At 46.4% G+C, this 288,358-nt stretch overlaps 3 protein-coding genes across 3 annotated transcripts; 2 read left to right on the forward strand and 1 right to left on the reverse strand.

Moving 5' to 3' along the window:
- The first annotated feature begins 26,535 nt into the window (after positions 1-26,535).
- On the forward strand, positions 26,536-27,135 carry LOC142765958 (uncharacterized). Its single transcript, XM_075867764.1, has 2 exons — positions 26,536-26,741; positions 26,841-27,135. Exons 1-2 carry the CDS (start codon positions 26,536-26,538, stop codon positions 27,133-27,135), a joined length of 501 nt encoding a protein of 166 aa, XP_075723879.1.
- Positions 27,136-85,961: 58,826 nt separating this feature from the next.
- LOC142764839 (uncharacterized) lies at positions 85,962-226,451 on the forward strand. Its single transcript, XM_075865373.1, has 6 exons — positions 85,962-86,118; positions 146,589-146,719; positions 146,779-146,876; positions 166,991-167,107; positions 177,574-177,606; positions 226,208-226,451. Exons 1-6 carry the CDS (start codon positions 85,966-85,968, stop codon positions 226,423-226,425), a joined length of 750 nt encoding a protein of 249 aa, XP_075721488.1. The 5' UTR covers positions 85,962-85,965; the 3' UTR covers positions 226,426-226,451.
- On the reverse strand, positions 87,852-99,375 carry LOC142764838 (uncharacterized). Its single transcript, XM_075865372.1, has 4 exons — positions 99,082-99,375; positions 94,039-94,101; positions 91,796-91,884; positions 87,852-88,359 (listed from the first exon to the last, which is right to left on the reverse strand). Exons 2-4 carry the CDS (start codon positions 94,040-94,042, stop codon positions 88,081-88,083), a joined length of 372 nt encoding a protein of 123 aa, XP_075721487.1. The 5' UTR covers positions 94,043-94,101; positions 99,082-99,375; the 3' UTR covers positions 87,852-88,080.
- Positions 226,452-288,358: the final 61,907 nt, after the last annotated feature.

A 288,358-nucleotide genomic window follows, 5' to 3' on the forward strand; every position in this document is an offset into this window, starting at 1 on the left:
TCTAAACTACAGGCTTAGCGCCGGTTTTTCAATTCAGCCGGCCGCGTCCCTTTGTATTTTAGGTATTTTATACAACCACTACGGCATTTGCGAATCCATTTGGTTAAACGCACTCGAAGAAGTAAGACTGAACATTCAGGATGCACGGGATTTTGGCTTCCCGCTTCTTGAGCGGAGGTACCTTGCGCAGACTGTATTTTGCGGTCGTATTTGGAACCTTTCGCACGTCATGCAGCCATCTTTACGTATTGTACGATCACTGCTGTCTGCTTTGTGTTCCTTTTTTTTTGGTCAACCAGCACTGAGTTGGTCTTTTGTGCGGCACTGGGACAGCAGCGTTCTCAGGAAGGCTTTGCTTTCCCTTCAGTGTCCATACGCTGTTGGCTGCTGGCACTGCGCTTCCTTTTGTGCGTAGTGCAGGGGGAGGAATCTCCCGCACGAACGCTTGCATATTACTTTCTGGGTACTCACCTTCGGCACTTGATGCCTAATGTGCAACTTAACAGGGGGCCCTAGTCAATAACACTTCCTGCGTTTTATGCAACTGTTGCATTTTTTTCGCCATGTCAAGTCGAGCTGTCCTGGCATAGATATTTTGAACAACCACATAGTTGAGGCAACTGCTGCTTTGTTGCTTCCGTTGGTCCCGCCAGCCCGCCGTGCTCGCTCTAGACGGGTGTCTTGGAGTACGTTAACGGCTTATTTTCTGCCTCGACACCTCCGGGACTTCATGTGGCGCCTAGGATGGGGTGTGCTTCGTACTCTCGACCGCCTCGAAAGGTGGAAAATGGTCCAGTCAGCAACATGTACGAACTGCTTCCTTCGGCATGCAAATCAGAATTTTCTGAGGCATTGTGTCATTGCTCGCGTTTTCTGGAGAGCAGTACATGCTGGATTTTGCTGCCTGAGAGTAAATCGCTTCGTTTCTTTTGGGCGTTGTTCACGAGGGCGCCTCGCTTGTCTTCTCATTGTTGCAGGCTCTTTCTGCTTCAGGCGCAACCGCTGCGAGGTGGTTGCAGCGGGCTGCCGCCGCACGCTCTACCTAATTTTAGAGCGATTGTACTCGAAGCTGCTGTCTGTTTTGTCGAAGGAGCTCTTCTTCCTCAGTGAAGAGGAATTTCTTCGGCACTGGTCTTGCCCTTTCGTGTTGGTCTGTGATGGACGAGTGAAACTTGTCTTTCGGCCAGCGTGGTATTGGTAGGCTGATGTGTCACTACGCTGGCAGAAATGGCATGCCAACTTGTAAATATGCAAAATGTACATATTCATGTTTTATTTGTATCTCTGGTCTACCTTGAAGTATTTTTGTGGTTCTGATATTATGAACGGTCGAATGTACATGTTCTTTCAACGTCATATCATAACCATGTTCATGTGTATAACGTTTCTTTGTCATCATCGTTAGAGTATGTCTAACAAGGGAATGTTCTGTTGAGTGTTAATCACGTTTGTGGCGATAACGTTTTTCTAAACAAAAGCTTAATCGAAAAAACAAACAAACAAAATACCCTGCTAGGTTACCTGCCCAGGCTCAGGGCAGCTAGACGCTTTGTGCGGTGAGGCGTAGCCTTTCCGCCGTTGTCCGGGCCCGCTAGATTGCCCAGAGTTGGTCGCACAGATCGTAGCTATATTCACCGCACGTAGCCGACGCTCCTGAAGAAGGTCCAGTCCTATATTGGGCTCTCGGTATATTACCGTTACATGTGTGCAGTGCCATGGAATAACCGCCAAACCTGCATGTTCATGCTTACAGTTGGCACAGATTGCTTGTGGGTATTGTCTTGATGTCACTTTTTTAAGGCGTACTGGGTTTGGAAAAGTTCGGGTTCACAATCTTTTTCTATTCGTTTTTTGAGATCTGTGTAGCTGTTTGTGTGGTGGGAGATACTCTTCTAGTTGTTTCGTATTGTGTGCCAATATGTCATAGTACGCGACCAGTGTGTCTCTGTCGTCTTTTATTCTATATTCTTCATTGTCATCGCATCACCTCCATAGTCCCTATCACATCCAGTGGAGTCGTCCCCCCTTCCGTGGCGAGTGTGGGGTGCCGAGCCGTCGCTGTTTGAGCTGTGGTGGGTTAGTTCTCTCAAGGTTCGGTGGGCGTTCTCGTTGAGGTTCAGAGGGATGGGCGTGAGTGAGTGAGCAAACGTTATTTAACCAGCAGATTTAGGCGTGGGCCTAAGCCGTGCCAGGGGCGGTGGAGAGACCGTGTCTCTCAGCCTCTACCGTGCTCGCTGGATGGCCCATATTTGATCTGTCTGATCTGAGCTGGTCCGCGCGGCTCCCCGCCGCGCCCCAAGCTGTCCTGGGGATACTGCATTGGCGTCCTGTATCTGTGTGCATTACCATAACATATTCTCTAGGGTGGCACGTCTCATGCTACATAGCTTACACGAGTCATCTGGGTATAGTTCGGGGTAGATGCGATTTAGGTGCTTTGGGTCAAGAAATATTCTAGTTTGAAGTCGCCTCCAATCAACCTCCTGAGATCCGTCTAATGTGGAGCTAGGTGGCGGAAATCAGCGCCTCGACTTTTGGTAGAATTGGATAATGTCGCAAAACCTAAACATTCTCTCACTCTCCCACCACTCCTCTTGTCCCAGTGCCTCATGTGAAGCTCCATCGCGAGTGCAGCAAGTGAGACCTCGCGTTACGCGGTGAGCCTCCTCGTTGAGGTTGGGAATGAGGGACACACACGAGGTGTGGGCTGGGAACCATATAAGATACCTTTCTTTGAATTGCTCGGATGATATGAGATTTGCCTTGCGGAAGAGTATGTTGGCTGCCTCGGGAGATATTCTTCTTCGTGCATAGTTACGGATTGCCGACTGCGAGTCGCTGATGACATACCAACACTTTGCGGAAATTATAGCCTGTGCAGTAGCCACCCCTTCCGCGATTTCTGAATTATCTGAGTGTATGGAGCACGCGTTTACGCATTTCTGGTCGGTTCTCATTACTGCCGCAACGTAGGAATTGCGGCTAGGGTAATCCTCTGCATGTATGAACAACGTCTCCTTGTCTCTGCCGTAGGCCTTAAGTAGAGTTCTAGCTCGGCTTTCTCTTCTGCCCGCAATAAATTCGGGGTGCATCTTTTTGGGCAGATTGGGGACCTGGATATTTTCCCTGATTATCTTTAGTACCGACACTTTACTTCCTTGTTGCCTATGGTAATTTATCCCCAACTTCTCTAGGATACACCGTCCTGTGTGCGTGCTGGCTAGTCTCTCCAACTGGGCAATCTGTTGCGCTTCTATCAGCTCCTTAAAGTGTTATGTAAGCCCAGTTGAAACAGTTTTTTGTTGCTGGTGCTATCTGGAAGGCCTAAAGCTTGTTTGTACGCCTTTCGTATGAGTGCGTTGATTTTGAGTTTTTTGGCTGTATACCAGTTTAGATATGCCGCTACGTATATAAACTTATGTGGAATGAATAAATAAGCCTGATGACGCTAGCCTCTTTCATGCCCTGGTGTTTGTTTGTGACTCTCTTGATTAGCCGTATTGCGTTGGTGACTTTGATTACTAACTTCTTGATGGTTTCACCGTTTGTATCCTTAGGCTCGATGATCAGTCCAAGGACTCTGATTTCTTGCACTATAGCAATAGTCCTGACGTTTTTGGTGTGAATTTGGATCTCTTCGTAAGCACGGTCCCCGTTGTATCCATTGGGTGGTCTGCCTTTGAGCGTAGAGCGACAGAGGAGTAGTTCGAATTTATCTGACGAGCACTCTAGGCCAGTACCTTCAAGATACTCCTCAGTAGGGGTGACGGCCTTCTGTGGTCTCTGCTCTATCACTCCGTCACTACCTTCACACGCCCAGATGGTGATATCATGTGCATATATAGAATGATGTATTCCGTATATTGAGTTCAGCCGCGCCGGGAGTCCTATCATTGTGAGATTAAACAGCACAGGCGATATGACCAAACCCTGTGGGGTACCAGCAGTGCCTATAAGCCGTTCCTCAGATCTGAGTTCTCTCATTACGATGGATGCCGTTCTGTTCGTTAGGAAGTCCTTGACATATTTATACGCTGTCGATCCTAAGCTTAATTGGTAGATCTGATGTAATATTGTAGTATGCGATGCTTTGTCAAAGGCTCTTTTAAAATCTAATCCTAAGATCGCCCGAGTAGCTCTTGTTTTGTTGTCTAGAATCTGCTGCTTAAGTTGCAGCTTGGCGTCTTGCGTGTAGAGCCGTGTGCAGAACCCCAACATGGAATCTGGGTAGATTTTGTTCTCCTCAAGATAAGTGTTGATTCTCTCTAGAAAAGCGTGTTCTATCAGCTTCCCAGCAGAAGACGTTAGTGATATGGGGCGTAAATTCGATAGATCGGGGGGTTTCCCAGGCTTGGGGATGAGGAATACTTTAGCTTTTTTTCACTGTTTTGGTATAGTGCCCTCGGTCTAGAACTCGTTAATATATTGCGTGATGTCCTCTATGGCTTGGTCGTCAAGGTTCCGTAGTGTTCTGTTCGTGATCCCGTCTGCTCCCTGTGCAGATTTGGTGTTGACTTCTGTAGCGCAGCCCTGATTTCAGCCACAGTAAACACCTCATCTAAGAGCTCGTTCGGGCCTCTGAAATATGGTCCGTGCTCTATGACAGACATGGCGGAAATGTACACGTTGCTAGCCTCAGCGATAAAGTCCTCATCACTGCCGTTATACCGGTGCACCAGTTTACGCAAGGTTTGCTTGTGTGCTTATTTGGTGTTATCTGGGTCTAGCAGGTGTTTGAGCATCCGCCATGTCTGACCAGCATTCATTTATCCATCGAGACTATTACAAGCTTGGTCCCATTGCTGTTTGCTTAGCTGCTCACAATGATCTTCGATCTGTTTGTTCAGCTTGGCTATGCACTTGCGCAAGGGCCTGTTGTGCCTTTGTCCCCGCCATTCATTCTGCGGTGATTGCTTGGCCTCCCACATGTGTGTGAGACGGCTAATAATCTGCTCTAGGGGTGGACTTGAAGTGATACTTCGCGTTGCCTCGCAGACGTGGTGATTGACATCTTTGATCCAATCTTCAATATTGCTGATAGGGTCTTGTTTTTTTCGCGTTTCTGACTTTGCGAAGCTTATCCCAGTCAGTCCATCTAATCTGTCTCTGAATTTCTGTGGCAGCCATGGTTTCTATCCTGATTTCTAGTATTCGATGATCACTCCCCAGATCATCGAATGTTTTTTTTTTCCATTTAGCGGTCCCCGCGTTATGAACTAACGTTAAGTCTGGAGTGGTGTCTCTTGCAAGCCCAGCTCCCATACGCGTAGGAGAGTCGGGGTCAGTGATAAGAGTTAAGCCTGTTTCTTGAATATCCTGCCATAGCGTTTTTCCTTTGGCTCTTGTGTATCCGTGTTTCCAAGCACTGTGTGGAGCGTTAAAGTCTCCACCTATGACGAGTGGATTGGGTCCCGCTATATCCACGGCCTTCTTAAAGAGGAGAAAGAAGCGTTGTCGTATGCGTGTGGGATTGCTGTAGAAACTCAGAATAAATATGCTCGGAGATTTTTTTCTTGTAAAGGCAAGTTTTACGAGTACATGCTCAATCTCTGTGATGCGAAATCGTGGCAGATTGCTACGAGTCCCTTCCTTACTAGAGTGGTTAGTCTTCTAATATCCCCTGTTGAAGGGCCAATCGCCTGATATCCCGGTAGCTTAGCTAAACCTTGGGTTTTCTGCAAAATTAGAACATCCGGTTTGGTACTGTCTCTAAGGTGTGGCAGGACTGCTTTCTTCTATTCATAGCTCCTGCGATTCCACTGCCAAATAATTAAGTCCCCTTTTCTGGGCTTCCCTATTTTGAGTTGGCTATCGAAGAGGGAGGAGGGTGAAATAAGGCAGACCTCACGAGATTAGTTGATATAGCCGCGGATGTGGTGCCCTGAGATAAGTGTGCATTGCCTTCAGTGCTCATTGGAAGGTTGGTAGCTGGAAGTACCAGAGGTGTCCTAGGGCTGAGATTGGCTACGTTAGCTTCGAGTTTATCCAGTCTATTCATGATCATGGATATTGCAAGCGAGAGGTTGTTGGTTGCCTCTGCCTGTTCCCTAACTGCTCTCTGTATTTCAGACGATGTTTGACTGATGTTCAAAATTTGCGCCGTAGTTTTGTCATTATACACTTGAGCTTTTCTTTTAAGAGGTGGCGGGGTACTCTCTTTGTCCAGTAGGTTATATGGCATTTTTTCGAGGCGCTCTTAGGCCGCTGAACGCATTTGACTATAAGTTCTATTTGTGCAGTTTTTAAGACTTTGAACTTACCGAGTAAGCTGTGATATCAATTCTCTAAGCTCAGCGTTTTCTTTTTTCAGCTCCGCTATATTACTGACAATATGCGCAGTCTCCCCCGAAGGCCCAGGGCGCGTCTCTTTAACCACGTCTGACCAGCTCACCGTGAATGCCGGGTTCCCTTGGTGGCCATTGCCTCCTTTTGGCTTAGATTGGGATCTGGAACGGGATGCAGTGTGTTTTCTCGGTCTCGGAGACTGGGAGGTCTGGCCGCGGGGCGTTGTGCAGGACCAGGACCAGGACCTTAATCTTGACCCAGGCATTGCCCTCGTCCGGAATTTGAATCTCCCGCGTTTGGTTGGCTTGGTGGAAGGGGGGTAGTTCTTCTCGAGCGTCTTTTGAAGTTGTCGGAACCACTAGCTTTGTTTTACGATGTAGGGTGTCTTGAAATTGGCCTTGCAGAGTTTGTCAGCCGTGGGATGATCTTTGCCGCGCAGCTGACATCCTGGCTGACAGTGGTAGTCTTCGCTCGGATCAGGCGTTCCACAATCCGCACATAGCTTGTCGCTTGGTCTCCAAAACACGTCACTCCAGTGCCCAAGTCCGTTGCATTGTTCGCAAAAGTCAATTTGTTTCCTGTAGAGTGAACAGCGTGTGAGCACTCCTCTGTACATGACGTGGGTCAGGACTCTGCTGCTGTCAAAAAGGACTATCACTGTCGTGGTGTTCCCAAGACGTTTCGCTGCGATCGCCGTAAGATTTCGGGCTGTAATAATAGCTGCGGTGATGTCCCGTGGGGTTTCGTTCGAAGGAGAGAGAGAGAGAGAGAGAAAACTTCATTTGCGCATAACGCGGAGCATTCCAAATGGTCGGGCCCCTATTCCAGGGCTCCGCTGGCCCTAGCCATCATCTCTACCCGTTGGACCAGCCAGCGCAGATCAACAATGGCCGAGCTGGACAGCAGCGCCTCCCATTGTTCCTCTGTGTTGTTCATGTTGTGGTGTTCTTCATTGTGATGCGTACACTCCCACGTGATGTGAAACAGAGTTGGTGTGGCCCACACCACGGACATATATCTTTGTATGCTGTGGGGTAGAATACATGCAGCCTGTGTAAGTTCGTGTATGTGTTTGTTTGGATTCTGCGTAATGCCACCGATTCCATTGCTGTGAGTTTCTTATGCGGTGCTGGATACACTTTTATATTGTCCCTGTAATACTGAAGAATTGCACCAAAGTTAGGGTCTAGGGGCGTTGGATCCTCTATTGCAGTGTGCAAGGAAGCTCGGTAATCTGTGAAGCCTCGAGCCGCCTCATCCGCAAACTGGTTTCCGGTGACGCCCTCGTGCCCTGGCGCCCAGATAATGGTTTGGGTGTATTCAATGGGGAAGTGCTTGGGAGATTTGGTTAGAATTCGGAAGGCCTTCATACATATTCTACTTTTTTGTAATTTCTACATGCAGCGTTCGAGTCTGTGATTATTGTCATTGGGGCTTTTCGCTTCCTGGCCCCGCCGCGGTGGTCTAGTGGCTAAGGTACTCGGCTGCTGACCTGCAGGGCGCGGGTTCGAATCCCGGCTGCGGCTGCTGCATTTCCGATGGAGGCGGAAATGTTGTAGGCCCGTGTGCTCAGATTTGGGTGCACGTTAAAGAACCCCAGGTGGTCGAAATTTCCGGAGCCCTCCACTACGGCGTCTCTCATAATCATATAGTGGTTTTGGGACGTTAAACCCCACATATCAATCAATCATTTTCGCTTCCTGCCCTCTTTGATTGCCAGTGCGATCGCTATCTCCTCCGCTTCTGTGATAGATGCTTGGGCTATGGAAGCACAACTTGTGACGTTTCCTTTTCGGTCTGTGACCACGGCCACCATGTTCTCTGCATTTGCCTGATATGGTGCAGCGTCAGTAAATTTCGCCGTATTCAGATATTTTGTCTGTTTATCTATGTAAATGGCTCTCGCTTTACGTCTTCCAGCATGTAAAACTGGGTCCATGTTCTTCGGTAGGGGGCATATTTTGTACCTGGCTCTGACTGAGCACGACTATTCCTTAGCTCCTCCATGTGCCTGTACTTGTTCGCCGAGGCCGATCCTCTGAAGAATTTTTCTGCCGGTTGTCGTCTGTAGCAGGCGGTTAATCTGGGTGGTTACTTGTGCCTCAGCCAACTCATCAAATGTATTGTGAAGTCCGAGCGCTAATAGCTTCGCAGTTGAAGCGCTCTGTGGTAGTCGCTGAGCCACTTTACACGCCATCCTTATTATTTTGTCTGCTTTTTCTTTCTCCTCTCTATTCATGTTGTGGTAGGGTAGCGAGTATGTTCGTCTGCTGCGGACTAAGCTCTTTACCAAACGAAGCACGTCTTGTTCTTTCAGTCCAGCACGATTGTTCGTTATTCGAACTATCATACGAACAATTTGTTGAGCTGTTCGTTTAAGCATATTCAGTGTGTGGAGACATCGCTGATTGGACTGTAACCACATCCCTAAGATCCGAACAGTTGTTTTCTCTGGTATAATATTGCCATCTAGCTTGACCTCAAGGTGGAGGCTCGTGTCTGTCCTTTGTTTTTTTACTCTTGGAGAACCGAATGAGTTCTGATTTGTCAGCTGAGCACTGAAGCCCCCTTTCTTTAGTGTAATCTTCGATGGTTTTAGCTGCCATTTGAAGCCGCTCTTCTTTTTCCGCCAAGCTACCCTTGGTTGTCCATACAGTGATGTCATCCGCATAGAAGGAGTGTCGGATGTCGGGAATACCTTCCAGTTTTTTGGCTAGACCAATCATGGCTATGTTGAAAAGCGTAGGCGAGATCACAGCGCCTTGTGGTGTGCCTTTGCTCGGTGGGTGGAAGACATTCAATTCGTCTTCTCCTAATCTGATAGCAGCGGTTCTTTTAGTAAGGAAGTTCTGTACATATTTCTACGTCCTTTGACCGCAGTTTGTCGCTGCTAGCCCATCTAATATGGCCATGTGGCTTACGTTGTCAAAAGCGCCTTTTATGTCGATGGCCATGACAATGTTTTCTCCTGCTTTTAGAACATTTGTTAGTACTTCCTCCTTTAAAAGCAGAAGAATGTCCTGTGTCGAAAGGTTCGAGCGGAAACCAAACATCGTGTTTGGCAACAAGTTATTTTGTTCAAGGTGCCGTTGAAGTCTGGCATTTATTAATCTCTCAAACACTTTGCCTAAGTACAAGGTAAGAAAGATTGGCCTGAGGTTTTCTATTGCCAATTTCTTTCCTGGTTTGGGTATCATAATTATTACAGCAAGCTTCCATTTCCGAGGTATAGTGGCATTCATCCAGTGTTTGTTAATGAAGTTTAGAAGCGCTGTTATGGCTTCGTCATTCATGTTGCGAATCATGGCATTGGTGATTTGATCCGCCTCAGGCGCTGTGTTGTGTTTCATGCTGACGATTGCCGCTCTGACCTCGGCATGCGTGAAAGGTGCATCCAGTTCCGAGTTTGGGAGCCCAGTGTATTTAGCCTGGTAAGGGGCTGTGATGGCTCGGGCGCCGAAACACTTAATATAGATGTCTTGAAGCAGGTCATCTCTTGTGCCTGGATATGTGTGCAATAATCTTTCTAGAGATTTTTGTCCTTCGCGTTTAGTTTTCAGAGGGTCAATCATGGCTCTTAGGATATTCCATGTCATTGCTGTTCCTAGGGTTCCATTTAGTTAATCGCAAAATTGTTCCCAGTTGGCTGTCGCGAGTTGATTAGCGTACTGTTCGGCTTGCAACGTCATTTCTTCAATTTTCACTTTGAGTTTCTTATTTAGCTTTTGCCTTTTCCATCTTTTAGTGAGGTTTCTTCTTGCTTCCCACAGGTGAAGAAGGTGAGCGTCTACTTCAGGGGTATCATCTGTTCTGGCGACAGTTTTGGTGTACATTTGCTTTTCATTTCGAATTACTTCACACCACTCGTCCAAGTCGTCTATAGCGGTCACGTGCGCTTTTAGCGCTTTTCTATATGCGTGCCAGTCTGTAATTTTGGCTGTGCCGATGTGTTTTCGGATTCAGCCGGTGCGGATTATGGTGCTTAGTATGTAATGATCACTGCCCAGGTTTTCAAGGGTGTTGTACCAGTCCACGCTGTGGCAGTTTTGTACTATCGTCAAGTCTGGACTTGTGTCCATGGATACGCTGTTGCCTATCCTCGTTGGTATTGCAGGGTCAGTTAACAGAGTCATTTCCAGTTTGTCTATTTGTCTTGCGATATTCTTGCCTTTGGTGTCTTGCATCTTATATCCCCAGCTTGCATGCCTGGCATTAAAGTCCCCAACTATGATTAATGGATTCCATTTCGCCAGTTTTGCTCTCTCTTGAAAGAGCTTGTCGAACGTTGCTCTCTTTTGTCTTGGGGGGCTATAGATATTAAGTATGAAGGCGCTCTTTCCATGGCTCCCTTTGTAGGTTATTTCTGTTATTATATGCCGGATATCCACCTCTTCAATGGGCTGATGACATATTGCTGTATTTGAGTTATGGACTAATGTAGCAACTATCCATTCTGCGTCCCCGGTACTATAAGTTTCGTAGCCCCGTTTTTTGGTTGTGTTCCAGCTTCCTGGACTGCTATGACAGCAGGTGGCTTTTGTTGCGACGCCACCAGCTGCAACAGTTGCCCTCTTTTCCGCCGGAAACCACGGCAGTTCCACTGCCATATTTCACACATTTCTGACCGCTGCGTTTGATGATTAGCCATTATGCGTCTCCTGGTTCATGGCCGACAATCCGGGCCTGTTGTAAATTTTCTCAGCTTTTTCTCCGATGTTTATGCTTGTGGCATGCTTTCTCAAGGCTTTCGTGAATTTGTCGTGTTGTGCCTGGATTTTCTTGTCCAGAATCTCGAGCTTTCTATCTACATTTATCATTACTTGCTCTATAACTGTCGATATAACTTCCTTTAATGTTTCTTTCAGCATCAACGACGTAATCATTGAGTCACCTCCTGCATTCGGTTGCGTTTGCGATTTCTGGCCACTCTGGGTGGGTATAGAGTTTTGTTGCGGGTGCTGCGTTTGTTGCTTTTTTAGTTCCCTATTTTCGCGTTCTAGGTCACCTATTCTCACCCGCATTATCTCTAACTCACGTTCTAAGCGCGTGAGTTGTGGTGTTTGGTGTGAGTGTAGGGATGATTTTGCTGCCCAGCTCACCTGCTTCTTCGCTTCCTTTTTCTGCGCCTTCTTGCCCTTGTGCTGTTGTTGCTTTACTTGGGCCTGCTTGTGGCCACCATTCCTGGAGTTAGAGCAGTCTCGAGAGCCGGACCTGGATCGGGATGTAGATCGAGATTTGGATCGGGAACTGGAACGGGCCCTGCCTGGCGGTGCAGAGTCCTCGCGGTCCGTGCTGAACTAGCGTCTCTTGAGTATGCCAGTGGTTTTTGGTGTGCTGTGTTGGTGCGACAGCAGCAACCGGCCCTTTTGAGGGACGCGTTTGAGTTTCTTGGTGCACTCCGATGCCGCCGTGGGATGGCATCCGCCGCACAGGGCACATTCTGGATCGCACGTGTGGTCCTCAGGTGGGTCTCTTAGGCGACATTTACTGCACGTCTTTGTCATTGGTGTGGGACAAACATCCGTCCTATGTCTCTGCTCTTGCAGAGTTTACAGCACTGCCGTGTGGGTTGATAAGGCACGCACGGCATTTCGCCACCGTAATAATACACGAAGCGTGGCAGTATTGGTCCATCGAACGTGATCACTGCAGTTTGTGACTGTCCGAGCATGCGGGCTTGAACAATTGTCACTCCTTGAGTGCGCACTCGGAGATGGCTCAGGAGTTCAGCTTCGGGCGTTTCGCGTTCTAATCCGTGTACCACTCCTTTCAGGTATTCAGCAGGAGTGGATATGTAGGTGTTCACGGGATAGTTGGTGCCATTAAGTTCCAGTGCCTTTATCTTCAAGATCGTTTCTGCTACATCTTCAAACGGAGTGCTTGCAATAATTATGTTTGATCTGTTGCGAAGGCGAAGCAGAAATTTGTGGCTGTTACAGGCCTCCGGGTCACCGCTCGCAGGTTCTATCGCTCGCGCAACCTGGTATGCTTTCAGTTTCTTCACAACTAACCCTGGTCTCGGCCGCATGATACTCTTCATATCGTTTTGGGCAGCGGCGTCGCGCGCGTTCGTCGTCGGCCCCTATCAGATGCTCTCCCGCGTTGCTCTTCTGCAAGCGTTCTAGCACCGGAGCTGTTGCTCTCAGTTTCGCCTCGAGCAACGCTGTCATCACTCGCTGCGCGTTCTTGTTTCCTGATGCGTTTTCGCTGTCGCAATAACATAGCTACCTGCCACTGACCATTCTTGGCTTCGTCGTCGCGTTCCTCCGCAGGGTATTTTTTCTTGTCCTCGGCGTCGCTAGTAGATTCCACTTGTAGCACCTCGTCAGGTGAAAGGAAACCTTCGTTGGCGTCCACCTCAGAGCTCACTTGGGTTTCGATGTCTTGGTCATCCATGTCCATAAGTGCCTGGGCTAGTTCGGGGTCGTTGTCCGTTGAGGTTCGGGCAGGTGAAGCGTGACGCGTCGGCCGAGAGCTGGCTGCCAGGACTCCGCGTTCCGCTTCGCCACGAGGCTTAGCGTTGCGGGTTATTATTATTATTCAGGTTACCCCTAAAGGCCCTCTAGAAGAGGGTATTACATAGGGGGGGGGGGCAGTACAACATGGTTTACAGCAAGATACAGTGTAACCTGACAACCGCAATAAAGCGCAAACCATGAATACGGGCAGCAATTGCATGGCGTTATACAATAGTTAAAAAACGAAAGAAAACAAAACAACAAAAGCAAAAAAATATTTAGTTAGTCACCGTAGTGCGCATGAGCTCTGAAAACTTTACCGAGTCTTTCTCGGTGGCAATATGTACAGACAAACTGTTCCACTCAATAATAGTGCGCGGGATGAATGACTGAGCGAAACGAAGTGTGCGAGATAGCGGGTGTTTGACTTTGTTAGGATGATCACGGCGGGGAAAGATGGAACAGGCGGGTTCAAAGAAACTGTCATGTAATGATGGGTGATTGTAAAGTTTGTGGAAAAGTGATAGGCGTGCATATTTCTGACGAATGGCCAAATCCTCTAGCTCAGCACGGTTTTTTAAGTTAGTTACGCTGGAATAGGTAGAATAATCTGAGTAAATGAAACGAGCAGCTCGGTATTGCAAAGATTCAATATTTGATACGATGTAGGCTTGATGAGGATCCCAAATGGCACTGGCATATTCTATTTTAGGGCGAATTAGACTGGTAAAATCAAGTTTTTTTAACTGCGATGGAGCCTGTTAAAGATTTCGTTTCAGTAACCCGAGAGACCAGTTAGCAGCTGCAAGAGTGACTTCTATATGATGGTGCCAAGATAGATTGGATTGAAAGTGGAGACCGAGGTACTTGTAGGTAGATGTTAACTCAAGTGTCATTTTATTCAACAAGTATTGACTAGGAAAACGTGTAGCAGCGTTAGTAAAGGACATGCACTTTGTTTTAGAAACATTTAACGACATACGCATGCTCTGCCGAAGGTCTTCACTTCCCAGAGGATACCGGGATCGCTTGTCCAAAAAGGTGGTGTCAGCGTGTACCTGACGTCTTCCTGCACAATTCCTGTAGTTTCACTGGTAGTCACATGATTTTAACCGCTGCTAGGTACGATGATTGACGGAGCCGATGTGAACGCGTTTGCACTCCTCGGCGCCACCTGGCGGTCTCCTCGTTCGAAGGAACTGCTTTGATTACACCTTTGGCAGTGAGTTTCGAGGCCGTCTCGTATACTCCCATCTCATACAACTTGTCGTTTGCTTTGATGTGCTTGATGCCTTGGTACATGTCCGCATGGTCTTGGTTTGGAGTGTTAACGACCAAGATGTTCTGAAAATTATTCGGACAAATCGTGTCCGTCTCTCTTTTTTCATAAGGGATCTCGGCTGCTTCATACACAGCTTTGTCAAGCTTCGTTGAGCTGAGCTTGGATATCTGCTGTCCTCCTCTTGGCCTTATAACTACCTTGTAGTCACCTGTCGGCAGTCTTGGCATTTTGCTGGCTCTGGTAATCTGGGATATCAAATTTGCACCATGCGTTCTAGGCGTTCGGGTAGGGCTAGGGCTACCACGGCGTTCCTGACTACCTTTCTTTGCATTTTTTCTGTTTCAAACTTCTGTCCAACCGTTGCTTGTGTCATCTTACCGTTGGGTGACGTCTTCGTCTTCCCGTTAGGTGGCGTCTTCATTCTGCTGCGATACTTCCATTGTTGATGATTACGGCCTGTATGGCGCGAACGCCGAGGCCTGGCTATCGTGAGGCCGCCCCAGTCGACGCGGAGCGCAGGTTGTAGGAATAGTAGATGCTGCTTGGTGGGGGCTGGTTTCAGTCGTAAAATCTCGAAAAATGATCACCCACCTTAGAATATGGTCTCTTCGGATTCTCTGTGACGAGAAGAATCAGATGGTACATAAATCCGAGTGGTGCCTGGCTGTATTCGCTCGAAATCATTCTATGAGAATGGAGCCGACGTGAAGAGCGTCCATTCACTTCGGTGACCGCAGCGCCTCCAGGGATGGTCGTGACTTCAATATGTTTTTAATTCCCCCGTGTGTGCCGGGATCCACTCGAGGTACTCGGGTACAATTTTGCCATTCTCCAAGTGTTCTACTCTGTGGTTCAGGATTTTGGCTGCTTTGGTAGATACCCATTTCTTTGTAAAATTTCTAATGGCCATCTTGGAGTCACTCAAAATAATATGTCGTGTTTTCTTTCAATGATTACGGCAAGTGCAATGGCCATTTCATCTGTTGCCTCCGACGATTTGATCCTTAAAGAGCCCGACGTCACGGTCTTTCCTTTTGTGTCAATGACCGCCATTGCGAAGAGGTAGCCACGCACAACCCTATTACTGATGTCATTATTTCGGGAATACCAGGCGGCGTCTGCAAAAAGCATACCATCGCGCGCAACGTGCTTTTAAGCATTATTTCCGTGCGGCATTTTTGTCTCTAAACGTTGTGTGCACATGTACTAAACTCGGTATTACGTGACGCGAAATGACGACATATGTATATGACACATACAAACGTGATAATCACGACATGCGTGTCATGTAACAACATGACTACATTCCACACTCATGATGCGCTTGCGGCCGATTCGCTAGCTTCACACACGCAAATTTTTTATTACGTGACGTCAGTTGATGAAGAAGGCATGCGACTGGTGCAGACACAATAGTCATGAGATGTTTGTCATGTGAGAACATGACTACATGCCACAGTTATATGGTGAATCAATTTCGACGTGGCGGGATGCGCGTATTCACCGGCCTTCATTTCGACGCGTCACGCCAGGCGCCGGTCCTGCCATATACTCGCAGGCACGCGCCGCGCTGCGTTGTTTTGACGCATGCGCGTTTCAGCGCGTCCGGCGTCCCTTCGTCACAAAAAGAGGGAGACGCAGTGTTGTCTAGGTAACGCACCGGCGCGAAATACAACATGTCGCAATTTGCGCCGGTTGCCATCGGACTACGCCGACGGACGCTGGTCGCGCCTGGCGTCATACTATTAGAATGCTCGCCTTTTGCTAATGTAGCTTCGGTGTACTCAGCGTGCGCGTGCGTCAACGCTACATTGGAGTATACTGGGCCATTCATGATGCTGTCGCTGCCGTTTTGCGAGCTCCACATATACCAACGTTGGTGTTACGTTACATCAATGGATGTCGAAAGTATATGTCTGGTGCAAACATGATAATCCTGACACATGTGTCATGTAAGAGCATGATAACATACCACGCTCATTGCGTGCTCACGGTGGTTTCGCTAGCTCCACATATACTAATTTTTGTATCCCGTGACTTGAATAGATGATGAAAGTAAATGCTAAATATAATTATAATAATCAAAACACAAAAATTATGTACAACATGATTTACCTCCACCTCGTAACGTCGTGCTGATTTTAAAACCTTCCTCATTCGTGTTTCGCATATCATCGATTCCCACTGTACGTGGGATCTGCCATTTTTTTATGTGCTCATCCCGCATTACGAGACGTCAGCTTGCCAGTAAGGTAAGCACTACGGCTTCTTCATGCTCAGTCGTCCAACAGAGAAAGAGAGTGAGCAAGATGGAATGAAAAAAGGCAGGAGGGTAATAACACACACACACACACACACACACACACACACACACACACACACGCACGCACACACAGACACGCACACACACGCACACACGCGCACACACACGCACGCGCGCGCACACACACACACGCACACACACACACACACACACACACGCACACACACACACCACACACACGCACAAACTAGAATGTCACAAGCGTTCGACGAGGCGGGCCGATCGCCGAAATTTCAGGAGTGCCTTCATCGCTTTTCAGCATGAAGCTCCATTTTTCCGGCATCCCAAATTCATTTTTTCGGAAAGCGGCCGGACGTCGAGATACGTACTGACAAGGACGGTCTCAGACAGTTGTTTTAGGGACACTGACACAAATTATGGTCGATGGTTGTGTCAGAGCCGCAGTGGTCACACGCAGCACAGTCTGCCCATACGATGCGGCAAGGAAAGGCGTTCGTAAAAAGACATCCCAAGCCCCATGCGATACAAAACGGTTGTCTCAGATCTGAATAAATGCGATGGAATGGTAAGTCATTGGTTTGAGTCGACGCGGCAAAGACGGTTGTGGAGAAACTCGGGCTTGTTCCACAGAGACCTGGCGACATTGTGAGTGAGCGTGTTAATCCTTGCGGCTGCATCGTTTCTTGACAGTGTAATGGGATCTATGAAGCTATTTTTGTTAGCATTCTTCGCTGCATCGTAGGCATGCGTGTTATCAATGGTTCTGCAGAGGCCTGGTAATTATTGAAATTTACATCATGTCTTTTTTGTGATACTTGTTGACACAGTTGTCTTGTTTCCCGCAAACGTAGGTCATGAAACCCATGACATAGTGCAGTTCAAACGCAATACACCGCTGGCTTTGAAACGGTGAAAATTCACCATTTTAGAGGTGCTTCTTGATCAATCCTGCGGAGCGCGCAGCAGAGGGTGGCGAGCTCTGCAGTTATTGCTGTTTTCACGTGAGACATTTGAAATCGGGTGGTTTTGGCTTTCGCTGGGAAGATCATGGGTCCTCAAACATTTATCGAACCATTCCTATAATTTTTAACGTGATGTTTGTTTTCTTCGTGCAGCGTAAGTAGACTCAGCTGCTTCAAAGCTGTGTCGAGACAGCCGCCTTTTTGCGAATTCCTGACACGGCCTAGTGTTCGTTCGTATGGTCCAAACACCAAGGGGGTCTCAGGATAAGTTGCGGAACTGTGTGGGCTGCTGGAAGGCGCTACCGATAGCTGAATATTCTCTCACAGAAAGGCAAATTTGGTCAGTCATCGGCAGGCAAAGCAATGTGGTGGGCAGGGATGCGAGCAAGAAGCCTAATATGCACTCGAAGTACCCCTAGAGAAATGTGCGTTGTGGCCGGATGATCTTTGGCGATGGTAAGGACATCTGCTGTAGATGTGCACAGTGGAAGTCCAAGACAAATTTTGAGTGCCTGGCCTGGGCGTTTTTGATTGTGCCGATACTACTTTTGCAGGCGTTCGTCGAAACTGGCAAGCTGTACTGCAGGTACTCCCGCAACAACGTCCTGTATAGCGGCAACATTGCGCGTACTGATGTGCCCCACTTATTAGGGGCGAAGCTCCTTATAGTGGCACCCATTCGTCCCCTGTAGTATGTAACAAGTATAACATTTTGACCTCCAAAGTGGTGCCGGTGCGAGACTTCTGTGCGTTGTTGAACAATAAAAAATAGTGCTCAATGTACATGTCAATAGCTGCTAATGGGGACTGAGAGACAGGAACATCCGGCTTTTAGCTAACGCGCAGGCTGCGATCACCATTAGCAGCCATTGGCATGTACATTGAGACTATCTGACAAGAAAGGGTTGCTACGTTATACTCGCTGGGTGTATCCTACTTCACTTTAGAAAGGTTTAGCGTGCGTTGAGCCGCAGTGCCATGAAATGAACTTGTATATACCATGAATGAACTTGAGGTGGTTAAAAATTAGAAGTAGATGCGAAGCGTAAGTCATAAGAAAGTAAAAGCCGAATTCTCCGCTTCTCATTTCCCATTAGCAGCCATCGGCATGTACATTGAGCACTATCTGACTGAAAAATTTGCTACTTCATACTCACTGGGCGTAGCCTCCTTGGTTTTCGAAAGGTTTAGCGAGCGTTCGGCCGCAGTGCCATGAATACAGTGAACTAGTATATACCATGAACTCGAGGCGGTTAAAGGTGGGAAGCGGACCCGAAGCGCAAGCCGTAAGAAAGTGTGCGTGTGCCACCTCTCGTTTAGTCCTTGGAATGTCCGCTGGATGGCGGTGCTTCTATATCGGAAATATATGATGAAAAGATGCGAGATGGTGGTACTTGGAGTGTTGAATAGATGAACGAACGGACACATAGACAGATGCATTGATGGACGCAGGGGCGGCTGCATGGAAGAACGGAGGGGCGGACGCACGAACAGACGCACGCACGGACGGGCTGATGGACGCATTGACGGTGACACTGACGGACGCATGGATGGACGGAAGCAAGAACGAATTGACAAACGAATTCTTCGCCCCACTCTCCACCATTCAGTTCATGGATATGCTGCCATTTTTTTTCTCCGAGGAATCAAAAAAGTTGGGAGATGGCTGTTTGCCGCTTCTTTAACGTGGCCACATGGGTGCTACAGCAGAGACTGATTAATAGTGACCCCCAAGAACCTGTGTGCGGGTATAGCAGAGAATTTTTCTATAGATGGTGAAAAGATATGGCGTCATTGCCTTCCGCGTGCACGCAACCAACGCTGATTTGTCTGAACAGATCTAGAGGCTTATTTTCAAAGGTACGCCGATATTGAATTTGCTGCATTATGAAGTCTCGCACGACCCGGCGGACGTGTTACACCAGATGTCAAAACAGCGATATCGTCTTCATAGATAGATATATGCACATGCTCTGGCATAGTTCCCACGAGGCCAATCATAACTAGACTGGTTAGTGTGGAGCTGAATACACTACCTTGGGGTACACTACGGTGTATGTAACGCTCAGCGGTCAGCCCATCATCAGTTTCCATAAACAATGAATGATCTCATATGAAGGTAGCAACAAATGCAGCGGTACACTCGCTCAACCAAGCCAACTGACTCAAGGGCGTCAAGTATGGCCTCATGATAGATATTATCATAGGTTACTTTGACATGCAAAAACAATGCTACAGATAGCCGTCGGCTCATTTTCTGGTGTTGTGCGTCAGTCGTCAGGTCAATGACGTTGTCAATGGAGCTACGAAGATGCCGAAAGCCGGTCATGGCATCTGGATATAATCTGTAGCGCTCTAAGAACCGCTCGAGTCTGATAAGTATCATTCGCTCTATCAGCTTGCCCACTGAACTGGCCAGTGCAGTCGGTCCGTACAAAAACAGGTCTAGAGGCGATTTTCCAGGTTTGAAAAATGGAAGCAAACGGCTTGTTTTCCATTTTCTCGGAAGAGCTCCAGCTCTCCAAGACTCATTGAACTAGCCCAGTAAAGCACTAGGTGCATGATTAGTTAGCTTGCATATCAGGAGGTGTAATATACCATCTTGCCCAGGTGACGACGATCGATTACAAGAAGTGAGGAACAATGAGAACGACGAGAACACACATGAACGACGGGGAACGACGGAAACACCCATGCGCAATTTGAACGCGCGAGTGTCAAGAAATACCCGACATCGATTGCGTGGACCCAACGAAGGTATAGAATAAATCTGTTTTAAGAAAAACCTCACATAGGCAACGTTGGCTCTCCCGACGAATGCAGATAATCAATTTCAGGGTCCCAGCAGGAATCTAACCCAAGCATTCTGGGTGCGAGCGAAGCCTTTTGCCACAGAGATACGCCAGGTCTCGGAACTACTTTGCAAATAGACGCTAATTGTCGTAAAACATCAATAGTGGTTGCAGTGCTGCCTACCCAAATTTATAAACAATACTTATGTGCTGTTTTGATACAGCCGTCACGTTGAGTTAACGTCAGATGTGGTTACTTGCCATAAGCTGCAGTTGATTTATTTCGCAGTGTCGAGGGCCAGCATCTTCGCGAGCATCAGCGCTTCATATCAGCTTCTGGTATTGCTAATACGCATGTTTCAGTGGGCATCGTTGCGCAAGTGCAAACAACTGGTTTTATAAACATCTGCAACTCTTCAACCTATGTCTCTGTGTGTGACATTTGTGCATTGTTTGATCGTCATTGCTTGACGTGTCACTCAATGAAACAATCGCAACACGGTCAACTTTCATCCCGATGCTTCGCATAACGTCGATTTCCAGGTACGTGGGATCTGTAGAATTCTTTTGTTGTCTACTGCCTGTTTGTGCGAGAGGGTGTGCAAATGTATTGTAATAGAACTTGTTGGGCTTGTTGGTACATTTATAAAAGGTAATTCGAGGCATCGGGTGCGTTTCTTTCATGACTTGCTCCACGTGGTTCACTACCGTCTTATTGCGCAATGGTTGGCTGCTCAAAATATTCAATTGCTGAAGCAGCAACAGGGTGTACTCACAGAAATGAGGCGGAAGCAGGTCCTGAACCCACTGCTCCAGGTGTTTCATAAGCAGAAAAGGGAAGAACGGAGGCGCATTGTGATGCTACAGGACGCATACATTCCGGCAGAGATCAAAAGATGGCTTCGGAAGGGACCAAATTTTGCCGTTGCACCTCGCATTTCTGTCCATGAACTTGTCGTACTAAACAGGGAATATTCTGCGAAGGCCAATCAAGACCGGGACAGATGCCTACAAGATGGTATGAACTGTTTATCTAAATGTGCACCGCCGGATCAAGATAGACCTAAAATTAAAGACATAAATAACATCGTGTTGTTTTTTAGAGACCACAGATTAACGTTAATGCTAGCCGACAAAGAACGTTGCTTTGTGGTCATGTCTGAGGGAGCATACAAAGAAAAGGCTTTAGCGGCTATCAAGAAGAACTTTCGTCTGTTAAGTTGAGAGCGACTCGCGTTAAGTCTAAGTTCGCTGATTTTTGCAAGAATGCGGGGCTTACAATGTTAGCTAAGGATATAAAGAACAGCAAAGGAAGTAAAGTCAACGTTCTTTGCTCGGCCAAGACACACAAACCAGATCTACCTTTTCACACTATTGTTAGTGAAGGAGGGAAATAAACGTTAGCATATTCCTTCAGAGCAAGCTGAAGAATCTCGTGGTGAATGACCTTTTCCATACAAAGGGCTCAAGTGATGTGTGCGACTTTTCGTGGTCTCGTGATACTACAGGCAACGCCTTTTCAGTGGATGTTGTAGATCTGTATTATTCCGTGCCACATGGCAAGCTTCTAGCCTCTGTAAAATCCTGCATTGAAGAGAATGGCGTTGATTTTATCAATGATGGAGGCGCTAGTGTAAACAATTCCTCATGGCTCTTAGAAATTTATTTCAAGCCCCGCCGTGGTGGTCTAGTGGCTAAGGTACTCGGCTGCTGACCCGAAGGTCACGGGTTCGATTCCCGGCTGCGGCGGCTGCATTTCCGATGGAGGCGGAAATGTTGTAGGCCCATGTACTCAGTTTGGGTGCACGTTAAAGAACCCCAGGTGGTCAAAATTTCCGGAGTCCTCCACTACGGCGTCTCTCATATCAAATGGTGGTTTTGGGACGTTAAACCCCACAAATCAATCAATCAGAAATTTATTTCAATTTAACTTTTATAATGTTTGACGAAAAGCCTTTTTTTCAGCAGTAGAGAATCTGTATTGGTACCTGTATTGCGCTGGTACTTTGCGATATTTTCTTTACGGATGTAGATAGGGACTCGGAAAATGCTTTTGAAGGGGGGGGGGGAGGGGGCTTACAGGTTTTTAAGTACGTTGACAGTTTTTTAAGTTCCTTTAGATTAGCATTGTGATACATCCCCTGATTTTAATTTAAACATTATTATAAACATAGGACGTGGGCTTCTGTTTACTGTTAAGTTGCCACAAGAAGCTTGTCTTCAAGTTTTAGACTTAAGCATCACGTGGATCGATGACCATTTTTGCTGGTCTTATCAACCTCGTGCATGTTGAGAAGGAGTTTTTCCGTACGGTTCTACCCACTCAAATATTGTGAAGAGGAACGTTGCGTCTTTTTGCTTGCAATCAGCGCTAAAGAGGTCGTGCCAACACAGTATGAAACTTAGTTTCCTCAATCAGGTGAGCCGATAAGAGGCTGCTGGTTTCCCTCGATCGGTTAATACGGCCATTGCTGAATCACTTCTGCAGAAGTTTAAACGTGGAACACGGGAAGCGATGACTGCTACCCAGCCCTTTAGGATTAGGCCACAAGTTGTGCCATATATCTATAAGTTCTCGCACAACCTTGGGAAGGCGCTACGGTCGCCAATGGGAGCAAACGCATGTCACATCGGCTTCGTCGAATTGTGAATCTTTCCGGAGGTTTTTCGAACTCTACCCTTAAAAGTGGCACACCATCGAAGAGATCCAGTCATCGCGAACCCATGGATACCAGCTTTTTGGGTGAGCGTGAGCTTTACGAGCTTTAAGGCTTGTAAACTTCAATAACTATATTAGGAAGCATCTAGGCCTAACGGTGGTAGGCATGGCGCATACCTTGTCTAACTCGAAGATCGAAAGAACAGCCCAGATGGACGTAGACGTGGCAGTGACAGGGGAAGCCACATGCCACAACTCTGAACAAACAAAAAGCGTTTTCATGAGTGAAGACGAAGACGCTGACAGCGTTGCAGATGACTGGTTTGAAGTTACACGAAAAAAAGAGGACGTGCGCGCCAAAACAACGTGTTGAGACAAGAAGACGCCCGTTCACCAAGCCCGATGCGCCAAGGCCGCCGAAGCATTGTCAGCAAGGTTCTACGAGCAAGCAAGATGCCCAGACTGCCCAGGGACGATATCAAGGTAGTTGTTTAACCGAGGGATGGGCTTAATATAAGGAGCACGTGTGGTGCGAGTCTTGATGAGGCGATACGCAACGGAACAGGAAAGGATGACGACGAGATGATCACAATCTGCCCCGACCCCACGCAAATCATTTTGGTGATAAGCACATTGGAGGAAAGCACAGCGACGAAAATCGCCAAGATGAAAGTTTTGTCTATCAACGGAAAAAGGTACGAAACAAACGCATATGTTTGAGTGCCTGAAAATATGACAAAAGGAATCATACGAAATGTCCCTCTTAGATAAAATCAAGATCAGCTCGTAGAAGCACTGGTGAATACAAGAAACCCCTCTCTAAAGTATGAGAAGTGGCTCGGTAGTACGACAAACGTGATACTGCTCTATGAAGGAAACCGAGTTCCTTCGTGGGTTTACTTCAACAGCGTTATGGTAAGAGTATCTCTGTACCGAAAACAGATAGACTTCTGCAAGGAATGTGGCAGGCTCGGCCACAGATCTGACGTGTGCCCAAGACCAGATATCAAACTCTGCCCTATTTGTGAATTAAGAAACCCAATCAATGGACACGAGTGTACGCCCAATGCCGAATATGTGGTGAGGCGCACCCCACGGCTGACCGGATGTGCAAGGCTAAATACAAGGTGCCGCACATAGTGAAGCAGAGAAGGTGGAAGGCCAGGTTCAGAGATTTCCAAGAGCGAACCCCGTCACCATTGGATAGCAATGCTGGTGCGGTAGAAGGAGGCCGCCCTAGTCGCTCGAGATGCAGAACCCGCTCCCAAAAGGTCATGGGTCGTTCAAACAGATCCGGATTCCCCACGCCGGTAAAAAGACGGAGCAAAAGTCGTAGTACGAGCAGATGTCGGAGTCAGAGCAGAAGCCGTAGCGAGAACCGACACCACCCCCAAGAAGACATAGGAGGGGCCACACCTGGCAGGAAACCGAAAGAGCCGCGCGAAATCACCTGGCGTGACATAGTCACGGAAACAAAGGCGGACTCCGCATATGAGCACCCTCTCTCCGGCCGCCCGCGGGCAGCCGCCGACCCCGGCTTGGCAGCGAGGATGGAGAACGTGGCGAAAGAGAATAGGGAGCTTAGACATGAATTGGCCAAGGCCAGAAAACAGAATGAAAAATCAACGCGGAAAATTGAGGAACTACAAGAGACACTGAACAAAATCCTCAAGTGAATGGGAGGACACCCCGCAGAAACCCCATTTTCTGGCGCCTCCTCGTCTCATGGAGCTGCCCATGAACGCGACACAACTTCTGCAGTAGGAGGCGGAGACACGAACATGGGCTGTGGACGTGAATATGAAGCACCAGTGGCGGTGGGCTTTAAGCGTAAGAGCCCAAGCGATTCTCAACTATTTGAAGACGCTGAAAATCACTCACAAGAAACGAAGCGGGCACGACCGGCAGGCCAAAAGATAGGCGCGATCGAAGAAATGGTAGACAAACTAACCAGCAAGACAGAGCGACTGTTTGAGACGCTCCTCATTCGGCTGAACGAGTCTGACGCCGAAAGGAAAGCACAGTATGCCGCGGTCAATAACCAACTTGCGGCCGTGAATAAGCGCATCGAATATTTGGAACGCGGGACGGCGCAGTTACAGCAACAGGGACAAGGCCAGGGGACGCATCCACCATTCTCAAGAGAACCAGCAATGTCAACACCACCCACACTGAAAAAGGAGAGACGCACGGACAGTCGCGTTCTCCCAACGCCTTTGAATAGCAACCATGGCTGCATCCCGCAAGTTTGTCGGCAGGCGCATCGTATGGCAATGGAACTGTAGGGGCTTCAAAAACAAAAAAGCTACAATGGTGCAATATATAAAAACTCTCTCGAAAAGCAAACTTCCCGACTTCATTGCTTTGCAAGACCCTTTCGACCGGGCTCAGCTACTAGGCTATGTGGCATGTGGCTCTCCATGTAAATGCACGCGGAAGGAGATAAAGGTGTGTACCCCAGTTTAGAGAGGAACGGCCTTTATCTACCATTCACTTGATATCAGCGAGGAGTTGGACATAGACCACAACCTGATTGAGGTCGTGCCCTGCATTTGAAACCAGAAGACCGGCCTATTCGTGCTTAACGTGTACAGCCCCCCTTCTAAAAGAGGCCTCACGCACAACTTTGGCACCCTTTTTCGCGAAGTGATGGCGAAGGCCGCCTCCAGTCCCCTCTTAATCTGCGGAGACTTCAATGCACTGCACACGCAATGGGAATATAGAGCTGACTCGCCCAAAGGGAAGAGGCTAGCCGAACTGATAGACGAGCTTGGCTTGGTTTTACTCAATGAACTGGCATCGCACACCCGAATTGGATAGGGCGCGTGCCGCGACACGTCCCCTGATCTCTCCCTTTGGTCAGACGCGGGCGCGATCACCTGGTCAAACACCTTTGAGGATCTGGGGAGCAACCACAGAGTCCTGTTCATGACAATGGGAGAGGATAGAGGCGAAATGGACGGCTGCCAAAAAGCCAGAGTCGTGCACTGGGACAAGTTTCGAGAGCAAAGAGAACGAGAGAAGCAGGTAGGGCCAATTGAGGATATCGGGGAATGGTGCAGGGAACTACTCGCGGACGTAGAAAAAACTACAAAAGAAATAGAATGGCCAGACAGGCGAAAAGAGCCTGAAGGTGGCGGCAGGCCCTGCGGAAGCGTCGATGACAGCGTTCCCAAGCCATCCAGGGTGGACCGCCGGCTTGCACATCTTGTAGAGGCCGAGAAATCTATGCAGCGAACAGCGAGTCAGCAAAAACTGAACAGGAAGATACGCAAAAAGATTGCCGAGATCAACCGACAGATTGAGGCCCACTGCGTTCGACTGTGCGAACAGGAATGGCAGGAGCTGTGCGATACGATGGACGGAAACATGAGTGCAGGGCGCACATGGAAGATTCTCAGGCACCTGCTGGATCCAACCAGCACGAGAACGGCGACTCATGTCCAGATGGCCAAGCTGCGACACAAGTACAAAGACGAACCGCAGGCCTTCGTGGAGGAAATCTTCCAGACGCACCTCACTCGCCCGGCAGGCGAGAGTCACATGGAATACTGTGGGGCTCCCAACGAGGAACTAGACGCGGAATTTTTCATGCAGGAAATTAGAGCAGTCCTCTAGCTACTGAAGACTAAATCGGCACCTGGTCCTGACAAGATCACCAACCCAATTCTGAGGAACCTGAATGATGATGCCATCGAGAAGCTACGTCAGTATATCAACGCATGCTGGAAGGAAGGCCGTATTCCACAAGTATGGAAGACAGCGAATGTCATACTAAAACCCAAGCCAGTTAAACCACTTGAGGTTCAAAATATGAGGCCGATATCTCCGACGTCCTGCGTCGGGAATGTCATGGAGCACGCCTGCCTCAACAGGGTGATGACGATTCTCGAAAAGCGGGATGCCTTCGGCACTCACATCATCGGTTTCCGCAAAGAACTTTCGACACAGGATGCTATGCTGCGAATTAAGGAACAGGTCATTAACGCACCAAGCACGCACGTGCGCGCCCTGCTCGGGTAAGACCTCAAAAGCGCCTTGGATACAGTAAAACATGCTGCCATTTCGGACAAGATCAGCCAACTAGGTCTTGGTTCAAGGTTTCACCGGTACGTCAGCAGCTTCCTGACCGGACCCAAAGCGACGGTGAAGGTCGACGGCGCCCCACAACGAAAAGTGGACATGGGGGGTGCGGGTACGCCACAGGGCTTGGTGGTATCTCCCATGCTTTTCAACCTCATCATGATCTTACTACCAGACCGTCTCGACGCAATAGAGGGCATCAATCACACGATTGACGCGGACGACGTGACCGTGTGGATCGCAGCGATTACGAGCGTTGGTGAAACGCGAAAGAGAATGCAGCAGGCCGTCCGTGCCGTGGGGCGGCACCTCGAAGGCACGGGACTCTGATCTCCCGATAAATCGGAAATACTCCTGCATAGACCACGGAAGAAAGGACCTCACCCACAGGCTGTGCTGGACGACCGTCGCTTGGGCATCCGCGTCATGACGAAGGAGGGGACCCAAATACCAACGGTGTCCAAAATGCGATTGCTCGGCCTGTGACTGGAAGAGAACGGTGCGAACCACGAGCTGGTAGCACGACTGCCAAAGTGGCCGCCGCAACGCACCTTGTGCGTCGGGTAGCGAAAAAAAGAAAAGGGCTAAAGGAACACAACGTGACAGAAGTTAATACATACGTATGCGCTGAGCCACATAGCGTATGTCGCCGCGTATGCCGACTGGAACAGAAGCGAAACCGAGAAGCTGAACGCGGCGATTCGTCGAGCGTTCAAGGTAGCCCTTGGTGTGCCCCAGTACATGAAAACTCGTCGGCTTCTGGAGCTGGGTGTGCACAACACCCTCGATGAGATAGCAGAAGCGCAGAGGATCGCGCAGCACGAGAGGTTGTCTAGCACAAGAACGGGAAGACGCATTCTCGATCTGCTTGGGATTTGATATCACGAGGCGGGTGGACTGAACGAAGCATTGCTACCGGAAGTCAGGGACGCCATACTGACAGAAAACATCCCCAGGAACATGCACCCCGTTCACAACTTGCAACGACGCAAATTCAGAGCTGCAGCAATCCTGAAGGCACATGGAAGCCAAGAGGGTGTCCTCTTCGTCGATGCGGCCAGCTATCCACTGTCAGCCGGCGGGGGCACTGGGGGACGCTCGGAGCCCCCGCCGCTACCCGTGAACGAGCGAGGCGAAGTCGAGGCGCTAACACTATCACTGCTGCTACTGCTCTGTTAACAACGACTGCAGCGACAGCGGCGGAGGGACCTGCTTTCTCTATGGCGGTTTTGGATACAACAGGAAAGGTTCGGGTCACGGCATCAGCACGGCTGCCATCATCCGAAGCCGTAGAAGAAATGGCCATAGCTTTAGCGGTACTCCACAGCTGTGCAGACGACAGCCTAATTATTAGCGATTCTAAATCAGCGATTCGGAGCTATAGTAAAGGCTGCATGTCCGAGGAGGTGGCACGCATGCTTAACGCCCGAGCTGGGGACTTCACGTCAGGCAAGATTACTGACAAGGCCCTCAAGTGGTTTCCCGCTCACATGAGGAACAGTGGAACTATCAACAACAACAGCCGTAAAACTAGCAGCAACAGCGCCAACAACCAAAGACTAACCGGCATCCCACCCAACCATAACGAGCCCGCCCACCTCGTCGCGAGGCAACTTACCCGCCGCGACGGAGCCACCCAGGTAGTAGACGCCACCGTGGTTCGAAGGAGCACCAGCCGAGGCACGGTGGTGGCCACAGGCACTACCCATGCCGAAATTACCACCCCCACCACGTCCGTTGCTGCAGCAACTGAAGTTGGTGCAGAAGAGGCGAGACAACAGAAGTGCGCCGACTGCTATGGAGAAGATTTTCCTGCCACGTAGCACGACGTGCTTTGGCACTATATAAAATGCCGGAAGAAATTTCCACAACCCCACGTTAGCCTGAACTGGTCGCAGGTGGTGCACCTGAGAAGGCTGCAGATGGGCACGTTCACCAACCCCTACCATCTGCACCGCTTATGGCCCGCGCTGCACCCGTCGCCTGGCTGCCCGTGGTGCGCGCACGAACGGGCTGATATCGCACATACACTTTGGCAATGCGAAAGAGATGAAGATAGGCCACGAGAAAGGATGACGTCAACTGAAGGACCCGCCGAGATGGGGCACATTGCTGAGCGAAGGCAAGCCACCCTTCTCAGCGAGGCTCTCGAAGACCAGGTGTCCGCCGTCCAGCGGGCCAGGGCCATCGCCCAGGACATCAAAAGGTGTTCCTCGAACGATGTGTTCCTGGCAGCCTATAGCCCGGACACAGCAACAACCGTTGGGCAAATAAAATTTATTCAACTCAACTCAACTCGCACAACCTCAAACAAGTCACGGCCAGGCACGGCGTTCTGATGGTGTTTTCCGCACCCTAAAAAGTCGGAAGTCTGTACCAACGTGTGTGCGAGAGGAAGAAGTGTGGCTGCGAGAAGAAGCATGAGAGGGCCTTTGTTAAGTGTTCCACGGGGGTAGTGTACTCCATGCCCTTATGCTGCGGAAAAGTGAACATTGGCCCAACCGAACGGTGTATTATAGACGGATTAGGAGAACACGCCGAAAAAATAACAAAACGAGATGACAAGCATGCGCAACTGGTTGCGCATGCCATCTCGTGTGTCTGTGACGCACAATTTTCTAAGACGAAGATTCTAGGCTGAAGCGCAAGTAAAACTGCACGTGAAGTGTTAGAGGCCTTTTTTAATTAAAAAAACAAAGATCACTGATAAGCGCCCCTTTGCTATTGTTGTTACCAAGCGAATTCAAGTTTCTCGCTCTGAGGCAATGACATTGATTAACTGTACGTAATGATAATGTATGCTGTTGGTTTTCTATATGGCATTATTGCGTACATGTGATCTGTATGTTCAAGACTGTGAGCTATGAATAAATCCGTTGGAATCCGTTGCGTGCGTATGGGAGTGATCGTGTCGTGTGTTCGTGCTCGACTAAACTTTTAAAAAGAATGTGGAAACACTGGATTAGACGCGGTAGAACAGAAGAGGTTAAGGAGTATGCGAACGCATAGGGGTGTTACTTTCCCTTTCATGGCTGTTGTCTGCTTAATGCGCTGACAGCAGGGACCTGAAAGGATGCGAAACGCCGGAATATTAGCCCCACATCCCTTTGCAATTGACGAAAAAACAATGAAAAATAAGAACACTCACATTCCCTTATGGCGTCTTCTTACTTATCTAGAGGTTTATAATTACTATCAAGCTACAAATACACAAACTACGCAGGTCGTGTTAAATAACTTTCGCCATGTCATATGCCACTGTTAGTAACGTCAGAGCACAGTTGTCTACGTACAGGACCAACGTCACTGCATTGCCGTGTACGTAGGACCATTTACACGCGCACGTCATGCCCTCATTCTCTGGACGAGTGCCCGCAAAAAGAAGGGTTGCAGCGTTCATCTTGAAATTTGACCCGTTTCCGCCACGCGTAGTGTTGCAAATTTTGGCAGACGTGATCTTGAACGCCCCATGTGCACATTGAGCTTGTCAGCTCAATATTGTCAAACCTGGCAAGTGGCCTTATAAGGAGAGGTTGTAGCGGCTTCTCCATTCGTACTGGTACTTCCACCCAAAAACAGCAAGAATCCTATGAATACTTTGAATATTGAGCCTGGAACACGACAGTACTTTCAACAAGTAAACCAGCCGCGATACAAAGACGACGTTGCATATAGTCGCGCGAGCAAACCCGGACATGTCACGGCGTTCCCGTCTGAGTCAGAACAGATAACTCTTGGTTTTTTTGACCCACAGATTATCGTTGTTCTGTTATTTGTATATCAGCACACCGAAGGATGTGTAAGGCCTGCTTGACCAATAATTATTTCGCACAGCACGGGTAACGCATCCCGATTTCCATGCCACAGCCCAGCACACTTGACCATTTTCCAGGGCTATAGTAGCATCGGAAAACCTTCGTATAGTGTTCATTGAGGTGTGTACGCTCTCCTGATTGGTACAAAATATTGCAACATTATCAGAACATGCCAGTAACTTCACCTCACGTGCGCTGAATGGAAAATCTTGTACACTTTATTTTTAGTAATGGTCACAAACAGAGGTTCTAGGTACAAAGCAAATATTGTAAGCGAAAGTGGGCAACCTTGCCTTACAGATGAACGTACATCAATTCTTCACGCTAAATTGCGGTTCACAATCAACTTGGTTGAACAATTGTCGCGAGCCATCTCAACACTCCGCAGTATCACAATGCCAACACCTACACGTTCTTACAATTTAAACAAAACGCTATGGCAAAAGCATTTGCTCGATAAATTTGCAACATCGTAACCCTTCAGAAGTGAGCATCACAGCCGCCCTAATATGCTTCGTGCTACATGTATGTTCTTCATAATTGATCTAGGTATTACTTCACAGGTTTGGTGTGGGTCAACCACTGCACTTGTGAGTGTCTGAAACCGCATCGCGAGAACGTTTCTTAGTATTTTGTAGTTCACATTCGCCGATGTTATCGGTATATAGCCAGATATATATTTTTTAGACGGTCTTTACTTTTCAAGATCAGAACAGTGTGTGCTTTCTTGAATAAAGGTAGTAGGCTACCCTTGGTAAATATTTCAGCGAATACAATTTTTGAGAACAGCGGCTAACTCTGCTTTGAAATTCTTGTAAATTACTGCTGTTATCCCATGTGCGCCTGGAGATATCCCGTTATGCGGTTTGTCTATAACTACTTCTATCTCTCCCACAGTTTTATCATCTGACAAACTTTCTGTATCTTGGGGATAGAAAGTTAGCAAAAGGCTTAGAGAGTGTTTTTCAAAAGTTGCCTCTTTGGGTATGCGATTGAAATTTACTTCGTGATAATATTCTTTAAATGTATTCTTTATATCTGTTCTGATTTAGGGGTTAATTGGCCATTATTTTTAAATCATGTGACGTCATTAGCCCACGCACACTTTATTTAGTAGTAAGAAATCGCTGATTAAGCATGTCGTCAGCAAGTAACCTGACTGCTCGCGCCCCTAGAACCACCCCTTAGAATGTAGGAACATCGATGACCTCGAGTTTGTTTTTAGTTTCTCAAATAACTTTCCACAAAATCCGGCGTTTTCTGTGTCTTCCTTGCTGTATCCCACAAGCAACTTCTTTAAACTGTTACCTTCAACACTTACCGTATTTCAGCATGCAATTCCATGGCTAACATTTTCACAGTAGATTTGATGTATTATCAATTTTACAATCTGTTTCTAAATGCGAGGGTGCCTCATTCGTGTAATTATTCTTTGATGCAACTGAAAAATTTAGCGACTCTAAGTAGCTTGGCATATAACCTCCAGAGGTGCCATATGAATGCACGTTTAGGATCTTCTTTTTGGCCTAATGAGAACATGACAGGTGAATGATCGCTGAATGATACTTATTCAACAGCACACCATCACAAACATTCGCCAGCTCAAATACCACGTAAGCTCTGTGTAACCTTGCGTGGCTAGATCCTTCATTGTGGGTATATTAACGGTGCAATCAACCTTTAGCTAAGAAAGCAACATCCTGAAGGGAATACTAGTTAATAATCTGTTTTGGTAATCAGCGCAATCATATTTACTATCTAAGCAGCTAGATAGATCATTTGCACTGAACACACAGTTAAAATCTACAAGAACAACCAGGAGCCTATTAGTGTCAAACGATGGAGACTTTCTTGGACAAAGAATAAGTGATCACGAGGGTCTCTTGTTGCGTACACGTAGATTGTTTTGATCTTTGCCTTCTGATAGATAAAATCACACAAAACAAACCTTCCATACAAAGAGCGAAGCACTGTTAACGTCAAAGCGTTAAACAGCTTGTTTCGCAGAAATTAAAGTGTCGGCGTTGGTGTCGGCGTGGAGGTCGCTGGCTGTGAGCGAAAAATCATCAAGGTATACCTGACCGAGAAATCTAGAATGATGCAAATAAAATAAGTAAATGATAAAAAACGCTGGAATAGAGTGGGTACCAAACCAGGGTTGTTGGGGTCCGAGCGGGGACCGAAATCGGGTCCTTTGCGTGGCAAGTGGATGTTTGACCATACGATCATGCCTCTGCTTGCGAAAAAAGTGAAAAGAACTTCCTCTGCATGGGAATGCAGTGAAGGTAGTTTTCATGGTTCACAAACGCACGTATCTTGAATATATTCTTCACAATAAAACATGAAGTATTGCAGTAATATTGCGTGGTCAAGCGTTCATTGCAGACGGGAGTAAGAATATGGGATTATTATAAAGGCTCCATGGCTTAAAGCTGGTACTCCACTACAAGAAATAGACATGTTGCTGCGCCTCTTGCCTTAAGGCCACGTAGTGGATGCATAGCCAATCCGAAAAAGGTTTCTTGCACTAATTGTTTGAAGTACGCTCTACAAACACGATGCCGCTATTGCGTTCAACTCCTAAACACGAAGCTTTACTGTACCATACTGTTTGCTCAACACTTCCCAATTATTTCTCAGTAATTATTGCACACACCGCGGAAGTACCTTCTGCAAGGCTAACACACACAATATATCAGGTGCTGAAAGAAGCGAAATTATGTTGGGTTGCACTCTGACTTTGAACATTGTCTCTTGGCCAAGAAGCATGTCCAAGTCTTTTTCTTCAATGAGACGCCTGACCTGACACTGTTAACGCCCTATAGGAAATCCACGCACGTCAAGCGTGCCTACGAGAATCGGTGCAGTTCGACGCGCGATTTTCATGAAGAGTGAACAGACTTACGCGATTAGCTCAACATCACCAGAGAGCACCTAAGTAAGGGCCAAAATGCTCACTTTCTGTGCCGTTTGCTGCGAGCAGGTGACGAGAACACCGATCGAGACATGGCAGACAGACGGGCGAAAAAAAATTGGCATCATATCCACGGAGGAAATGATGGAGAGTGGGGCGAAGCATTCGTCTGTCCATTCGTTCTTGCTTCCCCCCATTCATGCGTGCGTCTGTTCATGCGTCCGTCCCAGCGTTCGACCATGCATCCGCGCCTGCGTCCATTCATGCGTTTATCCATGCATCTGTCTGTGTGTCCGTTTGCCTATCTATTCAACACTCCAAGTACCACTATCTTGCATCTTTTCGTCATATATTCCCCATATAAGAGCACTGCCACCCAGCGGACATTCCAAGGTCTAAACAAGAGGTGGCACAAGCACACTTTCTTATGACTTGCGCTTCGAGTCTATTGCCCACCTTTTAACCACCTCGAGTTCATTGTATATACTAGTTCCCTGTATTTATGGCATTGCGGCCCAAGGCTCGCTAAAGCTTTCTAAACTAAGGAGGTTACACCCAGCGAGTATAACGTAGCAACCCTTTCTTGTCAGATAGTACTCAATGTAGTTGCCAATGGCTGCTAATGGGGATCGCAGCATGCGCGATAACTAAAACCCAAATGCTCCTGTCTCTCATTCCATTTTAGCAGACATTGCAATGTACATTGAGCACTATTTTTATTGTTTAACAACGCACAGAAGAAATCTCTCACCAGCACCACCTTGGAGGTCAAAATGTTATACTTGTTACACACTACAACGGCTCTGAGGGACGAACGGGTGCCGCTATAAGGAGCTTCGTCCTTAAAATAAAAGACTTCGGTTTGCAAATGCTAAGGACGTCCCTGATCGTTCTACGTCAGGGGCGTCCGTCAGTAGGAGTTATGGTGCCCGTCGCGTCTTGGACGTCTTCAAAGCGCTTGTCTTCGACGTTGTTGTCCCTACGGGGACTAGAGCCGAGACCGTCGTTTATGCGATGGCCTCAATAGTCGGCCTCTCAGAGGTATACTGCGTGCATAATCAGGGAGCTCGAAATTTCCAAGTCACCGTGAAGAGCATGACCTCCATGTCTCTAATCGTTAATGCTGGCTGCCTGGTGATTGGCGGCGATCGTGTTCAAGTCGTTCCCATTGGACCACAAGTGACCAACGTCGCCTGCCTGTTCCTGCCATCGTTCGTCTCAAACGAAGCTCTCGTCGAAGCATTATCCCCACATGGCAAGGTGCTCACTGTCACCAGTGGTTTGATGAGCGGGCGACGCGGCATACTCACTGGAACGTGGTATGTTCGAATGGAGATGAACGCCGCTAATCCTTTGCCGAACTACCTGCGCATCTCCGGTCACCATGCTACGTTCGACTACCCTGGTCTCCAGCGTGTGTATCGAAGATGTGGCTCCGGGGACCATCCACGAGCCAACTGCACCACACCGTATTGTGGTCGCTGTGGTGTGCACGGTCACGTTAGTGAAGGATGTGACCGCCCATGTCGACGCTGCGGGGACGGCCACCCAACTGTGGTTTGGCCTTTCCGCCGCTCTTACTCCGACGCTGCCGCTGGTGCTTTTTCACCACTGACATCGGCAACGAAACCAACTACCAACTCGGGGGATGCAGAGGAGGTCACCGAAGCTGTGCTCGCCTCACCCCTACAAGTTCCTTCAAACAAAGCACACAACAAAAGCGCGATTGTCGATGCGACGCTTGGTGCGTCGGCCTCCCCACTGGTGCAGAAACCGTGCGCTTCAAAAGACGCAACGCACTGCCCTGCAAACGGCGCCGGTGTCTCTTCTCTGACGGCAATTGATGTTCAGTGCGCAAATGATCCCAGTTTTCAGGCTGCTGCTGTTGGAGTTGACCCTACGACCCCTGCTATTTCGGAAAACAGTGGCGAAAATACCACAGCCACTTCTGTTGCGGCCACTCCGACCGTTTCGACATCGTGTCGTACACGTAAAAAGTCTACCACATAAAGGGTGCCTACACTGGCCTGCCGAGACGTGGACAGTGCTGCCAGCATCAAGGATGTGAATCCAAGCTTGCTGGCGGCTCAGTCCCTCCCTCAACGGGACATGTCTTCGGCAGACGGCTTCAGCCTGGGACTGCATAGTAGCATCGGACTGTCTAGCCTTGCCGATTTTGACGTTGACATGGGAGCTCCACGTGAAACAAAGGAGGGGACACTTCCAGCTCTTGCTCCGATAAACGCAGTGATAGCCGTGGTAAATTCCAACGGTCCAAAAACCTTGACCCTCTTCTGTAGGGTCAAACACTGCGTCGTAATTTCGTTGAGGAAGTGTCTCCTGGACACTTTCCGCGACACCGTCTAGAACTATGCGTCCAGGTTAGTTTTTACTTTTTATTATGGCTACTACACTGCATATTATTTCATTGAACATTCAGGGTTTTCGCAGTTCGGCAAAGCAGGCTGAAGATATTAGTGTCGCCCGCGCTGCAAATTGTGATGTTTTGTGCCTCCAGGAAACAAATTTCTTCTCGCTATCCGACGTGCTTCCTTTTAAACGAAAGTTCAATCTAGATTGTTATTTCTCTTGCGCTAGGTCTCGTTTTACTAGAGTAGGTATTATTATTTTAAATCGAGCTCTATTACGGGATCATCATGCTTTATACGATGGCGTGGGCAGGGTTTTGGCTTTAGACTGTAGCTACTTTTCTTTCGGATCAAGGATATTTCGTGTGTATGGGCCAGCACAAGCTGGACAGTCTGATGACTTTTTCAGAGATCTGGATGTGTTTTTTCTTTACGGTCGTGATGTCATTCTGATTGGCGACTTCAACTGCGTTCTAGATACGTGAACCGATGTACAAGATCCTGGCTGGGGCCGGTCTGCTTGGAATTCACGCGAGCTGCGACGCCTTATCTACCACTTTTCATTACTGGACGCGCACAATGTAGTGCACGGAAATACCTTTGTTTGGACATGGCGACGTGAACGATCCTCCAGCAGGCTCGACCAGGCTTATATTACACGCGCGTTAGAGGCATTTTTCTCCGATTTATGCGTTCCGTCCTTCCCACTTTCTCCTGTGTACGTATCTGATCATCGGCCTGTTGTCTTGAAGCTCGAAGTTCCATTTTCTTTTTCGGAAAAGCCATGGCGTCTTGATGTTCGTGTCCTGCAGGACGTTCGCTCAAGATCACGACGGATGGATAGATGGATTGAAACAACTTTATTTATACGTCCTCTACAGGGTGTAGCCACCTGCCAGGCTAATACCACGTTGGGACTGGGAGGTCAAGCCTCCTAGCCCTGTCACGGGCCTACCGGACAGGCAGGACTTGAGGGATATGGTCGTGAGACTATATCATTCCTGTAAACCGCTCCCGGGACATGCCACGGCCAAGCGAACCACATTCCCAGAGCATATGATCAAGCGTGCATACTTCTTTCTTACATGCATTGGAAACAACATCCATATCTTTTATATCGTACCATTCTTTTACCTGTGCCGGTGAGTAATAAGGCTGTGTCTGTAATTGTCTAAGTGTGACCGCTTGTGCTCTGTTTAGTCTACTTAGAGGGGGTGCAAACTCTCTTCTCCCCACGTAGGAATGTTTAATAATTTCATTATATGTCATGGGCGTATCCCGTTGTAGATTTTCCAATCCAGCAGAATCAGAGCCACGTGTAAAAGCGTCCCGGTCCGTAATTTCGCGGGCAACGCTGTTGGCCGGTTCATTTGTATTCATGGGAATGTCATCGAGTGATCCAAGGTGCGCTGGGAACCAATATATGTAATGTGTATCAATGGCCTGTTTACTATTAATAATTCGAACTGCTTGTGGTGTGATCCTACCTCTGCTGAAGGCTCTGATGGCTGGTTTTCAGTCACTGTATATCTCGGTGTATCGATCATCCGTCAGGGCCAACGCGATAGCAACCTGTTCAGCGACTTCCAGTTTGGAAGTGTTAACTGTGGCGCAGTTGGTACACCTGCCCTGGTGGTCAACTGCTAACGCTGCGAACATATTTTGGTTTTTATATGAGGTAGATTTGACAAAGCAAGCCCCACTGCCTCCTTTATCCAACTTCTTTAATAAAGCCTTAGTCCGGGCTACCCTTCTAGCGACGTTGAAGGTTGGGTGCATATTTCTTGGCAATGGGGCAACCATGATGCTCTCAGCAAAGTCCTGTGGTATTTTGGTGCATGTCTCCTGGCCGATGACAGGGTTGATCATGATTCTATTGAGGATCGATCTCACCGTGCGAGTGGTAGAGAAATTTGCTAATTGTGACCTTTCTTGTGCCTCCGCAATTTCTCTAGTCATGTTGTATACCCCTAACTTGAGCAATTTTTGAGTGCTGGTGCGAAGCGGGAGACCCAGTGCACTCTTGATGACTCTCCTGATCACCGCGTCGAGCTTCTTTAATTGGGTTTGTGTCCAGTTATACATAAAAGCTGCATATGAAGTATGACATAGCAAGAAAGAGTTGATCAACCTGATAATATTGTCCTCTTTCATGCCTTTTTGTCTCCCTGCAAGTCGTCTGATCATCTGGTATGCACTCTCTGTCTTGAAGATAATTTTTTTGAGCACCTTGTGATTCGTGCCATTTGCATCTATAAAAAATCCCAGTACCCTCATCCTGTCGGCTCTTGGTATATTTACCCCGTTTTCGGTCAATGTATGTATGTCCCTTTCGGGTAGTGGCTTCCAGCCCTTAGGTCTCCCCTCTTTCTCTTTTCTGTAAAGTAATAACTTCGATTTCTGTGGGGAGCACCTGAGACCAGTGGGCCTCAAGTATTCCTCCATTGTCTGCACCGCTTCTGTGAGTGCATCTTGTACCTGTACTTCACTGCTACCAGCACACCACATAGTTAGGTCATCTCAAGATCAAATTTGTCACGCGCAATGCGTGTGTCGCTCACGGCGTCTGGCCCTGAAGATTGGGATGCGCTTAAAACACAGTGGCGCCTGCGCTTTGCAGTAGAGGGGCGTTCGCTTCGTCGACGCGTTTCTGAAGAGCTTGCTGATACTGCGATGAAGTTACGCATTGCTTTGCGCGCCGAGACATTTTCTCCTCTGATGCGAGCGTGGCAGCGTGAACGCTTTCAGCACTTGACTGCTGCTTCGTCCCTGGCGACAGCAGCATGGCGCTGTAGCCACAATCTATGTGCACATCCGGAGGGGCTGCGCTAGCGAGACATTCTTTTTTTGGGAAATCACATCCATCTGTCTCTATGAGAGCAAAAATACCACCTGTGCAGCGGCTTCCTACGCGTGATCGATCTGTTTTTTTGTCAAGTTCGGCCATGCGGACTAACTGTGATGAAACACCGCAAATGCTTAGGTGTAGCAGATTGCCTGCACATCCCTCGGTCAGCTAAAAAGGTAAAAGCGGCACTGAAATCTATGAAACGTGGAACGGCCCCTGGGCCAGACGGTTTTCCTGCCGAGTTTTACATGACATTTTGGGATGAGATTGGTGCTACCTCTACCGTGGTTATCCGGCGATGCTACAAGGACGGTATCTTTCCAACAAGTTTTCGAGATAGACACATTGTGCTTATTCTAAGTGGTGATGCTTTTTCTGGTAATCCTAAAGATGGGAGACCTATCACGCTCCTCAACGTTGACTATAAGATATTCGCGGGGGTAGCCGTTCAACATTTGAGGGGTCTGTTGAACACTCTGGTAGTCATCACCAGACTTCATCAGTGCTTGGACAAGAAATACACAGCTTCTCATTTACCACACGGGATATCATAGCCTATACTCTGTCGCGATCTGCGCGTGGTATCCTTGTGTCTTTGAACTAGGAAAAAGCGTTTGACCGACTAGAGCACGCGTATATCCCTAATGTGCTCACAGCCTTCAGCTTTTGTAATTTGTTTGTGGAAATGATTAAAAATACATACGCTGGTCTGAAAAGCACACTAGTTCTGGATGGCTGGAAAAGTGCTGCCTTTTCCATAACACATGGGGTTCGTCAGAGATGTTCATTGTCTCCTGTGCTATTTGTCCTCAGCCTTGAGCCATACTTGCGTGCTCTTGAGGCGGATTCACGTGTCCGGGGTCTTGCGCTTCCTAGTAGGGGTGTCGTGAAAGTCACAGCTTTCGCTGATGATATAACCTTGTACCTTTCAGATGAAGATAGCCTTTCACTCAGCCTGCGTGTATTTTCCCTGTATGGCGACATTTCAGGTGCAGCGTTGAACATCTCAGAATCCCGGTATTTCTTTATTGGCTCTCCAAACTCCAGGCTAAGCGCCGGTTTTCCCATTCAGCCGGTGGCGTCACTTTGTATTTTAGGTATTTTAGGTATTTTATACAATCACCACGGCATTTGCGAATCCATTTGGTTAAACGCTCTCGAAGAAGTAAGACTGAAAATTCAGGATGCCCTGGATTTTGACTTCCCGCTTCTTGAGCGGAGGTACCTTGCACAGACTGTATATTGCGGTCAGATTTCGTACCTTTCTCACGTCATGCAACCACCTTTACGTATCGTACGATCACCGCAGTCCGCTTTGTGTTCCTTTTTTTGGTCAGGCGGCACTGAGCTGGTCTCTCGTGCGGCACGGGGAAGCTGCGTTCTCATGGAGTCTTTGCTTTCTCTTCAGTGTCCATACGCTGTCGGCTGCTGGCACTGCGCTTCCTTTTGCGCGTAGTGCAAGAAGAGGAATCTCCCGAACGAACGCTTGCATATTACTTTCTGGGTACTCACCTTCGGCATTTGATACCTAATGTGCAACTTAAAAGGGGGCCGCAGTCAATACCACTTCCTGCGTTTCATGGAACAACTGTCGCATTTTTTCGCCACGTCAATTTAAGCTGTCCTGGCATAAGTTTTTTGAACAACCACATAGTTGAGACAACTGCTGCTTTGTTGCTTCAGTTGGTCCCGCCAGCTTGCCATGCTCGCTCTAGACGGGTGTCTTGGAGCACGTTAACGGCTTCTTTTCTGCCGGGACACCTCCGGGACTTCATGAGGCGCCTGGGATGGGGTGTGCTTCCTACTCTCGACCGCCTCAAAAGACGGAGAATGGTCCAGTCAGCAACAGGTCCGAACTGCTCCCTTCAGGAAACAAATCGGCATTTTATGAGGCATTGTGTCATTGCTCGCGTATTTTGGAGAGCCGTACATGCAGAATTTGGCTGCCTGAGAGTAAATCGCACGTTTCTTCTGGGCGTTGTTCGTGAGGCCGCCTCGCTTGCCTTTTCATTGTTGCCGGCTTTTTCTGCCTCTGGCGCAAACGCTGCGAGGCGGTTGCAGCAGGCCGCCGCAGCCGCGCGCTCTACCCAATCCTAGAGCGATTGTACTCGGAGCTGCTGTCTATTTTGTCGAAGGAGCTCTTCTTCCTCGGCGAAGAGGAATTTCTTCGGCACTGGTTTTGGCCTTTTGTGTCGGTCTGTGACGGACGAGTCAAACTTGTCTTACGGCCAGCGTGGTATTGGTAGGCTGATGTGTCGATGCGCTGGCAGAAGTAGCATGCCAACATGTAAATATGCAAAATGTGCATATTCATCTTTTAGTTGTATCTCTTGTCTACCTTGAAGTATTTTTTGTGGTTTTGTTTGTGTGAACCATGGAATGTACATGTTCTTTCAACGTGATATCATATCCTTGTTCAAGTAAATAACGTCTGTTTTGTCATCATCGTTAGAGTATGTCTAACAAGGGAATGTTCTGTTGAGTGTTATTGACCTTTGTGGCAATAACTTTTTTCTAAACAAAAGGTTAATACAATAAACAAACAAAATACTTTGCTAGGTTACTTGCCCGGGCTCAGGGCGTCTAGACGCTTTGTGCGGTGAGGCGTAGCCTTTCCGCCCCTGTCCGGGCCCACTAAATTGCCCAGAGTTGGTCGCGCAGATCTTAGCTATATTCAGCGCACGTAGCCGACGCTCCTCGGCAAGGTCCAGTTCTATATTGGGCTCTTGGTATACTACCACTACCCGTGTGCAGTGCTATAGAATAACTGCCAAACCAGCGTGTTCATGCTTATAGTGGGCACAGATTGCTTGTGGGTATTGTCTGGAATTCACTTTGTTAAGGTGTACTGGATTAGGAAAAGTTCTGGTTTGCAATCTTTTACAATTTGTTTTTTGAGATCTGTGTAGCTGTTTGTGTGGTGGGAGATACTCTTCTCGTTGTTGCGTATTGTGTGCCAATATGTCATAGTACACGACCAGTCTGTCTCTGTCGTTTTTTATTCCGTGTTCTTCATTGTCATCGCATCACCTCCATAGTCTTCATCACATCCAGCGGAGTCGTGCCCCCTTCCGTGGTGGGTGCGGGGTGCCGGGCTATCGCTGTTTGAGCTGTGGTGGGTTAGTTCCCTCAAGGTTTGGTGGGCGTTCTCGTTGAGGTTCGGAGGGGTGGTCGTGTCTTCCATAATTTTTTGATTCCCCCGTGTGCGCCGGGATCCACTTGAGGTATTTGGGTACGATTTCGCCAATCCGCAAGTGTTCTACTCTGCGGTTCAGGATTTTCGCTGCTTTGGTAGACACCCATTTCCTTGTAAAAGTGCTGATGGCCATCTTGGAGTCACTCATAATTAATCTGTCGTGTTTGCAATAAATGATTACGGCAACTGCAATGGCCATTTTATCCGCTGCCTCCGACGATCTGATCCATAAAGAGCTCGCGGTCTCGGTCTTCCCTTTTGTGTTAATGACCGCAATTGCGAAAAGGTAGCCACGTATAACCCTATTACTGATGTCATTATTTTTAAAATACCAGGCGCGTCTGCCAAAAGCACACCCTCACGCGCGACGTGGTTCTAATCATTATTTTCGTGCGGCATTTCTGTCTCTCAACGTTGTGTGATCATGCACCAAACTCGGTATTACGCTACGCGAAAGGACGACATAGGTAAATGACACATACATGCATAATAAGCACGACATGTGTGTCATGTAACAACATGACCACATGCCACACTCATGATGCGCTTGCGGCCGTTTCACTAGCTTCACACATGCCAAATTTGGTATTACGTGACATCCGTGGTTGACTAAGGCATGCGACTGCTGCAAACACAATAGCCATGGGATGTTTGTCATGTCAGAACGTGACTACATCTCACAGTTAAAGCGAGAATACATTTCGACGTGGCGGGGTGCGCGTGTTCGCCGACCTTCATCTCGACGCGTCACGCCAGGCTCCGGTCCTGCCATATACTCCCGTGCGCCACGCTGCGTTTCTTCGACGCATGCGCATTTAAGCGCGTCTGGCTTCCATCGTCACAAAAAGAGGGAGACGCAGTGTTGTCTGGGTAACGCACCAGCGTCCATCGAACCAGCGTCCGTCGGACCACACCGACGGACGCTGGTCGCGCCTGGCGTCAGACTAGTATAGTGCTCGCCTTTTGCTAACGTAGCTTAGCTGTGCCCAGCGTGCGCGTGCATCAATGCTACGTTGGAGTATATTGGGTCGTTCATGATGCTGTCGCTGCCGTTTTGCTGGCTCCACATATACCAAATTAAGTTTTAAGTGGCATCAATAGATGACAAAAGTATATATCAATGCAAACATGATAAACCTGACACGCAAGTCATGTAAGAACATGACAATATACCACGCTTATAGCGTGCTTGTGGTCATTTCGCTACATCCACATCTACTTAATTTCGTATCACGTGACTTGAAAAGATGACGAAGGTGAACGCCACATCTAAACATGATAATCAAGACACTAAAGTTATGTACGGCAACATTTACCCCCACCTCGTAACATTGTGCTGATTTTAAAATTACATATCAACCTTTCTCTTTCGTGTTTTGCACATCATCGATTCCCACTGTACGTGGGATTTGCAACTTTTTTATGTGCTCTTCATGCATTACGAGACGTCAGCTTGCCAGCAAAGTAAGCGCTACTGCTTCTTCATGCTCAGTCGTCCGAGAGAGAAAGAGAGAGAGAAAGAAAGATGGTATGAAGAAAGGCAGGAGCGTATTCACACACACCACGCACACACACAAACACACACAAACACACACACAAACACACACACACACACACATGCGCACACACACACACACACACACACACACACACACACACACACACACACACACACACACACTAGAATGTCACAGGCGTTCGAAGAGGCGGGCCGATCGCTGAAACTTCAGGAGTGCCTTCGTCGCTTTTCGGCGTGGAGCTCCATCTTTCCGGCATCCCAAAAATTTTATTCGGAAACTGGCTGGTCGTTGACAGCACTGCAATGGTCACACGCAGCACAGTCTGCCCACGCGATGCGGCAAGCAAAGGTGTTCGTAAAAGACATGCCAAGCCACATGCGACACAGAACAGTTGTCTGAGATCTGAATAAACCAGATGGAATGGTAAGTCATTGGTTTGAGTCGACGCGGTAAAGACGGGTGTGGAGAAACCCGGGTTTGTTCCACAGAGACCTGGCGACGTTGTGAGTGAGCGTGCTAATCCTTACGGCTGCGTCGTTTCTTGACAGTGTAATGGGACCTATCATGCTAGTTTTGTTAGCGTTCTTCGCTGCATCGTCGGCATGCTTGTCATGGATAATTCTGTAGTGGCCTGGTAATCATATAAAAGTTACATCATGTCCTTACTGCAGTTTTTGTTGACACAGCTGTCTTGTTTCCAGCACAAGTTGGTCATGAGGTCCACAACGTAGTGCAGTTCGAATGCAATACACCGCTGGCTTCGAATCGGCGAAAATTCACCATTTTAGAGGTGCTTCTTGATCAATCTTGCGGATTGAACAGTGGAGTCCGGTGAGCTCTGCGGTTGTCGCTGTTGTCATGTGAGCCATTTGAAATCGTATGGTTTCGGCTTTTGCTGGGAAGATCAAGGGTCATCTAACATTTATCGAACCATCCATAAAGAATGTAACTTGGTGTTTGCTTTCTTCGCGCAGCCTAAAAAGAGTCAGCTGCTTCAAAGCTGGTATCGAAAGATCCGCCTTCTTGCGAATTCCTGGCTTGGCACGGCCGAGCGTAAGTTCGAGTGGTTGAAACACCAAGGGGGTGTCAGGATACGTTGCCGAGCTGTGTGGGCTGCTGTAAGGCACTAACGATAGCTAAATTTTCTCTTACAGAAAGAGGTAAATTTGGTCAGTCTTCTTCAAGCAAAGCAATGTGGTGGGCCGGGGTGTGAGCAAGGAGCCTAATATGCACTCGAAGCACGTCTAGAGAACTGTGCGTTTTGGCCGGATGATCTTTGGCGATGGCGATGGCCACCGCTGTGGATGGAGGCGGAAATGTTGTAGGTCCGTCTGCTCAGATTTGGGTGCACGTTAAAGAACCCCAGGTGGTCGAAATTTCCGGAGCCCCCCACTACGGCGTCTCTCATAATCATATGGTGGTTTTGGGTAGTTAAACCCCACATATCAATCAATCATCAATCAACCGCTGTGGATGTGCAGCGTGGTAGTCCAAGACAAACTCTGAGTGCCTGGCCTGGGCGTTTACGATTGTGCGTATACTACTTTTGCAGACATTCGTCAAAACTGGCAGGCTGTACCGCAGGCACTCCCGGAACAACGTCCTGTATTGCTGCAACGTTGTGTGCACTGATGTGCCCCACTTTTTCCTTCGCGGAATTCGAAAAGTTGGGAGATGACTGTTAGGCGTTTCTTTAAAATGGCCACATGGGAGCTTTAGCAGAGATTTTGATCAATGGTGACCCCCAAGAACCTGTGTGTGGGTGTAGTAGAGAATTTGTCAATTGATGGTGATAGGATATGGTGTCATTGCCTTCCGCATGAACGCAACCAACACCGATTTGTCTGGACACATTTCGAGGCTTTTTTTCTAAGGTACGCCGAAGTAGAATTTGTTGCTTTACGAAGTCTCGTACGCATCTGCGGACGTGCTTCACCAGATGTCCAAACACCGATATCGTCTGCATAGGTAGATATATGCATAGGCTCTGGTATAGTTCCCACGAGGCTGATCATAACTAGATAGATTAGTATGGAGCTTTGCACACCACCTTGGGGAACACCATGGTGTATGTAATGCTCAGCTGCCACCAGTTTTCATAAAAAATTATCTCATATGAAGGTAGAAGCAGATCCAGTGGTACACTCGCTCATCTAAGCCAACTGACTCGAGGGCGTCATGTATGACCTCATGAGAGACATTATAATAAGTTCCTTTGACATCCAAAAGAATGCTATAGATAACCGTCGGCTCAGTTTCTAGTGCTTTACGTAAGTCACCAGGTCAACGATGTTGTCACTGGAGCTACGAAGATGACAAAAGCCGGTCATGGCATATGAATATACTCTTCAGTGTTCTAAGTACCGCTCGAGCCTGGCAAGAATCATTCGCTATATCAGCTTGCCCACCCAACTGGCCAGCTCTATCAATCGGTATGACGTCAGCTGTAGAGGTGATTTTCCAGGTTGGATGATTGGAAGGAAACTGCTTGTTTTCTATTCTCTAGGAAAAGCTCCAGCTCGACAAGACTCATTGAACTCACACAGTAAAGCACTACGTGCACGATCATCGAGGTTGCATAATAGGCGGTATGATATACCATCTGGTCCAGGCGACGACAATCGATTGCAAAAAATGAGAGCCGCGTCGAGGTCTTCTATTGGAAAAGGCAAGTCCATGCACGAATCAAGGAAATGTGGTGCGTTAGCAGCAGTAAACACTTCTGTGCGATTTAATGGGCTGCAATCTTCCTACAAAAATCTTCCGCTACCTCGATGTTCTTTCTACAGTGAAAAATTGCCAAGGCTTTGAACAGAAAACGTTGTTCGGGTAATGTGCGTAGGCCACGCACGGTTCGCCAGATTTGAGAAATTGGTTTTTTAAGGGTCTAGAAGATAGCTATACGTCACCCACCGTTGGAACTCAAGTTTGTCCATACGACGCTGGATCTTTTTTTTTGCAGGCACCTTGCTATGCGTAGATCTTCAATGGACTTTGTGCACCGAAATCTGTGCTCTGCACGCCGACAAATCGTGCGAAGTCGCTCTAACTCCACGTCCGTGTCCGAGGGCTTTGAAGAGCACGTCAGCATGTGCATCGCGCTCTGTGCTGCTGCTTTGATCGCTTGCTCAAAGCCAGAGGATAAGCCTTTTGCACATGCATCTTCTTTGTTGATTGTGAATGCAGACAGATCGATCCTCCGGATGGTTTTCAGTGGTTTACTACTGGCAAAGCTTTCAGTGTTGAGATATTTGGGGATGTGGTCACTACCATGCATCTCGATGTCTAAAAACTACTTGATGCTTGTGACGAAGCGACTGGACACAAATGCCAAGTTCAAGCAGCTGGTGTACATGGATACTCGTAGAAATGTAGGGCTCTAGTCATTAAGTATAGAAAGTTCATAAGCCGACACAAATAAAGCCAGTTTCCTGGCCGTGGCATTGACTTTTCAGCTTCCCCAGATAAGGTGGTGGGCGTCGAGGTCCTCTGCATTATCCACTCTCGCAACCATACCATCCAGTCTATTTCAATGAAAACGAGCTGAAAGGAATAGGTAAACACACACTAATAGGAAGACTAGAGTTTTTTGCTTCACAATTAGGCAAACATACTGGTTTTCATCATGCGGTGGCACAGGATAACTAATGTAGGTAAGCTACTGACGAATATACACAAGACCCATGCTGCTTTCGTTGCCGGCTTGGGACGGGATTGATACGCATCCTGATAGTCTGACCGTGCTTCCTAAGCTGGGTTCACAAATCACGATTATTGGGAAATGGTTCAACAACACGTACTGATGAAAACCAGAAATTTGAGATCTAATTCTATTTGCGTTCCAATGGATAACTCATGATTCTCTGATCTCTTTGCAGAATGATTCTTGATATCCCACCATGGCTCTACGTGAGGGAGGCGAGGACTGTGCTCAACGCGTTCAGCACCTGTAGCCCACTTTGAGCAGTTAGAGTTCCTAGGCTTCTTAGTAGGCCTACCATGACAGCGACCAGATATCGTAGCATCGGGATGATTTGTCACTCTACCCTTGACGCATCCTCAACTGAAGTAGGCTCGAAGGAAGCTGTAGGGTGAGGAGGCTTGAGAGGGGGCTTCTTCGCAGGCTCCATATGGGGAAGTCATCAGAATAGTTGTTTAAAGCAGTGAAAGTCCGTGAAAAAGCAAGGTCGAAGCCTATATGACCGCATTTAGGCACCATACAATAATCATAAGGGGTGGTGTTGCTTGCGCCACCACCTCATCCAGAGTGGGCGTAGAAACCGACGCACGCACTTGTCTCCTGTGTAACCCGGCCACTTATGCTGGAAGGAAGGGAGGGAGGAAAGAAGAGAGAAAGAGATTGAAAAGAAAGCGTTCTTTTCTGACCGACCCCGTCTCGGTGCTTGTTTTTAGGGGCGGAGGTTTTCGCCCCGTGGGTCGTACGTCCCATGTTTGCAGTAGTAGCCACCTTTCGTTTAGTCTTTAGAATGTCCGCAAGATGGCAGTACTTGTGTATGATGAATATATGACTAAAAGGTGTGAGACGGCGGTACTTGCAGTTTTCACTGGATGAACAGACGGACGCACGGATGCTTCGCCCCACTCATCTTCATTCACTCCGTGGATAAGCTGTGATTTTTTTAATCCGCTAGGCTTTACGTTGTGGCACTGGAATTGCATAGGGAAACTCGGCTGCCATAGAGTTTCTTAAAAGTAACAAGAGGGAACTCTGGCGCTGTAATCATTCAGCGATCATGGGAAGTATGGCTAATGCACGGATTTGCCTAGTCTTCGTTCTTCTTCGCTTCCACTATACATAAACCAATAAAAGAACAGAAAAACAGTTTCAATCAAATCTTTCGACTAACGCTTCCAAGTCACATTAGATTGGCACTGCGAAATAAATTTAGCACTGAAAAAAATAAAAACGTCACAACAACTTCTCAAAAAAAACTACTGATAACATAACGGAGTTCATCATTTGACGTAAAAATCAAGTTTGGCAATGCAGATGCCAGCCTAATTTGAAGAAATTTCCGCAAAAATGGATCTTGTTCACACCGTGGAAACAAACCTTGATACAACCGGCCTAAAAAAATGTGGCAAGGCCAAACTACCTCTATTGACTTTTAAGAGGACGTTGTAGGGGCTTGCCTGTTCGTACTGGGACTGCCACACAAAAAGAACAAGATGCCTATGAATCCTTTGAATATTGATCCTGAAACTCAACAGTGCTTGCAACAAGTAAACCAGCCACGATATCAAGATGACGTTGCGTATTGTCGCGCGAGCAAGGACGGACATATCATGGCCTCCCCATTTGTGTGTCAGAACTGGTAGCTCTTTTATTTTTTCGGCCCACGTTATCATCGTTGTTCTGATATTTGTCTAGCGGCACACCGAGGTATGTATTAGGCGTGCTTGACCATTAATTCTTTCATACACCCTTGGTGTATCCGATTGATTGCATTCGTGCGTCAGCGTCTCGGCAACCAGGGACGTTTATTATCAGTGGCATGCTTTTATACAGTCGTGGCATGTACAATGTTGTGCGCTTGCTTTGATACATAGGTACCATGCTCTCCTTTTACGAACATAATCATTGTCATATACAGTTAAACGAAACATAAGCTTTAACAGGTTAATTGGTTTGTCGAAATTCTTCATCGTAGTTCAGACGGCAAGGCTGTCGTTTCTCCTTTGTTGACGTGCGGACCATGGGGCTTGAAGGGCCACAGACAGCCTGCTCATCCGGAGACTGAGGCTGTGCCGAAAGCGTTGCTGGAGTCGTTTCCTCCCTTCTGCACGATGAGCCGTTGCGTTCAAAGGGCGGACCTCCACTAGTATCTTATCCTTCTCTTGTCACGCGCAAAGATGTCTCGCTGTTTTCCACCGGCACGAGCAGAGGTGTTTCGCTGCTTGCCAATGGCGCCCTTGACAAGGTGGCACTGCTTTCTGGTGAGCACTCAGTTGTCGCACTGATTTCAGATAAAAACTCACCAGGTACGTCTTCTGCTCGTTCAAAGGTTCAGCTGTTCGCTTGTGGTCTAGGCGGTTTTTTCACAGCAGTCTTCCCTCTTCTGTGCGAACCAAGTATGAACGTGGGCACACCACCTTAAGCACCTTCGCTTTCAAGCGCCAAGAGCTACGGTCCATAACTCTGACAGTGTCTCCTTCTTGAAGTAGTGGTGGCCGCGTGCCTTTTTTCATGTTTTGTCTATGCTTCACGGGATGCGATTCTGTAAAATGTTGAAGTTTGGGGAGTGCTGTACGAGGGTTTCGGTGCAATAACAGCTCTGCTGGTGACCTGCTGTCTTCGAGTGGTCATGTTCTGTAATTTAATAGCCCCAGCTAGAAGTTCCTTGCTGCACCTGCTTTTTCAACAACCCTTTGATGACCTGGACTCCTTTCTCTGCGAGGCCATTTTATCTAGGAAAATAGGGACTGAAAATAACAAGTTCAAAGTCAAATATCTCAGAAAAATCTTTGAACTCCTTCTCGGCGAACTGCGGCTGTTTGTCCATGCAAGGTTGTTTGTTTATGCTGTGCCGAGCAAAGATACACGATAACTTTTTAATTACTGCTCTTGCAGTATTTTCTTGGAGCTCCTCAAAGTACAGAAAATTTCAGTAGGAGTCATACACAACGATGTAATGTCGTCCAGCATATTCGAACAAGTATTCTCCCACTCAGTCCCATGAATGATCAGGTGTATCCCGCAAAAGCAAAGGTTCATCCACATGTCTGTACGCATGCAACTGACAGGAAGGGCACCGCTCTATCATATCAGTTATGTCATCGTTTATTCTAGGCGAGCACATGAGCTGCCGTGCTTCGGCTTTCGACTTGTCAATGCCAAGGTGACCGTGGTGGAGGCACTCTGGCATTTGTTTGCGCAAGGAAGAGGGAATCGGAACTTTTTTTTCCCTTAAGCAATACGCCTTTGACAACTTATATGTCATTTGCGCACCTTTTGAGTTCACCTTCGAAGGGCTGCGAAGCTTCCAGTTTTTTATCACGATCTGCAGTTCAGAGTCTGCTGCGATAGCCTCAGCTAGTTCTGCTATTGTTTTGGGGTTGACTCGATCAGGCAAGATGCTTATAGCATGAACTTCAATGTCCTCAGGAAAATGACCCGGCCATTCTTGCCCCTGAATGCGCGAAAACGTGTCTGCTATTATCATCTTTTTGCCGGGAACGTGCTGCAACTGATAGTCGTACTTTAACATGCGCATTAAAAGTCTTTATTTATTTATTTATTTTATTGATACTGTAAGCCTTAACAGGCTCATACAGGAGTGGGAAGAAACTATACAGATTGTCATCTTCACATTAGACCACAGAACAAAAAATAGTAAAAAAATGAACACGGGAAAAAATAAAAATGAACAGTACAGACTACTCTAAACAATTACAAGTTACAACTGTACATCTAGTCGAAGAACCAAGAAATAAAACAGTCTTTGCAGTCTTGGTGGTATATCACCGAACCCTTTTTAGAAATGGCTAGCAAAGGGCTGTGATTAGTTTCCATGACTATTTGCTTGCCCACGACAAATTCGCTGAACTTTTCACACCCAAAGACGATGCTCAGGGCGTCTTTTTATATCTGTGCGTACCCGCGCTCCATGTCTGTTAACATTTTGGAAGCATAGCCAATCGGACACGATTCTTCTCCGTGCCTTTGAAACAATGCAGCTCCTACAGCAAAAACTGGTGCGTCGGCAGATAGCTTTGTGGACAGTGAAGCATCACAAATTGCAAAAGGGGCTTCTGTAAGCATGTTGCGTATGACATTTCATTTTCTGTCATGCTCATCTGTCCATTCAAAAATGACGTCATCTCGCAGCAAGGAACGCAGCGCTTTGTTGCGATTGGCCAAGTTCGGCAGGTACTTAAAAAAGTAGTTCACAGCGCCTAGAAATCTTTGCAGATCTCTTTTCGTTCGCGGCGCAGGGAACGTCTCGATGCATTTCACTAGGCTGTCGTTTGATTCGATTTCAACAGAGCTGATTTTATCACCCATGAAGTATATTTGTGGCGTCAATAGCTTGCACTTATCCCAGTAAAGAGTTAAGCCTGCGGCTCGTGCAGCGTTCAAAGTGCTATACAGCCTCTCGGTATGCTCTTCTAGCGTGGCTCCCCAAATGATATCATCCACGTACACTCGCACACCAGGCAGAGTGTCAAATATTTCTGTCATTGTCCTCTGAAAAACTTCCGGTGCCGAAACTATCCCAAATGGCAGAGTAGAAAGCGGTAACACCCAAAGGGCTGCTGAAAGGGCAAGTTTGGGAAGTTTTTCTTCAAGTGGGATTTGATCAAACCCGATATTTACAGTCAGTTTGCTAAAATATTTCGCACCTGCAAGCTCACTCTAAATCTCTTCTCTTCGTGGCACTTGGAAGTGCTACCTCTTTATCGCCCGATACAAGTTGTGGAGGTCCATGCAAATACGCAATTTTCCATTATTTTTACGGACAACTACCAATAGACTCACCCAGTCGGATGGTTTTCTAGCTTTCGTGATGATACCAACTGCTTTCAGGCGGTCCAGCTCTTCTTTTAGTTGGGGCAGTAGTGAGAGGGGCACCTTCCTCGCGGACTCTGCCACTGCCAGGGCGTCGTCCTTATAGGTCACTGTATTCCCGCTGCAGCTTGCCGCTACATGTGAACAAATCATAAACCAGGTTTGTATGCGTTTAGACAGGTTTCTCTCACTTTTGACGTCAAGAACGTGGTCAACATTCTCCAAACCGAACTGCTCACTGGCTTCAAGCCCCAGTATAGCCTGCCTACCTTCTTTATGACAAGGAGCTCAAACATGTGACTCTGGGATCCTAGTGGAACAACCAGCCGAACTTTCCCCAAAGGGTTTAATTTCGCTCCCTTCGTAGCTGGGTAGAATGGCTTTTGTTGGTAGTAGAGGCTGTTCAGAATGCAATGTCTTGAACATACCAAAGGGAATTAGGTTGACTTGCGCACCCGTGTCAATTTTCAGCTTTACATCACTGCTCACCCCCGTATTCACAAATGCTCCTCGACTCGGCTTTCACCCTTCACCTGACAGAGTTGCGCACTGCGCCACTTCTCGGCTCAAAATAACGCTGCGCTACTCAACAGTAGCAGCAAAATATGACTGATATGCAGTGACTTTGCGTGCCTAGAGATGGTGCTCCCATCGGCTTTCTTAAGTCATGGTGAAGCGTTAAGTGAAGGGGCGTTCTAGAATATGGGGGTGAGTATGCGAGTGGCAACCAGCCAGTCCCACTTTGAATTCTTCTTTCTGCTGCTGCCAGCCGCAAAAATTTCGAGCACGTCAATATCGCTCTCAATGACCCACTTTTCATCACTTCGCTGGTCCACATAATTCTACCTTTCGCAGTTTCCCTCTACAGAACACAGCGAACTGGTTTGGTTTGTTGCAGTTCATGCAGATTTTATCATAAGCAGGACATTGCCTAGCCTTGTGCACTCTGTCACAAAAGCCGCATCTGCTTTCACGTTGAGACGTATACTGAGATTTGTCCTTGTGTTTTACGGCTGCAGCACTTCTTTCCTCGTCCCACATTTTGCTGCGTGCAAGTGCAACTTCTTGTCCTCCCTCTACGGCCATATCGAGGGTCAAGTCTTTCTTGGCTAACAGCTTTTTCTGCAGACAATTGCTTGTAGTACCAAAAACTATCTGGTCTCGTAGCATGGACGCACGCAGTATTCCAAAATTACAGCTCCTAACTTACAACAGCAAGTCTCTGTAGAATTGCTCAAGTGGCTCGCCATCCGCTTGCCCCCTGCTGCGAAACACGTACCTCTCATATGTCTCGTTGGTTTGGGGTAGACAGTAGGCTTCGAAGGCTTCCACCAGTTTGTCGTAGTCGCCTTTGTCTTCTTCAATGATGCTCAAGGTGTTGAACACATCGATGGCCTCTTGTCTGGTAAGATGAAGGATGATAGCCGCATTCTGTGCCTTGGTGCGTGGTTTCCATTGCTCGGTTGTGGCAAAGTAAAGCTGTATACGCTGCTTGTACTTCAACTAGTTGTCCGGAACGTTCTCACCGAGTCGCAGTGGTTCCGGGGCAGAAGCTCAGCCATTGCTTTTGAAAAGGGCGTCGACGTGGCCGGCCCACCTCTGCCACCATCTATCCGATTGATTGCACACGTGCGTCGGCGTCTCTGCGACCAAAGGCGTATATTATCAGCGGCATGATTTCATACAGTCGTGGCATGTACAATGTTGCCCGCCTGCTTTGATACATATGTTACCCCTGGGAACGCTTTCCGATATGTATGCCACTGCTTAGAACACTTATCTATATTTACAATGCTAGTAGCTGCATCACAAAACCTTCGCACGATCTTCATGGAGGGGGTCATGCTCTCCTGATTCGAACAAAATATTGCAACACCACCGGAATATGCCAATAGCTTCACGTCGCACGTGCCTAAATGAAAACCTTGTCTACTTGAATGATTAATAATAGCTACATAAAAAGGCTCTAGGTACAAATCAAATAATAAATACGAAAGTGGGCATACTTGCCTCACAGATGAACGTACTATGATTCTTCCAATTAACCCATGGTTCACAATCAACTTGGTTGAAGAATTGTCGCTAGCCACCTGGACACCCTGCAGTATCACGGAGCCAGCGTCAACATATTCTAGCAATTTAAACAAAATGATATGACAAACTAGATCAAAAGCTTTCGCCAGATCAATTTCCAACATCGCAACTCTTTTGAAGTCAGCGTCACAGCCCTCCAATATTTTTGTGTTACATGTATGTTTGTAAAAAAATGCATCTTAACCTTATTACAAAGGTTTGGTGTGGGCCAGCCAGCGTACTTATGACTGTTTGCAACCACATCGCCAGAACTTTCATCAGTATTCTGTAGTGCACATCGAGTTGTCCGCCGGCGTGCCGAAATACGATACAGACGCACAAAATCTATAGATGACCTGAGAGAATCCAGACGCATTCATAACAGAATGCAGCGTCAAATGCATAAGCTCCCGGAAAAACGATTGAAGAGTTTTTATGACTCGCTAGACCCTCGAACGCCTTTGTCTCCCATATGGAGGACTCTTCGAGGCATTCACTCGCATCCACAACAGCGTTATCCCTTCTCTGCTCTGGCACTACATCAACGTCGCTCACAGCTGGATGTTTCTGGTGAATTTTGTGCAAGGATCACCGGCATCATCTCTATACGGATCACCCTATTGCGACATGAGGTTCCAGTCGCACGATAAAGACGTGCAGGCGCTCATTGTCCCCAAGTGCGGATGGAGTGACCTATGTTCCCCTACGTCACCTACGCCCGAAAGCACAACGCTATGTTCTGGACATTTTCAACAAGTCTTGACAAGATAGTATAGTGCCTGATGAGTAGAAGTGAAATCGGCTGGTGCATTTGTTGAAGCCTAAAAATTATTCATTGGATTTTGCATCATATCGGCCTAATGCGTTAGGAAGCTGCGTCGGCAAGGTCATGGAGATGATGCTGCTGACACGCACGAAATGGTACCTGGAACATTAAAACATCTGTCCCGATGCTATGGCTGGCTTTCGACGAGGTCGCTCTTCAATAAATAGCGTGATTGACTTAGTGACCTCTGTTAAGCAACAGAAAGCTCAGAAGCAGCTGACGGTAGCTCTGTTCTTAGACACGTGACCCATGAAGCTGTTTTCATTGCTCTCGAAGCAGCTGAATTTGGAGGTAGTGTTGTTCGATGGGTAAAAAAGTAACTCACAAAGAGATCCATGCTTGTTCTAACTGAAGAGGGGCCTACGAATTAGTATTTCGCAAGTCGTGGAGTGCCACAAGATGGCGTTTTCAGTCCGACTCTTTTCAACCTGGTTCTGGTGGCGCTTACTAAAATGCTGCTATGAACGTCCTATATATCTCTCTATACAGATGATATCCGCATCTGGGCGTTCAGTGTGACACTGCCTCAAGTGCGCGTAAGGATACAGAAAGCGGCAACAATGACATCGGCATGCCTTCACCAGCAAGGCTTGACTTTCGCCATAAAAATGCGCAGTGGTGGCGTTTACACATAAACCGATGTTTTTCTACTCATTGTGCATTGATGACGAATCAATTGCATATAAGAACAGTCATAGATTCTTAAGTGTCAACGCAGATCATGACCTAATTTTGAGTTCACGTGTCACGTACCTGAAGAAAAAGCTCATTGGCATCGAGAATGTATTCAAGTTCATCGCCGAAAAATCATGGGGCCCCTCCAATCACTCCATGCTGCAGCTTTATACAGCCCTCTTTCTCGGAATTCTCCGGTAGTGCCTTCCAGCCCTGTACAACACGCACAAGACTAACATCCGTGCATGACTGAACGTACAAGACCAAGCACTTCGGACATGTCTTGGCCTTCCAGGATGATCATCAACAGTGGCAACTATTGTTATCGCCCCAGAACAGCTGGTCACAACGTATATCAATGTAGAGACGCTGAGAACGCCTATTCGGCATTTATCATGGCTTCCATCGCATAGTTTAGCTTGTTTGACAGCGCAGAGGCACCATAATTTGTTCTGCGGTATTGTGATGAAACACCAGGAAATATCACCGCTTTGTTTCAAACTTGCGATGCGTCCAGCATCTGCGTTGTGGAGTCTTCTTCAACCGGATGTCCCCTCATAGGTTCCTGGAATGATTAAAAATGCACGCATGTCACCGCTAGCCCTGAAGCGTCTGTTGAACGAAGCGTAATTTAACCGCATACATATCTACACCGATGGCTCCACTAATTTCAACTGCTCCACAGGAGCAGTGGTTGTTCCATCTGGTGATGTGTTGCTTCAATGCAAGTTCTCTCACAACACAAGGGTGACAGCAGCAGAACTCGCAGCACTTCAATGTGCAATCAAGTACAATATTTGGCAGCAACCTAATCAATGGGCTCGACTCGAGGTCAGCCTTACAGACACTACGGTTTGTTATACAGCACGGGTTACAGGAACATTCAGTACATCAGATAAAGAATGACTACAACGAATTGCTCGAGGCAGGTAATGCTGTAAGGTGACTACAATCACTTGCTCGCCGCAAAACTATCCTACAATAGAATACGCCGGGTTTCTCTAACGCGCGCTTGTATTCTGTCAGCCCAATCTTGAAACTTCGTTTGCCATCCGGGCTCCCACTACGCGATAAAACTTTGCTGTGGCGCATGAGTTTGGGCGTGGCATTTACGATTGCGTGTTTTTGTCTCCTTGGAATAGGGAGCAGTTCAGCATGCAACATTTACGCCTGTGAAAAGACGCTTGAGCACATTCTATGCCACTGTCCAGCATACCAGTCTGAACGAAGTATTATAGAAGTCAAGCTTTAACAGCTGGATTCACGACCGCTTACTTTCTGTAAGCGGTCCGAGCAACTTGGCCGGCGGTTTCGCATCCGTACAAAGCCACGATAGCCCTCTTGCGCTTTGTAAGAATCTATGGACTTCACGAGCGTTTGTGAAAAAACAGCGTAAGACCGTGCTGTATAGTCTTGAGCTGACTATTCATCCATCTCTTTTTTACTCCTCTTCTTTTCTATCTCTTTCCTTTCTATTATTCCCCCTTTACCCTACCCCAAGTGGATGGTAGCCAGCCGAGCCAAGCTTGGTTAAGCTCCCTGCTTTTCATCTCTATTTCTCTCTCTCTCTCTTTTTTACAAGGTATCTACTTTTTAGAATCAGAACAGTGTGTGCTTTTTTGAATGAAACTGGTAGGCTACCACTGTTAAAAGATTAAGCGGATACCGTTTTTCAGAAGAGCGGCAAACTCTGCCTTGAAAGATTTAAAAATGGATTCGTTAACGCATCTGAGCCAGGACACTTCCCGTTATGAAATTAGTAGATATATAATTCTATCTATTTATGTCGTCATAATAACAACCAATTAACGTTCTGTATCTTGGTGATCTAGCAAGGGCAAAAGGCTTAGAAAGTTCTTTTTAAAAGTTGCTTCTTTGGGTGTATAATTGGAAAATAATTCGCGATAATGTTCTGTAAATGCATTCTTTATGTATTCTGGCTTAGTGGTCAACTCGGCATTATATTTAAATTCTGTGATGTCTTTAGCACGCGCATATTTTTGCAGCATTTAGAAATCGCTGATTGGGCAGTTTATCATCAAGTAACCGTGTCGGCTTGAGCCCTTACAACCGCACCTTGGAAGGTAGTGACATCAATTGCCTCAAGTTTGTTTTTATTATCTCTAATAACTTTGCCATAAAATCGGGGGCTGCCTTTTTCTTCCTTGCTGTATACCACAAGCAACTTCTTTAAAATGCTATTTTCCACTCGTTTCTGGTACCGTATTTCCGCAGACGTTTGCATGGCACGTATTTTTGCAGTAGATGTAACGGACTACTAATTTTACGACCGGCTTCTCAATGCTAGGGTAATAAGTTTGTGTGAATATTTTTTATGCAACTGAAAAACTTACCATCGCTGAGTAGCTTGGCATTAAACTTCCAGAGGTCCCATATAAATGCAAGTTTAGGCTCTTCTTTTTGGCCTAATGACAACATGAAAGTGGAGTGATCCCTGAACAAGGCTTATGCAACACCATAACCACCACAAACATTTGCCAGCTCTAATACCACGTAAGCTCTGTCCAATCTTGCGTAGCAAGAGCTGTTGAAGTGGGTATAAAGACAGTGCAATCAGCCTTTAGCAAAGAAAGCAAACTCCTGAAGAGAATACTGGTTAATACTCTATATGGGTAATTAGCGCTGTCACATTTTCTGTCTAAGCAGCTAAATCGATCATCTGCACTGAAAAATCAGCTAAAATTTCCAAGAAAGACCAGTAGCCTATTAGTGCCAAAATAAGAACACAGTTTCAGGAAAAGGGATAAGCTATCATGACCGTTTATTGGTGCGTACACACAGATTATTGTGATCTTTGCCTCTTCATACGTAAAAACGCTCAAAACAAACCTTCCATACAAAACGCTAACCACTGTTAACGCAATAGCGTTAAACAGCTCTTTTCGCTGAAATTCCGCTGTCGGCGTTGGCGTTGGTGTCGGCGTCGGGATCGTTGGTTGTCAGCGAAAAATCATCTTATACGTGACCACAAGGTCAAGAACAATGAAAATAATACAAATAAGTGATAAAAACCCTGGAGCAGAGTGAGGACCGAAGCAGGGTTGTTGAGGTTCGAGTGGGGACCGAAATCGGCTCGTTTGCGTGGCAAGCGATGTTTTAATTTAGCACACGGCCACGCCTCTGCTTGCGAAAACAGTGAAAAGAAGTTCCTCTTTTTGAAAACGCAGTGGAAGTACCTTTCATACTTCATGAATACACACGTCCTGTATATATACTTCACATTGAAACACGAAATATTAGAGTAATAATGCGTCGTCAAGCGTTCATTGCCATTGGGCGTCAGAATATGTGATTATCATAATGGCTCCGTGGTTTAAAGGGGGTACTCCACTACAGAAAGTACACGCGCTGCTGCGCCTATTGTGTTAACGCCACGTAGTGCGTGCATAGTCAATTAAAAAAGGTTTCATGCACTAAGTACTTAAAGTACGCTCTATAAACAGGATGTCACTATCGCGTTCAACTCCTAAAGACGAGCCCCGCCTTGGAGGTCTAGTGGCTAAGGTACTCAACTGTTGACCCGCAGGTCACGGGATTGAATCCCAGCTGCGGTGGCTCGGAGGCCAATCATGTTCTTAGTGTAGACGTTGTTGTCTTTCAGATATCGACCAAATTGGTGGAGGAAGGCGTTCTCCACCGCTTTTCTTACACAGGACGTAAGAGATGGGTCCGAGGTTATCAATATTCAGTCTTGCCTGGTTTGACGATCAGGATGGTCGTGGCAGTCTTCTATTTTTCTGGGACACTGCTCTTTCTCCACGTCTTGTCGATCTTCTCTGTAAGGTATTCGATTGAAACATCATCAAGATTCCGCAGCGTCTTATTGGTGGTGCCGTCGGAACCTGGCGCAGACTTGCCAATGAGATCAAAAATGGCTTGCCTGACTTCCGCTGCGGTGAAGTCTTCGTCCAACTTCGGCCAGGCCGAGGTACTCGGGAAACCGGACCTCCTCGGCTCTGTGCTTCAGAGGCAGGTACTTTTTCATGAGCTTAGCACCCAGCTCATCTCCGGTATACAACCTTGTTGCTTCAAGGTTGGCTCTGGCGAGAGTGTGTCTCTGATTGAACCGTGTGTTGCCCTCGTTAAGTAAACGTTTGAGCTAGCCCCAGTACTTGCCATTGTGCACCTGGTGATTGATCGAGTCACAGACCTCGTCTTATTGCTGCTTGCAGGGGGTTCGACAGTGATCTTCGATAGTGTTGTCGCGCTCCGAGATTTTTCTCAACCATCGGTTGAACCTTTCTGCCTTGCATCAGAGTAGCAGTGCCTACTTGGCTTCAATTATACGAGCTAGCCTGCTATCAAATATGTGTTTAACTCCAGGTTGGTGGCAATTTTCTTTGTGAATTACTCAGCTCCCTCTTGATTCGTTCGCACCAGGCGGTCAAGTATCGGGGGGTGGGTCTAAATACAACAGAGCTCACGAAAACTATCCCAATCTGTAACGATGAACTCTCTAAATTTACTTAGGTTGATGTCGAAGCGGGTCTTGAGTACATAATGGTCGCTTCTAAACGCCATTGTGGTGTTATTAGACTCTACTACCCCAACGTTTACAAACGCCAGAACGGGGGTGGTGTGTGTGTGTTGTTAGTCGTTTTTTTCAGGTAGAACTAAGCTTGCCTTGATGCGCCCAGTCGACCAAGCAACAGCTCGAGGGAATCATGTCCCCTTCCATGCCGGCTTCTTGCTTAGAATGGTGGTATTTCTTAAGGAGCCTGCTTGGAGAGCTTTTTGAAGACTATTGTAATAAATTCGAAGCATTTCTTAGCAAACTTCTACAACTTTCAGGGTATCTATCTATCTATCTATCTATCAATCTATCTATCTATGTATCTGTCTATCTATCTATCTATCTATCTATCTATCTATCTATCTATCTATCTATCTATCTATCTATATATCTATCTATCTACCTATCTGTCTGTCTGTCTGTCTGTCTGTGTGTCTCTCTATCTATCTATCTATCTATCTATCCATCTATCTATGTATCTATCTATCTATCTATCTATCTATCTATCTAATGTTACGAAGCACTGTCGAAGATGGAGAGGAAGACCACCAAAAAGAAGACAATGCTCTCTGACATCCACGTGGACTAGGCACTGCTTTGGATGTCTGGCGTTAGGTGTTCAGATACACCTTGTAATTATACTCGACGAAGGTTTTTCTCTCCATAACGTTTTGATGGAGAGTGCGGGTCCTCTCTTTCACAACCACGACGATTCTCGGTAGCGAACGCTTCTTGGCTGCCTCTGCTATGTCCGCTCAATACGAGGATGCATGGGAGACGTCTAGGACCGTGCCTCAGCCAGCCGGGCCTGCCACGCCGCAAACAGCTATCGCTAACCACACCGTCATCCTCATCCAACCACGCGGCCCGCGCACCTTTTTCGGCGCTAACAACAAGGATGTCGAGGACTGGCTTCAGCTTCACGAACGGTTGAGCATGCTGTACATCTAGGGCCCGACGCTCATGTTGGCCAATGTTATACTTTCACCCAGGAGGCATAGCCAAAGTTTGGTTTTCCAGTCACGAGGAAGATCTCACCAGTTGGAACTTATGAAAACGCAAACTTATCGAGTTCTTCGGCAAGACCACTGTGCGTCGTCATTCGGCACAGAAAGAACTCGCGTGCCGACTGCTGTTCTGCACCGACTTGTACGTGACTTACATTCAGGATGTGCTCTCCCTTTGCAACACGGCTGACACAAGCATGCCAGAATCCAAAAAGGTCACGCGCATTCCTAACTTAATTGCGGATGATGCCTTCACTCTTACCGTTTTTCGCGACTCGACGACAGTCAACGAAGTTATTAGCGAATGTCGGCGCTATGAAAAAGCGAAAAGTCGTCACATTGCTCCTAATTTTTCACGCCTCCCCAACACAGCGGTGACGTCTGCTCTCGAAGATATCCATCCGCCACCTGCTTCTGCTGCTGGCGAAAATATTGTACACCTCGTCCACCGCAAAATCGAAGCTGCAGCTCCAGTTTTCACGCAAATTCGTGGCCATGACGATTCCCACCCGATTTCTTCATTACAGACCGTCGTACGACAGGTCTTCAGACACTCTGCGCCATGAATAGGCCAGACTACCATGCACCATGTAGCTATGGTATGCCCCGAAACTCAAACGCCCGTTTTCGGTACTGGAACCCGGCGGAATGGTGAACTCCTGACAATAGGCCCATTTGCTTCTGTTGTGGGCGCATCGGCCACATTTCCCACCACTGCTTTAGTCTCTTGCATTCGCAACCCTGGTACAACTATTCCAACAATCGGCGTTCTCCTGTTAGTTCACAACTGCCCACTCACAAAGACGATGCTGCTACACCATCGACACCTCCCCGACTACACCGCTCTCCTTCGCCGTCAAGTCACCTGTCTTGCTCTCAGCGTCTTCATTCTCCTTTCCCCTCCTCGTCCCGTCGCTCCTCGGAAAACTAACGGGCGCAGCTCCTAGAGGTGAGGCTGCCGTGACGACCCGAACCGAAATTCTTCTGCTTACACTACCTGGACACGACAACCTAATCGAAGTAGATTTCGACAGCGCACCTGCCACAGCACTCGTCGACACCGGTGCTCACGTGCCAGTTATGAACTCGAACATCTGCGCAAGAGTACGGAAGGTTCTCACTCCAGCTCCGATCACTGTACTCCGCGCAGCCGATGGTGCGACTCCAGTTGTCAATGGGATACGAACTGCTCAGGTCACTGTTGCCGGACGCCATAACTCTCTTTTGTTTTATGTATTGGAGCAATGCCCGCATGAACTGATGTTAGGACTTGATTTTCAATCCTCTCGTTCAGCTTTCATTGTCTGTGCTGCGGGTGTCGTCCAACTTGCCCTACCATATACTGTTGAGCCTAGTGATACTTAACCGAGCACGCTGCGTTCCGCCGACTACGTTCGCGTCCTGTCTCTATCCGTTATGTACATTACAGTATCTTCTGATCCACCCATGCCTGATGGTGATTACGTCATGTCGCCCAACCATGCCATCCTCTGCTCACGAAACGTCATGTTCCCGTATACGATCATCTGTAAAAAAGACAATGCCGCATGTCTCTCTCTTGTCAATTTTGGACTATGCTCACAAGTTCTGCCCCAGGGTATCGCCCTTGTGTCCCTTGCCCCGGCCTGCGACTACCTCATTTCTGCCTCAGCAGTGGATAACCCACCACCCACCAGTCCTGATTTTGTTCAAACTGCTTTCCAAAGCATTACAAAAAGATCACATCAGACCTTTCGGCTGAACATGTGCACGCTCTTCGTGTCCTTCTCGCTTCATACCAAGACGTATTCAACGATTGTGAATAATCGGATCGTTGTGACCATTGTGACCATTGTGAATCATCGATGATTCACAACCATTGTAAATCATCGGATCAACACCGGCGACCCTATCGTGTTTCTTCGACTGAGCGTAAATCATACAAAAAGAAGACGACGAAATGCTTGCCCGGGACATCATAGGACCTTCCTCAAGCCCTTGGGCTCCCCCTGTCGTGCTCGTCAGAAAAAAGGACAATAGCTGGCACTTTTGTGTCGATTATCGTAACCTCAACAAGGTAACAAAAAAGACGTGTACCCCCTACCACGCATAAATGGCGCCTCGACTGTCTCAGTAGTGCGAAATATTTCTCTTCAATAGACCTTCATTCGGGGTACTGGCATATTGCATTTTATGACATCGACCGTGAAAAGACCGCATTTATTACACCTGACGGCCTTTATCACTTCAAGGTGATTTTATTCGGGTTATGCAACGCCCCAGATACGTTCGAACGAATGATGGACGCTCTACCACACGGTTTCAAGTGGTAATTAGGCTTATGCTACCTTGATGACAACAATGTATTTTCGCTGATATTTGGGACACATCTCGAGCACCTCTCGACAATTCTTTCCGTTTTACGAAAGGCAGGCCTTCAGCTCAACTCGTCGAGTGTCACTTCGGCCATCGGCAGCTCAGTGTCCTCGTACATCTTGTCGATTTTTCAGGTGTTCGTCCCCATACCGACAAAGTGCGAGCAGTCACGGATTTTTCTCTGCCGACCTGTGCGAATGACGTTCGAAGCTTTGTAGGCCTCTGCTCCTACTTTCGATGATTTGTGCGCAACTTCACCGAACTTTCGAGCCTTTAACAGACCTACTGAAGAAGGATGTATTTTTTGCTTGGGGTTCTGAACAAGCCACCGCACTTGCTGAACTAACCATGTGGCTCACGTCGCCACCGATTCTAGGTCATTTCGATATATCGGCTCCAACAGAAGTGCGAACCGAGGCCAGTGGCCATGGCATTGACGCTGTTTTGCACAGCAACAGCATGTTAGTGACCGCGTCATTGCACACGTTAGCCGTCTTTTATTAACAGTGGAGCGCAACTATTCCATCACCGAACGCGAATGGCTTGAGCTCGTTTGGGCTGTAGGCAAACTTTGCCTATATTTGCATAAATGGCCATTCACCTTGGTCATGGACCACCATGGCTTACGCTAGCTGTCACCGTTAAAACACCCTACGAGACGGCTGGGACGGTAGGCGTTGTGGCAACAAGAGTACTCATTTACCACCGTCTATAAAACGGGCCGTTCCGACAGCACAAGGACGCTAATTTTTCGTCTCGTCACCTAGTAGATCCACCAGATCTTCCTGAGAGTGGCGAGTTTACGTGTTTTCTGGTGCTTTCCGCATTGGCAAACATCGGAGTGTAGCAGTGACGTGATGCTCACTTAAGAGAGATCATCAACCGATAGAGAGACCCCACTACGCCTCAATCGTTTAGTATGTTTGTGGTTCATGAAGGTGTTCTATACCGTTACAACACGCACCCTGATGGTCCCGACTTGCTGGTGCCCATACCTACTTGTATGCGTCAGACTGTTCTCGCGCAGTTGCATGACATTCCTACTGCTGGTCACCTGGGTGTCTCAAGGACTTACGACCATGTTCGACGCCGCTTCTTTTGGCCCTGTATTTACTGCTCTGTTCGTCGTTACGTAGCTTCGTGCAAATTCTGGCAGCAACGCAAAACACCGGCCACCCTTCCAGCAGGACGCCTTAAGTTCATAGAAATACCATCTGAACCATTTTACAGAGTTGGTCTTGACCTCCTCGGTCCTTTTTTCTATTCATCAGAGGAAACAAGTGGATAGCTGTTGCCCCACACTACATGACTCGGTGTGCGTTCACACGCGCTATCCTTATCAGTTGTGCAAGCGACGTCGCCGACTTTCTACTCGAAGACGTCATACTTCGCCATGGCGCTCCTCGATAGCTCATTACTGACCGGGGTCAATACTTTCTATCAAAGGTAGTCCAAGACATTATGCACGCTTGCACTACAAAACACAAGTTCACCAGTGCGTATCACCCGCAGACCAACGACCTAACGGGGCGGTTCAATGGAATGCTTACGGACATGCTCGCCTTGTATGTTTCGCCGGATCATCGTGACTGGGACGAAGCTTTGGCGTTCATAACATTTGCATATAATACGCCTCGGCATTACTCTACAGGTTTCTCGCATATTTTCTCTTTTACGAATGAGAAACCACGCTGCCTTTCGACACGTTCCTACCGCCCGTTCTTGATATGACCTGAGGAGGCATGCGAAGTAGCCCTATTTCGGCTTAACACTTCAAGAAAGGCAACGAGTCACCTACGACGTTCGTCACTGAGACATCCTCTTCAATCCTGGTGACACGCTCCTTCTTCGGATACCGTCAAGGCAAGTTGGTCTTTGCGAGAAGTTGACTTCTCCACACTCTGTTCCATACCTAGTCAAGCACCCAGTCACCGACGTCACGTACGAAATCAAACCCCTGGAGACCACAACAGCGCGCTCATCTGACATCGTTTTAGTCACGCGACTGAAGCCGTTCCACTCCCACTAGTCGAGCACCAAGTCTTTGCCATCGCCACCAGGGGTGATGCTACGAAGCGCTGTCGAAGAGGAAGAAGAAGACCACAAAGAGGAAGACAACGCTCGCTGATATCCGTGGGGATTAGACACTGCCTTGTATGACTAGCGTTACGTGTTAAGACACACCTTGTAAATATACTCGACGACGTCGTATCTCTTCGTAACAATATCTATCTATCTATCTATCTATCTATCTATCTATCTATCTATCTATCTATTTATCTATCTATCTATCTTTCTATCTATCTATCTATCTGTCTATCTATCTACCTATCTATCTATCTATCTATCTATCTATCTATCTATCTATCTATATATCTATCTATCTCTCTATCTGCCTGTCAGTCTGTCTGCCTGTCTGTCTGTCTGTCTGTCCGTCCGTCCGTCCGTCTATCTATCTATCTATCTATCTATCTATCTATCTATCTATCTATCTATCTATCTATCTATCTATCTATCTATTTATCTATCTATCTATCTATCTATCTATCTATCTATCTATCTATCTATCTATCTAGCTGCCTAAGACTTTCAGCTCTCCTGGCCATTTGGATTACGGGATCTATACCAAATTTGGTATGGCATAACATGACTGCATTGCGAACATAACTAACTAGTCATCACATGAAAATTCATGTATGAGTTCATGTATGAATTCATAGCATGGATAGTCATAACATCTATGTCATGAATATCATGATCTACATGTCATGGTCTTGCTGCTCCTGTAGTGGTTTCGTTCACATGACATATCGCGAAATTCGTGTGGTATGACATGACTGGCGAACTTATTGATCAGCCCTTACGTGAAAATCATGACATGCATGTTATGTAAGAACATGGCTATATGCTGCACTCATGATGTGCTTTTTGGTCGTTTTGCTGGCTTCACATAAACAAAATGTTGTATTACATGACGTGAATTCATGATGAAGGTATATGAGTAGTGCGAACATGATTATCATGACATGTCTACATGTAAGAACATGACAACATACTAGGCTCATAGCAACCACGGGGCTATTTCGCTAGCTCCACGTATACCAACTTTGGCATTACGTGACGTGAATAGACAGCGAAGGTAAATAACACCTCTAAACATAATAATTATGACATGCGTGTCACTTGAAACATAACTACATGCTAAGCTAATAGCGCGCTCATGGCCATATTGCTAGCTTTACATATGCAGAATCTGGTGTTACTTCAGGTGAATGGACGATGAACAAAAATACCATGCACAAACATTATAATCATGACAAGGAAATTATGTAAGGCATAATTTACGTCCACCTCTTAACGTTGTGCTGATGGTAAAGTGAGAAATAAATTTTCCTCATTCGGGCTTCTCATATCATTGATTCCCACTGTAAGTGGAGTCTGCCAAATTTTTACGCCTTGAAATGATCTCCTCTCTCTCATGCTGTGATATTTCAGACACATGCGCCCCGCCGTGGTGGTTGAGCACCTTAGCCACTAGCTAAGGTACTCGGCTGCTGACCCGAAGGTTGCAGGATTCAATCTTCAAGGCCACTGCATTTTCATGGAGGTGAAAATCCTGTAGGCCCATGTGCTGAGGTTTGTGTGTATGTTAAAAAAACTCCAGGCGGTCAAGATTTTCGGAGCCTTCCACTACTGCGTCTCTTATGAACATATGGTAGTTTCGGGACGTTAAACCACACATATCAATGAACATATCCAATCAGTCACATGCGTGAGATGAAGAAAGAGAATGACCGACTACCGACATACGAGAAGTATACTCTCAGACACAATCATGAACACGTCATTCCTAAAGGGAAGCTGAAGAGATTTTAGAATTAGTCAACCTACGTGTTTATGAAGGACCTAAATTATTGTGGATGATGTCATAATTGTTTTTGCGATAGTAGCAGCAGGAGCTTTAGAACAGGCGAAATAAAAGCTTGTCTTGCCCCACCGCCGTTGCTCGCTGAAAGTGTTGGCGTGGAAACATACGTCAGTTTCGTTTCCTCTAGCCCGGAGCAAGTGTTAGTTTTTTATCTTCAACCATGGCCTACGTGACTAACCCATGCCGTGCTGTTGAAGGAACTAATCGAAGAGGTCACACTTCAGCAGCGCTGCTGTTGCAGACGACGTGGTATGCCAATAATGGCGTCACAGTGTATTCTCGGTGTCTCAAGAAGAATGGCGGCCACAGCCACTGTTTTTCAGCAAAAAGTACTATAGGCATTCACTTTTGAGAACTCTCACATCGCTTTTCTGATTCAGCAGGGATAAAACAGTTTGCACACGCTCCCAAGTCCTTTTATTAAAAAGTGTTTTAAGCATCTTAGTATCATCATATGACCACAGCCGCATGTGTGCTTGGGCAAAAAACTCACCCATGGTAGCTAGCCTATGGTAGCATGGTGTCTCAAGGTCATCTGCTCGGAATGGGCCTCACATGTATCAGGTGCGGGCCACTGATGCTGCCGAACAGGAAGAGGGCAACGTGCCAACGTATTTTTTGCGAAAAAGACGTCGTTTATTTCTATGTCGAGGCGCCAGAGCTCACACTGCCTTCATTAAACTCACTCACGAGCTGAAATACAACTGCGTAAATAAAATGTAATGTTACAATAAAAAGGACAATAAAATATCGGCAGATTCCACGTACAGTGGTAATAGATGACATGCGAAGCAAGAATAAGAAATGTTGATATGTCACTTTAAAATCAGCACAACGTTACGAGGTGGAGGTAAATAATGCCTTCAGTGTCTCGATTAGCATGTTTGGATGTGTCGTTTAGCTTCGTCATCTATTCACGTCACGTGATACCAAATTTAGTATACGAGCAGCTAGTAAAACGGCCACGAGCATGCTATAAGCGTCGTTTGTTGTCATGTTCATACATGGCACGCGAGTCAGGATTGTCATGTTTGCACCAGTCATATATTTCGTCATCTATTGACGTCACCTAACACCAAATTTGGTATATGTGGAGCTAGAAAACAGCCGCGAGCGCATCATGAAGGGCCCAATATACTTCAACGTACTGTTTAAGAGCGCGCACACTGGGCTCAGCGACGCTACGTTAGCAAAATAGGAGCACTCTATAGTCTGACGCCAGGCGCGACCAGCGCCCAACGGCACGACACGGTGGTAACCAGGCCGAAATGCGACATGCTGCATTTCGCACCGATGCGTTACCCAGACAGCACAGCGTCTCCCTCTTTTCGTGACAGAGGGACGCCAGACGCACTGTTATGCGCATGCGTCAAAGCAATGCAGCGTGGCGCGCGCCTACGAGTATAAGGCAGAACCAGCGCCTGGCGTGGCAACGCCGGCAAGCACGCACACCGCGTCACGTCGAAATGTATTGGCGCCTTGACTGCGGTATGTAGTCATGTTCTCGCACGGCACGCATCTCAGGGTTATCGTGTTTGCACCAGTCACATACCCTAATCATCTATTGACGTCACGTAATATCAAATTTGGCATACGTGAAGCTAGCAAAACGGTTGCGAGCGCATCATCAGTGGGGCATGTAGTCATGTTGTTACATGACACGCCGGTCGTGATTATCATGCTTGAATGTGTCATTTACCTGTGTCGTCCGTTCGCGTCATGTAATACCGAGTTTCGCACATGTGAAGAAAGCGAAGCGGCCGTGAGCGCATTATGAGCGTAGCATGTAGTCATGTTACATGACACGCATCTGATCATCATCATTTTTGCACATGTCACATATCTTCGCCATTCATTCGCGTACTGTAATACCAAACTTGGTATATGTGACGCTAGCGAAACAGCCGCGAGCGCATCATGAGCGTGGCATGTAGTCATGTTGTTACATAACACCCATGTCATGAATTTCATGTTAGGGTCTGTTGCTTGTGTTTGCCATGCAATCATGCCATACCATTCCAGTTTTTCAACATCGTTCCTGAATGATACCGCTGAAAAAGCTGCAGGACCACGAAATGTAAATCATGACATTCATGACGTATATGTCACGATTTTCATGTTATGACTAGTCGAATATGTTCTTCATACAGTCATGTTATGCCATACCAAATCTCGATACCATCATCGAAACGACCAGGAGAGCTAAATGTTGTTGGTGGCTTGATAGATAGATAGATAGATAGATAGTTAGATAGATAGATAGATAGATAGATAGATAGATAGATAGATAGATAGATAGATAGATAGATAAATAGATAGATAGATAGATACGCTGAAAGTCACCGACGTTCGCTAAGATATGCTTCGCATTTAAAAAAACGTAGCCAAACCATCACACAAGTACGCAGCGTTGCAGTGCGGTTTCTTGGCCGCCGTAGACAGCTCTTTAAAAGTGGTAGTACACAGCCTTGTTCTCCCAAGGCCCTTTAAGGCAGTATTTGACAGAGGGAGTAAGCAGAAGAAGAAAATGCGCAAGAAAATACTACCTATAACTGTGTACCTACAATCCCCGACATAAAGGTCACAATTACGAGCCACGCAATTAGTGCACTACAGTACACATCTCGAATGATGCAAGCAACTCAAATATCAAAACTTTTGGATGACCTCAACCTTCAAGCAAATTTACTGAAACACACACTTTTTAACAGATAGTGTTGTTGAAGGCAAGGAGTTTCCTAAATATACAATATAGAGAACTCTGGCGCTCGTGTTTATGGGATCTGCAACGCACGGCGCTTCAGCGAGCATGGGATTGATGGTTGGTACACGGATTTGTCTAATCTTCGTATTTTTGGTTCTGTGTGTGTTCGTGTGGCTTGGAGCGGTTTTCTCGCAAAAAAATTCTGCAAACATTCAGCGGTTGCGCTTCACCACCTTATTGCTTTAGACTTACCTTTTCAAATCGGGCCGCAATGTCTAAAATAGTTCTTTTTTTTCTTCAAAATGAAACTGAAACACAGCAATAAACAAAGCCACAAGTACTATTCGCCACCCGCAAGTACAAAGACTAGACAAATTCATGTACTAGTCAATATTCTTATGATCGCTCAATGCTCGCGGCGTCAGAGTCCCCTCTAGTTAATTTTAGGAAACTCTATGGTTGAAGTGTCTCAGAGTTGCCACATGTCACACACAATTACACAAATATCCAACATATTTCTAATCCTACCATATCTGCCACTTACCGCCAACAGTGGTAAGTGGTAGATATGAATAGCTTGCCGTTTGAGTGGTGAAGAAGGTACCCTTCAGTGGCTCAGTATTCTGGTTTCACCCATGGTAGTGAACGGGCGCAAGATGCAGCGCTACTTTGTAGTGGCTACAGCGGCCCCTGAAGGCCGCGGTAACAGGTCAACTGAAGAGTACCAAGTGATTCCGCATCAGTTACCAACAGGAAGCGTTGCCTTATACTGCGTTTTTCCATGAAAACGTTCGAGCGAGTCTCTAGAGTGTTGAATACTTCAGAGACGTATTGGGTGCCACTCGACCGCTATCGGACGTCATTGCACTCGAAGCGTACCAGATTATTCACGTCTGGGCGGTTACACTGAACGATGAAGACATGACGAAAAAACTGCTGTCCTTCAAGGAACTTCAGGTGAAGGAACACTAGTGTCTTAGCGTCGATCCGCAGGATGGGGAGATACAACTACGGCTTCATTGTCTGCTTTACGGAGTCACCGATGAGAATGTGCGTACGGTGCTCGCGAGCTTCGGCAATGCGGTCGAAGGGAATCGAGAACGCTGAAGAGTCGACAGCGTCAGCGACAAAGGGTTGACGACCATGACTGTGCACTAAAGCTTAAGAGTGGAGTTACGTTGGAAGACCTTCCGCGCAAAGTAAGCGTTGCTGGTGAATTTACCTTAGTTGTGGCGCTGGACAGGCCTATGCAATGCTTGTGGTGCAAAGAAACCGGTCATGTACGGCGGGACTGCAGGGTGCCAAGGTGTTCAAGTTGTCGGCGATTTGGGCATCGAGACGGCTAGTCTGTCCGGTCATACGCAGCTGTTACAAGTGCTGCAACGTGTGATGAGATCGGAGAGCAGACCATGGACACCGCTGAGGCAGAAGACGCGACTACGGGGGCAGAAGACGTGGCTAGTTCTCAGGATTAATGCGGGGCGGTTTTGCCTGAAGACTGCGAGACAGCGTCTGAACCCGATGAGCAAGAAATGGCTGCGGTAGACGCCAGCCAAGAAATTTCGCTGAAGACGTACAAAGCCAACTGGTGGACATGTCAACGCAAGATACGGCAAGACGCGACAAGCCAGCTAACCGAATGACCCACGGAATCAACACGAACTCGGCGGTTAGGCGTCCGCTCGAAAAATCTGCGGGCACTGCGTAAAAGAGAAAATTTGAGGAACCACCAGTGAAGGTGACAACGGCGTAGAGCTCGGGCCTCAAAGTGAGGTCAAATCCACCTGTGGGTCACCCAGTTGGCACTCCAAGTAACCTGAAGCAAATGATGCCGGACCACTCGATGATCTCGAAGACGTCTAGCAGTGAGCTAGACGTACACGGTAAGCACCATGCTCCGCGCCTACCCCCTCCTTTTTAGTGTGTAACGCGTGGTACTCACTTGGCACTGAGCTTTGCAACCCTAAATGTCCGAGATTTGGCCTAAAAAAAAGCAGGCTCAAGTGTACCACTTGTTAATTGACCAAAATATCTACGTGCTAGCCGTACTTGAGGCAAAAGTGGAAGGTGAGGCGCAGGCCCAGATCTTGATGCTGCAATTCAAGTCTAAAGATTATTCCGTAGTTAGTCACGCAAATGGAAATTCCGCCGGTTGTGTGCTTTGTGTTAAAACTATTCCAGGATTGATTGTTCAAAGCCAGTTTACTTCCGACTCTGGCAGAATAATGATTCATTGTTTTAGTACGAGCGAAATTGAATACCACGTAATTTTCGTCTATGCGCCGAACGTGGAGCCGAACCTACACGCTTCCTTTTCGTTATTTAAGCAAAATTTTAAGACACCAAAAGAGCTTGTTTTATTGGGAGATTTCAATTGTGTATTGAGCGCAAAGAATAGAAATAATAATCGCCGAGTGCGAAATAGATGTGTTGAAGTGCTCTATAACATGCTGAATGAATCCTACCTGAATGATGTAGCGGAGTGCCTTGAAGCAGGTTGTGAAGCTCGTTTTACGCATTTTCAGGGAACCACTTACGCACGCTTTGATAGGATATACATAGGTGGGGAAGCGATTCCCAGAAGCAATGGTTACACAGCCTTACCTGTTTCTTTCTTTGATTATTGTTTTGTACAATGTAACGTGGGATTCAAAAAAAAAATAAAACAAGTTTAGTTGAGATTTATGGAAGTTCAACGCTAAACTACTTCGGGATGACAATTTTAATAACTTTGTGATACAACGAATTAAGAACATCCGAGTGATCGCCACCTGTAATACTGTCGAGGAATGTGAACTTTTGAAGCAAATCGTTAAAATCAAAGCCATATTGAGATCTAGTGTTTCAATACATGAAGAAAGAATAAAAAAATAAACTCAAAACAACGCTTAAAAAATTTATAGCGCTACAAATTAAGGAGCCCGGTGCATGTAAGGAAGATGTTCGTACGATCAAACGACAAATTGAACAATTTGAGCAGGAGCGCTACAGAGTAGCCCTTCTTTGAGAGAGAGAGCAGAGGCGTTGGCTATGGGGAAGTCTCCTACCAAGTGCGCGCTTGTCATGGAGAAATCATGATCGCGTCGTAATCACATCGACAAAATAGAGTGAAATGACATTCTGCTGAATACTATCGGCACAACCGCAGAAGCTTCCTATCGGTATTTCAAGCGCCTCTTCACAGCCACATTAGTGGACGTTACAATGTTCAAGGACAATTTCTTGTGCTGGATGCTGCAATTATCCCTCGAAACGAAAGAGGCGTTAGCGAGGCCTGCAACCGTTTCTGAATTTGAAAGCTCAATAGATCATCTCGCCGTGGGTAAGTCACCAGGGCCTGCTGGCCTCGGTGCGATGTGTTATAAAGCTTTTAAAACAAAAGTCTCACCAGTGTTAGAAGCCGTCTTTAAGGAAGCCTACAAAATCAAATCATTATTACCTTCATTTGCCGATACGGACACTATTCTAATACCAAAGGAAGATGAACAAGCAACGGTAAAATTAGTTTCGTCTTATAGCCCATTTCGCTAACCAACACTGACTGCAAAATACTCATGATAAGTATTGGCAGGTAGATTGCAGTCCCTAATCACCGAAATAGTTGAGGAGAACCATACGTGTGGTAATAAAGGGCGCTCAATTATGATGAACACACACACAATGCGCTGGGTCCTTGAGAGTTGCGATGCTTTTCATTCTCTTGTTGCGATACTCCAGCTTTGATTTAGAGAAGGCGTTTGACTGCATCCCACATGACATGCTATTCTCTATACCTGAACATGTCAATGTTGCATCGGTAAGTACATGTCAATGTTGCATCGGTGTCAATGTTGCATCGGAAGGCAGAGTTTTGGCGTATAAAAACTTTAAAACGCGACTAATCGTTATTAATATGTCGGGGTCTCCGATTAGGCTGAGATGTTCTGTATTCCAGGGCTGTCCGGCAAGTCAACTCTTGTTTGCATTGTAAAGGAAAAAAATGGCAGCATATCTACGGGGTGAATGATGGAGAGTGAAGCGAAGCATTCGTCCGTCCATTTGTTCTTGCTTCCATCCGTCCATGCGTTCGTTCATGCGTCCATCCATCCGTACAGTCGTCCGTGCGTCCGTCCATGCATCTGTCTGTGTGTCCGTTCGTCTATCTAGTCAACACTCCAAATAGCATCATCTCGCATCTTGTAATCATATATTACGCAGATATTCCGCAAAGACGCTAATGACTACCAGACTGAGTAGTAGTAGTAGTAGAATAAAATTTTATTATGTATATAATCCAGAGAGGCTAGAACTCCAGTGCACCAAGGAATATACAGGGTGAAGAGCGAAGCCTGTCCGGCAGGGTGGTGACCCTATTCTAGAACCCTACTGGCGCGAGCCATCTGGTCAGCTCTGTGGATCAATCGCAGCTGATCCAACAGGGCTGGGCTAGACAGCAGTGCCTCCCATTCCTCGCATGTGCCATTGGAATCGTGTTCTTTGTGGTGCTCTGCACACTCCCTTCACTTCTTTGATGTTTCACAGAAAACTCTGAAAAACAGAGTTCCCCCCACATTCTCTAGGTATCACGTTTTTAAAAGTAGAAAAAGAGGATGAACTGCCTTTTGATCTCATAATGCTGCTTGGCCTCTATTTTCTTTGGCGGGCCAGAATGGCCGGTTTCTACTGTGACCCTGACAGGCGTCCTGTGCGCGTACTTTCCCGCGAAAGCATTGCTAAATACATTGATATGCTCAAACAACAAGACTTTGTTCCGGAATGGCTCTCCTGGGTTGACCCCTGCAAACCTAAATAAATTTTATCACTATAACCACTAATAGTTTCGGGACTGTCTCGTCATCGCTTCTGTTGTGGATATTATTGTTGGTGTTTGTACCACATGCAAAACGGGTAATAAAGAAAGAAAACCCTTCGGTGGCTCAGTGGTTAACGCCTCGAATTCACGACACGGAGGTTTCCCGTTTGATTCCACGCACCGGAGTGTTTTTTTTCCTGAGACTTTTTTTCTTTCTAGCGTTTTTCTTTCTTGCGTATATGTATATATATACGGTGCATGACACTGGCGACGAAATCTAGCCAAGAGTTTTCATACAATTGCTATTGCAATAAAAAACGACGTGAAACCATAGGAAACGACGCGTGCGTTAGCGGTGAAGAAACGATAGAAGTGTTGTTCAGAATCGTTGTAGCTCTGGAGACTTCGTCATTCATAAACTTGTATGTAGCTTGTATTAACGCGGTACATGTGAGAAAAAAACACGGCACAAACGACACACGCTTTAGTGCGCCTACCTTTCTGTTTACGTTTGTTCTGTGCTTCTTTCTTTTATGTATACCACGCTCATACGAGTTTGGTTCAAAAAAATATACTTTATATCACCATACTACTCTATCAGTAATTATATCTTTTTGGGGGCAAAGCTCCCTAAGCCGTGGGTCATGCGTCCGGGATGTATGTATGTAATAGTAGTAGTTGTCATAGTACTCGTCGTAGTAGTAGGTAGCCACCTCCACAGCTGGACTGGAGGAGCAGCGCACACAACATTTCCCATTGAAGAGGAAACCAGCGCACGTTAATCATAAATAAAAAGATAGTCGTTTTTCATAAAATAACTCACGAAGACGAGTATTTGTGACTTATTTTTCAATAGAATTTGCCTTGTATTTTATGCTTATAAAAAAACTACGATCAGAAGGATGCACTTTGAGCACTATCAGAGCAGAAAGGGTTGCCACGTTAAATTTTCTGGGCAAAACCTCCTTGGTTTTATCAAGGTATAGTGAGGGTTTGGGCCGCCGCTGCATGAATGTAGCGAAATAGTATATAGCCATTAACCGGTGAAAGGTGGGAAGTAGACACGAAGCGCAGGCCCTAAGAAAGTGCGCAAGTGCCACCTCTCGTTTAGTCTTTGGAATGTCCGCTGAATGACGCTACTTCTATATGCTGAATATATGATGTAAAGATGTGAGACGGCCGTAGTTGGAGTGTTCACTTCATAGACTGACGGACAGACAGGTGCACGGATGGACGCATGGATGAATGAACGCACGGACGAACGCATAGATGGACGGACGCAGGGATGAACACCCAGTCCGATGGTCGCACAGACAGACGTACGCTTCGCCCCACTCATCATGATGCACTCCGTGGAGATGCTGGGATTTTTTTCTCGATATCACATCGCCTACCTTTGGCGTCAGCTTCCTCTGCATTCACGTCAGCCCTAGCCCCTGTTTTCAAACCCACTTCGCATACTGAACGTTTTAGTTTTTTTAATCATGACTTCTTGACAGCGATTGCCCTGTTGAATTGTCCCACTGGATAATTACAAAACGCCGCATACGAAAAACCCTGCCGTAAGCAAAAAAAATTTCTAAGCTCTACTACAAAAATTAGCGTGTTTGGTGTACGTGCACCCCACCACGAGGTGGCAGGACGAAAAAAACACACAGAAACAAGTAAATACCTGGCGGTTGACCTCCCCAAAAGACGTACAATACAATAAGTGCTTTAAGGGTTTATACTGCTGCCTTAATTATAAAAGCAAGCTGGAAACATACAACAACAGTTCTCTGCGCACTCGATTGGGTGCCCTTGCAAAACACATCCATCTGCCGTGCCAGCCTGCCAGAACCTACATTAAACGCACCCTCTTGCAATAGCCGGGTACGTGAAGCGATACTTGCTGGCTTTGTGGAGAGCGCGGCGATTGGGATGGCCGCAGAGAGACACGCCGTGTGCCCGATATCTTGGATGCGATGTTCCGTATAACTTCTTGAAAGCACAGAATGTTATGCTGCTGAGAGGAAAATGTTCTTTTATTGTTCTGTGCCGATAACAGAGAATGATGACAGAACTTCTGTTGAAGACTGTGGGGGATGACAGGGCGAGTGTCGTGATAGTCAGCAACCTGAGCCATGCCACAACTTTGCTGCAAAAGCTGTCTCATTATGCTTCGTGTACAAAATTGGCAGTTTAGAAGTGCTCGAAGTGTGTGACAATGAAGAGAATTCATAGAAAATCACGGCGATGGTTGTGGCGGTCGAAAATAACTGTCTCGGCGAGGTCGCAGAGCCATCCGAAAACGCTGACGTTTGTCGTGCGCTGTTGGGGTAGGGGGGAATCAAGCTGCAGCATGATATTCTTTTAGACATCTGTGTCAATAAGTGAACCATTTACCGGGATGGTTTGCGAGCTGGTGATTCTCGACAATGTGCCACGTGCACGCGAGGTGTCTCGGAAAGAAGCATTGCCATCAGCAGAAAAGTTGGTCTGCGGCAACAAGTTTTAGATTGTATTAACCTCAGCCTAGTTGAAAATTTGGTATTTTAGGTAGCCATCACAAGGCATTGAGCGTCTGTGCACACGTAGATTGTCAGAGACATCTAGCAAATGGTTCCGTCTCGACAGGGCTCATGTTATCATGACGTAGACGGCACCATTGTAATAGAAGAAATAAAAACGACACCCATTTCTCAGGCGAGCTGTATTAGTTTTAACTCTTTCTTGTTCTTTCCGCAAGCGGCTCCACACCCGAAGCCTAGTGTATACGGTTCTTGGTTATCACCATATATATTCACCTGCAAAGACTGCTAGCTATTCTTGGCTCACAAAACACCACATTGTTTTAGGAGCTTCACGATTCTCTGAGCTTATTTTCTTAAAATTACATACAGGACGCGAGTGTTTAGGTTTATTTGAGAAATAACGCTGGCCCCAGCAATCACAATGAAATGTTGTATGCCTACTGCTGAGAAGGTGGCCAGTTAATGTGAGCCAACTCTCTGTTTGCCACAGTCAGTGTATAGTGTGTATTGCTGTAGGTTTAGTTTTTATTGACCGGGCACTGCTTGGCCCAAGTGAGGAGTTTCCCTTTTAACACCGAATTGATGTCTTTGTGAATATCACGGCCATGTGACACCTGGGTCAAAGTAGCGTCACACCAGCTGGTACCTCAAGGGGCAACTGGTCTCATATACTAGTAGGTGCTACGAGTGCGTACTGTTCTATTCCTATAATGCAAGCAGACCCACACCATCTAATATGCAATTCTCATGGCGGAACGCTGTCGTCCCCTCCTGGCCGCTGGTCTTCGCTACAGCAACAAACAAGTTATTACCGCTGGATACTCGCCGATAAATTGCACACGATACTGCTTAACTTCATAGACAACATTGGCCTTACGGCACATGCTTAATACAAGTATACACACAAAATATCATGCCTCGTGGCCAAGTCAGCGTGGAATTGAAAAATCTCATGTAAATAACTTGATGTTTCACGTGCTGAGTGCTGTAGGGCAAAAACAGCGGAACACCAAGAGCAAGGCTTGTTTTTAATATAAAGATGTAGATGAAGACGGACATCCGATACTTTTGGCTTATTGGCTCGAAATACGAGACGACAATATTTCCCCTCCCAGTAGATGCTCAAGGCGCGTTTTCCCAGAGAGACACGGCACCGATTTCTGTCTGCGGGCTGTCTTTAGGAGTGTCTGTTCTCTTGTCGTCAGCCTATGTACACTGAAAAGACACAAGCAGTCCACCGGTGGTCTCCCGAAGGTCCTTCCCGCGTGTTGTTGGGCTCACAGTCTTCAGTTGTTGAATTCTGCAGCCACTATGGGGGCACACACAGCAACACCGGCTAAACTTGCACCCCTGCACCTCACTTTCAGCCATGCTCCCTGCTCTAAATTGGCCCTTTCTGGCTACTTGGCACAGCCCCCGCCATGATCCATGGTAAAGAAGGACGGAGTTGAAATGCATAATAGGGTAGCGAACAAAAGACTTCTGTTGGGGACTCGAGCTGCCTATTCAGACGCCATCGAAGCCTCGGAGAGGGTATGTTAACTCCCCCAAGATTGCCCGCTTCGTGGTGGTATGAAGCAAATACATGGGGCGAGTTTTCGCTTAGCCACCGATCTCCCGACGACACGCCGATAACAGGTCTGCGAATGCGTTTCGCTGATGTTTTTGGTCTCTCATCATGTTACACTACGATGAAATGCTATCTTTTGAGGCGTCGTCGTCATCGCCCGTCTAGTGTGACTATGGGGTCTGGCGACTTTGTCGGCGGGTGGCTCGTCGGCCGATGGTATGCGTCTGCCTCGTGTTTTCGACGGGCTCATGTTAGTGTTGTGTCGGTCTTGTATAAACACACCTCCACACATCACACAAAACAGTTACATGGACGAGTCCTTAAAGGAAAAAACAAAGAGAAAAAAAGTGCTGACAACACAGAGCGCATATACAAGTGAGCGCAAATGTGTTCTGCGGCCGGCATCTAAGGCAAATAACGCAATTTACAGTCCTTTGAAGAACTAACTGACAAAAGCAAAAAAGTCGCAGCTTTACCACAAAGGTGAAGCAATGAACACGATAGCAACAAATTGGAAGGACACGCGCAGAACGGCAAGCAGATCGGAACGTGCCCCGCATTTCTCACGCACAAATATTGAACGGAACATGCTCACAGACATGAATGAACGCAAATAAGCGTCTCCATTCCTACGTTCTTCGTCTCAAAAGCACTCTCTTTTTGCTCACGGAGAACGCGCAACAATTGCACTGACCTTTGTGCGCTCGGTAACTACAACAAAATCGTTCCGGTGAAAGCCACAGGCCATGCAACACGTACGATCCTCCCCACCACGCCTCTGCGGGCCAAAGTTCGCGTGTGAGATGGGAGTGCGTGCCGCCGTGCGCTAATTGCACAATTTTAGGGAATGCAGAAATGCTGAAAACCTAATAGTCCCTCTTCCCAACATATCCGTCACCGGCGGTAAGTGGTAGAAAAAAAAATATTAGCGAATCCCACGTACAGCGGGAATCGATGCTATGCGAAGCACGAATGAGAGATGTTGATATGTCACTTTAAAATCAGCACAACGTTACAAAGTGGAGGTAAATGAGGCTGTACATGACTTCCGTATCATGATTATCATGTTTTGATGTGTCGTTTACCTTCGTTATCTATTCACGTCACGTGATAGGAAATTTAGTAAATGTGGAGCTAGCGAGACGGCCGCGAGCACGCTATGCGCGTGGTGTGATGTCATGTTCTGACATGACACGCGTGTCAGGATTACCATGTTTGCACCAGTCAAACTGACGCCACGTAACAGCAAATATGGTATATGTGCAGCTAGCAAAACGGCCACGAGTGCACCATGAAGGGCCCAATATACTCCAGTGTAGCAATCTATTATTTGACGCCAGGCGCGACCAGCATCCTCGGCGTGGCCCGACGGCAACCGGCGTGAAATACAACATGCTGCAGTTCGCGCCGATGCGTTACCCAGACAACACTGCGTCTCCCTTTTTTAGTGACAGAAGGACGCCGGACACATTGAAATGTGCATGCGTCAAAGCAACGCAGCGCGGCGTGCGCCTGCGAGTATATGGTAGGACCACTGCCTGGTGTCGCAACGCCGGCGTGACGCGACGAACTGAGCGCCGGCGAGCACGCGCACCGTATGCCGTCGAAATGTGGCGCCTTGACTGTGGCATGTAGTCATGTTTTCACCTGACACCCATCGCATGATTATCATGTTTGCACCAGTCGCATGCCTTCGTCATCCATTGACGTCACGTAATACCGGATTCGGCATATGAAGAGCTAGCGAAACGGCCACGAATGCATCATGAGTGTATCGTGTTGTCATGTTGTTATATGACGCGCATATCGTGATTATCATGTTTGAATGTGTAATTTTTCTATGTCATTCGTTCGTGTCGCGTAATAGCGACTTTCGTACAAGTGAAGCAAGCGAAACGGCCGCGACCGCATCATGAGCATAGCATGTAGTCATGTTACATGACACGCATTTCACGTTTATTATGTTTACACCCTTATCATACCTTTGTCATGCATTGACGTCCCATAAAACCGAATTTGGTATAAGTGGAGCTGGCGAAACGGCTGCCAGCACATCGTGAGCGTGGCATGTAGTCATGTTGTTACATGACACGCATGTCATAATCTTCCTGTTAGTCTGTCGCTTGTGATTCCCATGTAATCATGTCATACCATACTGGTTTTGCAACAAGCCATCCGAATGAAAACTCCGAAAGAGCTGCAGGACCACGAAATGTAAATCATGACATTCATGACATCCATCCCATAATTTTCATGTGATGAGTAGTCCAATATGTTCTTCATACTGTCATGTTATGTCATACCAGGTTTGTATCAATACTATCACCGAAACGACCAGGAAAGCTGAAAGTTGTAGGTGGCTAGATAGATAGATAGATAGATAGATAGATAGATAGATAGATAGATAGATAGATCTATCTATCTAGCTATCTAGCTATCTATCTACCTATCTAGCCGCCTATGACTTTAGCTCTTCTAGCTGTTTCGATAATGGTATCGATACCAAACTTGGTATGGCATAACATGACTGTATGATGAACATATTTGACTAGTCATAGCATAAAAATCATGACATGTATGTCATGAACGTCCCGATTTGCATTTCATGTTCCAGCAGCTCTTGCGGTGGTTTCGTTTACATGGCATATTGCAAAACTGATATGGTATGACAAGATTTCATAGAGAGCGCAAGCGACACACCCCAACATGAAAATAATGACATGCGTGTCATGTAACAACATGACAACGTTTCACGCTCATGATCCACTCACGGCAGTTCCACAGGCGTCACGCATGCCAAATTTAGTGTTACATTACGTGAATGAATCAGGAAGGTATCTGACTGATGCAAACATGATACACATGACATGCGTGTCATGTAATAACATTATACATGCCACGCTCATGATGCGCTGGCGGCAGTGTCGCTAGCTTCACTTATACTAAGTTGGGTATTACGGCGCATGTGTAGATGACGAAGGAACGATACTAATGCAAACATGATAAACATGAGATTCCTTTCATGTAAAACATAATTGCATGCTACGCGCATGATGCGCTCGCGGCCGTTTCGCTAGCTTCACATGTACAAAAATCGGTATTATGCGACGCCAATCGATGACGAATGTATGTGACTGGTGCAAACATGATAATCATGAGATGCGTGTCTTTTGAGAAATTGATCATGCCACAGTCAAGACGCCAATACATTTAGACGTGACGCGTTGCGCGCGCTCTCTGGCGTTCATTTCGTCGCGTCACGGCGGTGCTGCCACGCCAAGTGCTTGTGCTGCTATATACTCGCAGGCGCGCGCCGCGCTGCGTTGCTTTGACGCATGTGCGTTCCAGCACGTTCGGCGCCCCTCGGTCAAGAAAAGAGGGAGACGCAGTGTTGTCTGGGTAACGCATCGGTGCAAAATGCAGCATGTTATATTTCGCGCCGGTTGCCGTCGGGGCGCGCTGAACACGCTGGTCGCGCCTGACGTCAAATATTAGAGTGCTCGCGTTTTGCTAACGTTGCGTCACTGTCCCAGCGTGCGCGCGCGTCAACGCTACACTGGATTATAACATTGGGCGCTCCATGATTGCTCGCGGCTGTTTTGCTTGCTCCGCATATGACGTCAATGGATGACGAAATATATGACTGGTGCAAACATGACACTTTTGACACGCGTGTCATGTAAGAACATGACAACATACCCAGCTAATAGCGTGCTTACAGCCGTTTCGCTTGCTCCACATATACTAAACTTGTTATCACGCAACGGGAATATATGGCGATGGGAAACGATACATCCAAACAAAATAATCATGACACGGAAGTCATGTACGGCATCATTCACCTCCACCTCGTAACGTTGTGCTGATTTTAAAGTGGCATACAACAGTTCTGCGTGCTTCGCATATCATCAATTCCAGTGTATGTGGGATCTGCCAATTTTTCATTTACTGGTGACATCGAATTGAAGACTAGGTCAGGGTACTACTCACAAGTTATGATACTGAACTTGAGAAGGCAAGCAGATGAGTAGGTATAAAAATTAATATGTGTGAAACCAAAGCAACGTGCAACAGTATAGGGAGAGAACAGCGTTTTGCGATAAGTATCGTGACACTGAGAGTTGTAAAGAAATACGTTTCCTTAGAACTGGTAGACAACACTTCACAAGCTGCGTAAGTTTGGACAACAGGTGGTCCGCATGGTCGGCCGAATCTCAAACAAGCGGGGATGCTTGAAAAGCAAGGATGCGCTTAGTCTCACACATGCTTTTGTCACTAGTCACATCTTGTATGCGGCTCCGTACCTGTACTTACGGAAGCACGATGAAGATTCCTTGAAGGTCACCCTTCGCAAAATTGTCAAGAGAGCCCTAGATCTCCCGATCACTACTTCCAATGCAAAACTTCTTGCGTTGAGAGTGGTAAACTCCTATCTGGAGATCCGGGAGGCTCACCTAAGAAATCATTGTACGCGTCTGGCGCAGACACCGTCAGGCAGACGACTCCTAGATCGCCTACACATTCGGCATGAATTTCACACAGAGGAGCAGGTACGAGTGCCCAAACATTGGAAATACGCGATTCATGTTCGACCCTTCCCCACCAATATGTCACGTGAGTAGCACACTGGTCGTCAAGAGTCGCGGGCTCTTGCTCTCGGACACCAATTAGGTTCTAAACAAAGCGTATTTTACACGGACATCGCCAGCACTAATCGCGGAGGTTGGTATATGGCCGCCGTGGTCCACCAAGACAGGCAGGTGGATGGTCTTTCCTTCCACGCAGCCAATGCTACCCATGCTGAAGGGGTGGACATAGCTGTGGCTATGTCACACGACAGTTCTCAAATTATATAACACACTCCAAAGGAGCTTGCGGAAATTTCAACTGGGATGGATCACACCTCTAGATGCGAAATTTCCTTAATCTTCTAGTACCCTCGTGCTCACGCTGCAGCCGTTATCACCATGGATTCTAACCAACTAGCCCAAATAGCCGTTCTTCTCAAATCTTGCTCGCGAATACGTCACCCTTCTCCGCGTTCAATAATCTGGACTCCTGGCCATCAGGGCCTCGCAAGCAATGAGGCGGTGCACGCTGCCGCCCGCGCACTCTTTCCCCAAGCCACTGCCTCTTCCATCTATGACCAGAAGAAAACGCTCCTCTCCTAACTTGTAGAGAGATAATTACCCATTACCGGGATTCCCACCGCCATTTTCCTCCGCCCTGCAAAGGACTTAGGAATGCAAACGAGAGAATTCGTCTCCGCCTATTTACCAATACTTTACTGTGCCCGGCAGCGTTTAGACACTTTGACTTTTCTTTTTCGGCCTCTGCCAGTACCGTGCGGAGGTGGCTGACGCCTACCACATGGTATGGGCATGCCAGCTCAATCCTTCTTTACCCCCAACCCAAATCAAACAAGAGAGGGCTGGGAGGCGGCCCGGCTCGGTTACCAGGACCTTGCGGCCCAGCGAGCCGTAGTCCAGCGTGCCAGGTCAGCGGCCACGACCAATGAGGTCCCTGACCAAGGACTGCACCTAGTAATGCAGGGAGGCTGACCCACTAGAGGCCGGTGTTCGAAGCAACCTCTCTTTTTTTCTAAATAAATGTTTACCACTACTACTACTACTTAGGACAGGTTCTAACAGGGAAGCCGAACCGTGAGATGCGAAATGACTAGATAAATAAGGATGCGGTCGAGCACATCCGGCAGGTATAATCAAATATTGTATGGCAGCTAACCTTTATCCCTCAAGAGAAAGGTATACAACAGCTGCAATTTACCGGTAAACTTATGGAGCAGGAGCCGAGAGGCCTACAAAGAGGGTTGTTCTTAAACTGAACATGACGAAGTGAGCGGTGGAAAGAAAAAAATTAGAAGTGTAACATCAAGCACCGAGAAGTGAGCCGAGTGGTTCAAGGGACAAATGAGGGTTAAGGACATTATAGTTTAAATCAAAAAGCCGAAATGAACATGGGCAGATCACGTAGCGCGTAGGCAGAATAACCACTTGTTTTTGAGGGTAACTAACTGACTGGATTCCAAGAGAAGAAAAATGTGCAAGGCAGACACGAAAAGTTAGACAGACCGACGAAATTAAGTAGCTTGCAGCTATAACGGGGAGTAACAAGCACACGATAGCGTTGACTGGGGGAAAATGAGAGAGATCTTTGCCTGGCAATGGGTGAAGTAATGCTGATGATGATGGTGATGAGCTGATAATTTGCAGCGTGCGGCTCAAATACAAAGTACACTTTGTACCGTGCTCAGTTTGGGCTAGTAACGTTATACCTGTGTGTTCGTTTAGTGCATCCTTCCTTGTGTTTCAGCTGCCCGATGCAAATGTGGACTTGTTATAATTGTTGGTTCGGGTAACCTTTTTCGCGCGTTCTTTTGCTTGAGAAGTTTATTGCAGGTTGAGAGCTGTTTGTCGTTCGCGTGAAACTTAATTTTCACATCATACTGATATCTTTGCCCTTTCAGCGAAAGTGACTTTTTCCCCGAAATACGCTACTTCAGAGTTTGCCACTGCTCAATGTTTTCTTACTGCAGCCTACGTATTGGTTCACGTGTAATACTAGTGAGTGCTATCTCGCCCCGCTCCCCTTAACTGTCTAATAGAGATTAGAGGCAGGCGATTCGGTGGAGGTGAAATTACAAAAGGGCACTGCAGTGTTAACATCATTGCGTTAACAATCTCAGCTCATAGAAAAAAAATGCATTGTGATGAATTCATGCTTAGAACAGAGAAATCATAGGGCACATGTTGGAATTGTGCCAGTAGGCAATACATAAAAAAGAAAACACCACGCATCAGTGTTATTGGCAATCACTTTCATACAAATAATAAAAAGTAATAAACAATCAGAAAATGCTTTTGCTCCTCGCTGACGGATGTCACGTTTTACAGACGTCACGAAACTAGACCCACGTCTTTATAAAGTGGCTAGACTGGTGTACTAAGGCGAACTCATTCGTGTTTGAAGCATGCAAACAGTAGCTATGGGAAGCTTTACTGCTGTAATGGTCGGAATGCTATTAACAGCCATAGTGGCAAAAGCTGAACACGATGAACAGCAAACTGGCGATGGAAGTGGCGAAACGCAAGAAACACAAAACGGGATTGTTGACATTGCAAATGTAAGTCGATTACATTATTGTACCGCCCTTGCGTTTTATCTACCTGATATTTGTCGCACGTGATGGTTGAACAGGCTTATACATGACTGAAGCACACTTCACGAAACGCCTCTCTCGCGTTCGACTTTGTGATTTATAAGTAGCAAATGATAAATGAGCACTTATAACGCTTGTCGAAACATTACCTGACAACGGGCACTAGCTTTTTTTGCCGTTCGACTTAGCCCAATATTTTCTAAACAAAACATTTCGTTCAGTAGAAGAAATTTACTGTGAAAGTTTGGCTAAATTTTGTCACCATTTACTGTAAGCGGCGCCTAATATAGTGTGTCTTTAGAGGATGCAATCCGTTATTACGGTGATAATTGCATATGTGCGCAATGAATACAGCTCAATACATACTGCAAAAACCAGCGCCCCAGCATTATGAATGAATGAATGAAACAACTTTATTAAGAAGACTAGCCCGCTTCGTACTAGTCTCCTAGCCAGAGGCGAGCCGCTCCCACGTTGGGACCGAAAGACAAAGCCTTTCAGTGACTTCAAGGGCCCGTTGGATTGCCCATTATTGTCCTTTTAGTGTAGAATTGCACAAAGCTGTGTCCCATTGTTCTTCGGTGTTTTCCTTGTCGCTGCGTAACGCGGAGCAATGCCAGAACATATGGGAAGTTCTATGGTGTCGTGGCATTTATCGCATGTTTTAGGAACACAGAACTCCGGATTAATGCAGTTAATTACCAGCATGACCACAATACTTTTTTGGGCACTGGTGCGCACTTTAAACGCTGACACACGTTGGCATTTACTGAAACTTCGCTGGGCACCCTGAGAAATGGCTGGGTAACAGTGGTAGGGGCACCGGCTTAACCGCTGTGTTGCTGGTGCACACTAGGAAATGCTTAGATTTTCACTGGAGTGCTCTGGTGCATACTATACCACGCACTCTTCCTACACTCGCCACGTTCACGTTTATGTATTATGTGCTGTGGCAGGTTTCGGTATCGCCGAATATAAAACGCTTGATTCGATGGCAGCCCAGGCAGCACGCCGCCGTTGGACCAATCTTGGACCAACATCGGCTAACATCGGCACCGACGTCGGGCCGACGTCGGAAGTGCAACTTCTTCCAATGTCGGGCCGACGTTCAAGCCAATGATGGGCCGACGTTTTGCCGATGTTTTAGCCAGTATGCAACCAACATTGGGCCGACGAAGGCCCATCGTATTGCCGACAAAGCTGCCAATGTTCGGCCAACATTGGGCCATATTTCAGCCAATCACATGCCATTTTTACGCCGATGTTTGCTGCACGACGAATATTGGCTACGGATGTACGACCGACATTGGACCAATCCAGGGCCCCATTGCAGCCAATCAAATGCCGTTATTACACCGATGTTTCCTGCACGACGAATATTGGCTACTGATTGGCTTGCCATTATGTAACCATTATTAGTAGGGAATTTTTCTTACCGGAAGATTTAAACAATATGCCTCGATGACTCGCTCTTGTAGCTTTGCAGCCCTGTATACTTGGGGCAACAGAAAATTGAATGCTGAGAACTGAAAGCAGTTACTCGATCTATTTCATCTTTTATACCTCATTCCCTTTGCTAACACTATAAGCGTAGTTTATTTTTTTACCAATTTATCTTTTGCAATAGCAGGTGCTTTATTTGGTACTGGTATTTGGTACAGCAGATCGAAAAAAGTCGTTGGGAAGTAAATGTTGAAAGCGTATGTCCCCCACTTGCAATCCCCACATATGTCCCCCACATGGTAATCGAGAATATTCATAGTTTAGAGCATTTTTTCGTAACTAAAACATGGTGATGGTGCTTCCGAATCAGCATAAGCTAGCCGAACAGTGCACCACCGACAGTCTGCAGACTATTTATTCTTTGTTTTTTTTATTTATTTGGTACAGCAAAAAATGTATACATTGAAAAATATATATACACAACTAAAAAAGGCCCGCTCTACTGCAGGTCAGGTTGCGTTGGGGGCACAGTGACAGTCGTGCTGTCAAGGCCCTGGCTGCTGTGGCTGGGCAGGAAGCCAGCTGCCGCGAGCAGCTGATAATCTGCACTCTGAGAGTGGGGATCATCGGGCTGCTCCGCAACAAATGCTTCTCTGAAGCGCCGCTTCCTGCCCCGACAGCGATCACCAGATCCTGGCAGCCACCTCTTAATAAAGTTGAGGGCCTCCGCCTGGTCGCACCCTGCTTTTTGGCAGATGACATCTGCATACAAGAACAGAAATACCATAGTACACATGAAGCACTGCAGTACAGAGAATACACAAGGATACACACACATAAAACGATGAACAAGTCTAACCTGTCACTAATCTACAGAGCCTCAGGTTCACAAAGGCCCTTTTCCCCTTTCTGCCATGAAGGCTGTACAGCACTTGCACGTCATGTGCCAATACAGCCTTCATGGCATTCACACCAATTTCTCGGAGGCCACGTCCCCCAATCTGCAGGAGGTGCTTGCATTGTAAAAAAATGCAAGAAGCATAGATGGTGTGAATGCAACAGCACATCGAAATGTTTTCATGATAAAAATCTGCAAGAAGAGGACACTGAAAATAACAACTTGAATTTTCGGGCACCACAACATTTCATTGTTTTTTTACGCTAACTTCAACTCACTTGACCTAAAATGGTTTCCACATCAGCCCTCTCACACTCAGTGTGAGAACCTTTCAGAGTCCTTCTCTGAATGCAGTTTCGCTGTTATGAAATCAAATACAACACTGTTATAACCCTTAATAAATACTGATTCTAGCTATGAAATAGTATAATTACTTTGTACAGTGCTCAAATTCCCATACACGTTTCTTCGAGGTTACAATGTCTTTGCCTGAATGTTGACCAGGTGTAGCTTCTACAGGTGAAAAACGATAAAATATGTGGAATTCAAAAAGAAGCTTGGACATGTTTCTAATCAATGCATTGTAAGCAGAGCACAACAAGATAAATGAACATGATCAAGGCGTACTAAGAGGCAACCTTAGAGCGACCAAATCTTGGTCATAGATGAAACTGATAGAAAAATAAAGGTCGCACTAGATGGTCGCACCATTTGCTGTTTATATTTTTCTGTGATAGCCAACAAAGAGGCATGTCGCTATAGAAATCTCATCACAATAAACGAAGGTGCATTTTTCTTCACACTGCGAAATTGGGTGCATGTTAGATTTTTAAAAAAGTAAGAAATCGGCTAACACAAGGCAGGGTGAACTGTAGCTCAAAGTAGAGAGAGCCGCAGCCGACACGAAATAGGGTGATAAATGAACAAAATTACTGAATGTCTGTTTTAAGCAGGCTATTGCTAGTCACTGCCCATCAAACACACGATGCCGCCTACATCGTCTGCTAGCTTAGGACAGTTCACTCGGACTTCACAGACTATAGTAAATACAGTCGAATCTCATTAATTCCAACACACTTAATTAGAACTGACGCTGTGGTCCTATCAACGCTATACCGCGCTCCGAAAATGCTCTCAGCACCCCGGCCCCAATCCAGCGGTGGCACTTCAGACACTTCATCGCTGTGCTTGAAGAAGAAAATGAAGAAAAAGAAAGAAAAGACTGCGGTGGAATGTTTGCCAAATGCCAATCTGCGACATTCCTGTGCCCCGCTTCGGCTTTTTCCGTCCCTGCCACGTAGAGACCCTTCTCCTCTTAACACTGCGCATGAAGAGAAAGAGGGAAAAAAAAGCTGTCGCAGAGAGTTGGCTCTCTCATGCCGATCTGCAACGCGCCGGTGTCACGCTTCCCTGTTTTTCGTTCCTGCTATGTAGAGACTCTTCTCCTTTCAACACCGCGCATGAAGAGAGAAAAAAAAAAAAAAGCTGCCGCGGAGTGTTTCTCTCTCGAATGCCGATCTGCTTTTCTCCAGGTGGAGACGCTCCTCCATTCTCATCATGTGCTGGCCACGCTCCGGCTGCAGCGCAGATGGTAACAGTGGAAACACAGTTGTCTTCGAAGAGTGTCAGCACTGGACATTGCCGCGCGCAACTTCTTTTGCCAGGAGAATACTGAAGCCGAAGTACAAATGCTTTGCAAACTGCACGCAAAACTTGTTGACTCGTTGCAAGGCCAACGTGTACAGACATGTATTGACTACTTTAATTAATGACGGATGTCCTGTAATTTGTGAATAAAACTTCTCCATGCCCATGCATCACTGCATGGTGAGCCCTCCGCTCGTTTACCGTATTTACTCTATTCTGCCGCGCGCCCTCGATTGTAACGCGCGCCCGATTTCCGCGACAAAAAAAAAAAAAGGAAAAAACAAGACGTCGGTTGCAACGCGCACCTTTTTTTCTCGTTGGCCCGCTTGATCACACCACTCGCGAAAACGACTCTTTTTGAGAGCGTCTTCCGTTTAAATATGAAGTACGGGGAAGCTTATGCCTATCTGACGTGCAACAGAGCATTGCTGTCACTCTAGTTTTACCGTGGCCCGATGTCAGTACACAAACTTGCTTCGCCCCCTTCTCCTAGACGGTTGTGGTGCCAGGCATGTCGAAGTAAAGAGGCATGTGATCGGCATTCCCGATTTGCCCAAGCAGGTAGCCGTTGTTGTGCCGCAAGTTTAGGAGGAACCTCTGAAGACTCTGAAGCTTTTCTTCGTACTCCTCCGGCAACTTCCGGCATATGCCCGTTCGCCTTCGGAGGGAAAAGCCTTTTCTCTTCATAAAGTTCGTTAGCCAGCACCTGCTCGCTTTAAAATGGCTCTGCATTAGCCCTTTTTCTAAGGCTAACTGCATAGCCTGCACTTTGGAGCAGTTCTGTCGTCACGGGCCACTGTGCCGCTCACTGCTTAATCACATACTCGCCGAGCAGCTCTTCAATTTGTGGAAACCGACCCTGCTGTGGTCCACTGAAGCCTTTGCGTGAATCTTTCCTGTCGACAATATTCTGCTTTTGTTTCCGCCAGTCCCGCACGCACGTTTCGGGAACTCCAAATGACCGCGATGCGGCCAGATTTCTGTCCGTTCCGGCACACGCGACGACTTTTCTTTTAGAAGCAGCATTGTGGTGCACTCGTTGAGTTTTTGGAGTCGGCCCTACCATGCTGTCGATGCTAATGTACTACAAGATGACGAACTCCTCAGCACACGTATGAAGTGCCGCGCATGGGAAACACATAGGCAGAAATGACCGACGCGCCATGTTGACGCACGTAGGGGGCGGCAATTTTGTAAGTGGCGATGGCAATAGAATGACCATATTAATTTTTTTTTTCGTACTCGATTCTAATGCACATGCGATTTATGAACTCTCTTAACCGGAAAAAAGGTCCGTGTTAGATTCAAGTAATTACAATAACTTTCATTATTTTGAACTTCTTTTAATTTGAACAAATTTTCTGGCCTCTTTGAGTACGAATTATTCATATTCGACTGTAGTAGAGTGGCTTATGAGATAACCTGACTAGTTTGTTTCCCGAAACACAGTATCTTAAAGCAGTACTAAATTTCTGCATGTTACATAGGCACATTAAAAATCAAGAAATATACACCAAAGCCGCAGCCACAGCTTTACTCTGCACAGCTGCCTCTGCTGTCTCGCACTTCTCCAATTGTACCAGCAGGCAGCCGGGGAAGGTCAGAGGGGCGCTGTGCTGGTTGGGCGTGCTGAGGCACGGACAAGAGTCGTACCTTGTGCTTCAGCTGTCGCACCTCCTGCAGAACCTGTCTTTGTTGCTGCCGGATGCCAAGTTGGATCCGCAGGATCCGTAGCAATAGAGCTGAAACATACAAGAGTACATACCATATTTACTCGCACAATTTGCATCCTCACATAATTTGCTCACCAGTATAATCAGCCAGCCTGCTTTACTACAAGAAACTTTTTGCTCGCATACTTTGCCCTCCCCAACCAGCCCGAGCCACCTTGCCAGCACACACACAGACACATTTGACTTCATGATGCTCTGGTCAGGCACATCTCTTGTCGAGCAGGCGAGTGCAGTCTTACACAAAATGGACTGAGTGCAAGGTCCCTTCTTCCATGAACTTTCATGCTTTCCCAAGAATATCGAACTTGAAAACTGAAACCTGTTTATGTGTAGTCCGAAATGCCTAAAGGTTTACCTCCTATCTTCCCACCTCTTCCACGGCAAGAATGTATTCCCGAGACACAGCACAGATGTTGAACGCGTGCAAGGACCTGTCACATCAACTAGATGAGGCAGGTTTTCGCACTCATTTTTTTTTTTTTCGGTTTCGCCATCTGGCCATTGCGTTTTTACCGTTCCTTGTGATAGGCTACAATAATTATATACGAGGCAGATTGCTGTTATAAAGCTTACCGAAGAAAACTGAAACCGTGCTACCGCTAAGCACATCAGCGTGGAGTTCTTCGACATGCAATATTCAGTATGGGAGCCAGCAGAAGAGTGCGTTGAATAAGACTTAGCATAGAAGCTTGGGTGTGTTGGTTAGATATCGGAGGGAACACAACGCAATAGAAGACTGGGACAAGGAATGGACACACACACATGAAGGGTGACACACACAGCACTGTGTTGGCATCGCGCTTTCTTGTCTGCATCTTACTTTACGTTGGGTTCCCGACAATTATTGGAGAGTACTTATGTTCTCTGGTATAACCCTGTCGTGGGAACTGGTTTTTGTGAGCACTGTTCGGAAGAACTTCAAGAAAATGGGGGCATTTGAACAGGCTTAGCAAACAAATGACAATCCGCTTTGAGACAGCTGTGACAGCGCCTGCAACATATATTCCCAGTTGAGCTTTTAGGCCAGCGATTCCTACTAGCTTCGCACATGACCGGATTGACAAAAAAAGTACACATAATACGCGAGTATATACCGCATTTGACTCTGTAGCTTTGATGAACCAGGCAGATACACAAATTTATCCAAAACTCCATTGATTCTGTTGCAAAATTATTCAACAAACAAATTGCGATGTTATCCATGTTACTATACGATTGTGGCACTTTACCATTGCAGCTTTCCAGGAGGCACACATAGTGCAGCGTTAGTTCACCACTCGCAGTTAATTGTATGCAGTAGGTCGCTCACAGCAACTGACTGCATGCAATGGTGAACATCTTGCATGCTTGCACCGCTGTTTCAGCATGCTGGCTGCTTCCCATACGGCTATCAATTGATGTTCACAAAATTGGGAAGATGAAGAAAGACTACACAGTGCCCTCTGGCCACCCTATACTACAAACCTCCAGCCAACAAACAAACAAAAGAAACAGAAGTATGCAAATGAATATTATTCCTAATGCAGCTGGAATGGAGTGTAGTTTTCACCAATTCTGTGTGTTAAGTCAATATGGAGTGAGTTAACTCCATAAAGTAGCTTTTCTCATAACAGTGTTCACTCTATTGTAACACAAGGAGTGACTTCATAGCATCTAGAAGGAAAAATAGAATCTTCAGTATTTGATAGAAATGTGAGGCTCTACCTTAAAACAACAATAATCTGGAAAAAGGACTCATTACATTCGAAAAAAAAAAAAGGTAGCACAGTTGATCCCCTTTACAAGAGACACTGATGTAACAGACAAACCGGGATAAGAGGCACCAGTGTGTAGGCTGACATTTGGCCCATCATGCATCAGGCACTCCGTAGATGCGCCTGTGCAGCCGGGAGCCCTGTAGTCAAGCATGCTGAGCAAGACTGTTGACCACTGTACAATGACACATTGCCACAAAATTTCAAAACTTCATTTCACAGACTTCTGCAAAAGCTTCTTACACTCTTGCATAATTTTTGCACAAGCTTCTCTCATTCTTGCGTGATTTTCGTCAGAACATATAAGTGTTGGAAGTTGTATGTCCCCAAAAACTTGCACAATACAAATAGCATACATTAAAGTCTATCACTTAATACGTGCATAGTGTAACAATGAAAGGAAACTCACGCATGGTTTGCTCCGAGCCTTCCCCGTGCGGCGCCTCTTTGAGCCTTGGAGAGCACTGTACAGCTAGAGCAAAGTAGCATCAATCCAGTGTTAATGGCAGGTTAACAAGACAACAAAACTAACCCCCATATTCATAAACGCTCCCCGACTCGACTTTCACCCTTCACTTGACAGAGTTGAGCACTGTGCCGCTGCTCGTTTGAAAGCGACGCTGCGCTACTCGAGAATCACAGCAGATTATTGCTGACATGCAGCAATTTTCTCTGCTTAGAGACGGCGCTCCCATCAGCCATCTCAAGTGAAGGTGAAGCGTTGAGTGGAGGGACGTTCTAGAATACGGGGGTAAGATTGGTTGCAAGAACACTACAATAGACACACTTAATTTTTACACTTCATCTATATTGTACAGCTACACACATTCTGCATCCTTATAATGCAACATATACATACAGGCTTATAAAGTAAACACTGTAGGCTGCTCAAATAACACTTACACAAAAAAATTACCCAAAAGTGGCCATGCGCAAAGCACTTTTATTTGAAACTCACAAAATTTTTGCGGTGATGGAGAATAAATAAGACAGGTTACGCTTGGAGGCACATGAGACCTTCGCAGCTTTCATAAAGTACAAAAAACAATATGGTATGTGTGTGTGTATGTACGCATGAAGCTTCAGCCTTTACATACGGTTTCTTGAAAGAATCGACTATGAATTTTATGGCACCTGTGTCCTTCAGCGCAATTGAAAGCCTGCTGATCAGTGTGTGCAATTGTGGAATAGTTACATGGAAAATGACATGAAACACCTAAAATCAAATTTTTCTAGCTAGGAAATATGCAGCTGTGTATACACACCACATGCTGCAAACAGTGGGAGGTGACCACAAGAGTGATTTGAGTGTAAGCGGCAGTATTCCGCATTCATGCACCCCGCCATTTTCAACTGTTGCCCAAAAGCAGCACCACTTCAGCGTGCTACTTTTTTTTTTTACATCATAAACAGCACGGAATACAGCGAGAATGAAAACAACATACGCAATTAAATTTTGAGCACTATTTATGGTGCGCATGATTGATTGATTGATATGTGGGGTTTAACGTCCCAAAACCACTATATGATTATGATAGACGCCGTAGGGGAGGGCTCCGGAAATTTAGACCACCTGGGGTTCTTTAACGTGCACCTGAATCTGAGCACACGGGCCTACAACATTCCCGCCTCCATCGGAAATGCAGCCGCCGCAGCCGGGATTCGAACTCGCGCCCTGCGGGTCAGCAGCCGAGTACCTCAGACACTAGACCACCGCGGCGAGGATGGTGCGCATGAAAAAAAAAAAAAAAGGCCTTTGTACAACGACGAATTCATAATTTGCCTTCACGGACCTTCTGTTAGGCTGCACCACATACAGATTTTTTGTGGCTTTCAAAAGAGATTTGAAAAAAAAAATAATAACCGTGTTTACTCTCGTCATGAGCGCCCTCACTAAGTCACCCTCATTTCAGTCGCCAAAATTTTGAATTTTTTTTTTCTTCCACATATTAAACACACACCTTACGTTCATCCGCTGAAGTCCCACGCCCCCCCCCCCCCCCCCCCCCTTGCCGCCTTCGCTCGCTGCCACGTGCCATTTTATTTTTGTTTCTATTTGTTCACGGAACGTCCCCTGTCTTTTTTAATTATCTCTTGTAACATATGTGGCATTATCTTGTTCCCGAGGTGCCACAGGTGCTTTGCTATGTAGATGCACCATTAAACTAGTATTTTTGATCAACTGTGCATTTCTGATGTTTACCTTGCAAGTACGTAAAACTGGCATGCTTCTTGATCTACGATACACATGTGGCTTGTCTCACTTTGAAGGAAAAGTTAGCATACAATGGTGTAAATGCTTAGAATTTGAAATATTGAGGCAGCAGCACACCGGAGATGATCATATGGTAAAGAAACAAGTGCTGCCTTATTACTGGCAAGTTGTCACTTATATGTACAAATAAATTTTGCGAGCTAAAAAAAGTACAAAAGCACAGCGAGGCTATGATGTGGTTCAACCTGTGGATTCGCTTCATTTATCACGCCATATGATGAAGCTTCCTTTGGTAAAACTGCTCAGACAAGAAAAAAAGTTTGCTGTCCAATACAGCAACTATACAAAGTGTGCACGTGCATCTCGCAGCGCCTTTTCGTCACTTCCGAAATGCGCCACCAACATGCCTGGGCACCAACCGAATCTATCGCCTACAACTGCCATGTTGTCTCCTCGTGCTTGCACCCGTTTAGTTTTGCCTCACGATGCAAGTTTGAGAAATTATGAGCTGCTAGTGAGGCAAGTTGATTTAGTAGTCCACGCAGAGGGAGCAGAGCTTAGGGTGTTTCTTCGCTGAAAGTTATAACCTGAAATTGAGAACTCACATTCCGATTTTCCTAAAAGTACCAGCGTATTTGGCTGGTGCAGATTAACAAAAGCTACTTGAAGAAACTTTGCAATATTTGCATCTTCAGGTGCAACTTCATTACGGGTAAGTGCCATAGCCAAGTATTTACCTGCAAACAGATATAGCTTACCAAGATACTGTACATACAAACTTGTCCGCAGTTAAAATCATGATGACGAGAAAGGCGGTTAAAATCGTGATGGCGGTCGCGGAGATTTGATATTGCATTGAAACAAACTATAAAGAATGGGAAACAATATTAGTTCACTTTGAAGTATAGCCGATCGGTTCAAGTTGGGCGTCAGGATTTTTTTTAATTAGTCAATTAATTCTATACACGGTCTCTATCATGTTCAGTGACTCCACTGTACATTAGCGTACAACAAAAGCAAAATACAAAGTGAAAAGTGTGTTAAAGCATACGCGAAAAATAAAGTGATGACTGGCATTACCGCGGCACACACCACGCAAAGTCGCTATCTGCCTTGTATAATATTTTCCTCGACTATTTCCACAAATTGCAATCAAAGAGGCTCAAGCTCAACATCAGCACTGTTTAAAACACTTGGGGGGGGGGGGGGGCATTGCTACTTTGGTGGCGTAGGCCGTGACAATATATTCATAATATTATATCTCTTGTAAACTTGCCTAGCTCTGCACGACTAGTTTTCGATGGGAGCAGCTGCGCTTCGCACATCCACTCTTAAAATTGCGGCTCGAGAGATTTTGAGCTTTCACTTGTTTTTGGGCCAGGCAATTTGTAGTGAAAGCAAGATAATAGGCCCTCATAGGTTGTGGCGGGCAGCCGGTGTACGCCGTGGCTGGTATATGTGTCGCACATCTTGATTATCTGGTCTTGTATCGAGTGAACGAGCGAGGCCTTCCTAATCCAATGAGCTCGTTAAAGTAAGACAACAAAAAACCACAATGCTTCCACATCGTTCACAGCAACAGATGACGAGCCCCCAACAAACCGCACTGTAGCACGTGAACTGCCGTAGGTACCCAGGGAGTTTCCCGGGCATGGCGGGAGAGGGCGACAACGGCAGAAGTGACATCACAAGAACACTATGTATAAAGGGGACATTTAAAGACTTTTTTCCCATTTATAAACTTCGTGCACTGTTCTGTCACAATTTATAGCTCAGAATAGTTGTATTTTGAAAAGGGCACTAATTCATAAGCCCAATGTTTCAAGGATGGGTGCATTTAGGGGGCCCATTCTACGTTTTACTTATGCCCTTCAAGAACTTGCTTACAGGGCCAAAGTCCTGTTTCAGGAAGAACACGCTAGTGCGTGGCCAGCAGTCCGTCAAGCATTAGTGCTGGTGAGATTTGGAAATGCAGCGCATGAGCATCCTCATCTGCTACTTCTCTGCTCATGCTCTCGGGGCTTACTTGCGAGGCACGGTCCTTCGCACTTTTCATTTTCACACTGTAAATCAACTGATACCAACTCTGCCTTCCATTATTTAATAAACCAATATTTCATGGTCACGAGGACGAGCTTAAAATGTTTGCTACATCAGACCTGAACAGCATTTTCAGTCATCGAAACTTGCTAGTTGCAGCAAGCATTAAGCGAAAAATATGATGTGCTTTACGGTGACAACTTGCAAAACACTGCAGCAACGATTAAAATCATGCGTTTTTTGTGCTCACAGGAAATCCCTGAAGCAGGAGACACTGGGCTAGATAAATTGCGCAGCTAAAATACGGATGCGCTTTCCAATGCTGTGATGCGTACAGGCGGAGAAATGGCAGACAAAACTGGGCGCACCCCGATTCTATGCGCATGCGTCCCATTCACAAGCCTCGCTGCCAGTTAGCACCACATGGCTCACTGTCCATGAGCTCGCTTGTTTCCTGTAACAGTGGACCGTACGGTACACCTATTTAAAAACGAGGATAGAATGTATATAATGCAGCATCTGATGAAGCCATGGCGATGTGTTGCTGATGAAATCTGGAACTCTAGTTAGTACCCTTATTGTTAACCAGCCGACCGACTAGCAAAAAGATTTGCGACTGAAATGATGGCATCTACACCTGCCCTTAAAGGGACACTGAACAAAGTTTTTGCCGCCGAGATTTTCAGCCAAAGCAAAAGATTGGGCCATGAAATTCATAGACAATAATAATTTCAAGCAGAAACTACGAAAACACACTGAATTTAATGAGCCTTTTACAAAATGCCGCGTCTAGCTCTTAGACACGGCGTTTTCTAAAAGGTCGCGACATTTATTTTTCAAGTTTTTTTTTTTTGTTATTCAAGACAAATCTACGGTGCATTGTTCACAGAAAACAAAATTGCCTCGGTAAGATTTCTTTGCGAGCAGCTTACTAATTTTAAGGCAGGCGCGTTGATTCGTGAACTGAAGGATGCGAGTGATCGATCTTGCCTGCTAGTGGCTAGGCGACAAAGGCTTTACCTCATGTCCTGGTGTAGCTAAGTCACGCAAATGGAGCAGAAAATGTGCATTATCATTTATTTCACCTAAATATCACACGTATGTGACTTATTGCCGGTGACAGGTGATCAGGATGAAGTCGACAAGTTGCAAATCTGAACAAGAATTCACTCGAATGAAAAACCAACCTATACTCACGTGCACGGTGAAGTCGAACACGTCGTCCGTCAATGTTGTCGCTGATGCCCGAAGGAAAGGAGAAGAGGACAAGCGACGGGGTCGTCTCTTCCTATAAAGTCGGCGGAACTGCCAGAACGGCCAACACAAAAGGCATCGGGTTGACATTCCTCCATCTGGGCATCAGTCGCTCCACCCGGGCATGCAGCTGCTACTGGTTCTACTACTATCCTCTTCCCCGTGCCTCTTCCCGACATTGCAGTGTTGCTGCCATACTCGCGAACCTTTTTAAATTAAAGCACGCAATCATGTATAATCGTGCGCCATACTAAACTTAAAAACAGTGCGCCGGTACATGAGATCACGAAGCGCGGTCCACGCCATCACAAGAGCAATTAGAGAAATGAAACAAAGAAAACAAAAATGTATAAAATATTTTGTCTCAATACGATCCGCAATCCAGTTTCCTGCAGCGGCTTTTGGCTCTGTATGAACGGCCAAGCCAGTGCCAAGCCAAGCTTGCGTCCCTGATCAGCTGTTTGTTTCCATCGAGAATTCAACAGTGAACTGGCAATTTGTTCAGATGATATTGCTAAAGGGCTTGAAATTGAATATTTCTCTACGTACTACTGCTGTACTTTTCCTCTCTGTTTCCTGATCACAGTGATGAGATTGAGGAGGTTACAATTTAGAAAACAGCAAGTGCAGCTCAAGCATTGCTAGTATCGCTCTTTCGGTAATAAAATGTTACAAAGATTTTGCCCCGCGACCTGCTTGCCGTGTTCGAGCACCCAGTAGAAATTTACGGTGCCGCGTTTGAAAGAGCTGAATAAAATTGCAATATTACGAAAGAAAGGCTCTGAAGCAACATCGCATTTTATCAGGCCTACACCTCCCACACCTAGACGAGTAAAACTCGTCGATATTATCTTGCAAAGCTGTGTATATTATTTAAAACACATTCTTTAGCCCACGATGAATTGTTTTCTCTTGTGGCTTCTCCATTTAGTACTGTCATGTTAACTTACAAAGGCAACTTTCCATATTTAGTCTCTTTAGATGTTGCAAAAGCTTGACACGTGGTGTGTATGCCATACTGATAATTCTCCTCGTAACCTGGGTCCACCTCTTTAAACAGCTTCGCATTTTATTGTTCGCAATTGTGTTTGTTTTATACTGTAAGCGAGCTGTGTGATTTCATCAATATTCACGAGTGTTCCCTGACTATACAAACACGTGCGTCTTATTTGGTGCGGTGCACGTTTGTATGTAGCAAAAAATGTCACTTCGTCAGCGTGTGTCTGCATACACTTGCATGCCCTGCAGTACGTGTACATAATTAATGCAGTAAGGACTGCAATGGATAGCCTTGCATGGGACATATATTCCATGCACCCTCAGAGAAATGTTGTTTGTTATGAGCCTACTGTTTATCATTACATTTTTTTTCGTTAAAGTTTCATCTCCATATAAAGCAGCTGTATACAGGCACGAGCTTCAGCAGCTTCCTCGTTGTTCCATTTTAAATAAAAACACCAAGCCTACCCGAATCAATGATCTGTTTGCTATCATTACTGTTATGTGTTCTACGATGTACACAAGGACAGTAGTATACAAAAAATAGGGAGGGAATTGAATGCCCTGCCTGCATGGCTGCGCCGTTTCACAAGATCAGGCGCTGCGCTGTGAAGCTTCCTACCGGCCTGCAGAAATTCAAGGGAGCGTACAATAGCGTGGTTCAAGAGGACTTGTGGGGAATGCTAGACACACTGGGTGTAAAAGATGGAGTCACTAATCGTTTAAAGGAAATCTATAAAACTAACAAGATAGTTAAAAAGTGGGATAAACAGGTATCCAAGCCCACAGTGGTGAAACGTAGACTTAGGCAGGCGTGCCCACTGTCACCCTTCTTATTCATGATGTACCTACAAGGATTAGAGGCCAAATTAGAGGCAAGGGGACTTGGCTTTTCAACCTCTCTTTAGTCAAACAAGGAAAACTCATTGATCAGGCACTACCAGCATTAATCTATGCAGATGATATAGTGCTAATGGCCGACAACAAGGAAGATTTGCAGAGGTTGATGGACATCTGCGGTAATGAGGGAGATAGGTTAGATTTTAGATTCAGCTAGGAAAAATCAGTAGTCATGATTTTTAATGATAACAAAGGTAGTGAGCTTAGAATACAGCAAGTCACGCTAGAGATAACAGATAAATACAAATAACTGGGCGTATGGATAAGCAATGGAACCGAGTACCTGAGGGAACACGAAATATGCATGACAACTAAAGATAACAGGAATGCAGCAGTGATGAAAAATAGGGCACTGCGGAATTACAATAGGTATAATGTTGTGAGAGGAATATGGAAAGGGGTCATGGTTCCTGGGCTGACGTTCGGCAACGCGGTCTTGTGCATGAGGTCAGAAGTTCAAGCAAGATTAGAAATTAGGCAACGTGAAATATGTAGGCTTGCTTTAGGAGCTCACGGGAATACATCAAACCAGGGAGTACAAGGTGATATGGGATGGACATCATTTGATGGCAGGGAAGCTAGCAGCAAGATAAAATTTGAGAAGCGATTGACAGAAATGGGGGAGGAGCGTTGGGCTATGAAGGTTTTCAGCTACTTGTACATGAAGAATGTCAATACAAAATGGAGGAAGCGAACCTGGAAATTGACTGGTAAATACTTAGAAAACAGCAGGTGGCCAAACCAGAAAGAACTATCGGTTAAAAAGTAACTGCAGGAAACGGAGACTGACATGTGGAAAATTGGCATGATTAAGAAGTCCGCACTAGAGATCTATCGAACTTTTAAGCAGGAAATTGCCAAAGAAACGATCTATGATAATACTCAGGGTAGTTCTCTACTGTTTGAGGCCAGGACGAGAGTATTGCGAACCAAGACATATCGGGCCAAATATGAAGAGGTAGACACAATATGCAGTGCGTGCGAAGAGAAAGAAAAAACTGCCGAACACTCGACAATGCTCTGTAAAGGGCTTCACCTTATAGTTCAAGATGATGGGGCAGAGTTTTTCAAAGCACTGGTGTTTAGGGACAGGGAGGGCAAAATAGACTTTAAGCGGGTAGACTTAACTAGAAGGAGGTTATCTGATTGGTGGCTAAAGTCAAGGCACGATTGAAAATTAAACCCTTCACTTCAAAGTACCCGTCCACCTTTACTATTTAAAGGGGAAAAAAAAATCTTGTGGTTAGTTCACTAAGCATTACGGCTAGGTGACGTTAGCCGCCGCCCGATCTAAAGGGTACGGCCACATCCATCCATCTATCCGGCCAAGAATATGCTCTCTGGCTTGTTGCTCCAGGCCTAGTCAGGTAGATTTTCTGGCCTCACCGTTGAATTGTTTGCTCAGGTTGTGGCTTGCAAACATTGCGGTTTTGGGCTTCGTATCATCTTGTTCTGTCATCATGTCCTCCAAGTGGAGGACATGTCGCAGTGTGAGGAGGGAGTACGACAAGGCCCTGATAGAATGAGCTATCAGTCTTACCAGGCAGGCCGTTGAGAGCGCACCGAGGCAGCTGACGCACACCAGCACTATCCGCTTCCTGTATAATACAGGCTAGGGAATTATAGAAACACAGAGCAGAAATCAACTCTTGTGCCTCTCTCATGCACTCACAAGGCGGAACCTGCTTCGAACACTGAGGACCGAGCTAAGACACCATGCGTGACGATAAATCATGGTCTCCTATTGCAATATTGATTAAGGCACGCATGCAACTTAAACCATTGTCACGCAAGATGAATTCACAACACCATCGAAGTGAACCCAAGGCACGTGCTGATTATTATGTACGGTACTAGCGCTAAATTCATGCAGATGTTTAGTTGGCACTGCAGTAGGCCTTGTTGAAGGAATGGCCCCAGCTACTGCTGCGATGGAGAACGGGCTCATTAACATCTTCATGTAGATTAAAACGGCTTACCCCGAAATGGCTGGGAGTGTCACGCTATCCCTAGCAGTGGCACATGCAGTTGCATATTTAACGATTACAGAAATGGCGTACCGATTTCCAAAGCACCTATCAATACTTCCGTCAAGGCGTAGCACCAAACACTTTATCGCACATTTCGGGAAACATTCCTTTTTCTCCCAATCTGGTGGCTAGGCATGACTACGCCCAAGAATAAGCATGTTATTATGTATGTCGGAAGTATTTTCATCTGATCCCTGATAAATTATTTCCCTAAACCCATGGAAAAAAAAGAAAATGAAATTCGCACCTGTCATCACATTGCACCCCATCACAGGAATGGGATCAGATTGGCCTGGCGCTCAATACTCCCTTACGCTTAATCAGAGCTCGGTCTGGCACCAGCTCCAGACAAAACCATTTATAATCTCCTGTCTGGCACATCTGTTTTACTCTGCTCTCTCTCAACCAGAGTGCACCATGTACCTGTGGTTCACCCCTGGTGGATCTTTTTCACTGTTTGTGAATTGCACACAAAGCCCTTACTGGTAGATCCTATTCCCAATTCTTCACTATTCTCACGGGAGGCCACTCTTTGGGTAGCTTACATCACGACATGTGCGTGTCATGATGTCAGTGCCGTCTTTTTCAGAGTCGGCGCCATCTTTCTCTTTTGCTCCTTCCCTGTCCTGTGTTTCTGGTGTTGCGCTGCAAACAAGTGAAGATGTTAAAGAACACCAGATGTTCAAAATTTGCTTCTCATTAATATATCGTGGTTTTGGGAATTAAAACCCCATATATATTGAAAGAAGATGCATGAAAAGGGAAGGATGATATTGGAAACTGGCAAAAAAGGGATGACAGACTTCTTAAGCTATGCTGCCATTGAAATTTTCAGCTGTTCACGCAATTCTCACACATGGCTTTGATGCAGCTATGCACATATCACACAAGCATGCTGACTGTACAGTTAGTATAACTGCAACCTTCATGTACCCAGCCTTCATGTACCCTCTATGACATTTCAGAACATCTGAGCCAGTGTTAGCATCAAGTTATGTTCTTCATGCTGGGGAACCAGTGTGATGAGTTACCATTTCTACAGAATGAAGCCCTGTCTACCTGGAACAAGCTGCAAGATATATAACTAAACGGCCCTTTTCAGGGCCAGTCAATCTCTGTCCGGCTTGGATGCACCAACTGATTCCCTTTATCATCAACCCTCAATAAAACTAGCAAATGTTTGTACATGTGCAAGCAGTGTCATTCAATATCTTAGGAAATGCTTGTGAAGCAATTTCAAGGAGAATCGTTTTTCTGATCTCATAGTGAGGCATTAGGAACACCTTAGTCACACCAAATGCCATTATTCAATGAGAGGAACAAGAGAAATATTTCACTGGGAACTATGAAGTAAACAAAAAAATGTTTTCAGATACTGCGAGATCATTTCATAAAAAAGCTCAGAAGTTGCTATGTGTGGCCACATTTAATCTGTGCAAGCATCGTGTGGTTACAAAATTCTGTACCAAACATAGGTTCAGCTTTCTGGAATAGACCGCGCTGCACAAGCTAGCTCAGTGCATGCACTTCTGTACCCTGCCAGAGAATATTTTTACCACCAGTATGTTGTAACGTGAAGTGAAATGGTGATTGCATACTAGGGCGGGTCCTGCAGGACCCCAATAAAGTTGTTTCACTTGATCGGTTGGTGTGCTGCAAGCAGCACATTTCCAAGAAAAATCGTATAGTTTGGAGGAGGACTTAAGCAAGGAAAGGTGTAGATAAAACACTGGATTCACTGGCATTATCCTCACCAAGTATAACATTGTTTTTCTGGTGAAGCTTTGTGTTTGAACAGCGAGCAGGATAAGCTGGTAAAAACATGCAAAATGGGAAGTCTAGCACAGCAATCTGTGCAGTACTGCTCATTTCATGGAGCATTAATTTCACAGGCTTTGCTCATTGTTAGCATTAAGCCTATGTTATGTCCACTGCAGGGTGGAAGCCCAATCCTGTATGAGCCAATTCCCTGTCCCTGTTCCCTGTCCTGTATGAGCCAATTTCATATTATGGCTGATAATTTCTCGATCTCATTGGAACTAATCACCTGCCACCCTCTGCTACATTTCATGTGTCCTAATATAAATTAATTGACATTACTGACCTGTCATCCATCTTTTTTTCTCATTCCCAACTAATGCATTCATTTTTGGTAAACTCTGCTTTCTTCCCATGTCTTAATATTATGCTAGCCTTTTTTCATTTTTCTGAAACATTATCTTTGCTCAGAAGCTAGAAGTTATCAGAAAGAACATAACGACATTCTACCTCATGAGCATATGGCATCATCAATACAAAAATGTAATAAAAGTGAGAAAACATCCTATCTATATAAGAGGCCCTAAAATACTGCAGGAGGCAACAAATAAACTGGTATTTGTATAAAGGCAGTGACAAAAACTTTGACTACTGTCACTTATTCTGATTCTTGGGACATCTTTTTTAGTACATCATAACACATAATTACACATTTACACAATTTACTCAGAGGAATTGCCACCACGTGCATTGAGGCCACCCTTCAGAAGTCATGTGAGCACAAGGATGAGGTAAGCCTTAAAAACCAGATTAAAAGACTAAAGGATGCTGGATATCCCAACAGCACCATCACACCCGTGTGCTAAACCCTCCTGCAGAAAGTCAAGTTAAACAAAACAGGACCAAAATAAAAACAGAATGACCAAAGATCTTTGCATGCTATACCGTACGTACATAAGGTGTTTCACAATATAAAGAAAATAGCGAGCCGATATGATTTTATCTTGTTATTTGCCATCCCTTGAAGTTTTCAAAAGTGTGTGTACTAAAAAGCAACAGGAATAGCCATTGTTTCACCATTCGTCACGAGAATAGGTATACTGAATGCCAATATAATGTTGTGTATGAGATACTATTGACACGTGGAAACGTAAACATAAGACAAACTGGGCAATGCTCCAATGTTTGAGCAAGACAGCATGCTTAAAATGTTAAGAATGGCTATGGTAGTCGCATGGCCATACACTGTAAAGAATGTAAGTGCAGTTCTATGTTTCATAAAACACTGTTTTTGAAAAAAGCAAGAACAAGAAATGAAAGAGAGACTGTGAAAGCATTTTCTTGTCAGGAAGGCCATGGATCAGTGCATCAGTATACCTTCACTCAACCATTCGGAGAGAGAGTATTCTTTTCTCAGTTAAGATTATATTATCATGGTCTCACATGTGTCGTTGTGCATGAGCACTGTTCTTGTACTCTGTAAAAAAGTGGGCGTAGTACCTTCAATAAAATTTAGTTGGCAGTCAGCGCTCTTTCCTGTCCTTTTTGTCTCTTCCTGAACTTCTCTCACTGTTACTAGAACACAACCACGATGAACCAACTTGCCCAGATTAAGCTATTGTTGACGAAAAGTCAGAGCATGAAAATACTTCAGGGGCTCAGAACCTCCTCACTACCCGTCTAGTAACGGCCCTGGTCTATGTGTTCCGAGAGTGAAGCACTAGTGGAGCTATCTAACTACCTAACGGTGAGGAGGGTTTGTGTATACTTGAGCTTGTTTCATGACATGGTGAGAGGTGGCAGGTTGTTGAAATAATATGCTGTGTGGGAGGTCAAGATTTTGATTGAGAACGCTGAGTATGAGCCAGTGACATTAGGCGTTCAAGACTTTTTGAGATATTCACTCTAGCATAGGACCTTGGTTGGGGATTGACGTGTGCATTTGATCACATTGTAGTCTTCCATCATAATTTTTTTGCCACTTGGCGCCGACGCTCTTGAGTTGTACCAAAGTAATTAAGCATCCAGGTACAAGTATCTTCTGTCAGTGTTTCAATGAAGAGCTGAATATGAGTAATAGCTTCCATCGATACTTCTGGCATTGGTGTATGCACATTTCTTTTGAAGTTCTCTTGTAAAAAAGGCATTAAAGGTATGTTTTTGTGACTTTTTAGTGTTGGCCAAAACTGCTGGTGTGTCCGAATGGCTCTTCGATTGGTTGTGGTGTTGTCTTGTTCAGGGCCACAGAGCTTTCAGTCTTTTTTTATATTTGCCTTCACAGGAATGCTCTTTGCATGCTTCTTCAGTACTTTGTATTATTCCTAAAGCATTGACTTCCAGATTTTGATTGTGGTGCTTTAATCTAGTGTTCAACTTCACGCTAGCTTCATTTGCACGCAAAGCAAGAAGTCAGGAGTATGGTAACTTTTGCTATGGGTTTTCCCTTCTTCAGTCTACTGTATTTTTGCCTGTGTTGTCTAAGCGCTGACAGCCTCGTGCGACAGCTTTTTTTTTTTGTGCACTCATTGTGTGCCAATGACTTATTTGCCTCCTCAGCTAAAGACTTTTTGTATTATAAGAGAAAGCTCTGTCTGTATTGCTTTTGTCATTTGCTGATGGTGTATCTTCAGTATCTTTTCTCAGTGTACACTATACTTGAATGGAAGAGCAGCATGACTACCTTCAGCTGTTAGCAGGCTTTTAGCTGCTGTAATACTGATTGATGCTCCTTTCTCGGGCGTTCTATTTTGGATGGTTGGCATGTCATTGCTTCTTTTAAACTTTAAAACTGCAGGTGCACCTTTTTCTGGTTACACCTGGTATATTTTTCCAGTGGTTATACATATATATATATATATATATATATATATATATATATATATATATATATATATATATATATATATATATTGCTAACTTGAGAAACAAGGCCTCTTTACGTTAGGTGCACATCAGGTGGGAAGAGTACTTGCCAAGGTTGTGGCCTCTTATGGTGGGAATCATAATGCACTGTTGATGTGTCAAATTCACATAGCATAATTCCAAGGCACTCGATCAATATCCAAGGAAGAAAATTATGTTCTTTTGCGTGAGTTTCAGCAACTCATAGTAATTTGTATGTAAATGAATACTTCATCATTCTTGGCTGTCATGTTTTATGGAAGCACATATGCTTCGTTAATAACAAAAAAACACGCACGCTCATGCCACTGCAGTGGCGTGAGCGTGCGTGTTTTTTTTTGTTATTAACGATTTGCGCTATGCATTCACGTTTCTTCTTTTTTTGTGTGTGGTACTTCTCGTATCGCGCAGCCTACCGTTTTGGGCACACGTAAAAAAAGTACATAAAAAAGATGCGTTCCACGCCGAAATTCGCGTTCGCAACGAGCTGGGCACCGACAGGGTGCCCTACGACGCCCACACATTCCGCAACACCTTACCAACCGTTCGCAGCGATGTTGTTGGGAATTCGTGTGGTCGTTGCATGAATATAGCGCGTGCGTGCATGCGCACGCGCGTCTGTGTGTTAGATCACGGCAACTGCATATGTTGTATGATTCAGTCACCTTAACGCAACTGACGACCCCCGCTCTTCCCACACGTCAAGCAGCAGCAAGCCGTTAACCGTACTGTGCTGTGAACGCAAAACAGATTTGAATAGGTCGCGTAGATAGCTAGCCCGACACATGATACGATAAGATTTGCGTCAGATATTCGACGTCTACATGCACGCGTAAGACAGCGGTATCCGCAGCAGCTTCGTCATACGTACGGATAGCACCGCATCGGACGCCACGTCTGACAGAGAAACTTGATCGGTAATTTTTTCTCACTTAAAAAGTCTACCTTGCACAACTTCAACCAACGATTATGCATTTCAACGAGCTGTGCATGGTTTAATGATTGATTGATTGATATGTGGGGTTTAACGTCCCAAAAACCACCATATGATTATGAGAGACGCCGTAGTGGAGGGCTCCGGAAATTTCGACCACCTGGGGTTCTTTAACGTGCACTCAAATCTGAGCACACGGGCCTACAACATTTCCGCCTCCATCGGAAATTCAGCCGCCGCAGCCGGGATTCGAACCAGCGACCTGCGGGTCAGCAGCCGAGTACCTTAGCCACTAGACCGCCGCGGCGGGGCATGGTTTAATGACGAAAAGATAGTTCTAATATTGTGCCCGGCACATATATTACTCTCTCTCTAACTTGAAGAATCGGCGCGTGAATTGGGGCCAGAACAGCGCCAAAAAGCAGCACACGCAGAAATTGGCTCATATTCTAATATTATGACATCGTGATGTTGACTTTTCAGCTGACGCCGGCAATAACGTTCAAACAGCGGGCCAATAATGCCGGTCTTATTGGATGGCTCCGCCCATATTGGCTGCTACTTGTACAACCTGGCCCGATGTGTCCGTTCTAATAGGCCGGCACAGCCTATATGGGCGGAAAGTTCTGAAAGCTGGCCCGATATAACCAATCTAATAGACTGGCACAGCCATCATTGGCGGAATGTTGTTAATGCTGGTCCAACATAGCCGTTCTATTCGGCTGGCATAACCAATATTGGGGATACGTTGTCAACGCTGGTCCAACGTCGCCGTTCTATTTGGCTGGCATAGCCAATCTTGGCGGTACGTTGTGAAAACTGGGCCGTTCATGGGCCAGGCAATGCCGATCTATCCCCAATATTGGGCCAACCTTCTGTGCTGCCTGGGCAGGGATAGATGCTACCCCTACAGATCCCGAGCAGGCCTCAGAATTTCGCATTTTACACACCATGATTATGATCTGTGACATCCGAAATCAATGTCATTCTTATTTTTTCGTTTTATTGGAAGAAAAATGTGTGATTACCTTGAAGCCGCCTACGCTCAAGACTGCGGTTATGTAGTAAATAAGTCCGACGCTCAGCTGCGAAAGGAGCGTAAGTTTAGAACGCTCAGTCCTTTTTAGCATGGCTGTCAACTCGTGACCAAGCCACCGCTTATTGCGTGGGTGATACGTGACAAAAGGCACATGTGACGTCAGTGCATAACACTTTTCCTTTCCAAGATTAGTTAACCAAAGAATACGAAGCCACGTTGGGCTATTCATTAATGCCATAACGTGGAATAAGCCGTCGAACGTGCGTTTACATTCGTGGCAGTATCGAATCTTGGTTGGCTTGCTCCGGGCTTTCCTCTGATGTCGCGGCGCTTGTCAGCTGCTGTTGTGAGACTCTTCAGTTTGCCTCTTAGGCAGCTCAGCATGGGCTCACCGCTACAGTTGCTTCTGGGGCCGTCGGCTGTGGTTGCAGTCGTGTTGATATGGGAAAAAATCTCGGAGTGGCAGCCAACCCCGGTACCCTTGTCTGCTTCGCACCTCGTCCAGGCACTTCTTAGTTGGTTCCAATGTCGGTGATGGCGCTCACGGTCATCCAGTTGAACAATGTACGACACCGGTCTTCTGACCGCCACCACTCCGGTAACTTTGGACATGGGACCTGTAGCGAAGATTCTAAAGTAGACAGTGCCCCCAACACAGTACCTCTTTGTCTCTGGAAGGTGAACTTCAGGCGCATGCTGTCGGTCCAGATGAAGGCGATCCAAAGCCATTCTCAGCCTTCGCCCCATCATCATTTCTGTTGAAGATTTCCCTGCGACAGGAAGTGGTGTTGTCTGCTGTTTAAACAGGAACCGCAAACCTGGTACGTAAGGTTCTGCTCAGCGAGAAGTCTCTGTGGGACCACTTCATTCTTGATGCCGCACACGCAATGTTCCCGCCTCATGATGTGCAACGGTAACTGCTTGTCACCGAGCCCGTAGCTTTTGCTTAGCTTCCACAGAGTAGTGATGTAGTCTGCCACCAATTCATCAGAAGCCTGGTTTGCTCTGTAGAACAAAAACCGTTCGTGCGTGCATCTCGGAAGGCCTCGGGTGCAGGTGCTTGCCAACCACCGTCTTAATTTCTTTGTAGCTTGCCGCAGTCGGTCTTAAAGGCTTCACCAGGGTTAGATGAGCCCGTACGCTGCTTCGCCGCAACACTTCAGTATAACTGCTATTTTCTGTTCATTATTGGTTATCGTGTTCGCGATAAAAAACATTTACAACCGTTCGACGTACTAACACCAAATTGCATCCGTGCTAAAATGATGCTTGTCGATCTTGCTAACAGCCATTCTGGCTTCTATCACAATGACCTCGCCAGGCCGGTCTATCTCGTCACCGACGTAATAAATCAGTCAGACGCTCAGCTGAGAAATAAACATAGGTTAATTGACTCTCAGTCCTTTTATAGAATCGCTGTTAACTCGTGCTAAAGCCACCACAGCATGCGTGGATCATAAGCAATAAAGTGTACAAGTGACGTCAGTACATAACAAAGATTGACCGTTATTCCTTTATCGCAAGCTGCTTCTCCACGTGGCTTATCTTGTATGGCCTTTCTAACATCATCCGTAGTTAAATATAGCACTTCCGTACCTTTCTCGTCACTACTTGAGGTTGATTGACTTATTAACAAACTTAAAGCTCACGGGGGAATTCATCCGCCAGCCGAACTAAACGTCATTGAAGTTGTTGGTAGTATTTCCCTGCTTGTCCTTGTGAGTGTGCATATTGTTTCTTCCTATACAGTCTATTTTTCGCGCATTTCACGCTGCTGTCATTTTAACAGCTGTTTCGTCGCTTTAAAGTTGTAGTTTTTTGTGCCACGATATTCCCTTTTGTTATTGAGCATTCCCAGCTCAGCGAACTTCTATGAACGCAAAATTATTTTATGACGGAGTCAACCACGGCTCCTCTCACGTAGTTTTGTTACGGATATCACGTTTTAAACATAAACGAGCACACTGCAAAGAAAAAAAAAACGAGAGGATACAATCAGTCGGGCGGAGTAAAATCAGCAACTTCTCGATTCGCAGCGAGCGAGCTAACCACTGAGCCAGAAAGCGTTCGCAGCCAGAAATACCCATGGCAAGCCATTTATACACATTGTGCACCGTTTGGTGGTCTCAGCTTCAAAATTTCAGCGGGTCTTTGTTATCAGTAGTGAGAAGGCGCGACGGCCTCGCGTTCGACGCGCTGTGCAGGTCGTCAATTCTACAAAGTGTCATCTTAACGAAGTGTGGTCTCTTCTGCGCGCGCACTCATCAGACGCGTAATTCGAAAAAGGACGTAGGTCACTTCACTCACTGCCGCGGCCGCGTTTACGAATTGAGCGCGCTTCTAACAGTCGACGAAGAAAGAGCTGTGACAGTTCGCGCTTGTCATGTGTATATTTGTGCGGTCATTTTGTGCGTCTTTCTTTCTAATCGAACAGCGTGCTTTAAGTGTAGAGGTGACAGTTGTCAGTCCACGCCCGTCCTGTTTATGTGAATTTCGTGCGTCCTTTCTACTTGAGGTGTGTGCTGCAAGTCTCGAGATTCTGGCCGCTTTTAACATGAGCTTGCGATTTTTTACTGTTGTTGAAACGATGCGCAATAGACGCTCAACTACCTCTGTAAAGACACGTTTCACCTTCGTGTTATACCAACTCTTGTATAGGGGGATAAAGCACGTTTTTATATTTGGAAACAGAATTAGTCTTTCTCGTGTGTCGCTGTTTGTTTAGTATTTGGTTAGTGGATTAGGAAGGGTTGCCTAGTTTCGTCTCAGCGCTATACCTTAAACTTCGATAGCTCGTTCGAAGAACAGTCTAGTTACTCTTTGGATCATACCTTCAATGTTAGCATTATCTCGTTCTTTGAAATCTGCGTATTTGTTTTTTATTTTATTCATATCCCTTTGTAATTTAATTCCTGGGTTGTCTTTTTATAAATATTTTTGGTCAAGATCTGAAAATAAGTGATATTTTCGCCTTTACTAATTTATGGTCAGTGTACTTCACCTGGTTTATGACATTGTCATGTGTGAACGAAAAAATTCGGAAGATCCCACTGCTTTGAGAATCGACGTTATGCGAAGAATGCAGAGAGGTCACCATGTTGTAAATTTTTATCGAGGAACGCTTCATAAAATGACGCTAAATATCTGTATAAATGTTGCACGCACAGACATATGTGGAAGAGTAGCAGATATTTATATAACCAGTTATTTGCACTTGTTGAACGATGCCAACAGGAACATACGTATTGAATACAGCACAAGCAATAGGCTAATATGAAGCACAGGTGCTCGCGAGGATGGTAGCTTTGGATACTGCCACATAAACAAACTGCAGCGCATGGTATCGAACTACCGTTCACGTGAACCTGGCGTGATGCCTGTATTATAGCATTACATATTGTGATGACGCGAGATCGATGATTAAACGGAGGATGACTGACAAACAGACCTCATCAGACTCTGCAAAAAGGCAACCATGTCTTCTTTATCTTTGCCGTGACCAAATGTTCTGACGCTGCTTTTTTGTCCTTGCCACTGGCACGTACGCACGTCTATATACCCCTGGTGCTGCAGTGGTCATGGTCGTTGGAAGACGATCTGGAACCTTCCGGTAGGGGACTAAGCTGGGGTACCTGGCCTAGTAGATGTTGACTGAAACGGTGTACCGATGTTTCGACGCGTAGTGACGAATCCAGGCTCGATGGTCACATCCACAAAGGAGTGCCCAGCATGAAGCTTATCCAGCAACTTCACCAGTGTGACGACGGGAAATCGACGATTAAACGGAAGACGACCGACAAAAATACTTTATGAAACTCTGTAAAAAGGCAGCCACGTCATTTTCGTCCTTTTCCTGGCCAAATGTTCTCGCACTGCTTCTTTGTTCTCACCACTGCCACATGCGCGCGTCAATATGGAATGTTCATAAAACAGAATAGCCAGCACTGCAACCACACTTGACGTCGCACGAGCATTAGGGTCTTCTTGAAAAGTAGTTCCGCGACATGGCGGGGCTCTGTGGTAGAATGCTTGGGTTCAATTACTGCTGAAACCCTAACATTTATTCTTTTAATTTGTCGGGTCAATGCTGCCGATGTCAACGTTTTCTTAAGGCTTGTGCGTGAAGGTTGCCTATCAATTGCCATCAGCGACTACTATGTCGCTATCGACATACGACACGGAAACCAGATAACACAACAAGAAAAACGATTTATTGAGCAGCTTGTTTTTGTGCTCAACGCACGTGACGCTGCAGTGATGGCAGTGATAAGATTATATACGTCCGACACTTCACCTTCCCTCTTTAAAAGCCATAACGTGCCGGTGGTTTCCTTCAATTGCCTAGTTGATCTTCAGAAAATTAATATGATGATGATGATATATGTAGGGTGTAACATCCCAATACCACCATATAATTATAAGAGACACCTTAATGGAGGGCCCCGGAAATTTCGACCACCGGGGGTTCTTTAACGTTCACCCAAGTCTTAGCACACGGGCCTACAGCATTTCCGCCTCCAACGACAATGCAGCCGTCACAGCCGGGATTTGATCCCGTGACCTACAAGTCAGCAGCCGGGTACCTTAACCAATTGACCACCACGGTGGGGCATATCTCCGCAAAAGCGGTGAGAGCGCTGATTACGACACTGTTTCTTTCGGCCTGTCTTGCGCCCCTTTCCTGGTATCCTCGACTGGCTCTTGCTTGCTTTTCTGGTCAAGCTTTGTGTCAATTGATTCACCTCGGCTCCTTAGCTGGTCTAGATGCCATCGGTGCCTTCCTTGAGAACAATCTACGGTGAGCATTCCTGACCCTTCTTTGTCTTGGATCACACTGGGAATCCACCTTCGGCTTCTGAAACCACGCATCCACACCAGGTCACCTGCATTAATTTTCTCGTTGCTGCTGCTGGTGCACCATCAGCATGATTTTCTTTGGACTTGAGAGTGTCTATCTTTGTCCTAATCTGGTAACCCAGCAATCGTTCTGCCGGTGACTTGCCATCCACTGGCGGTGTTTGGCGGTACCTGTACAAAAACCGACCCAGCAGTGTTATTAGGTCCCACTCTAGGAAAGGTGACCACAAGCGGTTTCAAGCAAAGCAACTACAGCACAAGGACAAGAAGGTGCAGAACAAAAAAAAAGCAAAGAACCAGGAGAGCTGGGGAGCGAAATTCTCCGTACACTCACACGAAACACCTGAGCTCAAGCGCTTAGAACGCAAATGAGAGATAAAGCGGGTGTAACTAGGGGACCTAGAACGCGAAAACAGGGAATCAAAAAAAGCAACAAGCGCTGCACATGCGACAAAACTCTAAACCAAACCAGAGCGACCAGATATTGCAGACGCAGCTGAATGCAGGAGGTGACTCAATAATTACGTTTTTGATGCTGAAACGAACAGTAAAGGAACTTATAACGACAGTTAAAGAGCAAGTCATGAAAAAGGTAGATAAAAAGCTCGAGATACTGGACAAGAACACTCGGGCACAACACATCAAACTATTAAAAGCTTTGCGAGAGCACGCCACATGCACGAACATTACAGAAAACAATTGGCATATCACATTTACAGTGGGAATCGATAATATTTGAAGCACTAATGATAAATGCTGATACGTCACTTTAAAAACAGCACAACATTACGAGGTGGAGGTAAATGATGCGTACATGACTTCCGTGCCATGATTATCTTGTTTGGATCTGTTGTTACCTTCGCCATCTATTTAGGTCACGTGATACCAAATTTAGTATATGTGGAGCTAGCAAAACAGCCGCGAGCACACTATGAGCGTGGTATCTAGTCATGTTCTTACATGAAGCGTGTCACGATTATCATGTTTGGACAGCCTTAAACTTCGTCATTCATTGACGTCACGTAACAGCAAATTTGGTATATGTGAAGCTAGCAAAACGGCCGGAGCACATCATGAAGGGCCCAATATACTCCAATGCAGCGTTGACGCGCACGCACGCTGGGCACAGCGAGGCTACGTTAGCAAAACGTGAGCACACTATAATCTGATGCCAGGCGCGACCAGAGTTTGTCGACGCGGCACGATGGCAACCGGCGTGAAATGTGACATGCTGCATTTCGCGCCGATGCGTTACCCAGGCAACACTGTGTCTCCCTCTTTTCGTGACTGATGGATGCCAGACGCGCTGAAACGCGCATGCGTCAAAGCAACGGAGCGCGCCGCGCCCCTGCGAGTATAATGCACGACCGGCGCCCGGCATAGCAACGTCTTCGTGACGCGACGAAATCAACGCCGGCGAGCACGCACACCGCGTCACGTCGAAATGTATTGGCGCCTTGACTTTGGCATGTAGCCATGTTCTCACATAACACGAATCTCATGATTATCACGTTTGCACCAGCCGCATACCTTCATCATGCATTGGCGTCACGTAACACCTTATTCAGCATATATGAAGCTAGCGAAACGGCCGCGAGCGCATCATGAGCGTAGCATGTAGTGTTGCTGTTACGTGACAAGCATCTCATGATTATTATGTCTGCACCAGTCACATAACTTCGTAATCTATTCACGTACTGTAATACCAAATTTGGTATATGCGACGCTAGCGAAACGGCCGCGAGTGCATCATGAGTGTGGCATTTGTCCATGTTGTTAAATTACACGCATGTCATGATTTTCATGTTAGGGTCTGTCGCTTGTGCTCACCATGCAATCATGCCACACCATACGAGTTTTCAAACATGCTATGTGAACGAAACATCCGCAAGAGCTGCAGGGTCATGAAATGTAAATCCTGACAATAATGACAGACATGTCATGATTTTCATTTTGCACTAGTCAAATATGTTCTTCATACAGTCATGTTATGCCATACCAAGGTTGGTATTGATACCATTATCGCAACGGCCTGAAGAGCTAAAAGTCGTAGGCGGCTACATAGATGATAGGTAGGTAAATACGCTCAAAGTCGCTGAAGTTCGCTAAGAAATGCTTCGCATTTAAAAGCTGAAAAATATACAATAGGCCTGATTGTCAGCCATGAACCAGGATACGCATTCAGGATAAATATGAAACGCAGCAGTCAAAACAGTGTGAAATGTGGCAGTGGAACTGCCATGGTTTCCGCGGAAAAGGGGCAGCTGTTACAGCTGGTTGCGTCGCAATAAAGGCCATCAGCTGTCATAGCAGTCCAAGAAGCTGAAACACAACCAAAGTTATGGGGTTACGAGACTTTCTGTACCGGGCACACAGAATGGCAAGTTGCAAAACTAGTCAATAACTAAATTACAGCAATACGCCATCAGCCCATAAAAAAGACGGATATCCCGCATCTCATAACAGAGATCACATACAAAGGGAGCCATGGAAAGAGCGCTTTCGTACTTAATATCAATAGCCCCCCACCCCAGAATAAAAGAGAGCAACGTTCGACAAGCTCTTTCAATAGACAGCGAAACTGGCCAAAAAGAATCCGTTAGTCATAGTTGGGGGACTTTAATGCCAGGCATGCAAGCTGGGGATATAAGATCCAAAACAAAAAAGGGGCAAGGATATCGCAAGACAAATAGAGACACCGGGAATGCCACTGTTAACGGACCCTGCCATCTCAACGAGAACAAGCAACAGCATCCCCTTAGACACAAGTCTTGACTTGACGATAGAACAAAACTGCTCCAGCGTGGACTAATAAAACACCCTTCAAAACATGGACAGTGATTATTACACACCAAGCACCACATTCTGCACACGCCGAATCCACAAACACGTCGGCACGCCTAAAGTAACAGACTGACATGAATATAGAAAATCGCTAAAAGGGCACATGACTGTTATTGATGACTTGGACAAGTGCTGCAAAGTAATCCGAAATGAAAAGCAAATGCACACTAAAACTGTCGCTAGAACAGATGACACCCCTGAATCTCACCTCCTCCACCTGTGGGAAGCAAGAAGAAACCTCACTAAACGATGGAGCAGGCAAAAGAGAAATGAGAAACTCAAAACGAAAATAAATAAATAACGCAGCAAGCCAAAGTCTATGCTAACCAACTCGTGACAGCCAACTGGAAAGAACTCTGCGGTTTGCTAAATGGAACCCTAAGAACAGCAAAGACATGGAATATTCTCATAGTTTTAATTGACCCTCTGAAAACTATACGTGAAGTACAAAAATGTTTAGAGAGAATATTGCCCACACATCAGTGCACACAAGACCTTCTTCAGGACACCTATATCAAGTGTTTCGGCGCCCAAGCCATCACAGCCCCTTACCAGGTTAAAAAATTGGCAGATCCCACGTACCGTGAGAATTGATGGTTTGCGAAGAACGAATGAAGAAGGCTCATATGTCACTGTGAAATACGCCCAACGTTATGAGGCAGACGTAAATTATGCCATTCATGACTTTCATGTCATTATTATCAAGTCTGCGCCAGGCATTTTTGTTCGTTATCCATTCGTGTTACGTAATACGAAATTGTGTATGGCTGGAAGCTAGTGAAACAGCCGCGAGCACTTCATGAGTTTAGCTTGTAGCCACATTTTACAATGCACACATGTCATGATTATCATGTTTGGACGTGCCGTGCCGTTTACCTTCGTCGTCTGTTCACGTCACTTAGTACCAAATTTAATACATGTTAAGCTAGTGAAACGGCCACGAGCGCGTTGGAAGCATAGCATGTTTTACATGCCACTCATATTATGATTATCATGTTTGGACATGTGATTTGCCTTCATCGTTGATTAACGTCACGCAATATAAATTTGGTAATTGTGAAGCTAGCGATATCGCCCCGAGCGCATCATGAGCGTGGGATGTAGTTATGTTCTTATATGACACGCGTGTCATGGTTATCATGTTTGCACCAGTATTATACCTTCGACAGTCATTTACTTCCCATAATACCGAATTTGGTGTATGTCAAGCCAGCACAATCATTGATTGATATCTGAGGTTTAACGTTCCAAAACCACCATATCATCATTAGAGACACCGTAGTGGAGGGCTCCGGAAATTTCGGCCTCCTGGGGTTCTTTAACGTGCACCCAAATTTGAGCACACGGGCTTACAGCATTTCCACCTCCATCGAAAATGCATCCGCCGCCGCAGCTGGGATTTGATACCAGGACCTGCGGGTCAGCAGCTGAGTACCTTAGCCACTAGACTGCCGCGGCGGGGTGGTGAAGCCAGCAAACGACCGCAAGCACATTATGAGTGTGGCACGTAGTAATGCTCTTACATGGCATGCTTATCATGGTTATTATGTTTGAATCTGTCATATACCTTCATCATTCATTCACGTCACGTTATATCCGAATTGGTGTATTTGAAGCCAATGAAACGACCGCGAGCGCATCACGAGCATGTGATGTAGTCATGTTCTTACATGACACGTATGTCATACCATAATGATCATGTTTCCACCACTCATTCACCCTCATCATTCATTCGCTTCACGTGATAGTAAATTTGTGTATGTGAAGCTAGCAAAACGACCACGAGTGCATCATGAGCGGGGCATGTAGTCATGTACTTAAATGACATGCATGCCATGATTTCCTCGTGAGGGCTCGCCAGTTATGCTCCCCAAGCAGTCATGTCATACTATACCTGTTTTGCGATATACCATGTAAAAGAAACTACCACAGGGGCAGCAATACATGATATGTAACTCATCACATTCAATAAATGTATGCCATGATTTTCATCTTATGACCAGTCAGTTATGCTCGTAATACAGTCTTGTTATCTCATACGAAATTTGGTATGAATCCCATTTTCTAAGTAGCCAGGAGAGCTAAAAGTCATAAAGAGCTAGATAAATATATACGGCCAAATTCAGCGAAGCTCGCTAAGAAATGCTTCGCGTTTAATCACTGGGCTCCCAAACTCAGAACTGGATGCGCCTTTCTCGCATGCCGAGGTCAGAGCAGCTATCGCCAGCATGAAACACAACACAACACCTGGGGCGCATAAAATTACCAGTGCCATGTTTCGCAACATGAATGATGAAACTATCACGGTGCTTCTAAACTTCAAGAAAAAACACTGGGTAAATGGCACTATACCTCAGCAATGGAAGCATGCTGTTTTAATCATAATACCCAAATCAGGAAAGAAAGGGGCAATAGAAAACATCAGGCCGATCTCTCTTACCTCGTGCTTAGGCAAGGGTATTGGGGAAAATAATAAATACCGGACTTCAGCGGCACCTTGTTCAAAATCGCTTGGTTTCAAACACCATCATTGGTTTCGGCTCAAACCTCTCGACACAGTATACCTTTCTGCTTTTAAAAGAGGAAGTACTAAGAAATCTTGCTACTTGGTGAAGAGTAGGGTAAAGATCGGTTATTTATTTCACCTTTCGGGTGCATGTTGCCGTTTCCTCCATCGCTTGGGCCAACAAAACTTCCTTTCGTCGGCATGGCTCTCTCGTGGCTCTGTATTCGGCATGGCAACCAGCTGAGGGCATCTTCATTCGAATGTTCACTGACTACTATACTGCACTGTGTATTTAAAGTTAACGAGAAACAAGGCCCAACGGTGAATCCATGGGGCTGCCATCGGTACTATCACTTTTTTCGAGTTGAATAAACCAGTGAGATGTTGGTGGTCAGTCACCAGGTTGACCACATTCCCGTACAAGTAGTCCTTGAACCGTGCAACGCCGAACACAAGTGCTAGAGCCTCTTTCTTTTACTGCCAGTAACTACATTCGGCCTTTGTGGGCTTTTTGAAGCGGAAACAATTGAACAATAAACAACATTGCTTCAACGGGGCAATACGGCTACTATACTTACAGTTGACGCGCCACACTCCAGTCTCAACGGCTTGTAAGAGGCAAAATGTTCTTGAAACTTGGAGGCCTTCATTGTCTCCTTAACTTTCCGAAAGCATTCCTTCTGTTCTTGGTTGTACTGCCACTTGGTACATTTGGTGAGAAAGGCGTATAATGGACCTAGCACGGTCACCAGGTTCGGCGAAATTTCCCATGTTATTTCAAAAGACCTATATATGCTTTCAGCTCACTCACCGAAGCGGGCTCCAGCTCTTCGCGGATGGCCTTGGTGTTCTTATCTTTTGACCGCAATCCCTTAGCAGCGATACGATGACCGAGAATGGTGACCTCGCCTTGCCGAAACTTGCACTTTTCTTTCTGCAACTGAAGACCATAGTCCCACCATCTTTCAAGAACTTTTCGCAGCCGTGACATGTCGTTTTGCTTTTCGGCGACGATAACATGATTGAGGTACATTTGTACTCTCAGAACATCGCTCAAGAGCACGTTCCTTCGTCTATGAACTATGGCTGGTGCGGAACTTACGCCTAAAGACAGCCGTTGAAAATAGAAAAGACTCTTTTGAGTGTTCAAAACTGTTATCTTCTGGGCGTCTTCATTCAAGGGGTAGCTTATTGTAGGCCTGATAGAGATCAAATGTCGTGAAAACTTCCCCGCCGTTCAGCTTCGCAAAGATGTCATCCCAACGGGTACTGCTTCGTCACCGTAGCCATGTCATCCGAAAGTCACAGCAGATTCTAAGTGGCCCATCTTTTTTTAGAGCTGGTACGACTGGTGTTGCCCACATGGTGGTTTTCGCTGGCATGAGGACGTCTTGGACTACTAGCTCATCGAGCACTTCCGACATCTTGTCCTTCAAGGCGTCCGGTACAATGCGGGCTTTGAAAAACCGCATAACAACGTTTTCTTCTTGTTAAAAGGTCACTGGTGGTTCCTCGCAAAACCAAGATCTTGAGCTAAGACGTCAGAATAGTTTCATGATGACTCCATTGAACTTCAAACGTTTAACGCTCGCGACAACGTTTGTCAGCATAGAAACTCCGATATCGTTGAAAACCTTTATCGTATCGCGTCCGCATAAAGACAGTCCCGAGCTGTCAACCGCTATGACTAGGCGTTGCATATCCTTCCCATCGAATCTGGCCGTCATGCCTAGTTGTCCAAGCAGGGGAAGTTCACCCAAAAAGCAGGACAGTTTTAGCTGCGCCTGTCGCAGTGGCACTCACTTCATTTCATACTTCCGAAACACACTGCTGGAATGGTGCTTACAGGTGACCAGTGTCCACCAACAATGTTGAAAAAACGTTATCCCTACAGATGGCTTTTTAAATAGGATTAACGTTTAGGATGCTTGCTTCTTGGTGAAGGGCGGCATCTTTGGTGTACAAGGCCTCACTATCATCCGAGGTCATGCGGTCTTCAGCTGTCAATGCGTACGCCCCTCTTCAATGTGCATCCGCATGTGGCTTTTGCTGTCGATGGTACAATGTTGCTAAGGGACACATTCAGCTCAGGTGGCCTCGTTTATCGCTCCTGTGGCACACCGAACGAAAGTGTTTGCATTGATCGCCGTCACATTTTTCGCTGACACACCGTCCACATCAGCAATGCGTGTCTGGCTTTGTCCGAAATCAACCAGTGCGGTTCTGTTGGCGCGCAAAATTTACCACACATTGTTCCATAGACTGCATTATTCGGGGGTTCTCAGTAGCTTCCTTTTCCGAATTGGCAAAACATTCTACCTGTTATTGCGTGAGCTTCCGTTGCGTCCACAAATTTTGCTTAACGTTTTCATCATGCGTGCCACACACGATTCGGTTTCTCAGCATTCGCTCGAACGATTCCCCAAAATCGCACTTCTCACCCAGTTGTCTAATCTCGGCAAGAAAACCCTGAAAACTCTCACTGAATTTTCATGCTCGCATGAAGAATGCATAGCTTGCAGCAATTTTGTTGGATTGAGGTGTGTAATATTCTTTCAAAGCCCGACGACTTCATCGTAGCCGAGCTCATAAACTTTCTTCGGGAGGCAATGCTCCTGCACCACTCCTGATACGATGCGTCGACCACACACGATACGTTGGCCAGGTACCATCTAACCCTCTGAATTCTGGAGGCCTACCAGCACTCATGCTTGCGCGGTTCGCTCGTCGCCACTGTTGGGTCACTATTGAGATACAACACTGAAGCCAGATAACACAAGAAAAACGATTTATTGAGAAGCTTGTTTTGATACTCAACGCACGTGACGTTGCAGTGACGGCAATGATAAAATCGCATACGTCGGATGCTTCAGCTACCACACCAATTTATGGCAGAATGGGTATCTTGAAAGTGTACTTGTATAGTGTGATGGGTGTTCTGCTTGCGCAGAACACGCACCACAGTTACAATGTAATGATGATCAGGATAAGCAAGGTTTGACGTCCCGAAACCACAATATTGCAACGAAAAATATTCAATCAGTTAAAGCCGGTTAAATTAACACTGCACGCAGCACACAGGAATGCAGGGCAACAGGGCAGCTCACACTCAGCCGTCAAACAACATCGACATCTTCATCCATTAAGGGTCATTTCGGCGCCCGTGCTTGAAGTACTTTTCTACACCAGTCACATTACCCCAGACTATAAAGCACCATCGCGGTACGTGCTATGGTCAGAAGGACGTGTCACTGTTATAGGGCTCGAGGCGAGAAAAATGCACAACGTTAGTTTACGATGAAGCGGTCGAGTTTATAGTCGGCAAAATTGCTTAGGTTATAGGTCTCACTTGGCGCCTAACTCAGTAAGGCCAAACGTATCACAATAAAAGTTTCTCGCAGAGACTAATGCGACAGAGTGGGAGCCATAATAGTTCGAGAGAGCCCGGAGGAAAATCGCGGTTCCTATGTCAACTGTCATACAGTGACTTTTGTGCAATCTCGGATAACGCGAGCCGAGTGCGGGCTACTCTGAGTGCGATGAGAGCACGGTAGACGGCATCTTCAGCATACGAAGTGGTGGATGAAGGGCCAATTGGAAACACATTTTCGAAAGGCAGCAAGGTATCAAGAGTAAAGAGAAGGTCAAATGGTGAGTAGCCCACAGTTTGACGATGTGATAAGTTGTAGGCGAAGGTTACAAACAGGAGGGCGATGTGCTAATCGGTGTGGTCATCAGAAACGTACATGGAAAGCATGTACGTCAGTGTGCGGTTGAGGCGTTGAATAAGTTCGTTAGTCAGAGAACGGTAAAAAGTCGTAAAGTTTTGTCGCGTACCACAAGAACCAAGGATGTCGATAGCCACACGAGACAGGCAGCAGCAGCCCTGGTCCTTGTGCGAGTGAGAAGAAGCGTCATCCTGGAAGTCCTAGGGAAAGAAATGTTCTACTTTCGTGGCACCGTTCATCGGTAGCGCACGATTAATTGCATACCCAGTAGCATAATATGTAGCTACTGCACTCCATTTGTTTCCTGTTGCTGAAGTTTGGAAGGGACCTAGCGAGTCCAACCTCACCCGATGAAATGGCTCGGCTGGGAACTCAATAGGTTGAAAAAGGTCGGCCGCGAAAGACATAGGCTTCTTCTGGCACTGGCACAGGTCACACGCTGTAAGGGAGTGGCGAATAGAACGATAAAAGCCTTTCCAGAATACCCGACGCAAAACGCCGTCATTGGTTCTGAAGACACCTAGATTTTCAGAAGTTGGGGCGTTGTGAAGTTCTTGCAAGATGACCTTGCGCAGGTGAAGTTGGACGACGAGCAAAAGTTCCGCGTCATGGGGATGTCAGTTGCGGAGGTACAAAATGTTCTCTTGAAGAGAAAACAGGCTCAGCGAAGAACCTTCATGGTTGGATCGAAGACTGTGAATGATGGAGAATAACTATACATCTCGGCATTGTGCGTCCACCACGTGCAGAATGTCTGTGAGCGATAGTATGTTGGCATCGGCTTTCAACTCTGTAAAATTAGGTAGATCAACAGGGTGTCGAGATAAGCAGTCGGGATCGCTGTGAAGCTTGCCGGACTTGCCCACTACCGAGAACATGTACTTCTGCAATCGCAACGCCCATCGCCCGAGTTTTCTTGTAGAATCCTCAAGTGCTGCCAGTCAACAGGGCGTATGGTGGTTGTTAATGACTGCGAATTGGCGTGGGCATAAGCATGGACAGAATTTCATGATAGCCCAGATGAGAGCGAAGTACACCCGGTCGGTAATGAAATAATTCTTTTCCAACCATGAAAGAAGGCAGCTAGCGTACGCTCGGACATAGTTTGTGCCGTTCTATATTTAAGCGAGTATTTCCCCGACGTCATGGCCATATGCGTTGGTGCCAAGCTTCGTTCGAGCGGCTGGGTCAAAATGAGCGAACAAAGGCGGTGATGTGAGCTCGAAAACCAACAATGCACGGGAATGTACATAGTGCTCATGCCAGGAAAAAATAACGTTATTTCTGATGAGATCCATGTGGGGCCGAGCATTTTTTAGAGATTGATGATAAAAAGGCGCAAATATGAGCAGAGCCCTGAAACGAGGCAAACGACTTGAATGAAACGTGAGACCGGGAGCTTGCGTACAGCGCGAATTTGGGGCGTGTCTGATTGGACACCAGCAGCGTTAACAAGGTGGCCAAGTAGTTTGATCTGACGGCGTCCAAAGTTGCCCTTCGATGCGTCGAATTGGGGCCAGCACTGCGAAAAACGTCGAGAATGGTCCACACACGTGAAAAATGACTTTCAAGGGCTGGCTAGGGACCAATGGCATCGTCTGTATAGCACAGGACTGCCGACAATTTAAAACTACCAACGAGAGAGACCATCAAGCGTTCAAAAGTTGGAGGCGCATAGCGCCATTAAAAAAGTATGACCTTTAATTGATAAAGGCCATCGGGTGGGATGAATGCTGTCTTCTGATGGTTGTAGTCATTGAAAGAAATTGGCCAATATCCAGAGTGGAAGCCCAGTAGGGAGAAAGAGTTGGCACCAAAGGGGCAGTCGAGCGCATCATAAATTCTACATAGAGAAAAGACGTCTTTATTGGTCTTCGATTGATAAGGCGATAATCGACGCAGAACCACGAGCTGTTCTCCTTCTTTTTACCGAGCACAACAGGTGATATGCCCAACGACTTGAGGAAAGCTCTGTAATAGCTTTTCTCGAACGATTTCCGGCCTTTGTATATTATGGTATATTATGGTGCTGGTATATATGTGTTGAGTGAGACACACCATAAGGACGCTTCCGAAGAGAACTGGCGTCACCAGTGCTGATTCGGTAGGCTATGACGCTTGTGCGGCCCAGAAGATGGTCGTCAATATAAAAAAAATGTCGAGGTAGGAAAATTAAACACCATGAAGCGCTACTACGTGAGACGGTGGCGACAGGTCATTTGACATTGTTTTGTTCAAGATTGCTCTATTTTGCACGGCTGCGTCATAACCGGCTCCGGTCTTTGTATCTGGGGGGAATTATGAAATCGTACACTCCTCGAGATTGGAGGCTTCTGCTAGAGCAATATTTTCAAAAGGACCTGGGTCAACGCGGAGAAGTTGAGGATATGGAGAAAGATTTTTTTAGCGGCAATTCTAACTACGGTGTAGTCCCCATTGGAAACAGGCCGGAATGGTGGCGGAAGAAAGTACTTAGCTGCTTGAGGCGGTATTCATAGACAGTCCATGAACCGCAGCCATGTGGGAGGTGCATGAGTGACGTCAGATCACAAAGTTAAGTGCCGGTTGAACAATCCATTAGGGCCGAGTGCATGGTCAGGGAGTCAATGCCAAGAGCCATGTCATATGCGCTAGCGTGTAGAACTGCAAAGAGAACTGATGTGCGATGGCCTACAGTAACAGTGGTGTGGGCAGCGCACATACCAACAACTGATACTCAGCTGCCATCGGCTAGTCGCACTGTTCAAGACATAGTGCGGATGAGAACTGTTTTAGGTTGCATCGATGACGAGAACTCGATGCATGTGGGTGCCAGTCTCTATGAGAGCTGTAACGTTCAGGCCATTGATCGGGTAAGTAAATTTCGCGTGGAGTTTATGGTCGGTAGAGGTTGTAAGAACCACGCGCACCGGCTATCGAGAGATAGCGCCACTTTTTGAGCAGAAGCGGTGCACGTGGCCCATTTGCACCCTTCAAAAAGGCCAGCCTGCGTGCTGCCCGGAGAACAGACGCTTTGGCTGCAACGAAAGACGGAGGTTGTCATCCGTGCTGGCATATTGCTGCTGCCCGAAATCAAGTGAATGCATAGCTATCTCGTTCATGGCCGACCTTGCCGTATACCACGTCAAGTTGAAAAAATGTTCGTTTTTGACCTGAAGCCTCCGCCATTCTTGCTTCCTCTACGGGCGGGATGAAGCAATTCTGAGTCCTACAGTTGGCGCCCTATATGGCTCTTGCTCTCACCCTAGGAGTGCCACGGCAGACGTAAATCCGGTCCTTTTGTTTTGGTTGGTAAGTTCCCGTGCGGCAGGTGTGAGAATTTCTTTTTGCGCGTGTGTTTTTGTGCACTATTTTCGTCCTCCTCGTGGCACAGGCAGACGGGATGCAGCTTCGATTCAGGACGATCATAACCACCGGCGACAAAGAGGACTCAGCTCTCCAGCCAGTGGAACAGCTATTAGCACAACAGCTAGACACATTGCAGCGTGTCGCTGAGTTGTGCAGCAAGGTCATCGACCGCATTAGCAGTCTAGCCGTTGAGTCGCAAAGGGTAAGTGAGTCACAGCTGTGACCGCACGTGGATATACCCAAAGATACGGGATACGACGACCCAAAATCAATAGCTGACTTCCTAGATGAAACAGACAGCTATGCCCGAGCTACTGGCGCCTCGGAAGCGTACGTGATCGCTCAAATCCTGCCATTGGATTCACGGGATGCCGTAGGACGATCATGGAGACTAAAATCACCTTTCGCCACACGAAAAAGTTGGAATGCGCTTCCTAGAGGACTTTTTCCCCCTGGGTACGAGCAGCGAGTCAGCGTGAGCTCCTACTGAGAACCAAACCTCCGGACGAAAGTTTGCTTGAGTACGTCAGTACTGTGCAGGAATTGCTTTGCCGAGCAGCACCGACTGCCTTGAAAAGGGAAAATGTCACTTGGGTCATTCGAGAGAGTCATCCCAGATTCAGGCCATTTCTTTACGGGCGCACATTCGAAACCCTTGAGCACCTCGCACGGGAGGCCCGAGGTGTATTAGACGCCCTGTTAGCTGAGAGAACTAACGTACCACCGCCAACTCCTTTTTCTGCTTTTGAGCCGTCACTGACTTGGCGAATCCCCATTTACAATCTCTCATACGACCTGACGAGCCAAGGCGCAATCACAGCTGTCTCTTCCCGCGCACTGGACCTTTCCCCGTATGAGCAAGGGTGGCGCGGGGCCCCATTCAATACCCTATAGGGGGTCAGCTCTTCTTGGGAGCCTGTGTCCGTGGAGCCGTGCTATAGTGCAGAGCGCTCGCTGCTCACTCTAGCCAAAGAGCACAGTCGGCTGGACGCCCGGTCTTAAAATTTTGGGTTAACAAGTCCTGCGTAAGCCTACACTGACAGGTGCTCCTGTAATAGGTACTCCGGGGGCATATCCGCTGAATAACATGCTTTCAGTGAAAGGCTAACTGACCAACGCAGACATGCGGAAGTCATTTGTTACCAATGCAGTCAAACTGGTCACGTGAGGTAACACTACTTGGTGCGCTGTAGCGCAAATACAGGTCCTTCGGGAAACTGGCATGGCCGGCGACACTAAACACTGGCAGCATGTCACAACCTATGGCCATTAATGCCAGGAGCATAGAACACTGCCCGGTACGTGTAGACAACAAAAGGGTGGAGAGTTAGTCATAATTATTTCTGTTGGTTGCATAGCAAAAGCGCAGCCACCAGATACCACAATCAACGTGAAAGTGCTGAGAATCATCGTACCAGCCCTTCTTGATACTGACTTGGGAATATCTTTATCTGGTAATGCGTTGCTGGAACTGTGCAAAGCTAAAAAGCTGCACCTTCGTAATGCAAATATTTATTTGCGAATGGCATCAAACAACATGTCGAACTTTGAAGCTCATGTTTGCTTGCAGAAAAGCTTTAATGGGAAAACAAAGGGCCAACGATCTTTTTGTTTGCTAGGTCTATTGATTCCAATGCTTCTCGGCCGACATTTTCTTGCAGACAAGGGTTCACGCTCACCTGTCCGGCAAGAGACTACCGCTTTTACGTACAGCCCAATAAATGCCTTTGCGGAAAAAATAGTCTTCTTGCCGATACCAGAAAGCACGGAAGATGTGGGAGCCATGCAAACTACCCTGCCGTTAGCCGTCGTGCAGTCCCTCAGGAAACTGCATGTGCACAGTACACCAGTGGAAGCACTCGGAGGCCGTGCTGACGCCATTCTCGGGAATGTTCACAGAATGTCTCGGGAGAACTCCTTGTGCCTCATATCAACACTGATGACGCCCAGCCTTGGCGTTGTAAGCAGAGGCCAATCTAGGACAAGCGAGCCCTTCTCTATAAAGCACTGAAAGACATGCACGACACAGGAGCAAAGCGACCCTCGGAAAGTCGAGTTGTCAATGCAGCGCCCCCTCCAAGAGCTACATCTGTTGGTTTGCCAAGAGCTGTCTGGAATACGCCGGTTGAGGAGAGCAAAGCTGTTGATAGGAGCATGGCTGGCCACCCTGAGGTGACAGTGAGAGGGTGGGCATGGTTATCTGGGTGGCGAAGTCAGCAAAGGATTGGTTGGAGCGTAGTGTAGGATAGCTACGTAAGAGGTCCTGAAGGTAGTCACGGCAAAACGACGCGACAAATACTTTCCACGATCCCGTCGGTGCTCGTTGAAGAAATGGTACCGGGACGACCATCTGTTTTGGCAGTGGCGGGAATTGGGAATTGGGGCCGACACGAGTGGAAGAGAAGCATATCAGTCGATCATCTTGTGTGCGCCACTCAGATTGATTTCGATAGCATGATGCAAACCGCGGAACCAACGTCGCAGCAGCAACAAGTGGAGTGGTGTGGTAGTCAGCGTAATGGGCGGGAGAACACATGGGCCCGGGATGTGTGGCTGGTGGTTTGGGAAGCGAGGTCGCCCATTATGAGTAACCTTTGTCGCACAACGGCTTCATTAAAGAAAATTGTAGTTAAGTTGTCCAGCACAGGGGGCGGATAAATGAATAGAGCCATAGCTTCCAGCTCCTTGCGAACAAATTTTGTGATGATGGCAGAACTAACAAATGGACGTGGGGCCACAGGATCTTCGCAGGAAGAAGCCACAGCGTTGTTCAGGAGTAGTGTGACACTTTTTTCTTGTTCATCTTTTTGCTTGTTCGAACCGCTGACATTCAGTGATAATTGAATGAACGATAGTACAGTTCATGAAGGTTATAATGTTGAGAGCATTATCATTTACATCTTTAACACACTGCCGAGTTTGTCTACCTCTGTCCTGCCTGTCGATCTTACGGCGCAAGGCGAGCACGACGCTGATGCTGGCAACGTAGGTCTCGGTGGAAGATTGAACTTACGACGCTTGTTCCTGCCTGGCTGCCATTTGTTAAGCAACTGTATGGCCGAAGGAATCGCGAAGCTTCTGCTTGCACACGTCCCAACTCGTGAGGTCTCCTCGTGCGTCTCCTACCAGGTGCGTGTGGCAACGCGTAGGTAAAAATTATGTTGGCCATTAGGAGTGGCTCATCTCACCTGTATTGTTTACTGACGTGTTCGTACACGATGAGCCACTCGTCAACATCAGTTGTGTCGATGCCACAAAATGTACCAGGATCAAGTAGGTGGGAAGGAATCACAAGTGACGGAGTAGGGATGGACTACACGGACAGCACGCTCTCTTTAGGCATCGTGCTGGATGAAGGTGTTGTCCACTAAGGAGATCTAGACTCCCCCAGAGTGTTGAAAGACCCGCAACCTCCTCCGAAATTATTCTTGGAGGTAATTAACGTTGGTCGCTTTAACACTGCACATAGCGCAAAGAAATGCAAGACAACAGGGCAGCTAAGACTCAAGTCAAGTCAAGATCCTTGACGATGTGGCGCACACACATGCTGGGGGATTGTCCGAGAACTGAATAGTTTTCATGAATTACTTCCTTATTAACAGGTTAAGATTATTCTATATACGAGGAAAAAGAAAGATGCAACAGGAAGACTTTAGTATTATAATAGTAAATAGTATGCAGTGCAATGCTACGAAGCTGCGCATTTGATTAATGTGAATTTAAAAAAGTAATAAAATCTACCGAAGAATGACTTCAACACTTAGACATCTTTGAACCTTTAACAAACTCCTTCAATACGTCAACAATCTTCCCGTCGCTGTGGTCAAGAGACAAAGCCCCGAAAGAAAGCACATACTGCGCCTCTAAATCTAGTCTGAGAAAGTGGCAAACGGCACCTAAAGTGTTTTTGCGTAAGACAGAGAATTTATTACAGTAAATGAGGTAATGTTCAGTTGACTCACTTACTTCACAAACAGGGCAATGAGGGGAGGCTGCCAAACCAGCAGCCTTCCGCGTAAACAAAAATTTAGCCGCGGAATTCGACAGCGTAGTCTAGTAATTGCGGCGTCCATTCCTCGCGTTTGACATATTTCACTATTCAAATAGTACCATACGTGCTTGAATTTTGATGTGGCTGTTAGTAGAGGTGCTGAAAATATCTCTAATAACAGTTGTATTTTTATAATAGTGCCTATTAGGCATTTAGATGCCGGCAATACCTTAAAAACAGGTCCATTTAACGATGACGATGCCAGCGCATCTGCCAATTCATTGATATATATGCCCTTATGCATGGAACCCAGACACATTTTATCTGATTGAGATGCGAGGAAACTAATGCTTAGAAAGCACTCTGAGCATGCGAGTTCTCGTCTGCACTAAGGTAGGCACATACTGATAGTGAACCGTTAAAATTACTGCGAAACTTACTGGAGGCATCATTTTACAGAAAGCTAGAATCATCGCAAAAATTCTGCTTCAAAGATGGGCACGAAATCTGGAAGGCGACGCAAAAAGGGCCCCTCTAGGGCAGGAGAAAAAATACCAATTCCACATTTTTCTTCACTTTGTGACCCTCAATTAACTATGACTGCCTGTAATGACGTATGTGCGAGGTAATCTCTTAATAAAGCTTCTAAAAATTGAGTGGCATCAATTTTTCATTTTTTAGGAAAGATATAATCAAACTGCTTTAACAGCATGGTGTGGATGGTACTTATTGAAGGAAAATCACTAATTTGAACGCTTAATTCTTCTAGAAAGCGCTGTGTAACCAGAATTCAGGGTATACAAAATATTGGCTAGTGTTGTTCAAAAAACAAGTCAGGACGGGCAACAAAAACTGTTTCTAAGCACCTTACCGGCGACTCATTCAGCCTGAAAAATGACTGTGTAGCAAGCAATTCAAAACGAGTAGCTAGTGAGAGAAGCGTAGCTTCCAGATAAAAAATCTTGATAGCGACAAACTTAAGGAGACCTAAGCATAGTCTGAAGGCTTGTCTCTATGACTACCAGAGGATGTATCTTGTAAGCCGAAGCCCCTGCACATAACACGCACCTAACCTCGAGCATCCATGACTGTATATAGTTCGGAAAGTTAAGGTTGTGCAGATGGTTGATTTACACTATATGCTCAACGCTGCCGTACACTTTTGCTATATCGATAGTGACGAGCGCCGCATATTTTCCTTCACGCTTAGCTAAGTTTTTCCGACTTTAGAGGTCTATATGAACCTGCCATATGAATCGTCCGGATTCGAAGCCAACTAAGAATGGATTCAAAGTTTCTCTCTCATTGATGAGATTTGTTATTCAAACGTTTAGGAGTCTCTCAATTATTTTACAAAGTTTGCTGTTACCGCAATGGGCCTAATGCTCTCCAAAACGTAACCTTTACACCAAATTTTCACTAAAGGTATTACGTTCGCTAATTTTAACTCCAATGGGAGCCATGCCATTCTTAAAAAATAGTTGATTACATCCAATAGGCACTCTTGCGACTCTTTATACATTATTTTCAACATGACCGACGTAATTGCGTCAAAACCAGGAGCTGCTGATGGCAAGTTAGGTAATTCCTGCGACAATTCATACCTGGAAGCTTGCGTGAAGTTCTTATCCCTTACCACAAGTGAAGGAGGTGGTGATATTTGGCACGAAAAACATGGCTCTTATCCCTTACTGATTAGTTCCAACAAAGTTTTTATTTTTCGGCAGACAAAATAATAGAGTCTGCATTTATTGACTGTGCAATCATTTTATTTTTACATAGGAATTTATATATTGGCTTCTTATTGTTGGATTTAAAAAGATAGTCGAACTTTCTGTCGTAATATTTTTTGACTTGGTAACTGCACGTTTAAGAACCTCTGCAAAAAACTGGTAGTCCTTCGAAATTCGAGGGCACTGATGGTAAAAAAGCTTTTTCTATTCTGTTTTTTTTTGCGTCTTTAGTCTCTTGAGCAATCGTCATTCCACCAAGGAGAGTTCGAGTTATTATTAGCTGACGATACCACGAATTCAGATTTCGCACAGCAATTCTTTAACAAAGAATATAAGCTCCGAGCCTTCGACATCGTGCTTTTATCTCACAGAGAAGTCAGCGAAGAGAGGAAAGAATCCCTAAATTACGATTAATTTATATGCGTACGAGTCAAAGAGATTGACGAAGCTATCTGATTTTTTATTTCAAAAGTTATTGGTAAGTGGTCGCTATTTGTTGCGCAATCAAAAACTGACCAAGACGAAAGATTTAGGTAAGAGTCTATGGTGATGAGGGCTGCAGCGCGAGCCCAAAGGTGCTAGAGAAAACGTGAAATAAAAGGTAAGGCAAGGAAAGGAAATAAGACAACACGAGCGCTGACTATCAACTGAATTTTATTTTTCGCATCACACATGATAATATATACAACAGGCAACCTTTTAACAGCAAACGTGAGCAACGTGACATATTCTGGGGAAGTGTCTGATAAAAAGAAGGTACAATGATAAAATGGCTAACCCTTATCCAAAAGAGTGAACTCTTTGTCATGCAAGGCCACCGAAGGCTGGCTCACGCATCCGTCACCATGTTTTCTAATATAATACGCCTCAGCTATTTCACGGGTTATTTGTCCATATGGCGTACCAGCACACTCACGCCCGGAAATCAAGCCTGGCACCCGCCTAGTACAAAACGAGGTTTGAACTTATTTTTTTGCGTACATCATTCATACGCTCTCCTAACCTTTTATTATTGCTCCGCCCAGTTTGGCCTATATAACAACGACCGCACGTTAAAGAAAGCATGTAGACAACACCAACTGCGCAATCTATAAGTTTATTTATGTGTTTTACGGCACATGTCCAACTTTTTGTGGTGATTCCACTGAGGCGCTCATCCGTCATTCTGTAAATCTGGCCTACTTTGCAAGGGGCTGATAAAACTACATCCACACCATATCTCGAGCCTACCTTTTTCAACCCATGTGATATATTGTGGAAGTATGGAATGACTGCATCTATTTTTTGCTCTTTATTTCCTCCTACCTTTTCTTGTTTTGTTTGATTTTCTGCAACAAAATTTCGCAAACTGAAGAAATTAAAGATTTTGAAAATCCTGCTGACAGAAGTCTGTTAAACTGCATTGTTACACTATCAGTCATCTTGTGTAGGCATGACTTAGATAAGCCAGCACTTACAGCCGACGAAGCAATAGCTCTCTTGACCAGTTTTGTGTGGCAGGAAGCATAGTTTAACAAGGGTTTAACACTTCGCGGTTGGTATTCCCAGCATACGTGATTTGGAAACAATGTAATATTATTATCTAAGAACCTCAATGATCCCTGTCGTGGAACTTCGCAAGTGAAGTCTAGCCCACCTCTATGTATTTTAAAATCACGCAATACAAGTTCAGCCGGGTTTTCTTATTCGTTACGGAACGCAGCAGAAAAATTAAATAGTCATTCTCATATCTGAAGGCGGTTTGTACCAAATCTACGAGTTTTTCATTGAGGATGATGTCAATCTTGCCAAGAAAAATGTCACTCAGAACCGGGGTGACCCTTGACCCAATGCAGACTCCCTTATCTTGTCTATGAAGAGACCCTCTTCATGAAACAAAAGTGGAATTCAAGTAGAAAAGCAAAAGTTTCATGAAAGAATTGACACTGATGCCACTATCAATAATGAACAAATCTTCATGATTATTCTTGGTTATACAATCTCTAGCATAATTTAACAATGTGATCTGAGGAATGGAGTAATACAAATCTACAACATCGATACTTAAAACAGGGCACCCAATTTGATTATGATCCTCGAGGTATATGACAACTTCTTGCAAATTACGGACGTGGTAGGGGTCATCCATGACCAAACTAGATAGATGTTTCTGCAAATACCACATCTACGACACCGATCCGTTGATTTGCAGCCACGAGAGCTATGCCCAAACTTCCAGCAGTTCTGACATTGCAATGGGCGGGACGCTAACTGTACTCTAAATACTAATGGTCACGCTTTATTTTCTGAAGGGCATGACGTACCTGCAAAAGTCGCAATCTCTGACTCTGTGGGACTTTGTTTGTTGTCAACCGGTTGATTACACTGTTAAACTGACAACACACCCGCCACAGAAAGCTTCTCGAGCGTCTCCACAGCACTTAATTGTGCGTCTACCCCACGCCCGATGCCTTTAGTGCATGCGAGATGTTGTCGTATATAAGCACTCACAAGGATCGAAGCAAAGGAAGAACACTGAAGGAGAACTTTTGCACGTTGTTGATCTGGTGTTCGATATACAATGCCACCGCGACCAAACTGCCACGCGTCGGTTATGCTCTGGTAGTTTGAAATCACGGCATGGAGATGTTCTTGTGTTGCATTAGGGTTAATCAGCTTAATGAAGTGTCTACCCAAAGGTATCAGAGTCACGGGAATACTGCTCACGCCACTGCAGAGAAAGACGTCAAGAGGCGAATAATCAGTGCGTAGAGACGCCGTCCACAGGAAACGATTCTGACCCAAAAATTCCGAGACTTTAGTGCAGCCTGAACACTAGATCAAGAAAAGAAAAAATGATCCTGCGTGAAATAATGAAACAAACCAAATACTAGGCAAAAGATAAAAACTTTCCGGTACTTTGCCACTCAACCAGCACCAAGAACAGCCTAACCAGCCACTCGAAAACCAAATGTGAAACCTATTTTGTTCTTCTCTCGAGCAACCATGCTAGGAGAGAAGCCCCAGAACTACAACATCACCGTGTTCATCCATTTGGCTTCATTTCGGCGCCCGTGCCCGAGGAACGTAACTTTGCCCCGCCGCGGTGGTCTAGTGGCTAAGGTACTCGGCTGCTGTCCCGCAGGTCACGGGATGAAATCCCGGCTGTGGCAGCTGCATTTTTGATACAGACGAAAATGCTGTAGGCCCGTGTGCATAGATTTGGGTGCAGAATCCCAGGTGGTGAAAATTTTTGGAGCACTCCATTACGGCATATTCGTATTCATACGCTGCTTTTTGGGACGTTAAGCTCGACATATCATCATGTGGAGCTTAACATGATGATATGTTGGCTTGCCAATCTACGGGATCCATCAGGCCGCCTCGACCGCTAGGGCGAGGCGGCCTGATGGATCCCGTATATTGGCAAGCCAACAGAGCGAATGGTGGTCACTGACCGCTCGAAATGGCCGGCCGTATAGGTAGGGTCGAAACTTGCTAATGGCCCAAACGACTGCTAGGCACTTTTTTTCGGTGGTAGAGGAATCAGCCTCTGCTTTTGTGAGACTGCGGCTCGGGCAAGCGATTACACGCTCTGCGCCGTTCTGCCATTGAACTAGAATAGCTCCGATTCCTACGTTGCTGGCGTCTGTGTGGATCTCGGTGTCGGCAGTGTCGTCGGAATGTGCCAGCACTGGAGCTGTCTGCAGTCGATTGCGTAGCTCTTCGAAGGCTTGTTGTTGTTCTTCCGTCCATACGAAAGACACATCTGGCCGTGTCCGTCTTGTAAGAGGTTCCGCAATTTTTGAAAATTCTTCGACAAAACGGCGGTAGTACGCACAGAGTCCGAGGAATCGCTGAACAGCCTTTTTGTCTCCAGGACGAGGGAAATCGGCAAAGGCAGCCAACTTCTCCGGATCTGGTCGAACACCCCGCGGGCTCACCACGTGGCCGAGAAACTTGAGTTCTTGACAGCCGAAGTACCACTTTTTGGGCTTGATGGTAAGGATTGCTCTCCTTATTGCAGTGAGGACATTTTTTTGCCTTGAAAGATGCTCGTCAAACGTGCTTGAAAACACAACGACATCATCCAAGTATACAAGACACGTCTGCCAATTTAGTCCAGCTAGTACAGTGTCCATCATGCGTTGAAACGTGGCGGGAGCGGAACGGAGACCGAAAGGCAGCACTTTAAATTCATAGAGCCCGTCAGGCGTCACGAACGCGGTTTTCTCACGGTCGCCCTCGTCAACTTCAACTTGCCTGTACCCTGACTTGAGATCTAATGATGTAAAGAACTGGGCGTGGCGTAGACAGTCTAAGGCGTCATCAATCCGTGGCAGGGGGTAAACGTCGCGTTTTGTGACTTTGATAAGCCGTCGCTAGTCGAGGCAGAAATGTAGTGTGCTGTCTTTTTTCTTTACTAAGACAACAGGTGACGCCCACGGACTTGTCGAGACTTGAATGACGTCATCATTAAGCATTTATTGAACTTGACGCTTAATAACCTCTCCTTCCTTCGGGGACACACGGTATGGATGTTGGCGAAAAGGCCGTGCCGACTCCTCGGTAACAATGCGATGTTTTGTAACGGTGGTACGCTGAACTTTCGATGCTGTGGAGAAGCAGTCCGAGAATTCCCTCACAAGGTTTAGCAGCCGTTATTTTCGTGAATCTGGCAAGTCTGGATTAACGTGAATGCGGCTTCCCAGGTCAGCCTAAGCTTTTGCATGCGGTGAAGTCGTATCCAATGTGCTGATATTGGAAAAGTCGGCGATTTCACTGAGGAAAGTGACAGTAATGCCTCTAGGGACGTGTTGGAACTCATTGCTAAAGTTGGTCAGCAGAACTCGAGAGCGTTTATTCTCTAACCGAACAAGGCATCGGGCTATACAGATGTTTCGTTTGAGCAGCAGCGGGATATTTGCCTCTGCAATACCTTCATAGTCGTTGAATTCATCAAAAACGTCGCAGGCTACCAAGGTCAACACGCTACTCTTCGGTGGTAACGTGACGTCATCGTCAACAATTCTCAAAGCATTGACGTAACTGCCATGACGGTTGCGCGCTAAAGCGTGTGCCGTTGAAAACGTTACCTGCGACTCTTGCAAATCAATGACGGCTCCATTATCACGCAAAAAGTCCAGTCCGAGAATTAGGTCCCTCGAGCAACTCGGCAGTATTACAAAATCTCCGAGATACGTAAATCCGTGAATACTGACTCGCGCTGTGCACCGTCCCACCGGAGTGAGAAGATGGCCTCCTGTTGTACGTATCTGTGACCCAGCCTACTGGGTGTAAACCTTCTTCAGCCTGCAGGCAAGACCTATGCTCATAACTGAAGTGTCTGCTGTAGTGTCAATTAGCGCCATTACTTCTTCGTCGTCCACAGTTACCACAATGTTTGATGTCACCACTCTTCGTACCACGTTTGACTGCGTCTGTACATCTTTTTGCTGCCGTCGGTGTCGTCGTAGTGGAGGATCTTCCGTAGAGTCAGCGTCAGCGGCCTCACCTCCGGAGGTCGCTGAACTCAGTTTTCCAAACTTGCAGGACTGGGTGAACGGCGTCTCGGAGCGCCGCGTGAATAGGCTGGGCTCGGTGACCTGTAGCGAGCAGGTGACGACGAGCGAGACTCTTGCGACCGATGTTCCATACTGCGACGAGTCGATATGAAACTCTCTATTTCCAGCGGTCGCTCGCCAGGTCGTGGACGAGGGGCATTAGGCTAAACTCCACGGAGACCCATGCGACGGTATGGACATGTTCGGTAAGCGTGTCCGGCTTCCACACGGTGGAAATAAAGGGGCCTGCGGTCGGGTGTACGCCAGATGTCACTCTTTCTCGGTCTTGCTTCGGCGATCAACGGTGAGCTGCGAGGACGGAAGCCTACCTCTATTTGCTGAGCGTGTCGCTCATTGGGGTAAAATACGCTGGTTGAACTGCACGATGGAGGACGTCGCACTGCTTCCGCGTAGCTCATTTTGACGGAGTGCCTCTGTTGTGGCACCTCGGATGGTCCGGGAGCGTGAAAGGCTTGCCGTAGCTCGGCGCGTACCATCTCCGCAATGGAGAGCTGCTCTACAGGTGAAGCAGTCATCTGCATCTTTTGTAGCTCTTCCTTAATGAGAGCTCTGATAAGCTCTCGCAACGCGCTTATGTCATTGCCGAGAGCGACAGAAGTCACCTCACTTGGGTGTACACCACGGTTATACTGCCTGGCACTTTGTTGAAGGGCCCTATCGATGGCAGTGGATTCCTCATGGAACTCCGCAAGTGTCGCCGGCGGGTTTCGAATCAGGCCGGCAAAAATCTCTTCTTTAACGCCACGCATTAGGTGGCGAACTTTCTTGGATTTGAACATATAGGGCTCCGCACGCCTGAAAAGCCGATCCACGTCCTCTACGTAAGTCGTCGCCCTTTTAATAGGGCCTTGAATCCTTGCCTCTATAGCACGCTCCGCTGTCTCTTTCCTGTCTTCTCGGGCTAATGCCTTGAGGAACTGCCGGCGATACTCATCCCATGACGTAAGCGCTGATTCATGGTTCTCAAACCACGTTTTTGCGGAGTCTTCCAGGAAGCAGTACACATAGCGTAGTTACACTCTGGGGTCCGTTGATTTCGGCGACCCGGTCAAAATGCTCGAGCCAGTCGTCGGCATCTTCAAAAGCAGCTCCGTGAAATGTCTTCGGCGTCTTGGGCTGGTTGATAACCAGGTGCGCTGGTGCTGGCGCGGTGACGTTAGGCGGTGTTTGGTTCATAGTCCTCTGACATTCAGGCAGCAAACCGTGCTGTGGCTCGAGTCCCTGGAGACGACGGCTGGAACGTATGTGCACAGGGGTAAGCTCGGCTGAGCTACTCGATGGACTTGCGTCAGGGGTGCTCTCAGGGGACCATATCATCTACCGTACCCAGCACCTTTACCAGAAAATGTCGCAAAGACACAGGTACGCAGGTACAAAATAGGGCGTTTACTTTCGTAACCCAAAAGCCAGAAACGCGAACACCAGAGCACGCGCACACAGAACTACTTCGTTGTCCTCCTCAGAGGCTGGCTACTATAGTTGCCAGCCTACCTTGTGTCAATATAAGGTACGTATGTTTCTACACCCGTGACAATATGATAATTATTGCAGTTGTTGCCCTTGTTAAATTTGAACGAGCGTTTATTCTCCCTTAAGCTCAAAAAGAAATCTTGGCGGCCGCAGTTAGTGGCGTTAATTAAAAAAACCTTCCAGTGCAAGAGAGGTGCACCACGTGACGTTAACAACGTGCCTTCACCAGACGACACATGATCGTGAGTAATATCGTGCTGATTAGAGTTTCTGTGAAAGTGAGATGCGTGAACAGAGAAAATGTAGTGGCAGAGATGGGTCGCATTGCGAATCAATACAACTTCGTTTACCAACTACTCGCTCACCAACTGCTTTTCACATGACTATTGAATATCGAGCAATGCGATAGTGTTGTTTAGTGTGTGCAAATGTTGAATAATATTTTTTTAAATATTGTAATTGCATGCTTTATTACCGTGTGTCATCACGAAACAAGTATTTAGGCAAATTAGGGGCTGAAAGAGGGGAGGGGCATCAAAGCGCCATTTTCTATAGTAAGAGCTGATATTTAAGGATCTCTGTATATTGTTGTATTTTCGCTTTATAATTTCTTTTTGGCAACAAACGTGTTGTTCGCTGCAGCTAAACTCAAATCCTCCTAAAAGAATTGTTTTTGCTTGTGAAAATACTTTGACATAAAAACTTGGTAATAAATTGATTGTCCACAATTGTTTGGAATATATTTCGAAACTATTGAGGTCCACGCGTGTGACGTTTGATGTCTCATCGCTGACTTGACCTTGAGAGTTGGATTATCCTCCTAGGTGATGCTAAGACTAACCTCCTAGGCTTTGCTAGGAGAAGGGAGCAATGTTCTCCTAGGTGATGCCAAGACTATCTTCCTAGTCTTTTCTAGGAAAAGAGAGCAGGTGTCGTAGGAAGAATTGGTATAGGCTGTTTCAGAACTCGATAGAACACACGAAGAGATCAAAAAACTTTCGAGCCCTCAATGCCTACAGGGATCCCGAGGAGCCATTATAGGGTCCTAGAAGCTGAAGGGACGATATTTGCCACATTACTTGTAATTTTCTACCTCTATTGGGATCTTCCTCCCTTTTTCATAATGCTGAAAGACGAAACGACCGATCATGACGTGTTTTTCTCAATCTGCTTGAAATTTCCCTTTATTGATGTCTGAATAGCAAAGTATATCATATAAAATATGAATAAATAAATAGCATTTTAGCTGAGACTTTCAGTGATATTTTTGTTAAGTACGCTATGCTCTATTCTCTACTTGATACCTTGCGTTAAAACTTCAAAGCTATGAAGCTTCTACAATGCTGAAAACGTTTGTGCTACACAATCTGAACTACGATGTAGTTGCCCCTATGCTTTTCTGTCATTAAGCAGTAAGCGAGCGTGACGATGTTGTGTGCGATAGTCATGGTCAAGCTAGGACAATGTGAATACATCGGGGTAATATAGCAGTGCCACTAGGACGTTTGCGGCTATGATGGGATAGTTATGTCCCACATATGAAGTATTCCAATCATAGTAAAGACGAAGTTTTTCCTGACGAAAAATACCAACGAACCGATGCATTTGTGATATACAGGAGTTTGATTCATTTTGAGCGAAGGGGTAGATATAGCCAAAGTAACAAATTTGAAAATCCAATACATTATCATATCGCGAACTGCAGACGCCCTAGGAGAAAATCTAGACTCGCTGCTCACTGCAGCGTGAAGGTTGTTTGGTCTCGTGTGAAATATGTTAGTAAAGAGGGCCGAAAAAGAAAAAAAAAAGCATCTGCCGCGATCTTTGTTTTATGATAATTTCTATCACTATTGACCAAGGACCTGAATGCCTCTCGTTTATATCGGTGCGCACTGCTTTGGTGTTTTTTTTCAAAACTGCCAAACTATAATGAAATACACGAAGCTGCAAAAGAGTTTTAGTTGTACATGCCGCAACATCCATTACGCGTAATTAAAATCGAGTACTGTGCCGCATTTTCTAATGAATGAGGAAAATTTGAATCATAATATATGTTTTTACATTCTGCTCAGTTTTTGTGACATAGCTTTAGTATTGACTCGTCACACGGCACAAGGGACAGTGCGACAATATTTGACGTAACGGACGTCAATCGTGTGTTCCGGCTAATCACAACTTGCTAGGCAAAAAATTGTGTTGAGTTGCGCAGCTGCATTCATAAAATGATGTCGAATGCCCATCACAAACACATCTTACGTTACAGGTTTGAATGATTGTGTGATTGTGATTGTGACTTCACTCGAATTCTCTTGTTTGTATAAAACAAGTCTTTTTTTCCTGTGGCAAACTTGAATAGTTTTTCGGGAAACGATGACAAAAGAATTTTACACGCGATTCAAAATCTTGGTGCTGCAGAAAATGAAGTTTTAGTCAAAATATGTTAGATAATGTCCATTTAGGTGTATTTGCGGTGTACTAATTTTGAAGTATACCCAAAATTTAAAATAAATTGGCAGATCCCACGTTCAGTGCGAATCCATGATATGTGCAGAACGAATGAGGAAGGTTGATTTGTCACTTTAAAATCAGCACACGTAACGAGGTGGAGGTAAATTATGCCGTACTTGACCTTTATGTCAGGGTTATCATGTTTAAATGCGCCGTTTACCTTCATAATACATTCATGCCACGTGATACCAAGTTTACTATATGTTGAGCTATTTTGTCATTCATTGACGTCAGATAACACCAAATTTGGTATATGTGGAGCCAGCGAAACGGCCGTGAGCGCATGATGAATGACCCAATATACTACAGCGTAACGTTGACACGCGCGCACGCTAGGCGACCGGCGCGACCAGCGTCCGTAGGCGCGGCCTCACTATAGCGTTGCACCACGACAACCGGCGGCAAATGCGACATGCTGAATTTTGTTCCGATGTGTTAATACCCAGAAAACATTGTGTCTGCTTCTTTTAAATGCGGAGCATTTCTTAGCGAACTTCGGCGACTTTGAGCGTATCTATTTATCTAGCCGCCTACGACTTTTAGCTCTCCTTGCCGTTTCAGTTGTGGTATCAATACCAAACTTAGTATCGCATAACATGACTGTATGAAGAACATTTGTGACTAGTCATGACAAGAAAACCACGGCATGTATGTCATTATTGTCATAATTTAAATTTCCTGACCCTGCAGCTCTTGCAGTGGTTTCGTTCACATGGCGTGTTGCAAAATTCGAATGATTTGGCATGACGGCATGGTGAACACAAGCGACAGACCCTAACATTAAAATTCTGACATGCATGTCATGTAACAACATGACTACATGCCACGCTTATGATGTGCTCGTAGCCGTTTCACTAGCGTCACATACACCAAATTTAGTATTATGGTACGTGAACAGATTACAAAGGTATGTGAGTGGTGCAGACATGATAATCATGAGATGCGTGTCATGGAACAACATGAATACATGATGCTTATGATGCGATGGCGTTCGTTTCGCTAGCTTCAATTATACCAAATTTGATATTACGGGACGTGAATGGGTGACGAAGGTATGATAGTGGTGCAAATATGATAAACATGACGTGCGTGTCATGTAACAACGTGACTACATGCTACGCTCATGGTGCCCTCGCGGCCATTTTGCTAGCTTCACATGTACCAAACTCGGTATTAGGTGACACGAACGTAGTACACAGGTAAATGATTGATTGATATGTGGGGTTTAACGTCCCAAAACCACTATATGATTATGAAAGACGCCGTAGTAGAGGGCTCCGGAAATTTAGACCACCTGGGGTTCTTTAACGTGCACCCAAATCTGAGCACACGGGCGTACAACATTTCCGCCTCTATCGGAAATGCAGCCGCCGCAGCCGTGATTTGAACCCGCGACCTGCGGGTCAGCAGCTGAGTGCCTTAGCCACTAGACCACCACGGCGGGGCACTACATAGGTAACTGACACATCCAAACATGATAATCACGATATGCGTGTCATGTAACAACGTCACTACATGTCACGCTCATGATGCGATGGAGGTTGTTTCGCTAGCTCCACTTATACCAAATTTGATATTACGGGACGTGAATGGGTGACGAAGGTATGATAATTGTGCAAACATGATAAACATGACGTGCGTGTCATGTAACATCAAGACTACAAGCTACGCTCATGATGCGCTTGCGGCCGTTTCGCTAGCTTCACATGTATCAAACTCGGTATTAGGTGACACGAACGTACTGCATAGGTAACTGACACATCCAAACTTGATAATCACGATATGCGTGTCATGTAACAACGTGACTACATTAAACACTGATGGTGCCCTTGCGGCCGTTCCGCTAGCTTTACATATACCAAATTTGGTATTAGATGATGCCAATGCATGACAAAGCTACCTGACTGGTGCAAACATGATAATCATGAGATGCGTGTCATGTGAGAACATGACTACATGCTACGCTCATGATGCGCTCGCGGACGTTTGGCCAGTTTCACATGTACCAAACTCGGTACTACGTGGCGCGAACGAACGACATGGGTAAATGACACATCCATACATAATAATCATGAAATGCCGATCATAAATTTGGTATTACGGGACGCCAATGGATAACAGTGGTATGTGACTGGAGCAAAGACGATAATCTAGAGATGCGTCTCACGTGAGAGCATGACTACAGTCACAGTCAAGGCGCCAATACATTTCGACGTCACGCGGTCCGCGTACGCGCCTGCGTTCATTTCGTCGCGTAACGCCGGCGTTGCGATGCCAGGCGCCAGTTTTGCCATATACTCGCAGACATGCACCACGCTGCGTTGCTTTGACGCATGCGCGTTTGAGCGCGTCCGGCATCCCTCCGTCAAGAAAAGAGGGAGATGCAGTGTTGTCTGGGTAAAGCATCGGCGTAAATTTCACGCCGGTTGCCGTCGAGCTGCCATAGAGTACCTTTGTGATAACATAGTATACATATAGTATACTATATTACTCTATCGGGCCGCGCTGACGTACGCTGGTCACGCAGGTCGCGCCTGGCGTTTGACTTTAGAGCTCTCGCACTTCGCCAATGTAGCGCCGCTGTGTCTAGCGTGCACGCGTGTCAACGCTACATAGGTGTATATTGTGCTCTTCATGATGCGTTCGCGGCCGCTTTTCTATTTCCACATATACCACATTTGGTGTTAAGTGACGTCAACGGATGTCGAAATATATGACTGGTGCAAACATGATGATTTGAACACGCGTGTAATGTAAGAACACGGCAACATACCAAGCTAATGGCGTGCTCGCGACCGTTTCGCTAGCTCCACATATACTAAATTTGGTATCACGTGACGTGAATAGATGACGAAGGTTCACGACACATTCAAACGTGATAATCATCACACGGAAGTCATATACGGCATAATTTACCTCCACCTCATAACGTTGAGCTGATTTTAAAGTGACCTATCAAGCTTTCTTCGTGCTTCGCATATCATCGATTATCCCTCTGTATGTGGTATCTGCCAATTGTTTGTGACAGAAGGACGTCGGACGCCCTAAAACTTGCATGCGTCAAAGCAACGCAGAGCGGCGCGCATCTGCGAGTTTATGCCAGGACCAGCGACTGGCGTGGCAACGCTGGTATGACGCGGCGAAACTAACGCCGGCGCGCACGCGCGCCGGGTCTCGTCAAAATGTATTGGTGCCTTGTCTATGGTATGTAGTCTTGCTCCTACATGGCTCACATCTAATGATAATCATGTTTGCACCAGTCACATACCTTCGTCATTCATTGACCTCGCATATACCAAATTTTGCATATGTGAAACTAGTGAAATGGCCAGAGAGTAAAATGAGTGTAGCATGACATAAGACTCATGTCATGATTGTCGTGCCTGGATGTGTCATTTACCTATGTCGTCCGTTAGCGTCACGTAATACCGAATTTGGTACATGTGAAACTTGCAAGACGACAGCGAGTGCATCATGAGCGTAGCATGTAGTCATGTTGTTACATGACACGCATCTCATGATTATAATGTTTACACCAGTCTCATACCTTCGTCATCCATTCACATATCGCAATACTGAATTTGGTATATGTGTAGCGAAACGGCCGCCAGTGCATCGTGAGCGTAGCATGTAGTCATGTTGTTACTTGACATACATCTCATTTTATCATGTTAGCACCATTCGTATACCTTCGTCATCCCTTCATATACTGTAATACCTAATTTGGTATGTGTGACGCTAGCGAAACGGCCGTGAGCGCATCATGAGCTGGGCACGTGGTCATGTTGTTACATGACACGGATATCCCGATTTTCATGTTGGTGTCTGTCGCTTGTATTCGCCATGCAATCATGTCATAGCATACCAGTTTTGAATTATGTCTTGTGAACGAAACCACCACAAGAGCAGCAAGACCATGAAATGTAATTCATGACATTTATGACATACACTTCATGAATTTCATGCTATGACTAGTCAAATGTTTTTGTCATACAGTCGTGTGATGCAATACCAAGTTTGGTATCGATAACATTATCGAAATGGTCAGGACAGCTAAAAGTCGTAGGCGGCAAGATAGATGAATAGATAGATAGATAGATAGATAGATAGATAGATAGATAGATAGATAGATAGATAGATAGATAGATAGATAGATAGATACGCTTAACGTCGCCGAAGTTCGCTAAAAAATGCTTCGCATAAAAAAAAACTTCAAGGGACGGTTTGTTAGTCTCGTCGATTGCGGCAATATGTATGGGGATGTGGTCGGCCTAACTCTCAGAATTGTGCTACCTTGTGCTACGTGGATATGTAAAACCACTTTTTCTTCTATGTTCCAGTTCTATGCGACACGAGCGACTATACTGATACTCGGTGGTATAACATCGCAACACCCGTGTATGGTGGACTTTGTTTTCAATACATCAGCCAATGACACCTATTTTAGTAGATATTACTTGAAAGGCAGAAGGTATGGCGTCGAAGTTTATTAAAGTGTCTCAATTTGGTAATATAGGTTATTTGCCATAGTTTTTCAGAACGAGACCTCAAAGGAGACTTCACCCATATTGTCGAGCAGTCGACCTACGACGCTATGACTGTTACTTCTATAAGAACGGAAACACGCCGTGAGTACCTTTCACGCGGCTCTTTCATTTCCGATTAACAAACAAATGCTCATTGCAACAAATGTCACAGTCGTAATTGGGTGACTGGTATGTAGCAAAGTGAAGTTAACAAAATAACATCACCTAAAGTGTGCCCCTACTACTTGCTGAAGAATTGAAACGTATTTCGCCTAATTCACTAGCGAAAAATTCTGTTAAAACTTGACCGCATTTCAGAACTTGGAGAATAAGCTACTTAAAGGGATTTATCGCGCAGAAGTTGACATGGACGCAATACCACAGAAAGAGACATCGAGAACGTTCGCATTGGGAGAAGTTCGCATTGGGTAGAAAAAAAAAGGCAGCCGTATAAGTTGCCTTGTCATGATTCTTGCTTTCTCAAAAAAAAAAAAAAACGGTAACTTCAAAGGGTCGCTTTCGCCGTTAACGGCGTTAGTGACAGCAGTATCTACAAGTACATTAAGCTGCTGACCTTCGTGTAACATCTACGAGTTTTTTGCCGCCTGTTAAACAATTTCATAGCAGCAGAAAGAAGTAGCTCTTTTGCACCAAGCTTTATAAGATACAACTGTGTATTACGATAACGCAACGAACTAATTATTGTTGAATGAACCGCTGAAATTTGTAGAAGTGGCAGGTTTTGCCTATTTACATAACAATTTATTATATATTCACAAAAAGAAGTGTTGGAGACAAGTGTTTACTCCCTAATAATTTCTTTCCCTGATGAAAATCATCTAATAATGAATCCAAGAAAAATATAGGGGCATTCACTGTACTAGTTTGGTGTATAGTATATAATTTGAAGTGCAAAAAAAGTAACTAATATGATAAAAACTGCTTTTCTTATTTTTTTTTCTCCGTAGTTATGAAAATTGGTCAAGCTTTCCATGGGGTAAAACATACAGAAATAAAGCTTGGGTAACACCGAGCGTTGAGCGCGAAACTGAAACGTGACACATGATACCAAAACACCTAATGACATCTTAACTCTTGTCATCGACATCACATAAAGTACACTAGAAGCGAAATTTGGGCTAGTTCGTGGTACTCACTTGGGTAGTAAAAATAGCGCGAGAATATTGACAATAAGTAAAAAAAAACACGACAGGTCATCTCTTCCCGAGTTCGACAGGTCGACAGGATGACAGCTGTCGTCATTTCCTCAGTCCTTGTCTATATTTTTGGGCTGTTTTTACTACCAAGCGCCTGAAGTGCGCTCCAGCGTAAGCGTAGCTGGAGTCCTAGCTATATTGCGTAGCTTCGGAGGTGGGGTATGGTCATGGTTTGATGCACGTTAAGTTCATTTTTTTTAGTAAGAACTAGAAAAATCCTCCGGTGCTAAAAGCTGCCGTCAGCAGCTTGACAGGGCCGCGAGGCGTTGTACACGACAGCGCAAGAACATAAACATTTTAGTACAAAAGAAATTTGACACTCAGATGCAAGATTAGAGGATGTTGAAAATTCGATGATACGCATGTTTTCATAAACATCAAAGCACTCAGACAAAATATGATTAGTTGATACACATCGTTATAGATGAATATGCCGTCTACATGTTTTTTGGTTAGTGAAATATATCTTCAATGCCTTGCGAGGTAATTCAGTAGCGTGAACATTGATATTTAGAATTTATGTTAACTTGTGTTTGAGGGATAGCAGCTAATATTCAGTGCAAAAATGCAGTACAAATCAGGGTTTAAAATTTTTTAGATGCACAGGTGGTACGTCGTGGCGTTTCAAGGTCGCTAAAGAAATAAAAGAGTTACTGTATTCTTTCTTTGCAAAACAAAATACCGCCAAAACGCGGTATTCATAATAACGATCTTCCTAAATGATTTTGCATTTTTGTCACCATGTTTTTGTTGTGGCCCGGGGTTTGATATTTGCAATGTGCCGGAGAAGTGCCTTTTGTAATGTAATTATTTTATCCATGTTACTTCACGTTGTGGTTGCCCATACTAAACTGCCATAATCAAACTGCGAGGTGAATAATTTGTGATAAATTTGTAATTGCGCTTTTGTCGGCATGAAATCTTTACTGCGAGATAGTACACCAGTTACTGCAGCAAACGCGTTTCGATGGTTAATAAATGGAGCCTCACAACCCAGATAGCACAAAAATATATCTCAGAAGACTTTATGTTCATTAACTGATTCTATATTTTTACCCAGGTAACCCATTGAATGCATCTACTGATAAAGTTTATTTATGGGTTTAAAAAGGATCGCTTTTGTTTTGATGGGATTTGTCTTGATCACATTTGAAAGAGAACAATCTCATAGTTCAATTAGCAATGCGTTAAATCTGACAATCGCCCCGCCACAGTGGTCTAGTGGCTAAGGTACTCGGCTGCTGACCCGGGATTTAAGCCCGCCTGTGGCGGCTGCATTTACGACGGAGGCGGAAATGCTGTAGGCCCGTGTGCACAAATTTAGGTGCACGTTAATGCACCCGACGGGGTCAAAATTTCCGGAGCCCTCTACTCCAGCGTCTCTCCTAATAATATGGGGGCTTTAGGACGTTAAACTCCACATATCAGTCAATTACATCTGATAATCATTTCATTCACATCTTTCCACTGAATAGTGTAGTGCTATCATCCACATATATAAAATAATCAACTGTAGTGTCTACATTTACTAAGTATTTATTATATAAGATTAATAATAGCGGGCCAAAAACACTCCCTTGCGGTACTCCATTAAGAAGGAAGAGAGGAAGTTGTCAATTCATACACGCTGAATTCTTTCGGCAAGATTTGATTTAGTTACCCCCTTGTAGTTGTAGGGGATTTCAACGCCCCACACAGCGTGTGGGGATACATGTATGATACTCCAAAAGGACGCGAGCTATGGCAGACTGCGACAGAAGCCGACTTAACGCTTATAACTGACAAGGATTTCCCCACTAGGAGAGGTAACTCTGTATGTAGGGATACCACCCCGGACCTGACTTTTGTGAAGAATATACATGGGGTCAAATGGGTGACACGGCTCTAGACCTCGGAAGTGACCACTACATCATCGAGGTATCCTTCGCGATTGCCCGCTTTAGGACGAAAAAAATTCAAGGTGGTCGACTGGGACACTTTTCGCGAAGTCAGAGCTGAGAGAGCACCGACGGCTCGGACAGACTTTGAAGGATGGTACAAAGGAATCAGAGATGACGCCACGGCAGCGACCAAGGAGGTCGTCACTGACCTCGATGTTGAAAACATGGACAGTAGGTTGGCACACTTACTAGAAGCCAAGCAAGCCCTACTCACGAGGTGGAAGGGACAGAAGCATAACAGGAGGCTCCGCAAGAAGGTTTCCGAGGTTAACAGGGCGATCGAGGAGCACTGCAAAACCTTGTGTAAACAACAATGGCATGAGCTCTGTGAGAGCATCGAGGGTAAGCTCAGATCTGGGAAGAGCTGGGGTCTTCTCAAACACCTTCTCGATCAGGGCAGCACCAGGTCCAGTCAGAGGCGATCCCTCGCGCGAGCAATCCATCTTGCTACTGACTCTACCCCGGACGAATTGGTTGTCAACAAGCTTATAGACAGGTATCTGCGAGTCGCGGATTGCTCTGCACCCACACAGTTTCGGCACTACGCGGGGTGCGACGTGCCGGAGTTGGACCAGGACTATACTGTGGCTGAGATACGACCGGCTCTCTTTTCCCTAAATGCCAAATCCGCCCCTGGACCTGGTGGCATAACCAATAAGATGCTCAAGAACCTTGATGATCACTCCATCTAATTCCTCACGGAAAAGATTAATGAGGTGTGGCGCAGTGGGGAGGTTCCCGCACAATGGAAGACGGCCTACACAGTTCTAATTCCGAAACCTGGTAAAGCACCAGGAATAGATAATCTAAGACCGATTTCCTTAACTTCCTGCGTCGGTAAGGTCGCAGAGCACGCCATTCTGAACCGACTCAAGGTGCACCTCGAGACCAATGACATGTACACCCACAATATGATTGGTTTCAGAGCTGGTCTCTCGACACAGGATGCCATGAAGCTGATAAAGCATCAGATCATCGACCGGAGCACAGGAGATACCAGAGCCATCCTTGGATTAGACCTGGAGAAGGCTTTCGACAACGTTTCTCACGAATTCATTCTCCAGTCTATTGCCAGCCTAGGGCTAGGGAAGAGGGTCTACGACTTCGTGAGATCCTTTCTTTATCAGAGAACTACCAAGCTCAAGATCGAAGGGTACTTCTCAAGAGAGATCAACCTCGGTTCACGCGGCACGCCTCAGGGCTCAGTTATTTCACCAACACTATTTAACATCGTGATGATCGGGCTCTCCAAGGAACTCGCGAAGATTCAAGGAATATATCACACCATCTACGCAGATGATATAACCATCTGGTGCAGCGGCGGGAGCGACGGTCAAGTTGAGGAAGCCATGCAGCACGCAATCGACGTGACCGAACGTTTCCTCCGTCCCACCGGTCTCAAGTGCTCCCCATCGAAATCTGAACTTCTGCTCTACAAGAAAAGACCCCGAGGTGGCGGCCACCGTGACTGGAAACCTGCGTCTCAAAGTGAAATACGGCTTTTCATTAGTGACGGGTCCCCAGTGCCAAGAGTGGATTCGCTCCGAATATTGGGAATGTTTATCGAGTCCAACGGCGCTAATGGAGCTGCACTGAGACAGATCACTACCAAGACGGAAAGTGCTCTCGGCCTCATTCGGAGGATCACCAACAGACACCGCGGAATCAAGGAAGACAATCTCATCCGCATCATACATGCGTTTGTGCTCTGCCACCTTTCGTACTCGGCGGCCATGTATAATTGGCATGTTGCAGAAAGAAATAAGCTCAATTCCCTCATAAGAAAGGTTTTCAAGCTCGCGCTCGGCTTGCCTATAAGCACTGGCACTGAAAACCTTTTTAAGCTCGGTGTTCACAATACACTCGAAAGATAATGGAGGCGCAAGAGCGCTCACAGCTGCTCAGGCTTTCCGGAACCAAATCGGGCCGCAAGATACTCGATGATTTGGGCCTCAGCTCTATTGACCAGTGCCCCGATTCTATGCAGATTCCCAGAAACATCAGGTCTCAGCTGCGCATCGCACCCATTCCCCGCAATATACACCCTGCGCACAACGTCGGTCGGCGTAGGGCCAGGGGTAGAGCTCTGCTCGAGCACGTCCGTAGCAACCCCACTGATGCAAGCTTTGTGGATGCTGCGCCATATGTCCAACAAGAGGCATTCGCTGTTTCTATCGTCGACTCAAATTCCAGGCTCACTTGCTCCGCCACAGTACGCACATCGAAGCCCGTGATAGCCGAACAGGTTGCAATCGCGCTGGCTATGCTAGATAGTCGCAGAGAGTCAATATACAGCGACTCCAAGGCGGCTATCAAAGCCTACGAAACCGGGATGGTAGCCCCTCAGGCCCTCCGCATTCTCCAAAGTGTCAAGAGTATCACGCACCATTCCCTCACTTGGTTTCCCGCTCACCTGGGGTCGATTGAGGGCCCTACCTCTAACCCGAACGAGGGCGCACATGAGGCCGCGCGAGGACTCACTGACCGCGCTGCCTCCACAGTCCCTCTGCCTTGCTGGGAACCCTTACTTACGTTCAACGAAATAACAAAGCACTTCTATCTGTCAAGAAGGGTATTCCCTCTCCCACACCCGGCCTTGTGCAGGGCGCAGGCAGTCACCCTAAGGCTATTGCAAGCCAGTGCGTATCCTAACCCTGTGGTCCTTCATGCCATCTACCCTGAACGGTATCCAAGTGCGGATTGCCCCGCTTGTGTACTGTTAGCCCCATTCAATCATGTGTTGTGGGAATGTGAAGCCATCGGCCCTGCCCTCAGCGAGGACAGGTGGGCTGCGCTCTTACGCAGCCCCGAACTTAAGGATCAAACCCTGGCTGTCCAGGGTGCCCGTGAACGGGCCGCCAAGCTCGGCTTGACGGTCCCAACGTGGGATTAGCCAGGCGGCGCGGGGTCTCCCCTGCGTCTTCTCAGGACAAAAATAAAGTTTTAATCAATCAATCAAGATTTGATTTCATTAAAATAAGTGGTTGTGCGCGGACTCTATACATTGATAGCCTATGCGTAAGAAAGTCATCGCTGAGGCAATCAAATGCCTTGCTAGAATCAATAAAGAGCCTGAGGGCGAATTCTTCGTTTTCTATGCTTGAAACAATGCTTCCTTTCAAAGGCAAAAGTGCTGCCTCAGTTTATCTGTCTTTCTGAAGTAAAACTGGGAGTTTTTTATCACTTTATGTTTGTCTATAAACTTGGTCGAGCGTACGGCAATAACTTTTTCTGGCGTATTGAAAAAAATTGGCGGAACAGATATTAGTCTGTAATTGGAAACATTATTTATATCGCCTTGTTTCAATAACCCACATACTCTAGCTTGTTTTATGCTATCTGGAAAAGTCTCCCATGCTATTGCTAATATAAATATGTGAACCAAACACTCGAGTAAATGGCACGTGATCTAAAATGCATATTGGCCTAACTTGTAAGTTATATATGTCTATTGCCTTTCTATTATTCAAACTTTTTGTTATTGATAACAGCTTGCGTTCGTCAGTTGGCTCCATAAATATAGTTTCCGAGACACTTTAATCTATTGAATACGTAACTTGGAAGTCACTGGTGTGCGTAACACCTGCATTTACACAATTAGCTTCAAAGTAATCTGCTGCTGCAGTGGTCTAGTGAGCCGCCGTGATAGTTCACTGGATTTCCACTTCCGATTGCGAAAGCGTTCGGACGCATGTATCATGAGCCTCGTAGGAGCAGCATTGGCGGCTCAGCTTAGCCGCGGATCCAGGATTGAAATGCCCCAGGATTATGCTGTTATTTTGCCCCCTCTGCCGAATGGGTACGTGGTTCAGAACACCGTTTTTCTGCATGCGGATGTAAAAGGAAGACCTTATCACGCGGAAGACTTTCGCGAGCCACTTTTTCGACGTGTTCAGCCCACCGAGGTTCTTACGCTCGGCACATATCAAATAAACCACGTGTGGGCGGTGACGTGCAGAAGCACTGACGGTGTAAAGAAACTTTTAACTGATCCGCAACTGGCTGTGAAAGGCCTCAAATAGATGGTAATTGACCCAAGCCACCGCGACGTCCGTCTGAAGCTGCATTGATTGCTCTACCACGTACGAGAAGAGGACGTACGAAATGTACTGACCCCCTCAGGTACGGTGCTCGACATAGGAATGGATAAGTGGCGAATGGACGGCTACACCCAGCAAAATACCATGACGAGAACCGTGACGCTCCGACTAAAGGCTAACGTTACGCTGGACGATATACCTCACAAGTTACGAGTTGGAGGAGAGCTCGCACTTATCGTGGCAACCGGAAAAGCGCCGCGGTGTTTGTGATGCCAGCACATTGGCCACATTAGGAGGGACTGTCGAGTCCCGCGGAGCGACACTTGCGAGCGTTTTGGACACGCCTCTGGAAACTGCACGCAGATGTATGCGGCAGCTACAATGAACACCGGGAGCATGGATAAATGCGAGCTCACTATAGATGAGGCCGAAGCAAAAGAATCGGTTAAATCAAAAACGGCTTGTGAAGGGAAAACACCTAGTGCAGCAGGCATGACGCGATTGCAGAAAAAACCGCTAAGGTCAACTGACAGAGGGGGAGTGCAACCTATCGCGGATGCATCAGCGAAAGGACAGGTGACTTCTGCAGAAAAACATTCAGTACAGGAGGTGTGGTGGATGTGAAACAAACAGAAAAAGTTTGCAACATATCCACGGAGTGAATGATGGAGAGTGGGGCGAAGCATTCGTGCGCCCATGCGTCCGTCTGTGTGACCGTCCATGCGTCTGTTCGTGCGCCCATCCCTGCGTTCGTTCATGCATCCGCCCCTGCGTCCGTTCATGTGTCCATCCATGCATCTGTCTGTGTGTCCGTTCGTCCACCTATTCCACACTCCAAGTCCCACCATCTCGCATCTTTTTATCATATATTCCCCATATAGAAGCACCGCCATTCAGTGGACATTCCAAGGACTAAACGAGAGGTGGCACACGCACACATACTTACGGCTTGCGCTTCGGCTTTACTTCCCACCTTCAACCACCTTGAGTTCATGGTATATACTAGTTCACTGTATTCATGGCACCGCGGCCAAATGCTCGCTAAACTTTTCTAAAACCAAGGAGGTTACGCCCAGCGAGTATAACATAGCATCCTTTTCCTGTCAGATAGTGCTTAACGTACATGCCAGTGGCTGCTAATGTGAAATGAGAGACATGAGGATTCAGCTTTTAATTTCTTACGGCTTGCGCTTCGTATCTGCTTTTCCCCTTCAACCACCTCGAATTCATTCATGGTATATACTAGTTCATTGTATTTATGGCCCTGCGGCTCAACGCTCACTAAACCTTTCTAAAACTAAGGAGGTTACACCCAGCGAGTATAATGTAGCAACCCTTTCTTGTCCGATAGTGCTCAATGTACATGCCAATGGCTGCTAATGGGGATCGCAGCGTGCGCGTTGACTAAAAGCCGAATGCTCTTGTCTCTCATTCTCCAACAGCAGCCATTGGCATGCACATTGAGCATTATTTTTTATTAAAAAAAGCTATTGATGACCTAAGTAGAGACAAGACGTCCGGCCTAGATGGAATCAAGACGGAGTTTTATAAAGTTTATACAGAAGACGTAGCAGTTGCGCTCTACGAAGTTTTCGTAGAAGCATACAAAAAAAAACTGCCACGCTCTTACACGCAGGCATATACTGCCTTGATTCCGAAGACAGATGACAGCAGCAAACTTCAATTTGTAATGTCATATCGACCTATCAGTCTTTTGAACACTGATTATAAAATATTCATGAAGGTTTTAGCCAGGAGAATTAGGAACATCTTTGAAAAGATAGTAGGGACACACCAGACATGCGGCATAAAGGGTCGCAGCATCACAACGAACATACATACAGTAAGAAGTGTACTAGAGATTTGTGGCACATTTGAAGAACGAATATCAATCATGCAGATAGATTTACTGAAAGCTTTTGACCGTGTCTCCCATTAAGTATTGTTCAGTGTGTTGAAACATGTGGAAGTTGGTGGCGTAATTTTTGATGGTTTGAAGATGGCATATTCACAGTGTGTAACGCAGTTAATAGTCAATAAGCAGCTCAGTGAAGAAATCGAAAAACTTCCGCCATATCCACGAAGTGAATGATGATGAGTGGGCGAAGCTCCGGAGGTAAACCTGGTAAACCATGAATCCTCTGTACATTTTGCCCACTCGATTTTATTACATCGCTCCCCCTAGCGTACGTCGCCGCACTAAATCGAACGATTGCCTTCAACCAATGACACGCGCCATATGTGACATCATTCCTATTTTATAAGATCTCGAGTCTTTCATCAACTACAAGTACCGCTTTCTAGTTTATAACATCTTGCATCCTTTCATCATCAGCTACAAGTACCACCATCTAGTAAACACTACAAGAAATAAACGAGAGGTGGCTACATACAGGAGACGGTACCGCCATCTAGTGAACACTGCAAGAAATAAACTAGAGGTGGCTACATACAGGGGACGGTACCGCCATCTAGTGAACACTGCAAGAACTAAAGTAGAGGTGGCTACATACAGGCTACAGGGGACGCACAGCCCACGCCCTAAGGAGCTTCGCCCCTAATAAGTTCTATCAGACAGGGATGCCCGGCCTCAGCATTGTTATTCGCCATCTACCTAGAACCCTTTTGCTTATCAATCATTCAAAAATCAAGTGTGCATGGCTATCGGTTACAGAACACAGAGATAAAAAACTTGCATATACTGAAGATATGGCAGTACTCTGCCAAAAGAGACAGAGTACATGTGAAGTCGTTTACATGGCAAATAAATTTTGTGACATGAAGGGCAGTGTAGTTACCTGGCATAAAACAACCGGCTTTTCGTAGGGTGATCGGGATGTGAGGCACACGGTAAACCTTAACGTAAAATGAGAAAGAAAACAACTGAAGTACCTCGGTGTACCCTCAGACAGCTATCGCGACAACGCGAATAACTGGAAAGGTGAAGCAAAAACTCTCAGCCAAAAACACATGGGGTGGTCAGGATCTGTCTATATTCGCACGTGTGACTGTATGCAACATGTTTTTGATATCCAAAAGCTCGTATGTCATGCAAGTTATTTGTATGTCACACGTCAATGTACAAAAGCTTCACAGGATTTTCGCTGTATTTGTGTGGAAATCCCCGTGGGAACGTACAAGCCGGTCTAATTTATTCTAGTCCGTTAGCAATGGCGGAGTCGCTTTATGTCATTTATTTATTAGACAAGTTGTCTCTTGGTTTATTTTTCTTCACGTTCAAAGAAACAAATTTCTACAAACAATGATAAAAGTAAGGCTGTCATCATGCATCCCAGATTTTGTTGTGTGTGCAAACAGCGATATGTGCCGATATGTGACTGGTTTTTTGAGAGAACTTATACGGTATTTTGAGTTTTTGAAAGTGCGTTTTTCGCTGGAATATCTTGCCACTGTTAAGCGAAAAAATCTGTACAGGGATCTGCATGATGTCTTGTTCCCAACACCTTTGTACAGATCTTCGATGTTCATTGGAGGACCCGGAGAGGACGTTTTGAAAAGGGTCAAAAGGATGAAAGTAAAAGCAGGGGCAAAAACTTTCTTTTTTAAATTGCATTCCGGGACTCTCCCCGTAAAGCAATGAGTAGCGGACAAGGGAATAGATGTACCATGGACAACCAATTGTTTACTTTGTAAAACACCTGAGACAATAGACCATGTGTTTATTCACTGCTGGTACGCTGTCATTCATTGAGACATCCTTCAAAGAACGTTGAAAAACGATCTCCCCATTACAAGCCATGGCATTCGTTTTCTCTGTGTGGATAATGAGGACGGCATACCATACGACGTCGTTATGTTAATAACCCTTCACAACATCTGGCAGACCACAATGGCTTACAGACATCTTGACCAGAACATACGTCCTGTCCGGGAGAACTTCATTGCAGATATGCGGTATATTACTGAGGTGTATAAACAACAAGAAGGACCTCCCAGCTGGCTAACAATGTTAGAGGAATTGTGCAACCTCAAAAAAATTTTGATGTGAGCACTTCGGATCAAATATTGGTCCAAGTGTATTTTATCGTTCATGTTTCTGTGTGAAAACTTGTAAAGAAACACAGGTAATCAAGAAAAAAAAGCTGCGGTGGTCTAGTGGCTAAGGTACTCGGCTGCTGACACGCAGGTCGTGAGATCAAATCCTGGCGGCGGCGGCTGCATTTCTGATGGAGGCGGAAATGTTGTAGGCCCGTGTGCTCAGATTTGGGTGCACGTTAAAGAACCCCAGGTGGTCAAAATTTCCGGAGCCCTCCACTACGGTCTCTCTCATATTCATATGATGGTTTTGGGACGTTAAACCCCACATATCAATTAGAGTGGTCTGCCAGTGCTTTACCGCTGAATTCACAATTTCTATAGGTTATCGTTTTAGGCACGTTATTTTTGTTCGACGGCCTAACTCCCTATTTATTACTTTTCAAACTGCACCCGGCTGCTTCCTGTTAAATCTGAATACACCCAATGAATGTATTCTATTTTCACGTGTCTTGGTACTTTATTCAGTCTATGTTTTTCAGCTTTGAATTCTTTATTTTTAATTTCTGATCTGGAGTGTAGGAACGCAGGATGAAGACGGTTCGCATTTTTCATCATTATAATGCGCTCCCTCATAATCCACGCTTTTTATCTTTTTGTACTTCATGACTTGTTTTAATAGTAATTGCGCATTGTAGATGCGTACAGAAGCTTCTGAAAACTCGTTATATGCTTCATTGACGTTTGTTTTTTCTAGCTTGGGGTAGGGCATGGATGTGCGTTCACGTAAATTTTCCGAGTGTTATCTTTGCCAATCTTCTTGTTAGAAAGACGCCCTTTCTTTGCTTTGTTAAGTACAACATCACGCTTGGTCCGGAACTTGAACTGCACATTGATGTTCAATTTTTCCGAGTTCCGAGTTCCGTGCCAAGCACGGACCAGACAACGGTGACAGGGTGACACGGCTGCACTTGATCGTAGGCTTGATGACGACATAGTCCGAGATTCCGCTACATGATCACTTTTAATCGCTGTTTGATTAACTTCCGAGTCAAACACTTGACCCGTACCGGCCCTGATTACGACGCAGTGCCCGTGACAATCCGAGATACACACAGTGATCAAGTTTGACTACATGCACTAGGTCGAGCCACACGCACTTTTACAGCAACAAGCTGGAGGTGGTAGCTTGTTGCTGTCCCACACGCACGCATGCACGCACGCACACAACGCACATGCACATACAATATGTGTTTGACACAATCCGCGTCGAAACACAGATTCATTGATTGATATGTGGGTTTAATGTCCCAAAACCACCATATGATTATGAGAGACGCCGTAGTGGAGGGCTCCGGAAATTTCGACCACCTGGGGTTGTTTAACGAGCACCCAAATCCGAGCACACGGGTTTACGCTATATATATATTGCAACGAGCAAGGTTGCGTAAAAACACAGGTTATTATTCCAGAAACGTTAGCCGCAACAAGCTGGTACAGGCAGGAACCCGGCAAGCACGAGCCACACACGGACGTCAACGTCTTCTTTCACGCTGGCACAAGCTGGCGCCACTATGCTTCGGTACAATTACTCCCCGCGCAGAAAGGAGCCAACCTGGCGACCTAGGGAAAGGACACGACAAGGGGGTCATAGCACGGTTTGAGGCGTGATACGTGTACTGTTTCACGCCCACGGCAGCGTTGGTCCGAGGGTGGATCAATGGGCTCAACTTCATAGTTGACAGGAGATGTTTGCCGCACCACACGGTAGGGGCCATGGTATTTCGACGAAAGCTTCGGGGAAAGACCGGGAGGGGTAGACGGGACCCAGAGCCAAACCAGCATTCCTGGGTTATAGTGTACAGTAGACGCAGAGGAATCGTGGTCAGTTTTCTGGCGCCATTGGTCTTGTGCGGTAAATGAGCGAGCGAGTTGACGACACTCTTCGGCATAAGCAGCTGCTTCGGAAACAGGCGTCGCTTCGGAAACATCAGGCCTGTAAGGGAGAATGGTGTCCATGGAGCATGATGGCTCACGTCCGTACAGAAGGAAGAAAGGAGAAAAGCCAGTGGTTGTTTGTGGCGCAGAGTTGTACGCGTACGTGACAAAAGGGAGCACTTGGTCCCAATTAGTGTGGTCGTCAGAGGCGTACATGGCAAGCATATCTCCAAGGGTACGGTTAAAGCGTTCTGTGATGCCATTGGTTTGGGGATGGTATGCCGAGGATTTCCTATGGACAGTGCGACATGCCTTGAGTAGCTCGTCGACGGCGTTCGAGAGAAACACGCGTCCACGGTCACTGAGTAATTCACGAGGTGCACCGTGTCGCAAAATGAGATGGTGAAGAAGAAAGGACGCAACGTCTTTCGCAGTGGTAGCAGGCAGCGCAGATGTTTCAGCGTAGCGTGTTAAATGATCCACGGCGACGATAATCCACCGGTTGCCTCGAAGAGAGTTGGGTAGAGGACCATAAATATCAATTCCGACGCGGTCGAATGGTCTCGCTGGGCAGGTTAAGGGTTGCAAAGGGCCAGCAGTGCTGTGAGAAGGCGTCTTGCGTCGTTGACACGTGGTGCATGACCGAACGTACTGGCGAACGTGCCGATACATGCCGCGCTAGTAGTATCTTAGACGAAGGCGAGAGTAAGTCTTAAATACTCCAGCGTGGCCACACTGGGGGTCATCGTGAAAGGCAGCGCAGATGTCCGAACGCAAATGACGAGGGATGACAAGGAGCCACCTACGGCCATCCGTCACGTAATTGCGGCGATACAACAAGCCTTCACGGACAGCAAAGTGTCTTGCTTGACGAGAGAGGGAGCGTGAAGTCGTTTCTGACGAACTGTGAGAGAGGACGCCGAGCAAAGAATTGATCCAGGGATCCTTGCGCTGTTCGGATGGCATGTCAGTGATGCTCAACGATGACGAATCGCAAATGGCAGTTGATAAGCAGGCAAGGTCAGGAGGCAGTGGAGAACGGGATAGTGCATCGGCGTCTGAATCTCTGCGTCCTGAGCGATAAACAACACGGATATCGTATTCCTGAAGGCGTAAAGCCCAACGAGCGAGGCGGCCAGTAGGATCTTTCATGGACGCTAACCAGCATAAGGCATGGTGATCTGTGACAACATCAAACTGGCGTCCGTAAAGGTAGGTGCGAAATTTTCCTATAGCCCAAATGATAGCCAAGCACTCCTTTTCCTTGACGGAATAGTTGGACTCTGCCTTCGTTAGTGTACGGCTGGCATAGGCGACAACGTACTCGTCGCAGCCATCCTTGCGTTGAGCGAGAATGGCACCGAGGCCGACACCGCTTGCATCCGTGTGAATTTCAGTGGGTGCATTGGGATCGAAATGGCGGAGAACTGGCGGAGAGATGAGTAGCCGGCGTAGCGCCGTGAATGCCTCATCGCAGTGGGAATTCCAGCCAGAGAGGTCCGTGCTACGGGAGAGAAGCTGAGTCAGAGGGGCAATTATAGAGGCAAAATTGCGAATGAAACGCCGAAAATAGGAACACAAGCCTATGAAACTACGAAGCTCCTTTAGGGTAGTAGGCTTGGGGTACTCGGCAACGGCACGCAGTTTGGCAGGATCTGGCGATATTCCTTCTTTTGAAACGACGTGGCCGAGAATTGTGAGTTTGCGGGCGCCAAAACGACATTTCTTGAAGTTAAGTTGCAACCCGGCTGCCGTAAGGCACTGGAGAACTTGTTCCAGACGGGAAAGATGAGTTTCGAAATTCGCCGAGAATACAACTATGTCGTCTAAATAGCAAAGACAGATGTGCCATTTAAGTCCCCTGAGGACACTGTCCATCATTCTTTCAAAAGTCGCAGGCGCATTGCAAAGACCGAAGGGCATTACATTAAATTCATATAAGCCGTCAGGGGTCACAAACGCCGTTTTTGGACGGTCTGGTTCAGCCATTGGTACTTGCCAATATCCAGAGCACAGATCCAGTGAAGAGAAAAACTCCGCACCTTGAAGGCAATCCAAGGCGTCATCAATGCGTGGCAGGGGATAAACATCCTTGCGTGTGATGTTGTTTAGTCGACGATAATCCACGCAAAACCTCATGGAGCCATCCTTTTTTCGCACGAGGACCACTGGCAAAGCCCAAGGACTGTGTGAGTGCTGAATAACACCACGTTGCAGCATCTCGTCGACGTGTTGAGTGATGACGTCACGCTCGGCCTGCAAGACGCGGTAGGGGCGCTGACGAAGTGGAGTATGATGACTGGTGTCGATATGGTGAGCGACAACTGACGTGCGTCCCAAGGGAGGTTGTCCGTGGTCGAAGGAGGCGCGGAAACGGTCAAGTAGTTGAATGAGCTGATTGCGCTGGTCTTGCGTAAGGCCGGTGTCTACGCTGCGCAACAGAACGTCTTCGTGAGGTAGTGAGAGCGTGGTGCCAGCTGTGACAGCATCCACGGACATCGGTGTCGTATCAGAACGGGCATCGAAAGGAAAGATGTCATCATAAGTGTCAAGACTCCCAATGCATTCGCCATGCAATAAGGTAGCGGGACAAGGGAACGGATTGCACACGTACACGGCACTGGAGCCATCGGCAAGTGTTATGACGGCAAACGGGACGACAAGGTTCCGGCGACGAGCGCATTCTTGTGACGGCATAAATAGGGCAGTTGAATCGGAAACGGAGTTGCACAAAAGAGATACCGCGGTGACCGAAAAAGCAGAAATGACGACGTCAGCGGCGACGATCACCTTTTTGGGTGAGCGAGGGAGATCTATGAATGTCGTGCTGAATGGAAACAAAACGAGTTGAGCACGAGCGCAGTCGACAACCGCATGATTAGCGGAAAGAAAGTTCCACCCCAGGATGATTTCATGAGACGCATGCGGAAGGACGACAAATTCAACGATGTAAAGCACTCCTTGAATCACAACACGAGCAGTGCATGTGGCAGAAGGTTGGACGTGTTGCGAACTCGCCGTGCGTAAAGAAATTTCAACCAGTGGAGTCGTCACTTTGTTCAGTTTGCGGCATAACACTTCACTGATTATACAAATAGCGGCACCTGTGTCGACAAGAGCAGTTGTGGCGAAACCGTCCACAAACACGGCAATCTCGTTAGGGGGCGATAGATGAGGCCTTGGAAATTTCGTCGGTGGCGCAGCTCTTGCCTCAGGAACTGCGACTGTTAGTTTTCCTCCTGGGCGTGGTTGGAACGGCGAAGCATGGGGGAAGGAGACCGAAGACGGGGTGAAGGAGATCGACGTCGGCTGAAGTCTGGTCGACGTGAGCGGGGGTCATGCGAATCAGGTGTCACATGCGATTCTGATGGCCGAGGTATGTTGCCGGAATGCTGCACATCATTAAAATAGAATCCACGGCGACGACAGTAGCGCGCGACATGTCCTGGAATACCACAGTTGTAGCAGATGGGCCGGTTATCCGGAGTACGCCAAGAGTTGACAGGTGCTCGAGGTGGTGGAATGGGCCGATTTACCGGATAAACTGAAACTGGTGACCTGTAGTAGTTGGTGGCTGGACTGTATGAAGGGAGCGGCGGTTGGGCAGAAGGTCGGCGGACGGCTTCTGCATAAGTCAGCGGTGCAGCCACTGATATTGGGGATGTGGGCGAAGGGAGAGCCTCGGCAACTTGCGTCTGAATAGCACGGCGAAGTGAGTGGTCCAGTGTTGTGGGGGTCTCGTTGATGGTGGCGACAAGAGAGAGCTGTCGAGCAACTTCCTCCCGGATGTACTGTTGAATTTGAGGCATTAACACGCTGTAGTCGGGGCCACTGCTTTTGCACTCCAAGGCCGAAATATCGGCTGTCTGCGTATTAGCGCGACGTGTAGAAACTCGTTGCTTGCGCAGCTCATCGAAACTTTGACATAACTGAATCAAGGCCGTGACGGTCTGTGGGTCTTTGGCCACAAGCATATGAAAAGCGTCGTCATCAATGCCTTTCATTATGTTCTTTATTCTGTCAGCCTCCTTCATCCTGGCATCAACTCGCCTACAGAGGCTGATCACATCCTCAATGTAGCTTGTGAAGCTCTCACCATTTCGCTGAAATCGTCCCCGCAGTCCCAGTTCAGCGCGAAGCTTACGCATGGCTGGACGACCGAAAAACGAGGTGACGACCTCTTTGAAAACCGACCAGGTGGGAATGTCGGCTTGGTGGTTGGTGAACCATAGGTTGGCCAAATCCGTCAAGTAGAAGATGACGTGAATCAGCTTCGCAGGGTCATCCCACTTGTTAATCGCGCTGGCATGCTCGTACTCTGCCAGCCAGTCCTCGACATCTTGATCTTCAGTGCCGTTGTATACTGGTGGGTCACGCAGACGAAGTACACCAGAACACATGACGGGTGGCAGCGTGGAAGAGCCTTGTGGGGGATCGACGCGCTCGGTCATCGTGGACTGAGATGGTAGCTTACGGCTGCGGAGCTCCAGGACGTTACCCAGCACGTTTCCACCAAATGCAACGAGCAAGGTTGCGTAAAAACACAGGTTATTATTCCAGAAACGTTAGCCGCAACAAGCTGGTACAGGCAGGAACCCGGCAAGCACGAGCCACACACGGACGTCAACGTGTTCTTTCACGCTGGCACAAGCTGGCGCCACTATGCTTCGGTACAATATATATATATATATATATAGAAAAGAAGTGTATAGCTAAAGGCTTCGTTTTTCCGTGTTTTGACACAATATCAATGAGATCTAACAGACAATGATGCCAAGGAATGTATAGGGGAAGTTATTAGAACAAATGTAATGTAAATATAAGGAAAAAAAGTGGGTACAAAATAATCTGCCGTGAGCAAGAACTGAACCATTAGAATATATATATATATATATATATATATATATATATATATATATATATATATATATATATATATATATATATATATATATATATATATTGGGGGCCCCCAACACGTGTCTGTTTAATATTTAATGTCACATATATGACAGTGGCACACAAATCAACATGCGAAACAGCACGATGTGATAATGACAGGATTATATCATGAAATGATAATATATGGTGAAGTCTGCGCAGGAAAAAAGAGCGTTTTTCACAATCACGGAAAGGATCAACATGATAACATGGGTGATTATGTACAGCAAATGCATTTAACAACATTGCCTTAAAACAACTCGATGAACTAACAAGAAACATAGGTAAACAACCAGCAACAATGCGCTAAAAGAACTAACAAAAAACAGGTGTAAAGCAACAAGAACAGCAATATAAAGAAAACATAGGTGAATTATGTGGCAATGGTGATTTGAAAAGAAAAAAAAACCTTAGGTAAAAGTGAAATATATGGCATTCATGAGAATGAAATATAACATAATTGTAGGTAACAGGCTGAAAACTGATGAAAGCGGCAGAGATGTGATATGGAAGTTAGCCATGTCCGCGACATAGTGATACCGTTGCTTAACGTGCGCCCAGGAACGTCAACATTTCTGCGCTTTCGTTAATGCCGAATGAAAATGCTTTGAACTTGTAGATGAAAAATGATCTGCGCGCTTCCAGTTCGCGGTGACATTTAAAACCAGATTTTAATATGGTTGCTGTTAGGTCATCGAGTGAATGTTCTGTCGCATTCAGGTGCTTAGATAAGGGCAGGTTAGGAAAAGTTGTGACATGCGCCTTGTGATTATTAAATTATCACAGCCTGAATGGTGTCGCTGTCTGGCCTAGGTACTGAAGCTTACAGACTGAGCACTCAAGTAGGTAGACACAGTTACTTGTATCGCAATCGTATTCACCTTTAATTTTATTTCTGAGATTAGGCACCGATCTTTGGGCTGAAATAGAGGTGATCATATGTACGCGCACCATGCAGCGTGGTGCAGCACAAAGATGGCAACCTGAATAGACAGGTGGAGTTAGTACAGATGATGTCAGCATAGTGTCAAGGTGCTCGGATATATATATATATATATATATATATATATATATATATATATATATATATATATATATATATATATATATATATATATATATATATATATATATATATACGTGAAACATTTGGCGCGATGGTGCATACTCGACGGAAATTTCGGGCGAAAGAACTTGCCGCGTTTTTTTTTTGCGCGCCTAATGTTCGTGTCTATAAGAGAGGGTTTCTTAGGCTTCATGAGCACACTTTACTATTATATACTAATAGAGAAAGTTCAAATGAGATTTGAGAAAGGCTGTGTCAAGTTGATCCACCAAATATACATAAAATAGGCGTACTCCCAAGCTTTTGTAGTATTATCTGTGACGCTATCCAGTGATTCAATCATGTAAACGTGGTGTGCCTACGTATCGTGTAGAGAAGCAGCACGAGTACTTTAAAAGTGGCATAGCGAGATGTTCTTGGGAACACTGTGTCTTGCATATTGATCGAATGCCAAGTGCGGAAGAGTTACTGGATACCGCTTTCTTGGGTAGGGTGCATCCACTGCCGAACAGCTATACTACGTTGTTCCCCATAACGCAAGACCACTGGGAATAAAGCAACTTCTTATGTTAATTGCGCTGCAAGTAATGCAGTCTTTTACATAGAGCATCAATATTGACTATAAAATACAGCGTCGCAGTAATTATGAGGCATGTTTCATCGGTGACCAAACCTCATTATGACCTAGATGAGTGAAGCTGAAATTAAAAGGCGAAGTAAGAAGGTGCTTTTGCTTGCACCATGATGACGTATATGAGATAAAGGTTAGAAATGTTACTAGGAATTTAACCCCTTTTTCATCTCTTAAACGACGGTTGGTGGAATGGGACACGGATTCCTCACCTGTTCTCCCGCCTCACCAGAAGGAACTTTTAATAATATTTATTCATTCTCTAATTCTGAAAAGCAGGAGAGAGCTATCTTTTCTCGTAGAACAATAATTGCTTTAACATTGTATTGGTGAAAAAAAGTTTAAAACAAAGAAGCTGAATTATACAATTTCTAAACGATAAAACAAGGGAAGTAATATTTTTAAGTGCGTTAAGAATGAATAACATTGTTTGCGAATCGCACACAGGTCAAAATATCCATCCACCTTGGAATACTCTAGAGGCAATAGCATATGAGAGCAGTGACGGGAAATGCGCTATATTTAACGTGAAATACCTGGAAAATGGAAGACGTGTTCGAACAGGTAAGTTGTGACTCACACAAATACCTATACCTTCTTATAGGAAAAGTGGAATTTTTTCTACAATTTTAGCTGGTACAGACATTCTTGGACTTGGCTGAGCCATTATACGATGTTTATAGGAAAGAAAGAGTATTATTGCGTATTCCATTACCTTACATAGAATTACCAACACTGCTTGAATATTGGTCTGATATTTAGCACTGTCTTGCTTTTTCTTTCATGTCTGCTAATTGACATTAGTACAGTGTCGAACAAAGAAAAAATACATGGTTTTCTTCATCATAGCAATTGGTCAAACGCCAAACTGATTTGTTTTTCTACAAAAGTAGTTTTATGTTTATTATACAATCATAAAACATAGCTTGTGTAGTGTTTAGCGGTGTTTGACAGCTACACCATAAATGCATCCACGTTGAAGCTTAGTCATACATTTCCGTCCCGACTATAACGTCAATCATCAATAAATAACACACCCTTGTGGTCATAGAAGCTTTTGGTAGGTGTAGTAGTTAACAATGAGAGTGGAACAATAAAAAGCGATGTTACGGCCAGCAGAACGTGAATAAGAGGACGCCGAACTTAGCCTAACGTCGCTTATTTATGACTTGTTGGATGAATTTCTCAGCAGTGCACGGTTGCTACTATTTTTATCACATGACCGTCCCCGACCTTGTCTCAGCCAGTCATCCTAAGCTTCAATTCAGCCAACAGATTGGGCCAGCGAAGCGGCCGTGGTCCTAGCTTAGGTTAGAACGCAACATGACAGCACCCATGCCGACACGACCACCCACTTCGATCCAAATTCACGCTTGCTACTCGCCTACTTTCATCACAGCGTTAAATAAATGGTAAAGTCTGCTGCCACTTCCTTTCATTTCACGCTGGGGACAAACCATCATGCACGTTGTCTTTATAAAGGATATAAGCTGTGTTTGTTTAGACATGCTTCCTAAGCCTAGTCACTGATCATTTGATAATCAATCATGAAAACAATAAAAAGTACCGATGAATGCATTGCTCTCGAAGCTCAGACGTGAATATAAAGAAAATAGAGGCTTGCATTGTGAATTCACAAGCCGCAGAACACACGACGGCGACATGATAAAATCGAGGCGTAAGGAAACTGGAGGCATTAGTGCCGCCATGTTGAGCTTTCCAGTGCGTATGTTTGCTTCGATTTTACTTACTGATCCGTCCGTCTGCTTCTCTCGGCGCACATATAGCGTCTGCGTGCTTATGGGGACACCAAGCAGAAGATGCGACGTGAATGTCGGAGCAGTGCTGCAGAAGGCCACGGCAGAATTACAGCCATGGTAGGAAGATGGCCATGTCACTGTGGCGCCATCCAGTTTTGAATGGACAAACCAGTGGCGCAAAGCATAGTGTTTCCTAAATTATCTAGAAAGAACTCTGACGCTGCGATCGTTCAGCGACCATTGGAATTCTGGGTATGGCATGAATTTGCCTAGTCGTCGTGCTTGGGGGGAGCGAACGCACTTGAGCTTCGTTTATTGCTGCGCTTTGTTTTTCTTTTGAAGGAAAAGACAATCTGTTTAGAACTTCGTGACTCAATTTGAAATAAGCCTAAAAAGTGAAGGTGGCGATGCGTAACTGCCAAAAATTTGCAGATTGTTGTTTCGTGACAAAGCAGCTTCAAGCCGCAAGAAGCCATAATGAACGTAAAGTACGAAGACTAAGTAAATCTATGTGATACCCACCATACAGTTTCCTAAAATTCACTAGAGGTACACTCTACTTGAGGGAACTGTGTCGTTGCGATTGTTCAGCGACCATGGGAATGATGGGTAGTACACGCATCTGCCTAGTCTTCGTACTTGCGGGCGGCAAATCGTACTTGCGGATTTGTTGATTGCTGAGTTTCGCTTGTCTTTTGAAAAAAACATTCAACCCTTTTGAACTTCGTGGCCTGATTTTGAAAGGTAAGTCGAAAAGAATGAGGTGGCAAAGCGCAACCGCTAAACATTTTCTGATTTTGTTTCGTTAGAAAACAGCTTCAAGCCACACGAACACACATGGAGCTTAAAGTAGGCCAGAAGTACGAAGATTAGACAAGTGTGTGTACTACCCATCATTATCATGCTCTCTGAAGCGCCGTGTGTTGCAGCTCTTATAGACACTAGCCCCAAAGTTCGCTCTGGTGTACATTGGGGAAAAAAGGAATTTTCTCCCCATTTTTCAATTCTACGAATCCGTCGGTGACGGCATTATTATCGGATTTCGGTGCTGCTTGCACACAGGATACCTGGTGAGTTTGACTCGCTCCGTTTCGACATGCATCTGCTTTGTGCCCAGTCTGACCACACTTGAAACATTTTACTGCCGTAGGGCTCGTAAAAATCGTTCGACAGTTTTTCGCGCGATGACCCACTCGGTTGCACAGAAAACATCGCGGAATGCTCTCTGGTGCACGCTTCTTTTCTTCGGGAGCCAATTTCTTCGAATCATCGGGACAATCTTTCTTGACCTTGGCCAAATTAGTTCCACCTTGCGCTTCCAAGAATTGATCAGCCAATTCAAGCATTCCTTCAAGTGACTCAGCCTTCCTCTCTTTCAAATACAGCGACAGGCTTGGGTGGCAACTAGTAAGAAATTGTTCTCTAATTAGGAGCTCTCTAAGTTCATCGTACTCCTGCGCTGTCCCTGAAAGTTCAATCCATCTGTCGAAATAATGGCAAAGTCGGGCGGCATACTGCGTAGCCGTCTCCCCATCAGCTGGCTTTCCTGTCCTAAATCTGTCCCGGAATCCTTCCACGGTAAATCTAAATCGCTTCAGCAAAGCAGCTTTCACCTTTGCATAGTTGGCTGCATCGGTTGGCGTCAGCCTACCGTACACACTTAGCGCTTCACCACTCAAGCAAGTACTCAAAGCAGTTGCCCATTGATGTTCCGGCCAATTCTGGCTCTTCGCAATCGTCTTAAATCGGTGAAGGTACGCGTCAAGGTCGTCCTTCCTTTCATCAAACGCTACGAGCAGCTTGCTTGGGTTCAAGCGGAAGCCATGGTCTTCCCGTTCGCTGCTTTCAACTCTAGCTTGGACGGGAGTTTCGTTTCGCTGTTGCAAACGGAGCCGCTCGAGTTCAATTTCGTGCTGCCGCTGCCGTTCCCTTTCAGCCATCTCCGCTTCTCTTTCTTCTTTCAGCTGGCGCTCCCTCGCTTCTCTTTCTTCTCTCGCCCTTTCGGCTGCCAACTTCTCTCTCTCCAGCTCCAACTTCAATTGCTGCTCTCTTTCTTCTTTCAGCTGTCGCTCCTTTGCCTCTCTTTCTTCTCTCGCCCTCTCAGCGGCCAGCTTTTCTTTCTCCAGCTCTAACTTCAATTGTTGCTCTCTTTCTTCTTTCAGCTGTCGCTCCTTTGCCTCTCTTTCTTCTTTCTCTCTCGCAGCTGCCAACCTCTCTCTCTCCATCTCAGCTGCTTTTTCTTCTTTGGCTCTCTCTTTTTCTTCTTTTTCCTTCTGGGTGACCCACTTCCGTAGTTCGGCGCCAGAAAGACCCATCTTTTCACCAAGAGCAACTAACTTTTCGAGATCCATTGTGTCTCGCAACTCGCAACTAAAACCTTGCCGCGTGCAAAAAGTATCTGCCTAAATCAGTCTATCGGAACACTCCCCTGCACTCGTTAACGAGAATACTCAACAACACACAAAATCGTTCTGATAGCACTATCAACAAGTCGAGGCTCTTTCTCACTACTTTGGACACACTGTGCACCAAAAGGTCCTGTCGCGGACGCCAGATTAATTGTCACACCGGTCCCGTTTATTAGGGAGGCGATCGCCGGGCTAATTCCAAGAGCCGAAGTATCGGCCCCCGAACCGCACCACGAAAGCGTGGACAATTTAGAAGTGGTCCTTTTCGGCGCGCCAGCGGACGCCGGCTGTGGCCCAAAGAACAAGTCAGAGCCGAGAGTTGATAAACAAACAAATTATATTCTCAATAATGGCAGATCGAAACACAATACACAAAAATGCACACTCCACAATAGTTGCATACAATATGTCACCAATCAAACCAATCAATCAACGTATTACACAATACAATCAGCCCCACTCAAAACAACGGACACAGACAACAATACGCACTACAATGCAGTCGCATGCATTGAACAACCAAGACACTTAAGACTAAAGAGATAGAAAACCTATTCAGTCCTAAGTCCTTGGAACAAAAGTCTGAATGATACTCTTCCGAGAATCACTCACTCAAAGTCCAGCGTTGTTGTCGTTCCGCTGCCCCCTGAAGGTTCTCTTCCAGGAAACCTCCCGTCTTCAATTGGCCACTCCTTACACTTCAACTTCTTCGCCGGAACACGTCGGCTTCACACCCGCAGCTGTTGCCACAGGTCTTCGCTCGATAGCGGTAAACACACGCTCTTGCCTGTAGCCCGAGCCTTCACCCCTCAGGTGGAAATCCTCTTCATCTCCGGCTTCGTCCCTACGGACCAAAACCTTCGCCGACTACACGGCGGAATCCCTACGCGCTCTGGCGCTCACTTCCGTCTCCTCCTGCCTTCTCGTCTCGGCCGCTCGATTAAATACCTTCCGCGCCACCTTCCAGAAATTTCTCGTCATTTCGTCGGCGCGATACGCAACGAAGGCTGGGGAGAGGTGAAAGACGGTTCGACTGCCCTCCCCGGAGGATGATTCAACTCGGTTTGACCACGCCCCGTTCGTTCTACAAAAATCGCGGGCTTGCTGGGCCGCCGATGCGGGGTGAGGAGGTTCGTCTGCGACGCCACGCTTCCGCGGGGAGAGCGCGCGCCCGGGGAGCCTTGGATGTTTGTTTTCTTTTTTTTTCTTTTTTTAACCTCGCGGCGTTTCTCCCGCCCGTTGTCGCAAGAATTTGGCGGCGCGCTCTTTTTTTAGCGCTCGTTCTGTGACACTCTATAATACCCAAAAGGCTTCTGCTCGTCGAAGTACCATGCGTTGAAGCTTCCCCAAACACTAGCACCTGAGTTTCTTCGAGTGTATATTCAGGAAATTATATGGCACAAAATTGTCTATTAAACACCACTCCTTGACCAGAGGGAAACTCAGGGCGTGCCATGCCTTGTCTGTTGGCCGGCTGCCATTATTCGCGAAACAAGTTTAAGTGGGAAACGCGGAGTTAAAACAAGCGAAGCTGGCGAGTGTCACATGGCTTTGAATAGCTATTTTAGGGGCGAAACTCCATAAGGCCTGGATCATGCGTCTCGGATGTACATAGTATTAGCAGTGGCAGGTAGCCAACTCTTTTTCAGTCCTTGGAATGTCCGCTGCATGGCGGTACTTGTACATGATGAGTATAAGATGAAAAGATGCGAGAAGGTGGTACATGTAGTGCTCACGAGAAGAACGGGCAGATGGGAGGATGAACGCACGGACAGACCGACAGATTCAAGAATGTACAGACGGATCGACAGACAGACAGACAGACAGACAGACAGACAGACAGACAGACAGACAGACAGACAGAGAGACAGACAGACAGACAGACAGACAGACAGACGAATGGACGTATAGACAAAGAGACGGATGGCAGACACACAGACAAACAGGCGGACGGATGGATAGACAGACCGATAGACAGAAAGACGGATGTTCGGGCGAATGGAGAGAAGCACGAACGAACGCACAGACGGACGGACTGATGGACAAGCAGAAGCGTGGATGGATGGACACATGGACGGACCAACGGACGCTTCGCCCCACTCATCATCATTCACTCCGTAGAATTGCTGTGATTTTTTCTTATGAATGCTATGAGCAACGCCGGTGATAATATGTTGGGTTTAACGTCCGAGAACCGATATATGACTATGAGATACACCGTGTAGGAGGACTCCGGAAATTTCGACCACCTGGGGTTGTTTAACACGCGCCCAAATTGGAGTACACGGGCATACAAAATTTTCGCTTGCATGGAAATTGCAGCCGCCACAGCCGGGATTCGATCCCGCTACCTGCAGGTCACCAGCCAAGTACTTTGGCCAGTAGACCACCGTGGCGGGGCAATATGAGCAACGCCGACGCTTGGGGTAATATCTTGACTTGGGGTGATAAGGTGTTGACAAAATTGCACTTCTCCCATTGATCGTGCTGAACCAGACGGTCGCTTAGAAACGATGCGTTAATTGAACTAAATGCACTTTACCAAGAACGCCGTGAGAGGGTAGTGTTATACTCAAAAGGCGTATTTTCAAAACTTACGAATTATGTGACGGTGGCGCAGAGGATGGTGTGCCCGGAATTTGTTGTATAGCTGACCCAGACGTCATGGGGTTGATTCCCGTTGATGGTGCTTTCTTTTTCATCATGCGTATTTTTTGACGTGACTATTGTGATGGAAAGACGTCACGGAATTTTTGGTGGACCCCTCATAAAACACTTTCATGTTAAAAGAGTGATCTGCACTCGACGTCAGTGCTGCTAACGGCGCTCGCGAACATTCCGAGGTTTAACATTGACGTATATGCCCCATAATGTGGATAGTAGGGTGACTGCCGCCGTAGCTCGACTGCTAAGAGCACCAGTCACGTATGCTATAGGTTCCAGTTTTGGTCACAGCCAGCAGCAAGTTGTCTTTTCTCTGCTTTACTTTCTTCACGTGTACATCATATGTACTACAAAAACCATATCATATATTAGGAGTCTCAAACACGCAGGCCGCACTCTGTCCTAAGAATACTTGCTAGTGGCCCGTGGCCTTCATATTGCCACCTGGTGTTCTGTGCCAGTGAACAGTGAACCAGTTTTGTGCTAGGAAAAAGAAGAAGACAAAGACGAACAACCAGTGCCAGTGTAGACGTCCTTCTTCATGTTTGTACGTTTCTTCGTGCTCCTATCGCGTGAAAACTGGTGGAGGTGCTGAGTAGAGCAGAGTTTGCGCATACGACATGCGAGGCAAGTCATTTAGGGGCCGTGGCTCTGTCTGACAGGACGGTTCTCGTAGTGCCTGCTGAACTTCATCCCGGACGATGCTGGACAAAGAACTGACAGTGGGCGCCGAAGGTACCGATAACTTCTGCAGTTCTTCGCAGATTACAGAGCGTATGAGCTCTCGGAAGAAGTCGACGTGGCCCCCAAGATTGCCCATGTAGTCCGTAACAGAGGCAAAGTTCACTTGTCGCTCGTACGTCTGGGTCCGTTGCGAAAGCGTGCTTTCAATTAGGACGGCTTCAGCAAAAAACTCTGACGTAGTTATGGGTGGGCTGCGTACAAGACCACCGAACAACTGATCCTTCACTCCACGCATCAGGTATCAAACCTTCTTCTCTTCCGGCATGTAAGGGTCAGTTTGTCGAAAAAAATGCTTCATTTCCTCAACATACATTGCGATGCCTTCGTTTGGCATTTGCATATGGCACTGGAGTTCACGCTCAGCTCGCTCTCGTCGATCGGTACTTACATACGTTTCGAGAAGCCGGCGTTTGAAGTCCACCCATGACGTGAACACACCTCCCGGTTTTCGTACCAAACACGCGCCCCGTCATTCAAACTGAAGTAGACATGCCGGAGCTTGTCTATGTCATCCCACATTTTATGAGCGGCAACGAAGTCATAGTGGACTAGCCAATCCTCAACATCTTCATAGACAACACCATGAAAGGGATTCGGCGTTCGTGATTTCAACAGCGTATTGTGCATAGGCCTTGCGCCTTCCATACCTGCTGGATTGGAGCCGCTTGGGACGGCGCTGCCTGGGATAGTTGGGGTCGTCATCCTCTCTGGGAGAAGTCCGAACTCAGGGTCCAGTCCACGGACCCTTCGGCTAGCACGGTGAACAGGCGTAACCACCGGTATGGGGCTGGAGCTTCTTCTACTGGGAGGGGTTTGGTGCATAGGGTACCCAGCACATGACAGTCTTCGCTTTTTGTGTCAGGCGATATGTAAAGCACAGGTGATATATGTCTAGAAAGAGAACACATGAGAACGCTGCAACAAAAGGTAAACTAGAGTTGATGCACAAACTCATTCATGCTTTTGGAGAGTAATGTTGAGTTCTTTAGATGCGAAGCAACTTATGGTGAAGCTCTATGTTGCATGCGCAACAGCTCGCCCAAACATTGCTAGAACGTGCTAACCTGCTAGCGTCTTGCAGCCTGCGTAAATGGCGGTGTAAGAGGCTGTTGCCTCTTCCTCTTACATACTCTCAACAATTACGTGATTAAACAGGGAAACGAAATTCTCCTGACGTGCGATGAAGTCATGTGCTCCCGCATCGCGTGGCGACCAACTGGCGTGGCATGCTCTATACTCGGCGACAACTTTTGTTGGCATCGGAGCGAAAGCTACGTAGCCAAATTACGGGCATTCTATCGCCAGTGAATGTAGTTCCGCAATAGCGCCCGTATTTTCACCACGAACTATAAAATTCCCCCTATACTTTCTACGTGGAGCTATTTGTAACATGATGCAGCTCCCACCAATAAAATAGTCGTATTTACTTCAATTTATTCGTTGTGACAGCGTTTTTCAATGCGCGAGAAAGTCCCGCCTGTTTAGGTGCACCTCAAACGCTAAGCGTGTACATGAAACGCTGATGGTGCACCCCTGTCACTTTCCATAGCGTTACGAGATGCGCGCCAAAACGGACTACTTCGCCTAGTTTTACATGTGCAGACCCACCTCCGCAGCTTTCAATTCAGTGCCAAAAGAAGTTGTCGCCGAGTATAGTGAGAGTTTGGTACGAGTAACAGAAACAGAAACTACAGTGAATTGGGGGTGTGCTCCACTAGCAAGGATGCATTACCATCGGGCAAGGTACCCGAGATGAATGGAAATTGAAGTCGACCCATGCGCCGCTTCACGTGCTTCTCATAGTTCTCTTTATTGGGCGATGGTGTAATTGTTTCCTTTTGCAAGCAACTGCTTAGCAAACGGTTGATCTTCAAGATTTCCTTGAAACACTTGACTAGAGTATATAAAGAGTATATGTCCTATGATTCTAAACGCGCTACGTCGATTAATTATGTCGAAACACTTAGCTATGTGTCATCGACGTTATTAGTTTAGAAAATGAAAGCTTAAAGAGCCAGTCAACAGACTTCGGAACGCGCAGGAAAAGCTCGCGCATCTGTCGTACGCCTGACCAACATTCTTCCACACGCAGTAACGTCAACTCGGCGATCGGCAACGTTGACTAAGTTACTCTGTATTGATACCTGGTTTAGACCAATCGACAAGCTGTGTGATACGTCACTTCACCGATTGCCGAGTTGACGTCACTGCGCGTTCAAAGAGGTTGGTCAGGCGCAGGAAAAGTACGCGAGGTTATCTTGCGTGCTTCGGAGCCTGTTGACTGGCACTTTAGGACTTCAAGGTAATCGACGTTACCTGACATTCTCAATCCGATAAGTGATGTCCAGAAATTCTTGCTGGTCTTGCTGATGTTGCGGTAGCTTTGTTCACAAAACTTTTTGCAAAAATGGTATGCTATGACATCACTGCAAAGCGAACATAGGTCACAGACCCTAACAGGGAAATTACGACATGCATGTCATGATATTCATGTTATGACTAGTCAAACTAAACGCCATGCTCATGGTGCGCTCATGGTCGTTTTGCTAGCATCACATATGCCAAATTCGGCATTACGGGACGTCAATGAATGGCGAAGCTATATGACTTGTACAAACATGATAATCATAACATCAGTGTTATGTAAAAACATGACTACATGCCACGCTCATGATGGGCTTGTGGCTCTTTCACTAGTTCCACGTATACCAAATTTGGTATCAGGTGACGTGAGTGGACGACGAAGGTAAATGACACGCCCAAACATGGTAATCTTGATGTGCCTGTCATGTGAAACATGAATACACGCTACGCTCATAGCGTGCACTTGGCTGTTTCGCTAGCTCCACATATACCAAATTTTCTATCAGGTGACGTGAATAGACAACGAAGGTAAATAGCACGTTGAAACATGATAATCATGATATGCACTTTACGCAAAACCTGACGACAAGCTACGTTCATAGCGCACTCGCGGCCGTTTCGCCATTTCCACATGCACGAAATTAGGTAATATGTGATGTGAACAGATGACCAAGGTAAATGACACATTCAAACATGATAATCGTGGCATGAAAGTCATGTACGGCATAATTTACGTCCCCCTGGTAACGTTATGCTTGTATTAAAGTGATATATCAAGCTTGATAATTCGGGCTTCGCAAATCCTCAATTCCCTTATTACGTGGAATCGGCCGATTTTTTACCAGCAGACAGTGCCTGCGGCGGCCTTATGAGATGAGAGACAGGGGGAGGGAGTTGACAGCCAGCAGGAGATGCGAGCATGCAGCACGAGACGCGAGAATGCGCAGTGGGGCATCGACGACATTGCCGACGCCGGATTCGCAAGGTGGCTTTATAAAATGCTCTGCATTTAAAAATACACCATTGTATGTGTAAAATACTTGATAATTGTCGTTGAGCACTCATCAATTACTTACTTTCATTCTAATAAGAGTGCAAACTCGGACGAGGACATCATCCCAGGGTACGTAATGGAGTCACTAAAACTAACTGTATTACAAAAGCGTTAACGCACCACGTCTTGACACTCAAACTGTGTGAAAAAAAAAATGATATGGTTTCCACATAGAACTAACATGAAACACAACCACAAAAAAGCATAGAAACGCAGAAAAATGATTGATTGATATGTGGGGTTTAACGTCCCAAAACCACCATATGATTATGAGAGACGCCGTAGTGGAGGGCTCCGAAAATTTCGACCACCTGGGGTTCTTTAACGTGCGCCCAAATCTGAGCACACGGGCCTAAGAAACGCAGAAAAAGAGCTCCATATTACTTGCGGTGGCTGTTTAGGCTTTAAAGGGGTCCTTCAACACTTTTCGAGCGTGGTCAGAAAACGCCGGCAATCGGTACTAAAGGCTCGGGACATCACGCGTAACAAATATTTTAGCACAACACGTGGCATGGAATTCACTATACATTATAAAAGTCAGCTGAAAATTGCTTTCTATTTTCTCGACAAATGACGGAAGACGTTTAAAATTCACTCCTAGAAAACCCATCTATCAGCCATTGGCTGATGTGAAAATGGCGCACTCGCTCGTTAGAGAGATCGCCGCGAGAGGCCGCGTCCCGTCTCCGCATGAGCGCGCGATCACCCTGAAGAAGCCGTGCATTTCGAGGAGAAAAAAAAAGAAAACAAATGCTCAGTCTCGAGGCGCAGGTGACGTTTTTTTTTTTTGGCCCTGCCATCCCTCCCTGCTTAGCTTCCAGCACTTTCGTCTGGACGAGAGACTAGAGAATGCAACTGCAGCATGCAAGAAATATTTCTAACTCCAGTTGCACTGGACGGGTTTTGAAAACTTTTGCAGTGTTGAGTTCTTGAGGCAATAGGCTCTTCTAGTGAATTCATTCCCTTGTTACTTGAAAAAAGTGTTTCAGGGCCTCTTTAAAAGCAAAGAGTGAACGCGGGCTTCAAGATCAGCAATGCTACAGTATTCGATTTGTTTTCGGAAACACGACTGCTGGCTGAACATTAGACAGTTTCAAACTTTACATCTGTTGATTAGTAGTGTTTTTCGCAAACGACACGCTCCCACAAAAGCCAAAAAAAAAATACTACGCGACAAACCCACTGGCGCGCCTACGCGCGCCATGATTCTGGTGCTTCCTGACGTTCCGCGTATGAGCGATACTCTTCTTTCACACCCGTTTATGACAGCGGTAAGCAGTCGCAGTGGCTATCGCTTTTGTGGCCGATAGAGAAATATGTTAGTCACACAGCCACTACTATCGCTGCAGTTCTGTCAAGAATCGAGACAGCACAATCGGGCAAATACTATGGCCATTCATACCCGGAGTGTTAAGGAGCACTACAATCATCGTGCGCACTGTCGCGCGAGCGGGCTTGTCACGTGATATATATTGCGTTTGGCGTGCATTTGCAGGTACTAGGAAAACACGAAAATTTAAAATTTACAGATATAAAACTCAAAACTGTCTAATGGGATGCATTGTAAACTGATGAACAAACTGCTCAGAGAATGTCTGGACCATTTTTGTAGTTACAAAAGTTAGTTTTTGAAGTGACTTAAAGACAATTGTTCAGAACAGAAAAAAATAGTCTCATTCATTTCAGGCAACAGTCTGCAGTGTACATTTGGTTGCGTCGTCATCGCCTGGGTCGTCATATTTGGAGCTCTGGATGATAACAGCTAGGGCACACTACATACATATATATATATATATATATATATATATATATATATATATATATATATATATATATATATATATATATATATATATATATATATATATAATGTCAAAAAATATGTTCAATAATGAAGAAAACTAAGAAAAAGGTGCTTTCAGATAGTTTAGGAGAATTCATAAATCATCCCACTTCATCTCTTTGCCTAACTCCTCTAATTAAAAAGTTAATTGACTTACCTTTTCCCCAGTATTGTTCCAACTGATGTCTTCAACCTTCCTAAGATGCCAGCCACTACAAAAAAAAAGCAAAAGTGAGACAGCGACCAAATGACGCCTTTTTCTGAATTTTCAGAATATTGGAGAGATTTCTTGAAACAACCTCCCCCTGTATAAATATTTCACTTACCGCTGGCAGTAAGCAGATCTCAAACAAACCAGTGTGTGAGTTTTATGTCACGCATTGTTCTTACATTTTCTTTTAATGTGATAATTGCTCGTGAGACGTGGACGAAACACTGGCTCTTCTGCACACAATCGTAATGTGAAAGGAAAAGAATAGTGGCTGATCCCTTCATGTAAGAATCTGTATAACACCAGAGTGAAATCTGTTTTTACAGAGGCAACAGCTCGCCGTTATTACACCGAAAAAGTCGTGACGCTTGGTTGAGCTGCCTAATGCCGAGTGCTGCGCATCGAGGTGTTCAAATTCAGTGACACCTTGCTTAAAATCGTTTGGCGCTTCAGAAATACTTTCTTCTGATTTCTTTCCCTTTATGCCTTCTTTATATGTATACATACATATAATTTTCTCTGACATGACAGCGACGGCAAACTTCTGCTGAGAGTGTCCTGCGCCGACAGTTTCATATCGGTAAAGAGGTGAGAGTATGAATGAAATAAGCATATTCACAAATTATACATGGAGAGTCCGAGGCAGCTGCAGCCAAGACGGCGGAACAACAACAACATTACGAGTGCGATGACATTCATCATCTTCATCGTCTTCCTGATGCTCACTCATTCCCGATGTCGTGTATCATATAACCTCCCGCCGCTGGTAGCGCTGTCCCAGCGCCTGCAAGGGAGTAGGATTATATGCGCAAATGTACTGTTTGAGATAGGATACGTAGACTACATCAGTGGCGGGTGAGGAAAACGACTAATGACACTCAATGAAGTGTTCCCACATGTGACCTCAATAAGTGGGTGTGAAGCCTTGCAAGGCCCGGAGTAGCGAGAAAAAAGCTTCGAAGGCAGGCCAACGTGGCAGCATGGTGTTCGGAGGAGGACCAATGAGCTTGTAAAGTAGAAAACTGCTCTGTGATGCCAATCGTAGTGGGCTTTTTGCGACAGGTGCGAGTCAAAAAGACGTTCCCGTGCGATTTGGAGTGCCTTTTGAGCCCGAGCAGTGGCATACCGGTAGTACTCTGTAACCGTTTGAATATAGTTGATAGAAGAGTTGCCTCGAAGGATAACACTGGATGTCGACCAAACAATAAATAGAAGGGAAAAAGCCAGCGGTGTCGTGGCATCACGAAGTGTATGTGAACGTCACATAAGGTAAATTACTGTCCTAATCAAGCTGATCTTTGGAAATGTACATAGAGATTTGTTGTCAAGGTTCAATTGAGGCACTCCGTAAGACCATTTGTTTGTGGTTGGTAGGCCGTAGTGAGCTTCTGACGCGTCTAACACGAGCGAAGAATTTAACTTACGAATTATAAAATAAATGAGTGAGCACAATCGATCATAAGCTGTCGATGAGCGCTATTGGAAAGAATGACGTCATTAAGGAGGAAGTCTGCGACGTCAATGGCACGGCTTATTAGTAGCGCTCGCCTAATAACGTGTCATGTTGCGTAGTCAGTGGCTACTGCAATCTACTTGTTTTCAGTCAGAGACACAGGAAATGGTCCAATGCGATCGATACCGACGCGGCAGAACGGGACGATAGGAATGTATATTCGTTAGAGTTGACCAGCTGACGTAGAATTAGAATGTTTGGAGCGCTGGCAGGACCGACAAGCAGTAACGTATCGTCACCTAGAACGGTAAAAGCCCGGCCAGAAAAATTGACGCCGCACGTGATCGTGCGTGCGCGTGGCCCCGAGTGTATAGCGGTTGGGGCGTCGTGAAGCTGTTCAAGAACAGCGGAACGAAGTGTCGCAGGAACTGTGAGTAATAGCGCTGGGCCCTTGGTACTGGTATTGCGTCGGTAGAGAATTCCATCATGTGGAACGAACGAGTGTAGCGATGATTTTAGGTGCGGCAAAGGTAGTTAGCGGATAATACGCCACAAGCGAACATTGTTGAGCTATTCGTTGCGTATCTGGATGAAAGCAAAAATGGCGAAGGCACAACGGTCAAAATGTTGTGCTGAAAAGTCGGGTGGGTCCACGAAATGACGAGAAAGACAGGCATTATCCTGGTGCATTCGGCCAGCTTCGTAAGTCATGTCGAAGCTGTATTCTCAAATTTTCAAGGCCCAACGTCTAAGTCCAGGTTGTATCTTTAAAGAACGAAAACCAGCAAAGGGCATGGTGATCTGTAATTACAAAAAAGTGCGGCCAAACAAGTATGGTAGAAATTTTCCGAGTGTCCAGACTTGTGCGAAGCACTCACACTCAGTGATGAAAAAATTCCCCGAAACAAAAAAGGGCGTGACTGGCATAAGCGATGACATGACCCGGTCCTCGTTGCCACGGGGCGATAACAGCGTCGATGCCATATCTGCTAGCATTTGCTACCAATCGACAGCAGTCAGTATGGGCGGACGGTTTGAAATTGGTAAGGTGGGCGGTGAAGTAAGTACTGTTATTAGCGTGGCAAATGCAGTTGCTTCAACACAATCTCACAGCTTTGCGCATAGGTGAAGCAATGAACGCGATAGAAGCGAATTGGAAGGTTGTGCGCAGAACGGCAAGCAGAAACGCGCCCCGAGTTTTTCACGCACAAATGACGCACGAAAAGTACTCAAAAGTACGCATGAACGCAAATAAGCGTCCCTGTTGTTACTTCACTGTGTCTGAATAGCACGCCCCTTTAGCAAACGAAGATTGTGCAACACTTGTAGTGACCTTTTGGCCCCCGGTAACTACAACAGAACTGTTCCGGCAAAAACAGAAGACAAGCCAAGACGTGGTATTGCCCTCACCACGGTATGAAGTCACCCTGCCCCCTCTCCAAGTGGCAAACTACGCGTGGGAGATGAGATCGAACGCCGCTTTGTAGTGACGATGTGGCGACGCACGCTCATTGCGCCATCTTTCTGGTACCGCTAAAACACGATAGTCGTGTTTTTAGCAGTACCAGCAAGTGCTGTCGTGTTTTTAGCGGTACGTAGTGCTGTCTCTCCCCTTTTAGCAGGTGAAGAAGCGCGCATGACCTTATATGGAAAGGCAACTGAGGCAACTTTGGAGCCTCTTCCGCAAGATGGAGCTTCCCAAACCGCCACAGAAAATCCCACCCTCCTCGAGACCTTCCATCTTCTTCCCGTCACGCAACCCATCCTCCAGAGAGAGCCGCCTCTTCGCTGTCAGATGAGGTGGTTTTTTTCCTCTCCTACTTCCTCGCCACAACCACAGCGTCCCCTCTACTCTGCCACTCAATGGAGCACACGGGCGCATCGTCTGCTATGGCTGGACCTCCTCCGAACTCAGCCGCTAGCAGTGCATCACCCCCTCTTTCTGTTTTCGGCTCCATATGCCCACTCACAGTGGATGCCTTTACCGAAGCAGATTATGAATATACCCGACGCAAGCATCAGCAGAAAGACAGATTTCTATGCCTGGCATCAACAGCTTTATATGCCCCTTCCAGTAGGCCGCCAGCCAGTGCAGCTCCCCCAATCAAGGGGGAGCTGCACTGTCTGGCAGAAACCTGGTCACCAACTCGATCTTATCGAACACCTGGTCGCGAATAAGCCCCGTCGCACCTCTTCCACCATCATCTACCGCCCCAAGGGCAGGAACAACAAATTCCTCTCCCTCAGCCGAGACGCAATTGCGTCAGAGCTCTCGAAGGTGCCCTGCAAGAAGCGTGTGTGCTTTCGAGGCAATGTTGTTGCTGTTGACACCACACCCGGAGCTGACACCTCCGCTTTTCTGGCAGTGGAAAGCATCAGGAAAGTGGCTGTCAACGCCAAGACCATCAACAAAGGAACCTGTACCGGCGTACTTCACGGTGCTGACGCTGCTTTTAACGAGGAGGTCCTCAATAACAACATAGAGAGCTCTGCTCACATCCTTTCTTGTACCCGTGCCAGATGCAATGTCCTTCTTCAATTTGCGGGTAACGCACCGCAACCTGAGGGGGCGTTATTTAAGCAGGCCCGACTTGTACAAACTCTTCGTCGCAGCTGTATCACGCGATGGGATAAAGCAAGAGGCCAGCCTCGGGTTGCTGGAGAACGACCACTGCCTCTATTTGAGTGGGCTTTTATCCATGTGAGGGGCAAGGGTGACAGCCTGCGCGAAGCACCGCCTGCGCATAGCGCGGGCTCGCTTCCAACAACACACTCAATACATCCCCCTCTGTTTGAGAGGAGACAACACGGAACTGGGCAGGAACACAAGAAAGTGCAGTTTGCGTATGTTACGTCACTGGTTCATCTGTACGACAGTCCCGTCGTTAACACAGGTTGCACATCTGCTTCATCGCACTTGCACAAAGTTTCTGTTGTAAGTTTGAAGGCGAGGGGATCTACGCTGCCGTAGCGACCTCCACAGAGCCGGAACAGGTGACGCTGACGTTGGATCTCTGGGCACAGCAGGCGCTGTGGGCATTGACACAGGTGTCGCTTGTGTTGAATCACTTTCGTCGTCGCATTTGACAAGCTCTGGAGGATCTCTACGAAACGCTTCTTGAGGGGGCAAAATGTGTTCCCTGTTACGTTGCAGTAGCCCTCCTCCGTCTGTGAGGACGTTGTAGGACCGGGGTTGAGTCAACGGCTCTACAACCTTTGCTTTTAAAGTCCACGTCTCGTTCTTCACTCGTACGTCATCTCCTTTCCCTAGAGGAGCCAGTGAGCGTTTTTAGCTTTCCAATTAGCGGCGCTTGAAGACCGGGGTTTCGGGATTCCTTGGGATGCACGGTGACGTCGAGCGCAGGATCGGACCCTGGAGCAGCTCCGCAGGCGATCGGCCGTCGGCTTCCAGAGGTGTAGTCCTGTATGAGAGAAGCCCCAGCCAAACATCTTGTTTAGCTTCCATGCTTTTTTTAAGATCCTATTGACTATTTGTACCCCTTTTTACGCTAGCCCGTTGGACTGCGGGAATCCTGGACTGAAGGTAACATGTTAGAACTCGTACTCTCGTGAAAATGCAGCAAATTTTTTGCTTGCGAATTGCGGGCCATTGTCTGTACAGACCTCCATGGAGATACCATATCGAGCAAAGATAGCCCTGATTGATTTGATGTCCGCTCTCGCCGACGTTTCTGTGAGCATATCTACTTCGGGGAAGTTTGAATAGGCGTCGTAGGCGCAGAGCTACGATTTTCCGCCGTATTGATAGAGGTCTATACCAACCTTATACCAGGCTTGGTCTGGCACAGGACGCATTTGAAGTGGCTCTCCTGGCTGGCAGTACGCATACTTTTCGCAAACTGCGCAGGCCTGAATAAAATTGTCAATATCAGAATTCATTACGGACCAAAATACTGAACGCCGCGCTCTTAATTGCTCTCATTCAAGCCAACGTGTCCTTGCTGGATCTTTCCCAAGATTTCCTTCCGCATGTTTGCTGGTATTATAATCTTACGGCCTTGAAGAAGGACGCCTTTGACTTCAGATAGCTCGCCAGCAAATGGCTTGAGCTGTCCTTTGATAGGCAGGCCGCCAACAATGCTGTCACGAACACAGCTTAAATATGGGTCTTTGCTGGTGTCCGTTAAGAGCCTATTCCACGTGTAGTTACTAACAAGTAACGACACTAAACTTACAGCGTGCACGTCTGCGTCATCACCCGTGTTGTCAGCCCCGTCATCTTTGATTCAAGCCCTTGACAACATGTCCGCGAGCACTAGCTGCTTCTCTGGAACGAAGCATAGTTCGATGTCGTAACGCGATAACTGTAGGAAAAAACCGCTGCAGCCTGGGTGGGATATCGCCAATTGCTTTTTAGGAGCGAAGCTCCTTAAGGCGTGGGCTGTGCGTCCCCTGTATGTAGCCACCTCTCGTTCAGTTCTAAGTATTACGCTAGCCACCGCCCGATCTAAAGGGTACAGCCATATCCATCCGTCCATCCGTCCATCCATCCATCCATCCATCCGTCCGTCCGTCCGTCCCTCCGTCCGTCCCTCCATCCGTCCATCCATCCGTCCGTCTATCCGTCCGTCCGTCCAAAAGATGCAAGATGTTATAAACTAGACGGCGGTACGTGTAGTTGATTATGAAAGATGCGAGGTGTTATAAAATAGGAATGATGCCACATATGGCGCGTGTCATCGTTCGATACAGTGCGGCGACGTACGCTAGGGGGAGCGTTGCAATAAAATCGAGTGGGCAAAATGTACGGAGCATTCATGGTTTACCAGGTTTACCTCCGGAGCTTCGCCCACTCATCATCATTCACTTCGTGGATATGGCGGCATTTTTTTATAGATGACAACCAAGAGGCCATGATTAGTTTCGACTATTACGTTGTGTCCTTATACGAAGTGGTCAAATCATTCACAGGCGTACAGAATGGGAATAGTATCTTTTTCTATTTGAGAATACCGCTGCGCCGTATCCGATAATACCTTTGACGCACATGCCACGAGTTTCCAATGACTGCCATGACGTTGCAGAAGCGCAGCGCCCATTCTATTTTGCGACGCGTTACAGGACACTTCAGTTTCTTTTTTGGGATGGAATATTGCTAGTAGTGGGTGCTTGCTCAACGTATCGAATAGTTGTTTCCATTCGTGTGCGTGGTTTTCTGACCATTAAAAACCGCGTCGTTTTTAATCAAGCTTCTGAGCAGTGCTTGCTCAAAGTATCGAATACTTGTTTCCATTCGTTTGCGTGGTTTTCTGACCATTAAAAACCGCGTCGTTTTTAATCAAGCTTCTGAGCAGCGTTGTTTTCTCAGTGAGCGATGGCACGAACTTGGCAAAATAGTTTACAACACCCAGCATCCGTTGGACTGCGACCTTATCGGCTGGTGGCGGCATTTCTATCATACCTTTTATTAGGTAAGGGCTGGGCCTGATGCCTTCAGCACTGATAACGTCGCCCAGGAATTCGATCTGTTTGACGCCGACTGTGCACTTCGCTTGATTGAACGTCAAGCCCGCCCATTCAGCAGCCTGTAATGCAAGTCGCAGGCGCTCGTCATGCTCTCTCCTTGATGTACCCCAGATTAGTATGTCGTCAACATACACTTTTACACCAGGGACTACTTCAAAAATTTCAATGAGCGTTTGCTGAAAGACCTCTGGCGCCGTCGAAATGCCAAATGGAAACCTCAAAAACCGATAACGTCCAAATGGTGTTGAGGATGTACAAATACTCGAAGTTTCGTCATCTACCGGAATTTGACGAAACCCAGAGTTTGCATCTAATCACGAAAAGACTACGGCGTGTGCGAGTTCTGCTTAGATATCTTTGCGTCGAGGCATTTCGTAGTGCTCCCACTTCAAAATTTCGTTATTCTTTCGAAGGGCAATGCAAAAACGGAGCTTGCCGTCCTTCTTTCGTGCAAGAACAAGTGGGCTCACCCAAACTGTAGGTTCCTTGACTTTGACGGCTATACCGGCTCGCTCCATGCGCGGTAGTTCTTCCTTCAGTGGTTCCTGTAGGGCCAGGGGTACCCGGCGAGTTGTTTGGACAACTGGTTTTGCTCCCTCACGGAGCACCATCCGGTAGCGTCGCTGGATGCAGCCTGTGCCAGAAAACAAGTGTGGAAAGTCTTTAACCACTTTCTCTGAGCTATATTTAGATACCCCGTGAGCTCGTTGGGACAAGAGTCCTGCTTGTTCACATGCGTGCAGGCCAAGTATCGCTTGACGTTCGTTGCGCACGATGAAGAAGTCCATTATGGTTTTGCGACTGTCAATTTCCACTTCTGCCCTCATAACACCCAAGTGTTTAATCAGACCCCCACCGTACGAACGCAAGAACGTACTGCTGGGTTCAAGTAGAGGATTCGAGTGCATTTTTTGTAAGGTCCGAAGGGCAGCAAGTTAGCTTCAAATCCCGTGTCCACTTTGAGTTGCACTGACGCATTGTTCACGCGTGCTTCTACAGTCCAGTCGCGTCCCCTGTCGATTTTGTTAACCGAAATCTCGAGGACGTCAAAGTCGTCTTCAGACTCTTCAAGTTCATCGACATAAGCACTCGCCCTACAGCAAACTGCGAAGTGGTTCTTTTTTTGCACTTTCTGCATGCCTTTACAAACCCAGGGCAATTACGTGGCTCATGTGTTCGCCTGCATTTCCAGCACTTGTAGTCTCTGCGCCTCTCAGTACATGCCACGTGACTTTGCTTGCACACTGGGTCAACCTGCTTCGTGTCTTTACCCTAGGCTTCTTGGTGTGCTGCAGATATTTCTGCCGCCTTGCAAGTTTTCTCGGCATTTTCTAAGGTAAGCTTGTTGTCTGCTAGCAGCTTCTCCTTACTTTAGTATCCCAAGTTCTGAAGACGATTTGGTCTCGGACCATTGAATCAGTCAATGCACTAAAGTTGCACGCTTGGGCTTGAGTCTTCAAATCTCTCAGAAAATGTTCGAAAGGCTCACCTGGCTCCTGGTCCCTCTACTGGAACACGTACCGCTCGTAGACGTTCTTTTGTTGGGCGTCGCAGTACTCCTCGAATTTTTCGACCACCGTAGCGTAGTCAAGGCTGCTTCCGCCCTCCGCAAAAGTGAAGGTGTTGTAGACCTCGATGACTTCTTCACCTGCGATACTCAGAAGAAGGGCACCTTTCACAGTCTTCGGGCGATGCTTCTTGTCGGTGGTTTCAGACGAGGCCAGGAACAGGTTGAACTTCTGTATGAACAAGTTTCACTTCTTACTGATGTCCCCTGTAAAATGTAGCGGATTCGGTGGCTTCACAAATTCTATCGCTGTTCCTTTTCAGGCGCCCCGGGATGCCTATTAAAATTGGTGACTCGCCACTTCTGACACCATGCATCGCGCGATGCGATAAAGCAAGACGCCAGCCTCGGGTTGCTTGAGAACGACCACTGCCTTTAAGAGAGTGTGCTTATATACATGTGAGAAGCAAGGGTGACAACCTACGCGCAGCACCATCTGCGCATAGCGTGGGCTCGCTTCATATAACTTACCCGACACATCAGCCCTCTGCAGTGCATTGGCTGTGGCGCTTTGAGGCAGTCATGCGACGTGCACCAGCCCCCCACGCTGTTTGCCCTGTGGCGGTGACCACGCCTGCGCCGACTGCCTTGCACGCGGCTCTAAGTGCCTACACAGCGGCTGCCTCCATCCCCCCACCGAGCCCCGATGCCCTCGCTGGCAGTACGAGCGGAAGGTGCTAGAAATCATGGCCTCTGCAGACTCGCCCCACTCTCATTCAGAGGCTGAGAGGAACTTTTAGAGCGATAGAAAGCCGTGCTTGCTCATGCACCGTGCACTGGTATTTGCTCGGCAGCGCAACCAGGCCGAACGTACAGAACAGTTGTTTCACCCCCGGCCGCCGAACCCTCAGCCACCGACAGCGAGGTGCAAAACAACATGGTGATTAGTGCTCTTGCCGCTGCCGTGCAGGCCCTCCTTGGAACAATACCGCAATTCGGCTCTTTATTTGTAGCTAGCAAGGACGACGATACAGCATGATGGCCAGAACAAGAAGTGATATCGGTTTATTCAGTCACTGATTATATAGGCGCATGATAGCGTGCCGTGAGTAACTGCGCATGTCCGATGCGCAGTCGTGATGCAAATAGCCTTGCCGGATACATCCTTTCCGTTAAGAAAATTTACATACCCACCGAAACGGTGGTAAGTACATGGCATTTCAAAAAATGATATCATACACTTGGTTAAAGTCCTTGTCATAATGAAGACGCTGTGGTGGCTTCACGGTTCGAGTCAACCTTCTCAAAGCTGGTGTCGGTGGTGAAGTTGACTGACGCACCACGGGTGGCGAAGGGTCGCCCGACGTCGGAACTTCGCGACGTCGGCCATTGGCTGGCGAGGTTGAAGTTGCCACTGTCGGATGGCCACCAACGTTGTTGTCCGCTGAGCTGGTATCAATGTCGTCGTCGCTTTCCTCGATGAACCGTTCGCCAGTTTGAAGTACGTGACGACGGTTGCGCCTTAACAGCTTCTGGTCCCCCGTTTTGACAAGGTAGCACCTTGGATATGGTGAACCCACCACTTGAGCTCTCCGGGACCATGCAGCGTCTCTGAGCCTCACGACGTCACCCTCTGCAGAGGAGGCAAAGGTCTTCCCCCTTGGGCCTGGCTGTGCTTTTTGACGTCGGTTGCGGTCACCGTACTGAATATCCGGGAGGTTGGCGCGAAGGCGCCTTCCTTGCACTAGTTCACCAGGGGATCGCCCGTCCTCCAGTGGGGTAGAGCGGTAGGCCAGCAGGCCCAGCCAGAAGTCGTCGCCCGAGTCTGCAGTTTTTTTTTTTAAGATGCGCTTCACAACCTGCACACCTTTTTCCGCAAGCCCGTTTGACTGGGAATAATGAGGGCTTGAAGTGACGTGCGTGAAATCGTATCTCCTTGAAATTAAAAAAATTCATGGCTGGAAAATTGTGGGCCGTTATCAGTGCATACTTCGACTGGCACGCCAAATATGGCAAAGATAGCGCTCAGTGCTGCGATGGTTGATTGCGCCGACAAGTCAGGTAGTTTCTGAACTTCCGGAAAGTTTCATAAGGCGTCAAAGACAACGATGTACGAGTCCCAAGCAAACGAAAAAATATCAGCTTCAACTCTATGCCATGCACAACCTGGCGCGGGCCGCATTTGAAGCGGTTCCTTGGGCTGTTTGTAAGCATACTTACGGCAAGTAGGACTAAGTTGCACAATGGAAGCAATCTCAGCGTTAAGCCCAGGCCAAAACACGAGGTGTCTGGCTCTTTTCTTGCACTTTTGAATGCCGAGGTGACCTGCATGGATTTTTTCAAGCATAGTTTTTCGCATGCTTTTCGGAATAACAACCTTCGACGCCTTTAAAAGTATTCCGTTGACAAATGAGAGTTCTTGCTCAAAAGGCTTTAGTTCACCTTGTACTGGAGGCCCCGCCGACAATTTTGCGATCACCGACTGTAGGTAGCGGTCACGAGCCGTTGCCGCTTGCAGTTCTTTCTGCATTGCTTCTGTGATACGGTAACCTAGAAGCTGGATTGCGTGAACTTCTACGTCGGTAGTAGCACCAGCGTCGTCTTGGTTGTCAGCAGTTGACCGGGACAACATGTCAGCAAGAACAAGGTGCTTCCCAGGAATATACTGCAAAACAAAATCATACTTGAACAACCTCAAAAAGAACCGTTGAAGGGGAGGTGGCATGTCACTAATTTCCTTTTTAGCAATTGACAAGAGTGGCGTGTGGTCTGTTTCAATTGTGACTCTCTGGCCGTAGACGAACTGATGAAATTTTTCGCATCCAAAGCAAATTCCTAGCGCCACCTTTTCTATGTGTGCGTACAGTTTTTCGGCCTTAGTCAGTACTCGAGATGCGTAAGCTAAGGGGCGCCACTCGTTATTGTGACATTGCAAGATCAGCACCAACGCCGTCCTTCGATGCATCTCAAGATAACCTTGTTTCCCGTCGTGGGTCAAATATTGCGAGCACGGGAGTGGTGGTCAGACTTTGCGTGGCGCTTTTCCACTCTTTGGCGTGGTTATCTATCCACTCAAACTTAGAACTGGCCTTGGTAAGAGTTCTTAACAGGGCCGTTCTTTCAGATAGCTGCGGCACGAACTTCCCAAAGTAGTTCAACGCACCGAATATACGTTGAACATCGGCCTTGCATGTTGGGACTGGCATTTGAACCAAACTTTTTACGAGCCCTGGATTTGGGGATATGCCGTTCGTACTTATAATATCACCCAGAAACCGTAGCTCTTTTACGCCAAACTTGCACTTGTGCAGATTAAACGTTAATCCAGCTATTTCAGCAGTTTTTAGGACTGCAACAAGGCGCTCATCATGCTCTTCCTTCGTTGAGCCCCAGACCAAGATATCATCTATATATATGAGCACACCTGGCAGACCGTCAAATATCTGACAAAGTGCCTGCTGAAACACCTCGGGTGCAGATGAGAGGCCAAAGGGTAGCCTTAGAAAACGGTATCTGCCAAAAGGCGACGAGAACGTACAGATGTTTGATGTATTGTCTAAGGGCACCTGATGAAAGCCGGCGTTTGCATCCAAACAGCTAAAATAAGTAGCACCGGTTAGCCGTGCTTCCAAGTCCTCGCGTCTAGGTAAAGGGAAATGCTGCCTCTTGATATACTTGGTCACTCTTCGGGGGTCCATGCAAACCCTTAGAACACCGTCTTTTTTTTACCAGTACCAGAGGGCTCGCCCGGTCGGTTGGCTCATTTTCTTTGACGATGATGCCCCCCTGGATCATTCGCTGCAGTTTCTTCTTCAGAGGTTCCTGAAGTGCAAGTGGAACCCGGTGAGCAGGCTGAACGACCGGAAACGCGTCTGGATCCAAAACCATTCTGTACTGCGTTTTCAAGCAGCCGAGCCCTTGGAACAGGTGCCTGAAATCTTTTCAAAAGTTCATACTCAGACGAGGCATTGACAGCGTCCACCGTACGTCGAACCAATCCAAGCACTTCACTGGCATCGAAGCCAAGGATGGCTTGGCGCCCATTCTTTACGACGAAGAATTTCACGCTTATCTCGGTGGTTCCGACAGACACTTTCTGTGACGTTGTTCCATAGCTTGAAATAACGCCCCCGTTGTAGGCGCGTAACACTGACCCGGTAGGTTGCAACGCTTCTTTGGATCCAAGCTTACGGTACGTTGTAAATGGAAGTAAGCTCGCCTGTGAACCGGCGTCCACTTTGAACGTCACTTCTCTGCCATTTACTCGAGCCTTGATGGTCCAGTCTTTCTTGCGACAAATTTCGAAGCCGATTTCGAGAATCTCAAAGTCATTCTCAGCGAGATTAGCTACTTCGCTAACAGCGGTAGACTTCTGGCAACAACTTGCAAAGTGGTTGTATTTGCGGCAAGAATGACATAATTTACCATACGCGGGGCATTGCTCAGGTTTATGTTTGCGGTTGCACTTCCTGCAGCAAATATCTTGATTATCGCGACTCTGCTTTTTTTACCGCTGCGGCCGTTTTTTCGTCGCCGTTTCACCACTTGAAACTGCGACAATGCTGTCTTCTGTCCTATTCCAAACTAGGCGCCTTTGTGCCGCTGCTTCTGCCGCTTAACACATTTCCTCGGCTTTTAGTAGCGTCAGGCCTCTCTCGGCAAGCATTCTTTCACGCAGCTTTGGGTCGTTCGTACCAAACACAATTTGGTCTCTAATCAGTGAATCGTGCTGATCCCCAAAGTTGCACTGTGTCGCCTGCTTCTTTAAGTACCGCACAAACTTCTCAAAAGGTTCTTTCTCCGCCTGGCTTCGTGTACGAAAAACATATTTTTCGTGAATTTCATTGCTCACCTCGTAGAAATAGGCGTCAAACTTCCGCACGACCGTGTCGTAAGATTCCTTGCTTTCTCCGGGCCCGTACTGAAAGTTGTTGAAGATGTCGAGCACTTTGTCTCCCGCGAAGCTCAGCAAGAGCGCCACTTTCGAGGAGTCACTTCTCGGGGACTTCTCGGCTGCCGTTGCTTGTAGAAAAAGCTCGAGCCTTTGCTTGAAGCGCTTCCAATTTTCAGACAAGTTACCCGATAGGCGCAATGGCTCCGGCGGCTTCAGTAGGTTCATGGCGATTCCGCGCCTTGCTGCTGTGCTTCGGTCCGCGGTGGCCACTTCTGACACCATGTAGCTAGCAAGGACGATAAGACAGCATGACGGCCAGAACAACAAGTGATATCGGTTTATTCAGTAACTGATTATATAGGCGCACGATAGCGCGCCGTGAGTAACTGCGCATGTCCGATGCGCAGTCGTGATGCAAATAGCCTTGCCGGATACAGTATTCGAGCTGTGCAACGCGGCCCTGGCTGCCTACGCTGCCCTCAACTGACATGGCTAGCAGCAACGTGTTTCGGCCGCGGATTCTTCAATGGAACGTTTCTTCTCTCCACGGCCGTCACGCCGAGCTGTGTACCTAAAGCCTCCGATGCGAGTACGATGTCTTGCTGCTGCAAGAAAGCTGCGCTCGCGTCGGAACACTCCACCTACCTGGTTTTATCGGTTATCGGCGCACCACGCAGTGTGAACTTGAAGAGTGTCACGCAGTCCAGTGCAGCACTCCGTCGTATCCTGCGGGCACGTTGCGGGCTTCGGTTTATGTGTGCGCCGACCTCCCTTACGCTGTGAGGACATTCTCTGTGACACCCTCGAAGCCGTCACCCTGACTGTGCGTATCGAGAGCACGGACACCAGGGACGCGAGCGGGTACATGCGGTCATCGAACTACTCGGCCCGCTGGGACACCCATTTTGTGTGCCGCCTCGCTGGCCGTCTAAATTGACACACGGTCATCGGTGGCAACTTTAACTCTCACCACACCTCGTGGGGAAGTGGCGGGACGAGCCACCATAGGCACGACTTCCTTGATGCCGTACAAAAGGCCGGATCGCTCGTTATAAAGACGGGTAGCTGTACTCTCGCGCGTCGTGCTGTGTCCGACAGTGCCATCGACCAGACTCTCGTGGGTGTTACGTGTAACTATGAGTGGCAAAATGCACTGGGCTCTCAGGGCTTCGACCACTACCCCATTGTGGTTACAGTTCCCTCAGCTAACATATGGTACACTCGGACCTACGTAACGGCATCGAATTCCGGATGCGGCGGCTGCATTTTGTGGTGGAGGCAGAAATGTTGTAGGCCTCTGTGCTCAGATTTGGGTGCAGGTTAAAGAACCCCAGGTGATCGAAGTTTCTGGAGCCCTCCACTACGGCGTCTCTCATAATCATACGATGGTTTTCGGACGTTAAATTCCACAAATCAATCAATCTACACTCGGACCTACAGTGTTGTGGAGTGGATGCCCTTCAGAGAACTGTGTGCTACAATGCAAGCCTCTGCAGACTTCGTCACCTTGCTGGACGAGTGCCAGGACGCATCTGCCAACCGCTGCACTATATCTGCGGATACCCCCACACCGGACATCAGCCTCCTCAACCTTCGCGGTGCGCGTCGCAAGGCGCAGATTGTGGCGGTGCGCTAACAGAAGGCGGAACATTGGTGTGCCTATAAGTGTATTGACGCAGTGTGCCGCAGGCACGCCAGGCGCTGTCGCAACCTGAGCTGGGGAAGCCTCTGCTCGTCCCTAGAGGAACGACAGAACCACGCCCAAGCCTGGCGCTTTTTCACGGCAATTATTCGCATCAGAGAGACTTGTTGCCCGGTTCTCTTTGTTGCTGTTACGATGAAGATTGCCATGCAGGAGTGTGATGTGTGGTGCGCGTTCAAAGTGCGCGCCTTCGAAAAGTGCGCGTCACGGAAAAAAAAAAAAAACAAAAGGAGAAATACCAGAGTGCACGTGCGATGCTGCTTAAACAAGAATGACGACGTTAAAGAGCGTCAAGCACGAGGATGCGTGGCAGGACGTGAAGTAAACAAAAGGTAAAACATCCAATGGGCAGCGAACACGGAGATTTCAAGGCCCAATGGCTTGACACCACGAAACAGCAGTATCTCCAATGAGAACGAGACAAGTGGGCCAGAGCTGAAGCAGGAGCCTGGGGAGACCAGAGCAAGGGGAATTCGAGGCAGGCAGTGCAAGCGGAAGGTCGTCACCGGACCGGGCGCTGAAGATGGGCCGTTGGGTTCCGGACCCGAGCCTACAGGACTTCCACCGGCCGGGGCCTCCTGCTGTCGGGTTCCCGCTCCAAAGGACCGTGGCCATCCGGTCCTGAACTCCTTTCCAGAGCCTGCGGACTTCGGTTCCGGCAGGCGAGCTACAGCCGTCGGGCTCCGGGCCCGAGCTGTGCGCCCAGCTGCTTGACTAGGTCGACCCTAGTTCCCGGACGCGTCGCCACCAGCCTGCGTTCTCCCGTCTCCGACGTGTCCACGCTCCTCAAGCCGAAACCATCACGATTTGGTAGGGCTTTTCGACGTGTCGCCAGCAGCCAGCGTTCCCTCGTCCTCGTCCAGCCCACGCATTGACGCAGGAGTCACGGCGTTCCGGTTTCTCATCACCGCCGAAAACCAACTTGTGGGTGAGACTGCACCAATACTCTTGCGCTACTCCCCTCACTCAGCCCCTTTCGAACGTTAGGTTTAGTTACTGACTTTGAACGTTCTTGTTGGGTGTTTACAGATGTGTTTCGTCATGTCCAGTCAACTGTTTATTAAGTGTTTTGTTTTGTGAGGAATCTTTGCCTTTTTACTTTTCAATTAAACTTTTTGTGTGTTTCTTGGAAACCGAACGGCTTTGTCCTTATTAACAAAACTCTCCGAGGCTCAACCAGGAGAAAAACAAATCAGCAACAAGAACCGCGCATCACAAATTGGCGTCCGCGACAGGACAAAGTCGTTTGTTTTTCCAGTAGATTTTTTTGACGCGGTTAACACGATGACGAACACGTGGGAGTTAATTGAGTTGGCGGATAAAATGGGACTGACGGGAGCGGAGTTTAGAGTATGGTACGAGGAGCGGATGGAGAGGGAGCGTGAGCAACGGGCTGCAGAACGAAAGGCGGCGAAGGAAAAGCTTGAATTGGTGCTTAGAGCTAAGAAGGAGGAGCTAGAGCGCGTAACGCGTGAAAATAAAGTGTTGCTAGAGCGTCAGACACGCATACTGAAGCAGCAGCTCCAATTAGAGAGGGTGGACTTCGAGCGGCGACTCGAGCTTGCGATGGCGAAAAGGGGGCAGCTGGCGATGCAGAAGGTCGAGCAAGCGGTGAATGTTTGCTCCGATAGCAGCGTTTGCTGGAGGGAAGTCGATTCCTGCAAGGTTGGCCTCGAGCCTCGCGACAGCCTTACTTCGGAGCGAGGAGCTCAGATAGAGGAAGGCAGAGAGGTGGACAGCCAAGAAGGCAGGAGTCATGAGGAGTTTGTTGAAGCGACGGAAAGCTTCTCTGGCTGGGAACATATTACTTCCGTTAGCTGCTTGGGGACCTCTGAGAGGCCAAGCACCTATGAAGAAGAGCGCCTGGATATGGGCGACCTAGAAGCTGTGGAAAATGTGGTGGAGCAAAGCTTCGATAGCAGGGAACAAAGAAGTTCCATTCAGAATGAGGTGTGTATCGGAACGTCTCAGAGGCCGAGCACATTTCGGGAAGGGGTAGGGCTACCTCTCAATAGCTCCATGGAAGGAGCGCTAGAACGTCATTGGGAAGATGGCAGCGAATGCCATGAAGGCTCTGATATAGTGGCCACTGATTGTTTTGTACCGACAGAGATAGCAGCAGGCACCACGTCAATGGTCCTAGACCATACATATATCTCACTCAGAGAGAGAGGGGATTCTAGTTCACAGGATAGCGTAACTGCTATTTGTCCGAGAAAACACGATGGGAGTGCTGAAGCACTCTTCAAAATAAACAGTATCGAATCGGAGGTGGGCTCGATAGTAGGTATGGAGAATGCCAGACAGGGTCTTGAACCTGAGAACGTGATTGGTTTTGAACCTATAATTAAGTCCACTCAAGATGAGCTGTATAATGACCGAGCACAACGGCATCCCTTCTCAAGAATCCAGGAACCTCACACGCTTGTCGGAGCGTTTGGGCTTGCTGAGGGCACCCCGAGCTTGTGTTCATTAGATGGTGAATTAAAAGAAAGCATTTGTGTGAGAGATTGTGGCATTTGGACATTCGTGTCTCAGTGCGTTTCGTGTCGACGCCGACGGCTCGAGACCGCGCCCTGTTCCTCTGTGACCGGTAAGCGTTCATGTGGCCGGTGGGGGCGCAGACACGCGTTTCAGCGAAAGTGCATAAAAGCATGTTTGCCACAGTTACTTTCGAAACGTGCGAGAAGGGCAGTGCGTCTGGTTTGGGACGCGATAACCTGAGTGTAGGGTTAGAAAACCGGTAGCTCTTTCTGGACTTCGACTTTTAGATGCGGACACAAGTAGCTTTGTCCATAGTCGATTTTGTAGTAAAAAGGTTTATTCCGGGTTTCAGAACTTTTAAATGCAATTGGGTGAATCTAAAGTTTAAGTGTGGACATTTGGACGATGTAGCGAACTGTAGCCCGGTGATGTGTTGAACTGCGCGGTGCAAATATGTGGTTTAATTGTGACGTAGTGCAGAACGCGCACTCATCGGCAGTTTTTTTTTCTAAAAAAAAAACTTGAATAAAAGGGGGGCGTATGTGATGTGTGGTGCGCGTTCAAAGTGCGCGCCTTCGAAAAGTGCGCGTCACGGAAAAAAAAAAAAAAACAAAAGGAGAAATACCAGAGTGCACGTGCGATGCTGCTTAAACAAGAATGACGACGTTAAAGAGCGTCAAGCACGAGGATGCGTGGCAGGACGTGAAGTAAACAAAAGGTAAACCATCCAATGGGCAGCGAACACGGAGATTTCAAGGCCCAATGGCTTGACACCACGAAACAGCAGTATCTCCAATGAGAACGAGACAAGTGGGCCAGAGCTGAAGCAGGAGCCTGGGGAGACCAGAGCAAGGGGAATTCGAGGCAGGCAGTGCAAGCGGAAGGTCGTCACCGGACCGGGCGCTGAAGATGGGCCGTTGGGTTCCGGACCCGAGCCTACAGGACTTCCACCGGCCGGGGCCTCCTGCTGTCGGGTTCCCGCTCCAAAGGACCGTGGCCATCCGGTCCTGAACTCCTTTCCAGAGCCTGCGGACTTCGGTTCCGGCAGGCGAGCTACAGCCGTCGGGCTCCGGGCCCGAGCTGTGCGCCCAGCTGCTTGACTAGGTCGACCCTAGTTCCCGGACGCGTCGCCACCAGCCTGCGTTCTCCCGTCTCCGACGTGTCCACGCTCCTCAAGCCGAAACCATCACGATTTGGTAGGGCTTTTCGACGTGTCGCCAGCAGCCAGCGTTCCCTCGTCCTCGTCCAGCCCACGCATTGACGCAGGAGTCACGGCGTTCCGGTTTCTCATCACCGCCGAAAACCAACTTGTGGGTGAGACTGCACCGATACTCTTGCGCTACTCCCCTCACTCAGCCCCTTTCGAACGTTAGGTTTAGTTACTGACTTTGAACGTTCTTGTTGGGTGTTTACAGATGTGTTTCGTCATGTCCAGTCAACTGTTTATTAAGTGTTTTGTTTTGTGAGGAATCTTTGCCTTTTTACTTTTCAATTAAACTTTTTGTGTGTTTCTTGGAAACCGAACGGCTTTGTCCTTATTAACAAAACTCTCCGAGGCTCAACCAGGAGAAAAACAAATCAGCAACAAGAACCGCGCATCACAAGGAGTTGTCTGAGCTGCTGGCAGACAAGTTTGCCCTTCCTACTTGCCCACAGCCACCACAGGGACTATCACCTGTGCCTGAATTCAACAGGCTTGAGCTGTTCGCTACCGAACGGTACTTGCTCACGGAGGATATTCTGCTGGAAATCCGCGCAAATGGCACGGAGGAGTTTACTCTCAGCGTACTGACCGCAGTTGTCAATAACCACACGAAGCGGTCTGCCCCGGCAGTGGATGGCTTCACCTACCAGGTTCTGCGCAATATTGACCCCTCCATGCGGCCCCGGTTGCTGGAGGCCTCCAATGAAGTGTGGCGCACAGGTCAGGTGCCTCCAGGCTGGAAAGAGGCGCTCGTGGTGCCCATCCTGAAGCTGTGGAAGCCGGTCACGGAGCTTTCATCCTATCGGCCAGTATCACTTACCTCGGCCGCAGGAAAAGTCACGAAAGCCATGGCATTGTGACACCTTCGCTAGATTGCCACCGCAGCCAACGCATTTCCTCCCGAACAGAGTGGATTTCGCCCAAGTTGCTGTACGTTCGACTCACTGGCTGGCGTAATCGCCACCCTTGAGGAGGCCAAGTACAACGGTGATTACGGCATCCCCGTGCAGCTCGACGTGAGAAGTTCGTTTTACTGTTTTCCTCGACGCACTTTGTGACCTCGGTGTGTGCGGGCGGATGTTTTACTACCTAGAGAGCTTCTTGGGTGACCGCACTCTTCGCGTTCGTGTTGGCTCCATAATCAGCGGTCAACCCTTCGTCCCCAGGGGCGCACCTCAGGGCAGCATATTGAGCCCTTTTTTTGTTCATAATGCCTCTTGCCAAGCTGCCCGACGACACCCCGCGCAACACGGCGTGTGAAGTGCATGTGGCAATTTACGCCGATGAAAATGCGCTGTATGCCTGCGGCCTCTGTCGCCAGCGGGCAGCCCTTCTCAAGTTCCTCCAGGTGGCCATCGACGTGGTTGACACATTCCTAAATGAGATTGGACTGGCACTGGCCGCCTCCAAGACGGATGCACTGCTCGTCCATCCGCGAGCGTCGGCACGCGACTCCACGCCTCGGCTGTCACTCCGGGGCCTCGCCATCGAGTGGATGTGCGCAACTTGGGGGTGACCATAGACCACCGGCTCAGCTGGCGACCGGCCATCAACGATGTGCGGACGAGCAACGGCTATGTACTCGGCGCCTCACGCAGTCTCCTTGCGTGAGGTCATGGCTGCACCCCTACCCTTGCCCTGCGGGTCGACCACGCAGCCGTATCGGCACGCGTGATCTACACGGCAGCAGTGGCTGCATTGAATGCTTGCCAGCTATAGCTGCCTTGGACGCGGACCATCGCAACGCCGGGCGGCTGCACTTCGGATTTCCCCAAAGGTTGCAGGTGGGCCCCACCCTCACTGAAGCAGGGGAAACTGCCATCTCCCTGCGGGTGACCCAGTGGACACTAAATTACGTACTGCGGCTGAAAACCAAAAGGCATGGGCAGCTCCTTTTGAACAGGCTATACGCTCTACCTCACTTATCTATTGGCAGCGGGCGAGTGAGCTCTTGACGGTTGTGCTAGACATGCCGTACCCCAGCCGGCCGGCTAACCACCTTACCACCACATCCCTCTGGTGGTCACCAAGACCATTCGCGGCATAAAAGCGAATACGCGCACCCCACTGGCAGCGATGCTGCAGGAGTGCTCAGTCCTCCTTCATGATTAGCTGAACGGCCAGCGGCTGCTTCTTTACGTCGACGGGTTTACGGCGTGGTTCTCAAGTGCCATCTCCCCTCTCTCAACTCCTCCACTGTGGCGGAACTCGACGCTATATATTTGGTAGCCAATTTGCGGAGTGAGCGGGCACCCATGAGCGCTGCAAACATTATCTGTGACTCCCTGGCGGCCTTGGCCGCGATCTTGCGTCTGGAAGAGAGCAGCCTCCTTGCACAGAGAGTTGCCCAGAAGCTACACGCCCTGCAGCAAATGGGTTGTGACCTTTCGCTGCGCTGGATGTATTCACACATCGGAGTACCCGGGAACGAGGCGGCCGACTGTGCCGCGAGCCATGCGCATGACCCCGACACCGGCGTCACTGACTCTTCAATTTTTAGGCCTCTGGCAGCTCTCTGCCAGCCAGAGCTAGCCAGAAGGTCAGTCAGCTAGTTCCGGTCTGGACAGAAAACAGTGTCGTAGTCACGTGTGCGGAGAACCTGAGACAACCCGAAGCTGCCTGAAGATCGCATAAACGAACGCTGCGACAGCCAGCGTAAACGTAAACAAACTCTACCATCGTTGCAGCAAACGAAATAATGCGCCACGTGCGTGCTGGTGTTTTTCTGCTTTGACCACTGGTAATACGTAGCTAAGCTCATCAGAAAGCTGAAATAATATCCTCGAGCATGCACATTTAGGGTACGACTTCGTACGCTCGAACGATCACTCGCGGCGTCCGCGAACAAAACAGCCGGCTGGCGCACGCCACCTCGAGAACGATGCAAGGTGAGCTGCAGCGACGCTGACGGCTTAACAAGCTCACGTCTTTACATGTAATAGTCACTGCACAAAACGACGCGAAATCATGCGAAAGTGATCATGTCCCCGAAAGCGCTTGAGGATATATATGAGCTATCGCGTATTATACATAGCAAACACACGTTTACCAACTTAAACTTCTGGCTAAAGTTTAGACACGCACAGATACCGGTACCTCGAGTGCGCGTCGTATATAAAAGAAACATTTCTATGAACGTTTTTGACCCGTTTTAGAACTTAGCTTGGCCTGTTTTTTAGTCCTAAGCGGCACCTAATAAATATAATGTATATCAGCTTTGATTTGACCTACTATAGGTCATAGTACATACCGCGCTGCATTATTACGAAGAGGTAAAAAAAGACATAGCCAACGATGAAATGGGTAACGAAAGAATGTATACATTTCTGAATCCAATCTTTTTTTCTCTTGTCGTATTGAATGTTATCACACCGCAGAAGTGGGTTCGCACGCAGTTCACGACCAGCGAGCATCACGAACGGTCGCAATCTAGGGCCTTCTATCACCATCGTAGAACAATCGAGTAGTAAGAACAGGAGTTTTAAGAAGTTCACGTACGCAAACATATAATGGAGCGAGCTAGTTCGATGACAATAGTCTTCCCTATGTGCACAGAAAGCAGGCACGGCTCCACAAACGACTACTACAAAAAAAATTGCCCGCAGCTTCCCTCGGGGGAACACTGAGGAGGATGCGGAGCATATAATTGGTTAACGGGGTGTTAAAGTGCGACTTACTTGGGTCGATGGCTAAATTGGTTAACGTGGTTGTAAAATGGGGTGTTAAATTCGCGTCTTACTTGGGTCGATGGCTAAATTGGTTAACGTGGTTGTAGGAAGGGGTGTTAAATGAGTGAACACGTACACACGTATGCGAAAGGGCGGCGCTGGTCGAAGGGACGTCGATCATTGTGTTTGTGGATTCGTTGGAATTCATTTCACCGCGACCTTGGTCGTCGACGTGCCGTACAAACCAACCGACGAGCGGCAACTGAGCGAGCGAGCGCCGACCTTGAGTATATATACAGCGCGACGGCGCATGCACTGTCAGCTGTCGAATGTTCGAGAAGGGGGAGAAGCGCAACGGCGCATGCGCGCGCGTCAGCTGCCGATGTTCTCGAAGCGCGACGGCGCATGCGCGCGCGTCAGCTGCCGATGTTCTCGAAGCGTGATGGCGCATGCGCGCTACATTATACAGCTAGGGAATGTTCGTGAAGAGGAGAAGCGCACGTGGTGTGTAGAGGAGGAAGGGTGCACAGATGGTGGAGGAGTGAAGCGCGCGCGGTGTGTAGAGGAGGAAGGGATGCACAGATGGTGGAAGAAGGAGGAGGAAGCTTGCGGACGGCGCCGCACTACAAGCCTCGAGTATTAGATGCTCCGCATCTAAAAAAAAACTCTGAATTTGTCTTTATGCGTGCGTATGAACGTGTAGTTCATGATTTTTGAGGCATGTGCATGACGCAGTCAGCATGCAACAGTTCACCGCGTTGTCCACAGAAGGAAGCATCACGGGAAACATAACAAAAGCGATAAACAAAGTAGCTTCAAACACTCGCCGCCACTTGTAATCGTCTCATCTCCGAAAGCGAGCAGGCTGTAGAAGATAACGCCACGCGTAATGACAAGCGAAGGCGCAGTCCTGAAACGCCCACATTGCAATCCACCGAGTATTCACAAAAATGGCTCCGAGCGCGTTTTGTACGTTTTCAGCGTCTGCTAGCCCGAAACCTGCCCAAAACCTTCCAGAAAGCTTCCTTGACTAAATTTTCATGGTGGTGGTGGTGGTGGTGGCGGTGAAAAACATTTACTGAAACTATTTACATTTGAGATAGAGGGACAACTTTAAGGTCCAACCATTTACAAGCTCTAAAAGGAGTCCCTATTCCGGGACCTCTGTCTGTGGCTTCTGCGGTGGCACGCGCTCTCACCACGAGGGCTCTTTGGCCCGCCAAGGCCGAGCAGCCGAGCAGGGCAGCCTCCCAGCTCTCTTGGGTAGGGGGTGTATGGGAAGTGATTGGGGTCCAACTCAAGAAAAATGAACGCCAACCGGAAGTGTGCCGCGGGGGGGGATGGAGCAGCCCGGAAAAAAACGAGTGTGCTCTGGCTGGCTCTGGCTGGCTCTGGCAGCCCGCGGGTACCCAGAAGTGTAAAGTCAAAGAGCCCCACCAGCCTTGTGTGCTCTGCAGATGCCGGCCCTATCCTCGCCGCCAGCTACGTGCGCTAGCGTTATCCCCGGGACCCTCGCATAGCAGCTGGAAAGCCGCCACCGCGGCTCCCTCTCAAGGGATTACCAAGACGAGACCGCGGTTTCCTTCTCCGTCTTCGCACCGGAGACAACTACACCGCCGAGCGAAAGCATCGGCACTCCGGGCGTGGCAGTCTGTACTGCATGAACTGCGGTTGCCTGGAGACTCTGGACCCCCTTTTGCTTCATCGCCTGGCTGTTGACGCGAGCAGATAAGTGATGCTCACAACGTACGGAGCTCTCGGCCTGCCTCGGACAACAACTGAGCACCTCTTGTTCCCGAACAGTGGCCTCGCATATATCAAGCGTGCCCTTTCAGCGCTGCTGGACTTTGTTGACGGAAGCGGAATTCGTGGGCGAATTTAGAGAATTCGCGCCCCGTGATTTTGGTAGTCGATCAGTGCATCCCCCCTTTTTTTCGGTCTCTTCGCTCGCTTTCTCCTTCCTATTTCCTATCTTCGTTCTAATCTATGACGCCCCCCCTCCCCCGTCCCCTGTAAACCACTGCTGAGGTGTCGCACTTATCTGCAAACAGTTGCGGGGTTCACTTTTTTTTCCAATAGTTTCCTACCACTGTGCCAGGATGTTCTGACAACAAAAAATATATTACATTCATTCACTGTTTATTCAGACAAAAACAATAATTTGCCTAGGTTGAAAGGACTAAAGGCAGATTGCCTCTTCTTGACTGAGGTCCCTCCACCCATACATCTGCTCAGGCGAAGCGGAACAAGGGATGCAAGTTTCATTCTGCTTTTGAATCAGAGGACAGAAAATTTAAATTCAACAAGTATTACAGTTGTCGACACATACGTTTTAAAAAACACATTACAGTCATCACCAATTTGTAGTACCAATATAAAAATTATATATATATATATATATAAATGCAACAAGGAGAAATTTTTGACAGAATTACTGCGAACCATAGGGAAATACATTTGAAAAGAAAGATATTGAGGAAGTTTCATCTAATATGCAAAAGCACGAACGACACAAAAATATTTATAATGAATAATACAGTTAAGGCTCCTTACAAGGAAGGAAGTACATCTTAACTTTTTTCTTCACACTGTTTTTAGTGTTATGTTCTTTCAAAAGTTCACGGACATAGCTATTTTCGTGGAGTAGATAAGGTATTTGATATGATAAAGTTTGCTAACCATATGTTGTTTTGAAAAAAGGCAATCGAAAACAATCAAAGCGTAGTTCATAGGGAGTATCGCTTGGGCAGCAACGCTCCATATAAATGCCAATGGTGTTACCTATTTCAATAATGACATATAAGCTGAGTTTGAGATTGTATAATTGGTAGACAGTAAGTATCTGAAGCTTGCCTAAAAATGGAGGAGCACGTCCTCTAGGTTGCAGAGTTTCCATGTAGCGTACAGACCTTTTTTTGTAAAACTAACAGCCTGTCAAGATTGGTTTTTGAAGTTGTGCGCCAAATTAAAGGACAGTAATGTAGACGGGAATGAACCAAGCAATAATATAGTTGAAGCTTTAACCAGTTTGGAACGAGGGACCCAAGTTTATTTAAAACCGAAATCGATCAAGGCGGCGTGTACTTTATTTATTTGAGGTGTCCAACTCAGGTGCTCATTGAAAGGAACACCTAAAAGTTTAAACAAAAAGACTCGTTGGATTTCGTTATTTTGAAACAAAAGAGAAATCCTGTAATATTCACACTTGTTTTTGCTCTTAAATAAAATAAATTTAGTTTTACTAACATTCAACTGTAGTTGGTTTGAATCTAGCCAGTAAGAGAGCGAGACCAGGCATTCATTCGCTTTCTTCTCAAGATCTTTAACACAGCTGCCAGAGAAGAACAAACTTGTATCATCTGCATACATAACTGTAGGAGAAGGCACTGGCACATGAATGATATCATTTATATAAGTAATAAAGAATAGAGGTCCCAGTATAGAACCCTGAGGCACACCTAGTGTTACTGGTTTTAACTGGGAATTATACCCGTGAACACAAGTTTATGTGAAAGTTGTTGAATATATGACGAGTTAGTTCAGAATGAAGAAAGTATAGTGTGAAATAGCAACTCATTATGGCTTATCTTTTTATTAGTTTTGTAAGGATGTATACTGCTTTGAAAAATCATTGCACATTTGCCAGTGCATACCACAATTACCTATCTTAGCCGTTTTTAATACATTTATTTTTATTTATTTAGTGGTAGCTCGTCACGGTGGTTCCGACGCTTCTTCGCGCTCCAGCATTGCCGGATAAAGCGCGCATCCACCATCCGCTTTATCTTACGCCACCATACACCACGTGCCACTATCATTTCCAGCACCATTATCCACCATAACGGTGAATGGTGGAATCCACCATTCCTATGACTTTTTTTCAATAAGGATGTCACTTGAAAATTACCGCAACGCTACGAGGTGGGGGTAAATTATGCCGTACACGACTTCCGTGTCATGATTACCTTGTTAGCATGCGTCGTTTACCTTCGTCATCTATTCACGTCACGTGATACCAAATTTAGTATATGTGGAGCAAGCAAAGTGGCCGCAAGCTCGCTATGAGCGTCGTATGTTGTCACGTTCTTACATGACACGCTTGTTAGGATTATCATGTTCCCACCAGTCACATACTTTGGTCATCCATAGACGTCACGTAACAGCAAATTTGGTATATGTGGAGCTGGTGAAACGGCCGCAAGTGCAATATGAAGGGCTCATTATACTCCAACGTGACGTTGACGCGCGCGCACGCTGGCCATAGTGACGGTATACGTTAGCGAAACGCGAGATCTCTATAGTCTCACGCCAGGCGCGACCAGCGTCCGTCGGCATGGCCTGACGGCAACCGGCACGAAATGCGATAAGCTGCATTTCGCACCGATGCGTAACCCCGACATCACTGCGTCTGCTTCTTTTTGTGACGAAGGGAAGCTGAACGCGCTAAAACGGGCATGCGTCAAAGCAACGCAGTGCACGCCTGTGAGTACACGGGAGGACCGGCGTTTGGCATGGAAACGCCGGCGTGACGCGACAAAATAAATGTCGCCGCGCACGCGTGCCGTATCAAGTCGAAGTGTATTAGCGCCTTGACTGTGGCATGTATTAATGCTACCACACGACACGCTTCTCATGATTATCAAGTTTGTACCAGTCACTTACATTTTTTATCCATTGACGTCACGTAATACCAAACTTGGCATCTGTGAAGCTAGCAAAACGGCCATGAGCGCACCATGAGTGTGGCTTGTAGTCGTATTGTTACATGACATGCATGTCGTCATTATCATGTTTGGATGTGACATTGAAATATGCCGTCCGTTGACGTCACGTAATACCGAATTTACATGTGAAGCTAGCGAAACGGCCGCGAACGCACGATAAGCGTACCATGTAGTCATGTTGTTACAAGACACGCACCTCATGTTTATCATGTTTGCACCAGTCTTATACTTTCGTCAACCATTCACGTCCCGTAATACCAAAATTGCTGTATGTGAAGCTAGCGAAACGGCCGTCATCGCATCATGAGCGTGGCAGGTAGTCATGTAGTTACATCACACGCATTCTAGGATTATCAGGTTTGCACAAGTCACATACCTTCGTCAGCCATTCACGTACCGTAATACCAAATTCTATATATTTTACGCTAGCGAAATGGCCGCGAGGTCATGATGAGCGTGGCATGTAGTCATGTTGTTACATGACACACATGTCATAATTTTCATGTTAGGGTGCGTCGCTTGTGTTCGCCATGCAGTCATGTTATACCGTACCAGTTTTGCAACATGTCAAGTGGACGAGCCCTCGGCTAGACCAGCAAGACCATGAGATGTAAAGCATGAAAACCATCACATACATGTCTTGATTTTGATGTTATGACTAGTCTAATATGCTCGTCATACAGTCATGTTTTGTCATACTAAGTTTGGTATCGATAGCATTATCTAAACGGCCGGGAGAGCTAAATGTCGTAGGCAGCTAGATAGATAGACAGATAGATAGATAGATAGATAGATAGATAGATAGATAGATAGATAGATAGATAGATAGATAGATAGATAGATAGAAAGATAGATAGATACGCTCAAACTCGCCGAAGTTTACTAAAAAATTCTTCGCATATAAAAACTCAATTGCCGATATTTTGTTCCTTGTGAAGTAGTACAGAGACTCAGTGACCTTGTTTATGAAGTGAAGCCGGCAGGACAAGGGCATTTCAAACGATTCAACTCCACCGAGCGAACGTTTACACATTCTGCGCATAAAACCACACATTAAGACCGCAACGAAGATTAGCCACCCCACTCGCTTACTGCACAGCCACCTCAGTCTTCGAAACCCGTTGGGACAGGAACGTTGCACACATCCTCATCGCACGCATTAAGGCAATGCTTCTTCAGAGGAGAGGGGCGCCAACGCATGCAGACCTGGTCACATATGGCTCTACTCATCCATCCTTAAGAGCCAGGATTTTATGGCCATCGGCACAAAATCGCACAAGAATCGCAACAGGCAAGTCACCATCTTTCATCTAGCACGAATATTTTTGCGCTGGACTCCTTTTTCAACGAGAAACAAATGTTTAAAAACCGTAAGTGGTGGTCACAACAATAAGCCTAGACGCGCCCCCGCTGCAGCGGCTCGGCGGACGCGCCAGCCGCGTTTGTGTCTGGTGCGCTTTGCGACGCGCTCTGCGACGAACCCTGCAACGCGCCTCGTAACGCAGCAAACTGGGCAGGGGCCTGATTCGCGGAGACGACCACCATCAATTCTGACTCACCAGACCAACCGAACTGCATGGATGCTGACGACTTCGAACCCATGGACAATGTCGGGCCCAGCGACTCTACCCCCGGTCCGAGCGGCGTTGCCGAAGCGTCCAGCAATACATACCTGTGGCCATCCGTGCCTCGCACTCCATGATTTCGGGTGATCGACGCTCGCCAAAAGAAGGTTGTTGCCGAGGAGGCCTCCGCTACGCCACCAGCCACATTTCACCAACGCGAGCACCGACATGGAACCGGCCGGCCCTGCCTGCCACGCCTTCCCGTAGAGGACCACAGGGTGTTATCTCTACACCAAGAAGTGGTTTTACCCTTGCGCGCTGCTATGCAAACCGCGCTCCGAGCCCCCTTGCCCATGATTGCGTGGATACGAGTACGCCAGGAGCAGAACATCGCCCTAGTTAGCACCTCCGACCCAGACCTCGCGGTACAGCCGTGCCATGTGCAGATGCTCAAGCTCGGTAGCAGATCATATGAAGTCTCTACTCACGTGGCTTCCCCAGATAATTCCTGCAAGGGAGTAATCACAGGAGCCCTCCCTATACCCACAGAGGACGCCCTCATGAACGACACCGTCACTTCTCCCCAAAGTATCAATATTATCTAAGCGCGATCATTCGAGACGAATGGAGCATGCCTCTACACCTTCGAGGAAAAGCGTGTTCTCCAATACGTTTACTTCCACGGCGTGGAATTTCGATGCAGACCTTTTCGACCAGTCACCCAAGTGTGCCACTGCTGCCTCAGAACTGGCCACCGACAGGACATCTGCCCATATCCACAGGAATGCCGCTGTGGAAATTGTGGCATTCTCAACCCAAGTGAACACCGCGATGGTTGCGTCCCGCGGTGTTTAACCTGTGGCTCCGATGAACACCCCACCATCGATCTGGATTGCCCAGCCCGACAAAGGACACCTGGACCCCGTGTTCTTAGAGACAAACGCCAGCTCCTAGAAAAGCCCAATTATCCTCCACTGAAACAACTTTCTGAACAGTTGCCACCAAACAACCAACCTCGCAGCCTTCCTCAGCATGCCAGCAGCGAAGGCCACGGTAGGAGTGCTCGATCCAAGTGCTCAAAAACCCCAAAGCATGAAAAGCAGACCTCGCAACCTATTCAACCCGGAGCCCCTCTACCTATCAAAGCGTCTGCGCATTCATCCAGGAACTACCCACTACCTTCTTCGCAGTGAAGTGCGAAAAGCTACAATACGTGGCCAGCATTCCGCAACGAGAGCCCAGCCTTGCACCTGGCTTGGAGGCCAGGGCAGCGGCCTCGAGTTCATCTGGCTTGGCTGCAGGAGGTCGACTAGATCAAGCTCAACAGTCGCAGCTACAGTGACGGCAGGACCCTCTGGCCGTCCCTGGTAAGTCGCCCGTTGAGCAGGCCTCCCAAAATCTTTCGCGATCAACACCACCCCATTCGCCAGCCCTCGTTCAACAGATGTGTGCCCAGTATTTCCAAACACCAGAATTCACTCAAGCCCTCACACAACTAGTTCTAAAGTTCGTAAGTAATAGCCTCGAGGCTGTTAAAACACAACTGATTAACGAACAAGAACAGGCTTTCCAGAGAATGGAGACTACGTTTAGTCACCGCATGGAAAAAGTTGAGGCTGCAATTAATTACCTGTACGATATAGAAGCTCAATCATCACCAACCCTTAAGCATAAAGAACGCAAATCTGCCGCCGCTTCCTCTCAGCACACGGCGCAGGCGAACAGCCCACAATCGGGAGTTTCCACTTTCACAACGACCCAACATGGCGAATTCTAGAAATCGACAAAATCCCGGAAGAGCAAGCTTGCCTTCTCCATCCGGAAATCAAAATTTATCTGATATCAACATATGGCAGTGGAACTGTAGAAGCATCAGAAAAAAACACTCTCAATTGGCTGCCTACATTCAACACTCCGCTGAACCACCTCAAATAGTGGCTCTGCAGGAGAAGGGGTCTGTCCCTTTCTCTCTGCGAGGATATCAGGTGGCACCGGTAATATCGCGCACCGCTGATCTTATTCATAAAACCCTTCCATTCATAGATCGGACCCCTACGAGAAGCTCATCAGTGAATGGAACCGAGTACACTGCTCTTGAGGTAATCCCGTCGAATCACACATCGGGTAAAGGACTCTTGGTAATCATTATATACAGCACCCCTAAAGATAAGGGCACTGGCATACTCGAAATTCTTGCTCAAACGTGGTTCACACATCGCAATATAGTAGGTGACTTTAATACACGCCATACCGCATGGGGTTACATAAGTAACTCACCAAAAGGTAACCTTGTAGATAGCTCCGTGATGCACCACGCTCTTACCCTAAATACTGATCCTACTGTGCCAACGCGAGTAGGCACTAGCACCGTCAGGGATACCACGCCTGACCTCACGATGGTTAGTACACATGTAATAGTAAAAACACATGAGGTTCTGCCGGATACATTAGGTAGCGACCACCATGTGATTCGAACGGTCATAACGCAAAATTCTAAAATTTTCCGACCTAAAATGCAGACTCTCGTTGACTGGGATAAACTCCGCACATATATCGCCACGGAGGATACCACTCCGCAATCTATGGAGTCCTGGACTCAAAGGATACAAGATGCTGTTGATAGGTCTGGTAAAAAGATTCAGAACACGCCAAATGCGCCTCAAGTTGACCCCCACCTCCTCCATCTGTGGAAGGCCCGACGAAGCCTTTGTAAACGATAGAAACGTGAGAGGCTAAACCGCCAACTTCACCTACGTATCGCTGCAGTCACAGAGGAAGCCACACAGTATGCCACTCAGTTAGCGAAAGCCAATAGGGAAAACTTTTGTGGGACACTGAAAGGAACACTCCACACAAAACGTACATGGAACATCCTAAGGGCTCTCCTAGATCCCACGTCGACCAAAAACCACATTCACACCGCTACACAACAGCTCTTTACCTAGAAAAGCAAAAAGGCACAGACATTATGACACACATGAAAAACCTTTACATTCCTCAGCCCCTACCGGCAGATCTGAACGCACTCCCTATAACAACCCCTGATCCGGACGGAAACTTGGATGCAGATATCACGCTTGCAGAGGTGAAACAGGCCCTTGCTAGTATTACCCGGGACACTGCACCAGGGCCGGATCATATAACATATAAGATCCTCCGAAACTTAAATGACGTGTCTCTACAGGAGCTCACGGATCTCTTTAACGAACTCTGGAGCAATGGCACACTGCCCTGTGTTTGGAAACATGCACAGATTAATCAGATTCCGAAATCAAGCAAATCACTACTACTCGAAAATTTACGACCCATCTCGCTCACGAGCTGTGTAGGTAAACTTTTTGAGCATGTTGTTCTCCGTGGACTACAGCCACATTCAGAAGCTAGCAATTTCTTTCGCAACACCCAGTTTGGCTTTCGCCCCAACTTAGCGCAGGATGTCCTCCTGCAGGTTAAAGAGACTCTCTTTCATCCCAAACGGCAGACAGCCCAAACCAGAGCCATTCTCGCATTAGGCATACAAAAGGCTTCCGACAATGAAGGTCGCGACCACATTATCCGGACATTGGCCACAACTGGCTGTGGTCGTAGGACCTGGCATTATGTCAAAACTTTTTTGGAAAACCGCACCGCCGAGGTTAGATTAAGTAAACTTACATCCTCCACTTTTTCTCTCCCAAACAGGGGTACACCCCAGGGAGCTGTCCTATCGCCACTCTTATTCAGTGTATCCTTAGCCCCATTGGCCAAAGAACTTGCTGATATTCCTAAAATACAGCATGCAATTTACGCCAATGATATAACTCTGTGGGTGTGCCATGGCTCTATTGGGGAGGCACAAGACCTTCTGCAAATTTCCATCAACGTCACCGAGTGGTATATTAGTAGGATGGGCCTCCACTGTTCGTCAGAAAAGTTGGAGTTACCTACAATTAAATTCCGCATGCCCGACCCAAGCATTGACCTGCACGTGCATGGTCAACCTATGGCAAGAGTACATAAAATCAGGGTATTGGGTCTACACATACAATCAAACTTAGACGCAAACCACACCTTGAACATTCTTGATAAGCAGATAAAGCGAATTTCAGCACTGTTCAACCGGATGGCGTCACGCAATCATGGTCTGTCTGAAAAGACACCATGCAAATCGTTGAAGCCGGAACGGCAGACGAGATTTCCCTGCCCCACACTTCTCCCTCAACCCTTATCAGAGTTCAGTTCGGCGCCCACTTCAAACAAAAGCATTGATTTCTCCCTACTTGGCACACCTATTTTATCCCCCTCTTCACCAACCACATTGCACCACCTGCAGCGCACCCCCGGCTGATCTTTTCCACTGCTTGTGGAACATCCCAAAGCCCATGGCGGTAGACCCTATTCCTAACCCTTCCATTTCCTCGTGGGAGGCCGCTCTTTGGGTCACTGGCTCGGACGACCAGTTGTGGCTGGTGCACCAAGCCTGCCTAAAGATTGTCGGCCAGGGGGCTCCCGGATGCCTAGGGGCCAAACCACATTTACTTTGATTTTTTTTAAATAAAGTTGTATCCTCCTCCTCCTCCTCTTCAGAGGAGGAATAGTGCTACGAGTGATGAAGCCAGCCGCTGCACTATCCGGCGCTGCATGCGCACGAGATTCCACCGAGTAGCCAACGTGCGTGAAGAAGAAAACAAGGGTGTTCAAGGTTGAGGCTCGCGAGGGCCATCGACCTTCGGTTCTTCCCAATTGCCGTGGGTCGTTCGCTTTGGATACAAGTTCGCCCCTTAATAAACAGTGTAAATAGAACATCGTTGTTGTGAGGCGGTTACAATTGTTACATAATGGCAGCACTGGACATCCTGGCTCAATTTCCACAGCTAGTTTAACGTCTTTTAAATAAAACATGAGTGGTATCGGTGGTTCTTTTCCATTTTTCTTTTACAGATTGTGGTCCAAACGTGTGCCACACTGACCTTATCGCTATCGTCATGGTCAGACAAGGCTTGCATGGTTGTCAATGCTTTTACACTATGTTCCTGTTTCATACTCTGCCTTCCAGCTGTCGGCTCTTCATGGTACAATCTAGCCAAGTGTCGGCGTGGCTTGAAATGCAAACAGTGTGTCTTAGTCCACCCGCAGGTGTTATCACTATATGCCTCGTACTTCCGCTACTTCCACACATAGGTTAGGAGCTTCTCCTACGATTAGCATAAAATGACCGGTGCGAGGCGCGCATTGAGCACTGCCGGTAATTATACGCTCATTTCTTTAGCGTGACGTTTTGCTGCTTCCATTGAAATGGCTACAGTTTCAGCCTTTATTTCTTGTATTTTGTCGTCGTTCTGTTCTCGCGCTATTACTCTCTTCTGCTCTAGCTTGAACCCTTTTTTCGTCAGCATCTGTCTGCGCAGGCTATTTAAGCACCCTCCGAAAATGATGTAATTCCACAACATTCAGTCTAACAGCGCACTTACAAAGTTGCAGTTCTCTGCCATGCGTCGTATGTCGACGAGGAACGCATGAATTGACTTCCCTTCTTATTGTATACCATTAAAAATTTTGTAGCTCTCTGCTGTTTCGTGACGCTTGGGATCATAGTAGCTATTTAGGGCTGCTACTGCTTTGGCACACTATAGTGAACTTGAGGTCTTTGGCGCGATTCGGCCAGCTAGCACTTTAACTCTTTGCGGGCTAAGAGCAGCTACTATCAGCGCGCTTTTCTTCTTCGAGTTGGTAGTGTTATTCGCTTTGAAATATGCTTTTGCCTGCAAGAGATATGGTTTGCACCTATTTATGGTGTCGTCTGACAGTGATAGCTGAAGACTGGCCATGGTTCTGCTCGGTGCTTCGCGTAGCCGTAGCCCGGTTTCCACGCTGGGTTTGCCTATTTACACTGCATGGTCCGTGACACTCTTATTCATGGTCCTGACCCGATGTGACTGGCAGCAGCATAAACGAAACGCTAGCTGGTAATGGGACAATGGTTATTGATAGGACCACTGCAGTATACTATTAAGACGATCGAGACCAGGGACTGCTTCGAACGAATGCGGTTTATTGGAAGAAGTGAAGTAGCGCGCACTCGCTCCAGGCAGCAGTCTTCTTTCTTCTTCTTCCGGCGTTTGATGATGATATTTTATAGGTTCCCGCCCGCCCAAGTTGAAATGTGATAAGCTCTCGCGGGCTATTTGAAACAACCTTCCATTGGGTATATGTGGTTCACCGATCTTCTTAGAAGCTCTTTTTTGCCTGTGCGAAGGAGACAAGATCTTGTTATTCCGTCTCGCCCAGGGTAGAGCTTTTCAATCCGGCACATTTTCCAAAAATGTTCTTGGAGCCTTGTCCTCAACCAACACTATGTCACCCTGTGAGAGTGGTTTTGCTTGCCGTGTCTTGGCTTTGACCGTAGCTCCTATTTCCTTGATATATTCTTGATGCCATCTTTTCCACCAAGTGCGCACGAGTTTGCATCTGCGTCGCCATGCGTCTTCAATGTCACCGTTGTATAGTCCCTTTTGTCCGCCTTGAAGCTGTCGCCGTCCACCTATGATGTCTGCCGGCGTTAGTGGCATTGGCTCGTCAGGCTCTCCATATACGTAAGTCAATGGTCGATTGTTCAGTGTTCCTTCAACTTCTGCTACAATAGTGCGTAGCTCCTCTACCGAAGCTGTGCTTTTCGATATTATTTTTCGCATCGACGTCTTCAAGCTTCTTATGAGGCGCTCGTAAAATCCTCCCCACCATGGCGCGCACTCGGCTATTGTTTTCCATTTATTTGTTGGCCACTGCAGTAATTCTTTAAGACCTCGTTGTTAATTGTTTCGAGCATTCTGTTGATTTCCTTTCCAGCTTTTATAAATGTTTTGGCGTTGTCCGAGTATATTACGGCTGGTATTCCCCGTCGAGCTGTAAATCGTCGGAATGCTTGTAGAAAACTCGACGATGACAAATCGTTGGTAACTTCCAAGTGTACTCCTCTTGTTACCGCGCAGGTGAATATCAGTACATATTGCTTCACAATCTGGTACTTGTCCTTTGCGTAAAAAGGTCCTGTGAAGTCAACTCCCGTAACTTTGAATGGCTCTGCTTCAGTGACTCTGTCTGCCGGAAGTAGAGGTATGTCTTGAGTTGCCGGTCTGGAGTTATGCCTCTTGCAGACGCCACATTTGTTTAGAACTCTTTTCACTGCTTGTCTACCCTGCAATATCCAGAACTTAGTTCGAAGTTGCGCTAGCGTCACTTGAACTCCTCCGTGTGATACCATTTTATGCACATGACGTATTATCAGTTCCGTGAAATGCTCATCCTTTGGAATTACTATTACGTGCTTGTTGAATTCTTGGCTGCACTGCAATCGTCCTTTCTGTCTGATGATTCCATCGTCATCAAGGTAGACTTCATGTCCATTAATTTCAAATGATCGATTGTTTGAAAAGACCTCACCCTTTGTTTGTCTCAGTAATATTTGGGCCTGTCTTATCCAGTATTTCTCTGCATTTGTTACCTCTTTTCCTGTCAACGGCCCTTTGTGATTTTCCTTTTTTGTGTTGTTTATAAATCTGAACACCCATGCTGTCACTCTTATAAGCCGCCCGTATGATGAATACCTTTCGATTTCCAAGATTGGCGCGATTTCGGATCTTCCCATGCATTGGTGACATTGTGTTTTATGCTGGTCTTCCACGTCTGTATTTGTGCCAATTATGCTTACCAAGTTCTTTTCCAGTGATGTTATCCATTCGGGACCATTCCACCATAACTTCGACGTTATCAATGCCTTTGCGCTTATTCCTCGTGTAAGTAGGTCAGCAGGGTTGTCGTCACTTTGAGCAAATGACCAGCTTGCTTGAAGTGTTTTTTTCTCTAATTTCTGCGATTCTGTTGGCAACAAATGGATCTCTTTTGCTTGTTCCCTTTATCCAGTGCAGCACAATCATCGAGTCCGTCCAGCAGTGTATTTCCTGAAAACTTTCGTTGAAGTGTTCTTTGATGTAGTCGCATAATCTTGATGCTACCACCGCTGCCATCAGTTCAAGTCGCGCCAAAGTCAGCTCTTTAATTGGAGCTACGCGGCTTTTTGCTGTTACTAGCCTTGGGTCTTTGTTTCCATCGTTGTATACTGCTATCAAGTATGCTGCCGCTCCGTATGCTAATGGGCTCGCGTCGGCAAATACATGCAGCTTGTATGCTTGTACTGGTTGATTCTTGCTTGCGTAGCATCGTGTGATTTCTAGAACTCGAAAGTCCTCCGCTTCAGACATAAGGTTCTTCCATTTGTCGCATTCATCTTTAGGGAGCTGGTCGTCCCACGTGACGTTCATTTTCCACAGTCTCTGCAGTCCTATTTTCGCGCGTACTGTGAATGGCGACAACAAACCGAGTGGGTCAAATATCTTCGCTGTGGTTTGTAACACAGCCCCTTTTGTCATGTGCGTTGTATCTGTTAATAAATTCCACTTTTCAATAGGGAAGCAAATCATGTCCTTTGAGTGTTTCCATATCAAGCCCAGAAGCATTGTGAATCCTCTAGATCGAATATCTATGTGAGAATCGTCTCTTTCGTTTTCATCAATTATTTTGTTTAATCGCTCTTCATTGGATGTCCATTTTCTCAAATTCATCGCTGCCTCTCTGAACACTTGCTTTGCCTCTTTGTACAACTTAACTGCTTCATCAAGCGTTGCTGCTCCCAAAATGACATCGTTCATTTTCCACAGTCTCTGCAGTCCTATTTTCGCGCGTACTGTGAGTTGCGACAACAAACCGAGTGGGTCAAATATCTTCGCTGTGGTTTGTAACACAGCCCCTTTTGTCATGTGCGTTGTATCTCTTAATAAATTCCACTTTTCAATAGGGAAGCAAATCATGTCCTTTGAGTGTTTCCATATCAAGCCCAGAAGCATTGTGAATCCTCTAGATCGAATATCTATGTGAGAATCGTCTCTTTCGTTTTCATAAATTATTTTGTTTAATCGCTCTTCATTCGATGTCCATTTTCTCAAATTCATCGCTGCCTCTTTGAACACTTGCTTTGCCTCTTTGTACAACTTAACTGCTTCATCAAGCGTTGCTGCTCCCAAAATGACATCATCCACGTAGATCGCTTTCTGCAGTGTCCTTGTCGTATCAGGAAACTGATCTTTCACTTGTTTCAAATGGTGTTTAATTGTAGCTGCCAGTATAAATGTGCTTGGTGTTGTTCCGAACGTTACTCTTGTCATGCGCCATGTTTGCACTTCATTCGTTAACCTTCCTTCAGCGTCATGCTTCCACCACAGAAATCTCATTGCATCTCTATCCTCTTCATGTATAGAGATTTGTAGAAATGCCTTTTCAACATCTCCAACTAACGCCACCTTTTCTTTTCGGAAATTAATGAGCAGCGATAGCATGTCCTCATTCGAATTGGGTCCTGCCTCTAGGTTCTCGTTTAGAGACATGCCTTTTCTAGAATGTGATGAGGCGTCAAACACTACTCGAACCTTTGTTGTGGCTCGGTCTTCTCTAATGATCGCATGATGTGGCATGTAGTAGCAAAGTGCATTTGGCTGTTCTGATGGTTCTTGGACCTCCTCTGCGACTCCTAATGCCATGTACTCGAATATAGCTTTGTCGTAGCGATACAGCATGCCTTCATTTTTTTTTGCAGCCTTTTAGTCAGTTGCTGTAGTCTTTTTATCGCATTTTCCTCGTTGCTTTCCAAGTTTACGTTCTGTTTCCATGGCAAGCTGACTTGATAGCGACCGTTTTGTTGTACAATCTTGCTCTCGAATTCTTCGACCACTTCATTTCCGGTGTTATCCAAACTATTTCTTGTGATCCCCATTGACTCCAGGCTCCAGAACTTCTGTAGCTCTTGCTGGAGTTCTGTCTCCACAGCTTCGACCTTCAGAACCATGACTGCTTGATTATGCGTTAGTTTTGTCTTGCTTTGCTCTGACGGCCCTTGCAGTACCCATCCTAGTATAGTTTCTACAGCCATCAGTTTGTCCTCGATTCTTTGAGTTCTACCAGTAAAGAATTCCCAATAATAGTCTGAGCCAATCAGTAGTTCTACAGAATCTGTTGCAGTCGTCTCGGTCCTGTGATCAGCCACTTGCATATTTAGCTGTTTCATTTTCTCGCTGAGTTTCTTAGTTGGAGTGGGTATACAACTGTGCGAGATAACGTCGACTTGTAACGCTTCAATCACTGTTGTCGTGCTTGTTTCTCGTGATCCTACAGTCACTTGCACCACGTTCATTAGTTTGACCTTTTCGTCTCCTCCAAATGAACGTATCGTCAGCCTTTCCTGTCGCAACACCTTCGCACCTATTTCTTTCGCTAATCTCGCTTCAATAAATGAACGTTGACTTCCGCTGTCTAATACCAAACGGCAAAGTCGGCCACATGTTTCTCCTTCTACGCACGCTACAGCCGTCTGCAAAAGCACAAACTTATGCTTGATATTTTCGGTTGCTTGTAGCGTAGACGTCGTCGCTTCGGCTTGCGCTGTTGAGACCAGCTCTGCCCTTGTTTTCTGCATCACCGTTCTACATACTGACGTGGCATGTCGTCCCTTGCATTACTTGCATTTTACTTGGGCCTTGCAAATGCGTGCAGTGTGGTTTGGTCGCGTGCATCTGAAGCATGCTCTATTTTCGGTAAGCATAGCTTTCTTTCCATCCATTGGAATGCTCCTACGACAGTTTTCGGTTGCGTGGGATTTCTGCTTGCAGAATAAGCATATTCTGTCCGCTGAACTATAGAAGCTTGAAGTTGTGCGCATCTGTCCGCGGTTCTCTCTTGGTTTTGCAGTTATCCTTTCTTGTTCACGTTGTGTTTCTTCACGAAAAGCCGCTTGCTCTATTAAGAATAACATAAGCCTGTCCAGCTTTTCCTCGCACGCCTTTCCCGTTGCGTTGTTTTGCTCGCCGTTTTCTGAAGCTGAGCTGTTTCTCATAGCCTCTTTTGACTTGAACTGCACTGATAATTCTGGTGGAATCGCTCTTTTCAATACCGGTAATAACATCGGCGCATAGCTCCCAGTTTCTACTTTTAATGACTTGAGTGCCAATATGTTAACTTGCACTCTCTGTACTAGCCTATTTAAGTCATCGGTATCTTGAACAGACCTCACTTTCTCCAAACTCAATAGCTCATTCATGTGCATTTCACTGGAATGTTCTCGATTGCCGAACGTTTTTTGCAATATTTTGATTGCGTTATCATAATTTTCCTCTGCCGAGTACTGAAGTCCTTCAATAGCAGCCGCAGCTTTTCCGGTTAGTGATGCTAACAAGTAATTGAACTTCTGTCCCTTGCTCATGTTCGGTCTCATGTGAACTGCCGACTCGTACTGAGACCAAAAACGGTTTCACTCCAAAGTTTTTCCCCCAAACTTGATCATTTCGAGCTTTGGTAGCTTAACTAGTTCCGTTGCTTCTTGTCCCGTACTTGAGGGCGTCACCTGCCTTGTCCTATCGGTTGAATCCGATTGTTCAGGCGGTCGAAGTCTCACTTCTATTGCAGATAAGATCGTCGTTAATTTCATGTCGTAGTCTATGACGCTTTCGAATTCAGCTTCGGCGTTGTCTTCTGTTAGAAACTTTTCCATTTGCTCGTTCGCGCTCTTGAGACTGTCGCTTATTGCTTTAATCTGCGCTTGCGTTGTAAGCAGCTGCTCCCGGTTAGCTCCATCATTAATTTGCTGCTCGGCTGCGTCAATCAGTCGCGTGATCTGGGAGCGAAGCGCTTTCCTTTTCTTCGTTATCACTTCTTTGCTCATATTGAGGCGGTTAACAATGACTCCTTACTTGTCAATCGTTCGTTCTGATGCTCGTACTGTCCACCGTGGTCTCGTCGCTCGATCCAGGTCGATCCTCTGCTCCTCCGCCGTTTTCTTCTCTGCTGCTCCGTGGCTAGGTTGACCTTTCTTGCCGGCGAGGAGGTAGTATCCTGGTTCACGGCACCATTATTAAGACGATCGAGACCAGGGACTGCTTCGAACGAATGCGGTTTATTGGAAGAAGTGAAGTAGCGCGCGCTCGCTCCAGGCAGCAGTCTTCTTTCTTCTTCTTCCGGCGTTTGATGATGATATTTTATATATACATAGTGCTGTGATGAGAGTTTGTATAAGGGGAAACGTCAAAAATATCTCGGATAAAAGTATTGACAAGAAAAAAGAGTACAGTGAAGATTCGTGCGCACAGCTGGCTTGGCTTATTCGCAAAATGGAAACATAACAATCGCCAGGCCCTGCATGGGCCCGCTAGGGGTTATTAGTTGTGCATAATCGCTATTAGTAATACCTAATAGCGTACTATTAGTAATACATGTCACCTATCATTAGTAATACCTAATATTAGTAATACCCATGAATTTACCTGTTTCATCGAGCGGGAAGTCAAATGTCTACATGCATCGAAATGTTGCTTTGACTACGGACCTAGCGAAGTGGTTATGCTCTATCGCTATGAAGTCTAAGGACGCGGGTGCGATTCCAGCACCCACGGCGGCTGCTTTTCAATGGGGGTGAAAAATAGAGGGAAGAAAAAGAAAAGAAGGAGCATGAAGTCACGCAGCCAGCTTTGGCAATCTATGCCGTTTCGAAGCCAGCAGTGTAGACGTAACGCGTGACCTTTTGCGCAAGATCATGTCAGCAACGAGACATGCCCATCGAAACATGGTTCCCCCCAGCTTTTATTCGAAACGCGCTTGATTCGCGTAGACCTGCTCACGCAGAAGGATCAAAGATGGATCATCATCGAGAGTACTGAAACTTACCGCATGCTCGGACGTTTTGATCACGTGTTGGGCCGACAAGGTGGACTTACTTCATGTGACATGGTGGGTTTCACTCATGTGACGTAATGCTTCCTTATTTATTTTTTTTTCTTTCTTCATGAGGCGAAATGCAAGAATGCCCTTTAGTTATCTTTAGGTGCACGTCAAATAACCCCAGGTGGCGAAATTATTCCGGTCCTCACTAAGGCGTTCCTCATGATCATATCGTGGTTTTCGCAAACAATACCAAAAAATACAAATGAAATGTTGCCTATATGGCACTTGGAAAATTCTTACAATAACGGTTGAGTGAAATAAAGTATGACAAAAACTCTTTAAAAGAACAGGTAAACTGACGTCAAAAAGCGGAGAGAAGCAATCCCGGGACGTTTTCGTTAATGCTCTTTTCATCACTCGCATTGGAAGCACTATTAGCACAATTCTTTGAAAAGAACTCTTGCACGATGAATTATTTGTATCAACATAGAAAACGTTAATATTGTACAAGTTAACAGCTACCAAAAGCAGATGAAATATAAATTGTTCATGTTCCAACGTCATCACGCAAAAGGAATCGCCATGCACAATATAAATTTGAAATCATGCTGCAATAGACTTTTCCTATTGCTATTCCAGATAAGAGGCTTCGCTCTTCCTAATGAAACCAACATAAAAATAGGCCTAAAATAATACTCAGTGACACAAAAATACCGCATTCGAAAATGATGCCATAGAAATAGAAGCCTGAAAAGGTCGGCAAAAGGCAAAAGTATACATCTTCATCAAAACCAGCAGGCTATTCTGGCTCTATGGCATCAAGCAGGTCCCCCTGTCTTAGAGTACGTATCCAGCTGCACTAAAAAATTGGGGGACCCCTAAGTTCACTTTTAAAAGTTGAACGCGAGAGCGAAATCCGGCCCCTAGTTCACCCTCCAACTGCCAAGTGCATACTTATTAATATAATTTGTTGCATACACACACGCGCACGCACACACACACACTCACACAGTAGATTGTACCAGCGTGCGCGCGCGAATGATACATTCAGGTTTTTGATCTAAAGCAAGAGTCGCATGGCCTCCAAGATACACATCGCATGGTCGCCATCTCGAAGACCATAAAGAGTCTCACAATACCTCACAGATAGATGCACTTCATCTAGCGTTTGCTGTTTACTTGATCAACGACTTTGGAAAGGCATGGTATGTTTTGCGCTAGATGGACATAGTTTTCCATTTTGAGAGCTGTTTGAAAGTTCCTGTGTGTTTTTAGAGTGTCGACGTAGTTTGAGGCCTCCCAAATGCGCCTACAAATCGCCGATGGGGATCGTTTTCGTCGTGACACCTATCGAACGAAATGCGTTAAAGGGGCTTTGAAACACTTTTTCAAGTAACCATAGAATGAATTTACTAGAAGAACTTATTGCCTCACGAATACAACGTCGCAAAGGTTTTAAGAATCTGTCTAGTGCGAGTGGAGTTACAAAGGTCGGTCGCATGCTGCAATCCCATTATCTCTTCTCTCGTCCCAACGAAAGAGCTGGAAGCTAAGCAGGAGTGGTGGCAGGAAAAAAAACACTGCGTCACCCATGCCTCGTGACCTTGAGCAGTTTTTTCCAATGCGCGGCTTTATCAGCGTGATCGCGCGCGCACGCTTGGGCAAGTAGCGGCCTCCCATGGCGATCTCCGTAACTTGCTTTTTCACTCATGGGCCGTGCTATCGTGGATACTATCAGTGCGTGGCTTGTGCGTCCACAGTAGGCGGAAACGTCTACGGGCTATCTCAACGCAAAAAAAAAAATGGTGCCAATTGTGCACCTAGAGGGGCCGTGTTCTGTTACAACAGGGTTTTGTAGAGTTACGGGAGATCAGATCTAAATGAGTTGACTGCCAGCCCCACTTCGTATAACATTGCAATTTGTCGCTATGGCCGCACTGCAAGAAACTTGAATACTTAGCAAGTGCATGTTTAGTACAATAAATATTTCTCCTAAAATGCCGGCGTTGCTTCGCAAAACATTCGAATATGTTGCTATCGCATTCATTGCTTCGCTCTTTTGGCTAAACTGTCACTTCGTTTACCAAATTATTCTTTTAATAAATGAAAGCCCACCGTATCTCCTACACTGGGCTTCCCACCATTACAACAGCTTCTCAATGTCCTCACAGGAGTCACTGTCTCGAAGGTAACTGTCAGATGATTGAATTTCCGTAGCATCGCGTCACCCCTTAAATTCAATGGACGTATAGTTCGCATGGGGGGAAAGGGGAGAAGGTCAATTTTTCAGCTGGTCTGTGCTCGTTTCTCCTTCTGGAAAACGCAGATGTACGTCAATCAACAGCTCGCCTACTCCGTGGTGAACAGTTTTCCTTTCTTTCTCATCACGAACGTGCACACAATGGCGCAATGGCGGCCACAAGAACGTCGCCATATTGTGAAGCTCTCCTATGGGCCGTTTTGTTTGAAGAAAGTCTCGCGTCCTCGACCTGAGCTTGCACGCTTCTGGTGAGTCTGTCGAAGCAAAAGTAAGCTGTTTCTTGAGTTTTCTGTGTTGTACATCAATACAAGAAGAAGAGTTACTACTTTGTCCTGCTCAAGCTTGTCGCTGGTCTCTTTGAAGGCCTACAAGAATGTAATGACCTCCATCAACATAGCGGTATTGACGTCTTCCAGGAGCAGATTTCCTCTTTATTCCAGGAGATTCTCTATTGTATCTTACTGAGCTAGCACGGACCTGATCATGGCGAGCTTCCATTTCCACCAAATATTAGCACGTGTCACTTCAGTTTTCACAGATTGCGTCTGACCATGCAGCGCATAACGTTCACGTGTGCTCAAAGGCCCGACTTAGGCCTTTAAGTGAATAAGCCTGAGTATAACCAAGCCTGCCGCGTGAAGCTCGGACCCGGCTCAGGCTCACAGGCTCAATCCCTGGCCTGGCCCAGGCCCCGACTTTCAACCGAAAGCATGGCCCAAGCCTGCTGCGAAATTCTTCGGATGGCCCGGCGCGGCCCGCGGGAAGGGCAGGCCCGTGCAGTGCTCTGACCACTTCGTGGCGACTTTATTACACAAAGCAATTTTATATGGAAAGCTTTTTATAATCGAGCGGAATATCGTGTGCAAACTGACAAACCTTACCTTGCATGCGTTCCCTCTCCCTCTTAGCTATCGCCGCTCGGTAGCCCCCTCAGGCACCTCTCCCAGCAGCGTTCTCTTCCCCCCTCCGTTGCGTATGCGCGTACTCTCTTCCTTTCTCTCCCCTCTGACGCTCTCCTTTCTGACCTAGCAACGCCGACGCAGGCCGCGCATGGTAGGGAGCTTCTTCATTAAAAAAAACTGAGTGCTTGCACTGCACTAATATTTACTGGCCACTTCGCATGTATAGGCACTAAATCTTGATTGATGATATATATGTGGGGTTCGGCGTTTCAAAACCACTATATGATTATGAGAGACGCCGTAGTGGAGACTCTCCGGAAATTTCTACCACCTGGGTTTCTGTAACGTGCACCCAAATCTGAACACACTGGCCTACAACATTACTGCCTCCATCGGAAATGCAGCGGTCGAAGCCGGGATTCGATACTGCCACCAGCAGGGCGGATGGCGAGTTCCTTAGCCGCTAGACCACCGTGGTGGGGCAGGCAGTAAATCTTCACCTCCGAAGCTGTGCCATTGAGAAAAGTGGACTGCGGGTCTTTGTGTTATATCGGAGTTATTTTTCTCTTATTGCCCATTAGCAGCAATTGGCATCTTCCGGTAGGAAACATCGGTCCATCACTGTGCGCTTCGCGCCTCTCCAGATTTATCTCCTGCGCAACGCCACGATGAGAGGCAGCCGCCAGCGCAAGCGTTAGCACCCGCTGCTTCACATCTACACTTGTTTTTTTAGCGGGAGATGGCGTAATTTTTTTCACAAGTAAATTATATTTTGTAACGTTTACCCACAACTCTTTTATTTGAAACACATTTCATCGTTATGCTTCAAAGAGATAATTTTAGTAGGCCTGGCAATCTTGCATATTTATTTCATTGTATTTTACACACTCACCAGCATACCCTGAGCTTTGCTGGTGGCTTAGCGTCATCATTATTGATAAATAAAAAATTGAGCCAAAAAGCGGGTATTTAAACGTGATATATCTGAAAGTACTTTATTTACATCAAGAAATTGGTTATAACCTATAGTGTAGCTTTGATCCATCCTGTTATGTCGTCATGTTTGGGCGCATAGAGCACCTATTATAAAATGCGTTTAACATGACAGACCTGATAAAGTAATAATATCTGGGGTCACACGACCATAAGCCACGATATGATGATGAGGGACGCAGTATAGGGAAGGTCTCCGTAAATTTAGACCAAGTGGTCTTCGTTAACCTACACAGATAGCGCGCAGTACATGGGCTTGTAGACTTTTGTCTCCGTCGAAATGAACCTCCGCGGAAGGGATCGAACTCATGATTTTCATGTCGACAGCCTAGCACCGTAACCACTACAGCAGATGCACCTCATCAAATGTTTTGCTGAAACCTTCAAATATGCCATCCATTTGCTTGATTTATATGTTATGTCATTTACTAAGGAGGTCATGAATGCATTATAGAAAATATTTCTTGGTGTCATGTCTTTTCCATTTCGCAAATATAGGCCAATTTTCAGATTTATTCCACAAATTCTGACCTCTGTGCCCTAACAGCCGCCAATGCTTTGACACAACCGACAAAAAAAGAAAAAAAAGAACAGAGCAGTAAGGAAACGCGAGTTCAATGTTTAGCGAAAAAATGCTTATGGTTTAAATGTATGCCTAGACGTGTTGGTATGATATTGTTTAAATGAAGCAGGAGAAAAAGACGTTGCAGACGCTTTCGCTAAGGTAAATTTCTACAGCCGGCTTCTCCCATGTGAAACAGCAAGTAAAGGAAAAATATTGTCAAGGAAGTCATCGATAGTTGTCAGACGTGGATCTCGCTGGAGTGTATTTATTGGTGAATAAATTAAAGTGTTTTTTTGAGCCCTAAAAGAAAGCAGTAGCTCTTAACGAGCCACTGACCGAAGTGACTGCAGTTCGGGTGGTCTATCAAAATCTGCGTTGCTTAGATATACATATTGTTTTCTGCAATATTTTTAACATCGCATCAAACTGTTAAGTTATTTTCTTGTTTTTTTTATGTTCCCGCACAGCAGATGTTTCAGTTGACTATGATTTCCGCCTAAAGTATTCGGCTGCAGACGTGTCGCAGGCGCAAAAGTGCTTTGAGCAGCTGAAGAAAAAAAGTGAAGCTAAACAAAATGGTACACCTGTCAAAATACCAAGCACCTTGTCTACCTGCCTACAAGCCTGCAAGTCTGATCATACTTGCAGTCTTTCCTTGTCAACGACACAAACCGAACAGCAGGAATAATAATAAAGTTATGTTCATGACAATCATACATGCTTTACAGCGTTCCTTGTGAATATTTAACAAAATCATCGTGGGTTCTGCCTTCATAGAAACAACCTCCATAGTTTTAAAAAAGTTTATCGAGCGTCCAGCCGCAATGCCATGAATACAATGAACTACTATATACCATGAACTTGAGGTGGCTAAAGGTGGGAAGTAGATACGAAGCGCAAGCCGTAAGAAAGTAAAAGCCGAATTCTCCAGTCTCCCATTAGCAGCCATTGGCATGTACACTGAGCATTATCTGACAGAAAAATGTTGCTACGTTATACTCGCTGGGCGTAACCTCCTTGGTTTTAGAAGTGTTTAGCGAGCGTTGGGCCACAGTGCCATAAATACAGTGAACTAGGATATACAATAAACTCGAGGTGGTTAGAGGTGAGAAGTAGACCTGAAGTGCAAGCCGTAAGAACGTGTACGTGTGCCACCTCTCGTTTAGTTTTTGGAATGTCCACTGGATGGCGGCGCTATTATATGGGGAATATATGATAAAAAGATGCGAGATGGTGGTACTTGGAGTGTTGAATAGATGGACGAACGGACACACAGACAGATGCCTGGATAGATGCATGAACAGACGCAGGAGCGGAGGCATGGACGAACGCAGGGACGAACGCACGAACAGACGCACACACGGACGGGCGGATGGACGCATGGACGGCCAGACAGGCAGACGCATGGACAGACAGAAGCAAGAACGAATGGACGGACGAATACTTCGCACCACTCTCCATCATTCACTCCGTGGATACGCTGCCATTTTTTTTTACAAGTTGAGGCCAATTGATCAAATACTGACAATGAAAGTACTCGTAGTAAAGTTAAGGTTCCGTGATCGTGAATACCGCTCCATGACAGAAGTGAATATATGCCCAGGCCTGGTGAGCGGGCATAGCGACCATCCGTACCCACTGGCAACGCAGCAGCCGTCCCTTTTCAGCTTATTGAATAAGATAGGTTTGCGGGATATCTAGGTATTTTGCTGCAAATAATAACAACACCACTATTTCTATGTTTCTTGCAGTGTCGAGGATATAATTTTCCGTCTGAACATGCGAAGGTGTATTGTGGTGGCCTAGCATTGGCTAGAGTTACTCTATATGATACCTTTAGGTAGCAGAGTGTCGCCACTCTTCACGGGTTCTGCTCACGCGGCTTTTGACAATTACAGCAACGTTAGTGGTCGCGCGATATTACGTGCTCATATGCGGTTCAAAAGCACTGCGGAGAAGCCAACAATATGCAGACGACGCCGTGGCATTGCAGTGTTATGGGCGTGCTGCTACGCTTCACTCTTACACCAAGTGCGTCCGTAAAGGACACTGGGTGCGTCCTTCATAGACACTGGGCGCGTCCCACAGAGAAGCTAGACGTGTATTAATGGCGGTGCTGCCCCCTTCTCCTTTCAGCGTATCGGCGCCGGTAAAAGGCCGGTGCACCTAGCGTCGGAAGTTTCTTCGTCCAATATGCCTCACACAGAATTGCTCGCACCTCCATAAAAAGAAAAAAAAAGCGAAAAAAGTGGCCCCATATCTGCATGGTAATCTGCAAATGTCGTCACAAGACGACAGTCTTGCGTGTGGAGAGATTGAACAAAATATTTAATGGATGTTCTGCGCAACAAATTCAGTGAATGGTATTCTGGAGGCACTGCGTTAAAGTGCCTCGAGCGCGCAGCAGAGGCGAACGAGCGCATCAAATAACGTCACACGTGAGACATGAGCGCCATCTGGCAGTTTTTTTGGAAAACGAAGCACGTGGCCCTCAAACACTCCAAACTAGAAAAAAGCTACCAGTTTACGCCAGGCACACTCTGTGCTATGCCGCCCAACTTCAAGAACGATCAGTCCGAATAGGAGTTCATTGGATTCCTGGACACACAAATATGCCGGAACACGAGCTAATTTATCTACGATCCTTGCAGCATCATAGCAAGGAACGACTCGGGGATGCGAGCTTGAAGTAGGTTGCCACGATGACCCAAGAGGAGACCCATGAAGGCAACTACCGAGCGAAAGTTCAACGCCAGTGTCGATTAAGGGCCAAATTAGAAGAAGCTACAAAACACGATGCCCCACCCTCAAAATCTACCCGCTCCTACGAGGTTACACTCAGAAGATTGCAAACACGAAGTTTCACGACTATCCCGGTCCTTCACAAGATGCACCTGACAAAGTACTCCGACCCCAACTGTGACAACTGCCACGAGCCAGCAACGACGGAGCGTATCCTCTGGGAATGCCCCCTTCACGAGTCAAGCCGAGCTGCTTTTATGAAAAAAAAATGGCAGCATATCCACGGGGTGAATGATGGAGAGTGGGGCGAAGCATCTGTCGGTCCATTCATTCTTGCTTCCGTCTGTCCTTGGGTCCGTGTGTGCGACCATCCATGCGTCCATCCGCCCGTCCGTGCGTGCGTCTGTTCGTGCATCCACACGTCCATTCGTGTGCCATCCCTGCGTTCGTTTATGCATCCGCCTCTGCGTCCATCCATGTGTCCATCCGTCCGTGCAGCCATCCGTGCGTTCGTCCATGCATCTGTCTGTGTGTCCGTTCGTCCATCTAGTCAACACTCCAAGCGCCACCATCTCGCATCTTTTCATCATATAATCCGCATATAGCCCCGCCGCGGTGGTCTAGCGGCTAGGCACATAAGGCAAGACTAGGCGAAAAAATTGGCAGATCCCACGTACAGTGGGAATCGGTGATACGCGAAGTATAAATGAGAAATGTTATGTCACTTTAAATTCAGCACAACCTTACGAGGTGGCCGTAAATGATGCCGTACATGACTTCCGTGTGAAGTTTATATAGGTCGTTTATCTTCGTCATCTATTCAGGTCACGTGACACCCAATTTAGTATATGCTGAGCTAACGGAACGGCTGCGAGCACGCTGTTAGTGTGGTATGTTGTCATGTCCCTACATGACACGCGTGTCAGGATTATCATATTTGCATCAGTCATATATTTCGTCATCCATTGACGTCATGTAACGCCGAATTCGGTATGTGTGGAGCTAGCAAAACGGCCGCGAGCGCTTCATGAAGGACCCAGTATATCCTAATGTAGCATTGACGCGCGCGCACGCTGGACACAGCGACGCTACGTTAGCAAAACGCGAGAACTCTATATACTCTGACGCCAGGCGCAACCAGCGTCCGTCGGCGTGGCCCGACGAAAAGCCGCGCGAAATGCGACATGCTGCATTTCGCGCCGATGCCATAGATTACAATACTCTCTGCCGATGCGTTATTTAGAGAACATTGCGTCTCCCTCTCTTCGTGACGGACGTACGCTGGATGCGCTGAAACTTGCATGCGTCAAAGCAGCGCCTCCTATATTTTTGGGGCCTGCCGCGTTAGCTCCGCCACGCCCCCGCGCTCTCTCCCTTTACTCTCTGGATTCTGCCCCTAGACGCCGCTTGACAGCTCTGCGTTACCAGAGAGTTTTAGTACTGCGTACGCTGCGTACGTGGCGGCGTTGCGTACGTAAGGACGCCACGTTCTGCGTAGTGCACATGCGCAGACCGCAGCGCGCACGTATCGCATTACGTACGCACGCATGAGATGCGTGCGTGCGTACGTATGAGGTGATCGCGGCGCTCTCGAACAAGTTCGCGACAGCACGAGACTTCGTTTTGCAAAATGGCGGCATCGAAGGCAAGCACCGACCAGCTCTGTGGCTTACAATATGGCCATAATCTGGCTATAACACTCGGATTGGCTCACACTGGCTGTCAACACACGTGCTTCTATTTTGATCTACCGGATGGCGCAACACGCTTCTCGCTCGTTACGTACGCGGGTACTACGGCGTACTTAAAGCCGATTAGTGGCAAACGACGCCACGTAACGCAAGGCGCTTGCGTGATGCGTACGTAGCACCATTCCGCAGTACTAAACTGCTCTATTATCCTTTACAGAGAGCCTTCACGTGCGCGCGTCTCCATGTTTTTACACGGAGACGCTCACACATGAAGGCTCCCTTATCCTCTAGCAGACGACGCTCACCGCCACTCGCACACCGGTTTTTTGCGCATTTTTTGTTGTCTGCTTAGAATAATTGCAAACCTGCCTCGGAGTTGTTACCATAATAATAAAAGAAGTAGTATTGACGTGTAAGAAATAATTATGGTGAACTAAACTATCAATATGCTTCTTACCGGAGGGATAGTAGGCGTCCTAGTCACCTTGCAGACAATAAGTTTAACCCGTCTTTTGGTCGCAGTCGCAGTTGTAGGTCCGTCTATTTGCTTCAGTGGTGCTGTCATCCTGCTTTTTCATCGGTCACCATGCGCTGCTGTTGCGTTCCGTTCTGCACTTCTAGCCAGCGAAAGAAAGAAGCAGGTGTGTCTTTTCACGAAATCCCAGCGAACACTGAGCTACGTGAACGATGGCTACGAGTTATCGCACGAAAGAACTAGGTGCCGAATTTCACTTCGAATCACTCGGCCATGTGCAGCCTACATTTTGTGGAAACTGACTTTAGGGAAAGTGCATAAAGACGCACGCTGAAGCCTGATGCGGTGTTGAGTATTTCTCCACATTACTCTTCCTACATGAGGAAGGAACCACCAAAGGTGAGAAGATGCAGAAGCACTAAGAAAAGAAAGCGCGATTCCTCAACGGACACGTTGGCAAGTCTGCCAAAAAAAAAAATTGGAAAAAAATGGCAGCATATCCACGGGGTGAATGATGGAGAGTGGGGCAAACCATCCGTCCGTCCATTCGTTCTTGCTTCCGTCCATTCATGCGTCCATCTGTGTGACCGTCCGTGCTTCCATCCGCTCAGCCGTGCGTGCATCTGTTCGTTTGTCCGCACGTCCATCCGGGCGTCTGTCCTTGTGTTCATCCAAGCATCCACTCCTGCGTCCGTCTATACGTCCATTCGTTCGTGCAGCCATCCGTGCGTCAATCCGTGCATCTGTCTGTGTGTCCGTTTGTCTATCAAGTAAACACTCCAAGTACCACCATCTCGCATCTTTTCATCATATATTCGGCATATAGCCCCGCTGCGGTAGTCTAGTGGCTAAAGTACTCGGTTGCTGACCCTCAGGTTGCGGGATCGAATCCCGGCTGTGGCGGCTCCATTTCCGATGGAGGCGGAAATGTTGTAGGCCCGTGTGGTCAGATTTTGAAGCGCGTTAAAGAAACCCCAGAAAAATTTCTGGAGCCCTTCACTACGGCGTCTCTCATATTCATATAGTGGTTTTGGGATCGTAAACCCCACAAATCAATCAAACAAATATTCCGCATATAGAAGCACCGCCGTTCAGCGGACATTGTAAGAACTAAACAATAGGTGGCACACGCACACTTTCTTACGGCTTGCGCTTCGTGTGTACTTCCCACCTTTAACCACATCGAGTTCGTTGTATGTACTTGTTGACTGTATTCATGGCAATATGGCCCAACGCTCACTAAACCTTTTTAAAACCAAGAAGGTTACGCCCAGCGAATATAACATAGCAATCCTTTCTTGTCAGATAGTGCTTAATATAAATGCCCATGGCTGCTAATGGGGAATGAGAGACAGGGGAATTCGGCTTTTAGTTAGCGCGCACGCAGCGAAGTTTTTATTGTTCAACGACACACAGGAGAAATCTCCAACCGGCACCACCTTGCAGGCCAAAACGCAAGACTGGTTAGGCACTACGAATACGATGAGGGACGAAGGGGTGCCGCTTTAAGGACGTTCGCCCCTAAAAGCCAGTGGCTGCGCCGCATCCCCCCATAGCAGTCGAGCAAAGAGAGGCCACGCGAGAGGGTAACAACCTGACGCCACCGCGCGGTCACACTGAGAGTGCCACTCGTAGAGTAATGGGAATGGGGACGATGCAACAAGCACAAAAAAAGTAGAGGAGGCGCTGGTCAAACCGATGCAGGACGGCGCACGCCTGCGGATTTATCACACGGCTGGTGCCTGGCGTGGTAACGCCGGTGTGACGCGATGGAATGAACGCCGGCAAGCATGCTCACCACGTCATGTCGAAAGGTATTGGCGCCTCGATTGTAGGATGTGGTCATGTTCTCACAAGACACGCATCTAATGATTATTATATTTGCACCAGTCACATACCATCGTCATTCATTGGCATCACGTAATACCAAATTTGGCATATGCGAAGCTAGCTAAACGGCCGCGAGCGCATCATGAGTGTGGCATGTAGTCATGTCGTTACATGACACGCATCTTGCGATTATCATGTTTTAAAGCGTCAATTACCTATGTCGTCCATTCGCATCGCGTAATACCGATTTTGGAACATGTGAAGCTAGCGAAACGGCCGCGGGCGCATCAAGAGCACAGCATGTATCCATATTGTTACAATACACAGATCTCATGTTTATCATGTCTGCACAAATTTAATACTTTCGTCATTCATTCCCGTCCCATAATGCCGAATTTGGGTTAAGCAAAGCTAGCGAAACGGCTGCCAGCGCATCATGGGCCTGGCATGTAGTTTGTTGTTACAGGACAACAACCTCAAGAATATCGTGTTTGCACCAGTCAAATACCTTCGTCATCCATTCACATTACGTAATACCACATTTTGTATATGTGACGCTAGCCAAACGGCCATGAGCGCATCATGAGCGTAGCATGTAGTCATTTGTTACATGACATGAATTTCATGACTTTCATGTTAGGGTCTGTCGCTTTTGCTCGCCGTGCAATCATGTCATACCATACCAGTTTTGTAACATGCCATGTGAACGAAACCACCGCAAGAGCTGCAGGATCATGAAATGTAAATCTTAACATTCAAGACATACATGGCGTAATTTTCATGTTATGACTAGTCAAATGTTTTTCATACAGTCATGTTATGCCATACCAATATTGGTATCGATACCATTATCGAAACGGTCAGGAGAGCTAAAGGCCATAGGCGGCTAGATAGATAGATAGATACATAGATAAGCTCAAACTCGTCAAAGTCACGTAGAAATGCATTTTATTGTGCACTACATATCAATCTCGTCAAACCATTGTGCGTTGCATCTCTAATAGCCACTTGCCGCAGTGTTCCTTCTAGTGTATTAAACAAAACTCGGTGTCCTAGAGTGATGCGCACCCAAACATAGTGACATCTTCATAGCGGCATGATAAACTGCCGGCGTTCGGTGAAGGGAAGGGAGGGCTTTTTTTGCACGATTGGTGACAACATTTCGAAGCTAGCTGCTACTTGAAATGCGCCCATGTTTCTATTTCTTTGCCAATTTTGTTTAGGATTGAAACACTGAAACTCACCTGGATGTGTTCTTTCGTCAGGATTAACTATCTTTTATTTGATATTTAGCGTACTATTTACAGTAGCAGATTACAGCAACTCGATCTATAAATGGGTACCACCAGAAAACAGCATGTTTCTTACAACTTAGGAGGGCAACACTTCTCCTGTCTTCATTGGCTAGCATTGCATTGCGGGAGCACCCACTCAAGCAATTGTCTAACCTCCCTGGGTGCATTAGAGAGATTGAGATAACTTTACCATAAAAAAATCACTCAATCGCATCAGGCATTTCCCGCTGCTTTAGACGTTGGCCGGAATGCCTTGAGGCACGGCAGTAGCAAGGGGTTCACTGATAATGTTTTCGTGGACTTTGTGATGTCTGCTCAGAGCAGAGCTGCCCGGAGTTTTAATGTGTGCTAGCCGTCGTTCTGAGTCGGAAATGTCCACATAATATAGATGAACTGAGCCACCTCATCGAAAAATATGCGCTGGGCCCAGAAAACTTCTGCGTGCCACGTGTTGAAAAGCACTGAATTTCGAAGAAAACTCCGACTGTACAGGCTGAATTGACAAGTAGACCCAGAAAACAAGGTTATGGGGTGAAACAATGGCACACGAATATCGGGGGCTATAACAGGTCACTGAAGGTGCACGTGCTTATCGAGTGTTCCGTGGCAGCGTTGGTGACATTAATTAGTACCTTTGGAACTTCGTACTTTCGTATCAAGCGTCAAGAGGTGAAAATAGGCACACAGCAAGCATACTGCATTACACTGAAGGCTAATGGGCATTTGCCGTATCCAAAGAAAAGTCCATATCAGCCCGAAGTTCATACGAGCCATGATGAAATGGAACGAAAAGCGGACAGGGTGGTTTTGTGGTGATGAATTATTGTTTGCGGTCATTACTTTTTGAGTTTACGAGCTGAGCGGCATAGCAGTTCTGTAATAGAAAAAAAAAGGTTTATGTGTACTTTTAGGAAGGACTAAAAAACAAGTTACTCTTACGCAGTAACGTTACCTAACGCCTTGGAAAAACAATAAAGATAATTTCCTTAAACCCCCCAATAAGTTAGTAATATTTTCACTCACAATGCAGAAGCAGCAGCAGTTGAATACAGAAAATTCACTTTAATGGTACCAGAACACTGGCAAACTCATCGGAAGAGAACCTCGTCTTTTTTTCTCACTGCGCCTGTTCTTTGTTGTTCTCTTGGTGCTGCATTTTCAATGTGGCACTTTCCCCCCTCCAGAGAGCAGCGTCCCGATGCGCTTCTACGAAAGACGGTGTCGTAGATGTATTGTGTATATCAGTCCGATAAATAGGGCTTCATTCGCACAACGTGCACGATTTCTGGTTTTTGCTGGCGAGTTGTCGAGGGGCTGTCAGGAACAACCACGTAATTAACGTCGCTGAGGCGTTGAAAAACTGTGTAGGGGCCAAAATACCTCTTCAGCACTTTTTCAGACAGTCCCCGGTGGCGGATAGGACTCCATACCCAGACTTTGTCACCGGGACGATAAACGACATAGCAATGTCGCAGATTATAACGTTGGGCGTCGTAATTTTGCAGCTGGGTGATTCGGACGCGTGCAAACTGCCTAGCTTCTTCTGTTTGTTGAGTGAAAGATGCAGCGTTCAAATCAGTGTCATTGCAGTGGTGCAGTAACATGGCGTCAAGCATCGTCGTCACTTCACGGCCATGATGGAGGCTGAATGGCGTTCTTCGTGCAGTTTCTTGCTGCGCTGTATTATTGGCGAACGTGATGTACGGTAGAATGTCGTCCCAGTTCTTGTGATCCACGTCCACGTACATACTCAACATGTCGGCAATAGTCTTGTTGAGGCGTTCTGTTAAGCCGTTGGTTTATGGATGATAGGAAGTGGTTTTACGATGGGCTGTTCCACTGAGCTCAAGCACTGTCTTCAGGAGCGCGGCCATGAAAGCGGCACCTCGATTCGTTATTATGATTGTCGGAGCACCACGCCTCAGGACGATATTTTCTACAAAGAATCGTGCGGTTTCAATGGTGGTGCTACTTGACAAAGCCTTTGTTTCCGCGTAGCGCGTAAGATAATCAGTTGCGACTATTACCGACTTGTTTCCAGCATGGGAAGTCGGATATGGTCCCAGGAGATCTATTCCAATTTGGGAAAAAGGTACCGTGGGCACTCGAATTGTTTGTAATAGTCCAGCTGGTTCTAACTGTGGCGATTTTCATGGTTGGCAATCGAGGCACGTGCGCACGCAATGTTTCACAATAGCTGGTGTCTTGGCCAGTAGTATTTCTGTTGGACTCTGGCCAATGTGCGTGTGCATCTGAGATGACCGAACGTTGGCTCATCGTGGCAAGCACAAAGTATCTCCTCACGGATTGACGTAGGAATGACAAGTAGGTGGGTGCTTCCTCTGGGAGAAAAGTTCTTCTTACAGAGAACACCACTACGTAAGCAAAATGACGGCAGGCTCCTTGCAAATTTTCTAGGGACGGTTGTTGTCCGGCCATTCAAAAATTCAATAAGGGGAAGCAACTCGCTGTCTTCTTTCTGCTTGCACGATATTGCAGTGGTGTCGCCAACTCCTACAAACGCCATGCTGTCATCTTCTGTGTCATCGTCACGCCTTATCCGTGACCTTGATAAACAATCGGCGTCGGCATACTGCTGTTCGGACTTATACACGACCGTCATATCAAACTCTTGAAGGCGTAAGCTCCACCATGCAAGCCGACCAGACGGGTCTTTCAAGTTGGTCAGCCAGCAGAGGGAATGATGGCCGCTAGCTACGTGGAAGGAACGATCATAAAGGTACGGACGAAACTTCATAACCGCCCATATGACATCAAGACAATCTTTTTCCGTTGTGGAGTAGTTGGACTCGGCGCGGGAAAGCATCCAACTAGCATATGCGATCACACGCTCGGCTGAGTCTTGCCACTGGACGAGTAGAGCGCCTAAACCCACGTTGCTGGCTTCTGTGTGGACCATGGTAGGAGCATCTCGATCAAAGTGAGCAAGCACAGGCGGAGTCTGCAGGCGTTGTCGAAAATCGTCAAATGCCGCCTGTTGATCGTCGCCCCATGTAAACGAAACGTCCTCACTTGTAAGTCGTGTTAACGGCGAGGCTATGTGGAAGAAATGGGCAATAAACCTTCGGTTGATTGATTGATTGGTTTGTGGGGTTAAATGTCCCAAAACCACGATTTGATTATGAGAGACGCCGTAGTGGAAGGCTCCAGAAATCGGGACCACCTGGGGTTCTCTAACGTGCGCCCAAATCTGAGCACATGGGAATACAACATTTCCGCCTCCAACGGAAATGCAGCCGCTGCAGCCGGGATTTGCTCCCGCGACCTGCAGGTGAGCAGCCGAGCACCTTAGCCACAAGACCACCGCGGCGGAGCGCCATAAACCTTGGGTTGTATGCGCATAGGACAAGGAAACGCCTGACTGCTTTCTTATCTGTTGGCACCGCAAATTTTCTGACGGCCGCAATCTTATTGGGATCAGATCGAACACATTCATGGCTCACCACATGGCCTAAAATTTGGAACGAAGGTACGGTCACATCGTCAATGACTCGCAGGGATTTTCAGTGTAGCGTTGCGCTTTGAGCCGCTGAAAAGGTCAGTACACCGTCCATATATTGATGATGACGTCATATTCACGCGAGAAATCCATCCCCAAGATTGCCTGTTTGCAACACTCAGAAAGAATAACGAAAGTTGTGACGAAGGATGCATCTCCTGTCTTCATTCTTGTGGTGCACTTTCCGGTAGGTGTGAGTAGCTGCCCTCCAGCTCCTCTAGTCTGCGGTCCTGTTCATTCCATTGTAACCCTACTGAGCTTGTCTGCCAGATTCTCACTCATTATTGAGAAATCCGCGCCAGTGTCGACCAATGCCATGACGTTATATCCGTCAATCGTAATTGCAACTTCGGCAGTAATGACCCCATCTTTCGTCAATTCATTAAAATTGTGTCTTTCTTTGCTCGGCAGTATTGTGGGATTCTCCGCACTTCAACGATTCGCAACCTTCCCTTCTGAGATCGCTGCTTTTAGTTTCCCTGGCGTGGACTAGGAGATCTCCCTTTTGGCATGTCAGTGGTGCTCCGTCTAGAAAATGGAGAATAACGCCCAAGAGAAGGTAAGCGCGACCAAAACCCAGGAGGAACATCCCGCGGGGTCATGACACTCGTGTCGACGTCAGGTGTTTCGTTGAAATGGCGCCAAGGAATAGTGGAGGGAAAGCATTGGTACCCTGCGATGCGGTACGGGCAACACCGAACTATGTGGCCTGCTTCCCCACAATGAAAGCACAGGGGCCTATGGTCACGGGTACGCCAGATGTCAGTTTTGCGAAGTGGTGGCCACGTCGGTTTCGAAGTTTCTATGTAGTACCAAGGCGCTGTCGGCGGATGTTGCTGGTGGTACTGATGTGGTGTCGGCACGTTCGCTGGCTGTAGGTGGACTATGTCAGCATAGCTTGGCCTGGGAGTGCTCGTGTTCGGCTCAGGAAGTGAGAGCGCTTGCCTGATCTCCTGGCGTACAACTTCTGTTACTCAGGCGATCGCGCAGTCGTTCGGTTCGGCGAAGATCTTCTTGACCTCTTCTTGTACGATTTGTCGTAGTAGCTGGCGCAAAGAACTTTCATCGGGTGTTGTTGCTGTGATCGTGGCTGCCACGCTGATCGGTGCACTGTGGGTTGGGCGGTCATACTGGCGATAGTGTGCGATAGTGTGCGTTCGATAGATGTCGCCTCCTTGGAAAATTCAACAAATAAATTCGGGTTTCGTACAAGACCAGCTAAGAGCTGCTCCTTAATGCCCCGCATAAGGTGGCTAACCTTTTTGGCTTCGGGCATATTAGGATCTGCTCGACGAAATAGCCGCGACAAGTCCTCAACAAACATCGTAACGAATTCATTTGGTTTCTGAATCCGTGACTCAATGAGTCGCTGTGCGATTTCTCGTCTTTCGGTGCTCGCGAACGTGTCGAGGAACTTCTGCCGGAACTCGTCCCAAGACGATCACACGCGAATCGTGAACCATGTTCGGGCTCCGTCTTGAAGCGGAAAATAAACGTAGCCCAATTTCTGTGTGGTGTTTCACCCGTTAACATTTGCTTTGTGCTCGAATTCCTCAAGCCAGTCATGTGCGACCTCGTATGCGTTTCCATGGAAGTCAACCGGAAGTCGAGGGTTCAAAACACTCACCTGTGTCATGCTTGGGCTGGACATGTTGGGGCCAGTGCTTCCAGGCGCCGTCATGCTTTCTGGCACGGTCACGCTTTCCGGCAATGGACCGAACTCTGCGCTGAGGCATAACAGGCGGCTGCTGCTGCGGTGAACGGGGGTGTCGATGCGGGGAAGTCTTTCAGGACTAGATGCGGGGCTGTTGTCAGGCGTCCCCAACATGTACCGCGCCCCTCCACCAGTGTGACAATGCAGAAATAGCAGCAGTTGAATGCAGGAAACTTACTTTAATTGTACCAGAACACTGGCAAACTGATTGGAAGAGAACCTCGTCTTTTTCTCTCGCTGCGCGTGTTCTTCGTTCTCTTGGTGCTGCGTATTCAATGTGGCAATATTAAGCGTGGACTGATTTAGAGGACAGGGTTTTCTTGTGCTGTCGTCAATTATTGGAGTAACACACAAAAACCACATATAGTATAGACGTCTGTAGGATACCAAGCCCACGCTTGCACCAAAAAAAAGTCCTCTTCTTGTTCTTTGTAGCTTTGATGATGATGTTGTCAAGGTAGTATAATCAGAACAAGTAACAGTGCGGCAAACAACGAAATAGTTCCTGTCGAGCATCGCCAGTTCGTCCTCGTAATTCTTCAGCCAACTTCTTCGCCACGCACAAGTAAAGATGAAACTAGCCACGCAACAGCCAGATATCCACTACATGCTCGCACCTTTACTTCGTCTTTCCAAAAGTATCGACTCGATGCTTTCAGACGTATGAAGGCAAGAATAAGCCTTAAGCGTGAGTTATACGGCTTCATCCTGGCTACGTGGACGATGTCCGGCTGTGCACCACGACGGGGAACCGCGCGCTGGGCTCTACGAAAAATTCGTGGTTGACATCGATGAGGCACTGAAGAACCCGGTAAGGGCCAAAATAACGACGCAAGAGTTTCTCCGAGTGACTCAATGGCATGCAGGGCTCCAGAGCGATACTTTTTCTCCACATTGGTAGGTGACATATCTGTGGCGAAGCCTGTACCTGACAGCGTCGTTTTGCTTCTGAGAGTGAATGCGCAAGAGAGCTCGATGTCGAGTTTCTTGGGCGCATTGCGCACACTAGTCAGCATTTTCGGTGGTGGTCGTAAAGACTTCAGGTAATAGCATGGCGAAAGCCCAACCTAGTTTTCCGCACCATCGCACGACTCCGCGTCGTGGTAAACGCCTTGGTAGCATCGGCCTCTGCGCTGTTGCCTGTGGCGTTGCCAGAACTGCACGTGATTGAGGAGGCTTTGGCCACAGCCGCCTCGCAAGACCGCGGAGATAACTTACCCGAAAGTGGCAAAAAGCTCCGGTATATCGTCGCGGTGCTTTTACACCAACTCGACTGCACTGCAAAAAATTGCGCGTATTTACGGACAGAAAAGTAATCGTAGTGTCCAGGAAATAAACACACTGCGCCCCTTCACCAACATCAACGATACAACACAAGTTTAAGAATCACAGACTCCACTACTTCGCCAATAATATGAATAAAGCACACGTTTACCGATGATGTTTCACTAAATAGTGAAGAAAAAACAAGTGTTCTCTCCTTCAACAAAAAATAGACTAAAATCGCCGCAGTTCTACGAAATTATATTTGTACCCAAAAGGTAGTTTAGGCGGGCATCGCGGAAAGAGGAACCACTCGACCACGGCAGCCGCACCGCTATCGTCACTCATCCATTGGCAGTCACCACTCTGGCTGTGTTTCAATAATCACCGTAGACGGCTAAATAGACATCTAAATGGACGGCGGCCATCTTAGGTCTCATCCCAATTTTCACGTAGCCGGCAAAGTAGACAGCTCCGAGAAGACCACATCAAAGACAAATACGATGAAGGCTACTTTGCTGTCTAAACAAGTTGGCTGCTTAGCAAATCGCTCAGATCACGGAGGAAGGAAAGATGATAGATCAAATCTTGCCAGAAGGGCCGTCTGCACACAAGCAGACGCTTTCCCAGACGCTCAATGTTAGTCACATTTATTTGTTTTTGATTTCAACACGAACTAAGTCAGAAATTACAACTGGTACGTTTGTTTCTTTTAGCTTTTTCTTCTCGACGCGAGTTGGCGCATTGTCGCGTAAAGGCTGTCTAAATGTGTTCCGATTCTCCCACAGCATGGGCTCAGTGCGGTCTTCTAAGCAGTCTGCGTAGACTGTCTACGTTCTGTCTAAGAATTGCAACACAGCCTCTAGTCACTAGCCCGACTACCCTCCTCAAAGGCCAGAAGACGCACACACGAAACGGCGCCTGGCCAGCGCTGCTTTTTTCTCTGGTCTGCATCGTGGAGGTGAGCGCCTAACTTCTCATTTACTCGCCGTTTGGGTAACAGCTCGTGCCACTAATGATCTGTGTCATGTAGTACCGACGCATTATCTCAGATTGGGCCGCTTCTAATACAGTCGAACACAGTGCTCTTTTGCTAATGTCGTTTTCGCGCGGCAGGTATCATGTATGCTTTTTCAGAGAGCGAGTGCGTACTGAGATCAGAAAATACAGCATTTACGGAAATCAAGGAATGATTGTGTTGTTCGTGTTTACATTTCGAGCGTAACATTTTCATTGCGCTGCGATTTCTTGTCCGCAGCAGTTGCATTACTCTATGCCGACAGTGTTCGGGCTTGTCTGCACCGTAGTGCAGCCTTGTAATGTGTGCGCCTCCCTTTGTGCTGGCAGCGTTAGGTGAGCCTGTGTTACTGTGCCGGCACGCCGCTGCGCCGTAAAATGATACAATATCTATGGTGACATATTGGCACGCTGCAGCCTATCGGCCTGTTCACACCGTCGGGCCGAAGTCCATCTCCTCCACGTTGTCCAATAAAACGTGGATGGTGGCAGGTAGCACCGACGTGCGAACAGCGAGAGAGATCTTTTGACTCAAGAAATCTAACACAGCATGTGAATTCTTTCCGAAAGCTAGAAACCACGACCCGTAAAACGCGTTCTAAAAATAATGAAAAGAATGTGTGCTTTGTCTGTCGCGGTGGTATTGTGGTTACGGTGGTCAGCTGCTGACCAGAAGGCCAAGTGTTCGATGCCGGCCGTGGTAGTCGCATTGGGATGGACGAGTAGTGGTAAAGACTCTTGTACTGTGCTATGTCAGTGCACTATAAAGATGACTACATGGTAAAAATTTCCGGGCCCCTCCACCATGGCATCCTTCATAACGATACCGTGAATTTGATATGTAAAACCCTAGAGGTAACCCTGAGACGTAAACCCTATTTTTAAACACTTGTTAATCTTTAATTTGGTTTGTACAAAGATTTCTGTGCAGAAAAATTGTAGAAATTTTGATACTTTGAAATTTTGAATATGGTCCATATTGGGGATTTTTTTCATAGAGAGATAACATTTAGTGAAACATGATAGTTCGTATTAGCTGATTACCAGAGTTTTCTTTCTGTAGGCAAAGAGTAACTCGGTATGTGTACAGCATGAAATAGTTTTTCTAACCGGTGAAAAAGTTAGGTCCTAGTAAAAAACTATGGTAAATAACACAGGGTGATTCCACGAGAGATCGACACGGGTCCAAATGTTGATAGTTTAGATTTCATTGAGTATTTTATATTTCGTGCACCTCTCACCAGGTAGCCCGAAAGTCAACTTCGTTTTATGATTAACGGCATACCTTACGAGAAAAAATTATCAAACTTCACCAACACAGAGGCACCGATTTCGTCACCTGTCATTTTTGAAAATTTCAGATGCTATAAAAAGACAAACATTTTTGTTTTAAGGAAGATATTTTTTACCTGAAATGCATGTCTTATGACGATTGCATTCATACGGTTTCAGGTTTGTAGGCCTTCAGAAAATAGCTGTTAAAAATATCTAATTCATCGACAGTTTAAAATAAGTTACGTATTCCCATTTTTTTCTCCAAAAATACTGCAAGCAGCGTTTTCAAACTTGACACGTTTCAAGAAAGTAGTGTGTTTATTAGGTACATAAATGTTTGCTGCTATAGGGCAAATGTAAATTTTTATATATTGCCTCGAAATTCTCATATTGGCAAAAGGGTACTCCACTCAAATTTAAATAATAAAAAACTCCATCTTTTATTTTTCTTGAAATCTCTTAAATAGACAACCAAAAGCCATCATACAGTAATATAGAAAAACATGTTGCATTATTTTGTTTCTAGCGACAATATTTGTGGTACAAATCAGAGCTTTTCGATTATGCGCTGACAAGTTGAGAAATCTAAAAATCGGAATGGAAAAGCAGCAATAAGCTTCAAACGCGAGTAAACGTGACCGCATTTTGTGAAGAAAGGCTGGTTTAGCAGATAGGAGTAACTATTTTGAACACGGTATTCTACAGTATCTGAATTCAGTCTTATACGTAGGGCACTGAGACTTCTAATATGTGGTGCCTCTCTATTACTGACACACAGATGGAGCTGCTACGACAGCCATGTGTTTGCAACACGTTGGGTAAGAGAATTGAATGTTGAATGAGTTCATAAACGATTCATAACAAATTTTTATCATTTGGGGCACGAGGACTGCCGCATTAGACAGAAGAACACGCCTTAGGGCAAGTTGTCATGCGTCGTCTGCTCTACAGATGAATTGCTGTGAGCCGCATCTCGGAGACAATGCTTTAGATCATATGGTTCAAAGTAGGGACAAAGATTACGCCTCCCGTAATTTTATCGCCAAAACATTGTGAAATTCGTTTTAACGTACTATACTTCAGTTTTGCATTCGCACTGTGGATACTTGTGCGCAGGTCGGATTTACTACATGCCACATCATGCAGTTGTGCGAACCGAGTCCGTGACAACTTGGGTAAGAGTAGTTTTTGAAGCATTCTCTCACAATCCTGATTCCTCTTCCCTTAATGAGCGTCTCGAGGCGGTACCAAAGCTACTAGCCGATTTAGTTACTCTACTCATACGCTTTCGCTTCAATTATGGTGCTCTGACAGCCGACTTAGAGAAAGCATTTCTTCAGATTAGCGTAAAATAAAAGACCAAGACGCGCTAAAATTCCTATGGTTCAAGAAAATACCCTCTGAGAGGAAAGCTGAGCCTGAAGTAGAGGATTGGTGCATGGCAAGAGTTTCTTTTGGTGCCGTGTCAAGTCCATTTCTGCTCAACGCCTCTCTACAACATCACATGAAGGCAGTGAAAGGTCCAAAGCAAGAAACGGCCAAGCAGCTTGCCGCATCATTCTATGTTGATGTCCTTTTTATCGAAGCCGAACTTGAAGATTCAGCAGACAGAATATACAGAGACGCAAACGCCATCATGGACGAGCAGGAATACCTTTGAGGAAATTGTAATCAAATTCCAAACTGCTGAGAGATCTCATTAGTATGGCTGAATGAGATGGTGCAAGCGCAGGACTTGTCAAGATATTGGTGCTTTTGTAGGATCGTCTGACAGATCGGATAACAGTAGTGGAAAAATCGGCGTTAATGTTCAAGGAGAAAGGGCGAAGACCTTGTAAGAGATCTGTGCTGCAAGCAGTGTGAAGGATATTCAATCCACTGGGAATGGTTGCATCTTTTAGCATTCAGGCCAAGATATTGTTTCAGGAGCTGTGGCAAATAAAAGCAGATTGGGACGAAGATTTGCCTTCGGATATTGCTGTACAGTGGAAGAAATGGTGCTTGAACCTGCATTGCCTTCTTTCTATGGCTATCGCGCGATGGATGAAGAATGGGCTAACAACTCCATTTATGCAACTTCACATATTTTGTGGTGCTTCTCAGAAGGCATACGGAACTTTTGCGCATTTGAAATTCATTGATCAAGAGAATCTCGCTCATGCTCACTTCATTATGACGAAGTCGCGCGTGGCACCTCTGCAGAAAATGACTTTGCCGTGACTGGAATTACTTGGCACTTTGTATGGAGCAAGGCTAGGGAACTTTCTTAATAATAGTTAATAACTGAAGGTTGGAAACAATCTTTTGGACAGAGTCCAAGGTCGCACTACATCGGATAAAGAGATCCGTAAAGAAATGGAAAGATTTTGTCTAAAATAGAGTGACAGAAATTCAAGCATGTTCTGTGAACGGCTAATGGAGACACTGCCCCTGTACGAATAATCCTGTAGATTACCTCACACGTAGAGTGTCATTGCATCTTCTCTAGACAAACAAAATTTGGTGCACAACACCACCATGGTTAACAGAAATGGAAGATAGATGGCCCAAAAACAGTCTTGAAGATTTATCTGGTGATTATGTAGACCTAAATGAAGCTAAAGTTGTTGTGCAAGTTTTAGATGTGAGAACACATATGCCTATTTTTGATCTTCAACATCACTTGTGCTTGACGAAAGTATTATGAATAACTGCCTGGGTATTTCATTTCATTAAAAGTTGCGAAGAATCAAGTATAAGAGGTCAAGCGCACCTCACAGCCGCAGAAATCTGCGATGCAAAAGATTACTGAGTCAAGGTGGTTGAATAGGATGCTTATGCGGAAGAAATCTGTCAAGTTGGAAAGGAACAACAGCTACATAACAAGTAATATTTAGGAATGCTTCATCCTTTTCTTGACAGGAAACGCCGGTTGCGTGTAAGAGGACAACTACAATTCTCACAGGATGCAGACGTCAAGAATCCTATTTTGCTGCCTCGACCTCATCAGTTCCGAAAACTTATAATAAGAGATTCCCATAAGCGAACACTCCATGGAGGCCTACAAGATACCCTTGCCGAACTTCGAGAAAACTTTTGGGTACCACGCAGCGGACAAACTGTGAAGATTATCAGAGCTTGCATCGCTTGTCTCAGGACGCGCTTAAAGCCAAGCAGCGCACCTGTTGCACCATTACCAAGAGAACGAGTACGCCGTTCAGATCCCTATCAAGCGGTTGGAATAGATTTTGCTTGACCAGTCTATGTGAAAGGCAGTTACATGACGACCTACATTGTACTGTTTACTTGTACCGTCACGAGAGCAGTACATCTTGATTTATCCACCGAGATGTCTTCAAAAGCTTTCTACTCACGTTTTGCCGATTTACAGCACGTCGAAGATTGCCTGATGTGATCTATACAGATAACGTACAGACTTCCAAGAAAGCATCAAAGGAAATCTACTCTTTGGCTGGAGCATTTTTCGGTGAAGAGCTACAGGACTACTGCTCTCAAAGAAGAGTTGAGTGGAAGTTTTTTGAAGAAAGGGGAGAGTGGTGGGGCGGCTTCTGGGAGAGGTTAATAAGAACTGTAAAGACCAGCCTACAACAGATTCTAGGCAAAGCGGGGCTTTCGCCTGAAGAGTTAACCCCAGTGTGGTATGAGGTGGTAATTACCTTCCGGCCCCTCACTTACCTCTCAACATCAGCCGAGGACAGCGAAATATTAACGCCGGTTCATTTTTTAAGCGGTAAACGATTAACAAGCCTGTCTTATCGGAATGAAAAGGCCGACATTTCGGAATCTAGATCGACGGTCACCAAAAAATGGCTCCATCGTAAACGATTGTTGAACATTTTCAAAAAAGATGGATTTAAGAGTATCCGCTTAACTTGCGCTCTGCGCACTATGCCAATGTGCAGGGTTCTAACTATCTCAAAGCTGGTGACATGCTTCTTCTTTAGAAAGAAAGAATCCCACGGCAGCTATGGAAGATGGGGAGTATCCAAAATGTACATCGTGGACGGGACCAAAATAAGAGAAGCTATTTGGTTAAACTTCCGTCAGGCTCTGTAATACGACGACCTGTCCAGCTTCTTTACCCGATGGAACTGTCTTCACAGTAATGAACTCAAAGTGCGCGACTGTTCAGTGGGCGGTGGATATTGAATATTTGTCTTTTCTTGAGAAGATGGTGAATAATAAAAAGCCATCGAAAAGAACGCGTGAACTCCAAGGAAAGAAGAGAAAGGAGAAAGCGTCTGCCATGTACTTTTCGGACTGCTGTGTGTGACTAATCTAAATATAGTCTTGTTTCTTCTAATGCCATGACCATTCAATTAACACTTGTGCCCAAGCCAAAAGAATGACACAGCAACTGGGAAAAGGAACTGAACGATAGTCCTCGCGAATCTCTGCCTCGAGCACCGTCGTTTTCGTCTTCGCGTCCGCTGGCCTCTCGGTCGAAGCTCGTGCGCATGCAGGACCTGCTCGCGCATTGCGGCTGGCTTTGTCTCTTGCAGTGGTGCCATCAGCGCTTCTCTTGTTCGCGATGTCTGCCTTACACAGAGAGTTGGCACTTTCCGGTGGCATTATCCTCCGTCTCAAGCAGCATCGCCCCGATGCGTGCAATGTGGTTGTAGCATAGCAAGCGATTGGTGTGCTAGTCTTCGTATTGGTCGCAGTAGAGCTTCATACGTACACGTGTACACGCTCCGTGGTATTGCGTCGTCTCGAATGCACGTGGCCTGCAGGCTTGAATTCATCACCGAAGTCACTGAGTCGGTGTACTATCTCACATGGGCCGAAATATTGACAAATGGGTTTGTCAGACAGGCCTCGTCAGCGTACTGGGGTACATATCCAGACTTTTTTGGCAAAATCATACCGGTTTCGCGTCTTCCCCGGTTGTAGCGGTCTGCATTGAGCCGTTGTTGGTGACATATTCTGTACCTTGCAAACTGGCGGGCCTCTTCCGCTCTTTGTATAAAGTCCAGGTCAGGAGGATAGTCGTCGTGGTCTATCGGTAACATGGCATCCAGTGTTGTTGTAACTGCACGACCATAAATAATTTGGAATGGGGTAACCTTGGTGTTATCTTGTACGGCGGTGTTGTAAGCAAACGTGAAATATGGTAAATTTTGTCCCAGTTTTTGTGGCTCGACATCTATATACATAGATATCATGTCCGGTAGAGTTCTGTTGAGACGCTCCGTCAGGCCATTGCTTTGAGGATGATATGCGGTTGTTTTTCTGTGAATAGTGTGAGTCATACGGAAGAGACACTTGATAAGTTCCGCTGTGAAAGCCGTTCCGCGATCGGAGATTACAGCTGTTGGAGCGCCATGCAGAGAACTATGTTGTGTACAAAAAAGTGGCCACTCCAGCCGCCGTTCCCCTTTAAAAGGAGTCTGTTTCAGTGTATCTCGTTAAGTAATCGGTCGCGACCACGATTCATTTTCTGTCGAATGAAGACGTCGGAAAGGGTCCAATGAGGTCCGTTTCAACTTGTTGAAAATGCGCTTTTGGTGGGTCTATCGGTTCTAGGATGCCCGCCGGTTTAGAACTTGGTCTTTTCCGTCTTTGGCAGTTGCGACATGTCTTAACTTAGCGCTGTACTGAAGCGAAGAGCTTTTGCCAATAGTAATGCAGACTGATTCTTGCAAGCATTTGAGTGACGCCAAAATGTCCAGACGTGGGCTCACCGTGGTACGCTCGTAATATTTCTTTTCGCATAGTTGTACGAACGACAAGCAGGAACATTTCTTGGTTGGGCTTAAAGTTTCTCTTGTAGAGAACATTTTTCTGGAGGCAAAACGATGCGAGGCTTCGGGACAGTCACTTGTACGTCGACCACTTCAAGGTGTTTGATGAAGAAAAGTAATTCATCGTCAGCGCGTTGAAGTTCGGCTATTTGAGTAGTTTTGACAACACCTACGCACGAATAGTCCTCGTCTACTGTTAGTGCTGGGTCTACAGGCACCCGTGACAAACAGTCAGCATCTGTATGCTTCCTGCCAGATCGGTATACCATAGTTATATTGATACGTGTATGGAACTGTCGCACCGACACAGCTGAATTTGCACCCAAATGAAGAAGACGACATTGTGGTTGTAGTGGGTTGGACTCTGAAGCTTCTCCCGTTGGCCTGCTTGACTGTGCGCTCTCTAAGCCGTTAGCAAGACCAGCTCTCGGTGAATAAATCTTTCCCGTAACATCCTTTGGTGAAGGTGCTGGGTCTTCACACAACCCGGCTCTGGAACTCCGCAGTGGACGCCAGCTTTGTCCAGCCGCGATGCCTGAAACTGGCACTCAGGCCTCGCCATCCGCGCCGGCTCGATCACCTGTGATTCCCCCCCATCTTCTCGACCCTGGCACGTTTTCCGGGACGGACAGCACGGACGTCGAAGAATGGCTCGCATTATTCGAGCGCGTCAGCAAGCACTACAGGTGGGACGAAACGCTTATGCTGGCAAATATTCTATTCTACCTACGTGGTACGGCACGCGCCTGGTATGAGACGCATGAAGAAGAATTAACCAGCTGGGACACATGCAAGCAAAAGCTTCGCGATTTGTTCGGTCGGTCAGTTGCTCGTCAGATGGCAGCCAGGCAGGAACTCGCGTCGCGTGTTCAATCATCGACGGAGTCGTACGTCACGTACATCCAAGACGTACTGGCACTGTGCCGGAAGACGGACAAAAACATGTCCGAGGCGGACAAGATCAGCAACGTGTTGAAAGGCATTGCTGATGATGCTTTCAACATACTAATGTGCAAGAATTGCACCACTGTCGACTCCATCATATCTGAATGCCGGCGATTTGAGCAAGCTAAAAGCAGGCGAATCACCCACCAAATCGCGAGACTACCAAACACTGCTGCGACTTTGTCTTGCGAGGATTCTGCAGCGCCCCATTCACTTGCCCCTCCTGCAAATATCGCAAGGATTGTTCGCCAGGAGCTGGAAGCCATGGCACCCGCTTCCTATCAGCCTCCTGCGCAAGACAACTGGGCAACAGTCTCGCTTATTCAAGCCGTCGTACGTCAGGAGTTTGCTAATCTGGGCGTCCAGGTTCCCCAGCCCGCCAGACTTATGCCGCAGCCCATGAGCACTCCCGTCCACAACGCTGACCACCACTCTGCTCCACTTGTCGGTGCGGCAGCTTTGACTCCTCGGTTTCCACCACGCTAGCGAAATGCATCTGAGTGGCGCACGCATGATGATCGACCAATCTGCTTTTCTTGCTCTCGAGTTGGGCACATCTCCCGCCATTGCCGCAACAGGTCGTATTTCCGGCCAAGCTTTCGTAATGTAGATCGCCGTCAGGACCGCGGACACTATTCGCAACCCGGTTTTCCGGATGACCATATTCTGGAGCCTTCAGCTCGCCGTTCATTTCCACGCTCCGAACCGTCCTACGCTGACGTCGTCGCCCAGAGAAACTGGTCCAGCCGCTCGCCGTCACCTCAGGGTCGGCCGTCACGCTCCCCTCAACACCGCCGCTCTCCGTCACCGGCTTATTCTGCCCATTCCCCGGGAAACTGACGAGTGCAGCTCCTAGAGGTGGCGCTGCGTTGACGACTCGCAACGAAAACCCTCAACCGGCTACAAATTCAAGACGCAATTTACTTCGGGTGTTCGTTGATGGCCACGCCTTACTGCTCTAAATGACACTGGTGCCACAGTATCTGTTATGAGTTCTACACTTCGATCTCGCCTGAAAAAGGTTCTCACACCAGCTATGTTCTCTACTGTTCGAGTTGCCAACGGAAGTCGAACATCGGTGCTTGGTATGTGCACTGCCCGCGTTACTGTTGCTGGCCACCACACTTCCGTTCTCTTCGCAGTCCTCGATGCTTGCCCACACGAACGACGTCATCCTTAGAATTGACTTCTTAACCGCCCACTCCGCCCTCATCGATTGTTCTACCGGTATCTTACGGCTCGAATTGCCTTTGTGCTCCGATTTCACTCCTCCAAGTCGCACTCGGCTACGATCCGTGGAGTCTCTACGGCTACCGCCCCAGGCTGCTATGTACGTTCCTCTGTCGCCCTTCCCGTCCGTTTCTGATGGAGACTATCTGGTAGCTCCGCTCATTGATTTGACTCTTACGCACCACATCGCACTACCAAATACTATAGTTGTTATTGCTAACAACACGGTGCTACTTCCAGTTCTGAACTTCTCTACGTCGACCCAAGTGCTTTCCCAAGGCATCACTGTAGCCGATCTTTCCACCCTTGATGAATGTTCGATTTGTTCTTTTACACCTCACACTAAGACCATGACGAAACCTGTCATCACGTCGCAAAATAAGGCATTCCTCGACAACATGATATCAAGTGACCTCTCACCTTCCCAAGTTGCGGCGCTCCGGGGTGTTCTATTTTCTTACCTGGATATCTTTGACGTTGACGACCGTCCCCTGGGCCGCACAAGTGCCGTAACCCACCGCATCGACGCCGGCGACGCTAGTCCACTTCAAAAACGCCCTTATCGCGTGTCACGTGCTGAGCGCCAAGTAATACAGACGGAAGTCGAGAAAATGCTCAGTAAAGACGTCATTGAGCCGTCATCGAGTCCATGGGCCTCCCCTGTGGTCTTAGTTAAAAAGAAGGACAACAACTGGCGTTTTGCGTCGACTATCGCCACCTGAATCGGATCACCAAGAAGGACGTTTATCCTTTACCTCGAACCGATGATGCGCTCGACTGCCTCTACGGCGCCAACTATTTCTCGTCCCTTGACCTCCGATCCGGATACTGGCAAATTTTGGTCGACGACCACGACCGCGAGAAGACGGCATTCATCACACCCGACGGCCTTTACCAATTCAAGGTCATGCCTTTTGGTTTGTGCAATGCCCCGGCTACTTTTGAACGCATAATGGACTCTCTTCTTCGCGGTTTCAAATGGTCGACCTGCCTCTGCTATCTGGATGATGTAATAGTTTTCTCGCCCTCCTTCGAAAGCCACCTGTCTCGTCTCTCGGCAATTCTTGACGTTTTTCGTTGCGCTGGTCTCCAACTCAATTCGTCGAAATGCTCATTTGGACGTCGGCAGATTAAACTACTCGGCCACCTTGTTGACGCCACTGGTGTTCAACCCGACCCTGACAAAGTCCGTGCAGTCCGAGAATTCCCGGTTCCGCGTTCCACACAAGAAGTTCGCAGTTTTATTGGGCTCTGCTCATACTTCCGCCGCTTTGTCTTCAATTTCGCGGATATTGCTAGGCCCCTCACGGATTTCCTAAAAGAATGTGGCATTTTCTTGGGGAAGGGACCAAGAACATTCCTTCGCGTCGCTAATTACCGCTCTCACATAACCACCTGTGTTGGCTCATTTTGATCCAGCGGCTCGAACAGAGCTTCGCACCGATGCAAGCGGCCATGGCATTGGTGCTATACTCGCTCAGATACAGAATGGCACCAACCGTGTGATAGCCTACGCTAGCCGTCTTTTGTCGCAAGCAGAACAAAATTATTCCATCACTGAGCGGGAATGCTTAGCCCTCGTTTGGGCTATTGCGAAATTCCGTCCGTACTTATACGGACGTCCGTTCGCAGTCATCACGGACCATCATGCGCTTTGCTGGCTGTCGACGCTTAAGGGCCCTACAGGAAGACTCGGCCGATGGGCATTTCGGTTACATGAGTACACGTTCTCGGTTGTTTACAAATCTGGAAAGCTGCACAGCGATGCTGACTGCTTATCCCGGCACCCTGTTGATCCACCTAGCTCCACTGATTTGGAATCCGATGCCTGCGTTTTAGCCATCACTGACTTTCTGAACGTGGCTGACGAACAGCGCCAAGATCCATCGCTGCTCACCATCATTGACCGCTTTCAATCGCGTTATGCTGACCCTTCTCTTAGCAGATACCTGCTTCAAGACAACGTTTTGTACCACCACAACTTACACCCCGACGGCGCCGAACTTTTACTCGTCGTACCGCATCACCTGCGAAAGGATGTTCTGCGACAATTCCACGACGCTCCAACTTCTGCACATCTAGGAGTCTCCAGAACTTACGACCGCATTTGACGACGAGTATTCTGGAAGGGTCTGTACCGCTCTGTTCGCCGTTACATCACATCTTGTGACCTCTGCCAGCGCCGAAAGAAGCCTACAACTCCCCCTGCCGGTCTACTTCAACCTATTGAAGTTCCAGCCGAGCCAATTTATTGAGTGGGGTTGGACTTGCTGGGCCCTTTTCCTACTTCTACAACTGGAAATAAATGGATTGCAGTGGCCACAGACTATGCCACTCGGTATGCAATCACTCGAGCGCTACCAACCAGCTGAGCAACCGACGTTGCCGACTTCCTGCTGTACGACATTATTCTCCAGCACGGCGCTCCGACTCACCTGCTCACAGACCGTGGTCGCTACTTTCTATCTCGTGTGGTTGATGATCTACTCCGATCTTGTGCTACCCGTCACAACTTCACCATATCTTACCACCCTCAGACTAACGGCCTTACGGAGCGACTAAACCGCACATTGACGGACATGCTTTCTATGTACGTATCTACCGACCACACTGATTGGGACATAGCTCTTCCGTTCGTAACCTTCGCCTATAACTCGTCGCGTCATGAAACAGCGGGCTATTCCCCTTTTTATCTACTCTACGGACGTCATCCCTTACTGCCCTTCGACACACTGCTTTCATCAGACCACCCATCCTCCACCTCGTACGCTCAGGATGCAATCACCCGGGCCCTCACGGCACGTGCGGTAGCGCGTGCTCGGTTATCGTCGTTGCAGACAGCACAGAAGTCTCTTCATCACCGTCGACATAGAGATGCCGTTTTTAGATGCGGAAGCATCTTATACTCGCGCCTTGTAGTGCGCCGTCCACGCCGTCCGCACCGCTTCTCGAACATTCGACAGCTGACGCGCGCGCATGCGCCGTCGCGCCGTCGCCCACCATCTGTGCCGCGCGCGCTTCTCCTTCGAGAACATTCGACAGCTGACAGCGCATGCGCCGTCGCGCCGTCGCCATCTGTGCCACGCGCGCGCTTCTCCTTCGAGAACATTCAACAGCTGACAGTGCATGCGCCATCGCGCTGTATATATACTCAAGGTCGGCGCTCGCTCGCTCAGTTGCCGCTCGTCGGTTGGTTTGTACGGCACGTCGACGTCCAAGGTCGCGGTGAAATGAATTCCAACGAATCCACAAACACAATGATCGACGTCCCTTCGACCAGCGCCGTCCTTTCGCATACGTGTGTACGTGTTCACTCATTTAACACCCCCTCCTACAACCACGTTAACCAATTTAACCATCGACCCAAGTAAGTCGCAATTTAACACCCCATTTCACAACCACGTTAACAAATTTAGCCATCGACCCAAGTAAGTTGCTCTTTAACACCCCGTTAACCAATTATATGCTCCGCATCCTCCTCAGTGTTCCCCCGAGGGAAGCTGCGGGCAATTTTTTCCGCGGGATCTCTTGTTCTCCTGTGGCTCCCATCTCGACGTGTTGCCCTCTGAGAGAAACTACTATCGCGATACGCTGGGCCCTACCGAGTCATTCGTCAGGTCACACCTGTGACCTACGAGATTGCCGCTACCACAAACTCATCAGCTGCTGCTCCCAGAACGGAAGTGGTCCACGTTTCTCGTCTCAAGCCCCACAACGCCGACTCGCTCATTTAACAGGCACCGAGACGGTGCCTTACGGGCCGGGGTGATGATACCTGTATGGAACTGTCGCACCGACACAGCTGAATTGACACCCAAATGAAGAAGACGACATTGTGGTTGTAGTGGGTTGGACTCTGAAGCTTTTCCCGTTGGCCTGCTTGACTGTGCGCTCTCTAAGGCGTTAGCAAGACCAGCTCTCGGTGAATAAATCTTTCCCGTAACAATATCATATTCTTGCAGTCTGAGGCTCCACCTTGCTAGTCTTCCGGATGGATTCTTGATGTTTGCCAGCCAGCAAGGGGCATGATGATCGCTGACTGCCTTGAATGGCCTCCCTTATAGGTAAGGCCGAACTTTACTGATGGCCCAGATAACGGCCAGACATTCTTTCTCTGTGGCTGAATAGTTGGTCTCTGCTTTCGTTAGAGTCTGGCTGGCGTACGCTATGACCTTTTCTTTGTCATTCTGCCATGGTATTAGAACATATCCAAGGCCGATGTTACTCGCATCTGTGTGTATTTTTGTGTCAGCCGTCTCGTCAAAATGAAAAAGAATAGGGAGCTTTTCCAACCGTTCTCGTTATTTTGTTGAAGGCGCTATGTAGCTTATTTGCCACTGAAAAGGCTCATCTTCCCTCGTGAGTTTCGTTAAAGGCTCTGTGATTTTCGAGAAATTTCGCGCAAACTGTCTGTAGTACGGACACAGACCTAAAAATCTCCGCACTGACTTTTTGTCTGTTAATACCGGAAACCTTACGATGGTGGCTGTATTTTCGGGATCGGGTTGAACACCTTGGGCGCTGATGACATGCCCAAGAAATAAAAGTTCTTCGAAGCTGAACTGGTACTTCTATGGCTTGATAGTGAAGTCTGCCGAACGGATTGCCTCTAACACAGATCGAAGGCGCTGGATGTGCAACTCGGATGTTGCTGCGAAGTTGACCACGTAATCCAGGTACACTAAGCAACGCTGCCACTTCAATCCGGAAAGTACACTGTCCATCATCTGTTAGAACGTTGCCAGCGTGCAACAGAGTCCTAATGGGAGTGCCTTAAGTTCAAACAGTCCGTCCAGGGTAATCAACGCAGTCTTCTCGCAATCACGCTCATCAACTTCGATTTGCCAGTATCCACTCTTGAGATCTAGTGATGAGAAGCAGTTTGCACACCGAAGCCGATCTAACGTGTCGTCGATGCGCGGAAGGGGTATACATCCCGTTTAGTCACAGCGTTTTATTTTCTGTAGTCGACACGAAACCATAGCGTGTTATCCTTCTTCTTGACAAGCACCATGGTAGATGTCCACGGACTGATAGAATGCTGGATAACATCATCTTGAAGCATCTCCCGTACCTTATTCTTTATAACTTCCCTTTCCTTCGGTGGAACACAATACGGGTACTGGCATACTTGCCTGATTGTCACATCCGTTATAATCCTGTGCTTCGTAATCCTCATGCACCGTATCTTTAAACTATTGGAAAAACAGCTGCGGAATTCCCGTACTTGGTCATATAGCTGACAACGTTCAATCGCTGAAAGGTTAGGATTGACAGATATGACGCCACAGAAGTCAGATGCTAGTTTCATATCGGTTGGTGTAGTTTCGAGACTGCTTATTTCTTTCACATCACTGAACTCGTCAAGAAAGGCTATGGCGGTTCCTTATGCAAAGTGCTGGAATTCATTCCCAAAGTGTGTGAGGAGAATGTCTGCTCACCCGTTCCGCAGCTTGATAATCTCTCGTGCCGCACAAACACCTTCTTTCAAAAACATCCATGTTGCAGTCTTCCACACCTTCATAGACACTACATGTATCATTTTTGACAGGAGCCATTACACTGCTTCGTGGTGGTACTGATACATCATCATTGACGACCCATAGTGGAGTGCTGTATCGCTCCTCTGCTCGTGCTGCTCTTCTAAAGTGTTCCGTCGGAAATGACACGCTTGGCCTCTGTAAATTATTATTGATACCATTAGCTTTTCGGAAATCCATGCCGAGTATGATCTCCCTTGAACACACGACAGGAAGACAGAGTCACCTACGTAAATGAAGACCCGTATCACGACCCTTGCGGTACATCGGCCGAAAGGGGTTATGAGGTGACCGTGTGCAGTACGTACTTGAGGTCCATTTCATTCGGTCAGAACTTTCCCGAATCGCTTCGCTAATTCGTAACTTATCACAGAATATTCCGCACCAGTATCGATCAAAGCATTGAGACCTAGTCTGCCTATCACCGACGTCGAGTCTGAAGTAATTTTCTCTTCACTACACTCATTTACCTGGAAACGGTCCCCAGCGGCCTCGCTTCCATAGGTCGCCCTATTCAGTTTCTCGCGTGTGGGCTAGGCGAACGATAATTAGACGTGCTTGGTTGTGAAGGGACGTGGGCTGGACAAGCGGTAGCGCATAGGAGTTGGCGAGCGTGGTTGATGCCGACGAGGCAGGTCGAAGTTCCGACGTTAGCATAGGTATTCTTCCATCTCGGGTCTTTCGCCTTTTAGCGGACACGGTGCGTTGATGGCGAAACCCCTAAGACCAGCTTGAGGATATCGACAGAATTTATGCAGGTGGCCAGCTTCTTAACAGTGGAAGCACAAGAGCCTACTTGCAGCACCTCGTCATACATTGCTCTACGTGGCATTGTTTCCGTCGCACAAGGTGGAGTGCATGCTGCTTCTACGATTTCAGGTGGGCTGCGCATTGTCTGCACATAAGTACTTGGTGTCTCGATCGGCGCACAGTGCAGAGCAGTTCACCTGAGCACCTCAGAGAACGTTGCCGGCCGTCGTGTCACTGGCACATCACTCGGCTCCCGCATGGCCTGCTGAATTTTTTATCGGAGAACTTCACCAAGAGACAGCTCGGGGGTGACATCAGGTGACTGAAACTTCCTTAATTTCTCCCTGACAACAAACCGGACTAGCTCCCGCAGTGTGTCAAGATTATCCACGACACCTGCTGAGTATACGCCTGCTGATGCACCGGCTACGTCACGGTTGTACTGCCGGGCTCTCTGCTGCAGCGTCGTTTAGATGGTTGTTGCTTCCGACCGAAACTCAGCAACATAAGGGGCGGATTGTGAACGAGTCCCGCGAACAACTCTTGCTTTACCTCGTGCATGAGGTGGCGCACCTTCTTCTCTTCCGTCATGCCGGGATCAGCTCACTTGAAAAGGCGGGACATATTTGCGATAGATATCGCGACCGTTTCGTTCGTTTGTTGATTCCGTGTACGAAGAGCTGCTTCCGCCTTTTCCCGGTATCATTGTTGTGGAACGTACTCTGTAGCTGCCATCGAAACTCTTGCCATGACGTCAGAGATGCCTCGTCGTTTTCGTACTTCCTTCGCACAGAGTCTTCCAACGCAATGTAGACGTTGGGCAGCCTGCCCTCATCGTTCCTCTGATTTAAATTTCCTACTCTCTCGAAATGCCCTAACGAGTTTTCGGCGTCCTCGTATGGGTCATAATGACAGGTTGGCTTATGATGAGTTGTCCCGGCGTAATTTGGCTCTTCATAGGGTTGGTGTCACTTGTCTCTGTCAGCACTGTCCTTGAGAAAGAAGGAAGTGGTCCGAATTCTGGCGATTCTCCTCGGATACGGCGGCTGACTCGTCGGTGTACCGGTGTAAGCTCCACAGGATGTGGCTGGTCCGTGCTTGGATCTCGGTTTTGTGTGGGGCTCGGAATTACTTACCCAGCACCTCCAACTGAAAATGTAGCAGATATAACAACCTCACAACAAGGATGTCCTATTTACAAGTTTTAATAAGGGCGTACTTGTGCCCAAGCCAAAGGAATGACGCAGCAGCTGGGAAAAGGAACCGAACGTCCGTAGTCCTCGCGAACCTCTGTCTCGAGCACCGTCGTTTTTGTCTACACGCGCGCTGTCGGCTTGGGCGAAGCTCGTGCGCATGCAGCATCCCTTCGCTCATTGCGGCTGGCTTCGTCTCTTGTAGCGGTGCCATCAGCGCTTCTCTTCTTCGCGATATCTGCCTTTCCCATGACAATATATATATATATATATATATATATATATATATATATATATATATATATATATATATATATATATATATATATATATATAAAGGAAAGAGGTGTATGCCTAAGGGCTCGTTTTTCCGTGTTTTGACACAATAATAATGAGATCTAATAGAAAATGATGCCAAGAAATGTATAAAAGAAGACATTAGAACCAATGTAATGTAAATAAGAACGAAAAGTGGGTGAAAAAATATCTTACTATGAGCAGAAATGGAACCTACAACCTTCGAATGACGCGTTTATTGCTCTAACCACTGAGCTATAACGGCGGCTATCCCCCACCAACTTTATTGCTTTTATGTGTGAATCTATACGCGGGGGTGTCAGTGAGTGCCTTCTGTAGCCAAGGCGGCGATTGCAGAACACCATTTGTGAGCCTGGGTGGCTTCACGTGGCACATGAACTTATTACGAGTGGGCAGCTGACCAATAGTCCGTCGCATACAACCTAAAGGCACCAAGTCTGCCAGTACGAGACCCTCATTAATGAATAAGGGAAAGAAGTGTATACCTAAGGGCTCGTTTTTTTATGTTTGGACACCATATTATTAGATCTAACGGAAAATGATGCCAAGTAATGTATGGGGAAAGGTATTAGAACCAATGGAATTAAAATAAGGAGAAAGAAAAGTGGGTGAAAGAATAACTTGCCGTGAGCAGGAATCGAACCTACGACCTTCCAATAACGCGTTCGATGCTCTAACCACTGAGCTATCACAGCGGCTATCCACCACCCACTTTATTGTGTTTATACACCTTTTTTTTTCTTATTCATTAACGAGGATCTCGTACTGACAGACTTGGTGCCGTTGGGTTGTATATGATGCACTATTGGTCTGCTGCCCGCTCGTAATAAATTCACGTGCTCTGTGACACCACACATGCTCATAAAAGGGTGTTCTACACTCGCCGCCATGGTTACAGACGGCACTGACTGACACTCCAACGTTTAAATTCACATATAGACCCAATGAAGTGGGTGGGGGATAGCCGCCGTGATAGCTCAGTAGTTAGAGCATCAAACGTGTTATTCGAAGGTCGTAGGTTCGATTCCTGTCCACTGCAAGTTATTTTTTCACCCACTTTTTCTACTTATTTACATTACATTGGTTCTAGTAACTTACATTCCTTGGCATTATTGTCAATTAGATCTCATATATATATATAGATATATATATATATATATATATATGTATATGAGAGAGAGAGAGAGTGGGAAAAGAAGAGACACAACGTAGCTGTTGTCTTAGTTTTGAGTTGATGTGCCGGTACTCTTGCCGAACCGTAACAGCGAAGGCAGTTTCTTCGTCCCTTTTCGCCCTGTGAGCTTGGGAATCGTCTGTGCTAACGCAATGTGCATACCTCGGGGTGGCTCCCATCAGGCGATTTCTTCCGTATGGTGTTTCCTTTTTGTTCTTTTTAATACATTTTTTTCTGATAGCCAAATAGCGAGAGCCTCGATGCGCCATAGCAGAGGTCACTGGTGCCCAACTGAGGCGACAAAATTACGAACGGACACTGCGAAAATAGCGAAAGCCAAAAGAACAACAAGCTTGACGTAACTTAAGCAAGTACTGCTGGCACAAGACCTCCAAACGATAAAATAAACGCTGCCGACAAAATATGCCGCGCTAATATCCATAAGTGCATTATCGCAATCAGATACAGCCCAGCTGTCACCCCCCCCCCCCCCCCTGCTAATCAAAGTGGCTTGTTTGTCTACACGGCACACGCCAACTGAACTTCGGTCGTGTCGCCTGATAACGCAACTGCATTGAAAAGAATGGGATGCACGGTGTTGTCAGTCACTCACCCGGGACGTAGAGGAATTTTCGTCAACTATAACGCAATGCGTACTATGACACTACACGTGACAGCAGCTATGAAGCCCACACCGCTAAACCCCTGGTAACCAACTTAAAGGTCAGGCACACGCGACACTGTTGCACAGAATTCGAATGTACGCCGAAGCCACGCGTGCAAACAAAAAAGGCCGCATTCGAGTAAGTCTCTGTGTGACTTCAAAGCAGTGTAAACATTCAAGGCAAGAGTATTTTGTCGTCAGTCGAAGAGGCTAAAGGCAGGGAAAATTCACGAGAGCCGTAAGATAGAGCTTGTCTGATAGCGAAATCCACAAAACTTGGTTACTGGTCAGCTTGGCGGGAAAGCTCCGACACTGGTGACTCGAAGGAGCGTAGTTAACGACACCTTGCGCAAACTTCCGGTGGCATATTGTCTGACCTAACGCAACCACAGGTTAGCCGATCAGAATAGGAAAACGAATACACGTCTTGGTGTCACAAATTGCCGTTGAACATGGTCGTTTCTAACGAGTCCTCGACCGCAACGTTCCGCCGTGACAAACGTTCATGTTGACTTGCGAGAGCCCCGTAGATACATCCCGTGACCCCGTCGGAGAGATATTATCGCGAGCCGGCCCGCCGACGCACGGCCGCCTGGATCGGCGCGCGCGGCGGTGTTCCGGTGTCGCGATAGTGCCCACGCTCTGAGGAGTTTCTTGTTGAAACAGTATCGAAACCATGCTTTGAGTTTGCGGTATAAGATCGCTGTATTCGCTACACCTCCAATGCAGCACAATAACCTGTCTACTTGAGAATAAGACAGTTCGTAGAAATGGTGAGGCTGTCGTAGTTAACTTCCACATTCAAAAACATTATAAGTACACCATGAAATTATGTGTACGCGCTGTTTGGCTGACAAGATGAACTCACGCATTCAGATGTTCAAAGCACGTGTGCGCAATTTTTTTTGCCTGCAATTTTGACCACTTTTTTCATTGTGAAGCGAATAAAACAGAAAAAATCTTTTCTTACAGAGAATAAAAAAAAGATTGTGCAGCAGCTCTGCTAAATTCAACGCACTTGGTTTTTCATTGTTGTAGTACTTGCAATCTGACAACCCTGAAAGACTTGATGATAGGACATATGAATTTTCACGTCAAAGGGTCCACAATAAATCGAAAATTCCCGCAAGCTCATAACAACGTGTGGAACCCACCATTACATCAATACTGGTTTCAACGATATATCAGTGATGATAATGAGATGGAACCGCCAATGTTTTTATGCTCTCTTTGGTAAAACAACCCGCTTACAACAATGTCGCTTTGCCAAGAGTGGCTGCTGTGTGTACGTGCCAAAAAAAAAGGGGGGGGGGGGGGTAATGCGCGTGGCGTATCATCCTGGAAGAGAAAGACGAAAACAAGAAACGTTTGCGTCCCAACCCCCCTTTATTATTATGAGGGACTCCGTGAGGCAGTGGTCTCTAGAAATTTCACTATCTGCCATTTAAAAAGATAATGAATAAAAATTATGAAAAATTGACCAAAACACGGAAACACGGATGTTCTGCTAAACAAAGTTCACATATTTTTGAGTAATTTGCTTGTATTTTTGGTAGATTGTCACCGCGCGGCGGCAGCACGTACCCTTGATGGTGCATTCTCCGTGGCGCACGCAGGGTGCAGGTGTTCAGACCCTTCTATTCGCTTTTACCACCTCTCCCTTCATGCTACTCTTTCCTTACACAAAAGCACTGATGCTTTAACTCCAAGCTGAGATCATTACTCGCTGCCAGTGCCGTTCATAGTGGGTTCATTCCACACCAAAGATACGTGCTATTTTGCTGAGAACCTCAAATCGATTCGAAGAAATATCCTGCTGAATTACTGCATTGAAAGCAGTGAATCACTAGAGTATTTCAGGAAGAAAAAATTGGAGTCACGTGAGTGCTTTCCGAATCTATCCAAATGTAGTATGGCTGTTCTTCGTGAAAAAGGTTTACTTTTTAAAGTATCCCTTCCTCTTTCAAAACCAAATTTAGTTTATATAATCAGTAATGGTGAGTGTATAAGGTCTTTTGAGCTAATTATTATTAGTGCAATTAGTGCAAAAGGGTTATGTTTGCAGTTTATTTAATGCAATGCTGCTCTTTTAATGGATATCTGAGAAATTGGTAATTACTCCATAGAAGGTGCATTTCGCAAAAAATTACCTTTGCACCCCTCAAGTTACAAAACTTTACGAGAAACAAATTACAAATTTCCCAAAATCATCTACTTTGTCCACATTGAGATCAATTTGCGCCACATGGTGGTCTAATTAAAGATAAAACTTATATCCTACTGGAAAGCAAGTAAGCAGTTCGTTTGATATCCCAAGTTTTACCATTACAATTTTTGTTTCATGGGAGAAAAGAATTTTTGAAGTTTCAAATGGGCGGCTATCTTCCAATTTCGTCATATGACAGCTTCCCTCTTATTCCCCGTGGCCCCGGCGTTCCTCAAGACAGACAGGGCGTTTCCTCTCTGCCTGAGTGTAAATCGACGACATGCCTCGCACGCGAGTGATGTTATCGCATGCGCCCTTCATGCGACTGAGATGGGTCGGCTTCCTTCCCGTTTGCTTCAGCCGCGTTCGTAGTGCTCGCTCGCGTTCAATTACCCGCGGCTAGAACACACGATTTCCGGGGGTCTGTTATTGATTTGGACTTTATATAGCACGTGAAGGCAATGCTGATATCAGAAACACATAAAAAGTATTGATATCACAGTAAAAAGATTAAAGAGGAACTATGCAAAAAAACGAATGTTAGTTACACGCAGCCAGGCTCTCTGTAAACACATCCTGCCCTCCCCCCCTCCCCAGAAAAGTGGTCTGGTAGTGGCATTTCAGCTAAAAAATAACTAATCAGAGCAGCCAACTTTTAGACTTGTCCATAAGGTCTACTGTAGAAGGACATTGTCTCCGTATCTACAGTAACAGCACTACGTCCGTTGACATCCACGGCCATTTCCTCCTTCTCTCCACGAAGTAAGAGGCACCCGTGAGCTTTACGTCGATCTTTGCCGTGCCTCTGATGGACAGTTTTTACAGTGTGGGAATGTACCGGTGGCTTGCGTGCATTTGCTTGGTAAAAAGTAGCGATCACAGTTAACAAATTTTTCGAGTAATTTAATTCGCTGTTCTAAAGTAGACTGTGGGTATTTGCTTTATAAGGAAATATAGTTCCCCAGAAGTTTGTCTTTCTCTCACTCGGAAGTCAGAACAGTATTTCTTGACGTCAACGCTGCGGCGTCTTCCAGCCTTAAAGCGCGACGACCTATCTCACTGGATGGCACATTCCTCCAGTCCCAAACCTACCACTTTGTATTTAAATGAATTAAGTAGATCAGCAATAAATATACCGATGACATAATTCATTCCTTGCTTCAATTTATTAAATAAAGAGTGAAGTAAAGTCTATGAACAACACAGAATAATGGACAACCAAGCTAGTTGTTGCGTATTCATGCTAAAATGACACAAATTGTAGACAGAGACAGAATAATGAAGAAAATCACCATTTATATTTCACATAGATTAGCACGAGTAACTAACTGCTAGCTGTCGCGTTCTGCCTGGAATTGCGCTGATAAGTATTCAAGAGCGGAGCACTCCCAGGGCGCGGAACGTCCTCTGCAGTCATAATATGCTGCTGTCGTACGCTGCCACCGTATGTTGTCGTAACTTGGCGAAACAGTGACAAAACCGTGTATATTGTAGCTATTTTGTAGCAGATTGAGCATGCGCTCCCGCCAAGGGAAGTCTTTTTTCGTCTGATTGTTCGAGCCCCTTGAGCGGGGGGAAGGGGCTGTCGTAAGTCGTATTCTGCCGCCATTTGGCGTAACACAGGCGAGACCAGGTGTAAAAATAGGAAAGAAGTGAGCAGTACAAAAAAAAATAGAAATGAAATGGAAAAAAATGTGAAGAAAGTCACAAAGAATAGTATATAGGAAGAAGGAGATGGAAAAAAATAAGAGAAAAAGATAGAAAAACAGGAAACAAAAGCAAAGGAAAAGACGAGGAACGAGATTAAGACTGTAGAATAGCAAAGAAGGCTAACCGGCTGCGCACTGCCTTTGGGTTTGCCATGCCTAGTTTGAAGCTGCATGAATTTCTTTTGTCAACCCTTTTTCAGATACTGTACGAATATTCAGTTTGTGGCATTTGCGCTGTATTGACTTAGTTTGCACGCCTGTGTTTGAGGGACCCCAAAACAGCCCCTGAAAGTACAAAATTGAGCGCGTTATTCTCTCTCGCCGTTTATTTTTTTTCGTGCCCTTCATAATGCCAGAATACCACCACGATTAACCACCCCCCCAATATGATTATGAGAGACGCTGTATTGAAGGACTGCGGTAATTCCGCCAACTTGCGGTTCTTAACGTCCACCTGAGTTTAAGTAGACGGGCATGAAACGTTTTCGCCTCCGTAAAAATGCAGCCTCCACAACTAGAATAAGATCCCGCGACCTTTGTCTTAGCGATCGAGTGCTATGACTGCTAGACCAACACGGCGGTGCACGCCGGAGAGTGGATTCACTTTACACGATTAGGTCAGATACACTCAAGTTTTTCATGCACAGGAAATATTTAATATCGATTTCTTCCTACCCTGGGGAGCTATGCAGCATGGCCCGAGCTTGGCTAAACTTGGGCTCTTACTGAGCTCTGGCAACACTTCTTCTGAATGAGGTAACAGTAATAATAAACACACCCCTTAGCACGCTGCGTTTAATTGGATACCAAGGTACCAGACATCACGTCAAGACAGAACGGCAAAGTTAAGCGGTATTTTCAAACCAGAGGCATTTTCTTTCATTTGTTTGTCGTTCAACTGAGTGAAAAATCGCACCTATGCAATGTGGACTAAACTTTTCCTGATAATATATTTTTAAAGACGTGGCCTGTCTAAATTCTTTTTGAATCTCTTATTGAATATTTTATGACGTCTTTTTAAATTGGTTCCAGCTGAGCGCCTTACTACATCACGATCGCAGCTTACTCCGAGGCCACGTGTTAATCACCATGTTTGGTCTGCAGAATCTATAGTTCTGCTTGGCCATTGCGCACCCTTTTCGTCGTGTTTATAGTCTGCTAGCACATGAGAACGAGCGGCCGGCTAGTTGCTTATTTGTCTTGGCGATATACTTCGCTAGTTAGGCCAGGAAATAAAATGACGAATCTAACTAAGTGATGCTGGGGAATGATCGAAGCAATTACGCAATATTGTAAAAGATCATGAAAATAAAGCCATCTAAAGATTGGACTGGTCTAATTTAAGCATGCTAGTTGATGCGCTGAATAATTCACGCTAATTAATGCGACATCGACTTTGAGCGCGCTAAGTTCAACCATGCTCATTTCATCCTACTAATATGATCAGGAATGTGATTTTGCTAACGAGAATTGTGTTAAGAAGACAAGGCTAGCAAAAATATCGAAAAAAATTGCTTTTTTGAGGTACTTGAATTCTTCAATCCTTTTTGAAATAAATTCAGTCGTTGGTTTGTCTTAGTAAAACTTTTTCTCTAAAAAGGAAATATCCAGAAACATCTGTGGTGGCCTGTCATGCCCTCTTTTTTCGTAGCGAAGAATTCCTTGCAGTTCAAGCATCATAGCCATATGAAGAACTTTCAGTTTGCAAGCTGGCATATATGTGGCACATCAAAAAAGAATGTGCCGAGAACTTCGAAAAAAAAAACAAAACAGGGGCTTAGAAGTGTGGCAGCTTGGGCTAGTTGGTATGGCATGACGATAGTTAAAGCGCGAAAACAAAACGACGACACAGAGATGTGTCTTTTGTGTCCTTCTTGTCTCTGTGTCGTCGTTTTGTTCCCACGCTATAAGTATCGTCGAAACAGGGGCATGAAGGTCTTTGTCGGGCAACCTCTATCTGGTTGGGGATGTTTTAGTTGTGTCATCACACCTAAGCACCCAAACTAGTATCGTTGTGTCATAAAAAGAAGTAGAGCCGGCTTGGAGTGCTTGCGAAAAGCTGTCCGGTCCGCATATTTTCACGTGACACCAAAGGATACCAATCAACTCAAATGGCCTTTACTTGAAGGACACCGAAACTTCGTGCTAGTTCATGAAAGCCCATTTTCATGGTGAACCATTCCTTTATAAAGGCCATCTTCTAGCATTTGTTATTGAGGCTCTTGAGCCAACTTTTCTGGAACTATCTCATCTATAATTACTTGTAAACTGTTTCTATGGGAATACTCCAAACAATTAGGACTAGTTAGATTGTTGTGTGGAAGCGTGCTCCAAACAAACGTATTTCTTGGGCACCAAACACTGTAAATATGCATTCTCAATGATGCGTTCACTTGTTCAGTTCAAATGATGGCAGTGTAGTCTGTAAGGAATGTGCTGACCAATTTTGGAAATTCACCAGAGCACTGCCAAACGCAGAGCCTATCCACACTTAATAAATGCGTCGACAGTGCTGTGCTGACACGGCTGCATAGCCGGCGACATGTCAGGCTCACCAGGTGACACGTTTGGACACAAAAAAGAAAAAAAATAAATTATATTGGTGATGAGTGTCTGGCCGGTGCTTATTTAAAGAGTAGCTCAATTCGGTGTTATATCATTGTATTGTTTATATAATGCAGATTTTCAACTCTAAATGCGATTATCTCAAAACGGGCTTTTTGTACCTATGTTCCTTTATCTCAGCAATCACAGTACCTATAAATATAGATTTTGACAAGTATTTAGATAACGCAATGAAAAATATGCCGAATCTGAATTATTGCTCAGCGAGGAAATGCTTTTCGGCAACACATTTATTAACTATTTTTGAGTGGTAATTAGATACCTGAAGTAAAAAACTTAGAAAAATTAGCGTTACATTTTTGAGTGCTGAAAAGTAAGAAGAGGACTGGCTCATAATCACAAAGATAGTAAATATACTGCAGCTGTTATGATTATGGAGAGCCCCGCCGCAGTGGTCTAGTGGCTAAGGTACTCGGCTGCTGACCCGCAGGTCGCGGGATCGAATCCCGGCTACGGCAGCTGCATTTCCGGTGGAAGCGGAAATGTTGTAGGCTCGTGTGCTGAGTTTTGGGTGCACGTTAAGGACCCCAAGGTGGTCGAAATTTCCGGAGCCCTCCAATACGGTGTCTCTCATAATCATATGGTGGTTTTGGGACGTGAAACCCCACATAACAATCAATCAATTATGATTATGGAGAAAAGAGTACATAAACACCGCCTACATCGCCTCTTCTTGCTGAAGTAGATTCTTTCAGTTTTCATATTAAGATTTTCTTAGTGTTTTTATCGATTTTTTTCATTTTCTTACATTGATGTTACTCTCTGCAGTAGGTATGTTACATACAAGTTTTCGTATTTTATTATTTATGCTCTATGATTTGTAACTTTGAAATTATTTGCGCGCTTGCTTACGGTTTTCGTTTCGAAATTCACGCCTCACATTATGCTTCTCGTCGTCCATTGTCTGCCCTGTATTTCTTCAATCCCGTCTCGTTAGGAGGTTCCCCTGCTGGTGCATACCTTGAGACCTCGTTCTGTAGCATCTACAAACCATATAGTTTCCATTTGATGATGATATTTTAAAGTGGTACTGACACAAAATTTTGGGCAGAGATAGCTTGCGTGGTTATTTCTCGTGAACATTCGTATATCATCTGCAAGATATTAACAGCAAATATAGCTTAGAAGGTCTTTTAAATTAATCTTGAAGTTTGCGTGAGCGACCGACTCCGATGTGCGAAGACACCCTCGGAGGTGACCCTGAGGTGACCCTTTACTTCCCTCACGTCACCACGCTGCGGTCAACAAAACAAGCTATTATGACCTCATAGCCGCTGTTTTTCTTTTGTCGCGTTAGTTCCTGAAGTTTATATTTCTCGGCGGCTGTTTGCGAGTGAATGGCCGTGGTGCACGCTTAGAAAGTTAGTTGTGTGTTCGACGACATTCCAGTGCCGTTTCTTATTCGAAAGTAATTCTTGATGCGGATCGTACGCAAGTGCGTCACAGTTCTGTGTGAGGACGTGATCAAGAGTTGCAAACGCTAGGTGGCGACAGTTGCATCCAGTTTTCGGAACTCTCTCAGACCAAAACTGAAAGCGATAGAAAATGTGGGGCCTGTAAATAATTATCTATCACGTGCTGCAGCAAACAATGGGTCGTGTCAGGACTAATAAATAGCCCTACAACAACGTATTGCTGCAAAAAAACGCTAGGCCAAATTTTTTGTGTCAGTACCCCTTTATTAAACCTCGAGACCTTGGAGCCTCGAGAACTTAGAGCGGGATTCTCTCGAGTGTGGCGTCAGTTTGCGGACTTGCTCTTAACTGCGCTGCAGCAGCCGCTGCTCCTGTGCGTGAATCGTCTGCTATCCACGGAGTGCATAGTGGGAGTTGCGGAGCAGGAAGCATGGGCGCAGAAAACCTGAGACAGCTAGGAAGCAGAAATAAAACGCGAGCATTTTTTTCGCTCTTGGTTTTCTTCGAAAGAGGTGATGACAACCACGACGCTCCAAGTTTTTCTTATTTTAGCAACTTCTAGATGTGCCCTAGGAGGCCTTCTCAGTCGCGTTCATCTTTTTTCTATGATGTTTTATCACGTACGCAAAGCAAGTTGGCGTTCACACAGCGGTTGTCTTACAATGAGTTCTTCTCTACTTGCGACAAAGGAGCCAAAGCAATTTTCGCTAAGCGAGAGAGTGGATATTCTTCAGCAACTTGAAGGCTAAAAACAGGCTGTTGTGGCCAAAGAACTTGGAGTGACGCGTTCTACAATTGTCATGGTCCTGAAAGACAAGAACTAAATAATGAAGAGCCAGAATTCGTCAAAACTTGCCCCCTCAGAGAAGTGACTGTAGCTCGGTGACTTCCAGCCGATAGACTCTGCGGTGCTCACATGCTTCAAAGACCAGAACATGCCCATGTCGGGCCCATTCATTCAGGAGAATGCCCGACAACCACATGAATGTGAATGATCTGGCGGTCTTCGCACTGGTAAGTTTGTGCTGCACACGTAAAAAAATCAGACTTGTTTAGGTAAACGTTGTAAAGTAGTCGTTTTGGTCGGTGGAAAATATGTATTTATGGCTAATTTTAAGGATTTCACTTTAACGAACTTTTCAAGATAACGAACAAATTGCCGCAGCCCCCAGAAGTTTATTATACCGAGATTTCACTGTACACATATATATATATATATATATATATATATATATATATATATATATATATATATATATATATATATATATATATATATATATATATACATATATATATGTACATATATGTAGGCAGGCATGGTGGTTGAGTGGCCGTAGCGTTGCATATAGTCCAGTAGATCCTCCGTGAGCGGTCACAACGTGGTTTATTTCGACGTTTCGGCCTTGAGTCTGGCCTTCATCAGGATCCTGATGAAGGCCAGACTCTAGGCCAAAACGTCGAAATAAACCACGTTGTGACCGGTCACGGAGGATCTACTGGACTATATATATATATATATATATATATATATATATATATATATATATATATATATATATATATATATATATAATGAGATATAACAGACAGTAATGCCAAGGAATGTACAGGGGAAGTTATTAACATTAATGGAATGTAAATAAGAAGGAAGAAAAGTGGATGAAAAAATTACCAACTGTAAGCAGGAATCGAACCTACGACCTTCGAATTACGCGTTCGATGCTCTAACCACTGAGCTATTACAGCGGCACTCCCTCCATCCACTTTTTTGGGTTTATCTGTGAATTTAGAAGTAGGAGCGACAGTCAGCGCCATCTATAAGCCAAACAACGAGTGTGAAAACACTCTTATGCGCATGTTTGGCGTCACGTAGCACGTGAACTTATTATGAGCGGGCAGCTGATTAATTGTCCCTCTTATACAACCTAAACACACCAAGTCTGCCAGTACGAGACCCTCGTTCAATGAAATAAGGGAAAGAAGTGTATACCTAAGGGCTCGTTTTTCTGTGTTTTTAACACAATAATAATGAGATATAACAGACAGTAATGCCAAGGAATGTACAGGGGAAGTTATTAACATTAATGGAATGTAAATAAGAAGGAAGAAAAGTGGATGAAAAAATTACCAACTGTAAGCAGGAATCGAACCTACGACCTTCGAATTACGCGTTCGATGCTCTAACCACTGAGCTATTACAGCGGCACTCCCTCCATTCACTTTTTTGGGTTTATCTGTGAATTTAGAAGTAGGAGCGACAGTCAGCGCCGTCTATACTTCTCCTACTTCTAAATTCACTCCTACTCCTACTTCTAAATTCACAGATAAACCCAAAAAAGTGGATGGAGGGAGTGCCGCTGTAATAGCTCAGTGGTTAGAGCATCGAACGCGTAATTCGAAGGTCGTAGGTTCGATTCCTGCTTACAGTTGGTAATTTTTTCATCCACTTTTCTTCCTTCTTATTTAGATTCCATTAATGTTAATAACTTCCCCTGTACATTCCTTGGCATCACTGTCTGTTATATCTCATTATTATTGTGTTAAAAACACAGAAAAACGAGCCCTTAGGTATACACTTATTTCCCTTATATATATATATATATATATATATATATATATATATATATTGCTTATCTAAGCAATAAACCACTGGTTGCTAGTTCACTGTCTGATGTCCGGTGCTGTTCTAACGCGATAGCGTTCAAGGGCTCGTGTCGCAGAAAATCTGCCGCCAGCGTCGGCCCCGTTGGTTGTGAGGAAAAATCACCTGTGCGTCTGTGACCGAAAAATCAAGTTACCGAGATATCCGAGGGTGGTGGCTACTTGTCAACGTGTGCGCGCGCGCGCAATCACACTGAAAAAAGCCGCGCATTCGAAGAAAAAAGAAGTTCTTAAGGTCACGAGGCACGGTAGTTTTTTTTTTTTTGCTCTGCCACTTCTCCCTGTTTATCTTCCACCACTTTCGTCGTGACGAGAGAAGAGATAATGCAATTGTAGCGTGCGACAAACCTTTGAAACTCCACTCGCACTGGACGGATTCGTAAAATTTTTGCTGTGTTGAATTCGTGAGGCAATGAGCTGTTCTTTTTTTATGCTATGGTTACTTGAAAAAGTGTTTCAGGGCCCCTTTAATGCATTTTGTTCGACAGGTGTCACCACGAAAACGAGCCCATTTGGCGATGATAGCACGCGGTGGTCCAATCTACTGTGTGCGTGTTTGTGTGCGCGCGTGTGCATGTAGCAGAACATATGAATAAGTATGCACTTAGCGGTTGAAGGGTGCACTAGGGGCCAGATTTCGCTATCGCGTTCAAGTCTTAAAGGCGATGCTTAAGGGTCCCCCAGTTTCCTTCACATCTTACTACATACAATGTGCGCATGTAACCTGATTCCACAAACGTCCAAGATCCACTGGTGCGCATGTGTCCTCCTGAAGACTTGAGCTGGGTGGACTCCTCGGATCTTGGCTTACCAGATCCAGTGGCGGGCAGCGAGTAGCCTCAATGCCGGTGAAGATGTGGCTTACTTCGTAAGCATGTTTGCCAGACCTACATTTCAAAAAGCAGCCACTTTGCGGCAGCCTTTCCCAATTTTGCAAAACGAATTTTCTATAATGAGTTATAATTTTCAAATATGAAGAAACTGTATCACCGCCTAGAGCTGCGTTCTGCTGCCGAACCTCAACAGAAAGAAATTATAGTAATGCTAAGTGAAAAAAATACAAACACCACAGCTTAAGCAAACGCAACAGGATCGAAAAGAAAAAAAAAAAGCTGGAGGAGGTAACAAATTTGGTTCCACAAATACCTAGTCGTTTTTGTCAGATCCGTATTACGCAAGTACGATTTGATGCCACACCTAGTATGATATTATCTGTTGATAATACAAACACTTTTGAATCTTCTACAGGGGTTGAAGCACTCCTAACACAGATATCTCAGATGGCCCCAAGCTGCAGTTTCCTCCTAAGAGCACAATTTTTAAATGCAAACCACCACCTCGAAATGAAAACAGCTCTCTACATGTCAGTGCAATTCTGATACAGATTGTGAAAAAAGAACTCTACCACATGAGGGACCTATGTACAATGTTATTTGCTTTGCATATCATTTTGCCAAAACCTTTGTGCCTATACATTTCCGAAAACATAACTTCGGCAAATACTGCATCCTCTATATAGTGGGGAAATGTGCACCCAAGTATGTATCAAGGTATGACAATAAAAATAAAATTTTAGGCCACCTGCTTGCGCGAGCCTGTCAAGCAGCTGCTCCTGCAGCCTCATGTTTAGGGTGCGGAGCTTGCCATTTTCTGCTTGGAGCCTCTGCACCTCCTGCTCAAAGTGCTGGCAGCTGTGGCACTGCTCCAGGTCAGCGGTAGCAGCCCTCTTCCCTGCCATCGTTCATCTTCTCTTGTTTAGCGAGACCTGAAATTGGAGTAACCATTGAATTGAAAATATTAACCTTCAATATAACAGAAATATCACCACAACATATGTCTGCAAAATTATTAGAGAGTATGACAAGAAAACATACACAGGCGCATGAGCTTATTCACATTGCAATCCTGCAGCACCCGTTATACAACATATACTAAGTGGCTCACCAACAGACAATGCAGTTTGTTTTGCATGCCAATTTCAGCATGCAGAAATCTCATTAGGTGAGCAGCCTTTTTCCAACTATTACTGCAAGCATTGGTTCACATCTTATTTAACTCTGCAATTTTTATGTGCAATTACGAACTCGGCACAGTATGAAGCTTAGCCTATATATGCTTAAGGGCTTCCACTCACATAATTCTAAGCTTTATGGTACGCTGCAATTTATGGAGTGGCAATACATTAATTTAAACATGTTTCACTTATTGCACTCATAAAAACATTACAATGCCATCTGCACAATACAGCCTAAAAGTGTTTTATGTTTAATGTATATGAAACTTCCATATCGTGATTGAAAAAAAAAAGTGATGAGGTCATCATGCACGCTCACATCGTAAACAATGTACGAGTTCTGGTCTGGTCACAATAGATGAGTACGAAATGACAAACACTAGAAGGGAAATGATGATGAAGCCTAACGGGATGAAGCGAACCCTAACCGGGGGCCCACAAAAAGACTTGCCTGCTTACCAACAGTAGATACTTATGTGATTACTGGTTATGGAGACTTACCAGGGTCCTTGCTTGCATGCCCTGTATCTTTAACATGAATTCCTATTCCGACTAACAACCTCATTTTTCCATAATTCAGCTGAGAAGTGTGCGCTCTCACCGCCTGGGTGGTTGAGGAATGTCAGTGCTGGTTCACTATAGATGGTTTTATACAGCGGCGAACGGGCGCTGTTATGTTTTAACGCATGATTTAATAACCTTTTCACTTCTTCACCGTCGCTGATAGCCAGCTGATTCGCCACTGCCGCTCCCAGATTGAAGGCCAGCAAAGCAGGCCACACTGCCCGTATCTTTTTTTTTAGTTTTTGTTCTCTTAAGCATTGCGTAGTCGCCTTATGGCTGACAAATATTAGATGCCTTTTTCCTTCTTCAAGAATCACTATGAACACCGTTTTTTGCCGTAGGTTGCAGAGCAACGTCCGCCACACGCCACATCGCGGTCGCGTTTCCGATGAGAAGGTTGCGACATCAGTCCGCTGGCCCCATTTACTGTATATACTTGATTGTAAGACAACCACAATTGTAATCCGAGGGTAACTTCATTGCGTGCAGGAAAAAAACAAAAGAAAAAACACAGTAGTTTTTGTGTTCAATCGTAATGACCCGATAGTAAATTTTATGTGGCAAACATCTCAAAAAAAGCTAAACAAAAGTGCATTAAATTCGAGTAAAAATGGTAGTTTTGTGCAGAAAAACAAGCTGCGAAAAACGGTCTATACTTTCCGAGTCTGTCTGTTAGTTTTAATGAATATTATGTCTAAAAATGAAAATAATTCTTTACATTTTGTTCAGAAATTTTAGTGTCACTCTCTGCAAGGCACACTTACCGGCAAGTGTGTAGCCTCGGATCCAGTGGCTTGTATAGAAATATGCTGTTGCCTAATGCAGTGTTCATACTATTTTCAAACCATTGTCTTTGATATAAGGAATACTGATATGTATTAAAACAAGTCCGAATACCACAAAGAAGACCTTCGCTACTCTCACCCTCAGACAGTTTGTGGCCACGTCTGCTAGAAGGATGTGGCAGCACATGCTGTGCAATGGCTGCACCCCCGTCGCGCCCTTTATTTCGAAGCACAGTTGCAGATGTGTGGGCGAGTTGTTCTCTACTGATTTAGAATTGCGTGCGTCACCGGTGGCACTTGGTCTGATGATAAGACACTGGCGCAAAAATAAATATTTGTTGCGCTACAAATCTGCATTGCCACTTGCATCATGAGTGTAAGCACACTCGCTCAAAATGCACATTGCCAGGTGTGACAGGGGCATTACTTGCTAATTGAAGAGACCTACCTGTTTATGATACAGAGTGTACAAGCACAAGACCGAGAGATGTCATAAAACACCATAAACTTTGACGAACTGAAGAAACACACGGTGACCGAAAAGAGAGAAGCCTTGAAACCCTATCGGCGCGTGCACATTGTTATGCCTGCGAGTTCACACCGAACGTCCGTGCCTCTGAAAAAGGCAATCTGTGCCAAGGCCAGCACGCGAGCCCGCCTGACGCGAACTCAACGGCGTCATCACGCGGTGGTGCCTTTCTGTCACGCAACGCACAGCGAGCCACCTCAGCCTAAGAGTCCGTTGCAGCAATCGGCGTCTACCAGTCTGGCGAGTCTTACGCAATGCGAGGCAGCGTCACGCGTCCTTGGGTGCAGTCACGTGCAGCGGTGAGCCCCATTGGAGAATTCTGACCTCATGGCCAGCGGCGCTTCTGGTTGGACATTTGGTTATTAAAAAAATACACCCGGTGCATATAAAAAAAGCCCTGCAGCGTGTCTCGAGCAGTAGCCTTACGTGTCAGAGAAGAGAGCTCGGCTCTTTGAGTCTGTAACCTGTCGGCCTCAGTGCCGAATCTGTAACGCCTCTGTATTTATGCTGTACATAAACCTTGTTGAACTCACCATCGTCTCGTCCGCTCGTCTATCAGCTCTGCGCAGAAGCAATCGCGAGCTGAGAAACCTACACTTCCAATCGGCTGGTGACCTTCCCGGCGGAGTTCGAAGCAGTGGCGCCTTCGGGACCGTGTTGGCGTCGCTGTCTTTGGTAACAACATACAATAGGAGCACCCATCAATATGGCACTTGGTGGTTTACGATAGGGAGAGATATTTAGACACTTGGTTCTTCCTTATGGAGGTGAATCGATGGGTGAATAACGTGTGTACTACCACTATTACTAATATGCCGCAGGCCTAATTCATTTAACGAGCTTCGTCATTCTTGTTAGAATATACATTTTAGAGCTTGTAAGCGCACGCCCAAATTTTATGAACACGTGATTTTTTACCATGACCAGAATGAAGGAGGGCGCTTAATTGTTGAGGCCTGGCATAATAATAATAGTCTAAGCACATGCCTGAGGAAACCATAGATTCACCTGCATAAAAAAAATCAAGCGTCTAAGCAGCTACCATAACGCACCACAACGTTCGCTAACTACACAGGCATAAAGCATGTACAGACAGGTTTCCATGCCGCCTTTCAAAAACCAAGTGTTTATCAGTTGTTAGTCAACATTTAGTGTTGCTTGACGTCCCTTGTGTCAATGTTTGCATGCCTTGTATCGTTAACATGAATACTCCAACAGAATCAGTCTTCGATCATTCGAGGCTTGCCTCATTTCTGATTTTGGAGACCTACCTGCCTGCCAACTGTGTACAGCACTGGCAGGAAGGCTGACAGTGTTCTAAAGTCAGACGCTAATCACGTTTAGGTTAAACCCTGAAGTTGAATTTATCTTGTAAGTGCTCGGACAGGGATGAACAGGGTAGTCGGACAAACATTGATGCGACCATTGCAAATGCAAACATGTGAAAACTAGCCCGACAGCAAACACTACTAAATCAACCACTCTGCCTTTGCTCTTGCTTTCTGTCACTTTTTGGCAAGAACATTGATGCAGCTGCCAAAACAAAAATTACACACCTCAGAATTTCACAGGTATTATGTAAACAGACCAACTAAAAGCTCTAGTACCAAGACCGTAATGCGTAGTAGACAAATAACTGTCTCAGTGCTCCACCATGCTTACATGAAATTCATATGCCTTCAGAACATAGTGTTCACTAATCTAGACACAAATCAGTAAAGCGAACATAATGCAACTTGCATGTTGCATATACAAACAGCTACAGAGCGTCAATGTTGTGATGTCACTGCTCTCCTTGTTACTTCTGAGCCTGCCACCTTGCAAATTATACGCTATGCAAAAATGTTTCAGCACAGTCAACACTGCAGCTGCTCCAAGCCTCACACAGATCGTTACTTGAGTTGGATGCTGACAGGAACAAAATCACAGCGATTGAAAAGATTCACAAAGTGAACTGAGCTTTCCGAACCGCTTTTACATTACTCCAGGGTCCATCGCCATTTATCACACAAGATAACCAGCTTAGTTTCACAATCACAGAAACAAGCAACTCGTAGCACTCCACACCACAGATAAAGCAGCAATTCAGCTCGTATTCGCTTTCAGTAACATCAATTTTTCATGAACAGGCACAGCACATCTCAGTGCCCCTCCCCCCCTCCATATGCTCTGAAATATATACTGCCTAGAGTCTTAACATTCGAGCATGTAACAAACATTGTAAGGTAAACATTCAGCGGAAATCTGGCTAAACGAAATCATTAGAAAACTGTGTAGCCAAGTTTGGTTTTCAGTTCTATAAGCTGTCCTTACGTTTCGAGATATATTCCGTCTCTTCTAGAGAAGACTGTCTGGCAGGCTGGCTCCAAAGCTAGTACTTCTGCTTTACTCATTGTCTCCTTTTCCACTGTTGTTCCTCCAGCCACTTTTGTGAAAGTGTTGCCTATTTCGTTGGCCTCGATTGCCGTAGACATACACACTTGGCAGGGTTTATGTTTCCAGGTTTGTTGTGAATATGCCGACATTCAAAAAGACTGCTTTTTGGTGCGCCTCCTTTCCAATTAAATAAATTAGTGTACGACGACTTACGACAAGCTCAGTCTCTAGAGTGTTCCGCACATAATACCTATAACTAGCCTAGTAAAGAATTTCGCTACAGGGCAGGTTAACACATTCTGCATTCATTTAAATTGCTCTAACCAGCAGCAAAACAGGAAGCGGAATGTACCTAATACACTTTAAAAACAAACCAAGTTTACCTTACCTCTTTGGTTGAACTCTAAGGGCCTTTTTGTTTTTCTTGGTGTGACGCACACGCCGTGAACCTAGGTAGCTCTCCACTTCTTCCTTGGATTCTGAATATTGATTAAAGGATTCCACTATTATTAAGAAGTCGCTTAACAATAACAATCGCTGCCCTTGCACGACACTACATAAACATGTCCCGAAAGGCATTGAGAACTATGCTGTTTTGGTAAGAATGGTCACAGAGACTTCAAGAAATTCAGTTTTTTCTAGCAGCATATTTTTGCAGTTAAGGCTGTTCAGACAGGCCAGACCGAACATTGCAGTAAAATGATTTCAGTAAAGAGAGCAACACTGGTGTTAGCCTTGTAAATGTGCAAGACCACACTATTAAATAAGGTGCACCAATAATACAATTGCGATATCCCAAGTGGCAAACTTACGGCTCCACATTTGTCTTGTACTTTTTCTTTTATTAGGTGTAATCTAATCACTACGCTAGCTTGTCAAAGTCCATAGGAAGCCAACGCGTAAAACGGAATGTCACAACGCAAGTAGTATTTCTGTACGATATCTCAGTTTAAAAATTGATTTAATACAGCTGAATGGAACACGGCTGCACTATTACCGTGTTCACCGTGAGGCTGTTTACCCGTGTATACATTTGTTAGGCTTACACAGAAACTTTTTTTTCTGTGTGGGGATACACTTTTTTTTATGCATGTTCGTGCACGGAATTGCATGTGCGCATACAAACGCAAAATGTAACTTTTTAATAACGTTTACTAAATTCGAAATCTAAAATTTACAGTTGTATACAGCAGCGCCCTCGGCATGCGGACAAACAGCTGTCGAGTTCGGTCACGGACGCTATTCTGAGGAGTGACCGCAGCCCGAGCAGCACACAGGCCGCCGAAACGAATCTCTTCGCATGCTTCTTTACCTTTTTGATCTACTCCATCGGCGACATGAGGTACCTTCCGGCAACGCAAGAAGAAATATTACGTTCACTCTTTTTCATTCTATGCTTCTTTCTTCAGGCATAACACCAGACGGTAGATAGCAAGTCGGGCCTAGGTAGTACTGACGTACCTGTGAAGCGGCTACCGCACAAGTGCATTGGCTCCCAAACACCATTCTTCCTGTCCGCCTTCTTACAATCTATTACTTTTGGTGTGATAAGCAGGGCTGCGACTGTGCGACTTCCAGAAACTCAACGCAGAACTAGGAAAGCTCACCACGCTAGCCATAATACGCTTACGTGCGCAGCGGCCATGTTGTTTATTTGGCGAGTTGCAATAGCGGCAAGAGACGGCACTAGGTGCAGACTAGATATTTTCTTTATTTATGTGTTTTATTACGAGTATTTACTAATATAATAGTCCATAATATTTCCGTTACTAAAATTCATTTTATAGTGATACAGAAATATTTTCTTAATAAAAATAAACAATTTCATCATCGTAATTGACGCGGAATGCAAAAGCAGACGACACCTGAGTAAACCAAGAATCGATGAACTGCATGTTAACAGGGTTGCGCTTTTGCAAACGGCACCGTGGCGTAAAACACACACCTTGTTAAAAGAACAGATACCTAAGCGAGAACGTAGACATTCATGATGGTACTGAGAAGCGTTAATAAGCATCGTGCCCTTTCTTCATGCAACTGCGCTTAGCTGCAAGGTTAACCATGCACGTCGACATTTAGCAGCCATTGGAGGAAAAGAAAAGGCCGCTTAGAAATGTAAACATAGGTCTGAATATCCTGATCGGAGGAGCACAAATAAGCAAAGCATGTGGTTTATAAAAGCGTGACAACTTACCAGCCATATGCAGGATAACAGCGCCATAGTACCCTCCTTAAGTAGAGTCGTCGCCGTCCCAGTACACTAAATAAGTGTCCCCGGGCATGAAATTGTTGACGTCTTTGGAATCAAAGTTCTGTACATGATCTGACATCGTCACTTTTTTCACGTTGTCTGACATATAATATTTAACATACTTGCAGTACTTCATTTTTATCGGCAACACCTAGACCTTGAACACGCCGATGAAAGCTTGGAAAACAGTACCAACGTAGTGCAGCCGTGTTATGTGTAGCAGTTTTATTGGAAGAAAAAGTCTTGAAGTGATAGAATGTTATTGAAGGTCACCCGTCACTATACAAATAAATGCATCACACCATACGGAAACACGAATCTCTTATTTGATAATTAACACACCAATCGTATCCACCTAATAAAAGCATTTATTCTAATAATGGGCCCCTAATTGAAGTTGTTTACTTGTGTTCACATTTCTGTTAGGTTAAACCGGATATTTATTTTTTCGGCACGGGCCGGGAGTCTGTTTTTTTCTAAGAATATTCGCATGCATGTGTTCTCATGTGTGCTTACACACGTACTAAAAATGTAACGATCGAGTTTCAGGCTGATGGCAATTTATCGGCTGCAACCACTCCTTACTCTGAATGTGCTAATGATCTGTGCATGGGATAAATAATAATTTCCAGGTGAAAATTTACTGCTGGTTGGCTATTAGTTCCAGCAGTGATGGTTTATTAGCACAATCCCAGTAGGTATTGGAACCAGCAGGTGATGGAACCAGTAGCTGATAGAACCAGTAGCTGATGGAACCAGTAGCTGATTGTTCCAGCAGGTGTTGAAACCAGCAGGTGATCGAACCAGTAGCTGGTGGTGCCAGCGCAGTGTTGCAGGCAGTCGGCCAACTTGTAACTCGCCGACATGGAGCATACCTCCTAGCAAAAAAGCAGGCAATAAGCCTGATTCGAGCTGCATATTGTCAGCTGCTAGCTTTATTGCAGCTCGAATCAGCTGAAATACGGCCTGTTCCTAACTGGAAGTTAGTTACTTCACAGCTGAACAATCGTCACATTCCATTTTCGTAATACTTAGTAATATGAGTTAGTAATGCGAGTTACAGTGGTACCAAGGAGCAGATTAAGTTTGTTCCCCTCAATAGCATGTAGTTTGAAAGGGGCTGCTTTTCAAAAGTCCGTTAAATACTACCATAACACACAAGCGTTGATCTATTACATTTTATTAAGAATATTGTACTTACAGATGAAGAACATAATCTCCAGCTTCGGCTCCCGCTCAAATTGTTCCGAATGAAAGTCCACAGATGGCCTTGATCCACACCCCAGTAATGACAAGGGCACCCAAACGATGCAGGCAATCTATAAAAAAATAAAATAATTTGTGGTCAATCCAGATCGTAACAGCAGATATCAATCTTTAAAAATGATACTTAATGTTAATATGCGGGAAGCATGTGTGCGAGTACATACATCCACAAAACGTAACGAGTTTCAATCCGATTGCAAATGTATAGCACCCAAACCACACCTCTGACTGCGCTACATGTGGGTGTACTCACTAGCTCAGAAATCCTTCAATGGATGGATTTGTGGGGTTGTACGTCCCAAAACTACGACTTGATTATGAGAGACGCCGTAGTGAAGGGCTACGAAAATTTCGACCACCCGGTGTTCTTTAACGTGCACCCAAATCTGAGCACACGGGCCAACAACTTTTCTGCCTCCATGGGAAATGAGAAATCCATTGAAGCCTTTACAAAATATCAAGAACACGTCACTGATTCTCAGCGATCATGCGTCGATTTCATCATAAGTAGTACGGTATTTTACTATGAACCTACTTTATACGCGTGCGTACATTAGGTATTTATTTACACAGAGAAAAGAAGCCTGCATATCGTCAATCTGTGTAAGCGGCCGGGGCTGGTAACTCACATTTTGAAGTATACCTGGCAGTAAAACTAGAAAATTATCAAAGCGTGCATGTGTTTGCATGTGTGCGAGTACATACTACACCCACAAAATGTAACGAGTTTAAAGCCAATGGCAGATGTATAGCATCTCCAACCACACCTCTGACTGCGCTATACACGTGCCACTCATTAGCTCAGAAATCCCTCGAAGTCGTTGCGAAATATCAAGCACATGTCATCGATACTCAACAATCATGCATCAATTTCATCGTGTGCAGTATCGTATTATGTCATTGCGAAATATCAAGCACATGTCACCGATATTCACAGATGATGCATCAATTTCAACATGCGCAGTATCATATTAGGTCGTTGCAAAATATCACGCATATGTCATCGATATTCACCTATCATGCATCAATTTCATCGTGTGCAGTATCGTATTATGTCATTGCGAAATATCAAGCACATGTCAACGATATTCACAGATGATGCATCAATTTCAACATGCGCAGTATCATATTAGGTCGTTGCAAAATATCACGCATATGTCATCGATATTCACCTATCATGCATCAATTTGATCGTGTGCAGTATCGTATTAGGTCGTTGCGAAATATCAAGCACATGTAATCGATATTCACCGATGATGCATCAATTTCATCATGTGCAGTATTGTATAAGGTCGTTGCGAAATATCAAGCACATGTCATCGATATTCACCAATCATGCATCGATTTCATCATGTGCAGTATCATATTAGGTCGTTGTAAAATATCAAGCACATGTCATCGATATTCACTGATCATACATCAATTTCATCGGGTGGAGTATCGTAATAAGTCGTCGCGAATTATCAAGCACACGTCATCAATATTCACTGAACATGCATCAATTTCATCGTGTGCAGTATTGTATTAAGTCGTTGCGAAATATCAAGCACATGTCATCGATATTCACTGATCATGCATCAATTTCATCGAGTGCAGTATTGTACTAAGTCCTTGCGAAATATCAAGCACCTGTCATCGATATTCACCGATCTTGCATCGATTTCATTATGTGCAGTATCGTACTAAGTCGTCGTAAAATATCAAGCACATGTCTTCGATATTCACCGATCACGCATCAAATTCATCAAGTGCAGTATCATATTAGGTCGTTGCAAAATATCAAGCACATGTCATCGATATTCACCGATCACGAATCAATTTCATCGTGTGCCGTATCGTATTAGGTCGTTGTAAAATATCAAGCACATGTCATCGATATTCACCGATAATGCATCGATTTCATCATGTGCAGTATCACATTAGGTCGTTGTAAAATATCAAGCACATGTCATCGATATTCAATGATCATGCATCGATTTAATTGTGTGCAGTATCGTATTAAGTCGTTGCAAAATATCAAGCACATGTCATCGATATTCACCGATCATGCATCAATTTCATCGTGTGCAGTATCGTATTAAGTCGTTGCGAAATGTCAAGCACGTGTCATCGATATTCACCGATCATGCATCAATTTTCTGTTCAGTATTGTATTAAGTCGTTGCAAAATATCAAGCACATGTCATCGATATTCACCGAACAAGCATCAATTTCATAGTGTGCAGTATTGCATTAATTCATTGCGAAATATCAAGCACATTTTGTCAAAATTCACCGATCATGCATCAATTTCAACATGTGTAGTATCGTATGTTAGTAATAACTTGGTATATACGGATACGTTGTTTACAAAAGAAAAAAAACCATATATACTGTCTGCAGTGTAAGCATGCAATCTACATGTTACTCACGTGTGAAATAATTTGCACCAAAAAAAGGCTAGAAAGCTGGTGGCAGATAAACACAAATAAAGAAATGATGGATGTCTTCAGCATCACCTATTTATTGATATTTGTTGAAATGGCACAAATTACACAATCACGGCCCATTTATTATGGCCCAAACCCAAGCTCTAGACTGTATTGGGGATATGTGTGTGTTATTGTGTCATTTGCGCGCTACTTCATTAAATAATATGGTTCTTCAAGTAGTCGATTGGTACATATTAAACAATTTATTGGTTCATATGTTTGTTAAAACCACCAAATAACAACAAAAAGGTAGTTACAGCTATGTGGCAGGGGCTGCCTCCCTACCAAGGTGTTATTTATACCTACATATATCTACTTCTATTTACGTTCATATATCTATGTGTCGACTTAAAATAAAACTATAAGTTCTTCACACACTAGTTAGAAAATTGCGTTCTAAATCTAAAACTCGTAGAGTTTTATTATTGTATGAAACTCTATGTCAAACCTCCTACCAGATGTGCGAAGGAAGTGGAGGAAGGGATCTACGTATTTTAGCGTCATTAAGGAGCAGAAAGAGAAAACAAAATTTCTGCAGCATTACCGCTGGGGCGTTTTTTGCAAGCTGCTCAGTGCAACGCAAACACTTTTCTATCGTTTTTTAGTTATATTTTTAGACAACAGATAGTGCAAAAGCTGAATACTTCTAATTTTTTGCCCAAAGTAAACCCAATTTCATACATAAGATCTACGGGGAGTTTCGCAACTAAAACAATTAGAGATCCGGCACTTGCGGTAGCCGTGTTCTGTGATAACCGTTCGTTGTACGATAAGATTTGATTGCGTTGTCGATCACGTGTACGTAGCTCCGACTGCAAATGCAGTCAGTAAAAAACCTTGTGGCTTAAGTTCTTGCCTGATCAAAATGGAGCACTGATAACATGCAACCACACGTACTACAGGTTCTTCATGGCCGTCAGGTATGTCGTTACGTGATGCCAGGCAGGCCTGTAGAATACTAAATGGATGCGCTTAGGACGATCTGCTGAATAGCGATGCCATGCCTCCAAAACGTTATCGCGTCTGTTTGGCGGCTGGCGCCGAGTGGCGGCCCCCTTGCCAGGGTATGGCCTTCTGCCCGAACCAAAAACTTCCCCCTCACACGATCCTGGGGAGAAGACATGCCGGGACAGTCGTATGGATGATAAGTTAATGAGTTATGTGTGACTCAGAGACAAAGCAACTTAGGCGCCACATTTCCTTCCTATCTGACAACCGCACATCGTCGCTCAAGGTACCCCGGCTGACTGTGTGGAGCCAGCGAAAGCAACAACCGCCTGCTGCATCAACGGTGAGTTACGCTGCACTTTCTAGCTTACATAAAACGGTACCACGGTATTTTTCCGTGTATTACAGTCATATTGGGGGCCCGAACTACGCATTGTGTACTGTTATATTTGGCCTCTCTGCATGTCGTTATTGTTCAAACGTATTCGCCGCTCATGAAACTTCTTGAACGGTAGCTGTTTTTTTTAAACTGGCATGAAAGTTTCCTTGTTTATCATGGTAATTTCAGTGACTTGGTAAGCTAATGTAATTGGTTGAACGTGCAGCACAGCCGAGGGTGAGCGTGAGGTAAGTGTGCACACAATTTTTTTTTGTCCCTCGCCTGTGCCACGCTGTACGGCCAACCAGTCTCTCGGTTTGAAGGTGTGTACGCGTTTGGAGAGATGGGGGGTAGGGCGTGGGAGGAGGGTCTCCGGAAGTTTCGACAATTTAATGTTCTTTAACATGCACTGACAACGCACAGTACACCGGCCTCTACCGTTAAGCCAGCGCCGAAATTCGACTGGGATTGAACCCACGACCTTCGGGTCAGCAGCAGAACACTATAGCCTGTGATAAACAGTGGCGGGTTGTCAATGTTGCCTTTGGTCATCGTTAATTGCAGAAAAATGCTTTTAAACAGACTGAATAAACGAGCCAAACAGGAAGACTGTACGAGCGACTCTTCCCGTCTACGTGGCGCTCTTCTGCCAGTCAGAAGTGCTTATTCGTGGGCTAGTTCATATAGCATACCCTAATATTAGACACGCACAAAAAACACTCGCAAAACCACAAACGATTTCTCTCTGTAAAATGAAACGTCACAAATGACGAATATTGTGGTCTTTGGCTTGTTAATGCAAAACAATTTGCGTACTCAAGAAAAATGAGTCCATTGATGAAACAGTCGTTTGCTCATTGTTTTCTTGACACTTTTGATTATTCTGCACTTGAATAATTCAGACGGTTTGTCCAGTCTCATGAAATTTGAGCCAACGAGCTTTTGCTGTAGACAAAAACATACAAAGCATGTCACCACTGCTTTACACGTTTTATGCTGGGTGAAATGTTGAACATTTAACGGTATTGTGATTGTAGTGCTAAAAGAGACTGATTGCATGGTACGACAAAACTAGGGCTTGTTCTGTCAAATCTGTAAACATTCTTTGTATTAGATTTCTCACCACATGGCTAGTTTATTTTGAGCATCTCCTCATACCAGTTGTCACACTCTGAATTTGATTGTTTTGTTTATAGGTATTGACTGCTTCCATGCATGAGAGAACAAGAATTTACTTTGCCAGGCTATTGACTCATTCCTGTACTGCTTTTTATATCTTGTTTCCCTGCAGACAACCTCCTGTGAGCCATCTGATTGTAGTGTCCTACTGAAAGTTGAGCCATGTTCACAAGATAGCTGCCTTGTTACAGATGACGAGCTTCCCGAAATTTCAGACAATGATTATATTAGTTTGGAAGTCAGACAAGAAAACGATCCTAAAATTGACAGGCAGTTTTGTGACAGCGCAGAGTGTGCCGAAGAAACTCCAAGTGATGAGCCAGACCAAGAAGACTGTGACGTCAACAATCCAGATGTTGATCTCTCGGAGTTTATTGCGAAGAATTGATCTGTACGTCTTCCTGGTATTTCCACAACTAGGTTGCAACCCATGCTGCTGGTACTTCCTTTTGTTGGGGCAGTGGGACTACCATGGACCGAAGCAGACGGCTTGTTGAAGTTGCTCAACGCAATATTTGCCCAATAGGTTTTTCCGTCCACTAAGTATGGGTATCAAAAACTCAGGGATTTGCAGAAATCTAAAATGGTTCGAGTCCACACGTATTGCTCAACGTGCAATTTTATGACTGAAACCCATGGCGTCAATGAACAGCTCTGTCGCATTTGCTCCTAGGTGTTTCCACTTTATGCACTGCTGAAGAAAGGGAGTTTTTTATCCTGATAGACCTCAACATACAGTTGCAGCAGCTTCTAAAAACAAGAGGAAACATTGTTGGCAACAACTTGCAAAAGCTCACTTTAACCTCCTCGGATCGATTAAAAGATATTACCGATGATGCGCTGTACAAAAAGTTGTGCCATGTGCTCAAGATGAGTTGGAGTGACTTGAGCCATTAGTGTTCAGTGTTAACTCTGAACACTAATGGCTCGCCAGTCTTCGAATCCAGCAAAGGCTCAGTATGGCCAATTCAGGTCTCCCTGAATGAGTTGCCTGTGCCTCTTCGTTGGATGAACATTTGTGTTGGAAGAGTTTGGTTCAGCAAAGAACACCCACAAGCTCACCTTTTCTTGAAGGCCTTTGTTGACAAGTTTCGAAGTCTGGGGAAGATGACATGGTCATTTGCGCAGCAAGTTGTTCATTCTGCCGTGAAAATTGCTTGCTGCTGTGTTTATTCGCCTGCACAAGCTGCTTTGCTCAATTCAAAACAGTTCAACGGATACTACAGCTGTTCTTTGTGCCTGCAGAAAGGAATTCTCGAGGAAGGTAAAGAGTTGTCTACATTGTTTAATATTGGCACATAACAGTCTTAGCTTAGGCACTACCTTTTTTTTCTTTGTTACCTGTTTTTCTTTACAGGTGTTCACACAGAAACATGAATAATAAAATACACTTGGACCAATATTTATCCGAAGTGCTCACAATAAAATTTTTTCAGGTTGCACAGTTCCTCTAACATTGTTGGTCAGCATGGTTATGTTAATTAGCCTTCACAGCATCTAGCAGACCACTATGGCTTACAGACATCTTGACCAGAACATACGTTTTGTCTGGCAGAACTTCATTTCAAATATGCGGTATATCACTAAGGTGTATAAACAAGAACTCCTAGCTTAGGCACTACCTTGGAAGTAAGTGGTAGAGAGTCTGCATGCAATTCGAAAAAAAAACACAGCAGCTATCATCGGGAGCTTCCGCTATCCACAGTACATATGCATAAACTTTATGTGATCAAATGATCTATGACGTCTGCAGGCATCAGACGCTTGGAGATTGCTATTTCTGGCGTATTTGAAGCAGAGCACCGCATGTTATCAGGGTGGTATTTATGAATAGTGAATTTTCGGTTGACAAAAATTTATTAAACTTAACTGCTACTTAAATGGAATCGACTGTGATATAACTGTTTTCGTACTTTTGTTTTGCACACTTGTCCATTGCTCAGGTAATAGAGCTCCTGTTAAATAGAAAATATAGTTTCCAGGGGTTCTGTTTAGTGAGTCTGCCTTATATTGGCAAAAATGTCCACTGGCCTAATGTATTTTTTTTTACATTTCACTTACATCGCCGTGAGGCATTACGTGGGGGAGGTACACATAATAAACTGACTACATAGTTTTCAATCGAAACAATAGATTTAACAAATAAAACACCACTGAAAATATTTTAAGAGAAGAAAAAAAAAACACTCGAATATTGGTGAGCGAAAACGACGTCACAGTCATGCATTTGTAAACACCCACACGCTTCGAGATAGCAAACCATTTCTAGTGGCAGTGATATTGTAGGAGTTGTTACAATGAAAAAAAAGATTAATTATCAGTTTCATTGACGAGATCATCTGGTAGACGGTTCCATTCCTGTATTGTTTTTACGAAAAAAACTACCGAAAGAGGGGGTTTTGCAACGAAATTCTAATTTTTTTCGTGAATGGTCTTGACGATTAGAGACGTACGTTGGTGTGACAGATAATCAAGAAGGTTAATGGCATTTCTATTATAATATATACAATGAAGAAATTTAAGCCTGAATTTCTGCTTCCTTACCATCAGTGTCTCCCATTTCAATGCTCGTTTCATTTTTGTGATGCTTGCAAAAAAATTATAGTTGTTGCTAACAAATCTGGCTGCTCGGTTTTGAAATTTTTCCAATGCGTCAATCAAGTATTGCTGATGGTGATCTAAGATTACGCAAGCATACTCTAGCATAGGTCTTACATACATGAGATAAAGGGTTTGTTTCACGGTTTGTGAAGCTTGCCTGAAATTTCTGCGTATGAAGTATAGCATCTGGCCTGCCTTGGTCACAGTTATGTCAATGTGCTTATTTCACTGGAAATTGTCGGAAAAATAGACGCCCAGA

The sequence above is a fragment of the Rhipicephalus microplus genome, chromosome 6 (assembly GCF_043290135.1).
Source record: "Rhipicephalus microplus isolate Deutch F79 chromosome 6, USDA_Rmic, whole genome shotgun sequence".
In the NCBI taxonomy this organism is placed as follows: Eukaryota; Metazoa; Arthropoda; class Arachnida; order Ixodida; family Ixodidae; genus Rhipicephalus; species Rhipicephalus microplus.

What these genes read in the sequence shown, in the direction of transcription:
- LOC142765958 (XM_075867764.1), top strand. Translation starts at nt 26,536, where the DNA reads ATGAGGCCGATATCTCCGACGTCCTGCGTCGGGAATGTCATGGAGCAC. An exon ending in CACGTGCGCGCCCTGCTCGG is followed by an intron (nt 26,742 to 26,840) that starts GTAAGACCTCAA and finishes CCGGTACGTCAG; the next exon opens with CAGCTTCCTGACCGGACCCA.
- LOC142764839 (XM_075865373.1), top strand. Translation starts at nt 85,966, where the DNA reads ATGCAAACAGTAGCTATGGGAAGCTTTACTGCTGTAATGGTCGGAATG. An exon ending in TATAAGAACGGAAACACGCC is followed by an intron (nt 146,877 to 166,990) that starts GTGAGTACCTTT and finishes AATCGCACACAG; the next exon opens with GTCAAAATATCCATCCACCT. An exon ending in GACGAGGACATCATCCCAGG is followed by an intron (nt 177,607 to 226,207) that starts GTACGTAATGGA and finishes CCCGCACAGCAG; the next exon opens with ATGTTTCAGTTGACTATGAT.
- LOC142764838 (XM_075865372.1), bottom strand. An exon ending in TGCGACAGCTGAAGCACAAG is followed by an intron (nt 88,360 to 91,795) that starts GTACGACTCTTG and finishes TCTTGTATGCAG; the next exon opens with ATGTCATCTGCCAAAAAGCA.